General features: G+C 38.5%; 2 pseudogenes; one reads left to right on the forward strand and one right to left on the reverse strand.

Annotated features, from left to right (window-relative positions):
- Nucleotides 1-60,934: 60,934 nt before the first annotated feature.
- On the forward strand, nucleotides 60,935-228,175 carry LOC132359645 (small ribosomal subunit protein uS2-like; annotated as a pseudogene).
- A 30,031-nt stretch (nucleotides 228,176-258,206) lies between these two features.
- On the reverse strand, nucleotides 258,207-258,861 carry LOC132350139 (large ribosomal subunit protein uL1-like; annotated as a pseudogene).
- Between the last annotated feature and the right edge of the window lie 29,497 nt (nucleotides 258,862-288,358).

The following is a 288,358-nucleotide window of genomic DNA, read 5'->3' on the forward strand; positions in this document are numbered from 1 at the left end:
ACCCACTGAACCAACCTTAGCCACTGGGGACAGACACCAAAAACAACAGAAACTACGAACATGCAGCCTGCGAAAAGGAGACCCCAAACACAGTAAGTTAAGCAAAATGAGAAGACAGAGAAACACACAGCAGATGAAGGAGGAAGGCAAAACCCCACCAGACCTAACAAATGAAGAGGAAGTAGGCAGTCTACCTGAAAAAGAATTCAGAATAATGATAGTAAAGATGATCCAAAATCTTGGAAATAGAATGGAGAAAATACAAGAAATGTTTAACAGGGAACTAGAAGAACTAAAGAGCAAACAAACAGTGATGAACAACACAATAAATGAAATTAAAACTTCTCTAGAAGGGATCAATAGCAGAATAACTGAGGCAGAAGAACGGATAAGTGACCTGCAAGATAAAATAGTGGAAATAACTACTGCAGAGCAGAATAAAGAAAAAAGAATGAAAAGAATTGAGGACAGTCTCAGAGACTTCTGGGACAACATTAAACGCACCAACATTCAAATTATAGGGGTCCCAGAGGAAGAAGGGAAAAAGAAAGGGACTGAGAAAATATTTGAAGAGATTATAGTTGAAAACTTCCCTAATATGGGAGAGGAAATAGTTAACCAAGTCCAGGAAGCACAGAGAGTCCCATACAGAATAAATGCAAGGAGAAACACGCCAAGACACATATTAATCAAACAACAAAAATTAAATACAAAGAACAAATATTAAAAGCAGCAAGGGAAAAACAACAAATAACACATAAGGGAATCCCCATAATGTTAACAGCTGATCTTTCAGCAGAAACTCTGCAAGTCAGAAGGGAGTGGCAGGACATATTTAAAGTGATGAAGGAGAAAAACCTACAACCAAGATTACTCTACCCAGCTAGGATCTCATTCAGATTTGATGGAGAAATTAAAAGCTTTACAGACAAGCAAAAGCTAAGAGAATTCAGCACCACCAAACCAGCTTTACAACAAATGCTAAAGGAACTTCTCTAGGCAGGAAACACAAGAGAAGGAAAAGACCTACAATAACAAACCCCAAACAATTAAGAAAATGGTAATAGGAACATAAATATTGATAATTACCTTAAACATAAATGGATTAAATGCTCCAACCAAAAGACAAAGACTGGCTGAATGGATACAAAAACAAGACCCGTATATACGCTGTCTACAAGAGACCCACTTCAGACCTAGGGACACATACAGTCTGAAAGTGAGGGGATGGAAAAAGATATTCCATGAAAATGGAAATCAAAAGAAAGCTGGAGTAGCAATTCTCATATCAGACAAAATAGACTTTAAAACAAACACTATTATAAGAGACAAAGAAGGATGCTACAAGTGGCCCCCACTTGCCGCAACTAGAGAAAGCCCTCGCATAGAAATGAAGACCCAACACAGCCAAAAATAAATAAATTAATTAATTAAAAAAAAAAAAAAGAAGGATGCTACATAATGATCAAGGGATCAATCCAAGAAGAAGATATAACAATTGTAAATATTTATGCACCCAACATAGGAGCACCTCAATACATAAGGCAAATACGAACAGCCATAAAAGGTGAAATCGACAATAACACAACCATAGTAGGGGACTTTAACACCCCACTTTCACCAATGGACAGATCATCCAAAATGAAAATAAATAAGGAAACACAAACTTTAAATAATACATTAAACAAGATGGATTTAATTGATATTTATAGGACATTCCATCCAAAAACAACAGAATACACATTTTTCTCAAGTGCTCATGGAACATTCCTAGGAGAGATCATATCTTGGGTCACAAATCAAGCCTTGGTAAATTTATGAAAATTGAAATCGTATCAAGTATCTTTTCTGACAACAATGCTATGAGACTAGATATCAATTACAGGAAAAAATCTGTAAGATATACAAACACATGGAGGCTAAATAACACACTACTTAATAACCAAGAGACCACTGAAGAAATCAAAGAGGAAATCAAAAAATACCTAGAAAAAAATGACAATGAAAACACAATGACCCAAAACCTATGGAATGCAGCAAAAGCAGTTCTAAGAGGGAAGTTTATAGCAATACAATCCTACCTTAAGAAACAAGAAAAATCTGAAATAAACAACCTAACCTTACACCGAAGGCAATTAGAGAAAGAAGAATAAAAATACCCCCAAAATTAGCAGAAGGAAAGAAATCATAAAGATCAGGTCAGAAATAAATGAAAAAGAAATGAAGGAAACAATAGCAAAGATCAATAAAACTAAAAGCTGGTTCTTTGAGAAGATAAAGAAAGTTGATAAACCATTAGCCAGACTCATCAAGAAAAAAAGGGAGAAGACTCAGATCAATAGAGTTAGAAATGAAAAAAGAGAAGTAACAACTGACACTGCAGAAATACAAAGGATCATGTGAGATTACTATAAACAACTATATACTAATAAAATGGACAACCTGGAAGAAATGGACAAATTCTTAGAAATGCACAACCTTCCGAGGCTGAACCAGGAAGAAATAGAAAATATGAACAGACCAATCACAAGCACTGAAATTGAAACTGTTATTAAAAATCTTCCAACAAACAAAAGCCCAGGACCAGATGGCTCCACAGGCGAATTCTATCAAACATTTAGAGAAGAGCTAACACCTATCCTTCTCAAACTCTTCCAGAATATAGCAGAGAGAGGAACACTCCCAAACTCATTCTACAAGGCCACCATCACTCTGATACCAAAACCAGACAAAGATGTCACAAAGAAAGAAAACTACAGGCCAATATCACTGATGAACAGAGATGCAAAAATCCTCAACAAAATACTAGCAAACAGAATCCAACAGCACATTAAAAGGATCATACACTATGATCAAGTGGGGTTTATCCCAGGAACGCAAGGATTCTTCAATATATGCAAATCAATCAACGTGATACACCATATTAACAAACTGAAGAAGAAAAACCATATGATCATCTCAATCGATGCAGAGAAAGCTTTCAACAAAATTCAACACCCATTTATGATAAAAACCCTGCAGAAAGTAGGCATAAGGGAACTTTCCTCAACATAATAAAGGCCATATATGACAAACCCACAGCCAACATCATTCTCAATGGTGAAAAACTGATACCATTTCCACTAAGATCAGGAACAAGACAAGGTTGCCCACTCTCACCACTATTATTCAACATAGTTTTGGAAGTTTTAGCCAGAATAATCAGAGAAGAAAAAGAAATAAAAGGAATCCAAATCGGAAAAGAAGAAGTAAAGCTGTCACTCTTTGCAGATGACATGATACTATACATAGAGAATCCTAAAGATTCTACCAGAAAACTACTAGAGCTAATCAACGAATTTGGTAAAGTAGCAGGATAGAAAATTAATGCACAGAAATCTCTTGCATGCCTATACACTAATGATGAAAAATCTGAAAGTGAAATTAAGGAAACACTCCCATTTACCATTGCAACAAAAAGAATAAAATACCTAGGAATAAACCTACCTAAGGAAACAAAAGACCTGTATGCAGAAAATTATAAGACACTGATGAAAGAAATTAAAGAGATACAAAGAGATGGAGAGATATACCATGTTCTTGGATTGGAAGAATCAACATTGTGAAAATCACTCTACTACCCAGAGCAATCTACAGATTCAATGCAATCCCTATCAAACTACCACTGGCATTTTTCACAGAACTAGAACAAAAAATTTCACAATTTGTATGGAAACACAAAAGACTCTGAATAGCCAAAGCAATCTTGAGAAAGAAAATCGAAGCTGGAGGAATCAGGGTCCCTGATTTCAGACTATACTACAAAGCTACAGTAATCAAGACAGTATGGTACTGGCACAGAAACAGAAATATAGATCAATAGATCAGGATAGAAAGCCCAAAGATAAACCCACACACATATGGTCACCTTATCTTTGATAAAGGAGGCCAGGAATATACAGTGGAGAAAAGACAGCCTCTTCAATAAGTGGTGCTGGGAAAACTGGACAGCTACATGGAAAAGAATGAAATTAGAACACTCCCTAACACTATACACAAAAATAAACTCAAAATGGATTAAAGACCTAAATGTAAGGCCAGACACCATCAAACTCTTAGAGGAAAACATAGGCAGAACACTCTGTGACATAAATCACAGCAAGATCCTTTTTGACCCACCTCCTAGAGTAATGGAAATAAAAACAAAAATAAACAAATGGGACCTAATGAAACTTAAAAGCTTTTGCACAGCAAAAGAAACCATAAACAAGACAAAAGGCAACCCTCAGAATGGGAGAAAATATTTGCAAGTGAAGCAACTGACGAAGGATTAATCTCCAAAACATGCAAGCAACTCATGCAGCTCAATGTCAAAAAACAAACAACCCAATCTAAAAATGGGCAGAAGACCTAAATAGACATTTCTCCAAAGAAGATATACAGATTGCCAACAAACACATGAAAGAATGCTCAACGCCATTAATCATTAGAGAAATGCAAGTCAAAACTACAATGAGATATCATCTCACACCGGTCAGAATGGCCATCATCAAAAAATCTACAAACAATAAATGCTGGAGAGGGTGTGGAGAAAAGGGAACCCTCTTTCACTGTTGGTGGGAATGTAAATTGATACAGCCACTATGGAGAACAATATGGAGGTTCCTTAAAAAACAAAAATAGAACTACCATATGACCCAGCAATCCCACTACTGGGCATATACCCTGAGAAAACCATAATTCAAAAAGAGTAATGTACCACAATGTTCATTGCAGCTCTATTTACAATAGCCAGGACATGGAAGCAACCTAAGTGTCCACTGACAGATGAATGGATAAAGAAGATGTGGCACATATATACAATGGAATATTACTCAGCCATAAAAAGGAACGAAACTGAGTTATTTTTAGTGAGATGGATGGACCTAGAGACTATCATACAGAGTGAAATAAGTCAGAAAGAGAAAAACAAATACCGTATGCTAACACATATATATGGTATCTAAAAAAAAAAGAAAAGGTTCTGAAGAACCTAGGGCAGGACTGGAATAAAGACGCAGACCTAGAGAATGGACTTGAGGATACGGGGAGCGGGTAGGGTAAGCTGAGACAAAGTGAGAGAGTGGCATGGACATATGTACACTACCAAACGTAAAACAGATAGCTAGTGGGAAGCAGCCGCATAGCACAGGGAGATCAGCTTGGTGCTTTGTGACCACCTAGAGGGGTGGGAGAGGGAGGGTGGGAGGGAGGGAGATGCAAGAGGGAAGAGATATGGGGACATATGTATATGTATAACTGATTCACTTTGTTATAAAGCAGAAACTAACACACCGTTGTAAAGCAATTATACTCCAATAAAGATGTTAAAAGAAAAAAAAAAGAGAAGAATGGATATATGTATATGTATGTATGTATGTATAACTCATTCACTTTGCTGTACACCTGAAAGTAACACAACATTGTAAATCAACTATACTCCAATAAAAATTTTTTTAAAAATAAAGGGAATTTTCACCCCACCCCCAGGAGATATTTGCCAATGTCTAGGGACATTTCTGATGGTCACAACTGGGGTTGGGATGGGGGGGTGCTACTGGCCTCTAGTGAGTAGGGGCCTGCAATGCTGCTAAACACCCTATGATGCTACAATGGAAAGTCCTCCCTCCAAACAAAGAATTATCCTGCCCCAAATGTCGGTAGTGCTGAAGTTGAGAAACCCTGCTCCAACTGATGAAAATGAGCTGTAGAGAGGTTAAAACATATGTTCAAGTTCACACAGCTAGTAAATGATGGAGTCAGGATTCATACTCAGATCTCCTGTCTCTATGCCTAGGGCACTTCCTACTCCACCACACTGCCCTCTTTTTAATATGAAATAGGTAGTCACATCCTAAGTTTTTGGAAAGAGGAAATACTTGAAACGTTGGCTGGAAAAAATATTTCTAGCAGTTGTATTGTAAGGAGAAATAAGAGAAGTCAAATGATTCCCGTATCTTCCTAAGAATGTTCTCTCCCCTCTAAACTGCCTGCTATAGTAAATGCTGGGGTGCTCTGGGTAGATCCCCTTTTGTCCCAGCTGCTGAGTCCCTCTCCAGGAATTGCCCTCAGCCCAAGAGAACCACCCCACCCAATGATACGCCTCCTGGTGGTTACTGGGTATAAAGGCCCAGTCCCTTTGCCTCAAGATGGGACAACTCAGAAGGGCCATCCCAGCTGCAAAGCTCCATAGCATTGGCTGCGGCTTTTATCTTCTCCTTCTGCCAGTCCTGCTTCCCTCACTCCCGCAAAGGTGTGCTCCACCCCCCAATAAACTTTCCTACACACAAACCTCCATCTCAGTGTCTGCATCCTAGGAAACCTGATGTGAGTCACTAGTTAAAAATGACCACTGAAGGACTATAACAGCTCATGATGTAACAGTAAGTGAAGAAAATCATAACAAAAACTACACATATGCTGTGATACCAATTCCATATGAAAGAAGACAACATAATGATTAAAAGCTTGAGTTCCAGAGAGAGACAAGCTGAGTTCAAACAAACTCAACGAGCACTAGATGTGTGACCTTGAACAAATTATATAACTCCTTCCTTCAAGCATGCTTTTTTCATCTACAAAATGGAGATAATAATAATGCCTACCTCTTGGGTTGTGATGTTAAAGGTAAATGACATGACGCATGTAGAATATTTAGCACAGTGTTAACTCTTTCAGAAAAAAGACTGGAAGGAAATCTGTTACAATATCAATGCTCAGTACCTCTGAGTGTTGGGGTTATACAAGATTTTTCTTTTCTTTTCAATTCTCTGCACTTCCTAAAATTTCTACCATTAACATATTATAAAGGACACATATGATTGCAGCAGCCTTGTCTCCATCCCAGCTATGCCTAATTTCCATTTGGGGATCCATGTGGCCCAGAGACACCAGATCTGTGTTCCCTACCCCTACCACCATGCCCAGGGCAGAGTTTCTAACTGAGACAGGTCCAGTCAGCTTGTTTGGGTCCTGGTGGCCCCAGGGGTGGTTTCAGGGTGGGCAAATGACCTAAGCCATTTCAGCCAGAGTGAGTGTCTGGACTTTTGCTTGGAATCCTGGGACAATGGAGGGCACTCTGTCACTTACTGTGAATGAGGAAGCACCTGTCTTAGGAGCATTGACAGCCATCTTTAACCACAAGCCTTAGGATGAAGTGGATACCTTGGAAGGCAGAGCTGAGAAAGAAGGCAATCTTGTCCCTAGTGACACTATTGACTCTCTGGGTCAAAACACACCCTATCTCTAGACTTTAATCACATACGAGTAAATAAATTCTGTTAATTCTTCAAGTAAGTTTAGGTTGAGTTTCCCATTATTTACAACATAAAGACTTTTAAAACACCTGTATTATTTTCATAATCAAAAGTGAACAATTAAAAGTATATTAGGGCTTCCCTGGTGGCGCAGTGGTTGAGAATCTGCCTGCCAATGCAGGGAACACGGGTTCGAGCCCTGGTCTGGGAAGATCCCACATGCCGCGGAGCAACTAGGCCCGTGAGCCACAACTACTGAGCCTGCGCGTCTGGAGCCTGTGCTCCGCAACAGGAGAGGCCGCGATAGTGAGAGGCCCGCGCACCGCGATGAAGAGTGGCCCCCGCTTGCCACAACTAGAGAAAGCCCTCGCACAGAAACGAAGACCCAACACAGCCATAAAAAAATAAACAAACAAATACTTTAAAAAAAAAAAAAGTATATTAAAAATACCTCTTGCCCAGGGTCCAGGCCAAGCCCCTCCTCCTCCAAGAGTGGCTGCAGATAGCACTGGTCCAGGACGACTCTCCCATCAGTGAACAGCTCTCGTCCTTATTCCCCGGATGTTCATCTGACACTAAATGAACTCACGCCTTAGACTGCTCTCTGCCCCAGGTGCATATATTTTGTCCTCCTAGTGAGTCAGAAAATGGCTTGAGAGTAGGGGGTCATGTCTTACATTCCTTCGTACATCTCACAATGCCATTTTGTAGCTCCCACAGGGTCATTTTTCTCAGGTCTCACATTTATGAAAAGCTTCAGTTTCGACTAGAACATTATCTCCAAAAGAGGTTAAACAAATAGTTGTACCTTGTGTATTTGACACGTTAATTTGTCAGTAAACACGCTAATTTACTAGTAAAATGATTGAAATGTACAATTTCCATTATCTTATTTTAAGACACATCTTATTTAGGACATCTAAGACATTTTCTTAGATGTCCTCTGAGACATCCTTGGTGCCAAGCACAGTGCCGAGGATGGCATTTACAACATCATTCCATTCTCAGAGCTTGAAGGAGCCTCAGTGGTCATCTCAGCCAATCCTTTCATTTTCCAGTTAAGGAAACTGAGGTCCGTACAGGCGAGGGAATTTCCAGGTGGCACAGCTGATTGGTGGCAGAGTCAGGCCTCGAACTCAGGTCTTCTAGAGATCTAATAAACACTCATTCAGTTGAATAAAACCATATCAATAGAATTACCTACAGAGGGTTGTGCAAATTCACCTTCTAAGGTGCTCCATAAATGCTTCGATAAGAGTTTTACAGCAGGTTCAAAGTTGTTAACTCATTTTTCAGCTTCTCGGAGGCCCCATCTGATATAGAGTGCCAGGCTGATGGAAAAGGGGGATTCTCTCCACCAGTCAGTCAGGTGGCTTATTTCAGCCCCCGGAGTAGCCGTTAATCAGGTTTCAATAGACTTCAGCGTTTCACTCAGAACCTGTTGGCAATTCTAAAACTCTACCAATCCTGTCATGTCTGCAAAATGAGCTCCGGCTATGGCCCCATCCGTTTTCAGTTTTATTGAGGGATCTCTTCAGAACAGTTCCTGCTGCAGCATTAATGCGAACTTCAACAGGGACCCCTTCTTTACCCTGAGCTGCTCTCTCAGGGTACAAGATGACGTGCTCCCACTCCCAGAGATTTAATAGCATCAGGGCAAGTTTGTAATGTGCTCTTTGTCCCAGTGTCAGGCCAGTTCTGCCCATGCACAGAGTGTATTTGGAGCTAGCAATACTCTTCTCTGGGGCTGTCAGACTCTATCCAATTTTTTTTTTCCTTACAACTTTGCTGAGAATTCTCCAGCCCTGCTTTTTGATTTTCATCAGACTTGTTGAATCCCTCCTATGACACTTCTGAATGCTCTATTTTTACCTCTTTCCCCAAGCAGATCTAACACAAATATTATCTAACACACTGAGCAACTACTTCATGCCCCACTTGGATCTAAGCAGATTACCTCATTCAAACTTGCGACCACCTCATGCTAGGTATTATGATCAGTCCTTTTCAGTTGAGGAAACTAAGACTTCAGAGAGCTTAAGTAACTGGTACAAAGTCACACTATCACAAAATATTGGTGTTGGGATTATTGAACCCAGGCAGTTCAATTTCAGGGTCAGGACCCTTTACGATTATACTATATTAAGTTTATGAAATTGATTCCTTTGGAATCTTCTTATATCACATCCACCCATATGCACATGACCACAACCCTACTTTGATAGCAGGTTATCTGTTAGGTATTATGGCCACAGTGCTTAGGAAATATGGCTGTCTGTGAAAGACCTAAAAAGTTACTCTCCCCCAAATATTAAAAGAACGTTGCAAAAGGGCAACACGAGGGATCCTTGTGATGTTGGAACTGTTCATGATCTTAACTGTGTCAGAAGGTACACAAGTGATAAAATTGTTTAGGACTTAATACACACACACACAAATGAGTACACGTATAATGGGAAATCTGAATAAAACAGTGGTATCAATATCAATATCAATATCCTGGTTGTGATATCATACTATAGTTTTGTAAAATGTTACCGTTGGAGGAATCTGGGCAAATTGTGCCAGCGATTCCTTTGTAGTCTTTCTTAAAACTGCATGTGAATCTACAATTTTAAAACACAAGGAGAAAAGGATCATTGCAAAATAAAAATTAGTACATGTTTAATTAAATGTTTACAAAATGTAACATTATGTCAACTAGTTCACTGTCATGTCAATGATTGTCAATTTTATATATAAGTTTAACTCACAAAGAAAATTAAATAATTCTTAGCAAACTTACTAATATAAAAGACCTTTCAAATTTTGTATGGCAAATAAAAATTGTGTGTGATTATGGATGTGAGTGTATTGTACTGTAATGTGTTTGGTATGATGTGGGTGGAGCCTTCAAAAGTAAGAATGTCTAAGGCCTATAAAGGTCTTGAAATGATCTTTTTTTGCCAGCCAGACCTCTTATCCTGCCTTCAATGAAGTATGTGCCCTTGAAATGGACTCAAAACTTACCATCTCTAAAAAGGTAACCCTCCTACACTGTTGGTAGGAATGTAAGCTGGTGCAGCCACTATGGAAAACAGTATGTAGGTTCCTCAAAAAACTAAAAATAGAGTTGCCACATGATCCAGCAATCCCACTCCTGGGCAAATATCCTGACAAAACTATAATTCAAAAATATATATGCACCCCCTATGTACATAGCACACAATAGCCAAAACATGGAAACAACCTAAATGTCCATCGACAGATGAATGGATAAAGAAGATGTGGTACATATATACAATGGAATATTACTCAGCCATAAAAAAGAATGAAATAATGCCATCTGTGGCAAAATGGATGGAAATAGAGATCATACTAAGTGAAGAAAGTCAGAAAGAGACAAATACCATATGATATCACTTATGTGTGGAATCTAAAATACAACACAAATGAACTTATCTACAAAACAGAAACAGACTAACAGACATAGAGCACAGACTTGTGGTTGCCAAAGGGGAGGGGGGAGGGGAGAGGGATGGAGTGGGAGGTTGGGGTGAGCAGATATAAGCTACTATATACCGGATGGATAAACTACAAGGTCCTACTGTACAGCACAGGGAACTATATTCAATATCTTGTGATAAACCATGATGGAAAAGAGTATGAAAAAAAGAATGTATATATGTGTATAACGGAATCCCTCCTTGGCTTCATTTGAGCTTTTGAAGATGAAGCTTCAGGACTTGGGTCCTTCTTCACCTACGGCACCAAGCAGTCATTGCAACTGACACAACGCTTCCTCTCCACAACCACCTTTGTAATATTAATAGAAACAGGAGTTTTAAAGATTTCATTTTAAAATTCAGCCAATAAAGTTAAGTGTTTCTCAGGAAAATCAGCACTGGAGTGCTGTCACCCCCTCCTCCTCCAGACGTCTGTCAATATTTTATCTTCATTAGAGGGGCTAAAGATTTTCATATTTCCCAAGCTGAACCAACCCGGTGGGCACTGTCTCCCAATTCTCTTGACTGTGAATCACTCTTGGTTCTTTTTCCTGTGAACTTAGGTCTGGGGAAGCAAGAGCTGGAGCTAGATTTCACAGCCTCCCCTGCCTGGGTTAAGGATCACCTGTGATACTAATAATTGTTGTCTTTGGTAACTTCGACTTGAACAGTAACAAAAGGTATAAATCACCCCCAAGGCTCTTAATTACTCCCATTAACAGTTGCTTTGTTATCCCGGATGTGGAGCAGTTTCACTGCTCTGTGAGTACGCACCGTGAGTACAGAGCTACAAGCCTGGATTCCGGCCAGGAGTTAAAATAAGTTATGTTAAATGGATGGCTCAATTGTTCCCCTGGACTCTCTCTAGGTTCGGGGATGTGGGCCTACGCGAATGAATGCTATCGGAGTACGGGGACCGTGCATCTTCTAGGAGTTCCTTGGGGTGTTAAGCTGCCTCTTGCCATGGTTATGTTATTTTTCTAATCTTTCTTAGTTTTGCTTCTAGCATCAGTGTTTTCCTCCTCCCTCCCTCTCCTTATCCTACCTGGTACCACTACAAATCGTTTTTCTTTTCTTCCACGGATTCTGTAACTGGCAAAAAATAGAGGTATAAAATTTAGGAAGGGGCTTCCCTGGTGGCGCAGTGGTTGAGAATCTGCCTGCCAATGCAGGGGACGCGGGTTCGAGCCCTGGTCTGGGAAGATCCCACATGCCGCGGAGCAGCTGGGCCCATGAGCCACAACTACTGAGCCTGCGCGTCTGGAGCCTGTGCCCCGCAACGGGAGGGGCCGCGATAGCGAAAGGCCCGCGCACCGCGATGAAGAGTGGCCCCCCGCTTGCAGCAACTATAGAAAGCCCTCGCACGAACCGAAGACCCAACACAGCCAAAAATAAATAAATAAATAAAGTAGCTATAAAGTCAGGCTTACTGAAATATAATTTAAAAAAAAAAAAAAAACAAAAACAAAAATTTAGGAGGAAAATTCACAAAAGAAAGAAAGTCACTCGGCCAGGCCGTTTGAGCTGGAGGTCTGGAGGTTTTCAGCTCTCCTCTTCAAAAAACTGCTGATATACTCAAATCTCAACCTCTCAGCGAGGAATTCAGGAAGTCATGTGATGTGGCCCGAGCCTCCCAGTGTGAACTCAGTTGCCAGTGTGAACTGGTATCCTTCAGAATGTAGGCTTTGGAGGATAGTAGATGGAGGTGTGACCCAGCATGGTCACTTCTTCACCTTGGGACTTTGGACAGATCGTTAACACTCGCTGTGTGAACTTCGACTGATCATTTTCACCTGCTGAGCCTCAGATGCCCCACACATACCTACCTCATAGACCAGGAGGATTAAATGAGATGATATATGACAGTACTTAACACAGTTGGCACAAAGTAACTTCTTCATAATGGAAGCTGCCACCCTGATGGTGGTGAGAATCTGAAAAGTGTACCCTTTGCTTTCAATTTCAAATTATTTTAGAAGATTTTAGGTCAAATGCCCCAACTGCCTTCACCAGCGTCCCTTGTGCCATTGCTCCCACCTTCTCTGTCTTCTCCATCCACATGCTCAGAACTTGAGTTGAGCCCTTAAGTTGGATTTTCCTTCATTCTGCCTTGTCTCCCCCGCTGGGTTTTAGACTTTTTGAGGACAAAGATTATATCCTTCATGTTTGTGGGGTGAATAAATAATAAGGAAATCAATGATTATAAAGAAATACGTTAAGTAAGTGAGCACAGACCATTTAGAAATAATGAACCTGTTCCAGACATCATGATGTACCAAGAGTCTTGAAAATGCCACTTACTAAGAAGTACCTCAGAGGCCTTAAAAATTCATTTGGTAACAAAAAGTATGTTTCTTTTAAAATTTCCCCTTTGGGAGGAGTCAAAACTTCCATGTATTTCCCTTTTCATTGCAACTGGATCACAGGACTTCTTCTCCATCAGGAGTCAGCTTCACCTTTCTCTGAGATCAAGGAATCTCCATCCAATATGTGAAAAAAAAATCCAGGTTCTATTAGTGGGTCAAAGAACAGAAAGGAAACAAATCTCGATCAATATCTCTGTTTCTGTCTCTGTCTCTCTCCACACGTATATACACGCATATAGAAATCAAGTCAACAAAATCTCAACAGCGTTTATCTCTGGGCAGTAAGAATTTGAATGATGTTAATTTTCTCTTTTTTTCTGTCTGTAATTTCCAAGGACTGAGAATTATTACCACTGTAATTAGAAAAAAGTTAACAAAGAAGAGTCCTCTGGGAGGAAAGTAAGCTTCCTCAGATAAAAACATGTGCTAAAGTCATAAGCCCAGATTGTCTAGGACAGTTCTAATTTTGAATTCTGGATTCACTGACCCCAGAATACACTCTTTTCGTTTGTGTTGTGACAGTCTAGGTGAGATGCTCCTTGGTAAATTTGATTCACTTAGAAAAACAAGCCCTAGATGGGGATCATGGGGTCATGCCACAGACCCAGCTTGCATAAGTCATTCACATGTCAACAGCTGAATGCCCGTTGCAGCTCCGAGTGCACTGGAGAACACTGAATAATGCTCCTCCAAGGTCAGGTATCAATGTACACAGCTGAAACAAACATGACTCATGAGCCTACCTTCATTATCATCACTATTATCACCACCAACATTTATGGAACTCCTGCTGCTTGCCAGGAATAACATGAAATGCCTACATTATCTCACTCAACCTCACAACAACCCTGAGGTAGAAGTTATTACTGCTTTCTACTTAGAAGGAAGCAGAAACTTAGAAAGGTTATCACCAGAGAGAACATTCATTTCATCATATTCTATTTTAAAGCAGCTCATGTAAGAAAGATATAGACAGTTGGGTTAAGAATCTAACCTGTAGAAACAAACTGAAAATATACAGCAATAAAATAACAGTTAGGATAAAAAGGGGGGCTGGGGAGGCGGCCAAGCTACAGTAAGTCAAAAGATCTATGTGCTTCTGCAGCCCAGAGTGAGAACCCACTAAGATTGACAGAGGATAGAGACCACAGGAAAAAATATTTGCACTTAAATGTCAATATTTCCAAAATGCATCACCTGATTGGAACCCGGGACTGCCTCTGTACACACTGAGCAGAGACTGGCCCCAGGCTGGGTGGCAAAGACCTTGAGTTAGCATCTTATCCTAATTATTCAATAATTATTTTCTTAATAATGCAATTGCTGTTTTTTAAAGGGACAGCATATCTGAGAGCTCTTGTGTCCCTTTAATAGGCTTTATTCTTGTTGTTGAATACTTTTATTTCATTGCTAAAGTGAAACTGTAATTCAGTTTAAATACTGTATTACAGGCAAGCTGCTTACAATGTATGGTCTCAGGAATTTTTGGAAACTTGTCTTTAGGTGTTATTGGCACAAAATAATAGCCTGGAGTTTTGTCCTCTGGGTGTAAAATACAAATAAAACTTCCTGTGACTTGACAACTTATAAAAGTTAACTCTGTCACGAAACACGTGGGGGAAAAAAGGCTCTGAAATCTTTTCCTAGCTCTGGAATAGGAAAACCAGAGAAGACTGTAAGAATCCAGAAAGTATAAGACTATTATCAGGATAAGGTCATGATTTCTAATTTAAAAGAAAAGTGACAAACCGCAGACTGGGAGAAAATCCTTACAAAACACACTCTGTTAATAACAGATTTAAAAACTGTTATCCAAAATATACGAAAAACTCTTAAAACTCAATAGTAAGGAAACAATCTGATTAAAAAATTAGCCAAAGACCTTAACAGACCTCTCCCCAAGGAAGATATATAGATAGTAAATAAGTATATGAAAAGATGCTCCATATCATATGTCTTCAGGGAAATGCAACTTAAAACAAAAATGAGTTAGCACTACACACCCTTTGGAATGGCCCAAACCCAGAATGCTGGCAACACCAAATGGTGGCGAAAATGTGGAGCAACAGAACTCTCATTCTTTGCTGGTGGGAAAGTGAAACAGTACAGCAACTTCGGCAGACAGTTTGGCAATTTCTTACAAAACTAAACATACTCTTACCGTACAATCTAGCAATTATACTCCTTGGTATTTACCCAGAGAAGTTGAAAATATATGTCCACACAAAAACCTATACTGTTTATAGTGACTTTATTCATAATTGTCAGAACATGGAAGCAACCAAGATGTCCTTCAGTCGGTAAATAATAAATAAGCTGCGGTACATCCAGACAATGGAATATTATTCAGCACTAAAAAGAAGTGAGTTATCAAGCCATGAAAAGAGATAGACAAACCTAAAATGCATATTAGTAAGTGAAAGAAGCCAATCTGTAAAAGCTACATAGTGTATAATTCCAACTACATGACATTCTGGAAAAAGGAAAACTATGGAGACAATAAAAAGATTAGTGGTTGCTGGGGTCAGGGGGAAGGGAGAGTTGAGTAGGTGGAGCATAGAGGATTTCTAGGCAGTGAAACTATTCTGTATGATACTATAATGGTAGATACATGTCATTATACATTTGTTAAAATCCATAGAATGTACAACACCAAGAGTGAAACCTAGTGTAAACTATGGACTTTGGGTGATAAAGAAGTGTCAATGTAGCTTCATCAGTTGTGGTGGAGGAGACTGTGCATTTGTGGGGACAGTGGGTACATGGGAACCCTCTGGACTTTCCACTCAATTTTGCTGTGAACCTACAACTGTTCTAAAAAAATTTAAAAAAAGAAAGTGGATATGTATATGTATGTGCGTGCACACGTGTGTACGTGTCTAATCATTATTATCATCTTTTTCTTTTATGAGACTATTACTCTAACGTAGAGACAAAACTGTGAAATTGGATCAAGTTTATCCTTGGGGTTTCCCAGGCTCTACTCGGAGCCAGCTTTCCCCATGCTGGAATGCTGGGGCTTCTCCACCACATGCTAAGCACTGTGTTGAAATCATGGGGCAGTGGTGAACCAGTCCTTGCCCTCTTGAAGTTTACTGTTCAAAGAAGAGGGGCGGAGGCAGTAAACAAGTAACTGCAGTAACTACACAGATGATTGATTGAATTGTGGTGAGTGCCCTGAAAGCAAAAAACATGGGGATCAAACCTAGTCAGCGGAGTCAGGGAAGGCTTCCCTGAAGAAGAAATTTAATCTGCAACCATAAGGTTGCTTAGGAGTTAGGCGGGGCAAGGTGTATTCTCTGGTTGTTGGGAGAGAGGGGGGTGATGGAGGGAAGCTGGACTAGGAAACACCAAGTGGGAAGGCGCTGAGGGAAGAGGGCCTTGGGGCACGTGGGGAAACTGGAAGGTCCAAATGACTGCAGCACTAAAGCATGAGAAGGAGTGAGGAGAGATGCAGCTGGAGAGAGGGGCAGGGGACAGAGTGCGTTTAAACTACCCTAACAGCAAGGACCAGCCACTGAAGGATTTTGGTGAATGATGGTGTCACAGAAGAATGATGGTGTCTTATCTTTCATTTTATCTCCAGAACCTGGTTCAGTGCTTAAAACATCATGGGTGGTTCAATAAACATTTGAAAAAGAAAAGATGGGGAGAAAAGTGAGGAAGAGATGAGCACACTTATTCACTCAATTATGTATTAGGTAATAAGTGGAATTCCAGTGGTCTGAAATTGGTGGTGCACCCACTCAAATAATTTATTTTCTGAGCAAAATCATCACTGCTATTGACATCACCATCATCTGTTATTATTCAAAGAGTCATTTTCTCCTGAAAGAATAACACAGTATATGTTATTAGAAATTTTTATTGTAATTTCAAATCAGAACATTCTTTTCTCAATTTTCTGTGTCTGAGATTTGGGGGTCACTTTATTTCCTTGTTTGCCGTATCTGAAAATTTATGTGTATCTCCTGGTGAGAGATATAAAACTCAACAGCAACTTTACTACTAGTGATGAGAGGTATTCATTTTTATTTGTAGCCATTGCTCTTTAATGACCTACATAACTTTAGCACTTTCTCTAGTCTAGACAAAGGAATATTGATTTTCCTCTTTTTTTTTCCTGCTAGTAAAATCTTCTTGCTAAAGGAGTGACTCAGCTAACCTGGCTATTTTGGCATTTTTTCCCCGTGGTTCAGCTGGGATTCTATATGAATATATAGAAATTCTAAGAATGAAGTGTTCTCCTTGTTGGCAATGTTATCCCAAAGGTAATTTACTTCTGTTGAGAGTGTAAGAGAAGTCCCTTCTGCTGTTTTGTGTAACGTCCTCTTTGGACAGATAGAAAATATAATCAAGTCTCATTTAACTGAGGAGAAAATACCTCAAGTTGAGAGACCTGGGGGTGGAGGTGGGGTAAGAGGAGGTGGCTGTATTTACAAATTGAATAAAGGCAACACAATTAGAATGTAGATGTTTTTTAGGAACCTGGGCAAATATGAAAAGGGAAAAAAGGAAGCAGGACAGCAAGCGGGCTGGGCCTTGGACGGCTCTCACCGTCAAGTGCACAGGCTCCTGGTGGCGTGGAGCTGGGCACCCCACCAAACCATGGGCAACACTTCCTCATGTATTCCCAGAACCCAGGCGTGTCTGCCCTATGGTAGACGATCAGTAAATGTATGTTGAATGAAATGGATGGAAGAAAGGATGAGTGGATAAATGGCTAAATAAACCAAACCAAACCAATACCTTTTGGCCATTACATATTAGAAAGGGGACAAATAATCACCATCTCAAAATTACTCGATCATTGTGCCAGGGTGTATTCAGGAGGACAGGTCAGAATGTACCAGAACCTGTGTGTACGGGGGCCAAGAAGGGACTATGAAAGGAGGTGGGAGTGTCGCGATGATACTTTAGGTCAGGAGTCACAAACTACTGCCAGTGAGGCAGGTGCCTGTTTTCGTAAATGAAGTTGTGTTCGAACACAGGGACACCCAACCCACTCTGTGTTGTTGATGGCTGTTTTTGGCTCTGATGGCAGAGTTGAGTAGTTGCAACAGAGACCGTATGACCACAAGCCTAAAGTATTTACTATCTAGACCTTTACCCAAAAAGTCTGCCTACAGCTGCTCTAGGTCAAAGGCAGAAAGGGATCAAATCCAAGGAGATCTCAGCAGGCAGGGTCTGGAGTCTGGGAGTCTCAAGAGAGGCAGAAGCATGCCGCTGAGTCTCAGACACAGAAAACGTTAAAATTGGAAAGAACTCGGAGTTCACTGGACCAAGCTTCTCAGCTTTAGAAGAAAAGACTTTGGCTCAGAGAGGGAAACAACTTGCTCAGGGTCCCACAGTCAGTGGAAGAGCCAGGACAAGCAGCGATCAGGTGGGCCACCAGGTGTGGACAGTAGCCAGATGCTGCTCAGAGACCTAGGGTCACTCTATGTCCTGACAGACTCACTGTGGCAGAGACAATCCCTGGGGTCACCTCACCTCTTGGGGCTCAGAGACACATGACTATTTTTCTTCTTTAAGAAAAAGGCAACATCTGGGTAAGAAGGGAAGGGGTGACTTCTTTCTCAAATTCCCTTTTTGCCCTCTGGATTTATGGTCGATATTCTCATCAGCTATGTGAGGGTCAATGCCACTCAACTCAAAATCAACTTTGCAAGAAACCTGGGGAAGCTTAGAAGTACCTGGCAGTTGGATATCATTTTTTTTTAACCTATCCAAGAAGCCTACCGGAGGAGCAGTTTGACAGGCTCCCATGAAGCATTCTGTCAATTGGTAATGCCTACTCCCCCAAGGCAATTCCAAAACGGAACATCCTGGGCAAATAATTAAATAAAGACAAATGCCTACCAGGCTTGGAGCCACCCCAATGCAACACATATTGAAGAAAAACAACAACAAGTTTCTCAAACTCCAGAGAAGCTCGAAGCCCTGAAAGGTGAAAGAAATCTCAGAAGCGTAGAGGAAGGCTTCACTCATCATGGTCCGGTCCAGAAAAACATTCCTCTGGGGTGTGAGCCCACCAAACATCGCTGGCTAAACAAACAGCCTCCTTGCCAACAACTTTCAGGACAGAGAAGAGTTCATTGAAGAACTGGATTGTTTCCTGCGGCCATGAAGGGTCAGCCCCCATCCTCAGGATATGGTGGCCATGGAAGGGGCGGAGGAGCCATACAGCCAGCCCCTCTTTGTGAGGGTGAAGGAACTAAGGCCTAGAGAGGCGCATGCATTGCTGGGGGTCATAAAGCAGGGGCAGTTTCAGAACTGTGCCCTCTCCCCAACACACTACACGTAAGAAGGCCTGCCATGGTGCCTAGCACATAGGAAGCACCCACTACACGTCTGCGGAATGAATGAGTAAATGACCGAATAAATTCAACAAATGTACTCTCTGAATGCCTTAATATCTCTGCACACAGTTTTAGACTCTCGGGATATGGTGTTGACCAAGACTGACAAGGACCCTGCCCTCATAGAGCTCACATGTATGTGTGTGTGTGTGTGTGTGTGTGTGCATGTAACTATGTGATAGTAATAGGGCAGTGGGGGTGTTGTATGTTGGGATGTAGAGGAATAATCATAATAACATCACAACATTCTGCACCCTTCCAATGACATATTTTTTATGGCTCCCAGTGACAGTCCTCAGCTCAGGGTGGCAATGCTGGTTCCCTTCCAAAAGTCTCTCTGGGGTTCTGGGGTCCTGAAGCCCCTGGCATTTCTTTTCTTTACTTTTCTTTTTTTTTTGTAGTCCAAAAGTTTATATTCCTAACCTACACAGCCTCAGTCCTGGAATTATGCCCATTTTTTTTCTTTGAACTTTTCCTTTTTTTTTTTAACAACTTTATTGGAGGATAATTGCTTTACAATGGTGTGTTAGTTTCTGCTGTATAAAAAAGTGAATCAGCTATACATATCCCCAGATCTCCTCCCTCTTGTGTCTCCCTCCCACCCTCCCTATCCCATCCCTCTAGGTGGTCACAAAGCACTGAGCTGATCTCCCTGTGCTATGCGGCTGCTTCCCACTACCTATCTATTTTACATTTGGTAGTGTATATATGTCCATGTCACTCTCTCACTTCGTCCCAGCTTACCCTTCCCCCTCTCCATGTCCTCAAGTCCATTCTCTACATCTGCGTCTTTATTCCTGTCCTGCCCCTAGGTTCTTTATAACCATTTTTGTTGTTGTTTTTTTTTTAGATTCCATATATATGTGTTAGCATACAGTATTTGTTTTTCTCTTTCTGACTCACTTCACTCTGTATGACAGACTCTATGTCCATCCACCTCACTACAAATAACTCAATTTCATTTCTTTTTATGGCTGAGTAATATTCCATTGTATATATGTGCCACATCTTCTTTATCCATTCATCTGTCAATGGACACTTAGGTTGCTTCCATGTCCTGCCTATTGTAAAAATAGAGCTGCAATGAACATTGTGGTACATGACTCTTTTTGAATTATGGTTTTCTCAGGGTATATGCCCAGTAGTGGGATTGCTGGGTCATATGGTAGTTCTATTTTTAGTTTTTTAAGGAACCTCCATACTGTTCTCCATAGTGGCTGTATCAATTTACATTCCCACCCACAGTGCAAGAGGGTTCCCTTTTCTCCACACCCTCTCCAGCATTTATTGTTTCTAGATTTTTTGATGATGGCCATTCTGACCGGTGTGAGATGATACCTCATTGTAGTTTCGATTTGCATTTCTCTAATGATTAGTGATGTTGAGCATTCTTTCATGTGTTTGTTGGCAATCTGTATACCTTCTTTGGAGAAATGTCTGTTTAGGTCTTCTGCCCATTTTTGGATTGGATTGTTTGTTTTTTTTGATATTGAGCTGCATGAGCTGCTTGTAAATTTTGGAGATTAATCTTTTGTCAGTTGTTAATTTGCAAATATTTTCTCCCATTCTGAGGGTTGTCTTTTTGTCTTGTTTATGGTTTCCTTTGCTGTGCAAAAGCTTTTAAGTTTCATTAGGTCCCATTTGTTTATTTTTGTTTTTATTTCCATTTCTCTAGGAGGTGGGTCAAAAAGGATCTTGCTGTGATTTACGTCATAGAGTGTTCTGCCTATATTTTCCTCTAAGAGTTTTACAGTGTCTAGCCTTACATTTAGCTTTTAATCCATTTTGAGTTTATTTTTGTGTATAGTGTTAGGGAGTGTTCTAATTTCATTCTTTTATGTGTACCTGTGCAGTTTTCCCAGCACCACTTGTTGAAGAGGCTGTCTTTTCTCCATTGTATATTCTTGCCTCCTTTATCAAAAATAAGGTGACCATATGAGCGTGGGTTTATCTCTGGGCTTTCTGTCCTGTTCCACTGATCTATATTTCTGCTTTTGTGCCAGTACCATACTGTCTTGATTACTGTAGCCTGGTAGTATAGTCTGAAGTCAGGGAGCCTGATTCCTCCAGCTCCATTGCTCTTTCTCAAGATTGCCTCGGCTATTCGGGGTCTTTTGTGTTTCCATACAAATTGTGCAATTTTTTGTTCTAGTTCTGTGATAAATGCCATTGGTAGTTTGATAGGGATTGCATTGAATCTGTAGATTGCTTTGGGTTGTATAGCCATTTTCGCAATGTTGATTCTTCCAGTCAAAGAACATGTATATCTCTCCATCTGTTTGTATCATCTTTAATTTCTTTCATCAGTGTCTTATAGCTTTCTGCATACAGGTCTTTTGTCTCCTTAGGTAGGTTTATCCTTAAGTATTTTATTCTTTTGGTTGCAATGGTTAATGGGAGTTTCCTTAATTTCTCTTTCAGATTTTTTGTCGTTAGTGTATAGGAATGCAAGAGATTTCTGTGCATTAATTTTGTATTCTGATACTTTACCAAATTCAGTGATTAGCTCTAGTAGTGTTCTGGTAACATCTTTAGGATTCTCTATGTATAGTATCATGTCATCTGCAAACAGTGGCAGTTTGACTTCCTCTTTTCCGATTTGGATTCCTTTATTTCTTTTTCCTCTCTGATTGATGTGACTAAAACTTCCAAAACTATGTTGAACAGTAGTGGTGAGAGTGGGCAACCTTGTCTTGTTCCTGATCATAGAGGAAATGGTTTCAGTTTTTCACCATTGAGAATGATGTTGGCTGTGGATTTGTCATATATGGCCTTTCTTATGTTGAGGTAGGTTCCCTCTATGCCCACTTTCTAGAGAGTTTTTATCATAAATTGGTGTTGAATTTTGTCAAAAGCTTTTTCTGCATCTGTTGAGATGATCATATGGTTTTTATTCTTCAATTTGTTAATATGGTGTATCACATTGATTGATTTGTGTATACTGAAGAATGCTTGCATTCCTGGGATGAACCCCAGTTGATCATGGTGTATGATCCTTTTAATGTGCTGTTGGATTCTGTTTGCTAGTACTTTGTCGAGGATTTTTGCATCTAGGTTCATCAGTGATATTGGCCTGTAGTTTTCTTTTTTTGTGACATCTTTGTCTGGTTTTGGTATCAGGGTGATGGTGGCCTCGTAGAATGAGTTTGGGAGTGTCCCTCCCTCTGCTATATTTTGGAACAGTTTGAGAAGGATAGGTGTTAGCTCTTCTCTAAATGTTTGATAGAATTCGCCTGTGAAGCCATCTGGTCCTGGGCTTTTGTTTGTTGGAAGATTTATTTTTAATGATATTTTTTAAAAATAATTAATTAATTAATTTTTATTTTTGGCTGCGTTGGGTCTTTGTTGCTGCACACGGGCTTTCTCTAGTTGCAGTGAGCGGGGGCTCTCTTGGTTGTGGTGCGTGGTCTTCTCATTGCGGTGGTTTCTATTGTTACGGAGCATGGGCTCTAGGATGCACAGGCTTCAGTAGTTGTGGCACACGGACTTCAGTAGTTGTGGCTCATGAGCTCTAGAGCGCAGGCTCAGTAGTTGTGGCGCATGGGCTTAGTTGCTCCATGGCATGTGGGATACTCCCGGACCAGGGCTTGAACCTGTGTCCCTTGCATTGCCAGGCAGATTTTTAACCACTGCGCCACCAGGGAAGCCCTGTGGAAGATTTTTAATCACAGTTTCAAGTTCAGTGCTTGTGATTGGTCTGTTTATATTTTCTGTTTCTTCCTGGTTCCATTTCAGAAGGTTGTGCTTTTCTAAGAATTTGCCCATTTCTTCCAGGTTGTCCATTTTATTGGCGAATAGTTGTTTGTAGTAATCTCTCATGATCCTTTGTATTTCTGCAGTGTCAATTGTTACTTCTCCTTTTTCATTTCTAATTCTGTTGATTTGAGTCTTCTCCCTTCTTTTTCTTGATGAATCTGGCTAATGGTAATCAGTTTTGTTTATCTTCTCAAAGAATCAGCTTTTAGTTTTATTGACCTTTGCTATTGTTTCCTTCATTTCTTTTTCATTTATTTCTGATCTGATCTTTATGATTTCTTTCCTTCTTCTAACTTTGGGGGTTTTTGTTCCTCTTTCTCTAATTGCTTTAGGTGTAAGGTTATGTTGTTTATTTGAGATGTTTCTTGTTTCTTAAGGTAGGATTGTATTGTTATAAACTTCCTTCTTAGAACTGCTTTTGCTGCATCCCATAGGTTTTGGGTCATCGTGTTTTCATTGTCATTTGTTTATAGGTATTTTTTGATTTCCTTTCATTTCTTCAGTGATCTCTTGGTTATTTAGTAGCGTATTGCGTAGCCTCCATGTGTTTCTATTTTTTACAGTTTTTTCCTGTAATTGATATCTTGCCTTGTAGCGTTGTGGTCGGAAAAGATACTTGATACGATTTCAATTTTCTTAAATTTACCAAGGCTTGATTTGTGACCCAAGATAGGATCTATCCTGGAGAATGTTCCATGAGCACTTTAGAAGAAAGCGTATTCTGTTGTTTTTGGATGGAATGTCCTATAAATATTAATTAAGTCCATCTTGTCTAATGTGTCTAAAGCTTGTGTTTCCTTATTTATTTTCATTTTGGATCATCTGTCCATTGGTGAAATTGGGGCGTTACAGTCCCCTAGTATGATTGTGTTACTGTCGATTCCCCCTTCTATGGCTGTTAGCATTTGCCTTATGTATTGAGGTGCTCCTATGTTGGGTGCATAAATATTTACAATTGTTATATCTTCCTCTTGGATTGATCCCTTGATCATTGTGTAGTGTCCTTCTTTGTCTCTTGTAATAGTCCTTATTTTAAAGTCTGTTTTGTCTGATATGAGAATTGCTACTGCAGCTTTCTTTTGATTTCCATTTGCATGGAATATCTTTTTCCATCCCCTCACTTTCAGTCTGTATGTGTCCCTAGGTCTGAAGTGGGTCTCTTGTAGACAGCATATATACGGGTCTTGTTTTTGTATCCATTCAGTCAGTCTATGTCTTTTGGTTGGAGCGTTTAATCCATTTACATTTAAGGTAACTATCAATATTTATGTTCCTATTATCATTTTCTTAATTATTTTGGGTTTGTTATTGTAGGTCTTTTCCTTCTCTTGTGTTTCCTGCCTAGAGAAGTTCCTTTAGCATTTCTTGTAAAGCTGGTTTGGTGGTGCTGAATTCTTTTAACTTTTGCTTGTCTATAAAGCTTTTAATTTCTCCATGGAATCTGAATGAGATTCTTGCTTGGTAGAGTAATCTTGGTTGTAGGTTTTTCCCTTTCATCACTTTAAATATGTCTTGCCACTCCCTTCTGGCTGGCAGAGTTTCTGCTGAAAGTTCAGCTGTTAACCTTATGGGGATTCCCTTGTATATTATTTGTTGTTTTTCCCTTACTGCTTTTAATATTTTTCTTTGTATTTAATTTTTGATAGCTTGATTAACAGGTGTCTTGCCATGTGTCTACTTGGATTTATCCTGTATGGTACTCTCTGCACTTCCTGGAGTTGATTGACTATTTCCTTTCCATTGTTAGGGAAGTTTTCATCCATAACCTTTCAAATATTTTCTCAGACCCTTTCTTTTTCTCTTCTTCCTCTGGGACCCCCTATAATTCAAATGTTGGTGCATTTGATGTTGTCCCAGAGGTCTCTGAGACCGTCCTCAATTCTCTTCATTTTTTTTCTTTATTCTGCTCTCCAGTAGTTATTTCCACTATTTTCTCTTCCAGGTCCCTTATCCATTCTTCTGACTCAGTTATTCTGCTATTGATTCCTTCTAGAGAATTTTTAATTTCATTTATTGTGTTGTTCATCATTGTTTGTTTGCTCTTTAGTTGTTCTAGGTCCTTGTTAAACGTTTCTTGTATTTTCTCCATTCTATTTCCAAGATTTTGGATCACCTTTACTATCATTACTCTGAATTCTTTTTCAGGTAGACTGCCTACTTCCTCTTCATTTTTTTGGTCTGGTGGGTTTTTACCTTGCTCCTTCATCTGCTGTGTGTTTCTCTGTCTTGTCATTTTGCTTAACTTATTGCGCTTGGGGTCTCCTTTTTGCAGGCTGCATGTTCGTAGTTCCCGTTGTTTTCGTGCCTGCCCCCAGTGGCTGAAGTTGGTTCAGTGGGTTGTGTAGGCTTCCTCATGGAGGGGACTGGGGCCTGTGTTCTGGTGGATGAGGCTGGATCTTGTCTTTCTGGTGGCAGGACCACGTCTGGTGGTGTGTTTTGGGGTGTCTGTGACCTTATGATTTTAGGCAGCCTCTCTGCTAATGGGTGGCGTTGTGTTCCTATCTTGCTAGTTGTTTGGCATAGGGTGTCCAGATTGGAGCTTGCTTGCCATTGGGTGGAGCTGGGTCTTACTGTTGATATGGAGGTCTGTGGAAGAGGTCTCACTGATTGATATTACGTGGGGCCAGGAGGTCTCTGGTGGTCCAGTGTCCTGAACTTGGCTCTCCCACCTCAGAGGCTCAGGCCTGACACCAGGCTGCAGCAGTAAGACCCCGTCAGCCACATGGCTAAGAAGAAAAGGGAGAAGAAAAAAAGAACAAAAAGAAAAATTAAAAAAATAATAAATAAAAAATTATTAACATAAAAAAATAATAATTTTTAAAAAAGAAGAAGAGAGCAACCAAACCAATAAACAAATCCACCAATGATAACAAGCTGTAAAAACTAAACTAAGATAGACATAAATATCAGAAACAAATCTGTCGCAGACTGCAAACCCCAAGTCTACAGTTGCTCCTAAAGTTCACCGCCTCAATTTTGGGATGATTCGTTGTCTATTCAGGTATTCCAGAGATGCAGGGTACATCAAGTTGATTGTCTCGATTTAATCCGTTGCTCCTGAGGCTGCTCGGAGAGATTTCCCTTTCTCTTCTTTATTCGCACAGCTCCTGGGGTTCAGCTTTGGATTTGGCCCCGCCTCTGTGTGTAGGTCACCCTCAGGCATCTGTTCCCCACCCAGACAGGAGGGGGTTAAAGCAGTGGCTGATTAGGGGGCTCTGGCTCACTCAGGCTGGGGGGAGGGAGGGGTACAGAATGTGGGGCGAGCCTGCGGTGGCAGAGGCCAGTGTGACGTTGCACCAGCCTGAGACGCGTCGTGTGTTCTCCCAGGGAAATTGTCCCTGGATCATGGGACCCTGGCGGTAGTGGGCTAAACAGGCTCCCGGAAGGGGCGGTGTGGATAGTGACCTGTGCTTGCTCACAGGCTTCTTGGTGGCGGCAGCAGCATCCTTAGCATTTCATGCCCGTCTCTAGGGTCCGCGCTGGTAGCCGCAGCTCGCGCCCTTCTCTGGATCTCGTTTAGGCGGTGCTCTGAATCCCCTCTCCTCGCGCTCCCCAAAACAATGGTCTCTTGCCTCTTAGGCGGGTCCAGACTTTTTCCCGGACTCCTTCCCGGCTAGCCGTCGCCCACTAGCCCCCTTCAGGCTGTGTTCACACAGCCAACCCCAGTTCTCTCCCTGGGATCTGACCTCCGAAGCCAGAGCCTCAGCTCCCAGCCCCCGCCCGCCCCGGCGGGTGAGCAGACAAGCCTCTCGGGCTGGTGAGAGCTGGTGGGCACTGATCCTCTGTGCGGGAATCTCTCCACTTTGCCCTCTGCACCCCTGTGGCTGTGCTCTCCTCCGTGGCTCCAAAGCTTCCCCCACTGCCCACCCCCCCCACCCCCCGTCTCCGCCAGTGAAGGTGCTTCTAGTGTGTGGAATCTTTTCCTCCTTCACAGCTCCCTCCCAGATGTGCAGGTGTTCTTTTGTCTCTTTTTTTTCTTTTTCCTTTTGCCCTACCCAGGTGCATGGGGATTTTCTTGCCTTTTGGGAAGTCTAAAACTAAAAAGAGAACTACCATATGACCCAGGAATTCCACTCCTGGGTATATATCTGAAAACAAAAACAAAAACAAAAACACTAATTCAAAAAGATACATGCACCCCAATGTTCTTAGTAGCATTATTTACAATTACCAAGATATGGAAGCAACCTAAGCGTCCATCAATAGATGAATGGATAAAGAAGATGTGGTTTATATACACAATGGAATACTACTCAAGTAGTAGTATTAAAAAAGAACAAAATTTTGCCATTTGCAGCAACATGGATGGACTTGGAGGGCATTATGCTAAGTGAAAGTCAGACAGAGAAAGACAAATACTGTAAGATATTACTTATATGTGGAATCTAAAAAATAAAAGAAACTAGGGAATATAACAAAAAAGAAGCAGACTCATAGATATAGAGAACAAATTATTGGTTACCAGTGGGGAGAGGAAATATGGGGTATGGATTAAGAGATACAAACTACTAGGTGTAAAATAAGCTACAAAGACAAAGATACATTGTACAACATGGAGAATATAGCCAATATTGTATAATAATATAAGTGGAGTATAACCTTTAAATTGTGAATCACTGGCCAAGATTGAGAGTTTGGCCCATGCCAGATGGGGGCTTGTAATAGGAATATACTTTAACAATAAAAGCACAAAACATATTTCTTGAATACTTGAGTTTGGGAGCAAGGTTCATAACTCCTAGAGGTTGTTAAAAGATAAACTGAGGCATATTAAACATTTTAGGAGTTTATCTGAGCAAATATCAGTTTGAATCAGGTGGCACCGAAGTGGAAGTGTCTTGGAACATTCCTCCAACAAGAACTGGGGAAAGAAAACATGGAAGCCAATTATTGACTGGTTATAGCTTAAAGCCTAGTTGGCTGTTTGTGATTGGTTGTCCTTAGGTTTCAATTACATAACCTTGAGGAAAGCACAGCCTTAGATTTTGGTTTGCTTGTGCAGGCTGCTATGGCATTAGTCTAACGGCTTCCTTGTTTAATTAATCTAACAAGGTCAAATATTGAAATCATTGCCACAAACTGGAGAAGCATCTTAGACCACATGTTCACGAGAAGAATAAGAGGATAGACCCCAATGAATGGCTTGTGGAACAGCAAATGTGGGTTAATAATGAGGATAATATTCCTTCATTTTGAAGCACATTAAATTTCAAGGCACTTTTGATTTGTTACCTAATTTGGTTGTCGACCTTGTGAGATGATAGAGGCAGATATTATTGTCATCTGTCATTTACAAATGAGGACACTGAGAACAAAAACCAAAAAGCTGTGACTTGGCCAAAACTATCCAATATACTAGTGCAGGTTTTTCTCAACCTCGGCACCACTGACATTTTGGGCTGGATAATTCTTTGTTGAGGGGACCTGTCGTGTGCACTGGGGGATATTTGGCAGTCTCCCTGGTCTCTACCCACTAGATGCCAGTAACACCGCCAGTAGTGACAACCAAAAATGTCTCCAGATATTGCCAAATATTCAATGGGGAGCAAAATCCCCCTCACACCCCACCTTCACTTACCTCCCCTGGTTGAGAACCACTTATCTAAAATGAGGGTCAAGACTTAACGCAGTGTCCTGACTCCTAGTTCTGAGTACATAGGAGAAGTCCAGTGTTCCTCTCACATTCCTCAAGTCCAGCCCGCCATAACACCAACACGCCTGAAACGGCTTTACAATGTTCTCACGGCATTTTATTGCTGAAAGTGACCTTAGCATTCATCTCTCTCCTTTCAATTTACATGTGAGAACACTGAGTTTCTTAAAATTTTAGTTATTTTTCCAAGAACACGAAGCTGGTGTGTGGACGAGCTGGCACTTGAACCTGGGTATCCTCTGTCAAAGTCAGGATTTGACCTGCTACCTCATCAATGCCTAGAGCTGACATTGGTTCAGAAATACTCCAGAGCAGCCTTGGGAAGAAAAGCAGCATAATTCCCAGCCAGCTGTCCTGCTATAAAAGGATATCTTTAGCAAAATGGGGGAAAAGCAGCATTCAGCTCAATTGAAAATACGTCTGGCATTAATTCATTGTTAATTGACCAGGATGAGTAAAAAGATGGCTACTTCCAAGGCTTCTCTAATGGAACTATTAGTGAATTTTCAGGTCAACTAACTCCTGTCACTGCCTGACAAGGGAAATGGCAATCATTTGCCAGTGTTAGCAAGGCTCTCGCTGCTCTTGAAAACTGGAATCAGTCATCCTGGGCTGTCAAGTTCCGTGTCTTGACTCCGTGTGTAATTCTCCACCCCACACTCCTCCACCCAGAGACCCTTAACTTCACTTGAATGGTGTCAGATTTGCCCAAAATGTGCATAATTTTTGCCCCTTCAAAGAGCTTCTTTAGAAATCTGGTTTGATCCCTCACACAGTGCTTTAGTTTAGCAAGGATTACTACCTACCACTCCCATTGATCAATGCAGAAGTTGAAGCTCAGGTAGTTACTTGACTTGCCAAAGTTTTCATAGATAGTAAATAGCTAGGCACGATTTCACACCAGGGGTCCGGCAACAAGTCCCATGCCATTACTTCTTTTTTTTTTTTAAACATCTTTATTGGAGTATAATTGCTTTACAGTGGTGTGTTAGTTTCTGCTTTATAACAAAGTGAATCAGCTATACATATACATATATCCCCATATCCACTCCCTCTTACCTCTCCCTCCCACCCTCCCTATCCCACCGGTCTATGTGGTCACAAAGCACCGAGCTGATCTCCCTGTGCTATGCAGCTGCTTCCCACTAGCTAGCTATTTTACATTTGGTAGTGTATATATGTCCATGCCACTCTCTCACTTCGTCCCAGCTTACCCTTCCCCCTCCCTGTGTCCTCAAGTCCATTCTCTACGTCTGCATCTTTATTCCTGTCCTGCCCCTAGGTTCGTCAGAACCACTTTTTTTTTTTTTTTAGATTCCATATATATGTGTCAGCGTACGGCATTTGTTTTTCTCTTTCTGACTTACTTCACTCTGTATGACAGACTCTACGTCCATCCACCTCACTACAAATAACTCAATTTTGTTTCTTTTTATGGCTGAGTAATATTCCATACTATATATGTAATATTCCATATTATATATATGTATATATGTGCCACATCTTCTTTATCCATTCATCTGTCGATGGACACTTAGGTTGCTTCCATGTCCTGCCTATTGTAAATAGAGCCACAATGAACATTGTGGTACATGACTCTTTTTGAATTATGGTTTTCTCAGAGTATATACCCAGTAGTGGGATTGCTGGGTCGTAAGGTAGTTCTATTTTTCGTTTTTTAAGGAACCTCCATACTGTTCTCCATAGTGGCTGTATCAATTTACATTCCCACCAACAGTGTAAGAGGGTTCCCTTTTCTCCACACCCTCTGCAGCATTTATTGTTTGTAGATTTTTTGTTGGTGGCCATTCTGACTGGTGTGTGGTGATACCTCATTGTAGTTTCGATTTGCATTTCTCTAATGATTAGTGATATTGAGCATCCTTTCATGTGTTTGTTGCATGCCATTACTTATTGGTGGCTTTATTCTGCTCCGTCATCTGCACCATCTTCTTTCAAGTTGCTTGCTTTTCTCTCTTTCTTTCCCAATGACACTCTTTTTTTGGTAAACATTTTTCCTTCTTTCAAAGTCTAAAGGAATGGAGAGTTGGGATATTTGAATAAAGGGGAAACCGTTTCAGTTACTATAACTAACCGTAGTTTTCTCATTTAACAAATATTTATTGGCATTTACTTTTAGGAACTCTGCTAGGTGCTGGGGATGCTGATTCATAAGCTAGAGCCCCAAGTCCTCAGCATGACTTTCAAGACGCACCATAATTTGATCCTGACCTACCAGCCCCATCCTGAGCCACTTCTTCACACACCTGTCCTAACAAGTCAAGAGCTCTCACACTCTCTCGTTTCTCTCTACTTTTGCATTTGCTGTTTTCTCTGTCTGGAGTGCCCTCTTCCTCCACTATCTGGTGAACTCCTATTCTTACATTAAGGCCCTTTCAGGTGTTACATCCTCTATAAAATCTTCACTGTTTTTCATGGCAAAGCTGGTCAATCACACCTTTTTTTGCTATGATGATTATTTCATACTTCCATTGTAAAGTGTTCATACTTTATCATAATTATTTACATTCATGTCTGACTCACATGCATGATCCTTGAAGGCAGGGATCATGGTTTACTCAAGGGAGTATTCCCTACTCCCGTACATGATGGGTGACTGATATACATTAATTGACTAGACTCAATCCTGAATCAGAAAGAAAGGCAAAAGACACAGAAAATCTGTAGCTCAGTGTTATTTAAAACAAAATATTATATGATATCACTTATATGTGAAATCTAAAAAAAGTGATGCAAATGAACTTATTTACAAAACAGAAACAGACTCACAGACATAGAAAACAAACTTACGGTTACCAAAGGGGAAAGGTGGGGGAGGAGGGATAAATTAGGGATTTGGGATTAACATATACACACTACTGTATATAAAATAGATAAGCAACAAGGACCTACTGAATAGCACAGGGAACTAAACTCAATATTCTGTAATAACCTATATGGGAAAAGAATATGTATATGTATAACAGAATCACTTTGCTGTACACCTGAAACTAGCACAACATTGTAAATCAACTATACTTCAATAAAAATAAATCAATAAAATAAAACAATGAACTTATAACTCATTAGTTACCATTAGACACAGGGCTCAAATTTGTTACTGGTCCTTTATCTTTGATTAGTGGACACATCTCCTTTTAACTTAACAAGCCCTTTAGAGCAACTGCTTCTATGATTGTCTTGAGTGGATTCCAGGGAAGAAGAAAGCAATCGATGATAATACCAATCACATTCGTCCCATCACTTCTGACCTTCAGCAGAGTCTTCACCACCAAAGCAAAGCAGGGAATTAAAGCAATTCTCCAAGCACCCCAATAAACTTGGATTTGATAGCCAGTAGCAAATGTTTATGGAATATTTACATAATAATGAAAATATTATATAACAATTTTTAGACCACTGTTACAAATGCTATTCCTCTCAATAATCATGAAAGGTCAGTTACCCTCACTTTACAGATGGGAAAACTGAGGCCCAGAAATGTGTTCAAAGTTGCTAAGCTGGTAAGCAGTAGAATCAAGATTTAAGATACAGGTCTTCTGACTCCGAATCCCATGTTCTTCCCACTATGCCCTGCTGTTCTTTGAGGATAAAACATGTATTTTGTTTATTCTTGTGTCTTCCATAGCATCCAGGATAGTGCAATATGCTTGTTGAATGGATGTATTTTGATATACAAGTTTAAAAATTCTTCTGTCTCATCTATGTTTAATTTGTTCATTTATTCATCTACTTTTATCCACTCCATTCATATCAAATTTGTGCATTCCTACCATTGCCTGCCATTGTGCTCAGTGCTAAAACTTCAAAGATAAATAACACAGTTATCTTTGTGTCTCCAGCACCTAGCACAATACCTGGCACATAGGAGGTGGTTAACAAATCCTTTTGCATAAATAAATGATCTGTAGCAAGCTCTGGACCCAATATACATGACTGAAATAACAATGAACTGTGTTCTCCTTTCTTTCACCTAATCTTCACATCAATCTTTTATCTTTTTTTACATAAGGGAACATTGACTATCAGTGGAATTTAATACCTCTGCCACAGTAGTATTTGGATTTAAACCCAGGTTTTATACTTAAAATACTAAGTGGATGCACCTTCTAGAAGCAGCTGGGTTGTAATAAGAAGAGTCTAGATGTGGAGTCACAAGACCTGCATGAGTCCCACCCCTGCCACGTACTAGCTGTATGGCCTTGGGGGAGTCACTTAGCCTCTAGGACTCAGTGTTCTCCATATATAATGAGAAAAACAATACCTACCCTGCTGACCACACAGGGATATGGTGAGGACAGTGAATAAGTACAAGGATAAGTGTGAGAAGGACTCATCCAAGGCACTGACTTAGGCCTCCTTCTGAAAGGGCTTTGGCTTACCTGGCTTGTCCCTCCTGAGTCCCAGGACAGTGCTTGCTGACATCACCTGGATGGGTAATTGTCAACGGGTAACTATTGACTCTTCACATGAGAACATGTTAATTATATTTATTCAACTTTAGGAAATGTGTGTGTGTGTGTGCATGCTTGTACATTTGAATGGGTGCAGTAGAAAGAGAGTGAGTTTGGAGGTCAGACAGCAGCCTTTAAATCAGTCCTACATTCATTAGCTGTATAACTTTGGACAAGTTATTGTCACACTAAACCTCAATTTCCTAAACTTTAAGATACAGATGATAGGTTGTTACGAGAGTGAAATAAGACTAAATGCTTCTAGGATGACCCTAACTTGTTGCTCAACAAATAGTAGTTTTTGCTATCATCAATATTCTAATCTACAAATAATATTCATTCTGGTTTTGGTAATGACTCTAATCCCTCCTCAGTAGAAAACTACCCCATTCAGATCCCCATTTTGTCATTGTTGTTGCACATTCCCTTCTAATTCTCTTTTCTGTCCCATATAGGTGAGATTTGAAAATGTGGTCTCCTGGGTGCTAGATCTTTAAAATTATTTCAGAGAATATCAGATTATAATTTTTCCAAGTTAAGAGTTTAAATCTTTATCAGTTTTGTTCTGTAATTCTAATTCTTGCAGTTGCCAGTTTACTATTCTCTAATTTTTGTCAGTAAGGAAAATCTTCTAGAGTAAAAAACTACTCCAAAAGAATATGACGCACCACCCCAAAGTTATCACCTCTAAGTTACTTTTTGTGGCCTTATTAGACAACTCCCCATGGCAAGAGCATCCTGGGATTTTATCTTTTTATGACTATAATGGGCTACTCAATATTACATTAACTGGAGCAGAAGCAAGAAAAACTACAATCCTGCAGCCTGTGGAACAAAAACCACATTCACAGAAAGATAGACAAGATGAAAAGGCAGAGGGCTATGTACCAGATGAAGGAACAAGAAAAAACCCCAGAAAAACAACTAAATGAAGTGGAGATAGGCAACCTTCCAGAAAAAGAATTCAGAATAATGATAGTGAAGATGATCCAGGACCTCGGAATAAGAATGGAGGCAAAGATCAAGAAGATGCAAGAAATGATTAACAAAGACCTAGAAGAATTAAAGAGCAAACAAACAGAGATGACCGATACAATAACTGAAATGAAAACTACACTAGAAGGAATCAATAGCAGAATAACTGAGGCAGAAGAACGGATAAGTGACCTGGAAGACAGAAAGGTGGAATTCACTGCTGTGGAACAGACTAAAGAAAAAAGAATGAAAAGAAATGAAGACAGCCTAAGAGACCTCTGGGACAACATTAAACGCAACAACATTCTCATTATAGGGGTCCCAGAAGGAGAAGAGAGAGAGAAAGGACCAGAGAAAATATTTGAAGAGATTATAGTCGAAAACTTCCCTAACATGGGAAAGGAAATAGCCACCCAGGTCCAGGAAGCGCAGAGAGTCCCATACAGGATAAACCCAAGGAGAAACATGCCGAGACACATAGTAATCAAAGTGGCAAAAATTAAAGACAAAGAAAAATTATTGAAAGCAGCAAGGGAAAAACGACAAATAACATACAAGGGAACTCCCATAAGGTTAACAGCTGATTTCTCAGCAGAAACTCTACAAGCCAGAAGGGAGTGGCATGATATACTTAAAGTCATGAAAGGGAAGAACCTACAACCAAGATTACTCTACCCGGCAAGGATCTCATTTAGATTTGATGGAGAAATCAAAAGCTTTACAGACAAGCAAAAGCTAAGAGAATTCAGCACCACCAAACCAGCTCTACAACAAATGCTAAAGGAACTTCTCTAAGTGGGAAACACAAGAGAAGAAAAGGACCTACAAAAACAAACCCAAAACAATTAAGAAAATGGTCATAGGAACATACATATCGATAATTACCTTAAACGTGAATGGATTAAATGCTCCAACCAAAAGAAACAGGCTTGCTGAATGGATACAAAAACAAGACCCATATATATGCTGTCTACAAGAGACCCACTTTAGACCTAGGGACACATACAGACTGAAAGTGAGGGGATGGAAAAAGATATTCCATGCAAATTGAAATCAAAAGAAAGCTGGAGTAGCTATACTCATATCAGATAAAATAGACTTTAAAATAAAGAATGTTACAAGAGACAAGGAAGGACACTACATAATGATCAAGGGATCAATCCAAGAAGAAGACATAACAATTATAAATATATATGCACCCAACATAGGAGCACCTCCATACATAAGGCAACTGCTAACAGCTATAAAAGATGAAATCGACAGTAACACAATAATAGTGGGGGACTTTAACACCTCACTTACACCAATGGACAGATCATCCAAAATGAAAATAAATGAGGAAACAGAAGCTTTAAATGACACAATAGACCAGATAGATTTAATTGATATTTATAGGACATTCCATCCAAAAACAGCAGATTACACTTTCTTCTCAAGTGCACACGGAACATTCTCCAGGATAGATCACATCTTGGGTCACAAATCAAGCCTCAGGAAATTTAAGAAAATTGAAATCATATCAAGCATCTTTTCTGACAACAATGCTATGAGACTAGAAATCAATTACAGGGAAAACAATGTAAAAAACACAAACACATGGAGGCTAAACAATACATTACTAAATAACCAAGAGATCAATGAAGAAATCAAAGAGGAAATCAAAAAATACCTAGAGACAAATGACAATGAAAACACGATGATCCTAAACCTATGGGATGCAGCAAAAGCAGTTCTAACAGGGAAGTTTATAGCTATACAAGCCTACCTAAAGAAACAAGAAAAATCTCAAGTAAACAATCTAACCTTACACCTAAAGCAACTAGAGAAAGAAGAACAAACAAAACCCAAAGTTAGCAGAAGGAAAGAAATCATAAAGATCAGAGCAGAAATAAATGAAATAGAAACAAAGAAAACAATAGCAAAGATCAATAAAACTAAAAGCTGGTTCTTCGAGAAGATAAACAAAATTGATAAGCCATTAGCCAGACTCATCAAGAAAAAGAGGGAGAGGACTCAAATCAATAAAATCAGAAATGAAAAAGGATAAGTTACAACAGACACTGCAGAAATACAAAGCATCCTAAGAGACTATTACAAGCAACTCTATGCCAATAAAATGGACAACCTGGAAGAAATGGACAAATTCTTAGAAAGGTATAACCTTCCAAGACTGAACCAGGAAGAAATAGAAAATAAGAACAGACCAATCACAAGTAATGAAATTGAAACTGTGATTAAAAATCTTCCAACAAACAAAAGTCCAGGACCAGATGGCTTCACAGGTGAATTCTATCAAACATTTAGAGAAGAGCTAACACCTATCCTTCTCAAACTGTTCCAAAATATAGCAGAGGGAGGGACACTCCCAAACTCTTTCTACGAGGCCACCATCACCCTGATACCAAAACCAGACAAAGATGTCACAGAAAAAGAAAATTACAGACCAATATCACTGATGAATATAGATGCAAAAATCCTCAACAAAATACTAGCAAACAGAATCCAACAGCACATTAAAAGGATCATACACCATGATCAAGTGGGGTTTATCCCAGGAATGCAAGCATTCTTCAGTATACGCAGATCAATCAATGTGCTACATCACATTAACAAACTGAAGAATAAAAACCATATGATCATCTCAACAGATGCAGAAAAAGCTTTTGACGAAATTCAACACCAGTTTATGATAAAAACTCTCTAGAAAGTGGGCATAGAGGGAACCTACCTCAACATAATAAAGGCCATATATGACAAATCCACAGCCAACATCGTTCTCAATGGTGAAAAACTGAAACCATTTCCTCTATGATCAGGAACAAGACAAGGTTGCCCACTCTCACCACTACTGTTCAACATAGTTTTGGAAGTTTTAGCCACATCAATCACAGAAGAAAAAGAAATAAAAGGAATGCAAATCGGAAAAGAGGAAGTCAAACTGCCACTGTTTGCAGATGACATGATACTATACATAGAGAATCCTAAGGATGTTACCAGAACACTACTAGAGATAATCAGTGAATTTGGCAAAGTATCAGGATACAAAATTAATGCACAGAAATCTCTTGCATTCCTATACAGTAACAACAAAAAATCTGAAAGAGAAATTAAGGAAACTCCCATTAACCATTGCCACAAAAAGAATAAAATACTTAGGGATAAACCTACCTAAGGAGACAAAAGACCTGTATGCAGAAAGCTATAAGACACTGATGAAAGAAATTAAAGATGATACAAACAGATGGAGAGATATACATGTTCTTTGACTGGAAGAATCAACATTGTGAAAATGACTATACTACCCAAAGCAATCTACAGATTCAATGCAATCCCTATCAAAATACCAATGGCATTTATCACAGAACTAGAACCAAAAATTGCACAATTTGTATGGAAACACAAAAGATCCCAAATAGCCAAAGCAATCTTGGGAAAAAAAAACAGAGGTGGAGGAATCAGGCTCCCTGACTTCAGACTCTACTACAAAGCTACAGTAATCAAGACAGTATAGTACTGGCACAAAAACAGAAATATAGATCAATGGATCAGGATAGAAAGCCCAGAGATAAACCCACACACCTATGGTCACCTTATTTTTGATAAAGGAGGCAAGAAAATACAATGGAGAAAAGACAGCCTCTTCAATAAGTGGTGCTGGGAAAACTGCACAGGTACACGTAAAAGAATGAAATTAGAATACTCCCTAACACCATACACAAAAATAAACTCAAAATGGATTAAAGACCTAAATGTAAGGCCAGACACTATCAAACTCTTAGAGGAAAACATAGGCAGAACACTCTATGACATAAATCACACCAAGATGCTTTTTGACCCACCTCCTAGAGAATGGAAATAAAAACAAAAATAAACAAATGGGACCTAATGAAACTTAAAAGCTTTTGCACAGCAAAGGAAACCATAAACAAGACGAAAGGACAACTCTCAGAATGGGAAAAAATATTTGCAAACGGACCAACTGACAAAGGATTAATCTCTAAATTATATAAGCAGCTCATACAGCGCAATATCAAAAAAACAAACAAACCAATCCAAAATGGGCAGAAGACCTAAAGAGACATTTCTCCAGAGATGATATACAGATTGCCAACAAACACATGAAAGGATGCTCAACATCACTAATCATTAGAGAAATGCAACTTGAAATTACAATGAGGTAATACCTCACACCAGTCAGAATGGCCATCATCAAAAAAGCTACAAACAATAAATGCTGGAGAGGGTGTGGAGAAAAGGGAAACCTCTTGCACTGTTGGTGGGAATGTAAATTGATACAGCCACTATGGAGAACAGTATGGAGGTTCCTTAAAAAACGAAAAATAGAACTACCTTACGACCCAGCAATCCCACTACTGGGTATATACTCTGAGAAAACCATAATTCACAAATACTCATGTACTACAATGTTCATTGCAGCCTTATTTAAAATGGCCAGGATATGGAAGCAACCTAAGTGCCCATCGACAGATGAATGGATAAAGAAGATGTGGCACATATATACAATGGTATATTACTCAGCCATAAAAAGAAACGAAATTGAGTCATTTGTAGTGAGGTGGATGGACCTAGAGACTATCATATAGAGTGAAGTTAGTTAGAAAGAGAAAAACAAATACCATACACTCACACATATATATGGAATCTTAAGAAAAAAAAAAAATTGGTTTTGAAGAACCTAGGGCCAGGACAGGAATAAAGATGCAGACGTAGAGAATGGACTTGAGGATACGGGGAGGGGGAAGGGTAAGCTGGGACAAAGTGAGAGAGTGGCATGGACATATATACACTACCAAATGTAAAATAGATAGCTAGTGGTAAGCAGCTGCATAGCACAGGGAGATCAGCTCGGTGCTTTGTGACCACCTAGAGGGGTGGGATAGGGAGGGTGGGAGGGAGACGCAAGAGGAAGGGGATATGGGGATAAATGTATACATATACCTGATTCACTTTGTTATACAGCAGAAACTGACACAACATTGTAAACAACTATACTCCAGTAAAGATGTTAAAAATAATAAAATAAAAATGAAATGTAATTCAAAAAAATATGGTCAGAAAGGTACATTTTATGGTATGTTTATTTAAGCATAATTTTAAAAATTGTTTTTTCTTCTGCAGCCCACCTTAATTCACAATCTAGCTGAATGTGGGAATGGTACCTCAGGAAATAAAGAAACTGCTGAAAACAAATATATGAAAAAAGAAAATTTCAGCTAATATATAAAAATATTATGCCATCCCAGACCTATCAAATAATTTTCCCCCTTTTATTTTCCTCAGAAAAGCAGAATTATCTCCAGAATGTAGATTCTGATTTTTAAAAAAGGAAGAAGAGCTATCCTGCATGGAGTCAATCTTATTCAATTCATTGTAAGCCTACTGTATCTTTTTTCCAACTCTCCATTCTAAATTTGGACTCCTGGCCAAATATTGCCCTCTTTCTCTCTCTGTCTCTTATTCCCTGCTCCACCTCCCTCTTTCTCTCTTTCAAAATTTACCTAATTAGGAACAACTCTTAGTGGTCACCATTTTTCCAGTTTTTGCATACATCATTAGTAGAGTAATATACATGGGTTCCAGATAATTTAACAAATGGTGTTGTGACAATTGGTTTTGAAAAGTGAGTTTGATCCATTGTATATCTTGCACTAAAATAAATTCCAGATGGATCGAAGATTGTTTTTAATGATTCATAAATGTTGTGGAGGAAACCTGAGAGAATTTGTTTTTATGCAATTTTGCAATGGGGAGGATTCTCTAAGTATGTCATAAAATTCAGAAGCCATAAAAGAAAACTTTGATACATTTAAACTCATAAAAACTTTAAACAAAATTCTTTGTAGAAAAAACTACCTTAAAGTCAAAAATCAAATCAACTGGGAAAACACTCTTGCCTTATGTATTGTAATCAAACTGCTAATTTCCTTAATACAGAAAATGCTTCAACAATAGTAAAAATGGGCAAATGATACAAACAGTTTAAAGAAAGGGGAAAATGGCTCTTAAACATATGAAAACATACTCAATCTCATCATAATAAAAGAAATACAAGTGAAAACTAACAAGATTGACAAAAGACAAAAATTTGGATAAAATATTGGCTTTTTAAGGATATGGGGAAACAATCACTTTCAAAGTTTGTTGAAGGGAATGTGAATTAATACAGTCTTTATTGATCAAAATTTTAAATTTATTCTTTGACCTGGGAATTCTCCTTCTGGAAATTTACCCCTTGGATACAGCCACAAAAACATACATGCAAATGACATACATGCAAACAACTTTCCTCTGATAGGAAACTGCTTATATAAATTTTGATACACCCATAAAGTAGAATATTATATAACCGTAAAAGGAATAAGGCAGCTCTATAGGTACTGATATGGAACTATCTCCAGGATACATTGCATAGTGAAGAAACACACCGAATAATCTGTATAATATGCCATCATTTGTGTAAACAACAACAACAAAAGAATTTATAAATGTATATGGTTGCATTGACATAGACTATGTCTCAGAGTGTATAAAATCCTGGTTTGCCTCTGGGACTCAAGGGTAGAAAAAAGCCTTAGTGTTTACTGAATACTTTTTTGTACCTTTTTGATCTTGTGTCTATATTATCTGTTACACAATAACAGCAACTCCAACTCCAGCCTGTATCCCATGACAGCCATCTCTTTGTAACTGGCATTGGGACACCCCTTTCTTTCTTGCAAGCCCAGCTTTATGTTTATATTTTTTGCTGGTATATAACATCCAGAATACTGTGCAGCTTTAAGAAAAGGAGGCCTGCACTAGGCAGGACCAGCTCCAGCAGAGATGTTCCGAACTCTGCTGTAATCACACATAGGAGGGTAAAGTTAGGATCAGAGATTAGAGAGAGAATCTAGTGGGGTTACATTCTGTCAATCAATTCCCTTCTTTGGTCCTCAGTCTTTTTATTTGTAAAATTAGTTTAGATTAGATTATGTCCAATGTGCTATAATAGTTCTAGGACTCTATGAGTGACTAACCACGTTCCTAGTAAAGGCAGTATAGAATATTAGTTAAAGGCACTGTGGAGCCATATTATGTGGGTTCAAATGCTAGCCTTGCTACTTATTGTCCTTAGGCAAATTTTTAAACTTTGTGTCTCAGTTTCTTCATTGATAAAATAGAAATGATAATAATAGAACCTGCCTTATAAGAATATTGGGAGGATTGGAACTTCCCTGGTAGCACAGTGGTTAAGAATTCGCCTGCCAACGCAGAGGACACAGGTTCGATCCCTGGTCCAGGAACATCCCACATGCCGCGGAGTAACTAAGCCCGTGCGCCACAACTACTGAGCCTGCGCTCTAGAGCCCGCAAGCCACAACTACTGAAGCCCGCACGCCTAAAGCCCATGCTCTGCAACAAGAGAAGCCACCGCAACTAGTGAAGGCCTGCGCACAGCAATGAAGACCCAACGCAGCCAAAAATAAAAAAAATTAAAAAAATAAAATTGGGAGGATTAAATGAGTTACAATGCTTAAAACACTGAGGAGTGCCTGGTACATGTTAAGTGCTACAAAAATGTTGCTGTTGTTGGTGCTGCTTCTCCTTCTTCTTCTTCTTCTTAATTATTATTATTAATTTGTGCAAGGTTCACAGGATCATGGGAAGTCTGGCCTCAGTAAACTAATCCTGAAAAGAGACTCACTCCCTGATAACCCTGGGAAGTATGATAGCTCTAGATATTAAAAAGAAGCATGAACAGAAAAGGATCTGCCAGTCTCATCCTACCTTTGATAGCATCAATCAATTAATGCATCACTTTCGAATACTTTAAGGCTTCAGGGCCTGCAGAGGAAATACACAGCCTGATCTTCACTCTTCAGTTGTTAACACTGAGGTTGGGAGGACACATTTCTGATAGATGAGGCAACTAAAAGAAGATGGGGAGAATTTTTCATTTATTGAGACATACTAAGTGTTTATGTGTTAAATCCTTTGCAAAAATATTCTCATATAACTGGGGGCAACATCAACTAATACTATATTGATTGCTAAATTGTGTAAAGCAGCTTGCAAGTGCAGAAGAAATTCTGAGGCAAGACACCCAAGAGAGACTGATGAAGATGTTTGCAAACTCTGTTAATGAATCAGCTTGGACTACGTGTTAAATACACATATTCTCAAGCTGCATCCTAAACCCACTGAATCTGAATCCCCAGGGGTGAGAGTCTTGGGAAGGGCTCTCAGACAATACTTCTCACTGGAAAATTTTGGAAACCCTCGATTAGAAGGCATCTTGAAGGAGTGAAGTAAGTCAGAAAGAGAAAAACAAATATCGTATATTAATGCACATATGTGGAATCTAGAAAAATGGTATAGATGAACTTATTTGTAAAGCAGAAATATAGACACAGACGTAGAGAACAAACGTCCGGATACCAAGGGGAGAGGGTGGGTGGGATGGATTGGGAGATTGGGATTGACATATATACACTACTCTGTATAAAATAGATAACTAATGAGAACAGACTGAAAAAAAATAAAATAAAATGGATAACCAACAACAGCAAAAATGAATAAAATAAAATACTACTTTTATGAAAAAAAAACGAAGACATCTTGAAGGGTCAGGAGGAGATCGTTCTATTCTCTGAGAGTTTTCATCATGTCACAAAACAAAGAAAGGAGCGAACTGGATAGGAGCCAGCAGCAGGCTCTGTGCTAGTTTCTCTTGTTGCCCACCTGAGGGCCCAGAAGACCTCGACCTAGAAGATTACACCCCCAATAGATTTTTCTCCTTAAAAACCACTCAAGGAGGACTGGAGTTCGTGTCTTGATCCACTGGCTCCATACCTGAGTACAAGGATTGCCTGGTTTTTAAAAAAAAAAAAAGAAAAAAACCTTTTTGAGCTGTAGTCTCACGCACTGTGACGTCAGCAGAACCCCAAGACTGAATTATAGCTTTGCATTCAATCAAGAATCATGTATTATTCTCTATGTTATCCATCACTGCTTCCCCACTGCTCAGAAGACAGAGTGACAGCAATACACACAATGGGCAAGCACCTGAGGTGCTTTAAACCTATCAATAATAAGCATTGTTCTCAAAAAGATTTTGCTCTGTGGAAAAAGCAGAATGGAACAGCCTTTCCAATGACCAGCAGAGGCTTTGAAATTGTTTCCCATTAAATGTGCAAATTCTGAAGCCACAGAATTCAGTCACCACCTTGTTCATGTCCTAGGGATTTGGTTTGGACTGAATCAAAAAAATATCTCTGTTCATATTAAATGCAAAATGATTATTGGATGTCCTGCTTCTCACATTTAACGGCATACAAACACTAACATTCAATCTATGTGAAATTAATGAGTTGGTGGTGAGTCTGGTATATGTGTTTAATCAGAAAATTACATTGAGAATACTTGAAGGCATATTAATTGAAGTTTATCAAGAAGGCAGGAGGTATTCAGACACAGACACAAATGAAAAATATATCAGTAGCTGTGCCTGTAATTATCTATCACAGTTGCCTTGCACATTCTAGTGCCTTTAAATAAAAATGAAACATAGTACATGCTTGGACCATTTTAGACATTAGAAATGTTTGATATAGACATTTTATTTTTCCTATTAAACTGGATTGAATTACACAGTTATACACAGAGAATATGCCCTTGCTGTTGTATTGATGAATGCAGGCACTAGTAATTGGCAAATAGTACTTCCCCTGATATTATTAGCTTCAAATTTCTGAGATTAGAATGAATATAAAGCATTCCTTTACCTAGCTTGATTCTTTGTGTAAATAATTAAAGAAAACAAGCTCTTGACACAATGGCCCCCATAAATGTTATCATAATAAGACATACTCACAAATCAAATGTAATGATGACCAGCTTGGTACCTTTAAACTTGTTTTCCCAGATTTAGCCCCAAGAAATGCAACAGACTTTATTGATACTTGTGGCATCTTATTGTACTGCTAGATCCAATGGACCTATTAACTCACTGGATGGACAAATCCAGCTGGCCTGGCTTTCTCAAATATAGGGATTGGGATTCCTTTTTTAATTTCCTTTGCTGTGTGTTTACCATTTCCTTCTCTCTAGTGATCTAGATATCTTACCTTCTTTCACCTTTGAGAATCCCTGCCTGTACCCACCTGTCATGAGGCCTGAAATAAGGAACTGAAAAATTAAGCAATTTCCAAATATTCAATATCTTTGTAGAGGCTCAATATCCAGAAGCTTCACTGCAGTTTTATGCATTCATTGGATGCTGGGCAGAGTGTGGGCAAGGCCACGGTTCATTCAGTACCTCTGAGGTCAGCACCTTCCTGTGATGCTGGACAAGAAATGAGCAGAGCGCGACTCTCAGCTCTCCGACAGACTGGCAGCATAGCCTGCTGCCACGTGTTTACCCTTCCAGAGGAATTCTGCGGAGCTCTTGGCATCCATCATCTCGTTTAACCTGCACAACTACTCTGTGAGTTCGACACTATATCTTTGTTTAACAAATGAGGAAACTGAGGCATGGAGTGGTTATATAACTCGCTCAAGATTCAGATTATAGAAGACAACTAAAATGAAAAAGAGAAAAGAAACCACTTGAGCTAGAAATGACAGAGTTGGGATCTGAACCCAGGACTGCTGGCTTCCAAATACACTATTATTTTGAACTACCTTCTGTATGAATACTTATGTAATATATCTTCCTATAGCTTATACATTTTTTTAAAGATTTTTTTGATGTAGACCAATTTTTTAAAGTCTTTATTGAATTTGTTACAACGTTGCTTCTGTTTTACGTTTTGGTTTTTTGGTCACGAGGCATGTGGGAATCCCAGCTCCCCAACCAGGGATCGAACCCACACCCCCTGCATTGGAAGGCGAAGTCTTAACCACTGGACCACCAGGAAGTCCCTATAGCTTATACATTTTTAAAAAATAATAAACTTGGTCATCAGTCCCTTGGTAGCCTAATTTTTTAATCCTTTTCTCAGAGGAGAATCTGAAGGTCTGGGGGAAAATCAGAAGGTATTTTATTTATTTATGTCAGGGACCTAGACAGTGGAATCTCATGCCTTTTCCTTCACACCCAAGTTTTCACCCTTTTTGTGTATATGTTATCCCATACATTTTGTTTATTAAATTTTATTTGTTTGCACAAGCTTTCCTTACAAGAAATGTAAGTCTTGCCTAGAAGTCTTGCATAGTGGTTATGAGCACGAAATCTCAAGCCAGGCTACTTAATTCAAAACAAACTCCTCCATTTATTATTCAACCTTGGGCAAGTTGCTTACGTTCTGTAGGTCTCCGTATCTTCATCTGTAAAATGGGGATGATGATGGTGGTAGCTATCTGTGGATAAAACGAGATAATGCATAGACAGTGCCTGGCACTAGTAAGAACCGGAAAGCCTTAGCTACTGTTACCAGTATAAGAAGCATCAGTCTTTAATCCAAGACTACAATAAGAAGGCTCACTGACTATGGGGACCCCATTCTGTTTTCTCTTTCCTGTTAACTGGGAGGATAACCAGGATTCTTTAATCCAGAGTCAGAACAAGGTCATCTCCCAAAATTAGGCCAAATAATGGAGTCCCAGTGAATTGGAAGCAGACAGGTCATCTCACTTCTACCTTCAGCCCTGCTCTTAGCTGTATGACTTTGGGCAAGTCACATTAAGCCTTCGGTTTCCCCTTGTCTCAGACATGGGGAAATCAACCTGCCCCTGAGGTTCCTGCCAGGGTTAACCTTCTGGGAAGTACCCAGGCAATCATGAGTGAGCACTCACTTCCAAGAGGTTGTAATTTCCTTGCTTCACCTGACCATCACAATCTAGCCCAGGAAGACAGGAGCCCAGGCCATTCCTGAACTTTGCACTTGAATGCATAGGGCAGCTGCTAACATCCCTGGCTGCACCCCACACCTCCTTAATCTGAAATCCCCATTAGCTCCAACTGCAGGCCATCTATTACCTCATGCCCATAATGGGAGTTAATTTCTGTTGGGATCAGATGGTCTTCCCCCTGGAAATTTTTATTCATATTTCTTTCCTGTTTTCTGATTCTCAATCGGAGTTTTCTAATAACAGATCATTTCTTTTTGTCTAACTTTAATCTGGTCCTGCTTGACAAGCCCCATCCTTTTCATTGAAGTGTAAGACCACTTAAAGGAAGGCCAATAAGCCCTTGCGCTGCTCGGCCGGCTGGGGTGATTTGTCACCTGGTGCAGTGGTGGTCACACCAATGGATTTATCTCAAGGTAAATGGAGATGCTGAGACCGGGGACCTGGAGCTTTGATTAAGGTGCCCTTTTTGTAGTGTTGATAGATGTTGCTTGTGTTTATCTATTTGAAATGCCACTAAATCTGTGAATACAATGGAAAAAGAGAGTACTTTGCTGCTGAAAACATATTAGTGATTTATGTTTCAGTAAGAAGCACAATGAAGAGACAGAGGTTATTAAGAGCAGCTATTTTCATGAGAAATAGTTCTGCTTTAAAACATTATTAACGCCACCTTGATAAAGACTTACATGCATGCATAATCATGTTTACTTACCCCTTTAGTTTGGTGTGACATGCATTTGAAGCACACATTCTCCAAATATTAGTAAGTTAGCAGACTATTTACAGCAAAAGACACCTCTCCCAGGACTGTTCTGCATGTAAATTTCCTTCTCTCACGATAGGGACACATAATAAACTTATCTAGAAAGATTTGGAGTTTATATGGACTTCATATTGTTCAAAGCACTCTCAAATCCTACTCACCATCATTTGCTGTATCTCCAACCACCCCCCGCCCCCTTTGCATTGTAGTAGAAATAACCAGTAGGGTGACACATAAAGATTATAATGCATGGATATAACTTATAACATGAATCAATGTCATCAAGACGCACCCATTTAAATGAATAGGGTCAGATGAGAGTGCTGTATCACCCTGACTTGTGTGACAGTTACAAATGCATCACCTCGTATGCATAATAGGAGTGTACAAACCAGAAGAGATTTGTAAACTTGGTTCATTTCAAGCAGAACTGACCCACAGGAATGGAAACAAGAGAAAAGGCAACCGGGCTGGATCTGTCGGGAAATAAGTGATTCTGTGTTTTGTGGTTTCCTAAAACCCTAGCAAGGATTTCGTGTGCTCCAGCTCCACTGGGGGAACCGAGAGCCCACTAGATCAGGCTGTTTATTTACCACGTTCACTTTTAAAGGTTGCAGTGTTTGCACGGGGTAGACAGCGAGGATAACAACGGGGTGGGAGGAAGGGGACAACCTGCGTGGAGGGGGTTTGAGGTGTGCAATTCTTAGCAAGTCTGCGGAGGGGGTAAAAACCCCAGGCGAGTTGAGCCTGGCAGAGTTAACAGCGTTCAGCGTGCAATTAAGGGTTTGGAAGGTTCTGTGTTGAATGCTCTGATTTATTGATACGTTCCGGGGATTTCTCCGCAGCGGGGTGAACGGGGCGGGGGGCCTTTCGCGTCCCGAGAGCAGCCAGCGGCTGGCGGGTCCGGGGCTGGCATCGCGCGCCGGCTGTCAGCGCAGCGCGGAGCGGAGGCCACACCTGCACCTCATTTGCTGGCGAGCAGCGCCATGACCCGCCTGCTGATGGGGCGCCTTCGCTTTCATCCTCGGGATTATGACAAGTTATTAATTGCCACCATTAGCCGCAGCAGCCTGCCCGAGATCTCTGCTGCTCTCTGGAGGTGAGAAACTGCGCTTCTGGATGCGGAGGGAAGAGGCGCCGAGCAGCGCGGGGCAAACATAGCAACAATCTGCCCAAAAGGGATTATGAGACGGTGAATAATTTATTAGGAAACATTTTTCTTTGTCCTTCCCACAGACCCACAAATCCTCCCCAAGCGCTCTTTACCAGCCTTGCAGATAATGTGCTTACACATCTCAGAGTCTGCTAAATAGACTGAAGAGGCCATCGGGCTCACCCTCCGCTCCGCGCCTGCCAGGACGGCGCAGACCCAGCGCGCGGCCTCGGGTAACTAGACTCGATGGCAGAGGCCGATAGGAAAAACCATAGGATGGCTGCCTTGCCTCCTTCCCGGCTCCTGCTTCCCACAAAGAACAGGCATGCCTGCTCACATGCTTTATATTTGCACATAACCCACAGTTTCATTCCTTGCCACGTGTATTTACTGAGGTTCTACTTTGATAGGGAGTTACTCTGTCCCTGGAACCTTCTGGACAAAGCTAAGGCCACACGGTCTCCACAGCCAACCATGCCTTCGACAGACAGAACTGTAAGCCATTCTGCTAGAGATACAAAGAGGAAAGATTCGGGCCTTGCCCTCAAAGAGACCGTAGCCTGTGTTCACGTCAGTGATGGTACTGCAGGCTGAAATACTGGGGGCTCTCTATTCCCGAGATCTTCGTGAGTAGGAGAAATAGTCATGTCTCCTCAAAGGTTTGGGAATAGCACAGTTTGAGATCCAGCCAAGCATATCTGACATGAGTGTCTTCTAAGTCAAGGCTTCAATGATGCCAAAATCTTTTCCTCTTTAAAGTCTGAAATCTCTTAAAATGATGCTCTTTGACCTGCCTTTCTAGGGCCTTGGTGGCATAATTCAGTCATTCAACAAACCTTTAGTAAATGCTCTCTATGTGCCATGCTTCATGCTGGGCTCTGGGGATACAGTGGTAAAAAGGTGTGTTCCCTGCCATCCTGGACGACTGCTCAGATTCTGAAGAGACGGCCTCAAGCCTGCAGGTGCCAGATGGGCATCTTAGCTGAGACTGAATCAAGCAAAGATGAGACCACAAGACCGGCTGCCTCCATTGTATGTGTTTGAATGTGTTTTAATGACAAGCATGACGGGTGTTCCAATCCTCCTGCAGTTACTGACTGCCCTAGTCTCGTGGGTAAACTGCATATCAAACATAGGGGTACACACACACACACACTCACAGTAGAAGGCTAACATAAAAAAGGCAGATAGTTCAGAAGACACATTCATCCATGTATTTATTTGACCAACACATTCTGAGCACTTACATGAATCAGGCCCTATAGCCAGTGCCAGGCACTTCCCACTTCCTAGTCCCTGCTCTGTAGGAGCTCACAGACCAGTGTGTGAGGTAGTCTACTGTGTAAAAAGTTATAATTATATGTGATCAGTACACTAACCAAGGGAGGTATCAAGTGGTCCAGAAGAAGAGAAGAGGAAATAACTAGTTAGGCTTGGGAAGGTACAGGAGGGTATGTAGATCAGAAAGGGTTTCCTCAGGGCAGCAATATTCTAGTTGGGTATTGAAAGATGAATTGGGCCTCACAACGGAAGAAAGAGTGCAAGAGAGTGGAAAATGGGGAGAGGAAGATGGGAAAAAGTGGCATGCGCTCCGGGGATGGGCACTAAAGGAAGACTATTGGTTAGCTGGAATCATTCATTCATTCATTCATCCATCCACTCATTCAAGAAACATTGAAGCCTACCATGCTGTTATAAATTGAAAGTTTGTGTCCCCCTAAAATTCATATATTGAAGGCCTAACCCCTGTGCAGCTGTATTTGGAGTAAGGAAGTAATTAAGATTAAATGAGGTCATAAGGATGGGGCCTTGATCCGATAGGATTAGTATCCTTTTAAGAAGAGACACCAGAGAGTTCTCTCTGTCCCTCTCTCTCCTCCATGTGCATGGATCAAGGAAAGGACATTGGAGGACAGAATGAGAAGACAGCTATCTGCAAACCAGGAAGAGAGCTCTCACCAGAAACCAACCATGCCAGCACCTTAATCTTACTTCTAGCCTCCAGAACTGTGAGAAAATTAATTTCTGTTGTTTAAGTCACCCAGTCTATGGTATTTTGTTATTGCAGCCCAAGGTGACTAATGCACGTGCTATTAACACTGTACTGGACACTAAGTAATCAAAGATAAATAAGACCCCTCACTGCCCTCAAAAGCTCAGGGCTATGTGGGAGAGACTGACCAATAGACAAACAGTGGCCAAAGGAAATATTATGGTGGATTACATGATTACCTGCTTGAAATAATCAAGATCTATTTTCTTAAGTTAACAATTTTATCTGTTCTTGGTTAAGCATATTTGAGTATGATTGAAGGATTTTGTTTTAGAGTCATTAATGCTATTTACCAATATTTCAATTTCTTCTCATTCTAAGCATATTCCCCACTCACTTGAAGTTAACTGGGTCTACGTGATTTGCCTTAAAAAATGAATTGTGAGTAAAAGTGACAGGTGTCACTTGCAGGCAGGAACCTGTAAGAGCTAGTGAGCGATTTGCCAAGTTTTCTTCTCCTACATAGATAGCAACCATCAACATTCCAGGTGTGGGAGGCTTCATCAGCCCAGATCTTTGTGTGAGACAATCAGAAGCAGAAGGACTGCTAAGAACAGGCAGCAGGGGTAAGAAATGAACCTTTATTGTTTTAAGCCACTGAATTTGAAGTTTATTCATTATTGTTGCACAATCTAGCCTAATATGACTAAAATAAGAAAGGAGAAGAGGTACTCACATTCTGACCCTGGTAGACATTCTGGGGTATTGGTTTTGCCACTTGCAGCCCTAAGAGTAACCTATTGTAAGGAGGTGAATAGATTGGACTTCTAGTTTCTGCTCTGCATGGTTGTCACATTTATCTACCATCAGGTTATAAAATAAATACATTAATGGATTTCCTCACAAACAATAAGAAGTTGAGATTTTACTTGCTCATCTTCCCTTTCAGTGTTACATCCTTCATCTGCCATATAAGATCTGTTGTGAAGCAACAAAGAAGCCCCTGTGTGAAGCTACATATTTTAGAGACTCAAATTGCAAAAGGGTATGGCTTTCTAGTCTTCCAGAGGATTTTGCTCTTTCATGTCCTGATTGTGGGCCCAAGAGCTGAAGGTTCTGGAAACAAGTGTCTGGTTTTAAGTCCTAGCCCTACCACTTACTAGCTACGTGGTCTTGGACAAATTACTTAATGTTTTTAAGCAGCAGTTTCCTCACCTGTAAAATGTGAATAATAATAGTACTTACCTCCTGTGGATGTTTTGTGAATTAAATGAGGTAATACACATACAGCTCAATAAATAGTCATCATTATTATTGTTGGTGTTATCATTGTTTCTTACCATCGGGACAGGCTTAAAACCAAATGTCAAAAGTCCTTATCATAAAGCCAGGACTATTCTTAGAGAGTTTACTTAAGGATCAGCTGGGAGGCCAGGATTTGGAATAAACGATCTTCCAGCTTGTGACCAAGGTTTGTGATCCTCCAGCAACACAGAGCTTCTTACGGGAGATTAAAGCATCTCCTCAGAAAGCTTCTACTCTGATGGAAGTCCTGCCAAGAGAGGACCCAAGTTACAGCTGGTATGGATGCAAGCATGCTGCTTTCACAGGTCCTGGGAACTAGCTTTCTTGTATGGCTTCTCTTCTGGATATTTAGCAACTCACTTTGAAGAAAGATTATCTCCTTTTTGAAAGTAACCTGACCACCTGTCAAAACTGGACTTGTGAGAGGAACCGAGAAGCTAACCCTTGGCAGTCTAGTCAGGCTCTCATTTGCGTAATTACACTGGCAGTGGCTGCTTTATTCAACATGAACTTGGCTTTCAGTCCTAGCCATCTTCTGAGCCTCTGAGATGCAACTGAAAGAACTTCTGGGAGCTGCCCAAGACAACCGAGAAGTAGGAAGGGTGATTGACGTAGAAGCATTGTGATTGATGACCACTTGCAATTATGGAAATGATTTTCTATTTGAGGGAAAGTGGCAACCAAGAAAAGAGAAATATAAAGGGTACTAAACATTCTTTTCTAATTCCCTTCTGTCACTATTAGAGGCTATTCTTTAACGCTGAGCTTTTAAAAAATAATTTGTTTAATGAACTTCTAATGGTGTTTACCAGATGCTGGGCCCAATGCTGTGATACGATTCATAAGGCCTTGACTTTCTCTGTAAGGAGCTCCTAGTCATGTAATCCAACAATCCATTCATTCAACACATTGACTGACACCCATTATGTGGCAGGCACTGTGTTGTACTGGGTATACATTGGTGAACAAAACAGAAAGCTCCCTGCCTTCATGGAGCTTAGAGTTCAGAGGCAACCTTTGAAAAGGTAGGCACAAAAAAGTATACGATGACGAATTGCTTTCATGTCAGCACAGGAAAATAATGGGGACCATCACCAAGGACACGTGGTGGGCATCAGGGAGCAAAAGAGAAACAAATAAATCCTGACAGCGCTCTGGGAAAGGTACACGTACCAAAGGCTTTCAGAGCAGGAATGCCAGGGTGCTTGCCCACCCTGACTGCAGGCCACACTGCCCATGGGGGGATGTGCATACAGGAACCCACATGCACAGGAATGATACAAACCAACACACATACGTTATAGAAGTATTTTCTCAGAATACAAACCATTAGGGATCTAAGACCCTGGCTTAGAGAAAATTCCGTTTTGTGGTGTTTCTGTAACTGTTTCTGATACACAAACGTCATTTTAAAGATCACTTATTCTACAAATATGAAACTGGGTACAGCATGATACTTATCACTGAAGCAAGCAATTAACACAGCTTGCCCTCCTCCTGCAAGCTCTCTCTGATTGCGCCACACCAAGCCCTCCACACTCCTGTGAGTCTTCTGTGATTCTTCTCTACATCCCATAACCCCCTAGGTGTGCATTTTGTGTACTTTTGTATCACTGATTTATTGGGTTTTTCTCATCTTCTAGCCTGTGAACCTCTTGAAGGCAGACACTGTCTTGATTACTTCTATATGCCCAGGGCCTAGCTTCTTAGTTTGGATTTCCCCAGCAGGAGACTCTCAGACAAGAATTCAAGTACAAGTAGTTTATTTGGGAAATAGTCCCAGAGAACACTCGGAGGGTATTGGGGAGGGGAAACAGCAGAGGGAAAGAAGCTAATAAGAAGGGCGTTATCAAGCAAGATACCAATCCCTCTGGAGAACTTCAGGGACAGTGTAGAATATGTCCCAGTGTTGTCCCACTAAGGGGTGGGGAAGCTGGGGCATTTATCCACCAACTTCCCATCTGTTGTTGGTTGAGGGCTGCTCCTGGGGGCATGAGCTCTCCAGCATTTCTGGCTTGGTCTCCTCCCAGATCAAACATGCTACTGGGACCTTAACAAGCCCTCAGACAGAGTCCTAGGTGCTTGCTATAAGCAACCTTCAGAACATGGAGGTGAGTGCCAAGGGATATGAGTGGGGTGCCAACAGCATCTACTGGACTTGCTCAGTGCCTGGCACCCAGGGGCTGCTCGGTAGGCTTTGGTGGCTCAACATAACAAAAGAGCCAAGCAGCACACATGGTTAAGGAATACAATTCAGTATGGGCCCCACGGGCAAAGCTCCTGTTATTGACATGGCATCAAGCAAGCAGTGAAGTGTTAGATCTAGAGGCAGCCTCAGTACCTTTTCGGGGGATGTTTTTTTCTTCAGCAATCATCAACATGATAGCTGGGAAGAGCCGTGTTATTTTAACCCCTCCTTTCTACTTTGCCCAGTTCCCATGTAAAAATCTCCTGTTAGTTCAGTGATTCCATCTGTGTTTTCTCACCTGCAGGTGTTAGGGGCTCAATTACCAGAGCTTGCTAATATGTTGTTACTTTCTGAAAGGATGTGAATTAAAGCAGATGTTACTTATAAGTGATATTTAGTAGCAATGCTTCCAACTAGTTAACCTACACACTCACAGTCAGATGCGGCCTCTTCATTGATCTTTCAGAAAGAGGATCTCAGCCTCCTTGAAACTCCCTTATATTTCTGGAAGTCCCTCTGGTTGCCCTTCCTGTTTAAAAGTGACACAGGGAGAGACCTTCAAGACGACGGAGGAATAAGACGTGGAGATCACCTTCCTCCCCACAAATACATCAGAAATACATCTACATGTGGAACAACTCCTACAGAACACCTACTGAACGCTGGCAGAAGACCTCAGACTTCCCAAAAGGCAAGAAACTCCCCCCGTACCTGGGTAGGGCAAAAGAGAAAAGAAAAAAGAGAGACAAAAGAATAGGGACGGGACCTGCACCAGTGGGAGGGATCTGTGAAGGAGGAAAGGTTTCCACACACTAGGAAGCCCTTCGTGGGCGGAGACTGCGGGGGGCAGAGGGGGGAAGCTTCGGAGCCACGGAGGAGAGCGCAGCCACAGGGGTGCGGAGGGCAAAGCGGAGAGACTCCCGCACAGAGGCTCGGTGCCGAGCAGCACTCACCAGCCCGAGAGGCTTGTCTGCTCACCCACTGGGGCGGGCAGGGCTGGGAGCTGAGGCTCGGGCTTAGGTCGGATCGCAGGGAGAGGACTGGGGTTGGCTGTGTGAACACAGCCTGAAGGGGGCTAGTGCGCGACGGCTAGCCGGGAGGGAGTCCGGGAAAAAGTCTGGACCTGCCTGAGGCAAGAGACCATTGTTTTGGGGTGCGCGAGGAGAGGGGATTCAGAGCACAGCCTAAACGAGCTCCAGAGATGGGCGCGAGCCTCAGCTATCAGCGCGGACCCCAGAGACGGGCATGAGATGCTAAGGATGCTGCTGCCGCCACCAAGAAGCCTGTGTGCGAGCACAGGTCACTCGTCACACCGCCCCTCCCGGTAGCCTGTGCGGCCCGCCACGGCCAGGCTCCCGTGATCCAGGGACAACTTCCCCGGGAGAACGCACTGCGCGCCTCAGGCTGGTGCAACGTCACGCTGGCCTCTCGCCGCAGGCTTGCCCCGCATCCGTACCCCTCCCACCCCCGGCTTCAGTGAGCCAAAGCCCCTGAAACAGCTGCTACATTAACCCCATCCTGTCTGGGTGAAGAACAGACACCCTCAGGTGGCCTACACGCAGAGGCAGGGCCAAATCCAAAGCTGAACCCCAGGAGCTGTGCGAACAGAGAAGAGAAGGGGAAATCTCTCCCAGCAGCCTCAGAAGCAGCGGATTAAAGCTCCACAAACAACTTGATGTACCGGCATCTGTGGAATACCTGAATAGACAATGAATCATCCCAGAATGGAGGTGGTGGACGTTGGGAGCAACAATATACATATATTTTTCCTTTTTCTCTTTTTGTGATTGTGTATGTGTATGCTTCTTTGTGTGATTTTGTCTGTATAGCTTTACTTTTGCCATTTGTCCTAGGGTTCTGGCTGTCCATTTTTGTTTGTTTGTTTGTTTTTGTATAGTTTTAAGCACTTGTTATCATTGGTGGATTTGTTTTTTGGTTTGGTTGCTCTCTTCTTTCTTTTTTTTTGTGTGTTCCTTTTTCATTACTTTTTAATTTTAAAAAAATTTTAATAATTATTTTTTATTTTATTTTTAAATCTTTTTAAAATTACATTTTTATTTTTTAATTTTAATAATATATTTTTAATTTTTTATTTTAATAACTATTTATTTTATGATTTATTTTCTTTCTTTTTTTATTTTTTCTTTTCTCCCTTTTCTTCTGAGCTGTGTAGCTGACAGGGTCTTAGTGCTCCAACCAGGTGTCAGGCCTGTGCCTCTGAGGTGGGAGAGCCTAGTTCGGGACATTGGTCCACCAGAGACCTCCCGGCTCCACATAATATCAAACAGCAAAAGCTCTCCCAGGGATCTCCATCTCAGTGCTAAGACCCAGCTCCACTCAACGACCAGCAAGCTGCACTGCTGGACACCTTATGCCAAACAATTAGCAAGACAGGAACACAGCCCCACCCATTAGCATGGAGGCTGCCTAAAATCATAAGGTCACAGACACCCCAAAACACACCACCAGACACGGTCCTGCCCACCAGAAAGACAAGATCCAGCCTCATCCACCAGAACACAGGCACTACTCCCCTCCACCAGGAAGCCTACACAACCCACTGAACCAACCTTAGCCACTGGGAGCAGACACCAAAAACAACAGGAACTACGAACCTGCAGCCTGCTAAAAGGAGACCCCAAACACAGTAAGTTAAGCAAAATGAGAAGACAGAGAAACACACAGCAGATGAAGGAGCAAGATAAAAACCCACCAGACCGAACAAATGAAGAGGAAATAGGCAGTCTACCTGAAAAAGAATTCAGAATAATGATAGTAAAGATGATCCAAAATCTTGGAAATAGAATGGAGAAAATACAAGAAACATTTAACAAGGACCAAGAAGAACTAAAGAGCAAACAAACAATGATGAACAACACAATAAATGAAGTTAAAAATTCTCTAGAAGGAACCAACAGCAGAATAACTGAGGGAGAAGAACGGATAAGTGACCTGCAAGATAAAATAGTGGAAATACCTACTGCAGAGCAGGATAAAGAAAAAAAGAATGAAAAGAATTGAGGACTGTCTCAGAGACCTCTGGGACAACATTAAACGCACCAACATTCCAATTACAGGGGTCCCAGAGGAAGAAGAGAAAAAGAAAGAGACTGAGAAAATATTTGAAGAGATTATAGTTGAAAACTTCCCTAATATGGGAAAAGAAATAGTTAAGCTTTAAATGATCCATTAAACAAGATGGACTTAATTGATATTTATAGGACATTCCATCCAAAAACAACAGAATACACTTTCTTCTCAAGTGCTCATGGAACATTCTCCAGGATAGATCATATCTGGGTCACAAATCAAGCCTTGGTAAATTTAAGAAAATTGAAACCATATCAAGTATCTTTTCTGACCACAACGCTATGAGACTAGATATCAATTAGAGGAAAAAATCTGTAAAAAATACAAACAAATGGAGGCTAAACAATACACTACTTAATAACCAAGAGCTCACGGAAGAAATCAAAGAGGAAATCAAAAAATACCTAGAAACAAATGACAATGAAAACACGATGACCCGAAACCTATGGGATGCAGCAAAAGCAGTTCTAAGAGGGAAGTTATAGCAATACAATCCTACCTCAAAAAGCAAGAAACATCTCAAATAAACAACCTAACCTTACACCTAAAGCGATTAGAGAAAGAAGAGCAAAAAAACCCCAAAAGTTAGCAGAAGGAAAGAAATCATAAAGATCAGATCAGAAATAAATGAAAAAGAAATGAAGGAAACAATAGCAAAGGTCAATAGAACTAAAAGCTGATTCTTTGAGACAATAACCAAAATTGATAAACCATTAGCCATACTCATCAAGAAAAAAAGGGAGAAGACTCAGATCAATAGAATTAGAAATGAAAAAAGAGAAGTAACAACTGACACTGCAGAAATACAAAGGATCATGTGAGATTACTATAAACAACTACATACCAATAAAATGGACAACCTGGAAGAAATGGACAAATTCTCAGAAAAGCACAACATTTCAAGACTGAACCAGGAAGAAGTAGAAAATATAAATAGACCAATCACAAGCACTGAAATTGAAACTGTGATTAAAAATCTTGCAACAAACAAAAGCCCAGGACCAGATGGCTTCACAGGCGACTGCTATCAAACATTTAGAGAAGAGCTAACACCTATCCTTCTCAAACTCTTCCAAAATATAGCAGAGGGAGGAATACTCCCAAACTCATTCTACAAGGCCACCATCACCCTGATACCAAAACCAGAGAAAGATGTCACAAAGAAAGAAAACTACAGACCAATATCACTGATAAACATAGACGCAAAAATCCTCAACAAAATACTAGCAAACAGAATCCAACAGCACATTAAAAGGATCATACACCATGATCAAATGGGGTTTATCCCAGGAATGCAAGAATTCTTCAATATACGCAAATCAATCAATGTGATACACCATATTAACAAATTGAAGGATAAAAAAATATGATCATCTCAATAGATGCAGAAAAATCTTTTGACAAAATTCAACCCCCATTTATGATTTAAAAAAACCCTCCAGAAAGTATGCAAAGAGGGAACTTACTCCAACATAATAAAGGCCATATATGACAAACCCACAGCCAACATCGTTCTCAATGGTGAAAAACTGAAACCATTTCCACTAAGATCAGGAACAAGACAAGGTTGCCCACTCTCACCACTATTATTCGACATAGTTTTGGGAGTTTTAGCCAGAACAATCAGAGAAGGAAAAGAAATAAAAGGAATCCAAATAGGAAAAGAAGAAATATAGCTGTCACTGTTTGCAGATGACATGATATTATACATAGAGAATCCTAAACACTCTGCCAGAAAACTACTAGAGCTAATCAATGAATTTGGTAAAGTAGCAGGATACAAAATTAATGCACAGAAATTTCTTGCATCCTTATACACTAATGATGAAAAATCTGAAAGAGAAATGAAGGAAACACTCCCATTTATCATTGCAACAAAAGAACAAAATACCTAGGGATAAACCTACCTAAGGAGACAAAAGACCTGTATGCAGAAAACTATAAGACACTTATGAAAGAAATTAAAGATGATACAAAGAGATGGAGATATACCATGTTTTTGGACTGGAGGAATCAACATTGAGAAAAATGACTATACTACCCAAAGCGATCTACAGATTCAATGCAATCCCTATCAAACTACCAAGGGCATTCTTCACAGAACTAGAACAAAAAATTTCACAATTTGTATAGAAACACAAAAGAAAGAAAAATGGGCTGGAGGAATCAGGCTCCCTGACTTCAGACTATACTACAAAGCTACAGTAATCAAGACAGTATAGTACTGGCACAAAAACAGAAATATAGATCAATGGAACAGGATAGAAAGCCCAGAGATAAACCCACACACCTATGGTCACCTTATTTTTGATAAAGGAGGCAAGAATATCCAATGGAGAAAAGACATCCTCTTCAATAAGTGGTGCTGGGAAAACTGGACAGCTACATGTAAAAGAATGAAATTAGAACACTCCCTAACACCATATACAAAAATAAACTCAAAATGGATTAAAGACCTAAATGTAGGGCCAGACACTATAAAACTCTTAGAGGAAAACATAGGCAGAACACTCCATGACATAAATCACAGCAAGATTCTTTTTGACCCACCTCCTAGAGTAATGGAAATAAAAACAAAAATAAACAAATGGGACCTAATGAAACTTAAAAGCTTTTGCACAGCAAGGAAACCATAAACAAGACAAAAAGACAGCCCTCAGAATGGGAGAAAATATTTGCAAATTAAGCAACTGACAAAGGATCAATCTCCAAAATATACAAGCAGCTCATGCAGCTCAATATCAAAAAAACAAACAACCCAATCCAATATGGGCAGAAGACCTAAACAGACATTTCTCCAGAGAAGATGTAGAGATTGCCAACAAACACATGAAAGAATGCTCAACATCACTAATCATTAGAGAAATGCAAATCAAAATTACAATGAGGTATCACCCCACACCAGTCAGAATGGCCATCATCAAAAAATCTACAAACAATAAATGCTGGAGAGGGTGTGGAGAAAAGGGAACCCTCTTGCACTGTGGGTGGGAATGTAAATTGATACAGCCACTATGGAGAACAGTATGGAGGTTCCTTAAAAAACTAAAAATAGAGCTACCATACAACCCAGCAATCCCACTACTGGGCATATACCCTGAGAAAACCATAATTCAAAAGAGTCATGTACCACAATGTTCATTGCAGCTCTATTTACAATAACCAGGGCATGGAAGCAACCTTAGTGTCCACTGACAGATGAATGGATAAAGAAGATGTGGCACATATATACAATGGAATATTACTCAGCCATAAAAAGAAACAAAATTGAGTTATTTGTAGTGAGGTAGATGGAGGTAGAGTCTGTCATACAGAGTGAAGTGAGTCAGAAAGAGAAAAACAAATACTGTATGCTAACACTTATATATGGAATCTAAAAAAAAAAGAAAGAAAATATAAATGGCTCTGAAGAACCTAGGTACAGGACAGGAATAAAGACGCAGACGTAGAGAATGGACTTGAGGACACAGGGAGGCGGAAGGGTAAGCTGGGACGAAGTGAAAGAGTGGCATGGACATATATACACTACCAAATGTAAAATAGCTAGCTAGTGGGAGGCAGCTGCATAGCACAGGGAGATCAGCTCGGTGCTTTGTGACCACCTAGAGGGGTGGGATAGGGAGGGTGGGAGGGAGACGCAAGAGGGAGGAGATATGGGGATATATGTATATGTATAGCTGATTCACTTTGTTATAAAGCAGAAACTAACACACTATTGTAAAGCAATTATACTCCAATAAAAATGTTAAAAAAAAAATTAAAAAAAGAATAAAAGTGACACTGATGATACTGGTCCATGACTTTATCAGCATCAGAGCTTCTTGTAGCAGAGTTTACATGAAAAACCCCATTCAAGGCCTAAACCAATAAAAAATTCATATATCCTGTAATTTCAAGAGATATGACTCCAGGAAAATAACACAGTAATTCCCACATGTTCCAATATATTCATTCCTGGGACTAACCTTGGGGCAGTATAGTGTAGGGGATAAGAGTAAGGTTTCTGGTTCCAGACTGCCTAGGTTCTGCACCTTCATTTCTCATCTGTAAAATGGGGATAATACCACCCATCTCACTGGGTGGTAGTAAGGATTAAAGGAGTTAATACATGTAAACATCTTAGAATAATGCCTAGCTCTTTGAATAGTTCCCAGCATTATACTAGACACTGAGTGACCATGGAATGATTCATTCATTCATTCAACAAATATTTATTGAGTGCCAACTCTGTGCTAGTTGTTGTGCCATGTGTGAGAATACCACAGTGAACAAAATAAAGCTGGTCCCAACCCTTACAGAGTTTACAGTTATAGCTGAGAGCAAAGACTGTCATGGTGGACAAGGACCCCAGCTGACAAGGTAAGAATCAGGGGAGGCTTCCTGGGAATGAGGACTGTGCTAGGACCTGGGGACTGGTAGTAGGCAGGCAAAGAGTGTTCCAGACGGGGGCTGGCTTGTGCCAAGATGGCAAACAGAGACAGAGGGGTTCACTGCAGCTGTGATACAGAGGGGAGGGATGGTGAGAGGGAGCTTGGGGAGGAAGGCAAGGAGGTAGGTCAGGAAGGGCCTGTTTGCACTGTTAAGTGCTGCTCGCTATCTTTGGAACAAATGGGTGAGAGAGAGGGAGGAAACACACCAAGTTTGCCAGTCTTGACACTTCGCTCACATGGCCTTACGTTGTAAGTTTTTGCTGTGTAAAGTGCACACATATTTTCACCCCATCACATTGTGAGTTCCTTGAGGATAGGAACCGTGGGTCTTAGAGTTCTCTGAATCCTCCGTAGCCACTGCCAACCTTCTTGGTAATTTGGCCTCCAACTAGCCATCTCTTAGCACCTCTTACATAATCTCAATTCCAATGTTATTATCTTTGGTCTGAGGAGCAGGTCTCCATCACCCGCTGAGGACCCCAACACCCTGCCTTGCTCTTATCGGGCCTTCCCACCACCTTGGACTGGACTCTTCCCTCCACCCCTTGCCCTGAGATTACAACCAAATGTTCCCAATGCTCTTTGTTTACCTGGGACACCTTCTAATTTCCTATCATCATTCCCTGCAGCAGTTTTATCACTTACCAGACCCTCCCTTCCACCCCAATGTGAATAGCTTGTTTAGACCAACTGTTGTAATTTTTTACCCTCTAGATACAGTGCAGTGAACAGCAATGGCTTTGGAGTCACACACATGTGAGCCTGTATCCCACTTCCTAGCTGTGAGGTCTTAAGCAACTTACTTAATCTTGCTGGGCTCCATTTCTCTCATCTGTAAAATGGGACTAATAATACTTACCTGCAGGGTTGTTGTGAGGATTAAATAATGGTTGTATAACTAAGATGCTCATTAAATGTTGGTACCTCTGTCCCTGACAACAGCAACAGCGTGTATAATTTCCAAGGCTTAAGCACTGCATGTCTACATTTTCTTTTGTGGTAACTGATTCAGTTCCCAGAAATCTTGTATTGGGTTGTAAATAAAATAGTCAATTTGGGTAAATGCAAGATAATTTCTTGGCGCGAAGAGCTCCCTTTTCAAGATTTATCCTGTAAATTTAAGTCATTCTCATTCTCAGCTGCTAGGACATTTTTCAAAGTTACCTATACGTGGTAACTCCAGACCTAAAAGACATATCAGCAGTGATCAGTGAAAGAGAGCAAGCGATTCTGACGTTGTTTTTCTCTAGAGCAAACATGTGTATGGCATCCAGAACAAAGGGATTCTGATTGCCGGGCCAAACTTCCAACAAGACGCTAATGAGTTTTAAAGCCCTGGAGCTCTGCTTGAGTCACTGATGGAAACAGCAGCAGCATGCAAGCCCTTGGATGGAGTCACAGCCTTATAATTAGTCTGAGTGTATGGTTCACTATCATGGGCCCGGGCGTGTGCAGATGACAGAAAAGGAGTGAGGGACAAGGAAACAAATTGAAACGCGTACACTGAGAAAGGAAGAGAGAGGAAAACCACTTACAACTCACGAATGTAATTATAAGATTTTTTTTTAAATTATTTATTTATTTATGGCTGTGTTGGGTCCTCGTTTCTGTGCGAGGGCTTTCTCTAGTTGCGGCGAGCGGGGACCACTCTTCATTGCGGTGCGCGGGCCTCTCACTATCGAGGCCTCTCTTGTTGCGGAGCACAGGCTCCAGACGCGCAGGCTCAGTAGTTGTGGCTCACGGGCCCAGTTGCTCCGCGGCATGTGGGATCTTCCCAGACCAGGGCTCGAACCCGTGTCCCCTGCATTGGCAGGCAGATTCTCAACCACTGCGCTACCAGGGAAGCCCTAATTATAAGATCTTAACTGCCGAAGTTTGGGAAAGCCAAACTGATTTCAAGGGGACTTAATGAATATAAGTACTGGCCGCGGGGCCACCTTGGGAACTGTGAAGGGCATCGTGTCAGTCTTTTCTTTCTGCCCCTTTTGCAACTCTCTCTCTCTCTCTCTCTCTCTTGTTTCTGCATTCTCACTACCAGGGCACCTAAGAGTGAGGACGGGAAGGAAAGCATGGAGGAAGAGAGGGGGTGACCTGCTCAGGGAGCACCGACCACTACAATGAGTGCCCAGCGCTCTGCCAGCCGCTTCCTGTTCCTTAGCTCAGTGTCAGGAGCACGGGCATTGGCAGCAGACTGACCTGCTTCAGATTCCACCCTGGTCTGACCCAGGCAAGTGGCCTCGGTTCTTTACATGTAAAATACCATCGAAGTGATTGGGAGCGTGAAATAAGATAACGTGTATGAAGCCCTTAGCATACAAATGAAATGCTCACTAGTCTCTTAATATTATTTCACTTTCCTCCATAACAGAGGGAAATGGGGCTTTTATCCCCACTTTGTGGATGAAGACACTGGCAAGTGGGAACACCGAGGGGACAGTGAGGTCCACGAAGGTGAAGGCCATGCCAGCCTTGGTCACTGCTGCACCAAGCACATAGGCAGTGAGGCCCGTGGAAAGCATCACTAAATATCTGTGGTTGAGGAGGAATTCAAATTCAATGGCTGATCCAAGGCCAGTGTCCTCTCCAGTGCCAATTTCCTGTCCCCAAACAATCCTTTGTCTTTGGGGACAGCTGTCGAAAAGCACAGGCTTGAGAGCCAAACAGCCCAGGGTTCAAGTCCCAAGTTACAGACCTGCTTTGTGAGCCAACTATTGATACATTTCTTTTACTCTTCATGTCCCACTCTCACAATAGAGTCCCTTGGTCTTTTTTTTTTTTTTTTTTTTTTGGACATCCCAGCATATCTCAAAGGGAACCAAGGAAAAAGGGTTATTTGGGGGCCAGAGCCTCAAAGAAAAATCCCATCCCTGGAGGCAGTATACTGGTGACAGAAAAGAAAAACATCAGGGACAGAGTTAGGATGGTGTGTCTGGGGTTTGTTTTATTAGATGGGAACAAAAATAACAAAATGAAAGAGTTTTGAGAGGGAGGGAGCTAATGATTACTGAGCGATGATTGTATACTCAAATGTGCTTGGTGTTTTTACATGTGGTCTCTCATTTTATCCTCTTCAAATTACGGAAGAAAGATTCCCATTTTACAGATAAGGAAACCGAGGGTCAGAAACGTTAAGCACCTTGGTCAGTTTAACCTGTCTTGTTAAATGGCAAAACAAGGCTTGTTTCTAGGTTGGTTTGGTTCCAAAGCCCATGTTTTTTCCACAAGTACAGTTTGTCTCTCTTTAAGGTAGAAGAAAAATAGATTGGTCAGGCTTTTAAGTTTACCAAAAAGTTTCATCTTCTCCCCGGTGTCCACTGGGAAGTGACTTCTCTATGTTTGGAAGAACACTCATGTCTATGTTCTGCTCTCAAGATCTTCCCCTGCCCTTTTAAAATTTTAATACTATATCAATTGATCAATGCGATGCGGAGTCTGCAGTTCCCTGGAATTTTATTCTATAGTCAGGCCACAAATTTGTGACTACTTTTAAAAATAGTGATTTGTACTCAACATGAGAGTTTTGAAGGAGATAAGCATATTTTTATATTTTAAAATATAATATTGATTCTTGTAACACAAGAGAAAAGTAGGTGACAAGTCAGAGTGCTGGTTTAAAGACTGAACCCCATAAAGTTTACAGGCAATCTACAGTGAAGCTAAATCTAACAGCCATGAGACAAAAAATAGCACAATCACTTTACAGGGGTTTTCCAGGCAACTCCGGAATTCAAGTGTCCAAGTTCAGTCCATGTAATAAAAGAGAGTTTACGACGGTTTTCCAATAGAAGTAGAAGATGGAGAAAAGAACACTTGTATCTGTGAACATCCTAAAACAAAAAGCCCCATGAGGAAAGTTTACCACGTGTGAAACATTTGTTTTAAAGAGAAAAGATGTTAGACCATAAAGGGAACAAAATCGCTCGTTAACCCAGGCAGCCGTAGAAACATCATTCATTCATTCATTCTTGCAACAAACCTTCATTGAGCACCTACTATAATGGCAAATACCCAGCACAGGGGATGCAAAGCTAATTAAGGCATACTTCCTGCCCTCAAGAAAATCTTATCATCTGAGGGGTGAGACAAAGTGATTATCAAATAACTTTTTTTTATATATATTGGAGTATAGTTGATTAACAATGTTGTGTTAGTTTCAGGTGTACGACAAAGTGATTCAGTTATACATACACATGTATTTATTTTTTTTCAAATTATTTTCCCAATCACGTTGTTACATAATATTGAGCAGCGTTCCCTGTGTTATACAGTCGGTCCTTTTTGGTTATCCATTTTAAATATAGCAGTGTGTACATGTCTTTCTCTTATGCAGAATTTTCTGTCCCTCTCTCGTCATAATTTTCTAACTTTCTCTTCAAGTGGAAGGAGAAGCAGCATTGGAGGGGGGACACACGATGGATATATAAATATTTCACTTTTCCTACATCATCTTGCTGTGTGGCTTTGAGAAGTACATTCTTAAGTACTGGCAAGTATTTGCCGATGCAGGAAGGTGCTCGTGAGCTTGGTGCATCTGGGGAACGGAGAGCAGTTCTGTGGGTGAGTGTAGGACTCACGATGCATGGTAGTCTGGGATGAGACAGATTGTGAGGGGTTTTATGATCATGAAAGGGAGTTTGTGCAGTAAGGAACAAAATGAGGATTTTAAGCAAAGGACTCCAGATAACTGTGCTGCTAACTTTGGCAGAGAGTATACTACAGGGGAGAAGATTTGAAGTATGGAAATTAGGAGACTAAACTAGTAATCCAGATGTGAGATGGTGGCCTGAATGAGGCCAGTGATTGGGAGGACGACAAGAGGGGGACTTGGAAGATTTGTGAATAATGCATTTATATTCCTGCAATTATATTTCTGTTTATGGCAGTTATAGTAGGAATTATCAAGATACCACTCCTTGGACTGGGAGACCCTAAAAAATTGTGAAACAAATTTTTTATATGAATCTGGACTCATCCATTCATTTTTACCTAACAAACACTGGTATGTATTTTTAAAGGGTCTTGTACAGTACCTGGTGCATAGTAGAGGCTCAAAATTACACACACAAACACACACCCAGACACACACACAATATCAAAATGGCGTAGTAATTTGGGGGCAACCCTGAACCTCAAAACTAAAAGCCATTTATTTAATTGAGCACAATCTTCACTAATCTATAAGATAACATCTTAAATTGTAGTGTAGGAGTTGGTTGTGTTCAAATTTAAGGAAAATGGGAGTCTTTTGCTGGCATTAAAAAAACATTACACCTCACCATCTCATTGTACTTAATAAATTACCTCTGCCACCTTCTTTTATTGATGAGGAAATTGGGCAACAGAGAACTCAAGCTACCTGCTCAAAGCCACACAGCAAGATGATGTAGGAAAAGTGAAATATTTATTATATATCCATCTTGTGTTCCCCTCCATTGCTGCTTCTCCTTCCACTTAAAGAGAAAGTTAGAAAATTATGGCGAGAGAGGGACAGAAAATTCTGCATAAAAGAAAACATCGAAAAAAATACAAATGTGGCCTAATTTAATTTCCAATACATGTCTCCACCTTAGGCTTTGAAAAAAAGGTTAAAATGCTATTCTCCAAAACGAAGTTATTTGATAGAGAAATATTAACCTCCTCGCCCCTTGTACTTTTACTCGTTTTATCTCCTTTTCATTTTTGTTTGTGGGTCTATTCATTTTGGTGAGGCCAGGCACGTTGCTAGGTAACAGGCCCATCTCGGGCTAGCATGTTAGTTTGTCTGGCTGGCCCGGGTGGCAGACTTCCCTAGTGCTAGCTGCCGGCAATGCAGTCTCTTACAAAAAGCATTTATCACGGAGCAGGCACCGTAATGGCCACTCAGTGGAGGGGAAATTGAGCTGACCCGAAGGCCAAAGCTGTTAGGGAGACTGGTGGGAAGGGTAAGAGGGTCACAACACCCTTTTCCCACCCACTTAGTGGGCAGTAAGCGCTAGCACAGCCCAGCCACTGTTTTCACTAACAAATCCTGAGGCTTTGCACCTGAAATAAATGTTTGCTTGACATTAACGATTTTTTTAAAAAGGCGAAAAAATAAAATCGGTTTGCTCCAAGAACAATGAGCTATGTGATTTAAAGTTAGCCAAAGTTCCCTCAAGATTTGATTTTTGGTAGTTATGCTGGAGGGGAGATTTGCAGAGAAAGTGGGTTGGTTCTAAATAATTAGGGTGTTCTGACAGTGGTAATAGAAACATTTCTTTACCTAGCTTCTTAAACTTGAAAGTAGAAAAATCTAAATATCTGTGCTTTTTAGATTTCTCCCGTCACCCTATAAATGGCACCAGTTTTACATATCAAATGCTGGTCATCACCAAATTTATATTATTTTCAAATATTTGTTGCATTACATTATGACCATTTCCTTCAATATTTATTTATGCTTAGCATGAAATAAAGTTTAAAATGAAAATCAAGAATTTTTAAGAATGTGTTTAAATATGCTTTTGCAATGTTGAGTAACAACACATATTTGGATGTGATGCTTTCCTATACAATGTTATAGATTGTTCTGGAGACATCCAGATTTCTTTGCTCTTTTTGGAATTATTTTATGTGAATAAATACAGAACAAAGAAAAATGGCATTACAAAAATAAGAAATACATGAATGGTGCATAAAAGAATAAAAATCATTATAAACAGTATGAAGGCTATACACAGATATATTTTATATTAACCATGTAGAAATCTCGGCAAGGTTCAATTGTGGAAGAAAACAGAAATTCCTTCCCTATACCCTTTGTTTTTCTCAATCAACTATAGGCTGTGTCCTTTGTACTTGAACTTTAAAATTATGTGTCAAATTATATAAGGGGTTTTAAATGTTCTTGCATGGAAAATAAGCACTAAATATTATCCAGAATTTCATTTTTAATTATCTTTATTATTAAACAGTATGTAGTCTCAATATTCTTCTTTACTTGGGTGAAAACTTTTCTCTTGTTTTTCAAATGAGGAACATGTAACCCTCTATCAGAGATCCTCGCTCTAAATTGTGTTAGCTGTGTGATTTTGGTCAAATGGCTTTCTTTCTCTGAGTCCTAGTGTCCCTATCAGAGAAGAGGGGAAGGTGAGAGCCACCCAGCTACCTCTCTGAGTAACCGAGAGGATCAGACAAGATGTTAGCTGTAAAACACTACACAGACGTGGGACAACAATTTAATTACGGTGAAAAATAAAAATGTTTGGAGCAACTGAAAGGACTAGGGGTAGGTTTTCAATAGTACTCAAAATTCTCTCATTTTGGATAGAATTAGGCTTCTTGCCTTGATGAGATGCCAAATTTATAAGCCCGTTAGAGCCTCTGTGTTCTTTTTGTCCTATTAGCCTCATTTTATACATAGACAAGAGGAATTGCTGCAGCTTTTCTTTGGAAAATGGAACAGAGTTGAGAGCACAAGAAGGGCCCTTTTCTTCATTCTGGCTCCACCGCTTTCAAACAACAATATTTAACCAACAAAAGAAGAGACCAAGTCAATCTCAGTTTTAGTGATTCCCTTGAAAGTCATCAAATAAAAATGTGAACTTTAAAATTGATCAGGATTAATTTCACTGACACTGTATCATGACATATATCTCTTCAGAGACCCATTTGTTGGGCTGCAGATGCAAAGAAAGTAAGGAAAGAAATAAATCAGAATACAATAAGGTAATTAGACTTTTGCCATTGATAGAATACTAAAGATGTCTGATTTATCAAAGCATTAACAAACAGAAGTAAACACAAGACTTATATTTTCTTACAAAATACCTAGAGAGGAAGATTAAAATAATAACCAAGACCATGTGTATCAATAAATTTAATTTATAAATATCACTCCATTGCCAAAAGATGCTCTTTCATTTGCTAATTTGAAGAGTGCAACAGCAAGGGATGGTTTATCAACCCAAGTGCCATTCTGATGTGTAACGGCTGTTCTCATCTCCATGGACATTTTCTTACCCGGATGAGAGAGTTCTAGCAAATATGAAGTACAGCTTAATAAATAAAGTTATTTAATCTTTTCCTGCAGTCATTACCTTCAATATGAAATTAAACAAATATATTTATAGTGTTTTTCTTCATCATGATTTCAATTCCAGTGTGCTTACCATAAGAAAAATAGCTACCTGTTCCAGGTATTGTCTTAAGTGCGTATGTCCATTATCTCATTTAATCCTGACAACAGCTCTATAAAGTAGATATTATTACCCCCACTTACAGATGAGAAAAGTGAGTCTGATAGAGGTATGGCAACTTGTTTTTGATAAATGCGGAGTCAAGATTTGAACCCAGGCTTGTCCAACTCCAAAATATGTGTTCATAATCACTACAATGTACTTGAAAATCTTGAAAATCAAAATTCTTTCAAGACAAACTGATGCTAATTACAGAAACTATAATTTAATATAGGCTATTAGATAAAAAGTTAAATTTTGATGAAAGAATTTTAGTGGTGAAAGAACCTCAGGAGCCATCAAAATTCAACCTTCATTTCCCAGATGAAGAAACTGGAGTGAGACAGTACGTGATTTACCGAGAAGCCCACGTAAGGTTATTATATGGATGTATGACTGAGTGGTTGTCCCACCAAATAAGTCAGTGTACATTTGCCTCAAATAGCTAGTATATTTAAAATATTGTTCAACACACAACATATCTACCTACCAAAAATGTCAGGGAGGCATATCTGCTGCAAGATGAGGTAGAACATCTTAGAAGTCAAGGGAAATCGACCTATTTCACTCCACACTGGGTTCTCCCATGCAGCCCCTATGCCAGGCACTGGGACACAGAGAAGAAGTGTTCTCAGCCTAGGTTTTGCACGGTAATAAAGACCACAGGAATTCTTATTAATTTTTAGTAATTTACTTGAAATTTAATTTGAAGACCTAGAGAAAGCATGAGGTTAATCTAGATAATTTATATGAACACTAAAACAGATACTACTCCCTGTGGCAAAACTCATCCTCACAGGCAAAAGGTGACTGAGTCTGAAGCCATCTTCCTTTTGGAGGTGGGGATGGAAGCAAAACTACTTAGACCAGATGTCCCTTCCAACATACATCCTACCCAAGGGAATGTTGAACCACCTTGTGATTCTGTCCCCAAACAGTCAATTAAGCAGAATTCTCTATGGATCTTTCCTGATCAGACCAGGCAGAGCTCAGAAAATTATGAAATCATGTTATTTCAGGCTGAGTTTGACAACAAAGCTACAAATTTCTAACTTCAAAGTTATTTTGAACATGTCCACAAAAATATTTTTATAGTATCCACATAAATGAGACATACTGCTATAATAGCCATTTACATAAACCCATCAGCATTAAAATGTAAGATATAAACTGTTCAGTACACTGTCTCTAATATCTAACATTTTCCTCCACACAGTGTGGAATGCCCCAAAATTGTCATTAGCATGATAAGCTGCTCATCATAAGTGCCCTCAAACTTTCAAATTACTCTGCCATATCTGACCTGTCATGGAAAGTCAAAAGAAGAAAGAACAAGGATTGGAAATATCCTGATATTTTCAAAGTGACAGTTTCTTTGGGGTTTGACTTTCTGAATTATAAATTCCTCAGGATGGAGATTTTCTTCTTCATTTGGCACATTTATCAGCTGCAAAGTCTTACATGACTATGTAAAAATCAGCAATAAAGAAATCCCAAGAATATGGAATAGAAACTGACACATAATAAGAAATTCAATAAAATATTTGATAAATGAATGAATATTTCTTATTTTCTTCAATCACTTTCCAAATGATATCAAACAAACTGCCTTTACAAAAAATTACAGCATGGTTTTAAACAAATAAACGGTGAGCTTTCCTGAGGAGAGTAAGCTCTCTCTAATTTGTGCTTTATAGAGTCTACTTCAAAATATAATAATCTTATGTTACAATGACATAATTATATAAAGGTGTTGTATCACACCTTTTTCTTTCAATAAGGCACCATTTTCTTTATATTACTTGGTTGAGAAAATATTTCCCTTAATGCAGCACAAACTAGAACTTAAAATAGTGTTAGAAATAGCTCTGCATTTTATTGATACAAGAGCCTAATCTCATAGGATGAAATAGGATTATTCTTCATCTTAAAATATCAGCTATAGTTCACTTTGATATAAAGCAGAAACTAACACACCATTGTAAAGCAATTATACTCCAATAAAGATGTTAAAAAATATATCAGCTATAGGACTCCAATTACCTTTAATATCTTCATTATAGATGTGAAGTAGGGATTCAAGGAATTAATTCTTATAATTTGGACAGGGAAATAGTCATCAAACTTCCAGGTCAACAGTTTAGTTTAACAAACATTTCTTGAATAACTACTAAGTGCCATGGTAAACTTAAAAATGTATGAAACATAGTACCTGCCTTCAGAAACAAATTCTGTAGTGTTCCAGGGAAAATAAAATGGATATGACAACATACAGTAGTTTCCCCCTTATCCTCGGGGGATATGTTCCAAGACCCCAAAGGATGCCTGAAACCATGGTCATCTGCTTCATACAACCATGATGATGTCCATGGTTGGATGTCAGAAGCAGACGATGTCGATGGCTGGGGATCCTGGGCAGGATGGAGTGGAAAGACATGAGATTTCATCACGCTACTCAGAACAGTGCCCAATTTAAAACTTAAGGATTGTTTATTTCTGGAATTTTCCATTCAATATTTTCAGACCATGGTTGACTGTAGGTAACTGAAACCACAGAAAGTGAAACCACAGATAAGAGGGGACTACAGTATTTTATTAGCATAAGTAAGATTATATTAATAATGGTATACCAAGGGGAGGGGATAGACAGTGAGAGTGGTCTACACCAGGTACAAGCATTATCTGTAGAGAATTTAAAAACCTGAACACATCTTAGTCTACTTATTATCACCAGGTACCAGCAATTCAACTGGGGTTGAAGAGTATTCCCCCTGGGAAGTTCAGGTCCTTCTCAGAACCTCAGAATGTGACCCTATTTGGAAATAGGGTTGTTGCAGATATAACTAGTGAAGATGAGGACATACTAGAGTAGGGTGGGCCCTTAATCCAATGACTGGTGTCCTCATTTTCTTAATGGTGTCTTATTTCTCCGAATGAAGAAGAGGGAAAGAGACACAGGGGTAGACACAAAAGAGAGAGCACCATGGGATGTCAGGGGCAGGTGCATCTAGAAGCCAAGGAACATCAAGGGTTGCCAGCAACTGCCTGAAGCTAGGAGAGAGGCATGGGACAGGTTCTCCCTCAGTGCCTCCAGAAGGAACTAACCCTGCCAACACCTTGATTTCAGATGTCTAGCCTCCAGGACCATGAGACAATAAATTTCTCTTGTTTAAAGCCACCCAGTTGGTGGTACTTTGTAATGGCAGCACCAGGAAGCAAATACCATGACTATTCCCAAACCCTGCCCTCTTGGTATACCACTGAGTATTAATAATCTAATGTCGTCACTACTAAAGTGTGTATTGTAGCTGATGATGAGTAGAATAATAGTTTGGAAGTAGAGAGAGGTGTGTAAATATGTATTTCAATACAATGTGGTAAGAGCTGTCATGGAGATGTGCACGGGCACCTATGGATCACATAGACGGTGGGCTTCAAAGCTTTCCAGACTAGTACACAGGGCATGTTCAGGAAAGAGCAGATGAATCCAGTTTGGCTGGAACAGGTTATTGTGTGAAGGAGAAGAAAAGGGTGGAAAGAACGGTGAGGCTCTGCTCACAGAAGGCCTTTAAAAATGGAGATTTATATGGTGCTTTGAACCCTCACTAGGCAAAATATGTTCTGTGGGCCAGTAGAATTGGCATTACTGGAAGCTTGTTAGAAATGAAGAAACCCCTCCGAGAAATACTGCTATAGTCCCTTACTACTCAAAGTGTGGTCCTGGGTCCAGCAGCATGACCATCACCGGGGGGCTAATTAGAGACATGGACTCTCCAGCCCGACCCCAGACCTACCAAATCAGAATCTACTTTCTAACAAGATGCCCAGCTAATCCACTTGTACACTGAGGTTGAGAAGCACTATTCCAAGGGATATTATGCCTCTACTGGGAGGAAATAAGTGGGTGAGAAGCCGGCTGAGGTGGGAGGTTGGGGAAGGGGGTGATACGCCGGGACGTTCAGGAACAGCATGAGCAAAGACATAGGGGAAGAACAGCAACCAAACAGCAGCCAACACTTAAACTGGGCTGGGCAGTGTGCTGCACATTTTGTATGAACTTATCTTTCCATCTCCACAGCCCCTCTGTCTTTTTATCATGCCTGCTTTTCAGACAACAGACACACGAGGTAGAGAGGTAGATAATTGGATCAATGTCACACAGCTGGTGAACGCTGGAGGGGGGATTTGAACCTAGGAGTCCTCAGCATCCATTTAATACCCCAAGCCTTCATGTCTTTGCACAGCAAATACCCTCTACCTGGAATACTCTTCTTAACATGTTAAAATCTCATTCATTCTTCCAGACCCAGCTCAAAAGTCACCTCCTCTGTGCTCTCCCTGCCAGTTTTCCCAATCACAGTAATTGCACACTCCTTGGGTCTCCTTCACATCTCTTTTATACCACAAGGATAGACTTTGTCACGGTCTGGCTTCGTTGGTGTTTGTCTCTTCCCTCCTCACCCCCAAGCAGAATGTGATGTTTTGGGGAGTGAAGGCATGTCTCATTAATCTCAGTCTTCCCAGTACCTAGTTGGGTGCTTAATTCCTAATAGACACAAATCCATATTTATCAAAGATGGACCTGGGTGTCAAGTCTGGCTACATCCTTGACTAGATGTGTGAACTTGAGAAAATTTCTGAACCCTTCTGTCTTCAGTGTTCTCATCTATAAAATGGTGATGACGAAACCTACTTGTGAGGTTGTAGTGAAGATGGAGACAAATGAGATATGTGAAAATGCCCACACAGTGCAAGGCACAGAGTAAGCACATGATAAATACCTTTTTAAAAAAGATTATACTCCACTTACAGTTATTATAAATTATTGGCTATATTCCCTGTGCTGTACAATATATCCTTGTAGCTTATTTATTTTATACATAGTAGCTTGTGCCTCTTAATCTCCTACCCCTATCTTGCCCCTCCTCCTCTCCCTTCTCCCCACTGGTAACCACTAGTTTGTTCTCTATATCTGTGAATCTGTCTCTTTTTTGTTCTATTCACTAGTTTGTTTTATTTTTTAGATTCCATGTACAAGTGATAGTATTTGTCTTTCTCTATCTGACTTATTTCACTCAGCATAATGCCCCCCAAGTCCATCCATGTTGTTGCAAATGGCAAATTTCTTTTTATGGCTGAGTAGTACTCCACTGTAAATATACACCACACCTTCTTTATCCATTTGCATGAAAAATATCTTTTAAAGGAATAAAATAAATGAATAAGGTGTCCTAGTGTAAAAGCAAACAGTAATAATAAAAACAGCCATTTATTAAGTAAGTGCCAGGCACTATTTTAGATAGAACATGTACATTACTGCATCATTCTTCAAATACCACCTGTTATTATCATAATCATCATTTTCTTTTATTAAGTAATTAAACTGAGGCCTACACATGTTAAGAAGTTTACCTAAGGTCAAGGGGAGATTCAGATTGTGACTCTGATCCAAATGAGTCCAAAACCTTAGCTTCCGGAAAAAACCAAACAGCTGACCGGTACTTGATGTACCCCCCCCCCATTGGTGTACCAGCTCACCCAAATGTCATACCACTATATTTAACTTCCAGAGATAGTCATTTTATCAAATTTGCACCAAAACCTCAAAAAATCTGAGCATTTTAAAAATTATACTCCTTAATACTAGAAAACTACAGCTGTCAGTGGTCACGTGAGATTTGGCTGTTCTTCATGAAATACAAGCTGTGTTAATGAGAGTTATGTTAAAACAGTTTGTTGTTGTACAGCGCTGTGTGTATAACTAAAACAGGACAGCTTCCCACATTCAGTGAGATGTTTACAGACTGGCAACTTAATAGGAATAAAAGCCGTAACCAAAGTATGAGTGATATTCTTTTGATGTCAGCTACATGGAGTCCTTCCTGTTACCGCAGCTGGATTTTTTTTAAAAAGGAGATTGGATTATAACATTGGAAAGTGCGTTTCTTTACTGTATGCTGCTCCTGATTCTGTTATGAGGGAAATGAATTTAGATGTTTAAAAAAATCAAATTATTTATCTTAGTGTTCCCTGAAGTTTGCAAACTGCTGAGCAATATGACGCTTTGCCCTGCATTCTCCTCATTGAGTCTATCTGGGTAAATTAATTACAAGACAATCCTTAGGAATTAAGGGTATTTTAAGTTCAGAGGCATCTGCTTAGAGACTTCTAATGCCAGTAAATAGTCCCTTTGGAAATACACTCATTAATATGAGTGGTATAATTTTCATTTCCGCTGGCACTGTGGCATATGACTTCTTCAGTTTCAGCTACCCTCTGATTGACCTGTCAAGGGCATAAACCACTCTGAGGATGTTCCAGTGCTGTTTGTGCTTCTCTGGTAGGTATAAGGGACCAGATTGATCTGCTGCGTGTAAAGGAATAATTTAGTAGATGATTTTCTCTGGTTTTAATGTGACACATTATCTATACAATCACACACACAGAGCCTGAACTTATAATAAGCTCACTGGGCAATAGTACAAAACAAATAAACATTTTCTTAGATAACAGATATTCCATATGTCCTGAGGACATGAATTAGAAAAAAATCTATGTTGTGATTAATCCATTACGTAAAACGGAAATGCATTTTTAAGTTGAATGCCAATAAGGTGTTGGCAGGGGATTGGTGGGAGAGATGGTGCTTAGAACACAGAGAACTGAAAATTACATTTTAGATTTTTTTCCCTCTCCTCTAAAATGAGAATATGGTCAGTTCTATATCAGCTGATTTGTATGAAGCTGCTGTGTTCTGGTTTGGAAGAATTCTGAATCAGGGTGATTTTAAGAGAGCTGCTCTTTCCCAGGCTTGAAACAAAAGCAAAGCACGGCCAACTGGCCATTATTCCATCAGTTATTAAAAACATGGCACTGAGTGGGCATCCTCCAGAATGATACAGAAGAGCCACTTGTCACCCATCCATCCCATCAACAAATCTAATTTGGAAAGGTCAGGCAGGGAGAAAAGAAAACTTCAGTCCTCTGACTAAAACAAAGGCAAAAACTTAATTTAAATAATAGAATTTTCAAGTGTGCATAGAGATGGTATTTGGCTACCCCCAGAAGCATAGCTGACCCTGGGTAATACCATCAGATCAATCACTTCTAATGATACTAATGATAATAAAGGACCACTTACACAGTGCTTTATTAGTGTTATAAAGCATGTTCATATATTATATCATTTGGTCCTCACAACAATCCCATGAAGGAGGCTACTTATGATAACTGTTAAGAACACAAGCTTTAAAAAATAAAAAAAATAAAAAATAAAAAAAAATTAAAAAAAAAAAAACACAAGCTTTGGAGTCCAGCCAATTAGTTTAAAATCCTGGCCCCTCAACATAACAGCTGGATCACCTTGGAAACTTACTCTCTCTGAAACTATAATAGGAGTAAATGAGGTAATATAGAAAAAGCATTTTCCCAGTCCTTGGCTCATGGTAGGCTCACCATAACTAGTAATTGTTGTTGTTATTATTGTTCCATGATTTCAGTAACTTACTCTTTTCCAATCCAGAAATATGCTTCCCAAAATATGTCTTGAAAACCAGTTTCTGAAACTTTTTAAGCAAATATAAGTATTTACTGAGTGAATGAATGGAAAGAACTCTAGCTCATGATCAATCAGGAAAAAAATAATGCATTAGAAAGTATAATATTTGTTCATCAAACATGTCTGAACTCTTACTGTGGACCAGGAGCTATTCTTCGGAGATCTCATTTAATCCTCCTAGCAATCCTGTGAGGTAAGTATTATCCTCTTTCACAGTTACAAAACTAATAGTCCAACAGATCAACTTGCGTATTTGCATATTAACTTGCGTAACTCCAGCAAAGCTTGGAGTTAAAACCAGGTCTTTGATTCTAGGTCTAATGTTCATTCTTGGTAACTTTGCCTCTTGACCCATTACTGGACAATCCAAGACAAACCACAGTATTGTCAGCAAATCCTGTCCATGTCCCATGAGCAGACCCCACAGGATGAAACACAAATTTCTTTCTGAATCTAATTCACTTGGCTATTCAGCATGACTCCTAGATGTGTACAGGGGTGTCATATCTGATACCATAGTGTAAATGTTAATACAATTAATGAGCTTTTATCTATAATATGGCCCAAATCATGGCTTGCAATGGGAAAAAAAATAAAGAACTGAAGTGAACCTTCTCCACGATCCCCTCCTTTCACATTCTCGTTCTTTAGTACCGGCCACTCCCCTTGCTGATTTAGGGGGAAAGGAGGAAAGAAATTTGAAAAGAAAAAAGGGTTAGAGAAGAAGACACCTCACTCTCACTTAGAACTGAAAACATGTGATTAAAGACTTTAAGAAAATAATATAGCCACTGTTCACCAACTCCAGCTTTGATTCAAACCTCTGGATAGGACACACTCTCCCATAGCACATCTCATGGAACCTTCTGCATCCTCATGGACAAAGTGGGTTGCTGCATATTTGGGTAGAGCAAGTGCCTGGAAGGGAATGGATAGAAAACTACACTATGGCTTCCCTGGTGGTGCAGTGGTTAAGAATCCACCTGCCAATGTAGGGGACACGGGTTCGAGCTCTGGTCTGGGAAGATCCCACATGCTGTGGAGCAACTAAGCCCGTGCACCACAACTACTGAACCTGCACTGTAGAGCACACGAGCCACAACTACTGAGCCCACGTGCCACAACTACTGAAGCCCACACACCTAGCACCTGTGCTCTGCAACAAGAGAAGCCACCTCAGTGAGAAGCCCGTGCTTGCTGCAACTAGAGAAAGCCTGCGTGCAGCAACGAAGACCCAATGCAACCAAAAATAAATAAAATAAATAAATTTATATTTTAAAAAACTACACTAAGTCATTCTTTCATTCCATATATATATATGCATTTATATTTAGAGCCTCTTCTACATGTCCTGCATATAGCAAATGCTAAAAATGTAAGTGTTTACCAAACAAATTTAATTCTCTCATTGCTGTGAAACAGATAAACCAATATCTACCCTCAAGAAACTTACAGTTTAGTTTGGAGAAAAGATATGAAACAAATAATTACATGAATGATTATTTACCTTCAACTGTAACAAGTACAGCAAAATAGAAGTACATTGTGTTGTGACAGCAAATAATGGAGGACTGTATCCTAGACCAGGGCATGAGAGAAGGCTTCCATGGGCAGGAGGCACTTGGGCTAAGGAGGGGGAGCCTGATTTAAGCAGAGAGTAAGCTCCAGGTAATTCCAGGCAGAAGAGCAGCAAATTTTTTGTCATGGCCTGTGAAACCCTAAGATCTGTCCCTGCTTCCTTCATGACCTTGTCTCTTACCAGTGTCCCCTGCCTTGTCACACGCCCCCCTCAGTCACCCTTCTCCAGTCCCCTAATCTTCTCTCTCTCTTTTAAACATGTCAAGTTTGTCTCTGGCTTGTGACACTTTTGCATTTGCTGTTCCCTCTGCCTGGAATGCTCTTATCCAAGCTCTTCACATAACTGGTTCCAGCATCTGGATCCCAGTTCAAAATTGTTTGTTCCAAGAAACCCCATCCACCATATGGAGTGCAGCTCCACACCGACTCCACCAGTCACCATCTACCATATCACAATTCACCTGTTCCTTTATAGCAATTATCAATGCTTGATGATGTTTTTACTTGTTTGTGTCTATTTCTCCCAGCTAGAAAGTAAATTCCATGAGAACCAGTCTTGTACGCCTGACACAAAGAAATCACTCAATAAAAATTAAATAAATGAGTAAGAATTAGCATTTATGAAGACCCTATGGTGAAAAGAGATGTGGCATCTCCCACGAACAGAAAGGCCTGTGTGGTTAGAAGGCAGTTTAATGACTTATTTGATGTTAGTTGTTCAAATGTTTATGTCTATAGGTACAACATATACAGGGAAAATGGCTCATCAGCCATATTTTAATCAGCTTGATTAAAATAATCACAAATGTCTTCTTAGACAGAGTACACATGCCTTGCATATAGTAGGCACTCAACCAACTTCTGGCTGATTGAAAAATAATTCTAGTCTATTAAGGCCCTCCTACCTTACCTCTGCATATCAAATTTCAGCTTCAAAAGTGACTTCCCATAATTATATCAATAGATTCCTCACTAGAATGGCCCTGCCAATGAGTAGATATTTGATTTTACCAGCCCTAAAGGAATGCATTCACTCCTTTACAGTCTGGTTCTGGGATTTGGACAAGGCATGGAAAGTATCCCTTGGTAAGTCTAATTGTATACAGTATGCACTAAAGACTCATAATATCCATAGGACTAGAGTAAGCTCATCAAATAGTAATGTTTGTTTTGTTTGCTCTCTACATTCTTGGGTAGAAGGCATTGTTTCCCAGCACCAACAGATCATCTTTTCCAACCTTCCTGCTCTAGCCATTCACCCCAGAAAGTGAGTGTTGCTGGGAAGAGACTGACAGTTTAATAATTAGGAGTAGCAAAGTGTGGAGGAGGCATTTCATCTGCATGAAACCTTCCGCCAGAGCAATTCCAGAGCCCCTCACACACTGACTTTGAAGCCTGTGAGGCTTGAAAACAGAGCCTCCTAGGGGAATTTTACTGTAAAATATCTCCCTGGGTCTCTATGCACGCTCCATCCTACAGGGCCTCCAAAGCAAGCCAACGCATCAAGGAAGAATTGTCGGGGGTTCTCAGCCTTCAACATTCTATGCAGGCAAAAACACTTCATATCTCTAAGATGGCTGCCCAGGATCATTTATTGGGTTAACTTGGGGGGAGGGAGACTGACAATCCACATAATTTCAGGACCCACAATTTCAGGGCCAATAAAACAGATATTTTTTGCCTTAATTATGGAGAAAACTCATCTGTTAGACCTAGGCTACTATGACTAAAAATTCCTTAAGGTCAGGGAACAAGTCTAAGTTTTCTTTGTATTAATCAATTTGCACAGGTTCTGGAAAGTCATACTTGGATAAATATTAATGAATGATCATCAAAAATCTATCTATTTCTACAAGATTATGGTTTAAAAACAATCCAATTGCACTAATTTAATATCCTTCTAAACAGGTCTATTATATTGAGGAAAAAATTACAGCTGTAATAGATCTTGTCTTTATCAAGCTTCTGCAATTAGTGCCTTTTGACATTGTTGTCAAGAATTTTAAAAATTTAATCACCATATAGCTGGATAAGTTTGTTGGGTTCTTTGGTTGCAAGCAAAGGAAACTCATTCTGGTTAACTTTAGTAGAAAAAGAATACATTGGAAAGATACAGCTGTATAGAGAACCTACTGCATGGCTGAAGAAGCACGTTTGGAAAAGAAAAGGCAGCTCTAAGAAACTCCATAGTAACCTACCTCTCAAATGAATGAACATTAACCTTTTTTTTTTTTTCTATCCTTTTATCACTACACTCAAGATTCAGAGTCGTAGGAGAAAAAGACTGATTGCCCCAACTTGGGTCCTGGGCCCACCCCATGGCTAAAGGAGAGAAGGGAACTTTGATTTACATCCCCATCAATACTACGCACAATGGGGAAGAGAGGATGCCCAAAATAGATATGGGGGTGCCTTTATCAAAAAAAGGAATGCATGAGGCTGAAAACCCACAAATGTCCACTACAATGGATGAAGAAGGGGAGAAAGGAATGAACATTTCTTGAGCACCTGTACATACCAAGCAAATACTGTGTGAATTACTTTATACAAGTGTCTATCTCATCCTGAGCCATTCTGAGAGATGGGCATTTTATCTCCACTTTGCAGATGAGGAAATTGAGGCTTAGAGAGGTTAAGGGAATTGCTGAGCACCGCCTATCTAATAAGTCATTAGAGTGAAGATTTGGACCCAGGTTTACCTGATATCTGCATTATACTGTATGTCCCAAGCTTTAATAACAGTTATTCATGGGTTATTGTCAGCCCTGAGGGGATATACTGAATAAGGTTCTAGAAAGGCTGATCCTTCCAGGAGAAAATTTAATGCTTTATTGACTGACGGTTGGTGAAATAAAGTACACCTGCAAAGGTGTAGTCAGGGAAAGAGCACAGGGTTGAGAATGGAAGAGAGGAGTTCATGTCCTGGCTTTGCCACTTTATAATTCTGTAACCCTGGGTAAGTATCTGAGATGTGAGTTCCTTAGCTGAAAAAGGAAGCTAATAATACCTGATAATTACCTCACAGGAGGCAACAAATCACAGGATTTGGCATTTCTACCAAGACCCTTAACCTCTTTAAGCCCAATTTTTTCATGCAAAATAAGGATAATATCTATAACATAGGATTATTGTAAGAATTAAACGAGATAGTATAAATTCTTGAGCACAAGGTAAACATTCAATAAATACTATTTCCTTTTCAACTCACATAGTTCTCATGAGGATCAAGAAAGATAATGTATGTGAAAATGCTTTAAGAGCTGTGACATGCTACCAAAACTGCAAATGACATCAAGTTAGGCAGAAAAAATTTTAAATCGAACTATAATTTTTAATGGTCTGAAAATGAAAGGAAGGATATTCATTTGAATAGAAATTAATATTTGGTAGGGAAAAATATGGAGTGTGGCAGAGAGTGGCTTGCTGTTTACTAAACCCATTTCCTTTTCCTCTTGGGTACTTAGCTAAATGCATAATTTCCAGCCTTTCCTGAAGTTAGGTGTGGCCATGTGACTGAGTCCAGGTCAAATGTACATGGGCATAAATTTAGTCCATAAAAATCTCCCAAGTGCAATCCCTCATACACTCTCCTCCAGCATATTTGGATACCATGTATTAATGATGCAGAGCCACAAGGTGGAGGGAGCCTGGGTCTCTAAATCCCTGTTTGAAGGAAATCTGACCACTGATCAGAGACATACATTTTGACTTTACATAAGCAAAACATAAGTGTCTACTGTGGTAAACTACTGAGTTGTAGTCTTTATATATTTTTAACAGTCAACATTACATTAACTCATGGATTCTCAACCTCAGAACTATTAAAATTTTGGGCTGGATTCTTCTTTGTTGTCAGGGTTGGTTGGCGTTGTCCTGTGCATTTGTAGGATGTTCAACTGAATCCCTGGCCTCTATGCACCAGATGTCAGCAGCAACCCCCCTCCCCCTGAAAATCAAAAAATTGTCTCTGGACACTGCCAAATGTCCCCTAGGGGGCAAAAGCCTCTTGGCTGAGAACCACTGCCTTAACTCTACTTGTAAATTAATTTACTTTTTAAATAAAATTGATCTCTACAAGATGAGGTAGAAGGAATGACTCTCCCCAAAGGTAGTAGAAAAATAGCTAAGGAGCCTAGACTACAGATGAAAACTGTGTCCATAAGCAAATTTGTTGGATACTGATGATTAAAATTCATAAATAAAATGACTTTCCAAACCTGCTGGTCCTCTACAACTGAATCAGAAGCACCATAATCAAAGACAACACCTTGCACTTCAGGCTATTCTGAGATCTTCAACTGTTGCAGTACTATTTCTCAAGGTAGGTTTATTCCTGTTCTTGGCAATGGCCCTGGAAGAGAAGTGTCTTGGCCTTTCATCAGAGTTATATTCTCCTGCTTGCCCTCAGTGTATAGGAATATAAAGATCTCATAGTGTAGATGGTTTAACATAAAAATCCTCCCTCTGCACAGCTTTCAGAAATCATTTTGGTGGAGTAAAAGCCAAGTAGCAATATATGAGCACTTTCTCTTCACATTTTATTCATCATTCTAAAAAAAACTCATAATGAAAAACTTTTCAACTTATAAAGTGTCCACAAATGAAATTTTTTTCATTTTCTTTCTCTTTTTTTCCCTCTTTCAAAAGGTTTCTTTTCTTTACTACCATGCTAAGAATATATTAGAGAATCCATAAAAGTTGCTGATCAGATTTAATGGGGCATTATTCTATTACAAATGTTTGAGTAGGCATTTCCTTCTCAACTTTGATGAGTACAACACATTAACATGAAAAATATAAAAATATAAAATAAATTTTCAGAAGGAATATTGCTTTTCCTTTTTTTTCCTTAGCTTTCACGGCAAGATCTAGCAACCCAAAACTGACAATAATATACATACACTGAAAACTACAAGAGCAGAAAAAGAAAATCACACTTAACAATGAACAAAATCATAAATTTGATGGAGACTTGGAATTGTCTCTGATATTCAAATTTCCATATGTTTTCAAAAATCCTCAAATTCATAAATGCTATCCATTTTAATTGTTTTTTCATTTTTATATATTTTAAGCACCTTTTTTGAAAGTGTATCATAAATTCAGGATAAGAATATGAAGCAGTTATGTGTGAAATTGGGAATTTATCAAGATGTGAATACCAGTACCTCAATTTTTCTTTTTAAAGGTACCACATATGGCATAATTAGAAATCCAGGCATCTAAAACCCAAATGTGTGTATATGTGTTATATTTCGTACTGCCAATAACTATTAATTTGCTGCTTGGAGCCATTGCTCCTTCCTAAAAGCATAGCAGGTATGAGCTGGTTCTGCTTAATTTCCACTGCTCAAAGGAGAACACACCAAACTGGGAAGAGAGAGAACTTGGTGTATTTGTCTAAAGAGAATTACTGGTATTAACCAGTTAAAGCTCCTGGGAAATCCAAGTACCATCACTAACTACCATCTATGAGCAGAAGCCCCTAAACTTCCCATACAAATATTGCCTGCCACCGTAAGCAACCTTACAGCAGATAAATGGAGCTGCTCAAGTCCCCTTAGTTATCATTAGATTATATTATGATTTTAGTTAGGTGATTCTGTGCATACACTGGAAATATGTATGTACAGTAAATCTCTTTCTATAGCTGCATTAATATTCAGCATGTAGATGATAGGCTAGCAATAGCACAGCATCATTTATTTTCAAATCCGTGCTCATTCTCATTATGCATTTGTACCAACGCACAGAAAGCCCCTTAGTAATCCTTCAAGGAAAAGTTAGCAGAACCTGGGTTTACTGTGTGAACGGGAGGAGGGAACATCTCTAAGAACTCAAATTACCTCTTTGTTGTGTTCATTGGAATCCAGAGAAAAATGTACCACAGCTTGCCAGGCTGCACATTTTGCTGTAGCTCTGATGGAAGCAATAAGTCCCAAGTCTGCTGCCCAGGAAGAGCTTTTCCAGCTGGAATTTGGGGATCGACTAAAAAAGTTCTTCCCCTGAAAGATGGATTAAATTGATCATTTCTTCCTAGACATAGTGCACTTCAGGCTCATTTTGCTTTGTAATTAAGAAGAAAGCCAGAAACATCATTTACACATTAAGAATTTAATAGATATATTTTTCTAGCTTTATGCATTAGCACAGGACAGCCCATTAATGAAATAAGTCTTCCTTCAGGGTCAATTTAGATGGCTGTAATCTTCTGCAAATATACTGCAAATGAGGATAATTTAATGATCTTAAAACTAACTGCCAGGAGAGGATTGTTATAACTCTCCAGACAACAAAAAGAGACTTGGTATGGTGTTCAGTAGCCTTTTTTTTAATTTAACAAATGTTTAATTTCTGGCCACTAGCTTTTTTTAAATTGCAAGTATTATCTGCAGTTTAAGGTTAGTCTCTGGCTTGCTGACCTGGGAGGTTGATTCTGATTATGGAAAGCTCAGGGCTGCATTAAATGATGGGTAAAAGGATAACAGTGTTGTACTGAGAAAATATATCCATTGGTTTGCTGATATGACCATAATTGTCAACCTCTGCCCAGCTTCTTTTGGTCTGCTCCGGTTCACCCCTTTCTGCAGAACCTCCTGGCTTGACTCCACTAATCCATGTATGTTGGTGTCCACTGTTACAACAATACTTAGCATGTGTGCAGCATTCAAGCATTTTAAAAATTCTTATTTGCTCCTGAAAACAATATTAAATGGCAGGTGTGGAGCATGTCATTTTCCCTATTATAACAACTAAGGAATCTGGGGCTCCAGATTCTCATTCCACTCCTGCCACCCCCAGTTAGAGAGCTAAATTTCAAGTCTTCTGACACTTCCCAGTATCATGCCAACCTTGTTACCCCTTGCCTTTAGAAAAGCACTGGTTGAGGGCTTCCCAGGTGGCGCAGTGGTTGAGAATCTGCCTGCCAATGCAGGGGACACGGGTTTGAGCCCTGGTCTGGGAAGATCCCACATACTGCGGAGCAATTAGGCCCGTGAGCCACAATTGCTGAGCCTGTGCGTCTGGAGCCTGTGCCCCGCAACAAGAGAGGCCGCGACAGTGAGAGGCCCGCGCACCGCGATGAAGAGTGGCCCCTGCTTGCCGCAACTAGAGAAAGCCCTTGCACAGAGGCGAAGACCCAACACAGCCAAAAATAAATAAATTAATTAATTAATTAATTAATTATTTTAAAAAAAGAAAAGCACTGGTTGAAAGCTGTGGAGATCTAGAGGGAAGATTTGTTACAAAACCTCCATACCCTCAGAGAATGTACTATAAAAAACAAAACATTGGCCCTTAAAAATATAGCAGGGGGTGTATGTGTGTGGTAATTAACAAATGAATGGAATTGATAGTAAGTGTTAAGAAGTTCATGGAAGGGAGAAATATTATGGGATACAGAAGTCAGAGAAGATTTCACGGAAAAGGTAGACTTGAAAGAAGGGCAGTAATTATATGGGAAAAAAGAAAGCTGTCAGGCAAAAGGCAGCACATACAAATGTGGGACTTTGAAATCAGATAGGCTTGGGCTCAAGTCCTGGCTCTGCCCTTTATTAGCTGTATGGCTCTAATCAAGTTACTTAATTTCTCTAAGCCTTACTTGTAAAATGGGAATAATTATTAGGACCTGGCCCATAGAATTGTTGTTAATAATATATGAGATAATATATGTAAAGTGCTTATAGTATAGTGGTTGGTACAGAATCAGTGTTGAGCTTAAGAACAGCTTAAGCAAAGGAATAGAGATGAGATATAAAAAGGACTGCCAAAATATAATGATTAAATTAGTCCAGTTTGAGCAAAACTTTGTGGAAAAAAGTAATGAGAATATACTAGAAAAAAACTCAGACCAGATTGTAGGGACACCTGAATGCCAAAATAAAAATTTTTCCCCAGTGGCTCTCTCTTTTCATTTGCAATTCAGAAACCTTTCTTGGAAAAAATCGTATTTTCAATATATAAAAAAGATACAAGTACAACTGCTTTGGTTAGAGCAGATGTAGAGAATCCAGAGCCTCACCTGCTCAGAATCCCCAACATCCTTTGGAAGGAAACCCAAGTTGGAAACTATGTCTTTTGACAACAGGAAGTCTTGAAGTCTTCCTTCAGGGAAGTAGTATGATGAACATTTACCTGGCAGCCAGAGGCAGGGTGCAATAGAGGACAAAGACATGAATGACCACTTAGCATCCTGTTGTAGTGGTCAGGTGATAAGGGTTTGGAATGGAATAGTGTGGTAGCAGTGAAAACAGAGAGGGACATGTGCCAGAGATATTACAAAGGACAACTAGAGAGGTCTTTGCAAGAAGGGGAAGGTGGGGAAGGATGAGCTAGAAGGGATCAAAGATGATTCACAGGCTATAGACCTGGGCAATCATTAGTGGAATCCTTAGTGCCACTCTTCAATTTCCAAAAAGATCATGTTAAATTCTGTTATGCAGAAATGATGGCTAAGGTCATTATTTATGATTTCAAGAAATTCTGGGTAGTTTAGAATACCAATAACTAAATTTATTTGGGGGGATGATAATGGAGGTTAATTGGTAGGGTTAGAGTGGGGAATGGAGTCCCTGGTCAGATAAAGCACTGAGTTGAATCAAGTTAAACAGTCTTCTTTATCCAAACTTCTGATTCTTTAATATGTTGCTGTGCATCTTGAATTCTTAAAACGGAGATGGAATAAGCAGTTTTCCACAAACTTATTTGACCAAGAACCCTTTTTTTAGAAAAATTTGTATGGGATTAATGTTTTTTGGAATCCACTTTGGGACATGCTGCTCTGTGGAAGCCAACAAAGGATCCTTGAGGAAGTCTCATTCCAATCATCATTCACTCATTGAAAATATGCTATGAGTCAGACACATGACTTCTGCCCTCCAGGAACTGAAAATCTATTGAGGGAGGCTCACATATAACCCACACTATATAGCCACAATATTTACAGAATGCATGTGGTGCTTCGGAAAGAGCAAATGAATCATGTGGCTACAAATAAGAATGCTGGTTTGGTAATTCAAGTGGCATGTGATGAGGCTAGAAAGGTGGTCAGTAGTCATCATTATCATTGTCATTAGCTACCACCTACTGAATGCATGCTGTATGCTAAGCATCATGCTAAGTATATTAAAGGCACTACATCAATGAATCTTCCCTACAATCCCATAAGGTAGGTACTATTATCATCCACATTTTACATATACAAAAACGGGGGTTAGAGAGATTATATCATTTACGCAAGGTCTCATGCCACCTAAATGGCAAAACCCGCACATAATCCCAACCTATCAGAACCCAGGGCCTGTGTGCTTAACTATTGGGATACATGGGCTTCTTAAACCTTGTGAGCTGTTCTGAGGAGTGTGGACTCCACCGTGGAGGCTGTAGAGAGCCACGGAAGGTTTTACATCTCTTTCTGTCCTTTGACAAATCTCTGAAAACACATTGAGTCAGACCCAAAACATAAGAAAAAGAGACTTGCTAAACTACCAAACCACATCTGCCTTGCAGAGATGCCCATGAGTCACAGCCTCCAAACTGCCTGGGGATTTTCAAATGAAAGGCTCTTATGTGTCTGTCTGCAAGTTACTATCCTGCTGGGTTATCTTCTTCAATAACTGTTTCTTAGCATTGCACTGCTGCACCATGAAAATCTTGCTTTATTATACCTTCTTCAGAGAATCCGCAGCTCTACATTCTGCCTGTCGTGTGGGTTTACTGAGAGCTAACTTTCAAAGTCATGCATTCTATGGTAAGTGTATTTTAAACCATGCAGCATCACATTAAAAAGAAATGGCAGTCATTCTGCCCTGGAAACTGTTCCCTAGCATGACATTACTTTAATTCACTGGCTCCTTGTAATCAAGATCTAATAAACAGCATCTTTAAATAAGTCCTACACACAGCCTGCATTGTTACAATCAATTGAACTACTTAAAAAAGAAAACCTCTGAGGCTATCTGGAGGCATTCTGTGCTTCCCTCTGTTTTATGGCACAACCTTAGACACGATGTGTAAAAAGGTCAAGACAGCATGTAGGCTTTTGCATTAAACAGCAGCACACTAATTAGTTTTAGTGACAATGGGGTTCTGTTAGCATGTTCTAATATTTTGATGCTTAGTTTTGTTTGAAACCTCTAGTCATATTACACAAAAGCTCTTCTATCTTCCAATTTTCCTTTTCTTGATTTTTCAACCCCATTATCTGTTTGAACAAAGCACATAGATTTTCTATTGCTATATTTGCATTGGAAGTCTGTTCTAAAATCTAATTTCAAAACAGTTATTTTCAAAGAAGTCAAAAGAGAATTTAACGTGGAACCCAATATTTCTCCGTTTAGTTTCATCCACTTTTTCAAATCTCAGATGTAAATTGTGTTAAAATATATCATTAATGAGTTTTAATTTATGCAATTAGCTATCCAGAGCAAGTGTACCATGTTATAAAATGTTAAACATTAACTTCTGAGTGATAAATTTTTTAATGGATTTCCACATTTCTGAATTCTATTTTAAATTAACAGGAGAAATAATACAGTTCTTCAAAACCAAAGAGATTATTTTTCCATCACTGTGTTTGAATCCATATTCTCACTCTTCTTCTAGAATATAGGTAAATTCCTAAAACATTCTCCAGGATAAAGAACTGCAACTGAAGAAAATAACATTATTTGAGACTTTATTAACAAACTGATATTTCCTCAAAATACCAATTACTATAAGTAGTTATAATGTAGTATAGCATGACTTTCTATAAAATAAATAACACACTGAATGAATTTTACTCAGCTAACTTAGGAATTGCCAGTTCCTAGTACAAGACATATTTATGTCACTTTTTGTTATCATTTATTTTTTTTAAAAAATCGGTTTGAGATTATAAGCTTACATTGGTCACCATCTTTTCAAGACGCTATTGGGCTAATGCTTTAATAATACCTTCTGACGCTGTTCTCCCTTGGAGAAAAGCAATCAAATCTGTAGGTGGGAAAAAAAAAAAAAAACACATTCATCTTTGTTCCCTCTAGCCGACTTGGCTATGGTCTACAGAAGCTGAACTTTCATTAAAAGAAAATAAAGTTTCTAGCCCTTCATCTTGTAAAGGTAGTGTCTTTATACCGTAAATCAATACACTGCTGTTTGGTTTGCTCTCCGGCTAGACAGACCAAAACAATATAGCACCAAGGGAACTGGGAGCATCCCCTCCAAGCCATTTGTCTTAATGGAGTGCCCACTTCCAAACTGACTTCTTACTGCTTCCATGATGCCAATTTAACTGTTATCAAGCCAGACCCAAAGAAACAAATCCAATTATAAAGCCAATTCTTCGTGACCAAAATGGGATATATGTGGGTGTGCTATAGACTGCTTGCAATGTGCTAGGCACTGTACTAAACACGTAAATGCATTACTTTATTGCATTCTATGAGAGAAGTGATTTTTTTGAATCTCCATTTTATAAGGAGAAACTTGAGACTCAGAGAGGTTAAGTAACTTGCTGAAGATCACATAGTTTGTTAAGTGGAGCAGCTGGGGCTCTAAACTGAAACTGTCCAATACCATATTTTAGTCTCTTAACCACAATATTATGTTGTCTAGCGAAAGTAATATATATATTTCATTTATATTCTGTACTGTCTCTGAACATTTCCAAGAATTTGCCTCACAATGACTCATTGGAATAGAATAAAATGGTATTTTCTGGCTCATATTTCTGCACCCAATAGAAATGACACTCAGCTCTTGAAGCATCTTATCTCTAGGAATGGGGGGAAGCACACAAGCTATGGTGTCAAAGTAGCTGGGTACTTTGGGCAAGTTACTTACCCTCTCTGAGCCTTGCATTCTCATCTGTAAAATTGACGTGATACAGCTACCGTCCAGGGTCGTTGTTAGTACTAGAGCTAATCATTTATCAGACACTAGCTCCATGCCAGGCACTGTGCAAGAACTTTACTTATGTTGTCTTATTGCATCCTTACAATGGTCGCCTGTGAATATACTTGACACATATTCATCCATTCATTTAAAAAAAATTAGCACCTGCTGGGTGCTAAGGATATATTAGTCATGAGAAGCGTGGTGCTGCCATCTTGACTGGCAATCATTAATAACAATGACGCTAGAACTTTGAGGTTTCTGCTTTTATTAGGTTTTTGACATGGGTGAGGATCTTTACAAAATAAAGTTGAGAATTCTCTACTTGGCCTGATGGCCTTTAAGATGTGTGATACAGACTAAGGTTGTGTTGTGAAAGTACTGCACTTAAGTTATGATTATTGCTTGAGGTCTTTTACATACAACAAGCAATACTTCCTGAAAAAAGTCTTCTCTGTTAGCTAGACTAGACTAGATCCCTTACTGTCCGTCAAACACACATTTCCCCTCCCCAGAGTTTGTTAATTGTGTACTTTCTGCCTGAAGTTCCTTCTCCTTCTCCTCAGTTTTCCAAATCTATCAGTTGTTATTCATTCATTCATTCACTCAACAAATATTTATTGAGTGCCTACTGTGTGCTAGGAACTGTTCTAGGTGCTTAGGATTCAGCAGCGAAAAATCAGATAAAAAATCCTAACCCCATGGAGCTTGTATTTTAGTGTAATAATTAATCATTCATTACACCTATAGCACGGGGTGGAGCTCTCTGAGTGTGGACTGAGGGTGGAAATGATCAGTGGCTACAAGGTTCCCAAAGAGCACTAATAATATAGGTGTCCCATGTGAAACCCCATTTCTCTAGGGAGGCCTTACACAGACCTCTGGGTTCTGAATAACAACAACCTTGTAAAGTAGGTAAACAGAACTAAATCACCCCACTTTTGGCTGAGTCACAATAGAACTAAAGACCCTTCCATGTTTCTGCCTCTCCCTCTTGCAAGGAGCCACTCTGTCTTGCCAGCCTAATGATTCAACCTGTTTACCTTTTGGTCCTATTTCATCATCACCTACTACCTCATCTGTGCTCTCTCCAACTGCACAGGCGGCCAGGAATGGGGCATGCTGAAGTATACCTGGTTCTGAAAATCTAGACTGGTTTTTGGAAAAGTCCAAATTACCAACTTAAAAGAAACCAAAAAAAACAAATAAACTTTATTTTAATAGTAAGGCAGTAAATTATTTTTCAAGAATGTAGCTAATAGAGCATCACAATACCCAACATGTCTTGGATCCTAACTCAATATTTTTAATTACTTGCCTTTATTGGTCAGACAAAATATAGAGTCAAGTTTCAAGTAATACCTTTTATTGGACTAATGGTGGAATATTGACAGATAAGCTTTGGGGATATAGAAAACTCCCCTCCAGGTCAATAAGTGATTGACTATGAGGAAAGGATTTCTGTAGGCAGAGAAGCCTCTCTGTCAATATTGTGCAGTTTATCCGATAAAAGGTATTACTCAAAACATGCCGGTTGTTTTTCTTTGATATAAAATAATGAGTCTTGTGAGCTAAAGATGTTGTTACATAGGATGAATCTTATGTAAGTCAATCATTTGACCCTTAAAGCCTCCATTTCCTCATCTGAGAAATAAAGATAATAAAATCTGTCTGTCTACTTCATAGAATTATTGTATATCATTAGCTAATGTTTGTAGAAACATTTTTATAACTGGAAAGTATGATAAAATATGTGCTATTTTTATTGACCATTAATATGCTTAATAAGCATATTAATGGCAATAAGCCTAAATTAATAGATATCAAAGAGGTGTTAAAACAGCAGATTACAACAGTGGAAGTCTTTCTGAATTACCGTCTCAACATTCAAGTAAACAAAATACTCTTGAGTCCCTACTACGGGCCAGACACTACAGTTTTGCCCATCAGAATTTTCATCCAGAGATAGAAACTCTTTATAAATAAAACAAATAAGAGAAGATGTCATGCATAGGGAAAGTTAGCACTTGTCCTACAGCACCAAAGTAAAATGGGTCGTTGTAGCACCTGTGGAACTTCTTTCTTACTGTATAGGCCTTCCTTTTCCAAGTTGTCAGAATAAACAATTCCATTAATGAATCCCTAATAATCTGAAAACAGTAAACCTATGATCGCTCAGTGTCATTCACAAAATCCCAACAAAAGCTCTGCAGTCCGTCTCAGAAAGAACTGTTGGATTCTAAAGAGATCCTTCTTTCATTTTGGAACACTTAGTGTAACAATTCCCTTGACTTCCTTCGTGAGCATATACAGGTAAATAAACCAGTACTTTCAATGAGCTATAGAAATCTAGACTTGTCTATACAGACTGATGTAAGTACCTCATACTGAGAGGACCATCCTCAGTTACACAGAAGATTAACACTTTTCATAGTAGTTGTTTAGATCAGTTTAGTGTATTTGCTCAAATCTTCATTTTCTACAAAGTAATAGAGGTTATATCAGCTATCATTTTTGCTAAAACCTGCTATTTTTAAAACAATTCATCAGGGAAGTGCATTCAGGAACAGGTATCTACTTCCTGAGCATGCTTACCCCGTAAGTGGCAGTAAGTAGCAAGGGTGATATTTCTAAGGAACCTCATGGCATAGAATGGAGATTTTAGACAGTTCAATCTTAGATCTAATGTTTATAGGGGACCATTTGTATTGGTCTCCTGAGGCAATTCAATGAAAGTGGATTCTTTTTGCCAAAGGTATCAACAGTTAAATATATTGGTGTCATGTTAAACTAACTTAAATTCAGCTCATTTATTCAATAATTCATTCTACAGCCATTTGCTGGATACCTACTATGTGCTGGGCACCGTGTTAGATGTCAGGTTGCTCATAGTCTGTGAGAGTGGCAGGCATGGTAACAAACGCAATATGATGGGAATGGCGATAGAGCTGTGAAAGGGGATCAGCAAAGGCTTCTAAGAAAGATGAAGCTTGAGAAGAGTTGTGAGAACCAGTAGGAGTCAGTCCGATAAAGATGAAGCTTGTGGAGAGGGGAATCCAAAGGAACAACGCAGGCAGCAAAGCAGCACTTTTCCCAGGGAAAAAGGAAAGCAAACCTCAGGGTCATCCACTGTACCAGGTCCCTTAAGGTCAAATGCAAGCTTGTTTCAGAGCTGCCCAGGCCCACTCGGAGGCCCAGTGAAGTTCACTGGCTGTAGCTCTGTCAGAGGTCTCTGCTTCCCGTCCTTAGACAGAGCCTCAGGTGCTTTTGGTGCCTGAGCAAAGTCCTTCTCTGTATGGGGCAGCAAAGGCCCAGCATCTTCCACTTGAGGGAAGCAAAAGCATTTTCTGAAAAGATCTGGCTTCTAGGAAACAGTCCTGGAAGGACAGAGGGAATTACTTGTAAAGTTGAATGAATATGCTTTGGCCTTATTATCATAGTGGATCTGAAATACATCCTCACATGAGAAGTCATGTCCTTTCTCCTCACACAGAAGAGAACTTGGCTCTCCTTTTCATTTCTGATGTCACTTGAGGCTCTTGTCCAAGGAATTTCCATTCCCAAACAGCAAGTGCATTCAAATGACAAAAGGAAATGAAGGTAGGTGAAGGCAAAACTGGGAGCAGACGCTTGAACCTGGTTTTAACAGAGGGAAGAGTTTCCAAGAGATATCAAGAAACCAACAATTCCACACACAAAACTCAATAGCACTATTTTATATTCAGGCTTTTCATACCCTGTGGCCACTGTTTTGTTTAAGATGCTAAAAAAAAGTAGTAATAACTAGAAGCAAGTGTTTTCCTTTTCCATTCTCAGTTCAGCCAGTGGTTGGACTGAGGTTTGTTTGTTTCCACAGGCAAAGACCAAGTATGCCAAAAGCGATTTTTGTAATGGAGTCATACACCTCTAGAAATAGGATTTTGTTATAAAAAATCCAAATGCAACCTTAATTATAGAGACACAAACACAGCATTAAAGATAATGATATCTTGGGTCAGCTAGATGAATTGAAACACTCAAATGTGGTATTAACACTTTCGGTTCTTCATTTAAGATTTCACTATCAACTCAGATTACACATCACTGGTCAGATTTAAGTCAGTCAATATTTGATACATGAATTCAAAAGTATCCACTGTTTTCTAGTAATCTGGTACATCAGTATTTCTAAGATTGTTTCAGAGAGATGCAAACTTTCATAAACCATTGTTCTTACTTTATAAAACCAGTATGTTTACTTGGTTTTTAAACACTTCTGCTTTTCATAAGAAAAATTACAAGAACATGACCTATAGCCACAGACCCTGAAGAATAATCATTAACAATTAAAGAAAAAAGAAAAGAAATAGTTCACTGCTGAATATACTCTTTCTCCTTTATAAGAAATGTCACAGGGCTATTTTTTGTACTTGAGAGAAATGGCATAGTGATGACTTGTCCCTTCATATAATTGTATGCTCTGTTCCATGCTTGCACCCTGCACAATGCACCCCCCCAAACACATGAAACAAAACAAGACCCCCTTGGGATCTCTTCTGGTTAGCTACCAAGAGAACCTTTCTACTCCTCTTGTCACTAATTATTTTTCATTCCATAAATACTTGCTAATACCTACTGTGTGCCAGGCAAAGTGCTAGACTCTGGGGTCACAAAGGTGGAAATGATGGGCTCGCTCCTACCCTGACACAGTTCATCGTCCAGTGATTGCAGTTGCAGATAAGGAAAAGGACAATTACTTAGATCTATGGGGATGTGTGGGACGTACTGGGGTGCACTGGGTGCTCTAAGCAGGGCCATCCAATCTGAAGAGTCAGAGATGCTTTCCTGGAGGATGGACTTTCTTAGCTGAGTGCTGAGGCAAGGGAAAGAGTGGAGATGTGGCTGCAAAGACAAAAAACCAGTATCATGGCTAAGAAGTGGGTTTGAATGGATTTCAAAAACAATTTAAAAAAGGGAAAACAAGATAGAAAATAACCGATCTGACCTTTGAAGCTACACCTTTAGAACTAGTCTGTAAGAGCCTTTCTAGATATACATGGTGTGGAACAGTAGGAAACAAACAGAATTTGGATTGAGAAAGCTGGGTTCAAGTCCAAGGTTCTAATTCTTTTAAGCTATGTGACCCAAGATAAATTACTTTAACTCTATGGGGTGTGGTTGTTTTTTCTCATCTGTGAAACTGGAATAATAATGTACCACCTCTGCCATTCATATGGAGTTGTTAGGCTCAAATGAAAGAGTGGATGTGAAAATACTTTTACACTGTAAAGTATTACATAAATGTTAGTTATTATTATTAAAACAAAAGTGGAAGTGGGCTAGTAGAATTAATAGGATTTAGATACAAGAAAAAAAAACAGAGATTATGCATGTAAAGTGAAAGATAGTTCCCTTTCTTTCTAGGGAATGGCCAAAATTAATTTCCCACAGCCTGGGAAATTTGCCAGAAATATATGAAGGAGGTGCAAATCCCTATTTTTTAAAAAAAGGAAGAAATTTAATATCTGATAAAAAGCAGTGCTCAAAGGGAGGGAAGCTCTGTTCCCTATTTAAGATGCCAAAGAGGGTAGTAACAGGGTAAAATATACTATCGAGAAAGTTCCTAAAATCTCTAATGACCATATTTCCAACAGCTAAAGCATTCAACTGAGTGCATAGATTTTAAAGAGGAAAATGTCAGCCTAGTGGAATAAACACAAGGAGGAAAAAATCAAGCAGAGGTGAAATGTCTGTACAAAAGTCAGCTGATAGAAATAGGTGTAGGTAGAGCAAGGTGATGGAAGCGGAAAGAAAAGTTCAGCAAGAACACAAACACCCATTGCAAGCATCTTCTCCCTCCAGGCACTGTGCTTTGTGCTGGGGAAGGATGAGGCATGGTTCCTGATCTCTAAGGCCTCCCTGTGCACCACAGACCCCTTAGAGCATTTTAGAAGCAAACAGAACAGAAAGTAATAACGGGCTTACAGCCTAACAACAGATGGTCTAAGGTGGTGCTAAAAGAGAGATCAAAGACATTGGATTTGTTTACAGAGCTGTTTGAAGCAAAAAAGGAAATATCCACAGCTCACAGCATGACCTGCATGATCACAGATGTAGCGGGGCCATGCTCTCCTGGGTCTGAGGATTACGCTGCTGAGCCCTTCTTGGCCCCAAGCATTGCCTGCGGAAACTTCCTGTGCAGCTTCTATTGGAATAAGGGGGAAGAGGAAGAAGTAGAAAAGTGTTAATTAGGACATAATTCAAAGGACAGAGGAAGAATATCAGGAATGTGGTTTCCCAACATTACTTGAGACAGCAGCAGCATTTTCACCACCAGTCTCCTCATCACAACAACAAAATAATAATAATTTCAACATAATTTTGAAGTATGTACGGTATACCATTTCTAACTCCTCCTGTTACTACAATAATAATAACATTATTATTTCCATGTTATATACGGGGAAACCTGTGGTTTAAAGAGCTGAAGCAACTCATGCAAGGTCACATCATCCAACCTGCCAGTAGAGAAATATGGGGTGTATATTTCTGTGGATTAAACAAAAGTGTTTAGCGAAATAAGCCATAAGTTTTCTCGAAGACCACACATGGATGCAATTTGCCCAAAGGCTGATAAAATATCTGTGGAGATGTTATAAACAGGAGTTCAGGATTCCCCTGTGTCCACGTTAGAGGTTAGAGCAAACCAGTTTAGAGCAGCTGCCCACAGGTAACAGGTGCCAAGGACTGGCATAACACAGGGTTTGTCCAAGGCATCAGAGACAGCAGAGCTGATGCCTGAACATGGTTCAAGGAACTGTAATGCTAACAATAATTATTATTTATTGAGACTGAGGGCCAGGTGTGGATCTAAGTGCTTCACATGGAATAAGAAGCTGATCTGAACATGTAGCTATGAACCATGTTTATGAACAGTGAGAGTACACCAAGTCCCCCTCTCATGCCAAGTTTCATACCTGGGTCACAGGTTTAAATGCCAGGAACCATTGCCCACTGAGTGGATAGACTGGAATAAGGTTATGAGGTAAGAAGTTGGTTAGCTATCCTTATGGTATCATGTGATTCGTCATCCCTGCAATAATAAGATTTATTCCTAAGTGGAATAAAAATATTAAAAAGGAATGGTGATGTGAAAGCTACAAGTAGGCAACATCATTTCAACAATAGCAGAAGACTACTATATAAGTCTACTTATCTTTTGAAACTCAATTCCATTGTCACATCCTGTCTGCCACCTGCCACAAGAAGGACACAGGTTCTAATCTTGGCTCTGCCCTGTACTGTGTATTCTTGGGCAAGTTACTTAACCAGCTTGAGATTCAGTTTCTTCACTCATCCCTTCATTCAACAAATATAGTCAATGCCTAATATGTGTCAGGCACGGTTCTGAGCATTGGGAATAAATCAGTGGGGGAAAAAAAAGTAGACAAAGGCTACTTCTCAAATAATTCTGTAAATTCTCAAGGAGCTTACATTCTTACAGGCAATGAGAGACAATGTTAGTGGTGATAAATGCTATGAGGAAGAATAAAGCAGGGTAAGGGGACAGAGTGACAAGGGCCGTTAGTTCTTTTGTGACTATCAGGGAAGGATTTACTGATGAGTTGAAGTTTGAGTAGAGACCCGAATTAAGTGAGGGAGCAAACCATTCAGATATTTGGGGGGAAGAACATTCCAGGCTGCGGGAACAATAAGTATGAAGTCCCTGCAGTGGGAGCATATATGTTGTATGTGAGGAATAAGGAGGCCAGCACAACTGGGATGGTTTATTTAAGAGGAGAGTAGGGCTTCCCTGGTGGCGCAGTGGTTAAGAATCCGCCTGCCAATGCAGGGGACACGGGTTTGAGCCCTGGTCCGGGAAGATCCCACATGCCGCGGAGCAACTAAGCCCGTGCGCCACAACTACTGAGCCTGCGCTCTAGAGCCCGCAAGCCATAACTACTGAGCCCGCGTGCCACAACTACTGAAGCCCGCGCACCTGGAGCCCGTGCTCCACAACAAGAGAAGCCCTGGCAATGAGAAGCCTGCGCACCTCAACGAAGAGTGGCCCCTGCTCACCGCAACTAGAGAAAGCCTGCACGCAGCAACGAAGACCCAACGAAGCCAAAAATAAATAAATTAAATAAATTAATTAAAAAAAAAAAAAAAGAGGAGAGTAGTGGGAGGTGAGAGCAGAGGGGTCACTGGGGCCAAAAATTATGTTGGGCCTTTTTAGCCATGGTAAGCATTTGACTTACTGTGGAGTTGCTGTGATGATTAAATGAGATACTAAAAAAGGAGTGCCTGACACATATTAGGTGCTCAATAATTGGTAGCTATTATTATTATTCCTTTCCCAACAATTACAAGGGTAAGATAAGAAAAGGCATTCGGATTTTAAAATCTTCCTTAGAAATGATTTCCAAAGTGATAAATGGAATAAAATCCTAGTTCCTAATGATATTTCCTATCCCGTTTTCCACCTCCTTGTCACCCTGGATCACTCTTCCCAGTTGTATGTGTGTTAGGATAGTTTGCTCTCATACCAAGCATAAGAGACATAAAGAAAGGTACATAACAGTACATCCTGGGAGCCCAAATGGAAGCACCAGTGATTTTAATTGTACCTTTTCAATTGTGGCCACAGTAACCAATTATTTGGAATTCATTTTTTAGATCTAAAACTATACTGATATTTTTGCTTTTCCTTCTATATATGGATATGTTCTTTCACAAGACCACTCCACTTCTCAGACACTTAAGAACAGTAACTGTTTGAGAACTGAAAATGATGAGGTAATTGCTAACTTTTCAGCGAATTCTGTTTCACATGTTCATTATTCAAAAATAATAAATGAAACCCACAGAATACAGTGGGCCGAATAAGAGAAAGGATTTTCTATATATAATTTCTAGAAGATTTGCAATTCCACTTTGTGATTCAGAGCTTAGTAGGCACAGAATTTAGAATAACTCTGTTTATCTGTGCAAACTTTCCTTAGCCTGTTGCAACTCCCAAGTCCAACTCTTACATATGGGTGTTGGGTAGAATATACTGAACAAAAAGTATACAAAGGCTTAATTTTTCTCCTGCCTACAAAGATCTCCAAATCTTTATATTCTGCACAGCTGCCTAGAATAGACAACAGTAGAGCTATTGTCCGTGATTCAAACTGAGGAGGAGTGAAAATACCATTAACCCTTAAAAACAGAATTATCTTATTCTTTTGATTTCGCTACACAGTATAATGTGTTTGTGGCCATATTTGGATCATATCCGGTTAGAACACAGGAATAATAGATATCATTCAGATAATAATTAGCCATGTACTTGCAATAGCGGGATGGGAAGTTAAAGGAAAACACTAAAAATGTTGTTTTTTTGGACCATGACAAAGAGCTTTTTAAATGAGTTTGAGCATTTTTTGTGGCTGACTCATGTCTGGAGGCCTTGCTGTGGTCACCAATGCTTCAACTTTTGTACTTTTAATTTCTATCTTTGACAATTTTAAATGCTAAGTAACACAAGGCTTTCTTATGGCCTGCAAGTCCATATAGTTTCTCTTTGTCTCCTCTTTTTTCTGTTTGTAAGCAAATGCTGCAATTTTAGATCACATGTTTTAGCCATTGTTGCTGATTAAAGGGAATTATAACATGTCTTAGGACAATAGACTTCACAATTTCACCATTGATGCTTTAAAATTACAAAATCAATCCTATAAATTCTAGCCTATATTTTAATATTTTTTACCTGACCTAAATTATGTATTATTTCTTTCGCACTTGGTAAATTAAAGCTCCAATGACAAGAAAATAAATAACTAAATTATGAGAGCATGATTATGTATTTACAAAAAAAAGACTGTAAAGAAATATACCAAGATGCTATCAGTGGTTATTTTGGGGAGGTAGACGTATAGGTGATTAATTTCTTCTTTATGTTTTCATATATTTTCCAAACTTTCCTCAATGGTCATATATTACTTTTATAACCTTAGAAAGTTTTAAAAAAATTTTAATTGTGAAAAATTAAAACGAGTCCAAAGCACTTACTAGATTATTAATACATTAAAATCACTTAAATGTGCTCCTACAAAAATAGACCCTATCAAGGGAAAGTAATTAGTTTCAAGACCTTCTTTTCCCAAAGAAATACTCAAACTTTGATTTAATAGCACAACACAAAGTTCCATTGAAACAGATACTTCTTGGCAGTTCAGTACAGGAATTTTATTTCATGTGTACAGAGAAAGGAGGACTGGGAAATTCATACTTAGCGTCGGCATCCCTACCTTAGTTAAGATGTCTTAAAATATCCACCCATTCTTCACTGTTCATGCACCATCTGGATGCCTACGTCAGCGAAAGGGGGAAAAAAAGGAACATTGGACCATTTTGTGGCAAAATCTATCTGCATGATTGATATTGGCTGCACAGAATCAATCTGCTGGGCTTCGTTTTGGCATTTTGAGCATGGATCCTTTTCCTCCTATCTGACTCTTCTGAGATAAATTTCTAGGTCTAGAGCTTTACTGATTTTTAAAAGGAACTACTCCAGCTTCCTATCCTCTCTCTCTCTCCCTCTCTCCCTCTCTCTCTCTCTCTCTCTCACTACTCCTTCTGCCCTCCTCAAGGGCAGTGATGCTATCCCTTGACTCTGGGAGAGCCAAGCAACCACTTGAAGACACTCCTAAAGACACTGTTGACCCTCTGGTATCTGGCAGTCCATGCTCAGCTCTGTCCATTTCCCTGAAGTTCTCTTCTGTGGATCAGGCACATCTAACTTCAAAGACAAATACTGGGCACAGAAATGACACAGAGAGGGCAGAGGGGCATGAGAATTGGGCCTTGAGCATCTAAGTGCTGAAACAGATTTTCTTTGTTCTTAACTGATGCCTAGCTAATTGTTGGTGCTTAGTGAATGTGAAATAATAAAAATGTTACTATTAACAAAAATAATAGGATTTTCAGCAGAAAGATGTTTGGGAACCATTGTTCATGAAAAGCTAACGTAACGGATGGATTCTGGCATCTTTTCTTTGATCTTTTGAATGTCCTAGCTTGAAGAGGTTTGTTAAAATGTACCTCCTTTGGGAGGTGGAGGGGTGTAGCAGATCAAACAGGGAAACAAGTCCAATGAGAACTTTACTAAAAAGCAAGCCATTTAACATCAAATGTGACTGTGATGAGCTAAAGTTACAAAACTAATTATTATTCCCACCCCAAGTATCTCTTTCTTCTGCCTCAGTTGGCTTTGGAGGGGAGGATTATCATTGGATACGGAATATTAGTCGGTAGCAACATAAATGTCCTCATCCTGGTATTTTGTTTAAAGCTGAAACTAAGATAGAAAGAATTCATGAGTATTTCTAGTTACTTTTAAATTCCCCTTCTCACTTAAGAGCTAAAAGAGAACTATCAAAAGAAAAGAAGTTAAAAAGAATAGCAAAATGTGGGTAACTGTAAAACTGAATGATAGGTGGTTCATTATGGTATTCTCTTTACTTTTGTGTATGGTTGAAATTTTTCATAATAAAAGATTTTTAAAAGCTTACAACAAATGATAGCAATATGTGTCTTCACTTGGCCACAGAGCAGGTTGTGTGACCTCTGGAAAATTGCATCCCTGTCCCTTAGTTTCCACAATGATACAGAGAAAGTTTGGTTAGTCTGGTTAGTCTATAAGTTGTTCCTTCCTGCTCTTGATTTCTATGACATTTTCTTCCTTTAGTCACATTTTTCATGCTACCTGCTAGATCTTAAAAATTTCACACTCAGGATATATGTGTATGTATAACTGATTCACTTTGCTGCACAGCAGAAACTAGCACAGCATTTTAAATCAACTATACTCCAATAAAAATTTTTAAAAAAAGAAATCACAGGAGAAACACCATGTGATGTCAATAAATTCAGGTAAAAAAACTCAAAATTAGATCATCATTTCTAATAGAGACAGTAAGTAAAATGGAAACTACTTAAATATAATAAAAGTTATTATTTATCAAAAATTAAAAAAAATTCATGTTCAGAGATCTAGGGGATACCCAAGAAATCAGGTCCATAAGATGGCCTTAAATTCCAGATCTCATACACACTTGCTTTGGACAAGTCACACAGCCCAAGGCTCAGTTTTCTCCTCTGTAAAATGAGAATAACAGTAATACTTTCTTCATTGGTTATTGTAAAGATGCGGTATGAAAAGTGCTTAAACATAGGACTTGGCATCTTATAGGCTCTCAGTAAATGTAAGCTATTGTTGCATCTTGGTTTATTTCTTTCCAGTCTTTTTTTTTGTAAATGGTGGTCATTATTATCATGGACATTCTCTTGCATCCTGGAACATCTACTCTCCTTCTGGCTGAAAAGGCAGAAGATAAAACAAACTCACACATAAAAAAATAAATGAAAAAGTTAGGGGTGTCTGTAGGTAGATCACCAGTTTTTCTTGAAAGCATGTACTTGCTTTATATAAAGTGCCAAGAAGTCAAAGTAGGGTACTATGCCCTGACGCATGCTTCAGACACCAGAACTCCATAGGTTTTCTTTCTTGAGCTGTGGAATTTTCTTCATGTAATAGATGTTTTTATTATAAGCATTGTACTGCAAACAAAAATCTGAGAGCAGCATTCCTGAGTTAATTTGTGCTTTCTCTTTGGAAGTATGAGCAGTGGCCCTGGGGATATTAAAAGTCTAGATATTTAATCTAGTCTAATTAACAGCCCTTCTGATTTCAAAGCCAAAAATCAACTAACATCTAGTCCAGACAAAAATGACTTCAGAAAAAAAATTTTTTTTAATCCTAACAATTCCTTTATAAAAGCAACAGAAATTCAGTCATGCAATGAACCATGACTTGAGCACCTGCAATAAGAATTCACACATCTTATCTCTATTTTTAAAAAGACCTAAGTGATAGCTATTATTATTCCCATTTTACAGATGAGAAAATAGAGATGTGTCAAGATTTAAGCTTGTCCAAGACCACAAAGCTAGTACGTGGAAGAAAGTGAATTCTCGGCACAGAACCCATACTTGGGAACATAATAAATTAACATCATCTTCCTGAAAAAGTTGTTTCTTTTTTCTGAAAAGAAACTCATGGAGATACTCTTCCACAGACTCTGTTCTGTCCAAAGCAGCAAATGTTCATCACATCTCAGCCTAAGAATGCAATTAGGATACCTGCAAACATTCTATTTTATGAATTATACCTTGGTTTTTAAAAATCTACTCAATTTCGCTGAACTTTGTCAAATAAAGGCCCTAATTGTCCACCTGATAACAGAGGCATAGTCCTTAATGTCAAGACTCTTCTGGTGAGGTTAAATTGCATCTGACCATTATCTGGTAGCTCAAGATGAAGCTGGCGGGAATGATTAGGCCAATGCAAGCTGGCTGACAATGTAGAAAAGACTACCCATTCTTTGAGGTAGCGTGAAAGACAGTCTGCATTACAGGGGTTTTAACCTTTGTTTTTTGCTCTTTACACAATGACTCCCATGCTAATGGGAGTGTAAATTTATACAACCTTTCGGAAAACAAGCGTAGCACTAGGCAGAAAAAGCCTTAAAAAGTGGTTTTGCCCTTGGACTCTAATTCTTCGTCTTGAATCTGTGACAAAGAAATTATCAGAATTATGGAAGAACCCATATGTCCAAATATGTTCATCACAATAGTATTTACAATAGAGAAAAATCCAAAACAATCCAAATATTTGATAATAAGTCAATAGCTAAGTAAATTAAGGCATAACCACACAATGAAATAGTATGTCACCATTAAAACATATATTTACAAAGCCATTACAAACTATGTCAACATGAAAAATGCTTGTGCTATAGTGTTAAATTGAAAAAAATACAAATCTATAAATACTACCCTTATGATTACCTATATTAACTTCTCTGTGGCTCAGTTTTTAACTATACAATGTGACTACTCTCTTCACAGGGTCATTACAAAGATTAAATATTATCGTTAAAGGTACTTAGATTAAGTATGTATTAATTTTTAGCCTTACAATACAAGTATTATCATCCTCATTTTATAGGTGAGCCAATTAAGGCACAGAGAGGGTAACACAAGGTGCAAGATGGCCCAGGAGCAACTGGCAGAGCTGGATTTGAACCTGCATGTGTCTGACACCAAGTCCATGTCTTCAACCACTGCAGAATACCACCTGACAGAAAGAGGAAAGTCAGGAAGGAAAGTCAGATTAGAAAAAAAGTTAATGCAGTTTTACAGATACTGTTTGAGATGACAAGTTATTCAAAAATTATATCAAACAGATCATTATTTTGAACTTCATATTATTTGATACTTCTACTTAGTATTTTTGAAAGAAAGCAATGCTTGAAATTAGATATGAAGAATAAGCATATTACAACATTGTTCTCCAGAATTAAATGACAACTAACACTTTCTTGAGTGGAAGAGAGGCAAGGAATCTCAGGAGAGGAACTCAAAACATTTGTGAAAAATAAAACTTACATCTAGAGAAGAAGGATGAAGAAGACAAGAGAAGAGAGGAGTTGGAAAATCATTACTTAAAGAAAATAAGTGGGGAAAGTTGGTACAATCTTGCTCCATAAATTCCTAAGGGAAACTTACACACAAAGAGTGGAATGGGGGAAGGAGGGGAGCTATTGGGGGCTGGGTGAGGGAATGAAGGGAAGATAAACACCCTCAGGACAGGAAGATATCAGCAAAATAACTGAATTAGTGGAATCTTCATGGTAATAGTTAAGGTTTCAAGGGTAACTGTGCTTGTGAAAAGAATAAAACTGATCAATGTGAAATGGTCAATCATGTATCTACCAGGCTTAAAACAAGTATGTGACTTAGGATCTCAGAACTGCCATCTGTATACCTTTTAGATTTTATATGTATAAATACAAATATGAAATATATATATACATACACATACGTTAGAAATAGGCATAAAGTAAGTGGGCTAAGAAATAGTTCTTTGGAGGATTTAGTTAAGGAGACAGATCACACTTCCCTTTATTATTTTTAAAATATTAATATCTGACCAGTTATTCATTTTAAGGATGACACTTTATCTAATTTTGCATAATGTGCAATAGGTCATCCCAGGCTCTAAAAGAGGTCTTTTAGCACAGTGGCTTAGAGCATAGTCTCTGACCAAGGTTTGAATCCCAACTCCAATACTTACTAGCTATGGGATTTTGAACCATTTAACTTCTTTAAGCTTGAATATCCTTACCTGTAAAATGAGAATAAAATAGTACCCAACATACTAAACTGAAGATTTTAAAAGATAAATGCACAATAAAGTGCTTAATGCAGTGCCTGACACAAAGAAAGAACTCTGTAAATGTTAGCTGTTATAAATTATAACAACACATCAAAAAGGCTCCAAGCTCCTTGAGGGCAGGGACTGTGTCTTTTTTATCTTTGCATACCAGTGCCTTTCACAATTATTGCAGCATAAGAAGCAAGCCTTACCTAAATAGTTATGAGATGATGGAAAAGAAGGAGAGGCGGAGGCAGGGAAACAGAGTCAGGGAGAAGTTTATCATATGGGAGAACATGAACTGTCAAATGAATCCTAATTCTAACAAGAGATTTAAGTGGGAAGACTTTATTTAACCTTCATTCACTTCTTCAGTTTATTTATTCATTCCAAAAATATGGAGAGATGGTGCTGAAGAGACGGAAACAGACAAATGGGACAGTTTCTCTAACCTCACCTTAGCTACAATACAACAGGCAACAAAGACATTAAACTAGTAATTATGGGAGGCAGTAGGGCAGATTTGGCTAAATATGGGTTCTTCTCTTTTATTTTTTAATGTAGGTTCTTTAGAGTCAAGGAGCTGTGGGTGATAATTCAAATCTGAGTCCAGAAGGAGAGGTTAATTGGTCCAAGATCCCACAATTAGTTAATTGCAAAGCCAGTGGGGGCAACAATACAGAAAACTTGAATCTCTTCCCCTGCCCACCCCCCCGCCCACTAACCCAGCCCCCAGAAATAGTTTGGGTGTATAACAGTTTGGATTTGCACTTTCCCTAGCCTGGCATTTTTGTTTCTTCGTTTGTTTTTATTGTAAGCATCATATTAACACTTATGTGTGGCTGCTTTTCCTCAGAGTTCAAGCTATGTGTGACTGAGGACTGTAGCGGTCTGGCTCGTCACTGTATCTCCAGCAAGAGTCTCTGGAATGATGCTGTCCAATGTGGTAGCCACACCCACATGTGGTTACTGAGCACTTGAAATGGGGCTGATCCAAACTAAGATGTGCTGTAAGTATAAAAAAACACCGATTTTGAAGACAGGAAAAAAAGTCTCAATAATTTTTATATTGATTATATATATATAATATTTTGAATCTTTTGGTTAAATAGAATATATAATTGAAATTAGTTTTACAGGTTTATTCTTCCTTCTTTAATGTGGCTACTAGAAAAAAATTAAATTACATATGTGGTTCACATTTGTGGCTTACATTATGTCTCTATTGGACAAAGAAGATGCACCATAAATTTCTGTTGGATGAATGAATGAATGAATGAAAGGTCAAGAAGCCCTTTAGGGTTTTAGAAAGACTAAAACTAGCCTGTTCCTTGTAGAATGATGCCTAACATCTGGATGACATACATAGGTCTCTTTACTAATGGGGAAGCCCAGAAGGGTAATTTGGGTATTATACCCTATGTTCTTTGGCAGCTAAACCACCAGTAATAGAGTTTATAAGGCATAAGGGCTTGAAATACCCTATATTTTTCCCAGTAAAAAAAAAAAAAGTAGCAGTCATGTGTGGAAAAGCAAAGAAGATTACAATCTTATTACAAGATTAAAACTTTGTAACGGAGTACATCCAAGCAGGCCAAACCGAAAAGGCAATGGAGAACATGCATTACATTAAACCATGAGTTATTTTATGTGAGCCTGAAACTGTGGGAAGGAAATGAGAAGGAAAATTACAGAGGCAATAGAAGAAAACGGAATTTTATAGCATTTGGAGATAATCTTGGAAGAAAAATGCTCAAGGTAATGCTTTTGATGATGAAAAGAAAAAAAAAAATGCTCAAGAAGCCAGTAATTTTCTAAGCTATCCAAAACCACCCAAAAATATATGAGAAAAAAAAAAAAAAAGGAAACAAGGAAGGAGAATAGGAAAAAAAAACACCTGGAAACTCATATTCCAGAATGACAACAGTGATGTTCTCTAGATGGTGGGATTGTAGAAGATGTTTTGGTTTTTCACTGTGTTTTTCTTCATTTTCCAAAATTTCTATAACCAAGTGTGACTCTGTAATCAGAAAAAAAAAATACAATAAACCGTTTCTTAATTAAAAGAATAAAGAAAAAGTTGAAGCTTAGCATAGTGACGGAGTGACAAGTCAGCAAGAGAATAGAGAATCTGCGGCAAGCCTGGAACCAAAAACCATCAGGTGGCTGGGCAGAGTCTGACACACAGAAAACCAAGAAGATCAAATAGCTGCAAGAATGATGGAGTGGGTACCAGCAGGGAGTGGGCCAATGAAAGACCACATGCAAGAAATTGGGACTCAACCTTCGAAGCTTGAGGTGACAGAGCTAAGGGAACAAGACAAATGAACCAACTTTCAAAGCTAAAATGATGATGGATAGACCTGAGAGCAGCCGAAGCCTAAAAAGGGAGGAAAGGTCCCGGGAAAAGTCCTGAACTTTATCAGGTTCTTTTCCTGAGGTTGAAAGAGAAGGTGTCGAGGGATCAGTTAATTGTGTAGGATTTGTTATTATATAATGTAGTTAGGAATTCATTTGGAAAATGTTAAGCTGTTCATACACCAAAACCTGCTAAATGCAAGGAAATGTATCAAAACTTTGGTCTCTTTCTGATGAGACTGCCTGTACATTAGCTTGGGAAATCATTCATTCCACACATATTTATTGTGAACTTACTCTCTCCTAGGGGCTAGGAGGGATAGGTCTAAAACAGGAGACCAAAATTTGGCAACTGCCCCTGGTTGCTCAGATTTCCTGCATCTATGAGTTGAATGGATGAAACGTTATGTCATCTGATAGGAATCAGATTCTCAAAGCATAGTGTGCTGTCTTGATATGACCGTCTAAAGACTTTTTAAAATTCCTAGCATTTTGACTATATTAGATATTTGATAAAAGTTTGATCCAAAAAGGTTTGGGATCACTGGGAAGCTGTGAATAATGGTATGTTCTCTATAACGTCTGCTTTATCATCTGATGCTCTTTCTTTTCAACTACAAAGAAGAAAAATCAGAGCTTCAAAAGATCAGTAGAGTACCCAGTTTTCAGTCCTGTTCATGTAAACTAAACTAGCCAGACAAAAGGTAAAAAGTATATTAATGCAGGTATATTCAGACCTAAAAACCATCCACTTTCTAAATAGTACTGTCAAATTGAATCATGTACCTTGGCATATATATCTTTAATCCATAGTTTTATAATGTAGCTTTTTAATAAGTATCCTTCAAACACACACTCAATCTCCTTCCTGTAAATTGTTCTGTGACATCCTTGGCAAATCTTCATTCAGTTTACACGATAGAAACCATATTAGATAAAAGTTTAACAGTATCACAAAGATCTCTATCTTATAATCATCCACAGATTTAATCACAAAGCTTCCTAAGGATGGAAATTCAGAAAAACCTAGGACACTTGGGTGGATACATTTCAAAAAAGAATGGGAGTGCACTACTGGACAGCATGACTATCAAACCTTCTGGGGATGACCTCAAGACATAACTTTAAATACCAGAATAGCCACATCTTCCTCTTTTATTTTTTAATTTTTATTTATTTTTGGTTAAAAAAGTGTTTTGTCCATTAAGTGGTTAAAAGTTAAGGTTACCCATCCAAGGAGCAGGAGATGAAGGTTCTCAGTTTGATGGACAACAGCTCAGAGAACCCTGATGTCCCAAAATATTAGGTTTCTCTTCTAATAATGTTGGAAATATTGCCTACTGTCATGATTAATCTGAGCCACAGCACAAGCTGATTGTAAGTGACACAGTCACAGAGCAGCGCTCGTGTTGGTTTCCACACACCGTCGAATCTGCTACAAATGCAGGGGTGAATGGGAAAGAACTGTGATACCAGGTTTCCCAGTGGCTAATAGATTGTGACAAGAAAGAAGGAAACCTTTATTTTAATTCAAAAAACAAAAGCCAAATAGCAAAACTTATGTACGTGCTGAACTTTTTTTTCTTCCTCAAGTGGAAAACATTGACTTGCTAACAACTCTTGGCTGGCATCAAGGGAAAGTGGAGGTATTTGCAGATGTGGAGGAAGACATACAAAACATTTTTCAAATCAAAGGCTTGAATTATTGCACTGGGTTCATGAAGTTTCACAGGCATCTAGACATACCATTGTCTTCGCCCTGAAACAAGCTGCCCTTTCTATTCAAGAAAGAAAACAACCCAATGTTTCTTACAATCAGATCTGTATGTATCAGGGAGCTATCTATATTTTGAAATTCTTTGCATTGTCCGTGGAAGAGTGTGCTGTTTGGACCCAACAATGGCAACATTGATTTTAGGATTTTTGAATTTTGGTTGTACAGAGCAAACAGTGAAAGAAAACTGCCGGCTTTCAGAACTACAAGAGTGCTCTTACATAAACTCACTTCTCTCCTGGCTGTTTTACATAGCCAAAGATCAATACTGCTCATTCAGCCAATGTTATTAACCCCATTTATCAGCTTCTCTCTTAAGAAAAAAAAAAATTGAAAGGATCTTGCCGACAAAGTTATGTCATCTTCCGCTCGTTCAATCGTAGAGTGGGTAATCCACTTTGTTGTGCACCCCCAACAATTGAGCCTTGTTTATGAAGTTACATTTATTAAGTGAAAGTATTTGGAAACTGATGGTACATTCAAGCTTGGTTGCCATGGGCAGTAATCATGGCAGAAAGTCATGACCTCCCCGTTATGCAGCGAGTAACTAATTGAAATGATACAAATTACTCCGATTCTCTGTCTGCCAATTTAGAGCCTGGTTCTGGTCAAGGGTCAAATGAGCTCCTATTCATGAAACTATGTTTGAAGTAGCTGCTACCATAGCAAGCGGGTTCCGTGTGGGCATCACTACTCCTTTGGACTTTACCACATACTGTGGCGAGACAGTAAAGCAGGGAGTTCCAAACCCTACCTTCGCCAGCACATCAAAAGCATACTGTTGTCATTTGGTTTGTGCTACTTGTCAACAGCACTGGACATGGTTTGCTAAACTTCACTGGCTAGAAATAAATGTTGTATTCAGAAGCCACTTAGGGAATCCGTCCTCCTTAGCCTGCATATTTCATCGGCTCTCTGATATGCCCAGGGCAGAGGAAACCAAATGCCATAAACTCAATATGGAATGATTCTCAACTTATCAATTCCCATCAATTCCCATCAAGTGTCATCCTTTTCAGCTTCTCTCTGCCCCGGCACATATACACATTCCTGCCAAATAAATAAGACAAGTTAAAAGCCTAAAATGTATATAACATGCAAGTTCTTTCTTCAAAGCATTATCGGGATGATTATCTCTATTTGAGAAATGACACTAAATGTTAATCTAATTGAATCTGGGAAATGTGGCAATAAAAAGTTAATAATTTACAGAGAAATTGTTCTTCAGAAAATTCTAAGTGAATGCCCACTAAATGAATTTCAGGAGTTGTGCTCAAAGGCACATAAGGTATGTGACAAATGCAATGGCTTACTTTGAATATGTTTCTCACACGACCCAAACTACTTGTCTTAAAGAGGCATGCTGATACATATATGTGTGTGGAGGCACATAGTTTGTCTGAAAAATACCTAGAAAAAATGAGAAAATATCTCCTCGAGTCAGCTGAAAATAATAAGCTACTTGAGTGTTTAAATTTTAGTCTGAAGATTGGATTCGGGGGTGTACCCAACGCTATTTCTAAAGTCAGATTTACCTACAATTAATGCATATAGAAAAGTCTCATAAATTTTCATTGAATTTTTCTTCTATTTTTAAAGTGATACGAAATTTACAAAGCAAGAAGGTGCAAGGCTAGGTTGGACATCCTCTGTAGCCAATTCTCCTTAGTACCCTAGCAGATACTACCTAACTATTTCCCATCTCAAATTTCAGCAATCTCAGAAAAAGGCAAAACCTTGGTGAATCCATTTTGAATGACATTAATAGGCTGTCTCCAAATTTGCATCAGAACAGCAAGGTAATAAAATTAGACTGCAAAAGAGCTACAACATTCTGCAAGCCCCCATCACTGTACTTCATATGTCTGGCCAGCAGACACCAGTCTGGGTTGAAGGTGGGACCTGGGTGCTCAAATTCACACTTTTGGTCAAATCAAGAGCATCACCCACAAGCTTCTGTAGGAATAATGGGCTCAAGTTGAAGAGCTCTGTTTAAAGAATTAATGGTGTTAACAGCCAGAGCTGAATTCAAATCCTAACTCTGCCACTTACTATGAACCCTTGGCAAATATTCAGCTTCTTCTGACATCAAATTTCTCATGTTGTATAAAAAACATTTTAATACAATGTCTGGCATAGAGTAAGTGCCTTTATCAATGACAGCTCTTATTATTACAAAAAGTAAAAATCCCTGCTGAAAAAAGACAGTGCTAGAATAAAACCCAGAACCTAAAAAAAACCTTTCAGTTAAACATTGCAGTCAATTAGGTAGCTTACTACTATCATAAGAGCTGTAGAAATTCACAAATATTTATTCCATTGCAAAGATTCTAAATCTCAGAAATAAATTTCATTTTTCATTAATTTGTTCATTAAATAAACAGGCCCTGGAAATAATACAACAGTGAGTAAGACCAACATGTTTCCTGCCCTCATCCAACTTACAACCCAGTAAACCAAGTGAATCAACAGGCATAGTAAATCTTGAAATGGAGGTGTACAGAGTGTTATGGGAGTTCAGAGCATGGGACCTAATCTGTCTAGTTATACCCTGAATAGGGTCTTACCATTTACTGTTGACTAGAAAAAGCAAGAAAGAATTTGTGTCTTATGTTTTTCTCCAAAAAGCCTTTTTCAATTCTAGGGCAACTCTCACCAAGTGCTAAGGGAGGCAAATATACTGAACTTTCTTACCACAGTGCCCCTCCCTACCCTCCAGTCTTATTTCAAGTTGGGTTACAGACCACTCCCTGAGCCCTTCCACCTCTGTGCTTTTCCTCATGCCTCCCATTCCCTTTACCAACCTGTGGTGCCTTTCCCTACTCTTCCATCCTCAAAATCCCAATCCTTTTCAGCCTCCAGACTCATCTCCTAGGTCAACTTCTCTATGAAGCCTTTCCCAATTCCCCAAGCAAGTTGTTATCTTTCCTTCCTCTGGATTTCCCAGACTCATGATTTGGAAGCAACCGCCCACATCACTTGCTCATTTGACTCCTGCATATGGCCCTTGAATAAATTACTATGTCTTATATCTCCAAAGAGCATAAGCTTCCTGAGGGCGGGAATGAAGTCTCATGTCCAAACACCTAGCACAGTGCCTGGAACTTGGGGGAATTCAATAAATAGTTGATAATGATAATGATTCTCTTTTTTCAAACTTTAGACTTTTCAACTGGTCAGCCCCAAGGAGCTAGGTACTAAATCACTAGAAATAGTTACTACTAAGTGATTCCCCTGATTCTGAAAGAAATTAACAGAGCCACTCCACTCCTTCTAATAAAAGCATACATCAATCAAGTCAGCCTGTCCACAAATACTTATCGATCCTCTATTATTTACCAGGAATTGTGGCAGGGCCTGGGGATGCAGAAACTCATAGAGGTTACAGTCTTGTATGTAAGACAGACATTTAAAAAATGATTAAAACTACCAGAGCCCAAATTCTTAAATGGACAAAAGATTCGAACAGATATGTTACAAGAGAAAGTGTATAAATGGCCAGTAGGCCCCAAATCATTAGTCATCAGAAAAATGTAAAGTAAAATCACAATGAGATATCACCAAATATCCATTACAATGGCTAAAATTAAAATAACTGACAATACTTTGTGTTGATGAGGTTGCAGAAAACTGGAATTCTAGTGTACTACTGGTGGGAATGTAAAATGGGGCAACCACTTTGGGAAACTTTGGCAGTTTTTTATAAAGTTAAACATACTTCATGACACAGCAATTCCACTCCTTTGTATTTACCCAAAAGAAATGAAAATGTATGTCTACCAAAGGCTGTACTCGAATGGTTATAGCAGTTTTATTCATAATAGCTAAAAACTGGAAACAATCCAAATTTCTACCAGCAGGTAAATTGATAAATAGTGATATATCCATACAATAGAATACCACTTAGCAACAAAATGGAATGGACCACTAAAATACAACAACATAGATAAATCTGAAAAACATTATGCTGAATAAAAGAAGCCAGGCACAAAAGAATACATATTGTATGATTCTATTTATATCAAATTCTAGAAAAAGCAAACTAACCAATAGTCACAGAAAACATGTCAGTGTTGCCTGTGGCCAGGAATGAAAGGAGGATAGACAGCAAAGGGGCATGAGGAAACTTTTGAGGATTATGGAAATGTTCTGTATCCTGGTGGTGGTGGTTACACAGTGTATATATTTGTCAAAATTCATCGAACGGTATATTTTAAATGGTTGCAGTATGTTATATGTAAATTATATCATAATAAGATTGATTTTTTAAAAAACTGCCATGAGTATTGCCAAGAAAAATACAGGATTCATTAATTGATAAACTAGATCTTAAGAGGAGTAAAAATGTCTGAATTAACTGTATAATTAATTTGGTTTTAACACACTACTGTATATAAAGTAGATAACTAATAAGGACCTACTGTATAGCACAGGGAACTCTACTCAATACTCTGTAGTGACCTATATGGGAAAAGAATCTAAAAATGAGTGGATATATGTATATGTATAATTTATCCACTTTGCTGTACAGCAGAAACAAACACAACATTGTAAATCACCTATAGTCCAATAAAAGTTAAAGTAAAATAAAATAAAATAATTAAAAATATTTTTTTAATTTGGTTTTAACCTGATATTGTCTGTTTAAAAAAGTATTCCTAGTATGTGCTTCTCCATAACTAAATTATCACCTTTTTGAGGGCATAGGAGGAAAGGAAATTCATGTCTATTAAATACCTTCTATAAACCTGGCATTGTGCTAAGAGATTTACGTAGGATATCTCACTTAATACTAACATTAATCCTGAAAGATAGGTATTATTTTCACCTCTTTATAGTTCATGCAATTAGGTCTCAGAAATTAAGTTACTTGTTCAATGTCACACAGTTTGCAAAGGTGGTGTCAGAGTTTGAACGCAAATCTGTCTACCTTCAAAGCCCAAACTCTCTTTTCCCTGGAGCTCCCTGAGTGATCATGGTTGACATTTCTCTGTGACTGTTTATTCTTCTTTTCCTTTCTGAAACATCCCTCTGCCTCTTCTCTTCTACCTGATTTCCTCCCCATCCTTCATGATACAGATTAGGGCCCCTTTTCTGACATAGAAACCTTACTTTCTTCCGAACTGCCAGACCAACAACTATCTTTGTCACTCCTCTTGGCATTTAATCTTAAAATGGCTTATATCAGCATCTAATTATTTTATGCATAGGTCTTGTCTCCCCAGCCAGCTTGCAATTTCCTTGCAGGAAGGGATATATATTAGCTATAGTAACACATAGACACTGAAATCATAATGACTTTAATTAATGTCTCACTCATGCAAAGTCCAACAAGTCACAGTGGAGGAAGGAGTTCTCTGAAAAGTTGTCCAACATAGTTCTATAATTGTGATGCTCTTAATTATACATACCATGTACCAGCACTGGGCTACGTGCTTCACAGATGTTAGCTCACTTTTTTCCTTTTTCTTTTAAAATTATGTTTTAAACAGCTTTATTGAGGTATAATTTACATACCAAAAAAATTCACCCATTTTAAGTATATAACTCAATAATTTTTTGTAAACATACAGTTGTGCATCCATCACCATGATCCTGTTTTAGAATATTTCCATTACCCAAAGAGATATTTCATGTTCATTTGCAGTTAATCCCTGTTCTCACCCCCTGCCCTAGGCAACCATGAATCTACTTTCTGTCTCTATAGATTTGTCTTTTCTGGACATTTAGTGTAAGTGGAATGATACAATATGTGGTCTTGCATGCCTAGCTTCTTTCACTTATAATGTTTTGGGGATTTATCCATGTTGTAGCATGGATCAGTAGTTCATTGTTTTTTATTGCTGAATAGTATTCCATTGCATAGATATATCATCATTTGTTTATCCAATCACCAGTTGATGAACATTTGTGTCCATCAAATTGGACCATTTCCAATTTTTTACTTTTATGAATATTGTTATCTCACAATATCTGAGATAGATACTTTGATCTTCATTTTACAAATGAGAAAAATCAAGGCTCAGAAAAGTAATTATCTTACTCAAGGTCAAATAGCTGGTAAGTCATGGAGTATAGTCTTTCTAGCTCCAAAGCCCTTGCTCTGACAGTGGTTTTCAGATTTGGGAACTTTGTTAACCTGAAAATTTTAAAAACAAAGATTTTTAATGTGAGAATAAACCTAAGTTTGTCATCTTTTGTATTTTGTAAAGGGCATTTAAAAAAACCAACTACCGGAACTTCCCCGGTGGTCCAGTGGTAAAGAATCTGCCTTCCAGTGCAGGGGATGCAGGCTTTATCCCTGGTCAGGGAACTAAGATCCCACATGCCGCGGGGTAACTAAGCCCGCGTGCCACAAATACTGAGCCTGCATGCCTCAATGAGAGAGCCTGTGTGCCACAAACTACAGAGCCCACACGCTCTGGAGCCTGTGCGCCACAACTAGAGAGAAGCCCGTGCCACAATGAAAGATCCCGCATGCTGCAACTAAGAGCCAGTGCAGCCAAAAATAAATAAATAAATAAGTAAACAAATATTTATAAAAAATAAAAAAGCAACTACCTTCTACCACCAGCATCACTTCAGAAAAGAAAGGATATCTTTAGCACCTAAAGTAGAAGAATAAATTAGGCTTTATAGAAAAGCTACCTTGTCCTTATTTTTCTCATATCTCTGCAAAAAGTTAGTGAAGACAAGCCCTCATTTAAGAATCACTGTGTCTAGTGCTTCCCTGGTGGGGCAGTGGTTAAGAATCCACCTGCCAATGCAGGGGACACAGGTTTGAGCCCTGGTCCGGGAAGATTCCACATGCCACGGAGCAACTAAGCCCGTGCGCCACAACTACTGAGCCTGTGCACTAGAACCCGCGAGCCACAACTACTGAGCCCACGTGCCACAACTACTGAAGCCCACGCACCTACAGCCCATGCTCTGCGACAAGAGAAGCCACCTCAATGAGAAGCCCACGCACCGCAATGAAGAGTGGCTCCCGCTCACCGCAACTAGAGAAAGCCTGGGCGCATCAACGAAGACCCAATGCAGCCAAAAATTAATTAATTAATTAATTATTTTTTAAAAAGGAATCACTGTGTCTAGTCACTTAGCTACTTAATTAGTAGGGCTTCAGACTGTGCTAAACTGAATTAGATGAAATACTTTGAGATGCTTTTTTAAATGATGTTAGATAAAAAGTCAAGGTCTATTAACTTTCAATTGTCTACAATAGATCTCTCCCAAAGGGCGTGTTCTCTGTATAACAGTGTAGCACATGCAGTGAGGTGGCCTCTCTTTTCCAGGAATAGAGGGTTTAATCCCATCATACACCTAGAAAGAGTTCCAGTGTCCTGGAGGAACTGTATTCCAAAACTCCAAAAACCAATCCTTCTGTAACCACACAACAGCCTGGTTAGTTTATATTCTCTTTCCCTAAGAACTGAAAAGTATATAAAATCCTTGGATGGTAATTCCATGGCAACAAATTTAAAAGATTTCATTGAAACCCAGCCTTCATGGAGGCTGAAAGAAACGTTGAAGTCTTGCTGACATTTGTTTCGTGGTTTCCATCCAGGTCCCAGTGGAACAAATGCCATAATTAGCCCTCAGAAGAGAGGCCAGAGACTGACGACGAGGTCCCTCCCGTCATGCCTCGAGGCCTTGCTAGACTGGGACGCTCACACTGTTGCTTTCTGCTTTGTAGCTGTTTGTGCAAGAACAAAAGGACTTCAGTCTGCCTTGCTATTAATCCAACTTCACAAGCATGAAATTTACAGACACACACAAGAATTCATCATTGAAACCTTTTCCCCTTGTCATGTTCAGCTGCTGAAAAGTGGGCACACTCTTGGATATGAATGTTAATAAAAAGAAAAGGGGGGGAAAAAAAAGAATGGACAAGCTTTCTGAATCAGCTCTAGGCTCCCTCCACCTCCACCCCCAGCTACAGGTTGACATCTTGGGAGTTTGACCTTTTGGGGAGAATGTAAGTCTCTCCACAGCATCTAGTTTGGGAAGATTTTGCTAAATTTTATTATCACTCTGAAGGTCAACTACTTTCTCTTAATAAATAAAACACACCTATAATGTAAGGCCAATAATTCAATCTGTAAAGTGAATGAAAAAAAGAATAGCACTCAAGTCATAAAGTGAACATTATTTGAGTAGAACCAAACCAGTGGTATCAACTGGTTTTGCTCATTTAACCTGTCTCCTCATCATCATATACCCATCATTTAGCTGCAGGGTGGATGTGTTCACACTGAACTATTAATCTGTTTCAAAATGCCATAACATTTCCATGAAGAACTTCCTAATTTTTTTTTCAGAAATTGAATGTCTGTTTAAAGTTCATTCCCTCCTGCTGTAACTAATTGAAATGAGATTTGGTTTATCTTTATGACATGGAAATAGGATTGAGTTTCATAATAATAACAATAATGATAACTTGATAGATTTTAGGAGTAGTAGTTAATAGTTACAGTAATATGGGGGAGATCAGACTTGTCTATTGCCACCTAAACAGACCCCCATTACTTATAGAGAAGTGTGAATGAATGTCACATGATCTAACTACCAGTTCCTGATTTTGTATTTGTTTTCAGCTTGGACTGAATTTTAGAGCAGTACCATAAATGCATTGGAGCCTCAAAACAGTATTCCTTCAACAACCAAAGAAAGTATTAGCACAGTGGCTGGGAAATACATTGAAATGCATTGCAGTTGTGATGGAAAGAATCTGGTCTTGGGAAAATACAAAGAGGAGGCTTTTTCTTAGGGTCTTTTCCCCATTAATATACGGAAGAGTAAGTCAAACAAAACTGTAGCACTATAGAAATTACAATAAAATTTCCCAAATATCATTTCATTTGATCCTCAATCAGCCCTTTGAGAGTGACTAGTATTACAATCTCCATTTTACAGGTAAGGTCACTGAGATCCAGAGAGGTAAAAGACTTGTGCAAGCTCACAGACCTAGTTAACAGAAGACTTAACCCTGAAAGCCAGATCTTTCTATCTCCAATTTCAAACTCTTTTATCACCTACCAAGAAAATCAGGGAACATGCACATTGGGCTCAGAAGTCAATGGAGAACTTAGTTTTTACTTAAACACCAACCCAAGTCAGCCTCCTGCCACCAACATGAGGCTTACCTTACCTAGAAGGTACACCAAAGATTCCAACTTTCAGCTGGCTTAGGGTTTTGCACTGCTGTATTTCATTATTACTATTGTCATCATTTATTGAGCACCTACTCAATGCCAGATGCTGTGTATCATTCTTCATCTCCATTTTTCAGATAATTTACTTGGCTATAGGTCCTGACCTCTACTTACCTCTCCAGACAACTTCCACCTCATCCTCTTTGCTCCAGCCATACTGAACTTCTGTCAAGTTATCAAAGACCCCAAACTCTCATCACACAGGCTGTTTCCTCTACCCAGAACACCCTTTCCCATTCTAGCCCACCCTACTTTCCCAGTTATTCTTCAAGCCTCAGCTTAAGTGACATTTCTCAGAGGTCTTCCCTGACTCCTGCACTTGGTTATACATCCCTTATGATCTCCTCTCATGGCACTCTAAGCTTTCATTTTCAAAGCATCCATTTTACTTTCTGAAAATTTCTTGTTTAAGGTCTGCCTTCCTGCTAGATTAGATGAGAGCAGCGATTGTGTCGATTTTTTATTGATATTTTCCAAAATATCAGTGGGAACCATCACCATTAATACAATTACGTGTTGTGTGAATGAGTGAATGAGTAGGAAACTGGGGCTCAGAGAGACTAAGCAATTTAAGTGGCTTAAGAGTAAGGATTCCTTCATTCAAATGTAACTGGGTAGAGCTGAGGATAAAAACATGTTTTAATAAGCATACCATAATCACCCTATTTAAGATTGCACACCATGCCCTCAGGTCTGCCAACCCCCATTACTCAGCTTTTTTTTTCCCTATAAAATATATCACATTCTAACATATTATTGATTTTAAATACTACTTCTAGCACACATGTGATTTTAGTTATAATTTCTTTATTATCATTATTGTTTATTATTTCCCCTTACTAGAATGTGCACTTCATGAGGACAGGGATTTTTGTTGTTATTGCTCCCTCATTGTGAACCGTGCTTGCCAAAAAGTAGGTGTTAAATTAATAATTGTTGAAATGAATTGAAGGAATTCTTAGTGTCGAGATTTTCCTTAACACTTATTAAACAAAATATATCTGTTTTAGGTACTAAAGATGACAAGTTCATTAGTTACATGAGATAGATGTGTGATCTGAATATCCCCCAGGCTTCCCCACTGACCAGCTGTTAAGACCTCATCCCACCATCAGCTTGGTTTCCTAATCTGTAATATAAGGGTCAGCAGGAAGGAGTCAAGAATCTGTCCTAATCCTAAAGGTGATCAGCCCTTTGATAATTTTCGAGCGAGGAGAAAAAATAGAAGAGGTTTATTCACCTCAGAAACTCTGCAAAAAGGCCTGTAAACCTGGGAATTCAACTAGCTCTATTTGCCAAAATGTGCAGAGGTGATATTTATTACGTACTTGACACTCCAGAGGGAACACTCCTGTACAAATATGTCATGCCGCTTTGAACACAAGCAAAGCGGGAATCAGATTCTATCTCCTTGCTGCATCCCAAGCCAAGGTGACTGTTGTGGTTTCAATTCAATGTATTTATATCTCATCACCAACACTCATCGCCAAGGGAGCCGGTTCAGAGCCGAGCTGTAAAGATCGTGTAGGGAGTAGTGCTCAGATGTACACCATGCCTGACTTATGCCAATGAGTTTCAACACTCATTCATTCCAGATGAGCATCAAACTCTGTGATAAATAGTAAGAACAGGAATTCAGATTGCAATGAATGCAAAAATAAATAAGTAAGTAAAGCAATGCTGAAATTATTGAGTGAGAATCTGATGTGGGAAACTGTCCTCTCTTCTCCATCCTCAATGCAAAGGCCACAATTCATTCTCATCATCTCTTGTCTGAACTACTATAGCAGCCTTTTACTGCTCTCCATACCTCCAATCTACCCTCTATACTGCAGACATAAGAATCTTTCTAAAATGCCTCCCTGAACTTGTGGCACTCTTCAATGTCTCCCCAGCTCTTCCAGGAAAACTCCATAGCATAACCCACAAGTCCCTCTATGACCCCGCCCCTGCCCATCTCTCCACACCCATCACCTCCCACTGCTCCGTACACACTCTATGCTCTAGCTACACTGAACTACCTATAGTTGTCCTAAGTACCCAGTTTTTTCATGTTTCTATACCTTTGCATATGCTGTTCCATTTGCCTAAAACACTTTTTCCTATAGTTTCATCTATTCAACTCATTCATCATTTAAGATATGTCTTTGCCAGATAGTTTTTCTTGATTTAATTCTATCCTAGTCTGAATTATATTTATTAGACAAATATTTCTGTGATTCAACAAATATTTATTGCAGACCTACTAGAGATAAAATAGTGTGGTAGTTTAAAAAAAAAAAATTGCTACAGATTTTTTTGCCATTCCCCCCATCAAGAGGGAGGGTCAATGTCCATGGAATCTGTAAAGTTTTGTGACACAGAAGTGATGCTACGTGACTTCCATGACTAGGTCATTACAAAAAATATAGCTTCCACCTGATCTCTTGAAATACTCACTTTCTGACAATCCCTTTTGGGATACTTCGTTTCAGAACCAGCCCTCAAGCTGTGAGAAGGACAAATCACATGGAGAGGCCACATGTGTCTCTGGTCTTCAATCTCAGCTGAGCCCATCTTTTGAGTTCCTTCTGACCAGGGGCCAAAGAGTTAGGTAAATGTGCCCACAACTTGTTCCAGTCCCCAGCAATTCAGGTCTTCCCAGTGGAGACTCCCCCCAACCCCCAACATCTAGAAGCTTCTGCTACAAGACACTTCTGCTACAGTAGACAGAATTCTCAGATGGCCCCCAAGATTCCCCCCGACACCCCTTGTGTTTACATCCTACATAATCCCCTTCCTTCAGTGTGTGTTGAGGGGAAAGAGGAAGGACTGTGGATAGAATATCATTCTATATGTGATATCTATAACACAATATCATTCCCTCAATTGTGTTATATGGCAAAGTGAAGGGATTTTGCAAATGTAATTAAGGTCCCAAATCAGATGATTTTGTTTAAAAAAGAGGGAGATTGTCCAGGGTGGGCCTGACTTAATAAAGTAAAAGCTATTAAAAGAGAGATTGTGCCATTTCTGCCAGCCTTGAAGAAGAAAGCTGCCATGTTGTGAGAGGGCCATGTGGAAAGGGACTGCCTTCAGGGGCTGAGAGCAGCTCCCAGCTGACAGCCAACAAGAAAGTGTGAACACCAGTCCTACAACCATAAGGGACTGAATTTTGCCAGCAACATGTGAGCTTGAGAAAGGCCCTCATCTCCAGAAAGAGACACAAACCAGCCAACATCTTGATTGCTTGATTACAATCTTGCAAGTCTCTGAGCAGAGGACCCAGCCAAGCTGTACCTTAAGCCTCCTGACCCACTGAGAGAATAGATGTATGTTATTTTAAGCTGCTGTATTTCTGGTAATTTGTCACACGGCAGTAGAAAACTAATACACCTACTGTGTACCTTGTCTGAATTCCTGACCCACAAAATCTGTACACATAATGAATGACTGTTATTTTATGCCACTAAGTTTGGGGTTGTTTGTTCATGCAGCAATAGATAACTGAAACAAGCAGCCACTAAAAAAGACAAAAATCCTGTCTTCATTGTATTCTTGCCCCTTGCTGGGAGGGAAGACAGACAATAAAATAAATAAGTAAAATATGGAGTGTGTTGGTCGGGCCAAGTGCTATAAGATGAATAAAACAGAAAATGGAGATGATGACTTCTGGGGGTAGTTTCAGTTTTAGACTGAAAAGTTCAATCTAGTTGTTCAAAATATTTAACAACTACAGATGTTTGAGGAACACTCACCAGCCAGAGCAGGGGCTGACCACAGTGCTAGAACAGGATCCTGGAGGTTCCTTGCTAGGTTAGGCATTAATTGTTTAGTTTTGGGATCTTGTATATATTTGTAGGTTCTTCACTCTGATAGGAATAGGTATGCAGTACCTCCACCTCCACCTCATTCATTAATTCATTTAACCCTCTGCTCAGCAAATATTCACTGAGTACTTATTACATTAAGCCAAATGAGAGATGAGGAGCTCCATGAGCACTGCCCACTGAGCTCCTGGGCCTTGTTGTCCAGCTGAGGAAGTGAGATACATACATGAGGAGTACTAAGCTACAGCAGTGCTAAGTTCAAGAGTACTGTTATATTTCCCTGTCTCACCTACTAGACCTTGGCTATAGGGTTAGAAAAGAGAGAGAAGCTGGGATGATCAGGAAATCTTCTGGAAGTGGTGGGAATGGAGCTGAAACTTGAAGGTTGGATATTTCCATAGGACACCTTATTCATCTTTGATTGGCCCCTAGTGCCTCGAACAGAGAGTGTAAATGTATGAAATGTGTGCAAACCACCTGACCAAAAGCAGTTGGCTAACTGATGATGGCTCTATCCCACACTCAGCCGGAGAATCCTTCTCAACACATTTAAAGCCAATGATCAATGATCAGAGATGACACATAAAATAAAATCTATAAGCCAGCTCTGGTAGCTTCACATCTTGGACATGGTAGGTTCTAATATTAGTTAACTAATCAATAGCCCACATAGGGAGAAAGAGAAAACCATTTTTAGAAACAAAAACTACTCTAGAGAGAAAAGAGATGGTTTAGGAAGGAAGTTGTGTACTGTGTGAAAGCTCAGGTTTATCCCATCACGCATAAGCTCTTTCATTCGAAGAAAGACAGTCTTGGTTTCGGTTTTGAAGTCAGACTGAGCTAGGTTCAAATCCTTGACCTCTACCCACCAAATGCCAATAGTAGTCCCCACCCTCGTTGTGACAACAAGACATTGCTAAATGTTCCCTCGAGGAAAAACTGCCCTGGTTTTGAACCCCTGAATGAAATAAACAACAGAAAACCCCTACCTTCATGTAGCTTGCATTCTAGTGGGAGGATAGACAATAAACAAATAAATATATTTATAAGGTAAATTCAGGTATGGAGAGGTGGGGGAGGGGTGGCTGATAGTTCCTTTCCCATTTGCTTCTCTGGATAAAAAAGAGCCAAGAACCATTCTGAAGATAGCAGCATAAGCATCAGACCCTGATGAAAAGATATTTCACTGATAGGCAAAAATCACAGAAATGGACATTGAATGATCTGGAATAATATCAGAAAGAAATAAGATTATCATTTAAATAACCATATTGAAGGTCCAACATTCATCTCTTTTGGACATATTCCTGTGCATGGAAAAATAACCTCATCAACACAAGCACAGGACATCTACACACTAACGGGAAAAATTTCTCCTGCCTTCTCTCCAGCTCTGGGCTATTTTTTTTTGAACACTTTGGAAAGAATTTACAGAGTGTCCCCATTCAATGAAGCCTCAAGTTATGAAATAAGGCAAGATCACATAATAATAAAGAGTTATTTGGAACATCACTGAAATCATTTTTATCATAATGTCATTTAAATGAGGTAAAACTTGGTTTTAAACAACTAGATTTAAAAATCTTATATGTACATAGCTTTTGTACAATTTATTAAACCAAAGCAAAGCCACAAAACTAATAAAATTCAAGTTACATAGTGGCTGTGGTTTTGCAAAAACTAGCTTGCCATTCTAAACATGCCCCAGTTTGGCATGGCACACCAACGCCCCTGTGTGCTGTGTGATGATTCGGTTCTCCCACTTCTTCTCTCACTTAGAATTACTGTGAAACCTTTGTCCTTAGAGTACGCAGTAATATAATTTGACCTTCCTATGGTGTCAACACATCATTTTCTTATTAGATCTGCTGCTTCTTCTGTTCTTTCCTCATTAGCCCACTAAAATTACCCCATCTAAACACAAATGCAAACTTAGAGAAAGGCACCACAGGGCAATACCAGGTTATAAAGGGGTCATTTGAGTGTCTGGAATATGCTTATATGATCTTTTTTTCTCTTCTTTCCTAAGATTATCATAAAATCCTAAATTTATAGGCTTTTGTAGAGAACTCTAGGACCCCTGATGATACATCCATGGAACCCTAGACCCCAATTTGAGAGGCATTGGTATAATGGCTAGTGACATCAGAATCAGAATGCCCAGGATTCAAAATTCTGGCTCTGACGCTTACTAGAAATATTTTGACTATCAAAGGACCACGTGCCACCCAAGACCAGGTCCCACAGAAGTTTACATCTGGACAAAACAGGCCTGGATTAAAACTGTGAAGTCATATGTTTGTGCTTCCCTGGCCTTGCCTTTCCAATGCCTCTCTTCCCCTCTAGGTCCTCGGCACCACCTCCACTTGAGACACCAGGCTAGGTCCCGGTCAGTCATCAGCTCATCATTCTGCCTCATTGCCACACTCCTAAATCCATCCCAAAATACCAGGGTAGAATGGTTATCTGTGGACTTTTAAAAATCATTTGTTAAGCTGTTTAATAGTTGAAAGAGTAAATACTCTAAGAAACTGTGACTTCCCCACCTTTGACTCCTAATAAAGGGTAGAGCAGGAGAAAAATCATTTGTTGAGCAACTACTACATGCTATACACTTTGAATACTTAATTTCATTTAATACTCTCAATGAAACCAGCAAACTAGGTATTAGCCAACCCTCAGATGCAAAAACCACTGCATCTCTAATGCCAAGCAAAGTCTCTGAGAAACACTAAGAGTTCAATAAATGTTTATTGAATTAATGAAAGTCACCTTGACTGAGGTTACAGAGCTAGTAACTGGAAGAGGTAGGATTCAACCCTAAGACTGACTCCATGGCTTTTAATGCTCTTTCCTCTACACCAGGGGTCAGCAAACTTTTTCTGTAAAGGGCCAGAGAGTAAATTTTTAGGCTTTAAGGGTCACACAGTCTCTACTGCAACAGCTCAACTCTGCCATTGCAGCACAAAAACAACCATAGACAATACAGAAACTAATGAACGTGACTGTTCCAATAAAACTTTATGGATGGATACTGAAATTTGAATTTTATATAATGTTCACATGTCATGAGATATCATTCTTCTTTTGATTTTTCTTTCCAACCATTTAAAAGTGTAAAGTCGTTGTTACCTTATGGGCTGTACAAAAATGGATAGTGGACTGGATCTGGCCTGCAGGCCATAGTTTGCCAACCCCTGCTCTACACTAGGCTACCTCCCAAGCTCCCAACTCTCTTAGGTCCTCCCCCCCCCAAACAAATGGAATGCATGGAATTCAGATGGTAGAATTTCAGACCTTGATAAATTAAATGAGATCAGATCTTTCAACTGCCTGTGAAACTGTGCAGGCAGTGGCCTATCTTCCCCAAAGCACATGGAAATCCATGACTTCTCAGGCCCGGTATACACAATGCCTCTCCTCTAACCATAGCTCTGCACGCTGACTTTCAAAAAAGTTCTAGATTATTTCAGGATTAAGTCAGGCGCTAAATAATAAAGTTGGTCCATTCCAAGAGAGCAATTATCTAATCTGTTAATGAAAGAGCAGTCACATATCATAGCAAAATCTCATCTGGTGTATTCATTACAGGCAAAATTAAGATAAGTGAAACTTGCTTTATCTCCTTATTAAGTCAGGAAAATGACTACATATATTTTCCAGATAAGAGGCTGTTTAGAAGATGAACCTCTATGATATTTTACAGATGTAGCTTTCATTTTCTTTTTTTTTTCCACTTTTTTCCAGCTTTATTGAAATATAATTGACATAACATTATGTAGGTTTAAAGTGTACAATGTGATCATTTGATACACACATATATTGTGAAATATTTACCTCAATAAGATTAGGACATTCCTCAGCTCATCTCACATAATTATCTTTGTTGTTGTTGTTGTTAGCGTGAGAATGTTAAAACTCTACTCTCATAGCAACTTCCTAGTGTATTTATTGAAAGGAAATGAAATCACTATCGCAAAGATATATCTGCACCTTCATTTTCTTTTTACCAAGGAAATTCAGAATAACTTGCCTTACTGTAAATCACAGTAACTCTAGTTGTTTTTTTCTCTCTGCAAATGAGACATTGCCTGACATCTAACATGTGGTAAGATCTGAGAAAACTTTCCACAGATTGGTAAAATTCTTTCTACATGAATATGTAATGTAATCTTCTTGTTAAACAAGAATAGATAATTTCTCCCAAAATGAATGCAATAAAGGGGCATAGAAAGAATAAATAATTCTAATACTGTTCTTTAATTCTGCTTGTAATTTTCCAAATTCCAGACTGATGGCAGCATAGTGGGCCTATTCTACTACCACTATTTCAAAATGTTCAGCCTGGGGGAAATCCACAGGGACAGTAGTTACTAAAAAGCCCAAAAAAATGCAGTAAACTTCCATCATTTTATAGCAGAAGAAAGTCATTATTTGTCTATATTTGTCTATCTTACTTATGCCTGCATTCAACAAACATTTACTGAGCACCAAGTATGAGGCCAGGCATTATTCTAAGTGCAATAGGGGAATCTTATAAAAATATAATCTTCATCCCCAAGGAACTCAGAGTTTAATTAGGGAGAAGATGCTGCTGAGATGATAATGTTAATTATGTCAAGCACATAATCACTGTTGAGATGTGTGGCACTGTGCTAAATGATCTACTTACAAAATATCATTTAATGTGACCCCCACCCAAATAACTTATGAGATGGGTGTTATTATTATTCCCACTTTACGGATTAAAAAATCGAGGTTTAGATAGGCTAATTAGGCCATGGGTTTTTTTTTTAATTTAATTTTTATTTTATATTGGAGTATAGTTGATTTACAACGTTATGTTAGTTTCAGGTGCACAGCAAAGTGATTCAGTTATATATATACATATATCCATTCTTTTTCAGATTCTTTTCCCATATAGCTTATTACAGAATATTGAGTAGAGTTTCCTGTGCTACACAGTAGGTCCTTAATGATTATCCATTTTATATACAGTAGTGTGTATATGTTAATACCAAACTCCTAATTTATCACTCCCCCCCACTCTGCACCTTTCTCCTTTGGTAACTATAAGGTTGTTTTCAAAGTCTGTGAGTCTGTTTCTGTTTTGTAAATAAGCTCATTTGTATCATTTTTTTAGATTCCACGTATAAGTGATATCAAATGATATTTGTCTTTCTCTGTCTGACTTACTTCACTTAGTATGTGGACCTAGAGATTACCATACTAAGTGAAGTAAATCAGACACAGGCCATGGTTATGTAGCTAGTAAGTAGGTAGGTCTGGGATATGAATCCAGGAAGACCGACTCTAGAGCCTGCTAAACTGACAGTTGTATATCAATAACCATAACACAGTGTTGCAAGTGGCAAATGTTCTAAAACAGCGGCAGATAAAATGTAACAAAATTTGAAGGGAGAGGTAATTTGACTAAGGCAAATCAAGGGAGACTTCATGGCTCTGGGATGGAGGAAATTTTGAAATGGGGAGAAGGGAGGAAGGAAATTCTAGGAAGAGAGGACGGCATGAGCAATGGCACAAAGATGGGAAACAGAGGACCATGTTTAGGAAAAAGCAGATAAGTCCAGTTTGGTACCAACTATACATTAATGGGTGAAAGTTAAAAAGACAAGCGAGGTTTTACTCACAAAGACCATTAAAACTAGACAAGTAGACATTTATATGCTACTTTAGAGTGTACCAGACTCTATGAGGCAGCTAATATCTTCATTTTATAAAAGAGAAAATTGAGGTTCAGAGTGACAGAGTTACCAGCCCAGGGTCATGCAGTCAGTAAGTTTTAGATCTCATTAATTTATTCAAAAGATATTCATTAGCCCAGGTACTGTGCCAGGTACTAAAGACAATTATGAACCGGACATAGTCATCGTCTTCACAGCACCGCCAGTCTAGGTAGGAAAGACAACCATTATAAAGCAGATCAGTGCAATCAACTGTGGTGTGCGCTACAGTGGATTAAGTGTGAGGTGCTCTGTGAGCCTCATAGCCCAGGACCCACCTGGAGACAGGGGAGGCCTCAAGTGTCATTTAAGCCTAGACTTGAAAGATGCACAGGAATTAGCTTGATACTTGGGGTGGGGTTGCGATGGGCATATGGTTGAGAGGAATATTCCAAGTAGAGCATTTCAGGTATGCATGAAGGCCCAGAGGAGAGAGAAAATGTGACATCTTCCAGACAGTGAGAAGTTTAAAGGAAAGAGTCCAGAAAGCAGAAGCTGGAGAAGATAGTAGACACCAGATTCTGAGGACAGAGGGGCACCCATTGAAAGTTTTTAAGCAAGAGATGGGAGGATAGGAGAGGTGCTATGGTTAGATTTAGGTATCAAAAGGACAGAAAGCTGTGAAAGAGAGCTAGGAATAGATAGGATAGGACAGAGGCCAGTCTGAAGGCATTTGTAACTCAAACCAAACATTATTTGATTCAAAGATCACTTTCTACTCTTTCTCTGGAGACTGTAGAGCATCTGTGAAGCTTTAGAGGAGGTGAGTGACATCAACAGATCTATGTACTGAAAAGATCAGACTGAAGCAGCATGGATGACTCACTCGTTCTTTTCTTCCTTTTTCTTGTTTTTAAGTCAATAAATATTTGTCAAGCTCCTATTACATGCTACGCACTATGCAGTAGTTTTAGGCCTGGAAATAGGAAGAAGGTGTGTCATTAGCAGGGATACAAACACTTTTTTAAAGTCTGTTGTCTAATATTCCTTGAAGACCCAATTTGAAAGCCCTCATTGCAAAAAGCTTTCCCTGTCTCTGCCCTTCCAATTCAATTTAAGACTTTCTTAGCATCGCCACTTAGTCTGTTCTATGAAATCACACAACCCTGCTGCCATTATTTCAGAATCATTCACTAATTGCTGCACACATGTCTTATCTCAAGTGTTCCTCAGGACTTTCATCTGCATTGTTTTTAAGTTCTGGACACAAACAAATGTTTAGCTAAGAGGCCTGAGAGATTGAATGAATGAATGGACAGAATTGCAAGAGGACAATCTTTGAATGTTTGCTACTCTATTATGTCTTATCACCGGTTCCATTCTCCTCATTATTCCTGAAGACAGTAGTTACATACACTACTGTATAACTTACAGTGGTGTAATTTTAAAAATTAAAAAAACAATCAACCCTGTACATACCATAATATCTCCCCCAATCATTACAAATTCTTGCTTCTTATAAGGTACATGGAGGAATTGCCTTGGGTTATAAACACCATGGTGGCTGGTATTGTAAAAGAACAAGGAAATTCAAGAGAGCAATAGATTCATATCCACAATATTTACAAAACACCTGCTGTGTGTAAGACATGCTTTGTATCTGCTATGAACCTATTTTCTACAGGGAAAAGAGAACATTCATTAACTCTTTGGAAAAAAAAAAAGAAGCTCTTCGTAGGTGCCAGGAAACATGCTAGGAGTGGTATTTGCATTATTTCATTTTTAAGGCTTCATAGTAAAGCAGTAGGATACATGCAGGTATTTCTTCTACTGCTCAAATTTTTACCTGACTATTGGATATACCTTGATTGATTGAACGGGGGAATAGATTTTGCATCATGTGAACTTTAATTGGTCATTACACAGTTATAATAGGGAATTATCACCTCACCTTAAAAAGCTGGTATCCCAAGAGTAGGGTAACATTCAGCAGCTTTGTTTGAGCAGCTGGCATAACTTACTTGGCTTTACGTTCTCTTGTTAACTGTTTGTAGTTATGAGCTATGCTGCTGTTTATTTCACAGGCCTAGAAATCTATTGCTTTTGACTGATTTTGTTTTGATCATAATTTGGTGACTTTTAGGTTTGTTTCTGTTCTGTTTTGATCCCTCAATTTACGATTTTTAGCTTGCAATAACAAAATATACTAGTTTCCAAGGGTTGCCGTAAAAAATTACCACAAATTTGGTGGCTTAAAACAATAGAAATTCATTTTCTCACAGGTCTGGAGACGGAAATGTCCAAAATCAAGGTGTTGGCAGGACTGGTCCGCCCTGGAGGCTGTGAGGGAAAATCCATTTCTTACCTCTCCCCTAGCTTCTGGTTGCTCTCAGGAATCCTGGGCGCTCCTTGGCTTGTAGATGCATCACCTCAACCTGTCTCTGTCTTCACATGGCCTGCTCCTCTGTGTCTGGATGTCTTTTCCTCTTCTGTCTCTTATAGAAATATGTGTCATCAGATTTAGGGCTCACCCAATTCATCCAGGATGATATCATCTTCAGATCCTTAACTCAATTACATCTGCAAAAATCCTTTTTCCAAATAAGGTCACATTCACAGGTGGGCATATCCTTTGGGGTGGCTGGGGGAGTGGCATTATCTACTCATAACAATACTTATAGCTATTTTTTTTTAACACAAACTTTAAAGTTGCAAACCCCACAAGAAAAAATAAAATAATTGTTATTACAAGTTAAATATTCTAGCTCCCAGCCTGTTTTTCCTCCACTGAAACAATTGTTTTATAATGAAACTGTTGTTATAGGTGAATAAATAATTCATATAAATGAATAAATAACCCAAGCTTTCAAAGGCTTGAAACTAGTTGTTAATGTCTGAAAAGCCCTCAAAATAATACCTTACGTATAGCATATGTTATCTGAGTTAGATAAATAATAAACAATGTGTTACAGAGAAGCAGAGTGTATTACTGTCCCATTTTTCAGATGAAGTAATAAGGAGCTCAGTGAGGTTCATTACTAGCTCAAATGGTGACAGGCTATGATTCAAACTCACATTGTCTGACGCCAAAGCCCACGTGTCCTTGCATGGGCTGCACCAAGGTGTCCTTGGGGAAGCTGGGAGGAAGCAGGCTGAAGGTCACCATGACTCTGCTCACACTAACCCTCAGGGTTGATCCACCAGAGAAGGGATGTTCACCAGAGAAAGTTCTGGGGCCAAGTCAGGTCAGTTACCATGAAACTGATCTGAAATTCATTGATGTGTAAGAGACCTGAAAATCTGTGGGGAAAAAGAGACACAAACTGGGGGCTGGTGGAACAAAAAAGGGATTCGATGCAAAATAGAAAACCTGGTGAGGCACTGGCTGTCATTGAGGAAGTGGAATTAGGTGAAAATAGAGAATGTGATGAGTCTTTGGGGTGACGAGTGCCCCCAGCCATCCAGTAGCTGAGGCCTTCACGGGCCAGGCCTGCCTGCAGAACAAACTTGATAACACCTTCTTCATAAAGGCTGAGTGAAGATACACCCCAACCATGTCCAAGGTATAGGAGAGGTGCCTCACTTCCCCCACAGTACAGCACACAAGGAAGAAAGAACAGGAGAGAAGGAAATCAGATAGGTTATGTTTCATAAAGAAATGCAAAAGGTAGGCTCTGGAAACACACACAATCAGTGCTTGTTTAGAAACATGTGCTCTCTTCTACTTTTCTAAATTTTCCAAAATTTCTAGGCATAATATATTCTCATTTTATAGTAGAAAAGCAATAACTATTTTAAAGGCGCTCTATTTTAAAGTGAACATTCTTTGTAGGCCACATAACTTTGATGGGAACTCAAATGGTATCAGCTGAGAACTAACAGAGGTCAAGAGGGAATAGGTAAAACATGTAAAACCTTCAAGATAAATAATCATAGTAATAAAGAGTCCATGGCATTTTGGTAAGGTGACTATATCTGTTATGTTAAGAGCTTTCATTAGGAGAAGGAGGATATTAAATGAAATGATGAAGGAGAGGAACAGCTAAATGAATATTTTGAATCAGTATTTATTGGAGAAGACAATGGGGAAATTCCTGTTCCAAGGACACATTTTATGGCAAAGCAGAAAATGGCCTTGACAGAGATTCTTCAGTCTCTGAGGAGAAAGGTACGGAGCACCTTGAGGGATTCTGTGCAGTAAATCACCAGGACCAGATGGTATTCATCCATGGGTTCTGAATGAGATAAAATGGGAAATCATGAGTTCATCAGTGACAAGGATATATAATAGATGCTTAAAAACAGCCCATATCCCTGAAGATTATGAAGTCATTAATATGGTATCACATATGTGTGATGTGTGGGGTGTGTGAGTGTATATGTGTGTGTTCCTTGCATGTTTCGGGGCCTTTGGGAAGAGAGGATGAGGGGGATTTTCTTTCAGAACCAGGAAAGATTCCCTGATGAAACAAAGGACAGAGGAGATTTAGGTAGTGGAAAGAGCATCAAAAGCTAAGAGACCAAATATTAGAGATGTTTAATAACGTTTAAGCAGTTAAGCAGTTATTTTCCAGGTACTGTGAGAGATGCTGGGGATATAAAGATGAATAAACATGCCCTCTGTCTAATAGGAAGGCTTACAGCCTACTGACTTGGTTATTTTCATGGTCCTGCTATAGGCTTGGGATGGCAATTGATGCTATAATGTAGCATCTTCCAACACTATTAGAGGATACAAGAAACATCTGGTAATTTTTTTCTCCCTTACAAAATCATAAAGTTTCAGATTGTTTGGCAAAATCTGGGGGCCTGATAAGCAAGGATAGACATTCACCTCTCATAGGAGCCAATTTCTAGATCCTAAGAATTATCTAGTATAATAATAATGAATGGCTAAAATGTATTGAGTGCTTACTCTGTGCCAGGATCTTGCTCAGCTCTTTACCTATATCATCTCATTTAATTCTCATAACAGTTGATAAGTAGTAGCCCTAGAATTTTAATCTTTGTAGTCCAATTCCAAAGTTCACATTTATAGCCATTACTCTATACTGTCTCTCTCTATGTATGTTTTACTTATAAAAGGGAATCAAAAGTTTCACAAAGCAACTCTTGCCCTTTTTACATTTGATTCTCTTCTCTTTCATTAAAAGGATGATGGTCCCAAATCCCCAAATTGATTTCATGGCCTCCAATGGGTCATAGCCTATAGTTTGTTCAGAGAATAGGAGTAAATAAGTAAATAGCCACATTCTCTTTGACTTTGAGGAATTATAAAGCTAAATGAAAGCTCATACAGTGATAAAGGTGACTCAGACCACTTTTAAATTGCCTTGAACCATTTCAAGATGTTTTTAACATGGGGAGGAGGCATGTTTCTTCCACTCTCTCATGTTCTCCCCTAAGTACATGTTGAATTAAAATCCTCTAGCTTCTTTTATTGGGTAGAGTCCCCAAAGTTAAAAAGTTATTACTAGGACTTCCCTGGTGGTCCAGTGGTTAAGACTTCGCCTTCCAATGCAGGGGGTGCGGGTTTGATCCCTGGTCAGGGAGCTAAGATCCCACATGCTCCAGGGCCAAAAAACCAAAACATGAAACAGAAGCAATATTGTGACAAATTCAATAAAGACTTTAAAAATGGTCCACATTAAAAAATAAAAAATAAAAAGTTATTACTTACACTGATCTGAAATCTGACCACCTAAAACATCTCCCCACTGATTCTAGTTCCACCCCTTGGAGACACACAAGAATATTCAAGTAATTCTCCTACTCAACATCCTTCAAATATTTGGAATGCATTTATGTTCCCTCCTGGATGTTTTCCTCTTCAGAAGAAAGATTTTTAGATCTTTCAACTATATGTGAAGACAGAAAATCCAATCTAAATTGGCCTAAGCAAAAAGGGGCTTCATCTGCTCATATAGTAGAAAAGGCCAAGAACTGTTCTAGCTCCTGGCATGGCTTGATCTGGGGCCAAAGTCACGTGTTCAGGATAGACTTTCTATCTCTCCCAGCATTGCCCTCCTCCATGTTCGTTCCGGGCCACCTTGTAATATGGGGGAAGCAGCCCCAGACCTTGTATCTTCTCATGAATAAAGTCCAGCAGGAAAAAGTGAGTTTCTTTCAAGCAAAACTTCTCTTTTCAGCAAAACTTCTCTTCCATGTCATTGGCTCTGATTGGGCCACATGCTGAAACTTCCAGCAATTATTGTGGCCAGTGGCATTAAGTGCTTTGATCAGCCAAGCTTAAGTCACATGCTTACCTCTGGAGACCTATGGACGAGAGAGTAGAGGTGTGGTCTTCAACAGGGAGATTTCAGGGGTTGAGTATTTGTAAATAGAAGCTGGGTCATAAAAAGGCAATAGCTGCCCATTAGACACTGGTGCTCACATTTCATAGTTCCAAACCACTTCATCACAGCGGCCTACCAAACAGCAAAATTCAACCTTTCACTTAGCCTTGGAACTTGTCACATGTTGTGGGAAGAGGGACTGGGGCTAAGCCAGAATGCCCCAGTTATGTCTACTCATACTCCAAGGGGATGCTCCAACCAAGTAGTAACTCCTTCTTTTTCCTCAGCTGTCACCTGCCCTTTCCTTGTATCTTTCAGGCAGAAATAGTCACTCCCTTCACAGAGCTCCTAAAGGCACTTCTACTATACTGTAGTTATTCGTGTTACAGGCTTATGTTCCCCTTGACTGTGAGTTCCTTGAAGATAGGAATTTTAAAAATATGTTTCTGTATTTCTCACACCCAGAAAAATACTTGATAAAGGAGACATATAATGTTTTTTTGAATGAATTATCCCGAGAGCATGGAAGAAGACATCCCACACAACTCTGTGAGCATGAAATCAACCGGCATCTTTCTCAGTCTGAGTGGGTCCCAGTAGCCACACCCATAAAGTCACTGAAAAAATGCTTCAGATTCCCTGACACACTGAGGCATGGATGGTAACAAAACAAAGCTGAGCATTAGGCATAGACAATCCAGGAAGGCAGGAAATTATCAGGCAGACTAGGAATTGCAGTGATGACATATTTAGAAAGCTAAGTCCAAAAAATATCACAAATGTTAGAGGTTGCAGTCAGTGAGAACTCAATCACTTATAGCATTGGTAGGAACTGAGCTAAGGACTGATTCTGTTCACTCTGCTTCTTTTTAAACTGCCAGGGTGGCCAGGAAAGGGAAGAAGCGTAGGGATGAGTCTGGAGAAAACTGACCATGACTACGGCCAATGTAGGATGTGATTTCCTACCCTCAGCTGAGGTGGGAAGAAGAGACTCAACAATAGGTATTTACTAAGCAACCTGTGCTAGTTACTAAGGCTACGATGATGAATAACACAAATACAATCCCCCATCGCTAGATTTGCATGCCCTTGGCCAGAGCTGCAAAAATTACTTTACCCTCTCTCGCATACGTTAAGGCTGAGGCAATACTTACAAAATGCATTAAGCTCCTCAGAGAAAGAAGTTATCTAAATGAAGATACACTTAACTGAGAAAATCATTGTGTTTATTAATCTTTCAAAGCACCAATGTTATGCTAGCAGGATGCTGATGATGTCAATGTTATGATTTATTTGCCTCAAATAGAAAGTCAAGCCAGAAAAGCAAACATGAAAATAGAAGCTACCCTTAAACCAAGACCCATGCCCATAGCAATGTTACTACATGTCCACGGGTCACCGGTCACCCACCTGTAGGAATGAAATCAGAGCCCTGCCCCTGGCCGCACTTCCTCTGCCACCCATCCCAGGCAATGAGTGTTGTTGCAGGGAGATGAGATGCCAAAGATGATCCTGATGCTTTCCTTTCTGCCTCTTAAAGATAATCATTATCCCTGGAATGACAATTTGTAAGCTCAACCTAATTACGGCCAAATTGATTAAGAGATGCGTAATCTAAGGATTAGCATTCAGGCAAATGCTGTGTAACTCAGCCACCAAGGACTCAGGAGGAAACAGCTGTTTTGTTCAGGAAGTTGTTTGGAATAAAGGAATGATTTTTGCCTTAGGAAATTATTTAGTATCATCCCTTTCTTATCTGAACTCCTAAGCTAGGAACTTTCCGGGATCAAATATTCCAAAGACAAGATTCCTGAGTCTGTGAGGAAGGAAACAGCATTATACATGTTGGAGACAATCTTGGGCTCCACCCCTTCCTAACAAGGAAGCCGCCTGGATGCTCTTCGCTTCAGAATCATACATAAAGTTCCCAGCACAGTACTTGGGAACTAATATTTCAATCAATATTTGTTCCTTTCCTTCCTTCCCTTGTCTCCCAGGACTCTTTATAGCTGCATGGTTTTTAGCCTCTAACTATTTAAGGTTAGTAAAAGAATAAAGTGTTTATTCTTTTTAGAAAAGGAAAGTTTCTTCTTTCGCTATGTTTCATGACATATAAGCATCTTTACCAAAAAGCCTAAGAATGATGATGAGAAAAACTAAAAGCAAGGTGAATATTTGTGTGGGTTCTCCTTGAAAGTTAAAAGGTCATTCTTTTATAGTAAGTTGATGAGGGGACAAGGAGGAAGATGAGGGAGACAAAAATGTATCTACTATGTGATAGACACTTAGCATATTTCACACATTACCTCCTTTAATTAGCAACTTGGTACTTCAGTGACATCAAATCTCAGCTCTGCTCCCTCCTAGCTGTGTGAGGTTGGGCAAGTTACTTGACTTTTCTGTGCCTTAGTTTCAACATCTGTAAAATGAGGAAAATAATAGCACTTACATCATAGGGTTGTTAGAATTAAATGCGTCAATAATGTAAAACCCTTTGAATAGTGCCTGACGCATAGTAAGTATTCAATAAATGTTAGTTGTTGTCAAAAATCATAGGGAGAATGAGTATCAATAATAATATATAAAAGCCCTTAACATCAATGGTGGCACATATCGGCTTCCCTGGTGGCACAGTGGTTGAGAATCTGCCTGCTAATGCAGGGGACACAAGTTCGAGCCCTGGTCTGGGAAGATCCCACATGCCACGGAGCAACTAGGCCCATGAGCCACAACTACTGAGCCTGCGCGTCTGGAGCCTGTGCTCCGCAACAAGAGAGGCCGCGATAGTGAGAGGCCCGTGCACCGCGATGAAGAGTGGCCCCCACTTGCCACAACTAGAGAAAGCCCTCGCACAGAAACGAACACCCAACACAGCCAAAATAAATAAATAAATAAATAAATAAATAAATAAATAAATAAATAAATAAACCTTATAAATAAATCTGTCCAATCTTAGCCAGCTTTGACCACACAAAATAAGATTCCTTTAAAAAAAAAAAAAAGGGTGGCACATAGTAGATGCTTAATAAATGCTACCTGTTATTACTTAGTAATAAAGTAAAATATGATTTTTAAAAGTACTCTCTTTCATCAAGTTTATTGCATATAGGAGCTGCCTCTGTGTCAAGCAGAAATATATGAATATCCATTCTGACTTTATTTTTTAGATTATCGAGTCAGAAGATAACAAGTTTCTTGCCCCCTTTATACTAAATCTCTTTCAGAGCCCATAGTGAGTTGGGTAAATGCTCTAATATCGGCCATTAGGCAGAATTTCCAAGGATAGCAATTCCTCAGTTCCCTCTCTGACCTTACCCCCATTTACTGTCATAAAACACCAAATCAATGCCTAACTGTTTCAGGGTGGGGATGGCAGATGGGGGTGTCTTCTCTCTATTTCTCACAACCCTCATCTTCTCTGTCCCTTTCCTATCTTCCCAGTTCTTTATCTACCACTCCTTTCAGTGCACACTAAGACTCAGCAAAACAAACAACTTGTAACACTCCACCCTCACCTTGGCTTCTCTCTGCATTTGAACTGGTTTATCCTAGCCCATAGGAGACATTCAGTGCATGTTTACTGGTTGAACAAAGGATTTTAAACTGCAGAAGAATCTACATACCAAGGAAACAGTATGCTATTCAGACTTGGCATCACTGCAAATATTTATCTTTAATCGCTTTTGCTTGTAGCTTCAAGTCGAGAAGAATACACATCTCTTAAACAATTTTCAGTATGTGACAGCAGAAATAGTTCCAGGTTACCATGTAAGCGGATACAAAAGCAGCAAATCTCATGGCATGGATAATATGAAAGGAATAGAATTGCTTAGAATACTTACAATAACATTGAACATGGAGGTTTGATTCAAAATGGACTTTTATACTATTCATATAGTAACTCATCCTCCAAAGTGCTCACACCCCCAGGTGCTGTGAGGAACACAAAGTATAAGTTAGATCTATTCTTTGCCCTCAAAGAGTTTATAATGCAGTTGTGGGGGAAGAAAAAGATACATGAGTGGGTTACAGAATATTTCAAGGCTAAACTGGTGGTACTGAGAAAGTACCTCTGTAATTCTGAGAAATGAATGATTAGTTTGAGCTAGAATTAAAAAGTACACAATAAGAAATGGAGTTCTCAAAGTACAAAAATACTGTAAAATTCAGTTTAACCAGGTTAATAACTTTCCCCCCAAATTTATACTTTTATACATATTTCATGTAGGCTGTAGAATAATTGAGCTATGCTATACTCTACCTATATTCTTATGAAGACTATTAAAAAATACATATTCACATGAGCTACAAAGCTGTAATTCAACATTTCAACACTTATGGCTCTAAAAAAATTATAGAATTTTAGAGCTGATTCTAATTTCTGAACTCAAATGGAGCCAAACTCTTCTATTTCCCTTTCTAGAAAGTTAAGGAACACATAAAGCATTAAAATTATAATTAATTCATTAGTTCTTTAGATTATTAACCCAGTCCGAGGATTATTCAGCTTTCTTTATTCCTAATGAAGAGCTGCCTGATAAAACAAATGAATATACCAAAACAAAACAAAAAACAACAACAAAAAAAGAGCTGCCTGATTTCTAATCTGTACATATAAAGCACTTGGAAGCATTCTTGGTATGTAGTAAGCATTCAATAGTTACTACTGCTATTGCTGCTGCTGCTATTATTGTTACTGCTATTACTACTACTATTACGGCTACTGCTACTATTTGTCCGTCGTTCACTAGCGCTTGCCTACCCCCAGGACAGGGAACATAAATAAAAGGCCATGAAACTTACCCTAGACCAGGGGTTCTTTACTTGAAGTTCGAAGACCCTTGAATATGTGAACTTGGACAGAAAAAGTTTATATATTTTCTCTGATCTCTAACTGGAAAATAGTATTTCCTTCCATCATAAATGTAGATAACAAACCTTTGTCATCAGTAGAAATCACAGATATTTTCATGTTTTATAGTTATTACAGAAATATCATGTATGTTCATCAATACTTTTCACCGCTAGAACTTGTTACTTAATGCATTAATAAAGAAGCATAAGGACTTCCCTGGTGGTGCAGTGGTTAAGAATCCGCCTGCCAATGCAGGGGACACAGGTTCGAGCCCTGGTCCGGGAAGGTCCCACATGCCGCAGAGCAACTAAGCCCGTGTGCCACAACTACTGAGCCTGCGCTCTAGAGCCCGTGAGACACGACTACTGGGCCCGCATGTCACAACTACTGCAGCCCGTGTGCCTAGAGCCTGTGCTCTGCAACAAAGAGAAACCATGGCAATGAGAAATCTGCGCACCACAACGAAGAGTAGCCCTCGCTGGCCGCAACTAGAGAAAGCCCGCGCACAGCAACGAAGACCCAACGCAGCCAAAAAATAAATAAATAAATTTATTTATTAAAAAAAAAAATAAAGAAGCAAATTTAACACTACATCACAAATTGTTTTTTAAAATATTTTGATAGTTGCATATATAATATATAATTGACTTTCTTTTTAATTGCATATATTTTTATTAATTTAAAAACATGCCCAGAAAGATTTAGTAGGCTTCACCAGACTGCCAAAGGGGTCCATGGCACTAAAATGTCCAGGAACCCCTGCCCTAGCCATTCGCAGATAAAATCTTCATTGACACTATCCCCTCTGCCTGGAACTCCCTTCCCTCCTTTTACTATTGAGTCATACCTCAGCTCAAATTTGCCCTCTTTGTGAAACTTCCCCTCTCTGCCCCTATTCAAAACAAATTGTTCATTGCACTTACTTCCTGAGTTTGTACCTCTCTTTTACTCGCTATTTGATCTTGAACAAGTTATTAAACTTTCTCAAACTCATATTTCTCAAATGTAAAATGGAAATAGTAGTAGGTATAGATAATGCTAAAAATGACTGTGAAGATTAAGCAAGATTATGCATATGAAATTCTTCATGTAATGTCCAGAGTAGCAATTTTCAAACATTTTGGTTTCAGGACCCTTTCATTCTCTTAAAAATTTCTGAGAACTCCAAAGAGCTTTTGTTTATGTGAGTTGTGTATACAGATATTCAAAGTTAACACTGAGAATTTTTTAATGTTTCTTTATTAACTCATTTATAAAAATAAATGATAAACCTTGTAACCTGTTACATACATAACATATTAATAATAATACATTTTTGTGGAAAAAACCTATATTTTCTCCAAATAGTAAGAAGAGTGACATTGTTTTCCATTTATATAAATCTTTTTAACATCTGGCTTTTATGTCTGTTGCTGTATGTTGTTTTAATCTAAATATACAAAGAAAATCTAGCCTCACACAGAAATGGATTTGGAAAAGAGAGGAGTATTTTGCTAGTCTTTTCAGGTAACTATGGATATTTTTCTCTGATACTTTACCAATTTGACAAGTAGTAGTTAGGCTTGTGGAGATATGGAATCTGAAATGATACCAATAAACTTTTCATTCTCTGCTGCATTAAAATTCACTGGTCTATCTTGCACTTTGAGTGGATCTCTTATTCACATATGATTTTTTTTAACAATGTATCTTTTTATTATGAATTTTTTTTAACATTTTCATTTTCAACCAGTGGCTTTTGTACTATTTTAGACAATGCCTTAGAGTCTTTTTGTTCTACTTTTTTTGGCTGTGTTGGGTCTTAGTTGCAGCCTATGGATTTTTTTTTTTTTAACATCTTTGTTGGAGTATAATTGCTTTACAATGGTGTGTTAGTTTCTGCTTTATAACAAAGTGAATCAGCTATACATATACATATATCCCCATATCTCCTCCCTCTTGCGTCTCCCTTCCACCTTCCCTATCCCGCCCCTCTAGGTGGTCACAAAGCACCGAGCTGATCTCCCCGTGCTACGCGGCTGCTTCCCACTATCTATTTTACATTTGGTAGTATTTATAAGTCCATGCCACTCTCCCACTTTGTCCCATTTTACCCTTCCCCCTCCCCATGTCCTCAAGTCCATTCTCTACGTCTGCGTCTTTATTCCTGTCCTGCCCCTAGGTTCTTCAGAACCTTTTTTTTTTTTTTTTTAGATTCCGTATATATGTGTTAGCATACGGTATTTGTTTTTCTCTTTCTGATTTTATAACATCATGCACTGGTCACTTGCAAAGTATTGGTTCACTGAGTTATGCAGATCTCCAAAACTTTGACACATTTCATTACAAAAAATAAAAAAAATCACATCATTAATAGCCCCACGATCTCACTGGAAATGCCTTTAGGATTTGGGAAGCTGATAAGTTCATGTGCCAGACACAAATCTTCCAAAATTCTAATTTTCACATGAAAGTTCAAATTTTATCATTGGCAACAAATACTGTCAGTTGCTTTTCCTTGAAGTGACATGCTCGCTTCGTGCATTTTGGAGAAAATGTCTGCCAAATGTTTGAATAAATGTAGTTTGCCTCTCAGTTGTTCTTTCAAGTAAAAATAGTGTTTCATGAAAAAAAGTGGCTACTCACACAAGTGTTTTCCCTCGAGACAACCATCAGGACTTCGTGTGCACCAGAAGTGCTTAATATGTACCTCCCATTTTGTCACATAGAATGTTGAATAGGTGTGTATTCAAGGGTCTAGATTTAATAAAATTAATCTTTTTTTTTTTTTTTTTGGTTGTGCCAGGTCTTAGTTGCGGCATGCGAACTCTTAGTTGCGGCATGCACGTGGGATCTAGTTCCCTGACCAGGGATCGAACCTGGGCCCCCCGCACTGGGAGCACAGAGTCCTATCCACTGCACCACCAGGGAAGTCCCTAAAATTAATCATTTTTATCCCTTCATCAAGGCATTGTTTTTCCATGGCAATGATAAATACAATGACACATTAGTGGCAGATTTTGGTGCCACTACTTTGATTCATGTTAAGACACCAATAGCTTTACCCACCATTGGGTAATGCTTTTGCATCGTTGTTGCACATGCCAACAGAGTAAAAAAAGCAAATAGTGTCTTAGTATTATTATGAAAATTGTTTTGACCTTCTAGACCTGAAAAAGTCTCAGGGATCCCAAGGAACCATCAATGACCTTTTGAGAACCCCTTATTAACAGCACAGTATGTGCTTTATGAATGTTAACTATTGTTACAATTAGCTATAGGGATTATACATTTCTAATTAAAACTCTGGATTATAATATGTCACGTGATCGGCCTGTGAATAGGTGCAGAAATAGAGACTGTCCCCTCCATATCTTTCTTGTTCTTTTTTCATTTTGCCTCATCCTATAGTTAGATATATAACCAGCATCAAGACATTAAGGTCCCAAGGACAGCGATAAGACTTTACCTAAGGCAATATTCCACTACCAGCATAGTGCTTTATACAGAGCAGGTGCTTAATAAATACTCGTTAAACAAGTGATGAATGAACAAATGAACAAACGCAAATCAGTCCACTCTAGGCTTGTCAGCAACTCTTGTGGAAGAACAGAGGTTGAAGTGGTAGACACTTTATTTTTATTTGTTTGCTTTTAAGGTAGTCATTTCAACTATCGTAGTCTTGTTTAGGAAATTTGTGCAATAATCAACCAAGGTTATCTTTTATGGGGAAATAACGTTAATTGTTTTCCTTCCTAAAAAAACAGCACTTGTTAATTGTAGAAAATACAGATCAAAAAAAGAAAGGGGGCTTCCCTGGTGGCGCAGTGGTTGAGAATCTGCCTGCCAATGCAGGGGACACGGGTTCGAGCCCTGGTCTGGGAAGATCCCACATGCCGCGGAGCAGCTGGGCCCGTGAGCCACAATTACTGAGCCTGCGCGTCTGGGGCCTGTGCTCCGCAACAAGAGAGGCCGCGATGGTGAGAGGCCCGCGCACCGCGATGAAGAGTGGCCCCCACTTGCCACAACTAGAGAAAGCCCTCGCACAGAAACGAAGACCCAACACAGCCATAAATAAAATTAATTAATTTAAAAAAAAAAAAAAAAGAAAGAAAAAAATTACTGGAAATTCATCATCCGGAAATAAATTTTATTGAAATTTGTATCTGTCTTTTTTCTATACAGATAACTTTTTTACCTTCTGTTTTGTTACTTCCTTTTTTCATCTAACACTATATAATGAATGTCCTTCTATATCATTATATATCCTTCTCTAACGTAATTTTTACTATGTACATATCATATCTCATTTGGATGTGCTTCAGAAATAATTGGTTAAGTGAGGTTTTCTTTGGATTTTATTTTTCCCCTATTATTCCTGTCCCATCTCATTATCAACCAGAAAAACTACAAATCCACAGTAACAGAATGATACAGTAAGTAAACTCAAAGGATCCACTGAGAATTTTTACCTTTCTATCATTGTTACAAGCACCATGGAGATGAATAACACACCCACAGCAGAAACAGTCCTGAAAACAAGAAATAAAAATTGAGAACACCCCAAATAAGATATTTTAAGATATATCTAGAGAAAAATAAGCATGGATCATGTAGCTAAGAAGAAAGAATTCCCCTCTTGGGAAGCTGCACAGGAAAAGTGCTCAGTGACGGGATGTGTGGTAAACCGTTCAGATGGTCCATTGAAAAGTCAACTCTGAAGCTACATGAAATGAATGGGCAAAAACATAAAGACCAAAATAAGTAGGAGTTGAAGTATAAAGAACTCTATTACTGCATTGCTAACAGGGACATTTAGGTGGAGGTTAAGGGCACTCCATTCTAAACTCTGTTTTCCTTTAAAAGAACTTGAACTTTCTCCTTAACTTCTCAACTTGAACTTTCTCTTTAACTTCAAAGATAGTCAGTATAGTCAGCTGAATAGAAAAGAAACATCAAACTAAGAAGAACGCTACCAAAGAGAGAAAGTCAATAGACAATAGAGTCAGGTGGTAAATAAGAGGGAGAAGAAGAAGTGGAACTAGATGTCCCCAAAGAAAACTATATTCATGTATAGCTCTCTCTCTCTCTCTCCATATCTATATATATATAGATAGATATATATAGATATGGATATAGATATAGATATAGATATATTCTGATTTATTTAATAAAAAAGTGGAAGTCTGGGAACTGTAAGTACTTTCTGATTTTTAGTAAGTTGAAGAGGTCATTTCTTCACTCAACATGGTTCAGTGGCTTAACTAAGATTCAGGGAGTTTCAAGTTCTTTTTTCTCAGCTCTTTCAATGAAGTATTAAAAAAAATTGTAACTCCCTCCGACCAGCATTCTACATCCTTAATCTACACTTAAATTATACTCTCCCACTCCATTATTCCTCCAAGATCATTCATCTAACTAAATCTGTCCACTTTATCCAAGCCAATCTCTCTAGAAATCCTTGAACACATCTTGCTAAATTCTGCCTCCAAGTACGTGCCCATATAATTCCTCAGGATGCTTGTCCTTTTTTCTACCATTAGTTCCTTCAACTCAGATCAAAATGAACCCGCCTCCTCCCCCCAAATGTTGCCTAAATAATTCCACTCATTTTAATCATTCATCTATCAGTCATTTTAAAGAATATACCTCATTCACATTACCATTGACATATTGCTTTCAAGTTGTTTTATGGAGGCCTTATTTATTCTTTGAATTGTAAGTTTCTAGAGGGCAATTGTCATGGCTTCTAATTTTTCTGTTTCAAGAAAATGGAAGATAGAAAGAAGAAACAAAGGAAGGGGGAAGAAAGAAAAAGGGGATATGGAGAAGTAACAAGAAAAGAAAGAAGAGGGGCTTCCCTGGTGGCACAGTGGTTGAGAATCTGCCTGCCAATGCAGGGGACACGGGTTCGAGCCCTGGTCTGGGAAGATCCCACATGCCACGGAGCAACTAGGCCCGTGAGCCACAACTACTGAGCCTGCGCATCTGGAGCCTGTGCTCCACAACAAGAGAGGCCGCGATAGTGAGAGGCCCGCGCACCGCGATGAAGAGTGGCCCCCGCTTGCCACAACTAGAGAAAGCCCTCGCACAGAAACGAAGACCCAACACAGCCAAAAATAAATAAATCAATAAAAAAAAAAAACTCCCTCTTAATTTAAAAAAAAAAAAAAGAAAGAAGACAAACAGAAGATAAATCTGTGAGATTTTATTTTCTAATACACACAATGAAAACAATGCTTTGTGAAAGTCATATTGACATGAATAAGTCTAATTCTAATAAGCACTCAATTTAAGATTGCAATCTGACCTTCCCCATCCCTGTTCCATGCTCTATTTTTTCTAATAATTCTACCTTTTCTAATTGCTATTTCTAATAAGCAATTTTTAATCTAATAACCACTCTATTAAAATTGCAACCCACCCCATCTCTCTCACCCTGTTTCACTTTTTCTTTTTTATACACTTATCACCTTTAAACATACTAAATCATTTATTTATTATATACATTTTACTATTGATTCCCCATCCCTACTCAACTCCAAGTAAGCTCCCTGATGGCAGGGATCTTCATCTGTTTTGTTCCCTGATGTAACTTCAGCCCCAGAAGCAGTATCTGACTCAAAGTAGGTGCTCAGTAAACTCACTGAATGAACAAAGCTCTCTGCAAATGTCACATACAGGCTCTGAAATTTTCGCAAATACCCACGACAGTCACAGTGATCAATGAAAAACTTGCTCCCTCATTAATGCTGCATACCAGTGTTAATCAACCACCTAAAAGATGGCTGATTTAGACCCCAACTAGATTAAGCACCATGAAAACGGGTGTTATAGAGAGTCAAGCAGAACTTTACAGAGCATGTGGCCAGTGTGGCCTTGACCACAGGCCCCCTGAGGGGCTAGGTGTTAACCAAATAAAATGGTGATGGGGGTGACAGGAGGCCAATCTGGCTCGGAGATCTTAACCACTACCTCCCCACCCACAGTAAAAGCCACAGAGGGCTTGTGACAGGGGACTTGCTGTCTCAGGAGCTCTCTCCAGTGTCATATTTCTACTCCAGCTGGCTGACTTAGTGTAGGCTTCCTGCTTCCAGCCAGTTGTCATACCCGCCCTGTCTCTTCTGATGAAGCATCTGATTCAACAGGCCTCTTTGATTCACAAATTAATTGTTTTTGGGTCCCCTTTGGCTCCAACCCAGTCCTTCCCTTGTCTAGGAGAGAAGTTTATATAGCTTTTATTTTATTTATTTTATTTATCTGTTTATTTATTTATTTTTGGCTGCTTTGTGTCTTCACTGCTGCATGTGGACTTTCTCTAGTTGCAGCGAGCGGGGGCTACTCTTCGTTGCGGTGCACGGGCTTCTCACTGCGGTGGCTTCTTTTGTTGTGGAGCACAGGCTCTAGGCATGCGGGCTTCAGTAGTTGTGGCTCGCAGGCTTTAGAGCACAGGCTCAGTAGTTGTGGCACACGGGCTTAGTTGCTCCATGGCATTTGGGATCTTCCCGGACCAGGGCTCGAACCTGTGTCCCCTGCATTGGCAGGCGGATTCTTAACCACTGCGCCACCAGGGAAGCCCTATATAGCTTTTTAAATGCATGGCTTGAAGACAGCCACCTTCAGAGAAAGTCTGTAAAACATACTCTTGCCACAATTTCAGTAATTCCTCTCAAGGTACCCAGGGCAGTGGAGTCAGCAAATATGAGTTCAACTACTGGTTCTACCACCTCCTAATTGATTACCCTTCAAAATAGGCAAAGCTCATTCTCTGTGCACACAGGCCCCTTCCCCCATCTCTAGAGCTAGACAAATTTACCTTTCGCTTAAAAATGTTGGCTCTGAGTCCTATATGCTAGCTCAGTCTCAAAAGGCCAATAATATTCATACGAAGTCTTGACAAGTCCCAAAGAAAATTTCTCCATTACACCTGGAAAAAGTTGGGCTTTGCAGTCAGATAGGCCCGAATCCGTTGGTGCAGCCACTTTCCAAGCTTTTTGCATGACCTTGGTTAAGTTACTTTTCTTCATCTACAAAACAAGTACATAATAAATATTCACAAACTTATTGTAAAGAATAAAATAGATAATGTATATGAAGTGCTTGGCATAGCCTGATATACCCTTGGTGCTTAAGGGCTATTAGCTATTTTTATTAATATTAATACCAGCTATAGTCTAATATAGTCTCTACTGAGACTAGTACTGGGATGAAAGAAACCAGCACTATTTTCCTTGAAGGCTAATTGGGCCTTTGTTTCCTCCATAATGCAGTATACAATAGCTGCTCAACTTTTGTCGTGTGAGTACATGAATGAACAAATGAATGCATGAACAACATAATAAGGGAAAGCACACTACAAAGGGAGTTGGAAGTCCTAAGTGTTTGACTTACTTCAACCACTAATTAAATAACTGAAGATCTATGGATATTACACCATTTCTAAGTCCTTTTAGACTTCTAAGTTCAAAAAGTCCTTATGGGGACTTCCCTGGTGGTTCAGTGGTTAAGACTCCGCGCTCCCAATGCATGGGGCCCGGGTTCCATCCCTGGTCAGGGAACTAGATCCCACATGCCGCAACTAAAAGATCCTGCATGCTGCAACAAAGATCCCTCACAGGGCAAAGAAGATCCCGCGTGACGCAACTAAGACCCAATGCAGCCAAATTAATTAATTAATTTCTTTAAAAAGTTCCTTATGGCTCTGACACTGTTAGATTCTAACAGTATTTGAAAAGGTAAAAAACAAAGATACAAAAACAAAAGTTACAAAACAAACAGTATTTGAAAAGAAAAGGAAACTCTTAATCAACCTCTGAGACCTGTTGCTATGGACTGAATTGTGTCCCCCCAAAATTCATATGTTGACATTCTAAACCCCAGTGTGGCTTTATTTAGAGCTAGGACTTTTACAAAAGTAATTAAGGATAAATAAGGTCATAAGGGTAGGTCCCTAATCTCATACGATTAGTGTTTTTTTAAGAAGAGACACCAGAGAGCTTGCTTTCTCCTTCATGTGAGGGCACAGGGAGAAGGCAGCCATCTGCAAACCGGGAAGAGAGCCCTCACCAGAAACCAAAGTGGACAACACCTTGATCTTGGACTTCCCAGCCTCCGGAACTGTGAGAAAATAAATTTCTGTTGTTAAGCCACCCATTCTGTGGTATTTTGTTATGGCCACCTGAGCTAAGCCACCTGTTATATGCCATACCCATCAGAAATATTCAACCCTAGATTCAGAGTTCTCTAAGAATATCATTTTTAATCTCCATTCCAAACCCCTATAACTTTTATATCCAGATGCTGCTTAAATGAAATTACTGTATCGCAACAGCAAATTGACAATTCTAATAAACCACTCATTGGGTTGAATTTATAAACACTTTAGTACTATGCTTCAGAACGTTAATTATCAGTTTGAAAAGCTGATATGCTTTACTCCCTTGTTTACTTGACAGTTATTGAGCAAATTTCATGTTTGTTAATTAATTACTCAATGCAAAATCCCTAAGATTCTAAAGTAAATTTACTCACCAATTTATCATAACAAATCGAGTCTGTCATAGCTGAAAGAATGGGAAATTCCCCTTCATTTGATGAAGAAAAACAATGGTTTTTGACACTCTAAGAACAGCTAAGGTCAGGCATGGTTTCCTGGTGGAGAAGAAATTCCTGAATTAACAAGTCTTACCCAGGAGAAATTTGTACATTCTACTCATACATTGCTCAATAACAGTAGCTGGTAGCCACATGTGACTACAGGGCACTGGAAATGTGGCTAGTCCAAACTGAAATGTGCTGTAAGTATAAGATCTCACTAATAATTTTTATATTCATTATATGTAAAAATAATATTTTGGATATTTTAGGATAAATAATGTTATTAAAATTAATTTCACCCTTTTTTACTTCTTAAATATGGCTACTAGAAAATTTAAATTGATATATGTTGATGGCATTTTATTTATAGTCAACAGTGCTGTTCTAATTAATTCCTTATCATATCGTAAAGTCTAGCTAGTTAAAGCAAAGTATAAGGCAGGGATTAAATACAATCAACAGATATGTTTTATATGGTGCACACAATTAAAACAAATTTTAATTAATTGCCAATATTTAAACACTGACAGATTTCAAATCAAAATGCAGGCTGCTGGCTTCTTTTGAAAAGTCAGAATATCTAAAAACACTAAACCTACATTTTCCATGGCCAAAACTGGCTGAAATTGATTGGCAGCTTCCCTCTGAACAAGACATGAGCTCTCCAGTTCATCCTAGTCCCTAACTGGCTTATTCTACCTTCTCTGCCTACATGTAGGTATTTCAATTTTGATGTTGGCTATAGAGAAAAGTTCAAACATAGAATGGAGTGGAAGAGAAAGTACATACTTTGGGCTTATACAGATCTTAATTTGAATTCCAGTTTATTCATTTAAATGGCCATATGACTTTGGATGAGTTATTCAGTGTCTCTGAAACTTGATTTCCTTATCAATAGAATATTAATAACTATATTGTGGAAATTAGTAGCAATTAAATAAAGTAAAGTATATTCAGGAGTTGCATCAGAATAGTTGCTTAATGAATTATATTATTACTTCTTTCCTTTGGCTGACTCAATATTTATTTGGGAACTAGGGGTATTGATAATAGAGGAGTAGTCAGATTCTATGTGATTTTCCCAGTGCCAAGAATCCACAAAAGTATGGATGCTCTCTCCTTGAGTGCAAAGATCTTGGGAAAGAGGAGATCTTTCAACATCTTTCTTAGGCCCACATGATGGTTAAAGCACTTTTATTAATTGAAGTTGAATTTTTATTTTGTCAATTAGAAATTAAAACTTCAGATGTCTGACAACTATGCAAACTTTTCAAGTCACGCTGAACCCCAATAATGGCAGATGTTTATTTCGATTGGTGTCATGTTGCAGCTTTGTTATACATCCCCAGCAGCTCATGTAAATTGCAGAAGCCTAACTTTTCACACCTATAAATACTTTGATTTAGTAAAACCAAGAGTTAAGGGTAAAGGATGGAATAAAAAGCATGCAAAAAATGAGAGAGCAAAGATCAATGAAAAAAATTTCCTATATTACAGAAGCTGGGACACAAACCAGAATGATTTGTTCTGTAGACTTTCCCCTCTTGGTATAAAATTCGTGCCTCATTTGAGGACAAGCTTGTTCAATATTAGCTGCTGACTGGACTCAAATGCCTGCCCTTCACAGTTCTTACGTCATGATTCATATACTCTCCCAGCTCTTTTTGACTGCCTGCAATTACCTGTAACAGACAATTCTTCTGTGTATTGACTGTGTTACCTTTTCAAATGTTTCCATGGTTCACAGATAAGTCATCTGATGTATACTATACTGTCTCGTCAACAGTAAATCCAGGCATTGAGGGGCTCTCCCAAAATTCTATTGTCCTCTGCAAGTTGGCTGCCCTAAATAAGAATCCTCCTAGAACACACAAATAAATTCCACTTGGATACCACAATTAGCTGTAATAATAAACAAACAAATAGATAAATAAAAACTAGAAGAAAATGTAAGTGAATATCTCAGATTGGGAAGGATTCTCCAAAGTAACAAAAAGAAATCCCAAAGAAGCAGGTCAAAAGATTTGATGACAGAAAAACTTGAATTAAAAAAAAAAAACGTAAATAATAGTCTGGAAAAAAATAAATCTATAAACTGGAAAAAATATTTGTTACAAACATGAGAAAGAACAATTATCTTTAATATGTAATGAGCTCATGGATGTTGTTTTTAAAAACACTAAAGATCTAATAGAAAAATGGATAAAGGAGATGAACAATTCATAGAAGTACAGCTAAGAAATGGCTACTAAAGTATTTTAAATTAAAACCTCACCAGTAACCCCATAATTTTGAATTGAAATAACAATAAAAAATCCTTTTTTCTATTCATCAAGTGAATCAAGATTTGTTTCAATGTTAGTATTTACTTTGGGACAGGACGTGGTAAGATAAACAAACACATACCCTGCTACATTAGTGCCTTTCTGAAAAGCAAAAGCCCTTAAAAAGTTCCAATGCCTTTCAATTTTTCTGTAAGACTGAAATTTTTCAAAATGAAAAATTGAAGGATAAAAAGAAAAACAATCCTAATAATAAAACTAATACGTATTTCCTTAAGTAAATACTCTGTATATGTGTATATATATATATATTTAATTAAGATATAATTGACATATAACATTATATTAGTTTCAGGTATACAACATAATAATTGGATATTTGTATATATTGCAAAATGATCACCACAGTAAGTCTAGTTAACATCCATCACCACACATAGTTACAATTTTTTTCTTGTCAAGGGAACTTTTAGGAACAACTCCCTTAGCAACTTTCAAAGACACAATATATTACTAACTATAGTCACCCTGCTGTACACTACTGAATATGTACATTTTTTAGAAGTTGTGAATCTAGGCATTCTTTTAAAGGGATCTAATCTTCCCTCTAAAACAGTGGTTCTCAAGGTACGGTGTCTGGACCATCAGCATCAGCAGCATCTTGAAACACGTTAGAAATGCTAATTCTCATGCCCACCCAGGTTTACTGATCCAGAAATTCTGGGGGTGGGGCCAGCAATGTGTGTTTTCACAAGCCCTCCAGGTGATTCTGATGCACACTAAAGTCGGAGAACCACTGCTCTAAAGTTACAGAAAACATAATGGATAGAATAATGTATTAAATAATTTTTTGAGAATGCAATCAGATAACACCGAGTATGGGAAATTCTGTGTGGCCAATTCTCCATTTCTTCAACAAATAAAGGGCATAAGGGATGCTGTACAGCAGAAATTAACATAACATTATAAATCAACTATACTCAAGTTTTAAAAACGGCATGAGGGAAACAAAAAGAAGGAAAATTATGAAAAATTAAAACAGACTTAAGAGGGCTTCCCTGGTGGCGCAGTGGTTAAGAACCCACCTGCCAATGCAGGGGACACGGGTTCGAGCCCTGGTCCCGGAAGATCCCACATGCCGCGGAGCAACTAAGCCTGTGTGCCACAACTACTGAGCCTGCGCTCTAGAGCCCGCGAGCCACAACTACTGAGCCCCACGTGCCACAACTACTGAAGCCCGCGTGCCTAGAGCCCATGCTCTACAACAAGAGAAGCCACTGCAATGAGAAGCCCGCGCACCACAATGAAGAGTAGCGCCCGCTCGCCACAACTAGAGAAAGCCTGCACGCAGCAACAAACACCCAATGCAGCCAAAAATAAAATTAATTAATTAATTTAAAAAACCAAACCCCCCCCCCCAAAAAAAGAGACTTAAGAGACATAATAACCAAATCTATGTGTGGACCTTATTTGAATACTATTTCAATCACATCAATTGGAAAAAGATGTTTTGAGACAATTAGGAAAGGTCAAACATGATTTTAAGGAATTATTATTTGTTTTATTGTGTGTGAACATTATAATATGGTTATCATTTTTTATTAAAGTATAGTTGATGTCACAATATGAGATAAGTTACAGGTGTACAATTAGTGATTCACAATTTTAAGGGTTATACTCCACTTACAGTTATTATAAAATGTTGGCTGTATTCCCAGTGTTGTACAATATATCCTTGTAGCTTCTTTTATACATAATAGTTTGTACCTCTTACTCCCTTACCCCTATAATGCTTCTCCCTCTTCCCTCTCCCCACTGGTAACCACTAGTTTGTTCTCTATATCTGTGACTCCCCTTCTTTTCTGTTATATTCACTAGTTTGTTGTATTTTTTAGATTCCACATATAAGTTTTATATATATATATATATATATATATATATATATATATTTGATGTGGACCATTTTTAAAGTCTTTATCAAATTTGTTACAATACTGCTTCTGTTTTGGGTTTTTGTGGAGTTTTTTTGGCCAGGAGGTATGTGGGATCTTGGCTCCCTGACCAGGGATTGAACCCTCAGCCCCTGCATTGGAAGGCGAAGTCTTAACCACTGGACCACCAGGGAAGTCCCTAGATTCCACATATAAGTTGTATTATACATTATTTGTCTTTCTAGTTCACTTGGCATAATACCCTCCAACTCCATCCATGTCGCTGCAAATGGTTATGATTTTTAAATAGCCTTTTAAAAATCCTTATCTGTTAGAGATTTTTAATAACTGTTTTAAAAAATAGATGAAGCAAATATGGCAAAATGTTAACAACTATAAAACCTGATTCAACGTGATAAAACATGAGTAAAAATAGGAGTCTGTTATACTCTTCTTTCTACTTTTCTGTTCTATTGAAATTTTCAAAGAAAAAAGTAAAAGTAAACAAAAACTGCAGACCTTTTAGCCAGTAATTCCCATTTTAGAAATTTTGTCTTAAGGAAATATTCAGTCTCAGAAGATTTATTTAGAAATATCTTCATTACTGCATCATATGTACTATAAACTGTTAGAAACAACCTAACTGTCCAAAAAAATAAAAAGTTATAATAAATTATGAGACTTTTATGTAATAGAATATGATGCAGCTATTAGAAATATTATATTTTAAAAATGCAAGATACAAAACACATATAGTATCATTCTTTTTTGTAAAAAATAAATATATGGGTGCTTCCCTGGTGACGCAGTGGTTGAGAATCTGCCTGCCAATGCAAGGGACACGGGTTCGAGCCCTGGTCTGAGAAGATCCCACATGCCGCGGAGCAACTGGGCCCGTGAGCCGCAGTTACTGAGCCTGCGCGTCTGGAGCCTGTGCTCCGCAACAAGAAAGGCCGCGATGGTGAGAGGCCCGCGCACCGCGATGAGGAGTGGCCCCCGCTTGCCGCAACTAGAGAAAGCCCTCGCACAGAAACGAAGACCCAACACAGCCATAAATTAATTAATTAATTAAAATAATAATAATAATTTTTAAAAATAAATAAATATATGCCTAGAAAAAAGACTAGACGGAACTACAGGTATTCCCCACTTTTCCAGAATTCCCTTTACTCCACTTTGCTTTTACAAAAGACCTACATTAATACCTGTTTTTGCTAACCAAAAGAGATCCAAAGAGGATTTTCACTTTTATGAAAAAAGGCGAAAAGCAAAAATAGCAGTCAGCATTTGTTTTGCAGGGGGTGTTATAGAGGCAGCGCACACTGGGCAGGGAGAGTGGCACTACCAAGCTCCTTCCCTGGGAACCACACTAAGCATCTCAGCAGCAAGCCACCATAGCTTTGAGTTATGCCCGCAAGCATCTATGCTTTATCTTGATTTATTTCGTGCATCAGTTAGAAAGATGTGTCCTAAGATAATTGCTTATTCACTTTATGCCATTTGGCATACAAAAGGTTTCGTAGGAACGCTCCATTTTCAAATAGTGGGGGGCAACCTGTATATCAAAATGTTAAGAGTAGTTGTCTTTGAATATTGAAGCTATGGACCTTATGGACTTCCTCCTTTGTATAGTAACTTACTATGTTTTCTAAATTATGCATATGAACCCATTCATAATAAAAAAATATTTTAATACAAATCAAAGTATTGTGTCATAATGGTTATAAAAATGAAGTACTATACAATAAAATTAAGACTTTTTTTTAGAGCCTAAGAATCATCTCAGGAATGAGCTATTACTTAATGAGAGAGAAAGAGGAGTTACACCTACCTAGTGAAGCACATCTTCTTTGTACTTTTCATTTGATAGCAATTATATACATCTTTAGACTGTTGTGTTTGTATGTCCATGGACATATTCATTCTATAATATTCAATAAATATTTATTGAGTGACTACTATTTGCCAACAGTTACCAAAACAGGCAAAAATCCCTGTCCTTATCAAGCTTACATTCTAATGGAGGGAGACAGCTAATGAAGAAAAAAATTTTTTTAATATTCATGGCATGTCAAATAATAAGCGCTATGGAGAAAAATCAGGCAAGGAAGGAAAATAGGGAGTGTTGGATTGTTGGAAGAGGGGGTAGTTATTTGATTTTAAATAAGGTAGACTAACTGAGAAGGTGACATTTAAGAAAGACCTGAAGAGGAGAGGGAGTGAGCTATACTGTACCTGGAGTAAAATCTCAGTCAGAGGAAACAGCAGGTGCAAAGGTCCTAAGGCAGAAGCATGCCTGGGGTGCATAGCTTGTCTCTCTAACTTGACTGCAATTTCTTTGAAAGCATCAAATCATTCATTCACCTGCTTTTTTGCCACAACCATGATCACAATGCCTAGAATAGTACTCAGGAAACATTTATCAGAGACAATGATTCAAGGACCATAATCTTTTCCTTAAAAACCACCCATTATCATTCTCTCACTTCTTTACAAAGAAGAACTTTTTAACATAAGATCTGTTCAAATTTGGGTATGTTTCAGGAGGTGGAAATGTTTCCTTTTCCAGAGACATTCAAAAAGACCGAAACGTCAGTGGGCAGGGATGCTCTAAAGGAAATACAAGTATCGGATGGGTTACTGGACTAGATGGCCCATTGTACTCCCTTCCATCACTCAACATTCAACAAATATTATTGAGCAATGAATAAAACCAAAATCCTTGCTTTCTTGAATTAATAATCTTGTCAGCAACCTAATAGCTGCTATAAACCTAGTGGATTGGCAAATAGTCAATGCTGGCTAAAAAACAAGGAAATCCCCTTTTTAAAAAGTGAACCATTTATAAAGTCATAATGGTTATTTACCAGAGAACATGTTCCTCAACTTCTTAAGAGAATATCTTATTCATATTTGAATCTCCAGGGCTGCATATAGGTCCTCACTAAGTGTTGACTTAAATACATCATCTTGAATAAACTACATATTTTCTAGTGTTTCTTCAGTCCCTAGCCTGGCATTTTCTACTTACTCAATTATATTATATTGTTGATAGAAAGTTGAGTAAGGTATAATCATAAATGATAATCACAAATTGAAAATGTATTTACAATTAATTTGGTTCTTTTTTTTTCACATTAAACATCAGCCTAAGGCAATGGCATTGATTTCAAGTTGAATATTGCTTGTAGTGAAATTGCCAAAAGGAAGACCAGCCCTTATTTGCTCATAAAATTCCACTTACTTTTTTAAAAACTTTCTATTCCCAGTAAAAAAAAAAAAAAAAACACGAGATTTTCTGCAAACAAAAGCATAGGGTTAATCAAAGATTAAAGATTAATGTTCACCACAGATGTATTTGTTAGATAAAACTAAGTCACAGTAACAAACAGATAGCCCAAATTCAGGGGATTTTAAAGAAAGTTTATCCTCTCTCATACAACAGCCCAGGGAAGGAATCCAGGTCAGAGGTAGCTTGCTCCACACAGGCTTTCAGGGATCCAGGCTGATAACAGCTCTGCATCTTCAACACACAGCTTCCAGAGTTGCCTTGGGCATCATCACTCCAGTCAGCCAGAAGGAGGAAACATCATGAGGGGCATGAGTGGAAGGTTTGATGGGCCAGACTTATCACTTCCTCTCAAATTCCACATCTCATAACCTCATCTAACTGCAAAAGAAACCAGAAAATACAGTCAAGTTTTGGATCCCTGAAGAAGAGGATATGGTAGATTGTTGGTGATCTCTGCCATAATAGGATTGTAAATGAAACTCTAATTCTCTAAATGCTCTTCCCCCTCACCCGCATGCCCAGAATATTAGCCAATGTTTATAGCCTCTGATTAAATCTGCATACTGAAAAGGACTCTTACAGGACATGCCCTATCATAGTTCATAATTTATGAATAGATTATATTCCAAAAGTTCACTTGTGAGTTTACTAAAATATATCTTCTGGTAGAACCCACAACTTATTACTTATCCTATGTACACAGTACCCCTCCCCTTGTTACTCTCCTTTCCATAGGTGCCTGTCAGTTTCATGCTATGCCAAAAATCCCACCCAAGTCTATCCCAGTGCCCATTCCCCAGTCAGTACTGTCATCAATGCTGCGGTTCTTATCTGGGTGTTAAAACAGTGGATTTATATTTTTAAAAGTATTTTCACAGATAGACATACTAATGGTTACATTTCTTGAATATTTCCTATATAACAGAACTACATTCTCTGAACTTCATTTTACTCATTTATAAAATGGAGATAATAATAATAATAATAATAATGCTGATCTCATGAAGTTATAGTTAGGATGAAATGAGATAATGGTTACAGAGTGCCTGGGACCTTGCCTGACATTAGTAAATTTACTCAATAAATGTTAGCTATTATTTTCCTAATTAGTTTATTATTACTCAGTGATTGGATGAAAGTGTGAAGAGCTCATTATCACTCAGCTCTGTTCCCCTCTCCCTCAGCAAACTCCCGACCCTCCAACCAATAAAGGAAACAACAGTCACACTTTTTTGAATGTTGACAGTGGTTCTCAATGATAATGACCCTGAAGTGCTTGTTAAAAATGTAAAAAAATCCCTATTCAGTGAGTCTGAGGTAAGCACTGCTGCCACATTGAACAACACCAGGGGGCACCATTCACATTGTGTTGCATATAAATGGTGCTTCCTGGAGTTTTGCAAATTTTGGGTTCTAAAGTTGAAGCCCAGGAAATTGTATTTTTAACAAACACCCAGGTGATTACAGACAATCCTCCAGAGTCTTTGAGACTGTTCTAGAGTGACTGTTAAGTGTGGGGACCTGAGAAAGAGCTTATCCCATGGGTGAGTTCAGTGTCTAAAAGTGGCTGTAATCTAGTATCAATAAAATAACATTTTTAAAACCATCTACTACAACCTGATCACAACTTTGTTATTCAGAACTCTTCTCAGCGGCCGAATTCAGTGGAATGAGACCTTTACCTGTAATTTCCCTCCAAAGGCTTCACAGTGCTCTTCAGACATGATCTCATTAATCCTCAGGACAGATCTGTGAGACAGGTGGCAGACATCGGACTTTTCATTACAGCTAGCTTGAGGCATGAGCGGGGTTCTTGGCCCCAGAAGACCAGTGTCAGTACCTGGATGGGTCTTCTGCAATCTCCCCAGTCTTAATCTATAAGACACCAAGTTTCTACTTTTGCTGGGGAAATCTTCCCCAGTTCCCATATGACAAAGGTCGTTAGGAAGGCAAATTTCGTTCATTTGCCCATTCCATTCATTCACAAATATTTATTAGCTACTACCTCATAGGCCTAATACTTTTTGGAAATAGGTGGGTGTTGACGTATACATGCACAAGTAAGCAATTACATACTGTGCAAATCACTGTGGGACCATTAGGAGAGAGAAAACACATATTAATTGAGCACTAATTACTAAATGCAAGCTATTGTGCTGACATCTTTCCTTAGATTATCTCTTTTATTACTCGCAATAATTTAGAGAGGTAATGACAGATAGCATGATTTTTACACTTTTTACAAGAACTGGTCACATACCTCTAGTTAGTACATATTTCAGCCAGACTTTGATCTGAGATTTGTCTGATTCCAAATCCCTGCTTTTTCCATGCTCCCTACCCTTAAGGAGAATACAACCCAATAATAAGGACAAGTACATAGATGACTTTTATATAATAATAACCGTGATAAAACTTCACATTTACTGAGTACTTGGCTAATTTAGCATGTTCCAGGCATTGAGCCAACCACTTTATATAGATTCTTTTGTGTAATCTTCACATCAACTCTATGAGGTAGATATTGTTAATGAGCCCCAATTATAGGCGAAAAAAATCTGAGGCTTAGCGAGGTTGAATAACTTGACTACAGGGGAGAAAACCTGAAGAACACAATTGCTATCGCAAGAGGGAACTGGCTTGTTCTACAGGATCTCAAGAACTAAATATAAGACCAAAGGTCAGAAGCTTCAGAGAGGTAGATTTGGGTTCAAAACGAAGATCTTACTGACAAAGCAATCCAAGTGTTGTCTCTGGAGGGAGCGAATTCTCTTTCTCAAGAGTTTAAACAGCTAACTGCCACTTCAAAGAGACATTATAAAATGAATATTATTACGTCAAGAATGTTCTCCTGTTCTCTGCTCCACCACACCCCACTCCCACCTCAACTTCCACACATCCTTCAGGTTTCAACCTAAATATCACTTCCTCAGAGATGTCTTTCTAGATCCTACACGCTCAGATGCTCCATTATACATCATCTTAGCTCCCTGTATTTCTCCTTCATAGCACTTATAACTGTAATTAAATGACTAATTATGGGGTTAATAATGGAAAGTAGTTCTCATTGGGCAGAGACCACATGAATCTTGTTCTTGGATGTTTACTTACCTGGTGTCTACCAGTGTTTCGAACACATTAGATGCTCAATAAATATTTCTTGAATGAAGAATAAGTCACTGTTGATGGATGACTGGCCCAGAAGTGGATTCTCAGAACTGTCTCAGTTGAAGGGGACACTAAGTCCCCCAGATAAGCTAACTTGAACATTTCAGAGCTACTCTTGTTCTTGGCGCCTTTCATGCACCTGTTAAAAATCCAGGGCTTCCCTGGTGGCACAGTGGTTGAGAATCTGCCTGCCAATGCAGGGGACACGGGTTTGAGCCCTGGTCTGGGAAGATCCCACATGCCGTGGAGCAACTGGGCCCGTGAGCCACAACTACTGAGCCTGCGCGTCTGGAGCCTGTGCTCCGCAGCAAGAGAGGCCACGATAGTGAGAGGCCCACGCACCACGATGAAGAGTGGCCCCCATTGGCCGCAACTAGAGGAAGCCCACGCACAGAAACGAAGACCCAACACAGCCAAAAATAAATTAATTAATTAAAAAAAAAAATCCAGCTCATTGAACTCTCATTCACACTTTACCTTTTCCTTTGTTTGCAGCTCAGTGTCAAAACCTCATCCACACTGGTCCATCCTCATGTTGGAAACTATGCAGCAAGGACTAGCATTCATTTCCAATACCCTTGGCTTCTCTGCACCAATTCATTTCATGTTCATCCATGGGCTTTGGCCTGCCTGTCTCCCTTGTCCATCTGTTTGGACAGCAATGTGCCTGCTTGTGGGTTTTTAGATCCTTGGCATGGGATAGAATCTCCAAACAATGCAAGAGGTTTACATGGGCAAACTGCATTTCATAGTCAAAGACATCTGTTTTGGTGGTGGGGGTCTTCTCTCTGAAAGTCAGGGTGACATGTGCCCCCTTTATACTTGATTATACCTGTAGAAATGTGGATGCCCAAATCAATAGAAGATCAAAATCTCAAAAGGAAAATGAAAAATAGTCACAAAGCATTCATTTGACAAACAGAAGTGATAGTTTATTCTGGGGTAGGCGGTGGTGGGTAAGTGCTAGGGATTCATGACTTGCAAAACCAAGGAAGAGTAATGTGTAAAGTGTGGCATACAGAAGAAGCTATGGGGGCGCAGAGAAGGGGTGAGAATGCTTGACAGACCTGAAAAGTCCCCGGGAAAATTCAATACATGTACCCAGGAAACAGGGCCAAGGGTTTTCTGCACATTGTGTTATACTAGGCAACAGAGGAGAAAAATGAACCACAACAGAGAGAGAACAGCTAAATCCAGAACCCAAGGTGTAGCCATGCCAATCAGTGGCAAGCAGCCAAGTGGGCAGGAATTAGTGAGGGCTGTATGTCATGGAGATGCAGGCTCTTTCATTTAAGATCAACATTTTCATTCCAGTTATTTAGGATGAAAGAAATGTGGCAAGGCGGGGCCTGAGGAAAGGTGAAGTGTGCTCTAAGCAGGTAGGTCTCCTTCCAAGAATAGTGTCAATACCTACATCCATTCCCAGGTAAGTGCACACACACACACACACACACACTGTCATGGCAAAGCAACATTGTCTGGTACGGGGCCATGTTTCATAGAATTCTAAGAAAAGAATGAGCCAATTATTACAGCATGTAGGATTTTTGGAAAAAGTATTTGTTATTTCAGTGGTTTTTTTGGAATGAGCCAGGGAACTTTGGAATGTGAATCCTCAGCATGAAAACTCACTGTTCTTTTAAAATGACTAGGACAGCAAGGCCCTGTGAATTCCAAAACTGATTTAACCTTCCTAAATGGGAGAAGTGGCCATACTAAGGAGGTAAATGAAAACGGAAATGAGGAAAACGATAAGCAAAAATCATAAAGGAGAAGGAAAAGAAAGAATTTTGTAATGAAGACTAGGAAAACAGAAGCTGGAATAAAGAGAAAATAAGGTCCTTACCCTCCTTATGCTTTTCTCTTTCAAAGGAAAACAGACAAGAGTCATAATAAACAAGTAAATTACCAAATGAGTCCTATCACTTTCAGAGCGTAATGAAATAAGGGTATGGGGAGGTAATCTTAGGCAGATGGCCAGGGAATCCCCATCTGTAGAGGCTGCATGAGCTGAGACCTGAATGATGAGAGACAGCCATGCAAGTATCTAGGGAAAGACCAGAACAGGCAGAAAGAAGAGAAAGGGTACTCAAAGGGTACTGCCTTCCCTAAGGCAGGAAGAAGTTTCCTGTGTTCAGAGAACAGCAAAGCCAATGAGGCTGGAACATAGTGAACAAGGGGAGTGTGGTAAAAGACAAGGTTGGAGAGAGGTAGGCAGGGGCCAGATCACACGGGGCTTGGCACGCCGTAGTGAGAAGCTTGGATTTTATTACAAGTAAAGGGGAAGCTAGCAGAGGAATTGCAGTAAGGAAGTAATGTGATATGATATGCATTTTTGAAAGATCATGCTGTCCATTACGTGAAAAATAAACTGTAGGGGGGCAAGAGTAGAAAATAAAGAGATCTGTTAGAAATTTATTGCAACAATACAGGTAAAAGATGGTGGAATGAGGTAAGAAATGATCAGATTTAGAAGGTATTTTGAAGAAATATATTTGTGTCCTTAACCACCATGCCAAATTTTTCACTTATTACACATTATCTTATATTCTTAAATATATTATTTTCTGTCTTACCTCCTCAGACTGTGGTAATTGTAACTTATTTATAGAATTTTATATAGAATTATTATTTAGTAAACATTTATGAGCACTTATATCCCAGGTACTATAGTAGTTTTTTTAAATATTTGTTTTATTAGTTGTTTTTCTTCTTGCCACATTTATTTTTATGTACACATGATTTGCTTTGCTTATTTTCTATATCTAGAATTTTCCTTTTGAGTAGCTTTCTCCCTCTCCCTCTCTCCCATTTTGTTTATGTTCTCTGGCTCTTTTTTTTTTTTTAATTACTTTAAAATAATAATTTTTTAAAAAATATTTATTTATTTATTTGGTTGCGCTGGGTCTTAGTTGTGGCAGGCGGGCTCCTTAGTTGCGGCTCGTGGGCTCCTTAGTTGCGGCATGCATGGGGGATCTAGTTCCCTGAGCAGGGATTGAACCCGGGCCCCCTGCATTGGGAGCATGGAGTCTTAACCACTGCGCCACCATGGAAGTCCCTCTCTTGGCTCTTTTCATTCCTTTTTCAAACGTTCCTTATTTTGTGCAGTAGTTTTTTGGTAGATAAGAATTACAAAGCACTTTTTCACAAAATACGTAATTTAATACAACAATCTTATAAATTAGCTCATGCAGATATTATTAATGCCCTTTTACAGATGAGCAAAGTGAGGTTCCGAGAGGTTAAATGATTCACCCAAAGGTCAAGGAGCTGGGGAGAGAGAAACTGAGAGAAGAGTCAAGGTTCCCTGATTCCTAAATCAATGCCTTTCTACCACACTACCATGTATCTTCTGCCTTCCGCTCTGAGCCCACCTGCACTGTCCCCCAGATAGCAGGTGCTTATGCAAGTAGATAATCAATAAGACTGTGATGGTGAGGACAACAGCACTCTCCCTCTGCATTCAGTGTATCTATTTGTATAATTCATGTATTTCTCACTATGCCAAGATGTACCTTAGACTTACCCTATGTAGATTTTACCAAAAAACAAAAGTTATTTATAAGAGACTAGGTCTCAGTTTTTTGCATGTGGACAGATTAGTCATGACTCAAGTCAAGAAATGTTTTACTGGGTACCTACCATGTACCATAATTATTTCCTGGAAGAATGAATAACTGTATTGTATAAATGTAAGTCATTATCACAATCTCCTTGGAGAAGTAAGAGAGAAAATAGAAAAGTAGAAGACAATAAAATAACATGTAAGACGTGAAGCAACCTGACCTAGTGATTAAGAATATAATATGTATGGGCCTTTTCAAGGTTCTGGGGATGGAGGGGTGAACAAGACAGGATGGTTCCTGCTCTCATGAAGCTTTTACTCCAGACTCTTCTCATAACTGTTATTCTTGCCTTAAGAGCTTTGGAAACTTCCTAAGGTTCTTGATAATTAATAAGTGCTAACACTTACTAGATGCTTACAGAAATTAATTTATTTGATCCTCTCAACAACCCTATGAAGTAGGTAGCATTATTATCAACTGCATTTTCCAGATTAAAAAAACCCAGAAAAACCACACAGCTAGTAAGTGGCAGAGCTAGCTTTGAATTCAGGCAGTCTGACTTCAGAATTCACATGCTTAGACCCTATGCACGGAGAGATCTGGGTTTTGTGGGGCATGAAGTTTATACAATTCTAGGACTCTCTTTGAGAAAGAAAAAAAAAAAAAAAAAACACTACAAATACAAAATAGGTACAGGGCCTTGGAAGGGGTCCATGCAAGAGAGTGCTTTATTAGCGTCACAATAAATCTGCTTTTAGCTTCAAGGTAAACCCATGTCTTCCACAACGCAATACCTAAAGCTTGAGCCCTGTTATAAAAACGATGACTGTCCCAATCCAAATACCTAGAATGTGGTTAAGTGAAGGGAGCAAGAAAATAAGTCATCCACTACTTCCAATTGTGAAACTATAGATGAGATTTTTCTGGTGCTCCATGTCAAGTTGGTGAGCATTCCTAAAGTACCTACCATGTGCCAAGCATTGTGCTACCCTGCAGGGTATACAAAAATGAGTTTAAAAGTGCAAATAGATGATAGAGAAATAGAAGGATAGATAGATCTGATCTCAAAGACTCCGTTTATGTGTCCAGCATTGTATAAATGCAAAAGGAGACCAATATGACAGTGGTACCTGCCCTTGAAAAATTTAAATGATAATAAAGGCTAAATGTTTACTATTTAAGCAACTGGCATTGCTGTAAGTGGATAACAACTGATGAGATAGGCACTAGCATTACCATCATTTCTACTTTACAGATGGAGAAACTGACCAGGGAGTGGCAAAGCTTAGTTCTGTATTTAGAAGTGCTAATTCTTTTTTTTTTTAACATCTTTATTGGAGTATAGTTGTTTACAATGTTGTGTTAGTTTCTGCTGTATAACAAAGTGAATCAGCTATATGAATACATATATCCCCATATACCCTCCCTCTTGCGTCTCCCTCCCACCCTCCCTATCCCACCCCTCTAGGTGGTCATAAAGCACTGAGGTGATCTCCCTTGCTATGAGGCTGCTTCCCACTAGCTATCTGTTTTACATTTGGTAGTGTATATATGTCAGTGCTACTCTCTCATTTCGTCCCAGCTTACCCTCCCCCTCCCCGTGTCCTCAAGTCCATTCTCTACATCTGCGTCTTTATTCCTGTCCTGCCCCTAGGTTCATCAGAACCATTTTTTCTTTTTTTTAGATTCCATATATATGTGTTAGTATATGGTATTTGTTTTTCTCTTTCTGAAGAAGTGCTAATTCTTGAACCACACTCTTAGCCCCTCTGCTACTCTTCTTCTCCAATCACTTTGGAAATGTTAAGATTGGAAACATGAACAATTTGGGATCTAAAGCTCCTAAACTCCTCCCAGTCACCATCTTTTCCATGAAGCCTTCCCTGCCCACCCCAGGTAGGTCAGGTCCCCTGCCATGTACACAGCCTTCCACAATCACCTGTCTCATAGGTGGATTAATGACTCACTTGTTGCCTCTTTTCTTAGACCTTGAGCTTCTTGAAGGCATGTGTCTCCAGCACCTAAGAGGTATTGGACAAATACTGAGGAATCAACCAATAAATGAGCAATACATGTCAGAGCATGATCAAGTGGTCTGTTGATTCCGTGGTAAACAATTTATCTGCTGTAGGTTTTCTTTTTTTTTTAACATATAAATTTATTTATTTATTTATTTTTGGTTGCGTTGGGTCTTTGTTGTTGCGTGCGGGCTTTCCCTAGTTGCGGCAAGTGGGGGCTACTCTTCATTGCGGTGCGCGGGCTTCTCATTGCAGTGGCTTCTCTTGTTGCAGAGCACGGGCTCTAGGGCGTGCGGGCTTCAGTAGTTGTGGCTCGCGGGCTCTAGAGCACAGGCTCAGTAGTTGTGGCACATGGGCTTTGTTGCTCTGCAGCATGTGGGATCTTCCCAGACCAGGAATCAAACCTGTGTCCCCTGTATTGGCAGGTGGACTCTTAACCACTGAGCCACCAGGGAAGTCCCTGCCATAGATTTTCTATGGGACTTGAGCAGAAAGTAAGATTTAGAAAAGCAGAGGGAGAAAGAAAAGGACATGTTAGGTAAGGGTAACAGCCTGGGCAAAAAAGCAGAAGTGGGAATGATCATGGCATGAAAGCTAGTTTCCTATTTCTTCAGTAATAAATTAACACAAGCCTACTGGTTTAAAACAAAATAAATTTTTGCTCTGACTTCTGGAGGTCAGAAGTCCATAAAATCAAAGTGTCAGCAGAGTTGTGTTCCTTCTGCAGGCTTCAGGGAGAATCTGTTTTCTTGCCTTTTTCAACTTCTGAGGCCACCTGAACTCCTTGGCTCCTAGCCCCTTCCTCATGTCACTCCATTTTCTTGCTTCTTATCACATCTCCTGCTGCTGACTCTGACCTTCCTTCCTGCCTCCTTGTTGTAAGGACCATTGTGATTATACCACTGGGCCCACTTGGATAATACAGGATTATCTCCCCATCTCAAGATCCTTAACTTAATCGTACCTACAAAGTCCTTTCTCCTACGTAAGGTAACATATTCATAGGGTCTCCAGGTTCTAGGGATTAGAACTTGGACACAGACATCTTTGCAAGGCTGTTATTCAGCCTATCACAAAAGTTAACAATAAAAAGTCAGTCCAGGCTCTGTGACAGTTCTGTCACTATGAGGCCATAGGCTGAATAGTTAGAGTGGCCAGACTTCCTTCTAGGCTAAGGAGTCTGGACTTGTTCTAATAGAGAGTCATTACAGAGTGTTGTAAGGGTCAAGTCATTAAGAAAATGATGTTGTTAAAAGATTTATTTGAAAAAAAGGAAAGATTTATTTGGCAACTGAGTTGTTATTAGCTTCAGTTGAATCCATCTCTTTTTCAACATAATAATAATAACTGATTGTATCAATATATAAGGTTTCATTGTTATATACTTTCACATATAAGCCTGTATCATCGGTATTATTATCTCTATTTAAATATGAGGAAACTGAGTTTAGAGAGGTTAAGTGACTTTTCCAAGGAGATTATATACAGCTAACACATGGCAGAGCCAAGCCAGATAATTTGAGGAGGATTCAGTGGATAAATACAAATGCCTTTGGAAGTTAACTTGAGTCCAAATATTAATTCTGCCCTTTACTAGCTACGTGACTTTGACCGAGTTATCTCACTTCTCTATATTTCATTTCCCTTTTCTCTAAAATGAGGTTAATAATAGTTCCTACCTCATAGGTTTCTGTGAGGACTAAGTAAGATAACGATGGTAAAGAAAGTACTTAGCACAGAACAATCAATAAACAGTAGCTACTATTATTACAAATCCCACCCGCTTTCCATAACATCAAACTCAGATGAGACCATCTGAGACCATACTTTTAAATCAGCTTATATTTCAACACAGGAAGATTCAAAATCTAAGTTAAAAAAAAACTATTAAAGATAGGTTTCACAATATCTTCTAGCACATAAACTTTCCAGTTCTCCCCAATTTAAAAAAAAAAAGTCCTCATAATGTGTATTAGACAGTGCCCAAAAGATATGTTAACAATTTTAATTCCAACTCTCAATTATTCTCAGTGTAATTTCCTATATGCCCTAATTTTCTTCAGTCAAGGTCTGATTTTGTTCAGATGGGTTATTTGTGAAAGACCAAATAAAATGTAGTTTTGCAGTCAATAAACATGGACTGGCTTGTATAACTTCAGTGGACAAGCAAGCATTTGCCAAGTGTCTGAATTAACCTTTACTTTGTGCCCATTTCTAGGAGGAATGAATGAGCGCCAGTCATCTGCTGGCCTAACAGCCTCTGCCTGGTGTCTGGCTTCCAGAGACTTTTCCTGGCTGACCTTTTGGAGAATGTCCAACCCTGAGAAAATGGAATCCAAAAGAAGACTCAGAATCGGGCTCCATGATTTGGAGATTGCACCACATTGGTCATTGGAGTTAAATATGTTCATATCCATTCAGCTCTGTGCTCTGTCACGCAAAATATTAAAATGAAATTCAAGGAGAACAGTTTGAAGCAATCCTTCCTGTTCTTGAAAATCACCTTTAGCTGCTGGGAACGCTGATAATACCTTTGTAGCTTACCCAGGGCACATTTATCAGTGAGGCAGCTAAGCCAATTGTGGCTGCATTCACAGGTGACCGTGCTGTCTGCCTACCTTCCCAGAGATACAAGAAACAAAACCAAACCGATAGAGAGGACCTGGCATTGCAGATTCACACAAGAGAGTGGGCCAGGCCAGGCTTCTGTTTTTATGGACAGGAACATTTGGTCCTTGGCGGCCCAGCCTCTGAATTCACAAGCTCCTCTTAGATGCAAACCACAATTCTGAAAAATAAAAGAGGATCTCAAGCAGAAAAAGAGATTACAAATAAGGATCATTTGACGACAATAACCAAAAAATAAACCCTGGCAGCCACCTTGCTAAGCGGGCCTGGTGGATGCCAGCCTTGCCTTCTCAGTTCCTGCTCCCATCAGTAGCACAACAAATTATCTAGTTTCCTAAATCCAATGGGCTCCGACCGCAGACACAGGAGAGCAAGCTGCATTTAAATTTGAAAAGCTGTTACTGTCAGAACCCTGCCGGCAGGCACAAAAAGTACTTTTTACATATAAAAAGCATGTTTGGCAAATTCAGCTGTTTTTTGCTGCTAAGTTAGACAACGTTGTAACAAACAACAACAACAAAAAAAACCCAAAAACTTAACTTCCATCTCCCCCTTAAAAAACATCTCCACTCGTCCCTTCATAATTTTTAGATTCTCTTTAGAAACCAGAGAAATTGAAATGGAAAAAAAAAAAATCTCATTATTGCTCTGTTGCTCTTAAAAGCACCTATTCTTTTTTTTTAAGCAACACATAAAAGTATTTTTTAAAAGTCAAAATCAAACTAAATTGTTAGGCTCAGATCCTATGTAGAGTAATGTGAGTGATTTCCCATCTCTTTAGACGTTTACCTTTTTTCCCCCCATTTAGTCTGTTTTTTACAGTTCAGTAAATATTTTTCCAAGCTCCACTTGCCAAACAAAAGAGTTTAGCCTCAGTTTTACTCCTCTGACAAATATCCTTATGGTCTTGCACATGTGAGAGCCATTGATAAACAAATTAAAATTCTGTCCCAGCTCAGAGCTCAGCTGGCCCATTTTATCTTGCAGTATGGGTTTGTAAAGGTCTGGGTGTCTGTCATCCTCCCCTAACCTTGTCTTTGTCAAAGGGATACAAAAGCCTGCCCGCTCGGGGCCCTTACGATACTGATTAGTGTGAGTGACAAAGTGGTGCTGCAAGTCCACTCAGCCTTTCATAATAAATCTATCAAAGAGTAATAGAATTCCATCAATCCTGCATCATCCCTGAGGGTCGCTGGGCTGGGATGGAAAGTGTGTTCCGTTGGGATTGTACAACTGTTATTATTCAATTACACTCTTTTCTTCCTAGTTAAAGACCATGATATCATTATCACTTAATGAATACATATAATTGGATCTGGACTCTATGTTTGGCTGATGAATACCACTCACTATTCATTCAGTCTCAGCTCATCTTCTGACCATTTATTATAGACTTTTGGCTGAAAACCATGATGACAAAGGGAATTTGAAATTAGCTGTGATTTTATTCAATGCTCAGTTAGACACAAAGACAAAATAAAATTTTGATGCCTAAATGAGTTGAGAATGGATTAAGAAGTTTTGCCTAACTCAGCAGTCTCTGATTTACCCACACCGAATACACACACAACCACAGACACACAATCGCGCGCGCGCTCTCTCTCTCTCTCTCACACACACACACAGAGTTAGCAACAAAACTGTTTTAATAGTTTCAATAACTTCTAAAAATAGAGTTTTATTTTAAACAACCCTGAAATTTTTTAATGAACTAGAGAGACAATTTACTATTTTAGTCTATTTTAAAAAAAAAATGTTTAAAAAAAAAAATGTTTTAGCTAGCTGTGAAAGTGTCACCATGCAAGCACTCACACACATACATACATTAAAATCTTCGAGTCAACCCTACCCACCAAACACAATTTTATGATTAAATAACATTTAAATTTGACAAAGCAAAAGTGTTTCCAATACAGTATATTTATTACACCTAATATCAAGTCCGTCATTAAGTTTCATCATACAATGTGCCCCCAAAGGAAACTAGCCCTCCTATTCATATTGTTGGGAGTAAATGTAGCATACCTCCTTTGGATCACTGGTGAACAGGCTACCTCATTAATCCTAGTTAGTAGATGCTGCCGGGCATGTGGAGCCGCCAAATCCAGATGCTACCCACAGAGGCTCTCCAGGCAGTTAGGGAATCACGGAGTACCACCTCAAGCCTTCCATACATCACTTCAAATTAAATTTACATTAAGTGCTACTCCATCAGAGCTGAGAGAAGCTGACATCTTTGGAAAATGCAGATGATAATCCATTAAATCCTATTATATACATGTCTTCTAATTTTACTTAAGCCCATGCATACCAAAGTATGAGTTTGTGTTAAAAATTAAAGACCCTTTTACTAGAACAAAAGACTTTATGAACTGTTGACTTTGGGAGGTTTTATTACAGGGGCAGGCTAGTCTATCAAGACAAGTAGACTTTTTCCGTACAAATTCTAGTTAAATATTTCTTCTGAGGATTTGTGTTGGTTTTTGTTTTAAACCATATCTTCTTTCCCCCTTCCCTCCCATCCCCCAGGCTTTCCAAATAATATGGTCCTTTTCAACCTCCATGCAGTATCCTAATAATGTCTGCATTAAATGTTATGAATGAGACAGTGGAACACATACTGTCTCCTTTTGCAATTAAGAAAATATTTGCTGGCAGCTTCCAAACTGGCAACAAGGAGAAGATGCTATAAAATCATCACAGTGAAAAGCTAAGGTTTAATTAGCCTATTATCACGTATGTTAATCCCTATATATTTTCATAGTCCTTAGTCACAGCTACTTTTACTTTGATGAGTCTCTTCCAGTTTCATAGCAGTGATCTTATTGTTTTTGATCCTGAGCACTTAAATTTTTATATTTAGCTGCAGTCTTTTATGTTGACATTTCTGTGTTTGTTTTTCTACAGCTAAAACCTGAAATAATCTGAAATTGGAAAATATTCAGAAGACCAGGAAAATCGATGACTATTTGGACAAAAGATTCTACATTAACCAGAAAACTTCTATCCAGAAATAACACACACACACACACACACAATTAATTTAAAAGCTATTTATCAAACCTTTTAAATTTTAATCACAGTTTGGTTTTCCTACACTGGATTTTTACACATTGAAGCCATTTATTTAAGAACGTGCCACTGTACATGTCTGTATTTCAATAAAAGTGCTCTTTCTAGATAAGAATTAGAGCTGTTCACTTAAGCCTGAATTTTTTTACATCTATCACTTTTCTCAGACCACATGTAATTCATTTCTTTGTTAGCTTCTATTTATGGCATTAAAATATTCCACAGGTACTGGCTTACTCAAAATTTACTTGTAGCAAAAATCTTTGACATATATATTATTTAAAAAATTGTTTTTGAAATAAGAAACTAAATCCCCAAAAGGTTAAGTAACAGAGAACAATAAAAGTGACTACTTCATAAAAGTTTTGCAAGGATTAATATGGCTTAATGTATGTGAAGTGTCTAACATATACTAGGCTTTCAATAAATGATTACATTTGTTTTTATGTTTTGCAAAGAGCACTCTCCTACAAAATTTAGGATTAATTCAGTGAAAATTTTACTTTAACATCTCTGGACACTTGTACACAATTTTGACTATAATATTTATTAAATATTGGACTCCAGCCCCTTGCTCTTAGGAAAGATACAAGCTAAATACAGTGTTAAGCACAGCAAAATGAATATTAGGCTAATCCCTCTTCCTTCACACTTCCAAGGTTAAAACTCCAGATCCTGTCTAAATGACCAAAAAAAAAAATGCAATGAAATTCATATTAACAATCACTAATTATTAAGCCCTGAATTATTGTCTTGTACTCAACTTCCAAGGGGCCACTAGAAAAAGAGGATGGCAGACCTTACAGAGAATTACCCCAACTCTGTCACAAATGACTCTGCCCTACCAGAAGCCATTTCTTTTTGCAAGTTCCAAATCCCCACCAGAGAAGTTAAAGGGGAGATAATAAACAAGACTCCACATGGATGCACAATCTGATTCCATCTTCCAGAAGTCCTAGAACAAGCCCTAGATTCACAGTTCCCTGTATCAAGTTGCCTACTTGACATTCCCAGTCACACACCTCAATCTTAACTGTCCCAAATCAAACTCTTCGTTGTCACCCTTCCTGAACTTGCTCCTCCTCCCATTATCCTCGCCTCAGTAAGTGGCACCACTATCTACTCAGTTGTTCAGAACAAAAAAATTGGAGTCACTCTTGATTTTCCTCATTCTTTCACAACTCCTATCCAGTTCAACATGAAATCCTGTAGGTTCTACCCCCAACTATATTCCAAATATATTTTTCATTCTCTAATCCAAGCCACCACCATCTCTCACCTGTATTGCTACAAGAATCTCAATTTCTATGTTTCCATTCTTTCTCCAAATAGCTTTTTTAAAAAGTGAAATAATTTACACATATAAAAGAGCAAAAAGTAATGACTACCCATGTATCAACCACCCAACTTTTAAAAATTTAACATCTTGTCATATTTGCTTCAGCTCTTTTTCTTTAAAAAATAAAACATAATTGAAGAACCAATGTACACCTCCCACTTCCATTCTCATTACTCCCACTCCAGAGATAATAACTGTTCTGAATTTAGTCAGTTAGTTATTTTCATCTCCATGGATGGGATTTTATTTTTATTAAATATTTAGATTTACACATATCAGTTAGGGTTAAGTTCAGCTGCATGTAAAAGAAAACCCAAATAACAGTGGTTTAAAGAGAAATGGGTGCTTATTTTTCTCACAAACCTGAGAGATTTGGGGTAGGCAGTTGAGGCAGTGAAGTTGGTTTGGTTCAGAGCTAAATTCTTGGGATTCTCCTGGTTTTCCCCTAATGGTGGCAATATGGTTGCTCCAGCTCCAATCATTGTGACCCATTTCCAAGGCAAGAGAAAGAAGAAAAGGCCAATGACAAACGAGCACATGTCAGCTGAAACTTTCCTCATTTTAAGGATTTTCCCAGGAGACTTACTCAACCACTTCCCCTTATATCCTGTTTTTCAGAACCATGTCACAACCTACATAGCTGCAAGAGAAGCTTAAAAAATGTAGTTTTTCACTTGGACACATTCTCACTACAGTAAAAGTAGAGTTCTGCTACTTTGAAAGAAGGGGAAACCAGATATTGGGTAGGCAACTACCAGTCTTTTCTACAATATGTTTTCTTAATAATATACTCATTTGAATGCTTTAAAACTTTATATAAATAAAATCACACATAAATGAAATTATACTGTTACCATCTATAATCTGCTTTTTTCTTTTGCTCAACATCATATTTTTGAGATTTGCTGCCATTGATATAATAACTTATTCATTTTCATTACTCTAAAATATTCCCCTTATAAATATACCACAATTTATTAATCCATTCTCTGTTGATGTACATTAGATTGTTTTAAATTTTTCAATGAACATCCTCTCATGTGTTTCCTTCAAGGTAAACATAAATCAAATTTCATTTCTCCCTTCTTAAATTTCTGCCATGGTTTCCCATTACATTAAAACAAAATCTAATTCTTTCCATGTAACATCCCATATGAGCTGGTCCCCATTTACCTCCTCAGTCTCATCTAGTTCTATTCTCTCTCTTTTTCACTCTGCTCCACACATACTGGCCTCTTTTCAATTCCTAATATGCCAACCACTTTCCTTCCTCAGGGTCAGGGGCTGATCAAGGTTTTGTAGGGCCTGAAGCTTATTCAATTTTGGTACAATTACATAAAATTAAGTGCAGGGCACTGGAAGGGACTGAGGCAAGTGAGGTGCCCTGATACTTAAGTGTCATTTATCTTCATGGAAAATCCACCTCCTCTCAGGGTCTTTGACATTCTATTCTTTCTGCTTGGAATGTTATTGCCCAAGATGTTCTTCCCCAGGCTCCATTTAATTATTCAGGTCTGTGGCAGAGACTGTTAGTACTCCAATATCCATTCTCCTCTTCTCCCATAGTAATAGAATTTCTAGCTAAATACATGATGACCCAAGTGAAAACTACATTTAATGGTGGGTAAATAGTTGTGGCCCTGTGACTATGTTCTAGCCAATGGGGTGTGAAGAAAATGATGTATTCAATTCTGGGGTGATTTCCTTAAAGGGGATACATTTTGATAAATGGGTGTCCTCCTTCTTCCCTGTTTTCCCTTCCCATTGGCGAGAGTATGGACCTAGCGGTTAGTCATCTTGGACCATGTGGATGACACTCAAGGGATGGTAGAACAACAGGATAGACGACATGTAGGCCCAGACAACTTGGTGAAGCTGAACTAGCCAAAAACTTGGTGAGAAAAAAATTAACCATCATGTTTTAAGCATCTGTTATTTTTGATAGTTGGTCAAATCTATATCTAATACACAGTCTTGGTTCAAACATCATTTCCTCACCAACCTTCTCTGACTATCCCATAAAGTAACTCCACCCTCAAATAAACCAAGTCAGTATCACATCAGCCTATCTTATTTCCTTCATTGAATTCATCATCACCTGAAAACATTGTGTTTATTTGTTTGTCTACTTGTTTACTATCTATCTCTCCCCAGTAAAAAATAAACTTTGTGGAGGCAGGGACCTTGTCTGCTTTGGTAACTGCCTTTATGCCCTGTGCCTAGAACAGTGCCTGGCATATAATAAGTACTCAATAATTGTTTGTTGAACAGATGAAAGAATAAATCAATAAAAAATAACATTATTAGCTTCCACTAGACAGTAAGCTGTACGAAGATACGACAATGTCTATTTGTTTATTGTCACATCACCAGGAATAACAAACTGCTCAATATATTTTTGTAAAATGAATCCACTTACAAATAAATGAACGCATGCCCAAGGGCTCTTCTGAAATAAGAGTCAATAATAAAAATTCAATCATGAACATAATTTCATTTTTAAAGATGTTTCAAAGTCTAGCTTCGTGGGGAAATCATTTGTTCATTAGGCAGTAAGAAAAGTACCAGTACTTCTATAGATGCTAAACATAAAATGTCAACAGAAAGAAACTTAACTTTCCCAAAAAGTCTGATGTGATTAGTGTAAAATATAAGTACCAATAACATTAGCTGACATTTATTATTATTACATTTTATTAAGGGGCTTATTGTATGCCAAACACTGTGCTAAATGGTTCCCATCTATTATCTCATTTAATCCTCATAACAAGCTTATGAGTAGGTAATAGAGGTCCACAATTCCTTATTTGACACTTGGGGGCTAAATACATTTTGGCATTCAGAACTTTTCAGAAAATTAATAGAGTACATAAACGATATGTAGCACCCTCAGCAGGATCTGGGGCAGCACCTCATAGCCAAATACATCATTATTTTTGCAGAGAAACATGAATATTCACCAATTAATGGGCAGACAGAAACCTATAAGTAACCTCATATCTGTTTAAGTTAGATTCTTCTCGAGTTTGGATCAGGGCAAATGAGTAGCAAAACCTTTTGGTTTTCAGAGATTTTGTATTTTAGAATTACAAATAAAAAATTGTGAGTTTGTATGATCTTCCCAGTTTTTTAGGTGAAGAAACTAAAACTAAAGAAGTTGTCCAAAGCCACAGAGATAATAAGGGGCAGTGGACTTGAACCTAGACAATTTGGTTAAAAATTTGCCATGCTTAATCATTTTACTACAGTACCTGAAAATTCCATGTTGCTGAAGGCATTCATTCTGAATCAAGGGAGATGTTTCATCTGAAGGGGGCAACTCTGCCCTGCAGAGGAGATTTGAACATCAGGGTGCTGGATAAACTGGGTGACTCTTCAAGAGCCTTCTCATCCTGAGAGTCTATGATCCTCTGAAAATATATCTTATGCTAATCCTAGTTCATAGACCACATTTGTACATGGCCTTGTGGTGGTGCGTGAAACTGATATTTGCTTCATGCGTTCTCTTAACAGATATGGTTTGATCATTCACCACGTGCTAAGCAATATAGGAAGATGTGAATACTTATTGTACATGGTCCATGATCTCAATGAGTCTGCAATCCAGTTGAATAGACATGACATAAAAACAGAAAGAGTTAAATAGCCATACAAACAGGACTGGTTACAAAGCCTAAATGAGAAAAACCAAAGGGGTGAGGCAGACAGTAAACACTCTTGGAGATCAGAGAAAGAGAAACCACTAGGGACTAATGGAATCAGGGAAGGCTTCGTGGAGAAGATGAAGCTGTGCCTCAAGGGATGGGAAGGATTTACATGGATATAGAAAAGAGGGTGGCATTTCAAGTATAGGCTGTGACCCACAACTGTGTTTCATCTAGTAAAAAGTTTTATTTACTCATGCAAATTATTTTTGGAGACATTCATCTTAAATGCATACATGTATAAGAACAAAGAGTAGACACTCTCAAATGTGTCTTTCAGTATACATATATTATAAAAGACCTCACATAAGCAGTTTTACACTCCCTGAGAAAAGTTGCTTTGACCATTTTCAACCAGGTAGTATTCCAAGTGCTTCTGCAGTAAAAGAATCAACCCTAAAATCAGTCAAGTACCTAAGAAACAAAAGCTGCCTCTGGGACAGAATATTCAAGTGAACTCTCTAGGAGAGACTACCTCCTCTGCTATTCAGCAACATACCTTGAAGCACTGGACTGATTTACGCTTCGAGTGTCCTCCAAGATTCCCTAACTTTAGGGCATCTACATAAATATGTCTTATGACAAATACATACTACTGCATAACTATAATATAACCAGTAACATCATATGCATGTATAAATATGCTGATAGAGCTAATATTTATGTATGAAGAGATGTGATACCGAAATTTCACCCTAAATTTAAAAATGAATTGTCACTTGTCAGTGCCCTCTCTAAAACAAGCTCCCAAATCTCTGACATTCTTCTTTTTTTTTTTTTAAAGGAACATTTATTTATTTGTTTATTTATTTATTGGCTGCATTGGGTCTTCATTGCTGCGCGTGGGCCTTCTCTGGTTGGGGCAAGCGGGGGCTACTCTTCGTGGCGGTGTGAGGTCTTCTCATTGCGGTGGCTTCTCTTGTTGTGGACGGGCTCTAGGCGTGGGCTTCAGTAGTTGTGGCGCACAGGCTTACTTGCTCCGCGGTATGTGGGATCTTCCCGGACCAGGGATCGAACCCGTGTCACCTGCGTTGGCAGGCAGATTCTTAACCACTGCACCACCAGGGAAGTCCCGACATTATTCTTTTTTAATAAAATATTACTATATTGACCTTAAGCCCAGAATTTATTTCTTCTTGCCTGCAAAAAAATTATATAAATAGGACGCTACATATTTTGCAATTAATATGATATTGAGTCATACCACTTTAGGTACATATTAAAATGATCAACAGAACCAAATGGCAAGTTTGGTAGTTTTCCTCAGAACAGCAGAAGGGTGATACGACTTTGCTTTCTCTGCTTTGAAGGACCAGAATAAAATGTGGTCCCAAAGGAACGCAGTCCCTTTCTTGATGAATTCATGACTTTTCAAATCATTCCTTTCATATTTGCCACTCCACAGACCAATAGTGATTAAATAACAGTAATGTGCATGTAGGCAAAGCATCTTCGTTTCCACTTTAAATTCCAATCCAAATTCTTTACAGAGCCTAACTTTTCCTGTTCTGTCATTCATCCCCTAGGACACTCTAAAATGCTTCTTTTGGTCTTTTAAAGGTAGATATTCAATATTCTGATTAATACACCAACAGTAGAGAATAATTGTGGGATAATATGTGTCTGAATAATATATGTGTAGAATAATATTTTAAATATTACTCAGTGATCTTTTGTTCTCAGGAATTCCTTTATTCTTCTACAATTAAAATGAAACCTTGATGCTAAAATTTATGTACTCAAGGGAAGGTAAAATCCATCAAACAGAGTCAACTTCCCTTTGTTTGAAAAAAGCTCTTAAACCCCTGACAGACATAGAAATCTTGAAGGCCTACAAATGTTTTGTTTTGTTGGTATGGTCGTTTATTTGTTTTTTGAAAGATAGAAAAAATTTTCTTTTAACAAGTAGGATCGTGAAGTTCTCAGAGTATAAAGTCCATATCAAAACAACAGAATTGCAAAGAAGGCAAAATGATAGAAGATCTATGTTTGAAAGCTGGGCTGAAGAAAGATTTGAGGCTGGAAAGGAGAGCAATGAAGTTAGCGACTGATGGAATGACAATAGACATCTCATATAGGTTTGGGAGATTCTAAGAACAAAGATCTATACTTTGCTTCCTGGACAAAGTACAGAAAGACCATAAGGGAAGACCATAAGTTTCAAAAGGAAAACCTCTGTACCAGAAATATGTGGCAACAGTTCAGCAGAAACTCAACTAAGCGTGGGAAGAAAGAGCCTGTGACAGTTCTCCAAGCCTTCCTTGACCCCAGAACTGGCTGCAAGAAGGCCAGTTGGCCTGAGAACAAGGAGGTACAATAGGCATGGGCTATAGAAGCTGAGAGTCATGGTAAGACCACAGATAATTGAAGCAGATGTGGGAGTGACTAATGACTAGCAGAGACGAAAGATTATTATATATCAGATTCTTCTTTATCCTTAGATCGTGGAAAATTTAAACCCTGAAGGACTTAGATGTCACCCTAGGGAAAAGGAGGGGCAAGGTTGGAACCCCAAATTTGACTGAGTTTACATTTGAAAAAAATCCCTATATAATCAGTGGCAAATACAAACAATTAGGAAAGAAATTCTAAAAGCTCCCACCATCATGTACACCATCCTACCTACATCCGTATCCATATAATCTACTTCCCTCCAAGTAGCATGAAGAATGTTTATGCATCTCTCCAAAGTCTAGTTCTCCAATTGTGCACTGGATCCTATCCTCTCTCATCTATTCAGGAACAATGCTCCAGCAATCATCTCTTCTTTCTCTTGTATCATCAATTTTTCATTATTTTCTGTCATTCCCATCAGCAAATAAACATGTTATACTTACTTTCATTTTTTAAAGCCCTCCCTTAATGAATGAGATACTTGCATAGCACAAGAACATTACCCCACAGACTTTTTACTGGTTACAAAATGAAAAAGGTACTTTATAATGAAGAAATCTGGCAATTGCCCTCTTAACTAAGAGATCAAATTTAACATCATTACAGTGGACAAACTAACATTACGTGCCTCCTGATGAAATATCATATGAAGCACACAATATAACTTAAGGCATTTTTGCCAAAAACATTTAAGCTGAATCTAATTAAGCCTTTAGACTTAGTTTCCAGTTAACAGGATATATATGTAAAAAAGAAACAAGGTAAACTATACCATGAACAATTAGAAAAATCCAGAATGTGGGATACTCCATAGGACAACTGGCCTGGATTTTCAAAAAATAAAAAACATTTTTAGAAGAAAGCAGGAAGACTTTTCTATTGATAGATGCTAAAGAGACACAGCAATATGCAACATGTGAACCTTGATTGGCTTCTGGATTAAAATATATATATAAAAGGTCTTTGAGACAATTGGAAGAATGTGAATATGACTGGATATCAGACAATGTGACATTACTATTAATTTTCTTGGAATATGCAAGCTGAAGTATTTATGGATTAAGTGTCATGATGTCTGCAATTCACTTTCATATGGTTTAGCAAACCATGGAAAGAAAGAGAGAAAGCAAATGTGGAAAGATACTGAAAACTGGTGAATCTAGGTATAGGATATATGGTTGTTCGCTGTACGATTCTTTCAACTTTTCTGTAGGTTTGAAATTTTCTAGAGTACAAAGTTCTTTTAAAAGCCCCTGTTAGGAGATTGGTTCAAGATGGCGGAGTAGAAGGACATGCTCTCACTCCCTCTTTCAAGAACACTGGAATCACAACTAACTGCTGAACAATCAATGACAGGAAGACACTGGAACTCACCAAAAAAGATACCCCACATGCAAAGACAAAGGAGAAGCTGCAATGAGACGGTAGGAGGGGCGCTGTCACAATAAAATCAAATTCCATAACTGCTGGGTGGGTGACTCACAAACTGGAGAACACTTATACCACAGAAGTCCACCCACTGGAGTGAAGGTTCTGAGCCCCACGTCAGGCTTCCCAACCTGGGGGTCTGGCAATGGGAGGAGGAATTCCTAGAGAATCAGACTTTGAAAGCTAGTGGGATTTGATTGCAGGACTTCAGCAGGACTGGGGGAAACAGAGACTCCACTCTTGGAGGACACACACAAAGTAGAATGAGCATCAGGACCCAGGGGAAGGAGCAGTGGCCCCATAGGAGACTGAACCAGACATACCTGCTAGTGTTGGAGGGTCTCCTGCAGAGGCGGGGTGGCAGCTGTGGCTCTCCAAGGGACAAGGACACTGGCAGCAGAAGTTCTGGGAAGTACTCCTTGGCGTGAGCCCTCCCAGAGTCGGCCATTAGCCCCACCAAAGAGCCTGCGTAGGCTCCAGTGTTGGGTTTCCTCAGGCCAAACAACCAGCAGGGAGGGAACCCAGCCCCACCCATCAGCAGACAAGCAGATTAAAGTTTTACTGAGCTCTGCCCACCAGAGCAACAGCCAGCTCTAACCACCACCAGTCCCTCCCAACAGGAAACTTCCACAAGCCTCTTAGATAGCCTCATCCACCAGAGGGCAGACAGCAGAAGCAAGAAGAACTACAATCCTGCAGCCTGTGGAACAAAAACCACATTCACAGAAAGATAGACAAGATGAAAAGGCAGAGGGCTATGTACCAGATGAAGGAACAAGATAAAACCCCAGAAAAACAGCTAAATGAAATGGAGATAGGCAATCTTCCAGAAAAAGGATTAAGAATAATGATAATGAAGATGATCCAGGACCTCGGAAAAAGAATGGAGGCAAAGATCGAGAAGATGCAAGAAATGTTTAACAAAGATCTAGAAGAATTAAATAACAAACAAACAGAGATAAACAATACAATAACTGAAATGAAAAATACATTAGAAAGAATCAATAGCAGAATAACTGAGGCAGAAGAACAGGTAAGTGACCTGGAAGACAGAATGGTGGAATTCACTGCTGCAGAACAGAATAAAGAAAAAAGAACGAAAAGAAATGAAGACAGCCTAAGAGACCTCTGGGACAACATTAAATGCAACAGCATTCTCATTATAGGGGTCCCAGAAGGAGAAGAGAGAGAGAAAGGACCTGAGAAAATATTTGAAAAGATTATAGTCGAAAACTTCCCTAATATGGGAAAGGAAATAGCCACCCAAGTCCAGGAAGTGCAGAGAGTCCCATACAGGATAAACCCAAGGACAAACACACCGAGACACATAGTAATCAAATTGGCAAAGATTAAAGACAAAGAAAAATTATTGAAAGCAGCAAGGGAAAAATGAAAAATAACATACAAGGGAACTCCCATAAGGTTAACAGCTGATTTCTCAGCAGAAACTCTACAAGCCAGAAGGGAGTGGCATGATATACTTAAAGTCATGAAAGGGAAGAACCTACAACCAAGATTACTCTACCCGGCAAGGATCTCATTCAGATTCGATGGAGAAATCAAAAGCTTTACAGACAAGCGAAAGCTAAGAGAATTCAGCACCACCAGAACAGCTCTACAACAAATGCTAAAGGAGCTTCTCTAAGTGGGAAACACAAGAGAAGAAAAGGACCTACAAAAACAAACCCAAAACAATTAAGAAAATGGTAATAGGAACATACATATCGATAATTACCTTAAATGTGAATGGATTAAATGCTCCAACCAGGACTTCCCTGGTGGCGCAGTGGTTAAGAATCCACCTGCCGGGCTTCCCTGGTGGCACACTGGATGAGAATCTTCCTGCTAATGCAGGGGACATGGGTTCGAGCCCTGGTCTGGGAAGATCCCATATGCCGCGGAGCAACTAGGCCCGTGAGCCACAACTACTGAGCCTGCGCATCTGGAGCCTGTGCTCCGCAACAAGAGAGGCCACGATAGTGAGATGCCCGCACACCATGATGAAGAGTAGCCCCCGCTTGCCACAACTAGAGAAAGCCCTCGCACAGAAACGAAGACACAACACAGCCAAAAAAAAAAAAAATCACTTGGAACAAATATAAAAAAAAAAAAAGAATCCGCCTGCCAATGCAGGGGACACGGGTTCGAGCCCTGGTCCGGGAAGATTCCACATGCCGCAGGGCAACTAAGCCCATGAGCCACAACTACTGAGCCCACCTGCTGCAACTATTGAAGCCTGCACGCCTAGATCCCGTGCTCCACAACAAGAGAAGCCACCGCAATGAGAAGCCAACACACCTCAACGAACAGTAGCCCCCACTCACTGCAACTAGAGAAAGCCCGCGCGCAGCAAAGAAAATCAAACGCAGCCAAAATATAAATAATTAAATAAACAAATTTAAAAAAATTTTTTTTAAATAAAAAAATAAATGCTCCAACCAAAAGACACAGGCTTGCTGAATAGATACAAAAACAAGACCCATATATATGCTGTCTACAAGAGACCCACTTCAGACCTAGGGACACATAAAGACTGAAAGTGAGGGGATGGAAAAAGATATTCCATGCAAATGGAAATCAAAAGAAAGCTGGAGTAGCAATACTCATATCAGATAAAATAGACTTTAAAATAAAGAACGTTACAAGAGACAAGGAAGGACACTACGTAATGATCAAGGGATCAATCCAAGAAGAAGATATAACAATTATAAATATATATGCACCCAACATAGGAGCACCTCAATCCATAAGGCAACTGCTAACAGCTCTAAAAGAGGAAATCAACAGTAACACAATAATAGTGGGAGACTTTAACACCTCACTTACACCAACGGACAGATCATCCAAATAGAAAATTAATAAGGAAACACAAGCCTTAAATGACACAATAGACCAGATAGATTTAATTGATATTTATAGGACATTCCACCTAAAAACAGCAGATTACACTTTCTTCTCAAGTGCGCACAGAACATTCTCCAGGATAGATTACATCTTGGGTCACAAATCAAGCCTCAGTAAATTTAAAACTGAAATCATATCAAGCACCTTTTCTGACCACAATGCTATGAGATTAGAAATCAATTACAGGGAATAAAAACGTAAAAAACGTAAACACACGGAGGCAAAACAATACGTTACTAAATAGCCAAGAGTTCACTAAAGAAATCAAAGAGGAAATCAAAAAATACCTAGAGACAAATGACATTGAAAACACAACAATCCAAAACCCATGGGATGCATCAAAAGCAGTTCTAAGAGGGAATTTTATAGCTATACAAGCCTACCTCAAGAAACAAGAAAAATCTCAAATAAACAATCTAACGTTACACCTAAAGGAACTAGAGAAAGAAGAACAAACAAAACCCAAAGGTAACAGAAGGAAAGAAATCATAAACAGCAGAGCAGAAATAAATGAAATAGAAATAAAGAAAACAATAGCAGAGATCAATAAAACTAAAAGCTGGTTTTTTGAGAAGATAAACAAAATTGATAAACCATTAGCCAGACTCATCAAGAAAAAGTGGAAGAGGACTCAAATCAATAAAATTAGAAATGCAAAAGGAGAAGTTACAACAGACACTGCAGAAATACAAAGCATCCTAAGAGACTACTATAAGCAACTCTATGCCAATAAAATGGACAACCTGGAAGAAATGGACAAATTCTTAGAAAGGTATAACCTTCCAACACTGAACCAGGAAGAAATAGAAAATATGAACAGACCAATCACAAGTAATGAAATTGAAACTGTGATTAAATATCTTCCAACAAACAAAAGTCCAGGACCAGATGGCTTCACAGGTGAATTCCATCAAATACTTGGAGAAGAGATAACACCCATCCTTCTCAAACTCTTCCAAAAAATTGCAGAAGAAGGAACACTCCCCAACTCATTCTATGAGGCCACCATCACCCTGATACCAAAACCAGACACAGATACTACAAAAAAAGAAAATTACAGACCAATATCACTGATGAACATAGATGCAAAAATCCTCAACAAAACACTAGCAAACAGAATCCAACAACACATTAAAGGATCATACACCATGATCAAGTGGGATTTATCCCAGAGATGCAAGGATTGTTCAATATATGCAAATCAGTCAACGTGATACATATTAACAAATTGAAGAATAAAAAATAAATGATCATCTTAATAGATGCAGAAAAAACTTTTGACAAAATTCAACACCGATTTATGATAAAAACTCTCCAGAAAGTGGGCATAGAGGGAACCTACTTCAACATAATAAAGGCCATATACGACAAACCCACAGCAAACATCATTCTCAGTGGTGAAAAACTGAAAGCATTTCCTCTAAGATCAGGAACAAGGCAAGGATGTCCACTCTTGCCACTATTATTCAACATAGTTTTGGAAGTCCTAGCCACGGCAATCAGAAAAGAAAAAGAAATAAAAGGAATACACATTGGAAAAGAAGTAAAACTGTCACTGTTTGCAGATGACATGATACTATACATAGAGAACCCTAAAGGTGCCACCAGAAAACTACTAGAGCTAATCAATGAACTTGGTAAAGTTGCAGGATACAAAATTAATGCACAGAAATCTCTTGCATTCCTATACACTAATGATGAAAAATCTGAAAGAGAAATTAAGGAAACACTCCCATTTACCATTGCAACAAAAGGAATAAAATACCTAGGAATAAACCTACCTAGGGAGACAAAAGACCTGTATGCAGAAAACTATAAGACACTAATGAAAGAAATTAAAGATGATACCAACAGATGGAAAGATATACCATGTTCTTGGATTGGAAGAATCAATATTGTGAAAATGACTATACTACCCAAAGCAATCTACAGATTCAATGCAATCCCTATCAAATTACCAATAGCATTTTTTACAGAACTAGAACAAAAAATCTTAAAATTTGTATGGAGGCACAAAAGACACCGAAAAGCCAAAGCAGTCTTGAGGGATAAAAACGAAGCTGGAGGAATCAGACTCGCTGACTTCAGACTATACTGCAAAACTACAGTAATCAAGACAATATGGTACTGGCAAAAAACAGACACATAGATCAATGGAACAGGATAGAAAGCCCAGAGATAAACCCATGCACCTATGGTCAACTAATCTATGACAAAGGAGGCAAGGATATACAATGGAGAAAAGACAGTCTCTTCAATAAGTGGTGCAGGGAAAACTGGACAGCTACATGTAAAAGAATGAAATTAGAACACTCCCTAACACCATACACAAAAGTAAACTCAAAATGGATTAAAGACCTAAATGGAAGACCGGGCACTATAAAACTCTTAGAGGAAAACACAGGAAGAACACTCTTTGACATAAATCACAGCAAGATTTTTTTTGATCCACCTCCTAGAGTAATGGAAATAACACAAATAAACAAATGGGACCTAATGAAACTTAAAAGCTTTTGCACAGCAAAGGAAACCATAAACAAGACAAAAAGACAACCCTCAGAATGGGAGAAAATATTTGCAAATGAATCATTGGACAAAGGATTAATCTCCAAAATATATAAACAGCTCATGCAGCTCAATATTAAAAAAACAAACAACCCAATCCAAAAATGGGCAGAAGACCTAAATAGACATTTCTCCATAGAAGACATACAGATGGCCAAGAAGCAGATGAAAAGCTGCTCAACATCACTAATTATTAGAGAAATGCAAATCAAAACTACAATGAGGTATCACCTCACACTAGTTAGAATGGGCATCATCAGAAAATCTACAAACAACAAATGCTGGAGAGGGTGTGGAGAAAAGGGAACCCTCTTGCTTGCACTGTTGGTGGGAATGTAAATTGATACAGCTGCTATGGAGAACAGTATGGAGGTTCCTTAAGGAACTAAAAATAGTATTACCATATGACCCAGCAATCCCACTACTGGGCATATACCCAGAGGAAACCATAATTTAAAAAGACACATACACCCCAATGATCATTGCAGCACTATTTACAATAGCCAGGTCATGGAAGCAACCTAAATGCCCATCGACAGATGAATGGATGAAGAAGATGTGGTACATATATACAATGGAATATTACTCAGCCATAAAAAGGAACGAAATTGGGTCATTTGTAGAGACGTAGATGCATCTAGAGACTGTCATACAGAGTGAAGTAAGTCAGAAAGAGAAAAACAAATATCGTATATTAACGCGTATATGTGGAACCTAGAAAATGGTACAGATGAACTGGTTTGCAGAGCAGAAATTGAGACACAGATGTAGAGAACAAATGGATAGACACCAAGGGGGGAAGCGGCAGGGGGTGGGGGTGGGGGTGTGATGAATTGTGTGATTGGGATTGACATGTATACACTGATGTGTATAAAATGGATGACTAATAAGAAAATAAATAAATAAACATTTAAAAAATTTTTAAAAATAAAAATAAAAGCCCCTGTTGACAGCATATCCCTTTCAAGGTAAGTAATGCTTCATTTCTCTACTCCCCTTGGAAATTTCCTTGGAAAAAGCTGTCTACACACAAAGTTTCCATTTCCCCTCTTTCCGTTCTTTCTCACGTTTACTACAAATGAGCTAACTCCTTACCTCTTCACCAAAATGGATGTTGGCAAGGTCACCAGTGACCTTCATACAGACAAATACAATGATCAATTCTCATCTTATTCAAACTATCAGCAGAATTTGATACACTTGATCAGTCCCTCTTCTTGAAACACTTTTTTTATTTGACTCTAAGATATCATGATCTCATGTATTTCCTCCTACTGCACTGACTGCTAGTCAGTCTCCTTCTTGTCTCCTTTGGTGAATCCATCTCATCTCCCTAATCCCTAACACTGGAGCCCCCAAGGTTTCAGCCCTGAGATCTCTTCTCCATCTAGACCCCTTCTCTAGGTGATATCATATACTCTCTTGTCTTTAAGCACAATCTATGTACACTATTTGGACTTCTACCTTGAATTCCTATGTTCTTTTACCAAATGCCTATTTGACATTTCAGCTTGAATGTTTAATAGGCATTTCATACCTAACACTTAACATTCACACTTAATTGAACTTGTGATAAATTCCTGCCCCAACTACCGTGAACATGCTCCTCTTATAGTCTTCCTCATCTCAGTGGTAACTCCATTCTTCCAGTTGCTCAAGCCAAAACCTTAGAGTCACTCTTTGACACCTCTCTTCTTCTCCTATTTCCAGTTCTTCAAGAAATCTTGTCAGCTCTATCCTCAAAACAGACACTGGATCTTATACTTCTTACTATTTCCAATACCATTACCATAGTCCAAGCCACCAATTCTCCTATCTAGCCTAATGTTGTAGCCTTCTAAATGGTCTCTCTCCTTTACTTTCATCTCCTATAGTTTATCCTACAAAAAGCAGCCAAAGTCAGTCTTTTAAAACATTGTCAGATCATATCATTCCTCTACTCATAACCCTCCAACGACTTCCAATCTCATTCAGAAATGATTCATAGTTCTTGTTGAGAGAAACTAAAGAAGACTTAAATAAATGGAAAGACATCCCATGTTCATAGATCAAAGGACTTAATATCATTAAGATGTCAATACTCCCCAAATTGATCTATAGATTCAACTCAATACCTATCAAAATTCCAGATGGCCTTTTTATAGTAATTAACAAGCCAATCCTAAAATTCATAAGGAAATGAAGTTTCAAGGAACTCAGAATAGTCAAAACAATCTTGAGAAAAAAAAGACTAAGTTGGAGGAATCACACTTTCTGATTTCAAAACTTACTATAAAGCTACAGTAATCAGGGGGGAAGTGTTGGGGGAGGGTTAGATTGGGAGTTTGGGATTGACATGTACACACTGCTATATTTAAAATAGGTAACCAACAAAGACCTACTGTATAGCACAGCAACTCTGCTCAATATTCTGTAATAACCTAAATGGGAGAAGAATTTGAAAAAGAATAGATACATGTATATGTGTAACAGAATCACTTTGCTGTACATCTGAAACCAACACAACATTGTTAATCAACTATACTCCAATATGAAATAAAAAATTAAAAAATAAATAATAACCTAAAATAAATTAAGAAAAAACAAAACTACAGTAATCAAGCTAGTGTGATACTGGCATGAGGATAAACATCTAGACCCATGGAATAGAAATGAGAGTCCCAAAATACGTCTAGGTCTACTGACTCTTGGTGAGGATGACAAGATAATTCAATGGAGAAAGAATAGTCTTTTCCACAAATGGTGCTGGGACAAGAGGATATCCACATGAACAAGAAGGAATTTGGACAGTTACCTCACACCATATATAAAAATAAACTCAAGAAAATTGTGGACCTAATTTACAATTAAAACTCATAGAAGAAAACATAGGTATGAAATTTCATGACCTTGGATTAGGCAGTGGTTTCTTAGATACAATGCCAAAAGTGCCAAGTGACAAAAGAAAAAATGGATAATTTTAAACTTCATCAAAATTAGAAATTTTTGTTCTTCCAAGGATACTCTCAAGAAAGTGAAAAGACAAACCACAGAATGAGCAACAATATTTGCAAATCACATACCTGATAAAAGATTTGTACTCAAAATATGTAAAAGACACTTATGATTCAACCATTAAAAAAAAAATAAAACAATTTAAAAATCGGCAAAGGATTTGAATAGACATTTCTCCAAAGAAGATATACAAGTGGCCAATAATAAGCATATGAAAAGATGCAAAATATCGTTAGTCATTAGGGAAATGTAAACCATTTCCACTTCACAATGAGACACCACTTCACAACTACTAGGATGTCTATAATTTAGAAAACATAATAACAGGGGAATTCCCTGGTGGTCCAGTGGTTAGGACTCTGTGCTTTCACTGCCAAGGGCCTGGGTTCAATCCCTGGTCAGGGAACTAAGAGCCCACAAGCCAGGTTGTGAGGCCAATAAATAAATAAATAAATAAAAATTACAAAAAAAAAAGTGTTGCCAAGGATACGGAGAATTTAGAACACTCACACACTGTTGGTGGGAATTTAAAATGATGTAGCCACTTTGGAATATAGGCTGGCATTTCTTCAAAAGTTTAAACAGAGTTACCATATAACCCAGAAATTCCAATCCTAGGGAAATAACCAAGAGAAATGAAAACTCATGTGCACACAAAAACTTGTACATGAATGTTTACAGCAGCATTAGTCATTATAGCCAAAAAGTGGAAACAACCTAAATGTCTATCAACTGATGAATGGATATACACATGTGGTATATATCTACATCATAGAATGTTATTTGAACATAAAGTCATAAAGTTCTGATACATGCTACAACATAGATGAGCTGTGAAAACATTATGCTAAGTGAAAGAAGGCAGACACAAGAGCACATATTATATTATTCTATTTATACGAAATATGCAGAATAGGGAAATCCATAGAGAGAGAAGGTAGATGAATGGTTGCCAGAAGCTGGGAGGAGGAAGGACTGGGGAGTGACTGTCAATGGGTATAAGGTTTCTTTATGAGGTGATGAAAACGTTCTGGAATTATAGATAGTGGTGAAGGTGGCACAGCTCTGTGAATATTCTAAAAACCACCAAATTTTACACTTGAAAAGGATGAATTTTATAGTACACAATTATATTTCAATAAAGCTGTCTTGACAAATGCAAAATTCTTACCTTGGTCTAAAATGTTCTTCATAATCTGGCTTCATGTCCTACCACTTTCCCTACCTCCATTTTGCTCCACCTTTCCTGCTGCTTCACAAACACTCAAGGACACGACTGTCACAGGGCCTTTGCACTGGTTACTCCCTCTGCCTGGAATATTACTCCCCCACTAGACCTCTCATCTCTTTAGAGTTCTGTTTAAACACTGCCTTTTTAGAGACCATGCTATATAAGCTCTGTGGAAACCACTTACCCACCCCCACTTCCAGCACTCCCTACCTCTCTTACTTATTTCATTTTTCTCAGCACTTTTTCACTACCTGACTTATTACATATTTATTTATTACCTGTCTGCCCCATTTCAATATAAGCTCCATGAGGACAGGAACTTTGTCTATTTTATTCACCGCTATTACTATATCTCTAGCATTTAGAACTGTGTCTAGCATGTAGTACGTGCTCAAGGTTACACAAATGGTAAGTGTATAGCAGAGTGCCTCAAACACTAGAAGTCCACTTTCAAGGTAGAAAGTCCCTGCTCCTGAGAAAATCTGTTAATAACTCCATTGGCTCTGAGCTCCACAGAGGAAACTCAAACTACTAGTACAGTAAGGAGGAGTAATCCAAAATATTAGAGTTAGATGTGATGACAACCCTAAAGTATCTATATTTGAAAGAGAATTACACCAACTATTAGAATTAAGAATAGGAATATTTGAGCTGTGGAAAATGAGATAAGAGATGTTTCACCAAAGAAGATATACAGATGGCAAATAAGCTCATTATATTAGTTTATTAGGGCTGTCATAATAAAGTACCACAGAGTGAGGGACTTAAACAACAGAAATTCACTTCTCACAGTTCTGGAGGCTTTAAGTCCAAGATCAACAAACCTGTACGCAGGTTTGGTTTCTTCTGAGGCCTCTCTCCTTGGCTTGCAGCTGGCCACCCTCTTGCTGCCTCTTTACATGGTCATCCATCTGTGCATACATGTCTCTGGTGTCTCTTCCTCTTCTTATTAGGACACCCATCACACGGGATAAGGGCCCCACCCTTATCCAATAATGGCCTCATTTTAACTTAGTTGCCTCTTTAAACATCTTATCTCCAAATACAGTTACATTCTGAGGTATTTGGGATTTGGGACTTGAACATATGAATTTTGGGGGAATACAATTCAGCTCATAGCACACATGAAAAGATGTTCAACATCACTGGTAATTAGGGAAATACAAATTACTATCGCAATGAAATACCACTACACACCTATTAGAAGAGCTAAAATGAAAAGATCGATCATAACAAGTCTTGATGAGATGTGGAGCAACCTGAACTCTCTTAACTGCTGGTGGGACTGTAAATTTGTATAAATCCTTTAGAAAACAGTTTTCTAGTTTCCTAGAAAGTTAAATATACACCTACCATATGGCCCAGACTTTGCTCTTCTAGGTATTCACCCAAATGACAGCATGTGTCCCTACAAAGACTTGTACACTAATGTCCATAGCAGCTTTATCTGCAATAGCCAAAGACTGGACACAACTAAAATGCTCACCAGCATGTGAATGGATGTCCATACAATAGAATACTTGTCAGCAATAAAAAGAAATAAACTATTGATAGACACAACAGAATAGATGAATCTCAAAATGATAATGCTGAGTGAAAAAAGCCAGACCCCCCCCCAAAGTGCCCACTGTATGACTCCACTTATAAAAAAATTCTAGAAAATGCTAATTCATAGCGACAAAAAATACATGAGTAGTTGCCTGGGGACAGGGATGGAGGGAGATGAGATGACCAGAAAGGATGAAATACAAAGCAGCACAGGGAAACTGTTGGAGGTGACAAGATATATTCATAATATTGATCATAGTGATGGTTTCACAGGTGTATACATATGCCAAATTTTATCAAGTTATACACCTTAAATATATGCAGTTTATTTTACATCAATTTTGCCTTAAAAAGCTGTATATTATACACATACACATATATGTATTATGTGTATATATATATGTATATATCATCCATATATATCCCAAAGAACAAACCATTCTGACACTGAATTAATGGCCTCCCAATGACTTCAGCCAAATCACCTCTTCCCATGCCAATCCATTCTTTGCTCTGTCCTCAGAATAGACTTTTAAAAATATATGATAGTCCCATAACTCTTTTTAAAAACATCCATTGCTCTGCACTGAATATAGTTCTTAAGGACACTTTTCTTAATCTAATCTAATCTTAATCCACCTGGCTTCTAGACTCATCTCTTTCTGGTCCTCTTTGGATTTTCCTATACCTGGTATAATACATTTCTCACTTAGTCTTTGAATATTCAGTTTCTTCTGCCTGGAATGTCCTTACCCTCTATGACCTGCCCCAACCTCTCAGCCTGGAGAATTTCTATTCAATTTTCAAGACTGGGTTCAAATGGTACATACTATGTGAAGCCTTTCCCATTTCCTCCAGACAGTTTATCTCTCCTCATTGTTCTCAGAACTCTTTGCTTACTCTCTTTAATAGCTTTGTATTGTAAAGCTTATTGTTATTTGTTTTTATTTTTTTATTGAGATATAATTGACATATAACGTTACATTATTTCCAGATGTGCAATATCAGATTTGATATTTGCATATATTGTGAAATGATCACCACAATAAGTCTAGTTAACCTCTGTCACCATACATAGTTACAAAAAATTGGGGGAATTCCCTGGCTGTCCAGTGGTTAGGACTCTGCACAGCGCTTTCACTGTCAGGGCCCAGGTTCAATGCCTGGTTGGGGAACTAAGATCACACAAGCCGCACAGCGCAGCCAAAAAAAAATTTTTTTTTCTTGTGATGAGAACATTTAAGATCTACTTTTAGCAACTTTCAAATATACAATACAGTATTATTAACGATAGTCACTGTTTTCATATGTCTTCCCCATCAAAGAAGACATTGTATCTCTTAGTTTTCCCAGAGTTTAGCATACTACCTGACACATAGTAGCAATTCAGTAAATGCTAGTTAAATGAATGAAAGCACATTCCATGGTGATTATTAATGGCTTTAATATATTTTCTAATGTTTTAACATTTTAAATAATAAAACAATTAGCTTTAATAAGGTATTTGGAGAATCTCTTAAAATAAGCACAAAAATATTCTATGCATATACTGAAAATCATTTTTATAAAACTGGTAAAATAAAATGATTTTGTGCTAGATTTAGGATTTACCCCACAATCTAATTATCAGATGGTCAAAATTCTCCCCTAAAATTCTGAAGATCACCTAGTAAGAAGAGCTGGAAAGAGAGCTGTAGTTAGTTCATCCTTGAGACTAAAGGGTATATTTTCATTGTGACGTTCAGCGATTTATATATGAAACTCCCATTAATGCTAATGGGAACTGTGTACATAAATTCTGGGAAACTGAGATGAGAACACATCCCTAAATGTGCAAACCAGTGATACACACATATACTATAATTCCAAAGCCTAAGAAACTAAGCTCATAATTTAAATGTGTGGATCTCTCGGTGGCAGCAGATTGAGCTGCTAACACACTTACCAGCCCAATTCATCACAATATGTCTACATCCTTCCAACCTCTACGAGTCCTGGAAGGCAGCAGAAGCTGGTGAACAGCCGACTGCCTTGTCCAGGGGAAAGGTCAGTCTGCAGTAGAAACCTCATCGGGAGAAGGGAGAAAGGGAATGGCAAGGTAAAGCATTGTCTGGGGAAATTGAAAACTTGCCAAAGATCCCTTTGTTTCCTGCTGCTATCACCTTGGTCCTTTCACCTAACAGTTATACCTGCATAGAAGAGGATTTCTGAATCTAAAACCTTTGAATGAGAGGCAAATAATCTGCTCTGCAAGCAGCTGTTTGTAAAGCTGGTTTACTCACAACATACCATACAAATGCTCTGCTTGGGAGAATCAACTGGTATTTCTGAAAATCCAAATCAACTTCAAGGCAAATACAAATACATGATTTCACATATGTGATCACGATCACCAGGTCTTTACAGACTCATTAGAATTTCAACAAGTTATTCTTAATACTCCTTCAATAAGTTTACTTCCAAGTTTAACCCCACCAAAAGCATTAAGTCTAGACTGGGTACAGCCTAGTGAAAAGTACATTGAACTTGGAATTCAAAGATATAGATTCAAGTTCCACTCAATAGTGCTGGGACATGAAATCCCTCTGAATCACAACTTCTTCTATTGGAAAAGAAACTCAAATTAGAAATTCAAATGAAAGCATTTGAAAACACCAGTTTCTGTGCTCAATAATATAATTTGTTTTTAGAATTAACTGGGTGTATTATCCCCTGGAAATTACAGAAATGGCATCTTTTCCTAAAAACCAATCTAATGCCCCAAATAAAATATCTTTCATAATTCCATGTCCTCTCTCCTCCCCCTGCCATCTCCAACTCTGACCTTACCTCTCGCCATCCATAACCCCAGTAATGGGCACCTTGTTTCACCTAAGTGTACTAAAGCCACAAAAGTATGAAACTCCAACAGGAGGGGAAGAACAATAAATCACATTGGGAGTCATGTTGAGTTCATTCTAATTCCAGTTCTGCTAGCAGTACCTACTATGTGCTAAACACTGTGCTAGGAGCTAGAGGTACTTCACTGAACAAGATTCAGCTTCAGTTTCAAGGAAGTCATCCTTAACACATTCTCTCTATCACTGCCCACATTTGAACCAATACGAGAGCCGGTCATTTTTACTTTGAATACATCCACTTGTCTCCATCTCCACTGCCACCACCCTGGTCCAAGATGCCATCATTTCATCATCTCTGCATAGACTGCCACTATAACCTGCTAACTAGACTACCCACATTCCATTCTTGGCCTTTACAGTAACTGTGATTTTTTCAAAACCCAAATCTGGTCCTATCATTCCTCGTGCTTAAAATACGTCAATGACTTCTAGCTGTTCTATAGATAAAGACCAAACTCTTAAATATGGCCTATAAGAAGAGCCTGCATGGTCTGGTCCTGCCTACTTCTCAAGCCTCATCAATCCCTTTTCCCTCTGTGCTTCAGCCATATCACCTCCTTTTGGTGTCTTTCTACGTGCCAAGGTCCCTCCAACTACCACAGAGCCTTATAACATGCTGTTCTCTCTGCCTTTCCACCTAGTTAACTACTAGTCATCTTAGCGCAGTCATCACTTCCTAGGGAAAACCTTCCCTGTCCTCCCTTACTTGGTCAAATCCGCCTTTATATGTTCTCATAACACCATGAGCATCTCCTTAGCACTTAGCACTCATGATTTGATTATTGGCTATGTCCTCCAATGAACCATAAGTTCTGTAGGAGCCAGATTTGTGCCAGTTTTTGCTCCCCACTATTTTTTTCAGCACCTATCACAGTGCCTGGCACACTGTAGCTGTTCAATTAATATTTATTGACTAAATTAGTATGTTCATTAATCAACTTATTCTAGTAATGAATAAAGCAAGTCAGCAGGCATTTATATCTCAATAAACAAAGACGTAAACTCTGGGAGGGCAGGGGTTTTTGTCTCTTTTATTCACTGATGTATTCTCAGAGCCCAGAGTAGTGCTTGGCATACAGTAGACACTCCATCAGTATTTCTTGGATGAATAAATTAAGAGATAAAACATGGATAAGCTCAAAGAATGATGATAACAAATAGCAAGGCTTACTGGCTTACTACATGTTCTTTAACTTATTTCATTTATTTGGTGTCTGCTTTACTAGGAGAATTCAGTGAAATCCTAAACCCAAACACTTCCTTCCTGAATGACCTTGGGAAGTCACATAACCTCTTTGAGATTCTGTTTCCTCATCCTCAAAATAAAGGTAATGCCATCTGTTCTGGCTTCCTCACAGGGTTCGTGTGAGAATCCAAGGAGACCATGTAAACTATAAAGGGGCATTTGGATGAGTAGACCCAAGCTAGTATTTTTTGAACACTTGCTATATGATAAGAAATGACAGAGAGACATTCCCTGGTGGTGCAGTGGTTAAGAATCTGCCTGCCAATGCAGGGAGCATGGGCTCGATCCCTGGTCCTGGAAGATCCCACATGCCGCAGAGCAACTAAGCCCGTGCACCACAACTACTGAGCCTGCCCTCTAGAGCCTGTGAGACACAACTACTGAGCCCGCGTGCCACAACTACTGAAGTCCGCGCCCCTAGAGCCTGTGCTCCACAACAAGAGAAGCCACCGCAATGAGAAGCCCGCGCACCACAACGAAGAGTAGCCCCCGCTCGCCGCACCGTGTGCAGCAACAAAGACCCAACGCAGCCAAAAATAAATAAATAAATAAATATTTTTTAAAAACAAAAGAAATGACAGAATAGTGAGTCCCTCTGTGCTGGTCACAACATAAAAACCCCTGAAAGCTCATGCTTTTTCCTCTTCATTCCTTTCCCACATCTCTATTTATGATTATCAATTATGGCCATTCACACGCTCTCTAGCACTTTGAAATACAGATGCTGGGAAATACAAGGCACAGAAAGAAGTGGCGAAGGCAGGATAAAGTAGAATTTATCGGAACAAGAGATTCAGCAAAAAGTCTAAATGTAGAGCAGGGACATGCAATGAGGCATCTGAGATTACTCTCAGGCTAAAGGATGAGGGCAAAACTGATTCAGTAGGGATGCCACTGAATGTCTGGCGTCAAAAATAGGTATTACAAGTTTGATGAACATTCTTTCCTGAATAAAATTACCTAGGAGACATTAATTGATTGACAGAAAAGAGCATGGGGAAGGTCAATGCCTATAGCTGCCTTTTCTTTATTCTACAAAATACTTCCAGGTTGTGATAGTGGTATGCCGGCATGCTGAGAGCAATCAGTACATCTCATGTTTGCCTACTCTAGAAAAAGAGAGGTCCTCTTCTCACCCTCCCCATCACAATCCACATGCAATTATCCACCATCCCTTCTCCTTCTCTATTCATAATTACACTCCTCATTGAAGGGCAAAGCAAAGTCCTCCAGATAGACTTGTTGATACTAGGCAGTTAATTCAATGTTTCCTTGTGGAAGTAGGTTTGTTTGCTGGGATGCACTTGTGTGATGTAATAAGACAAGCCAAGGGGACTGGGCATGACTAAGGATCTTCTCATTTTCATTATTCTGGGTTTCACACTTTTATTCACTACCTGAAGAGAAGTACACACATTTAATTACACACTCATATTGAGAGGTTCTCATTCACCTAGGTTTATTGATTAACCCCTTAAAGAAAGCATAAAAATTTCTTCCTTTTTAAAATGTTTTAGCTGGTATATTCCCTTGACACTTATAAGAAGAGCTCAAGGTTTAACACTTTAAAGAGACTCCAAAGCCATGGCAAACTTTCTTCTCCCAAAAAAACTAGAACTAGAATAAGGTTTTCACCTGATTTCTGAATGTAGTGAGTTTCAGAAAGATTTCTGAAAAGAATCTTCCATGGTCTTCACAGGAATGAGGCTTTTCTCCTCCAGTATTTGATGTGTATTTTTCCCAAAGTACAGCTTCTCTTCTGTAATTATACAATATAGGCATTCATATGAATGTTGTTTAAGAAGTGATTGTAAAAAAAATGGCATCAATGGGGAAAAAAGAGGAGGGTTTGCAGAGTTTCAGGTTCCTAGCAACAAGGTGGAATAAAGAAGTTTATAATGCATGAGTATATTTTAGTTCTGAAAGTGAAAATTATATTAGTTGATTAAATCATCATTCAGCAAATCCTAAACAGCATATATGACTATATCAAAATAAATGAGATTTCAGACCTGTTATTATCACATGAGAAAAAAGGCAGAAAATTCTAATAAGTTGATATTTTTTAAAACACTTCAAAATAAACAGTAGCACCGTTCATAGCTGCCAAGAAAGAACCACAAGAATAAGTTGTCAAATGAACACCCAGCCACTAAAAACAAACATGCATGTGCTCCCAATACTGCATGAATAACAACCTTTCTCCTGCAACAGATGTAGAGCCAACAGCTGCATGTGATACAAATCATGTCTCTAATTACTCTACCTCCATATATCCTACTCATATTGTGAAAACTCTCACTGTAAGAGAAATGCCTATTCATTATACCTGCCAGGCTCTATACAAAATTCAACTGGGAAACTTCATCACACCAAAACTATAGTATCTCTTTGCTCTTCAAGAAACCTTAAATGTAAGGAATAGGTGTAGTGGTGGTGCATTCAAATTCTGGCTCTACGGCTTCCCTGGTGGCACAGTGGTTAAGAATCCGCCTGCCAATGCAGGGGACACGGGTTTGAGCCTTGGTCCGGGAAGATCCCACATGCTGCGGAGCAACTAAGCCCGTGCGCCACAACTACTGAGCCTGAGCTCTAGAGCCCACAAGCCACAACTACTGAAGCCGTGAGCCTAGAGCCTGTGCTCTGCATCAAGAGAATCCACCGCAATGAGAAGTCTGCGCACCGCAATGAAGAGTAGCCCCCACTCAGGGCAACTAGAGAAAGCCTGCGTGCAGCAGCGAAGACCCAACACAGCCAAAAATAAATAAATAAAATAAATAAATTTTAAAATAAATAAAATTAAATTAAAAAAAAAAACCAAATTCTGGCTCTATCACTTACTAGCTATGTGGCCTTAAGAAATTTATTGAGTCTCCTTGAATCTTGGTTTCCTCACCTATTCAATGGGGATAGTGGTACCCCCTTTAGGTGCTTGTGAGAATTAATTGAGATGCTATTAATCTATAAGCACAAATGTTAAGAATTCAATGAATAGTAGCTATTAGACAAGTGATTTCATGCATTAATAGCTGGATCATCTAGGTAAACAGTATGTGTTTTCCTTCAAGAAATTAAAAATAGAACTACCATATGATCCAGCAATTGCATTTCTGGGTATAAGGAAACAAAATCATTACCTTGAAGAGATATCTATACTCCCGTGTTCATGGCAGGATTATTTAAAATAGCCAAGGTATGGAAACAACCTAAATGTCTGTTGATGGATGAATGAATGTATAAAGAAAATGTGATTATATATAGGAATATTATTATATTCCAGTTATATTATATTAATTATATTATATAATGGAATATTACTCAGCCTTTAAAAGCAAGGAAATCCTACCATTTGCAACAACATGGATGGAACTGGAGGGTACTATGCTAAGTGAAATAGGCCAAACAGAGAAAAATAAATAGTGCATAGTATGACTTATAAGTGAAATTTTTTTAAAAAGTTGAACTCATAGAAACAGAGTAGAATCGTGGTTACCAAGAGTGGAGGGCAGGGGGGAACAGAGAGAGGTTGGTAAAAGAGTACAAACTTTCAGTTGTAAGATAAATAAGGTCTGAGGATCTAATGTATAACATGGTGACTATAGTTGATAATACCATATTGTATAATTGAAATTTGCTAAGAGAGTAGAACTCAAGTTTTCTCACCAAAAAAAAAAAAAAAGAGAGAGAGAGAGAGATAAGTATGTGCAGTGATGGATGTTAACTCAATTGTGGGAATCCTTTCACAATGTATACATATATCAAATCATCATGTTGTACAATTTAAATATCTTATAATTTTATTTTTCAATTATACCTCAATAAAGCTGGCAGGGGGAAGGTGGAGTGCTACATCACTCAAGGGAAAAAAGAGAAAAGACACAAATAAAAAAACCTAAAATCAGAAATGAAAGTGGAGACATTCCCTGCTGACCTTACAGAAATAAAAAGGATTATGAGAGAATACTATAATACAATAAATTAGACCACCTAAATGAAATGGACAAATTCTTAGAAACACATAAATTACCTAATCTGAATCCAGAAGAAATAGAAAATCTCATCAGACCTATAACAAATAAAGACACTGAATCAGTAATCAAAAATCTTCCAATAAGAAAATAGTCTAGGATCAGCTGGCTTCGCTGGTGAATTCTACCAAACACTTAAAGAAGAATTAACACCAATCATCGTGAAATTTTCCCAAAAAATAGAATAGGAAGAAACACTTCCTAATTCATTCTATGAGACCAATATTACTATGATAACAAAGACAGATAAAAACACAAAAAGAAAAAAAATTATAGACCAATATCCCTTATTAACATAGATGCAAAACTTCTCAACAATATACTAGCAAGCTGAATCCAAAAGCATATTAAAGGATTATACATCTACACACTGTGACCAAGTAGGATTTATCCCAGGATTGCAAGGGTAGTTCGTAGGAAAATCAAGCAATGTAATACATCACGTTCACAGAACGAAGGAAAAAAAACAAGTGATGACATCAATTGATAGAAAGGCATTTGACAAAATCCAACACTCTTTCATGAAAAAAAAAAAAAAAACCTAGGAAAAATAGAAGAGAACTTCCTCAACATGATAAAGGGCATTTATGAAAAACCCACAGCTAACATCATACTCAATTGTGAAAGACTGAAAGTTAAAATTAGGAACAAAACAAGGATGCCTGCTTTCACCAAAGCTATTCGACACTGAACTGGAAGTTCTAGCCAGAGCAACAGAGAAGAAAGAAAATAAAAGACGTCCAAATTGTAAAGGAAGAAGTAAAACTATCTCTATTCACAGATGACATGATCCTATATAGAGAAAATTCCAAAGAATCCACAAGAAAACTACTAGAGCTAATAAACAAATTCAGCAAATTTGCAGGATACAAGATCAACATGCAAAAGTCATTTGTGTTTCTATATACCAGCAATAAACAACCCAAAAAAGAAATTATGAAAGCAATTTTCATAGCTTCTGAAAGAACAAAATACCTAGAAATAAATTTAACCAAGGAGTTGAAGACTTGTATACTGAAAACTACAAAATACTGGTGAAAAGAATTAAAGAAGATCTACATATACAGAAAGACTTCCCAAGTTCATGGATAGGAAGAACTTAATACTGTTAAGATATCATTACTTCCCAAAGGGATCTATAGATTCAAAACAATCCTTATCAAAATTCTAACAGCGTTTTTACAGAAATGGACAAGCTAACCTTCAAATTCACATGAAATTACAAGGGATCTTGAAGAGCCAAACCAACCTTGAAAAAGAAGAAAAAAGTCAAAGGACTCACACTTCTTGATTTCAAAACTTATTACAAAGCTATAGTAATCAAAAGGGTTTGATGCTGGCATAAGAATAGACATATACATCAATGGAATAGAATTAAGGATCCAGAAATAAACCAGTACATCTATGTCCAGTTGATTTTTTGGTACAAGAATGCCAAGTCATTCATTGGGGAAAGAATAGTTTCTTCAACAAATGGTGCTGAGACAACTAGATTTCTACATGCAAAAGAATATAAAGTTAGACTTCTACCTCACACCATATACAAAAGTTAACTCAAAGTGTATCTAAGAGCTAAAACCACAAAACTCTTAGAAGAAAACATAGTGATAAATCTTCCTGACTTTGGATTGGCAATAGATGCTTAAATATGACACCAAAAGCACAAGCAACAAATGAAAAAATAGATAAATTAAACTTCACAAAAATGTAAACTTTTGTTCATCAAAGGACATTATCAAGGAAATAAAAACACAACCCACAGAATAAGAGAAAATATTTGCAAATCATGTATCAGAAAAGGGTTTAATATCCAGAATATATAAAGAACTACAACTCCAGCAACAAAAAGACAAACAACCCAATTAAAAAGTGGGCAAAGACTTAAATAGACACTTCTTCAAAGAAGATAAACAAGTGGCCAATAAGTGCATGAAAAGATGCTCAACATTAAGGACAAATACTACATGATTCTACTTATTTGAGGTACCTAAGCAGTCAATCTCAAAAGTTTTTATCATAAGAAAAAAGTTTTTATAACTATATGGCGATGGATGTTAACTAGACTTATTGTGATGATCATTTTGCAATATACACAAATATTGAACTGTTGCATTGCACACCTGAGACTACTATAATGTTATATGTCAATTATATCTAAATTTTAAAAATAAAATAAAGTAGTCAAACTCATAGGAACAGAAAGTAGAATGGTGGTTTCTAGGGGCTGCAGAGAGGAGGAAATAAGCTGCTGTTCAATGGATACAGAGTATTAGTCACACAGGATGAAAAAGTTCTAGAGCTCTGCTGTACAACATTGTGCTTATAGTTATTAATGCTGTACACTTAAAAATTTGTTAAGAGGGGATATCTCATGTTATGTGTTTTTACCATAAGTTTTAAAAAGATGCTCAAAATCATTAATCATCAGAAAAAAATGTAAATCAAAACCACAATGAGATATCATTTCACAACCAGTAGAACAGCTATAACAAAAAAAAGGAGAATACAGTATTAGTGAGAATGTAGAGAAATTGGTATCCTGGTACATTGCTTGTGGGAATATAAAATGGTGGAAAACAGTTCTCAAAACCTAAACTTAGAATTACCACCTGACTCAACAATTGTATTTGTAGGTATATATGTCAAAGAATTTAAAACAGGACTCAGGTATTTGTATGTCAATGCTTACCACAACATTGTTCACAGTAGCCAAAAGATAAAAACAACCCAAGTGGGACTTCCCTAGTGGCGCAGTGGTTAAGAATCCGCCTGCCAATGCAGTGGACATGGGTTCGAGACCTGGTCTGGGAAGATCCCACATGCCGTGGAGCAACTAAGCCCGTGTGCCACAACTACTGAGCGTGCATTTTAGAGCCCGTGAGCCACAACTACTGAGCCCGCGTGCCACAACTACTGAAGCCCGCGCACCCTAGAGCCCGTGCCCTGCAACAAGAGAAGCCACTGCAATGAGAAGCCCGAGCTCCACAACGAAGAGTAGCCCCCGCTTTCCGCAACTAGAGAAAGCCCGCGTGCAGCAATGAAGACCCAACGCAGCCAAAAATAAATAAATAAATTTAAAAAAAAAACAAAACAAAACAAAAAAAACAACCCAAGTGTCCATCAGCAGATGAATGGATACACGAAATGCAGGATATATATACAATGGAATATTATTCAGCTATAAAAAGGAATGAAGTTCTTATACATATTGCTACATGGATAAAACTTAAAAACATTGTGCAAAGTGAAATAAGCCAGACATAACAGGGCAAATATTGCATGATTCCACTTATATGAAATATCTAGAATAGGCAAATTAATTGACACAGAAAGTAGAATAGAGATTACCAAAGACAGGAAGAGGGAGGAATGGGGAGTTATTGCTTAATGGTTACAGAGTTTTTGCTTGGGGTGATGAAAAAATTTTGGAAATAGTTATGATTTGTAGTATAACATTATGAATGCAATTAATGCCACTGATTTGCACACTTAAAATGGATAAAATGGAAAATTTTATGTTACATACTTCACTACAATAAAAAGTTTTTTTAATTAAATTCATTATCTTTCCCCTTCCTCCCCCCTAAAAAAGCTGGGCCATCTACAATCAAGGCTGTCACACAATTATTTGTTTTCTCTTTAACATTGATCTGAGCTCATACAGGCTAAAGTGGGAGAGAAATTACCTTTATAGTGTGGACCCAGAAAATGTATCTATAGTAGCTTCAGAATATCTATAGTGGGAGGGGCTTAGAGTTGGCAATCTGGTTGAAAGAGGAGGTAGTTCTAGGAAATTTCTTTTGAAGCTGCATTTGCAGAGCAAGCATACAGTTTTTAATTAGAATGTATTTATTTGAGAGAGGTTCTGGGGGTCTGTCTAAAAGAAATTATGAAAGAAGGGATTTTAATGCCACTGTAGGCAACCCTTTTGGTGTTGCCACTGAAATTGCTCAAAATGCTATTGTCAAACGGCTTCTCTCACAAACCTTTCATTCTCACAGAAATTATGGCATTTTCACTGCCACTTCCCTGTAAAATGATGTGCTTTACATTGAAAATTTCAGTTTAATTCAGTATTTGTTATTAATTCAGTATTTCAGTATCTTAATTCAGTACCTGCTATGTGCAAAGAATTGAGTGAGAATCTTAGGATAGAGAAATTTGAAAGTCCAATAATTCATTAAGCAGTAACTGTTACATAGATTCTGGATTCTGTAATAAAGGGCTATAATAGCAACTGATTTTCTAGGTCCAAATAACAATGTTTTCATTCCCCAAAGACAAAGTTAGACAGGAATGTCATTAAAACTTAATATTCCATAATAATTTTTTTAAAACTTTCTTTCTTTCAAGAAAGCTTGGCATTGTCTTGGTCAGCACCAGCCTTATGATTTGGGTTTATGATATAAGTAGTATATTATTTATCTATTGCTGCATAAAAAATTACCCCAAAGCTAGGTGACTTAAAACAACAATAATCATATATCAATTCTCACAGTTTCTATGGGTCAGAAATGTAGACAGGGCACAGTGAAGACGGCATCTGCTCCATGATTTCTGTGCTTCAGCTAGAAGACTTGAAATTTGGATCATCTGAAGTTTACTCTTAGCTGATGTTGCCTGTTGGCTGGGGGTCCAGCTGAAGGTGTTGACCAGAACACCCATACATGGTGTCTCTTTGTGGCCTGGGCTTCCTCACAACATGGTTTTAGGGCTCCAAGAGCAAGCATCCCGAGAGAGAACGCAGTAAAAACTGTCTTTTGTGACCAGTCTCAGAAGTAATGCAACATCACTTGTGCTGCATTTTATTGGTCAAGGCAGTTATACAAATTTTTCTGCAATTTCAGTGCACAGATCTCACCTCTCAATGAAAAAATGTTATCATCACATGGTAAGAACATGTGGAATGGGATATGTACTACTGTGACCATCTTTGGAAAACATAATATGCTGTAAGCAAGGAAAGAGTTTCAGAGTGTTTCCTGCTGCTGAAAGCTTTAGCTTACTCTATCCCCTCTTCTAAACTTGCTGTTAAATGGGGCTGACATTTACTTTCAGTCTTCTGTAAAGTAACTTCAAAAAATTTTATTCAACTATTTTTAAACAAAAAGGGAAAGACTGATTTAGTAAGAATGTAACTGAGCAGGACCCTATGGAGGCTTCCCAGGACAGATCCCCCCCATATCCTCCACCTGCCTCTTGTTTGTAAAAAAAAAACTTTAGTCTCCTAGGCCTTCCCAAAGTTCCAAAGAATAAATTTAATCAGAGAAGTGAGAAAATGCAGAAACAAAGGAAAAGAGTCAAGCAAGGCAAAATAATAACAGTTTAGCCATGAAACAAAGTTAAGGACCTTTAGTTCCTCCTGGAGGGCTACAGATGAGATTCTGAGCCTTATCCTTTGACTTATTTTACAGATACTGACACTCCCACCAGGAAGAAGAAGTTAACTGTATGCTGACCACAAGCATGTAGAACTCAGACCGGTTGGAACAAGAAGGTTGATGATGTTGACTCCTGATTACCTCACCACCAACCAATCAGAAGAATGTCCATGAGCTGATCATGCACCCTGCAACCCCTTTCCTCATCCTGTCTTTAAAAACCTTTCCCTGAAATCCATCAGAAGGTTCAGAGTTCAGGCCTTTTGAGCATTAGCATTTTGAGCATTACCCATACTCCTTGCTTGGCTTTGCAATAAACACTGCACTTTCCTTCATCACAAACTGGTATCAGTAGATTGGCTTTACTGCACATGGGTAAGTGGACTCAAGTTTGGTTTAGTAACAAGAAGGCAGATGACATGGCAAGCTTTAGCCAGAGTCATCCTGCTGAAAGTTACACTGAGAAAGTTGGATAGGTGGATTGGTTGTTAATGTGTCAAGTCAACCTCACTTTCCTTCCACCATGGACTTGTAGTGGCTTACTCCTACTGCTTTAATTTTCTTTGCCTTTAGCTACTACTCCCATTATGATTTCTCCTTGGTTCAACTGGATTTTAATTCCTGCTCCTTTATGGCTTTATTCATGCTATTCCCACCACCTAAGATAATACAACCATATTTTCCAAGCTGTTTTGTTGCAAGGAATAGATATTTACTAAATCTAGTTCAATTAACAAATACTTTATTATAGGGTTTATATGGGGCAAATTTTCTGACCCAGATATTCATAGAGCCAGACTTCACTGAAACAAGAGCTAGAAAGAAAGCTTGGAAAAATAAATCAAAACTTTCTTCTTAGAGCTCATATGGTCTTTCTCATCTCTGCTATTTCTATTTCCCCCTGTCTCTTCCCTTCTCTTCCCTTGCCTTCTCCTCTCTTCTCCTCTTCCCTCCACCTCCATGCTTCTCCCAACCTCCCAAAGATGGGGCTGCCCCCCACCCCATCTTCTCCCAGCAAGCTTCCTCCGGATGTACCAAACCCTCTGTGCTACCAGCCTCAAATCTATGTCTTAAAGGTCCACCCTTACCACCAGTAGGCAAAAATCTCTGTCTCTTGGGACAAACTCTTGAGAAGGAGAGAGAGTATAAGTGATCACCCTACCCCTGCTAATCAACTGTGTCCAGAAAAGGTCGAGTCACATTTTAAAAATATGGCTGCTACATCTTGTACCTAAGCAGGGAATATGAACAGAGCAGGCACCCCCAAACACTATTCTACATCAATTCCTTCTTTCACAAAGGTTGCTGAACACAATTGGAGAAAAATCTCTCAACTATGAGTACCAGTGCTCTTATTTCCCCTTCCAGCTAGTATTCTTTCACGCTTGTTCACTTACTCTCTCATACTGTCTCCTTTCCTTCACAATCAAGTTTCGAAGGAATCATCTGTGTTCAATGTTCCTAATTCTTCCCAACTTACTCATTTCAAAAACTAGTGAATGAAGTTACTGGCCTTACCGTTCTGCTGAGACTGCTCTTGCCATTCCATGCTTGTTGCTCATTCAAGGGGACATCTGACAGTCCTTAGCTTACTAGACATCCCTAAAGTGATTAACTCAGTGAACCATTCCCTTCGTCATTCCCGTTATCTTTTTTCTCTTAATAAATCTGTTGTTGGCCCTTTCAGATTACCATCTTTTAGTTTGTGGATTTATTTCCATTTTTATTATTTAATTACATTCCTTTCTTATCATCATTTTTCCTTCTGCTTTTGGGGGGTTTATTCCAACTTCTTGAACTGACTCTTTATTAATTTTTTAAGAAAATGTTTTATTGTGGTAAAATATACATAACACAAAATCTACCATTTTAACCACTTTTAAGTGTACAGTTCAGTGGCATTAAGCACATTCACATTGTTGTATAACCATCTCCACCATGCATCTCCAGGACTTTTTGCATCTTCCCAAACAAAAACTTTATACCTGTTAAACAATAACTCTTCATTTTCCCCTGCCCTTGGCCCCTGGTAAGCACTATTCTACTGTCTCTAATTCATTAATTTTTAATATCTCTTTATTTGCTAATATATGAATTTAAGCTATAAATTTTCATCTGAGTATACTTCTTCTGCTATATGTTTTGATATGGTGTAGTTCTTTCACTGTTATCTAAATATTCCATAGTTTCTATCATAATTTCTTCTTAGATCTATGAATTTAGAAGAATGTTTTTTAGATTCCACAATATAAGAATTTTTAAACTTTTATTTATTTATTTATTTTATTTTTGGCTGTGTTGGGTCTTCGCTTCTGTGCGAGGGCTTTCTCTAGTTGCGGCAAGCGGGGGTCTCTCACTATCGCGGCCTCTCTTGTTGCGGAGCACAGGCTCCAGACGCGCAGGCTCAGTAGTTGTGGCTCACGGGCCCAGTTGCTCCGCGGCATGTGGGATCTTCCCAGACCAGGGCTCAAACCCGTGTCTCCTGCATTGGCAGGCAGATTCTCAACCACTGCGCCACTAGGGAAGCCCAGAATTTTTAAACTTTTGATGTTCATTTTTATTATATATTATACTTACATTATTATACTGATATTATGCTATAACTAGAAAGCATGTTCCATATGGTTTTGGTTCTTTAGAATATATTGAACTTCCTTTTGGCTTAATATGGGTCAATTTTTAGAAATATTACATGTATGCTTGAAAACAGTGTGAAATGTATCAGAATACCCCATTAACAGTGACTTAGGCAATAAGACCTTTAATTATCTTGCATAACTAGAAATCTGGAATTTGGATGCTCCAGGATTGAAAGAGCAGTAGCTCAATGGTGATACCAAGGACACAGACTCTATTTTTCTGCTCCTCACTCTCCTTGGTCCTCATGCTTGGTCATAAGATAGAGTTGTCCCCATTCCAAACAAAACATCATCACACCACTGTTTCAAGCAGAAAAGAAGAAGATAAAAGGCTTTCTCCTCATAAAGCTCTTTTACCTAGGAAGAAAAACTTTCCCCAGAGCCCTACATCAGGCATTCCCCTATGTCTCATTGCTCAAAATGTGTCCCATGGCCATCCCAAGCTGCAAGGAGACTAGAAGGCAAGAATATGGAAAGGAGGAACAAGATAGGCAGGATGCATCCCCTCAGGTGATGGACGCCTCACTACCTCAAATAAACGCCTTCCTTGGTCAATAAGCAGGAAACAAGCACTGACATTTCTTATATGTGCAGTTAGATACTTGGAACCTAAAAGTGAACTCATCTCAGAGCCAATTGGCCAGAACTAGTTACATGGTGCAGCCCAATTACAAGGGGGCTGAGAAGAATAGCTTTCCATGTGCCCAGGAAACAACAATGGTGAATATGATAGTGGCTACTACACCATTCATGCAGTTTCTTGTTTCTGTAATTTCTGTAATATTCTTTCTTGGAATACCTTTGCTACAATCAATGAACCTACAATGACACATCATTATCACCCAGAGTCCAAAGTTTACATTAGGGTTCAACACTTGGTGTTGTACATTCTATGTATTTGTACTATTGTATAATAACATATATCCACCATCATAGTATTATACAGAATAGTTTCACTGCAACCTTCTTTTACTGTCTTCATAGTTTTTCCTTTATCAGAATGTCATATAGTTGGAATCATACAGTAAATATGATTATTCAGATTGGTTTCTTTCACTTGGTAATATGCACTTAAGTTTCTTTCATGCTATTATAAATGGAATTGTTTTCTTAATTTCCTTTTCAACTGTTCATTGTCAGTGTACAGAAAGGCAACTGATTTTGATGTTCTGATTTTGTATCCTACAACTCTGCTGAATTCACTTATTAGTTTTACTTTCATCAGAGGTTTGTAGTTTTCCTCATATTGACTCTTGTACATATTTTGTTACCTGCTCATTTTTAATACAATGCTCTTACTTCAGAATGGCTTCTAGTCTTCCTTTTATTTCTTAAATCATTATAAACATTTATTTTATAATCTCTTTCAAAATATTCCATTATTTCTAGTTCTTAGAGTGCTAATTCTGTTGGTTGCACCTGCTGACTCTCCCTTATGGAAGCTTTTTTCTTTATATGGTTTGTAATTTTTTTCTATTCCATTTCAGAGGAATTTATTTATTCTATAGCCGTCATTGGTGCCCTGGTTGTAAAAGTATGGAAGATACACAGTATTTCTAGGCTCGTTTCTGCAAATATGTTTCTCTCAATAGTATCAATGGCCCTGGACTATTTCTTGGATAATGTATCTTATATCATGAATATAGAATAAATTTGGGCATCACACATACATATAGCACAAGCTTGGGATTTTAATTTCCCAGACAGATGCCAAGATTCTTTCCACATATCTGGGACAGAGAGTTTTTCTAGCATTTGAGTATAAGAACTAAGTTGTAGGGCTTCCCTGGTGGCGCAGTGGTTGAGAGTCTGCCTGCCAATGCAGGGGACACGGGTTCGAGCCCTGGTCTGGGAAGATCCCACATGCCACGGAGCAACTAGGCCCGTGAGCCACAACTACTGAGCCTGCGCGTCTGGAGCCTGTGCTCCGCAACAAGAGAGGCCGCGATAGTGAGAGGCCCACGCACCGTGATGAAGAGTGGCCCCCGCTTGCCGCTACTAGAGAAAGCCCTCGCACAGAAACAAAGACCCAACACAGCCAAAAATAAATAAATAAATAAATAAATAAATAAAGGTGTTCCTTTAAAAAAAAAAAAAAGAACTAAGTTGTAGGCTCTATTCAGGAGCATCAGTTCTAGGTTCACTACCTTTCATAGATTTCTTGGCCAAATTTCTTATCTCTGTGTGGGCATTAGGAACCTGGCCCCTTACTCATAAATCCCGTAAGTCTCCCTAAGTCAATTTCCTCCATACAAGCAATGGGGTCCATCAGTGCAGCTGGTGCACAGACACTGAAGCCTCCTTCACTGGCCTTTCATCGACACAGAGTCACCCGTGTGGACTGATTTGAAGGCTTCAGAGCAGCAACTCAACCCAAAGCAACTTCTCCAATCAGGGGCCTAAAATTCTACCACTAAAGATTAATTTTTATGGAATAAGCATTGCCCTTACACTATTCTCTTTCCATAGACAATATTCTAAACAGACCTGTTTTGGAGACAGTACCTCTGGGACCATTTTTCAGAATGAGCTTGGCATACATCCAGTCAAATATATTGTCCCCATCGGTACTCATTTGTTCGGTGAGGTAAATAAATTCACATATCATGTAAATGACAAGGAGGGAAATGAGCAGGAAGAAGAAAGAGGAGGCATTTTACAGATTGTCAAGACACAGGCACTGAAAAAACATTTTAACAAAATTAAAATGAGCACTGTTCCTAAGAGGGAGGTAGAATACACCTCTTGGTTCTTGCCTATGCAGCAAGAACCCCTCTTTTCCAGGGTAACCCACTCATGCAGTCTAGGTAGAGATGATACTGGAGGGGCAAATGACCCAGGCCTAGCCAACTAGTATGAACCATTCCACTAGCCCCAACTGGTCCACAGATGGGGCTTTTCTGCTGGAGCTGACAGGGAAGATGGTCTCTTCCACCGAGGTTGATACACTAGGAGGATTTGAGTCTGTGGTTGCCTGCAACCATTTTTGCTCCACGTGGCGAGAACTTGGTGAAGAATGACACAGGAGAGATACACAGAGCCAAGAGATAGAAAGAGAGTACAAAGGAGGCTGCTATGTGCTCACTCTTCCCTCTGGTCACACAGTGAGACTGTATTTCTGTCTCCCTTGCAGACAATTGTAGCTATATGACTAAACTCTGGTCAGTGACAGTGATCCTCCAGGCTGTCCCCCACTCCCACCTCAACATCTATCTGTTGGCTAGACGTCAAGTGTCCAGCAGAGGACTCTGAGGCCCTTGGAGTAGCAGGCTAGAAGATGAAATGGGCTTGAGGCCCTTAATCATCATAAGGAAGGCCATTCACTAAACATGCTCATTAAACTGTTAGGTATACAGAAATAAACTTCTATTGTGTTGAGCTACTGAGATTTGGGGGTTGTTTATAACAGCATTTAGCCCATCCTGATTAACAGATAATACAGAGACCTACTGACCTTGCTTGAGTCCATAGAACCATCTAGGCTTGAAGCTAACTACTCCCCTGGGAAATCCTTTTGTTTAAGTTGGTTTGAAATAGGTTTCAGTTTCTTGCAACAAGAAGAGTTCTGACTGACACAGAGTACAAGAGGAAATGTGTAAAAAAAATTCAATAATACCTTAGTGTATTATAATATACTTATAATCTAGAAGTGTATAATGTACATTTATTATATGTGTGTATATACAAGTGTATAATATATTCTTTTATATATATAAATATATAACTGTGTAAACTGAGTTACAAAATCATTTTGGGAATTCCCTGGTTGTCCAGTGGTTAGGACTCTGCGCTTCCACTGCAGGGGGCCCCGGTTCGATCCCTGGTTGGGGAACTAAGATCCCACCAGCCACGTGATAGGGACAAAAAAAATTTTAAATAAATAAAGTGTCAGTTTTTTAAAAAAAATCATTTTGCTTTCTAAGAGAGAAACTAGAACAGTATTAAAGTTGTGAGCACCTCAGAGCTATTGTCAATTCAAATATTTCTTGAATTCTATAGGCCAGGAAATTTTTCCTCCAACTCAGACAACGACTTTAAATAATAGTTATATTGTTAATTGTTGAAATAATATGCCATAGTCTTTTTCTCCTCAATCATTAATGTATAATATTCCAATAGTAATTTATCACCAAGTCAGGTAGGTCAATATGTGAGAATACAAAGATAAACCCCAGCCTTGTAAATTTATACCTTTAGATAAGAAAATCAGAGACAAAAAGGAGTTTAGAGATCATCTAGTCCAACTCTTTCATTCTACAGATGAGAAAATTATGGCCTAGATAGGTGAAAGTACTTGTCCAAGTTCACACAGTAAACAGGTGGCAAAACCAAAGTTACAACTCAGATATTCTAAGAGAGGAAGAGAACCAAAGTACAGGAGAGAGGGGGCATCACTGATAAAGTAAAGAACCTTAGCTAGGAGGAGGAAATGAGATCCAGAGCACAAATAGAGAAATTAGCCTTAGATTTAAGGATGGATATCTCTTACATTTAAGCTAGAAGAAAAGGGTGGGTATGAATACAGATAAAAGTTTGTTAAGGGTCTAAAGAAGTTGCATTTACCATAAACACCATAGTTTGCTGTTTTGTCACACTGTCTCTCTGATCTCCCTTAAGGCAGGAACTATAGAAATATAGTCTCTTGAAAGGGAGAACACCTCAGGAGCCAGGCAGAAAGGGCACAGAAAAAAATCCCAGAGTTGTGGACAATGAACTTTGCCAACGTCACAGCTTAGCTGAGGCCCACTCTCAATAACAAAAAGTTCAGGAATTAAAATCAAGCCAAGGAAACTTTAGACCTACTCTGGTGGACAGACTGACCAAGCACATGAGAATGGGGTTTACGGAGTAAATGTATCCCTTGGGATGAAATAGGGAGGGTACTATAAACAGAGACAAGTCCTACCAACAGCCAGACAGCTGGTAACAAAGGCCAGGCTGCACAAAGTCTTTCTGGCTGCCCTTTTACATACGAGTAAGAAAAGCATACATCTCTGTTGGGTGTGAGAGTGATCTGGCTGCAACATCTGTCATGCCATTGATTGCCAGGCTGGCTTCATTCGTTCTGGCTGGCTAGGCTAGGGTCTCCTTTCTTCCTTACCTTTCCAAGTACATCTCTTCTCAAGCTGCGTGATCTGTCAAAGAAGGCATGCTTCTCTAATAGGGTGGACCATTCTTCAGAGAATACACTTATTATCAGGAAATAACCCAACTTGACTTAAAGGCCCCTAAATAATCTCTTAGTTCTGACATATTTTTTTCACCCTTAAAGGATTATCTTTAGTGCCAACAGCACCCAGCCTGGCTAAGGCCTCACAGGAAAAGAGGTTCCAGCTCTGGAATTAAAGATTCAACAAGCAGAGTCCAAAGACTTTCATACTTTCAACTAGGATGGAAAGCCTACAAAATTAAGAAAGACATGGAACAAATAACTGCTATGAGGACATTGTAAGATGTCTTGACCTTTGTGCTTCCTCTGCATATATGCTGGGGAGGCAACACAGCTTCATGGGCTTTAAAATCATTAGAGTATGTCCCAGGTCCTTTTGTCTTCATACTTTATTGACTTCAGTTACCATCTACGTACAAAAGATTTCCTGTCTAGAACTCATTCTAGAACTCCTGACACTCATGCCCAATTACCTACAAAACTCTTCTACTTTATTAACCCTTAGGCTCAAAAAATATTTATTTGGCATCTACTATGTGCGAAGGAATGTCCCAATCTGAGCTTACTATCTTCAATCTCCTCAAAGGAAAACTGGATGAAGTCTTGGGCCCTACACCAGAGTTTCAGATTGGACTAAAATCAGAAGCATCCACAGAGTGTCAAGTGCTATCCCAAGCACTTCCACCTATGCATCTCGTTTATTCCTCACACTAATCCTATAAAATAAGAATCATTACTTCCATTCAACAGGCGAGAAAACAGATATATATAAAGTAGATGTTTCCAAGATTTTTTTAAAATATGTCTGTTTTATTTTATTTACTTATTTTTTGTCCACGCTGCATGGCATGTGGGATCTTAGTTCCCCGACCAGGGATCGAGTGCCCCCTGCATTGGAAGCGCGGAGTCTTAACCACCCGACCACCGGGGAAGTCCCCCAAGATTTTTCGATTTCAAGGACATTTCAAAAAATATTCAGGAAAGTCACACAGGATGACTAACTGTTTATTTTGGCAAATAGGGACACTGAACAAATCATTTACTATAAATTCACAGAAGATAGGCTATATTACATGGAAGAAACTGAAATGGATATTACCAAGTAAAAGAAGCCAATGTGAAAAGGCTACCTACCATATGATTCCAATATATGCACATTCTGGAAAAGGTAAAACTACGGGGACAGTAAAAAGATTAGTGGTTGCGAGTTGGGCAGAAGAGGGATGAGTAAGTGGGGCACAGAGGATTTTTAGGGCAGTTGAAACTACTCTGCATGATACTATAATGGTGGATACATGTCAGTATACATTTGTCCAAACCCATAGAATGCACAAGACCAAGAGTGAACTCTGATGTGAACTATGGACTTTGGGTGAAAATGATGTATAAATGTAGGTTTATCAGTTGTAACAAATGTATCAGTCTGGTGGGGGATGTTGATAATGGGGGAGGCTCTGCATGTTGGGGGTGCAGGGATCACATCAGAAATCTCTGTACCTCCTTCTGAATTTTGCTGTGAACCTAAAACTACACTAAAAAGCTTTTTCTTTACAAAGAAAAGATAGGCTATATATATTGATATATATATAAATTTTACATATATATGTGAATATAAATAGTTCTTTCAATTCAATAAATTTAGCTTTATGGAAAATTTATATTGTCTTTCTTTTTTTTTTTTTTTTTTTTTTTTGCTGCCTACCAGTGAAAACCTTGTCATAGGCCCTGAATTTGGGGACTACTCATTTGAGTTACTTGCTCAGGGCTCCTGGATTAATGGATAAGTAGTTATAACGGCTTCCTGATATTTGCATAAATAGCAAGGTTACATCTCTCTTCTCCAGCCATCTTTCCAGATACCCTGTGTTGAGCAAATTAAATTATGTTTCCTTTCCTTAAATGATGTGAAACACACAGCAGTGCGGGCTTTACTTTAGGGGAGCTTTAGCTCATACAGTGGGGTTACTTTCTATTTAAAAAAGAAAAGAAGGATCATCTGTGGCCTTGCTTCAGAGATAGAATAATAATTTCTGGTGAATATCATTTTGTCATAACTATATTTTGTGACAATTATAAGGTTATTTACAGTATTATCAAAATAAATAAGAAATCAGTTGACCAGGGCTTAAAATTTTAGTTTTCAGAGTAAACACAGTAATAATTTTCAAATCATAGACAAATAAAATCTTCCAGTTTGTTAGAAACAATAAAAATTAGTTTTATATGTACTTTCTAATACTGAAATGAACTGATTTTTTTTAAACTATACAAAATTTAGAATTTAAATACTACCCACTATCCCCTACCTAAAAATCCTTAAAGAAGTCAAATAATACTGCTTGCTAGACCTAGCCTATTGGACTCTAGGCTCATTAACATTAAAAAATATATAATTTACTATTTGGAGTGACAGGTATATTACGCAATTAATTTTTTGGTAATAAAATACCATTCAGTGAAGAAAGCAAGGCCAAAATTAGCAATCAAGGTGAAATAGATAGAAAGGTAGAAAGAAAACTATAAGCAGTGATGTGACTAACATATTTAGAGTTGTGATTATTGTGATAATTATATTACATTTTTGGTCAAGTTAAAACACCTTAGAAAAAAATGTATTTTTGTATGTCAAAAAAAATGGTCAAATATCACAATTTCATACAGCTCCAACTAATATCTCACAGTCCTCAGTATATTTTAATCAGGTTTTTGGAAAATGTAGCATTCATTTTTATTCAGGAAAATTAAGGGGTCCTGTGACTTGGCTTTATGCCAAATTATCACAGGGAATCAACAACAGAACTAGAAATATAACCTAATGGAATAAAAGAATTATTAATTACACTAATTCAGTAGCACTTACTGAGTGCCTACCATATGCCAGGCAAAGTTGTGGAAGTGTGTGTGACCTTGGGGGGAGTGGACAGGATGGGAAATGGGCATTGTGGGGGAGCAACGTGACGTGTTTTACAGAGATTTAGACATTTGAAGTTTTCCAAACAGAGAGTTTAACCTTGGAAAAACCAAAAGACAGATGTAAGACTACGTCTTTTTTATTTTTACTTCTATTTGTCAGTGAAGTATTTGTTTCTGTTATCAACAGAAACTGATTAATGAAAAGGTGCTAACTTAATCGAGTTATGTATATGAATTCCCCAGCAAAGCCAGGCTTAGCAGGTAGTTTCATATGCTAAGATCAACAACCAAAGCACTTTCTGTCAGGGACTTCAGCTGAGTGAACAGTTTCATGAACTGACATTGTGGCAAAATATTAGCTTTAATAATGAATCTGCTAATTCTTCTTCCCTGCCTGTCTTGTTCAACATTACATTCCCATTACGGCAAATAATAAGCCCTCAATAAATATTTGTTAAATGAACAAATTAGCTGGTGTTTGGTCTTTGATTAGAGCATAATAATTCCTACCAGATAAAATAAGTTCGCCATACTTAACTGATTACATATAAACTTTTTAACAAATAGTGTGAATTACCATTCATTCAATTCTAACTTCTTGCCCCACCAAATAACACCATTCATTATCTCTCAATCAGATTTTTTCAAGAAGATCAAATCTATGTAAAGTATTAAATTCACAAATGTTAGCAAATTATTTTAAATATTCTTTTATTGAAACATCCTAGTTTGTGTATTATACTTTGTATGTGTATTTTTTATACTATAAATATAATCAGAGCTACATGTATACAAAAATTCTGTTTCCTTTTATTGCTTACAATACAGTACTATATGGCTACTACATAAAATTGTTATAAGAATTAATGAATTATACAAGAAAGGAATTTTAAATATAAAAGAGCATATTCTAAGTGAAAACATTATTATAATAATTCTACCTCCTTGCCCAGTTATAAAACACAAGAATCATTTTATAAGGCTACTTGTATATTAATTTCCAAATAGTCTGATTAAAGAATGTTTTAATCTATATTTTAGGCAAAACAGAAAATCTAATTTTAACATGTTATCAAGTGATTGAAAATAAAAGCACTGTCAATTTAAGTATTTCAACTGCCAGAGTTCTATAGGCCAGATAATAATTTTAAATAATAGTTACATTGTTAATTGTTGAAATAATATGTAATAGTCTTTTTTTCTCCTCAATCATTAAAATCATATAATATTCCAATAATAATTTATCACTAAGACAGGTATTTTTCTAAGTAATGTATCACCAAACCACATTTTGTTTCTGATGTCATCTGCTGAAATCAATCCATGTTATAAAATGACACATTGGCTAAAAACTTGATAAACTTTGGAATGAAGTTCACCGACATGCTACTAAAAATGGACCCTTTTAAATTTTTTCAACAAATTTAATACGAGCATGGTTATAGAAATACATTAGGATAATAGAAATTCACCCTACATTAGTTTTTAATGAATCTTAGATATCACAATTCTTTCATATACCAAATTTTAATTAGTCTTCAAAAATAATAACTACCATCTCTTGAGAAGTTACAACATGAATGATACCGTGCTAAGCACTTTACATGCTTTACTTCATAAAATATTCACAACTTTAACATACTAATTAGTGTTCCCATTGTATAGAAATGAAACTGAGACTCAGAAGGTTAAGAAATTCGTTCTCAGTAGAAGAATTAGGATTTAAATACCTCAGGTCTATCTGACTCCAAAGCCCATAGTCTTAAACAACCATCCAATGTTAAGAAAAAAGTCCTAAATAAAGAGAAGTGGAAAGTCAGCAAAGTTGAAACACAAAGTTAAATTGGATGTGAAAAAAAAGATATTGCTAATTGTTAAAGAGAGAAGGAAATGTAAACTACACTAAGAGTCTCAAAGATACATTTACAAAATAAGTGAGACAAATAAATTTTCATTTTTAATAAATCAACTTCTTTTGGCAATATTTTTAAGATGATTGCAGAGAATAATCCTTTCCAAAGTCTCCTGATGAACACATTTTTCATTCTCGACTAAAAACTCAAGTTCTTTTAATAGTCAAAATTTTCACACCTGTGTGGTGGTTTCACTAATTAATGTACATTTTTAAACATTTGATAACAAGTTATCAAATATTTGTGAGGAAATAAAGTATGCCTATTTAAGCTTTAAACCGTCATTTGTCCTCCACGGGAAATTAAGTTATTTTCACATCTCAAAAAAATTCATGACACACAATTAAAAAACAACAAACAAAAGTCACATTTTATAAGGCAGCAATTATGTTCATATGGTACCAGTATAATTGAAAGACAGAAGACATTTCATTCGTTAGTTACGCAGAATTTCTTCTAGTGGGTTTCCTCAAGCTCATTAGATATTCCCTGGCTGATTCTCCTAAGTAATTAGATTTTAACAGGATTTTCAACAGATCAGAGCAATCTCTGTGGGTGCCAATAGAGAAGAGTCCCCCTCTGGCCTTACTAGCAGGGCAGAGCAGATAACATCCAGGCTGGGAGTTAATAGGACAATTACTGGCCTCTTTTAAATGAGTTACATTAATGCACTTAAGCTAAATGACTCTACATATGATTAAATATTAACATCTGCAAAGTATGAAATCATGATATGCAATCAAGTTTTGTTGTTTTAATTTCCCCAAAGAAAGATTTCAATTGTTTGTATAAATGCCTTTAAATACTGTGTATTGGACATTTTTAGGGTATACGAATAAAAAGTTGGAAAGCATTCTTTTTTATATATATATATATTTATTTTATTTTTATTTATTTATTTTTGGCTGCATTGGGTCTTTGCTGCTGCGTGTGGGCTTTCTTTAGTTGCAGCGAGCAGGGGCTACTCTTCGTTGTGGTACACGGGCTTCTCATTGCGGTGGCTTCTGTTGCGGAGCACAGGCTCTAGGCGCACAGGCTTCAGTAGTTGTGGCTCGTGAGCTCTAGAGCGCAGGCTCAGTAGTTGTGGCCCACGGGCTTAGTTGCTCTGCAGCATGTGGGATCTTCCCAGACCAGGGCTCGAACCCGTGTCCCCTGCTTTGGCAGGTGGATTCTTAACCACTGTGCCACCCGGGAAGCTCCAAAAAGCATTCTTCTCACTTAAGAGTCCTAAAATATACTGACTTTTAGGATGCCACCTCTGGCTATGATGGAGTAACTAAAAAAACAGACAAATATACGAAATAATAGTTTTCAGACATGGGACAACAACAGGCAATGAAGAGAAGGCAAAATAAATGAGGTGGTCTCCCTAAGCTGAGAGACAGAGTTGAAAATGTGGGGAAGCCAGGTGGCTAGAATCACAGGAAGAGTACCATGGAGGAGACGGCACCAGAGCACCAAAAAAGAGAGCTCTGAAGATCCACAGAGTCTCATGCTGTGTTGATAGGCACACACATACATGGAAACTACGCAAGGTTGGAAAATGAACCACGGGAAAGGAGCAGGCGGAACAATTTTCCGAGCTCACACAGGGCTGGGTATAGTTCACATTCCCAACAGCCAGGGCTAAAAACAAAACAAACAAAAACACCCTCATAATATATAAAGCAACAGGTAAAAAACTCAGAAGGATAATGTCTCAGTAGTAGGAAAATTAGCCCTAGACTAAAAGTTGCTCTAGTCCTCCCTAACAAAGTTTAAAAGCAAAACTCAAAAGGATCAACCTATTTCCAAGTTTTTTGAATGCCCTGGAACAAAGCTTAAAAATATTTATAGGAACATAAAAGAATCCAGCACTAAACAACATAAAATTCACAATGTCTAGCACCCAAATTCACAAAGTCACACAAGAAGCAGGAAAATATGACCCATAATGAGGAGAAAAATCAATCAATAGAAACAGACCCAGAAATCAAACAGATTACAAATTAGGAAAAAAGAACATTAAAACAGCTATTATAAATATACTCTATATGTTCCAGAAGAAAAAGGAAAGCATAAGCATGGTTAAGGAGAGACATCAAAGATATAAAAATGACCTAAATCAAACTTCTAAAAGTGAAAAGTACAATGTCAAAGATGAAAAATACACTGGATAGGATTAATGGTAGTTTGACACTGCAGATTGGAAAAAAAAAATGAACAGAGCACCAGTGAGCTGTGGGACACCTTCAAGCAGCTTAATATGTGACTAATTGGAATCCCAGAAGGAAAAGAGAGAAAGGAAGGGAAGAGAAAAACTATTTGGAGAAATAATGGCCAAAAAATTTCCAATGTTGATGAAAATCATATACTGAAGAAACATGAAGCTACACAAAGGCGTATCATAAATCAAGTAGCCTAAAGCAAACTGACTTTAAAATGAATTTTAAATACATTTTAAATGTTTTCAGCAAAAAAAAAAAAAAGCAAAATTTATTGGTTCAGACCTGATCCAAAGTCAGACTTGTGCTTGGCTCCTAAGACATTGGCCCATAACATTTTCTACGAATAATTTTTAACCTAATGTAAACAGTCAGTTTTGCCACTAAGTATGAGAGATATTTCAGAAGTTTTATACTGAATTCTATTCTTTACTTTTTGACTTTATAAAGCGATGTTTCCTATCCTTATTGTCATTATAAGGTTACCTAGTCTTATACCCCAAAACAATACATAAAATATCAAATTGGGCCCCCACAAGTGCAGAGGCAAGAGCCTGAACCAGACAAATAAGTGCTGGGGAGCACTACTATCCCTCAGTTGGCTTTTACTCACTTGGATAAAAGAGGGCATAAGATCAGTAAGAGAATCTTCCCACTTATCAGGTCCTAACAAAATCACCATGAACTTAGTGGCAAGTTCAGGTCTTCATAATCCAGAGAGAAACGGAGCCCGTGTACATGCAGGGTCCTTACAAAGAGGTGATAACTACTTGTAACTTTTTCTTTCATGAGAATCAAGCTAGAGGCTTAAGTTAGACTGTAAGGAGAAAAAATTCCTGACGTTGGAATAGATTAAAAACAGAAAACGAATTATCTTAAAGTTTTTAATTCAGGTTCTGTCCTGGATAATCCTTGTAAATTCTGGCATACACCTGACCTGTCTTTTCTATGAGTCTGTGAACACTTGATTGTTTAAAATAATACTTAACCTTCTTAGGCTGAGCCACAAGCCCCACTAACTCTCAAACAGCTTGGAGCATGTCTGTAACCCACCAAATGCAGGATTATTCAGACAGCCTTTTGTGTTGAATTTCACTTCTCTATTCTCTTTGTTCATCTAGAAATCTGTTTCCATAATTCTATTCTCCCTTATGCAGTTTTCAAATGTCTATATCTTGCTTTATGTACTTGAAATATTCCAGAGATCTTAGGTCTAAACACGACTTTTTTCCAATCTAATTAAACTTAAAGGGCATTTGGGGAACTAGTTATTTAAAAGAATTCTTTGAGTGAATTAATCATCTTCTGAATTTTTTTACCTAAATCTGATTGTTATATATCAAATTTGCTTAACACAGGTACACAAAACTAAACTGTTAGTATTATTTGCAGATCTGGATGGAAGGGAATACCTTACATAATTTACTGAGTACTATCCATGGACATTGGAAAATGTCAGTACCACAAAGATATATAGAAATAACAAATCAATGAGTTTTAGAAAATGGGTTGAATCAAGCTGGCCAAATAGATTATGTTAGTCATAATGAGACCCACATGAGAACCAGCATTTGCAAATACCTCAAGGAAATCAAACAATTTGCCTAAAGGAATTATAATAGACTCTAGTTTCCCTTTCCTTAACACTTTCGGAAATTTTTCAGGCCTGTTTTATACAATGAACTTGAAATTCTTATCAAAGAGGCATATTTATAGATTTGACTGATCCAGTGGACATTTCAGTATGTCCTAAAACATAGAATGTTGAAAGTAAGGAAAGACAAGGGTAATACACATGAAAGAAGGTATAGGATAATATAGTCCCGTGGCTAACTATGATTTTTGAACCACCAGAAAGCAGAACTAAAACCTATGACTTGAAGCTGCAGGAAGACACATTAGGCCTAATATAAGACTAAACTTTCTAACAATCTGAGCTAAACAAAGATCAAATTTCCCATCACTCTAAATGTGCAAACATTGAATGACCATTTGCCAGGGATTTTGTAGATTGGATTTAAGTGTTGTATAGGAGATTTAATTAGACAATATTTAAAGATCTAATCTTTAAGTATTCCTAAACATTCAGATGATCTAATTCTATGATCTTAAATGCTTTGGTGGTCACACAAGGAACTTCCTTTGCCTTAATTTCTCTATAGGATGATTGTAATACCTGTCCCTTTCTTGCATATAGGAAATACTGTACTGGAAGAATACCTAGGGTATCTGGCTCAATCACTAACTTGTTGGGTGACTTTGAACAAATCACTTAATAGTCCTTGGTTTTTGTTTTGTTATCTGCATGTGTGGTCTGGGGGCTCTAAAGACATGCTCCAAGAGTTCACTTTACTTTATATATAGATTTTGCTTCTCCAAGTCTCTGACTCTAGCTGTATATCAATCCGGCACCTTGCTAGAATAACCAGCCAAAATTCTATGCTTCTGGCATTCAGAAAAGGGTAAAATCTCTAACATTATAATTCCATGTTGCTGATATGGGAAATCCTACAGTCATTAACCGACTGTTTGCCCCACCTATAGCCATTCATGGTAGCCAATCACGAAGAAAGGTCCCACTCCTGGTGTTCCAGTGGTTAGGACTCAGTGCTTTCACTGCTGGGGCCCAGGTTCAATCCCTGGTCGGGGAACTAAAATCCCACAAGCTGCAAGGCGTGGCAAAATAATTAATTAATTAATTAATTTTAAAAAGATTGTATTACCAGTTTTACATTTTTTTAAAATAATTTATTTATTTTATTTATTTTTGGCTGCGTTGGGTCTTCGTTGGTGCGTGCGGGCCCTCTCTAGTTGTGTAGAGTGTGGGTTACTCTTCGTTGCGGTGCGCATGCTTATTGTGGTGGCTCCTCTTGTTGCGGAGCACGGGCTCTAGGCTCACGGGCTTCAGTAGTTGTGGCATGCGGGCTTAGTTGCTCCGCGGCATGTGGGATTCTTCCCAGACCAGGGCTCGGGCCCGTGTCTCCTGCATTGGCAGGCAGATTCTTAACCTCGGCGCCACCAGGGAAGCCCCAGTTTTACATTTCTGATTAGAATTGTATTGTCCCTGCTCCGAAAGCAGCAATTTGTACTATAATCCTAAGAAAGAGCAAATAGATGAACTCCAAGTTCATATCCATTACAATATTTTAGAATATTAGTTGTATCATTTACTGCTACTTCTAAAATAAATACACAGAGAATATTACCAAGAGACACATTAAATGAATCACTCTGAGAAAAATGCCAAATACAGCACAGAAAAATGACTAAAACTAATTCTTTTCTTACAGCAATTCATCAAAATTGACTATCTAGTCATTTGCATACACCTAACTCTGAGTTGAAAAATTCAATCTCATTAACTGAAAAAACTCTCCCACCAGCTTAATATTCTCTGTCTAGTGCCTAGACGAGCCTATCCAAAGAAAGCACAAATTCTTTGCTTTTCCATGTTAAAAATCTTACCTATGCCGTCCTTCCATGTAGGAAAGCCCAGGACCTAGTGGGTAAGTATACCTAATGTCAGGATTTTGCTAGAAAGCCTATTTGGCTCCCACACTAAGCCAACATAGGCTGTATCAGTAATAAAGATGCTATTTTGGCCTCAGCATTTACTCTTTTTACAAAATCTCTCAAATTACTCGGAAAGAAGAGCAGGGTGTTATCTAATGCAAGTCCTTTCAGAGAGCACCAGCATAACTGCAGGACAAACTTTTGACTTCAGTTGTCTCTACCATTTGAGAGGCCAGGAGAAAACATGAACCTTAATGGAGGTGGAATTATCCTTGCTATGACTGCAGTAAATGTTTGTTGAAGGGGAAAAAAATGGAAAGGGAAGATATACCATATACACGCAGTTTTAATGGAAAGCCTATTTCTGCCATATACATTAGAGAAATTGTTCAAGAACAGTTCATCCATGTGAAAATATTAGCACTGTAATTCTGCCAAGGTCAGTAAGACCTAGTGATTTGCTGAGATATCACCTTCATTTCACCAGGTAAATAAAGGCTCCTTTTTCAGTATGTCCTATCTAAGAAGGCACTCCATAGCAATAGTTAAATTATGAATACAGCACATATGTTCCATACCATATCATTTACAGCACAATTTAGCATAGACATAATGCTTTGTAACAAACTACAATACCATTCACAAAATGCATTTAAATAGCATAATTTAGTTCATTAAATTCAGTCATTTACAGTAAATCAAAATCATCATAGGAATTGAAGAGAGTACACAGTTGTTTGTTTGAATAGTTAAGCTAGGTATGTCAATTTCTTTTTGAAGGTCAAGGACAGAGTTATTTCCATTTTCTGTTATAAAAAAGATACAGCTGGTGTCAAAAGATAATTTAATGTCACCTCAAAATGATCAACCCTCTTTTCTTTCCTCCCCCCTCTCTCTCTCTCTCCTGGTTGCATATCATATCCCTGCCACTCCTAAAATATATCCGATTCTCAGAAAACATTTTACATACTAGTTAACTAGAATGTGTCTGCAGATTTCACAAAATCTCAAATGGACAATTTCTTTAAATTTTTAACCAAAGTATGTACATTTGGCCCTGAGAAAGGTTCAAACACTAGATCACAGTACATGTCATCATCTGCTTATCTGTCTGCTTTTCATACCATATTGTATGTAATCCCCTTGTGGGTAGGAGCCTAGTCAATCATATTTAGATTCCTACAACCTAGCACAGTGTTTGTTGATTGTAAATTCCTTGAAAGCTAGGATTCGTTCTTTTATTTATCTATTTTTATTCCTTCTGGCCCCTACCATAATGCTTTACACAGACACAGTAAACATTCATTGATTTAAAAATCTCACTGGAGGGGCTTACCTAAGGATATATTTTATAAGCACACAAATTCAGTATATTTTTTATCATCTTAGTAAACCAGTGCCTAGAAAGACAAAGGCAAAGTAAGAAAAGAGAGGACCTCCTCCAGGATTTAACACAAACTATTTGACCTCTCTGATTGTTACACAGTCCAATGTACTCTGAGCAGAATCACATTCCAGGTGGCCACAACTGTCTCCACCTTTCAAGTCTTTCTCTTAGCCTTTGCATGAAATGCTTTCAGCACAAACTCAGCAGTAATCAACAGTATGAGGATTTCAGCTTGAGTGCACCTGCTTTAAGGTTAATGCAATCTACACAGCATTCATGGGCTCAGCATTTACCAAGACGTTCCATAACCCTATATATGCCTTGCCCTAGGTACTGTGTTAATTGCAGAGGATACGGACTCAAGTAAGACCTGAACTCTCGCCTCAAGCTGCTTCGAATCTAGCAGGGCACACCATCAACAATGCAGTGTCTGAGGTAAGCACAAGTGCTCAGAGAGAGAGCACACTATCTTGATAACAAAAAGATAGCAACTCCCTCTATTCAGCACTCCCCGCCCCATGTGAAGAACTGATTTCCTCTCTCAGCCCTTTATGAGAGGGCCAGTGATACACTGGAGGAAGTTTAAAAGGAGAGCTGTCAGATGGAAGGGCTGCCTTCTCACATTTCCTCCCCTCAGGCTACCTTTCCCCTTACCTAAAAAGGAGGGAGAGTGGGAAAGAATGTTGGAAATTTTTTTAATTGAAAGTAACTGTTCTTGAAATTATCTGAGTATTGCTAAGGTGAGTATTGCTGGTTTGAGGAACCAAGTCAGAGTCCATTATCATGAACAGCCTTTAATTGTATTAACTCCCTACACTGAGAATATCAATAGCTCCACAGAGCCCAAGCAATAAAAAAAAAAAAACAAACTCCTTAGATTGCATTAAAGACCTCTGTACTCTGGCTTCAGTCTTGTCTCTCTTAGTAGCAGAGACTGCTAGTTTCCTCCAATATCCATTTCCCCCTTCCTCTATCAGTAATAAAAATTTTAGCTAGAAACACAGCCGCCCCGAAAAAAAATTGTTCCCCAGCTTCCCTTGCAGTTAGATGTGGCCATGTGACTAAATTCAGGCCAACAGGACACTAGTGAAAATGTCAGGAGGAAAATTCTGGGAACCTAAAGACACAGTGGATGCGTACCTCATCCTGCCCACTGGGACATGCCACGCCGATCCTGGATTGCCTACCTCCAGATTTTTAATTAAAAGGGAAATTATTTTCTATCGTATTTCAGACACCGAGTTCAGCCGCTACTTGAACATTCTGTTATTTGCAACCTCCGTTTCCCCCAGGTCCTCCTCTGGTGGCCTGCTATGAGCCAGGCGCTGTGCTAAGTCTCTAAATACCTCATCTCATTTCAATCCTCACAAATACCCTGTTAGGTAGCGACTATTATTAGCTTCGTTTTACAGATGAAGAAACTGAGACTTAGAAAGATGAATTTACTTGCTAACAAGAGGCAAAGCCAGGTTTTTGAACCCAGGCAGTTTGTCCCCAGAGGCTACGCTTGTAATCTCTGTAACAACACTGTCCTTTCCACAGGGATGGAAGCGTTCTATGTCTGTGCTGTCTAATACGGTAGGCACTACCCCCACACGTGGCTGTGGAGCACTTGAAATATGGCTAGTACAACTGAGGAGCTGAAATTTCTATTTCATTTAATTTTAATTAATTTAAATTTCAATAGCCACATAGGGGTAATGGCTACTGTGTTGAATGCTGCAGCTCTAAAGACCCTATGCTGAAGCTCTAGAAAATAGCACCAGCATGCTCTGTGTTGACCACGTGCTCAGTAGGTATTTGCTTTAGTGCTCTGAGTTGGACTGAGGTGAACATCAACCACACTAGACATAATCGATGTAGATGAAAAAAAAAAAAAACCTGAAAAAGGGACAAACTTAACAAATTCAGGGACAACATGAAAAAGAGACAAAGTTGAAGCAACAACAACAACAAAAACCACTCAAGCTCAGCATTTGCAGCAGAAGAGAACACTCAACTCATTTTGTCCTTGCTCAAGCAGAGTCTGGAAGAGGTACGTCAAGATGACCAATTAAATGACGTATAAACCCAGTTTAATAAAAGCTGGGCTGGCATCCATTTACAAAAACCTTCAGAGGACACTGAGGTTTCTCATGCTGTCTTTAAAGAAACTGTCTGTGAAAGGTTGGAATGGGTCTCACTAGGCTGGAAAGAATACGTTCAGATCACTGTATCTAACAACCATTCATCATCAATTCCATTTTTCATTTGGTAGGGAAATGACAGAAACTCACTCTCTCCTGGTTACAGCAATTCAGAGCAAAAAACCTTCTAGTTATACTATCAGGCCAAACTCTAAATTTTAGGCCTCTTTGGCATTTTTCACTCTTGCTTTTACCCCACCGCGGTGGAGCACCAAAGAATGCAGTCAGGGACCCACACCGTTAGGTGAGCTCCTCCCAGCCTGGCCATTCCCGGTGTGACCTTTCACCAGGTCCCTGGCATAAGGCAGTGTGTCGTCTCCTGGAGCAAAGCCAGAACGTAAGATGAAAAGCCACATGTGGAGGATGACGCAAGGGAAATAATCATGACCCTCATACTGAGAGCCAGAAAGAAATCTGAGGTCTTAAGCACGCTGGTTCCTAAGCCTGGGGGTTTTACTCAGCATAAAACTCCCTTAACATTTTATTTTGTAGGGCTTCCAGACACAGAACAGTGAGCATACTAGCAGTCAAACTTTGGGTGTACCACTCTGCACTACCCAGAGAGGGGTCTAGATGGTGTTGTCCTGGGTTTCCATAATAACTTAAAGGGAAATTTTCACAATCACCAGAGCCCTTGAGGTCCCACAAATGAAGGAAGACGATGTCCTTAAATTCCAAGCAGCAGGAGCCCATTTAGGTGGCACCAACCTTGACTTCCAAATGGAACAATACATCTCCTAAAGGAAAAGTGATGGCATCTACATTATAGATCTGAAGGGGACCTGGGAGAAGCTTCTGCAGATGGCTTGTGCCATTGCTACCATTTAAAAACTGACTGATCAGTGTCATATCTTCCAGGAACACTGGCCAGAGGGCTGTGCTGAAGTTTGCTGCTGTCACTGGAGCCACTCCTATTGCTGCCCGCTTCACCCCTGGAAACTTCACTAACCAGATCCAGGCAGCCTTCCAGGGGCCGCGTCTTCTGGGGGTTACTGACCCCAGGGCTGGCGACCAGCCTCTCACAGAGGTGTTGTACGTTAACCCACCAACCACAGCTCCCTGTAACACAGACTCTCCTCTGCGCCCTGTGGACGCTGCCATCCTTGCAGCAACAAGGGAGTGCACTCAGTGGGTCTGAGGTGGTGGATCCTGGCCCAGGAAGTTCTGCACATGCGTGGTACCATCCCGTGTGCACACCCGTGGGAGGTCCCGCCTGATCTCTGCTTCTACAGAGGTGCTGGAGAGACTGAAAAGGAAGAGCAGGCCATGCTGAGAAGGCCATGGCCAAGGAGGAGCATCGGGGTGAATGGACTGCTGCAGCTCCCAAGTTCACTGTGTTCTACCCGCGGTCGCAGACGGGTCTGAAGGCGCCGGTGCCTCTGTGCCTGCCCAGAAGTTCCTGCACAAGACGGGAGCCCTCAGCCCGCCACTGAGGACTGGTCTGCAGCTCCCACTGCTCAGGCCACTGAAAGGGTAGGAACAACCACGGAGTGGTCTTAAGCTGTTCTTCCCCAAGCTTTTAAGCAGAAAACAGAAATAAGGTAGATAGAAAATAAACATCAGTTTCTTTAAAAAAACAAAACAAAAACAATTCTGGGTATAAAGTGTTTGTACTATTCAACTCAAGGGCCCATTCAGTCCAACAAACATTTTTTCAGTTCCTACTATGTGATGGCCATGCTGAGTGCTAAGAGCACAAATAGGAATACAGTGACACTTATAACAAACATTGGGACATTCTGTAACAATGTCTTATGGAGAACAAATATTTTTAAAATCACTGCCATGCCTTACATATACTATTTCAGTTAAGCCTCAAAAGCCTCTATAAGATTGTTATTATTACTCCTGTTTTTTCAAGTGAAGAGGTTGAAGCTCAATGATTAAACAACTTGCCTGTTGTACAACTGGTAATTGCCACAGGCCAGATCCAAATCCAGGCCACATCCAAATCCAGGCCAAATATGTGTCTTCTACTATATATAGAATAGATAACTAACAAGAACCTACTGAATAGCACAGGGAACTCTATTCAGTACTCTGTAATGACCTATATGGGAATAGAATCTAAAAAAGAGGGGATATATGTGTATGTATAACTGACTCACTTTGCTGTACAGCAGAAACTAATACAACATTGTAAATCAACTATAATCCAATAAAAAAAATTAATTAAAAAAAGTGTGTCCTTCTCACCAGGCTAGTCTCTTCCCCCATCCCTCCCAAATATAACTGAAAGACAGTATACTCAAAGATTAGCCCCCATAATAATATCAAATATCTTTAGGGCCCGTAACAGCTTGGTCTCTCACAAGTTGAAGTAACTATTTCAAACAATAACAATGACTTTTTGAATGTCTACTATACCCAAGTACTTATCATATTTGATCTCCAGTGTCACAATTATCCTGTAAGGCAAGTATTATTAATATTTTCATCCCCATTTGACAAATAAAGAAACTAAGTCTCAGGAAAATTAATTGCGTTGGGCAAAACCGTACAAGTACTAAAGGAAAGAATCAATACTGGAACCCATTTAGCTCCTAAGTCAATACTCTTTCAACTAACCATTCTGCCTTGAAATACAAAGACTCTGAAGTCTGAGTAAACTCTGGATTTAATATTGGGCCCAGTCCTTTCTGGGGAGCGGGGAGGACCTTCTTACTTGATTACCTAGCAGAAGCGGATGGGTTTGGAAGAAGAAACCCATTAAGCCATGCATAAGAAATAACAAACCAAACAGATTCCAAGTTAGAGGATGGAAGGCTCCACAAGCATCAGGAGAGTATCAAAGGCCCCCAATAAATAAAATATGGATTAACGCTACTGAGAATAGTGAGAAGCACAGAAATCTGGAGCCAAAAAAATCTGACTTTGAATCCTGGCTTTCTTGCTTACTATCTGTGTAATTTTAAGGAAGTTATTTCAACCTCTTTGGACCTCATTATTGTTTTTGTATCTGCCAATGTAGATTATTCAATTTGCTAATGTGAGGTGCTTTGCAAAAAGAGTCAACAGTTTTAAGAACCTGCAATGTGCCAGGACCTGAACTAGAGTTGGAAGTTGTGATGAAATTGTGAAAAGATTACATGCAAAACCCCCTTAACACTAACAAGAACCATGAGATCATTTTCAATAGTACCCCTTTTTCAAGAGAAGGAAACTGAGATCTGGAGAAATGAAGTACTTTGGCCAAGGTCACAGAGCCAGTAAGTGTGAGAGCTATGATTTGAAGCCAGGAGCCGGACTCTAGAGACTACACTTTTATTCCCTGGTACGGGGATGCTCTGGGAAGCCAGGGAACAGCAGCAGGAGCCAGGACTGGAACATGTAACTTCTGAAAGTTGGTACTCAAGTTAAAGCTAAGAAGCCTGGAGAAAAATGAGTAGCCTGCAGCAATGAGGGTCAAATAAAGCCCTGAGCTAGAAACAAATAAGGAGGCAGCAACCTGGAAGTTACAAATATCACTGAGTAAGGCAAGATGAGCAGTCACAGGACTGGGTTGATAAGAAACAGAAGAACCCAAGGGGAAAACAGAGAAAAGACAGAGGAAGAAAAATACTAATAGACAATAAATATATGGAAATCTCTATACCAAGTCGTTAATAGGGAAGAAATTATGTCTGGGAATAGGGAATGTGCTACATGAAAGAAAACGTCTGCTTTTATTATGTTTCAGGATTATTTAACTCTGACCAAAGAGCAGTGTTGCTTCTGCAATTTTAAAATTAATAAAACTAAGAATACTAAAATATATGACAAAACAAAAAACTTCCAGTGGGTTTAGATGGAAGAACAAGGTACAGAGGTCAAAATCCAAATAATAAGCTTGGCACAGCAGAGGATCCAAATCCAGGGTACCTATTGGACTGGAATCCAGGGAGACACAGACTAGAATGGCAGAGCTGGAAGGGGCCTTAAACTATGTCTAGCTTCCACCCCCATTTCATTTTTTTTTTTAACATCTTTATTGGAGTATAATTGCTTTACAATGGTGTGTTAGTTTCTGCTTTATAACAAAGTGAATCAGCTATACATATACATATATTCCCATATCTCCTCCCTCTTGTGTCTCCCTCCCACCCTCCCTATCCCACCCTACTAGGTGGTCACAAAGCTCCAAGCTGATCTCCCCGTGCCATGTGGCTGCTTCCCACTAGCTATCTATTTTACATTTGGTAGTGTATATATGTCCATGCCACTCTCTCACTTCGTCCCAGCTTACCCTTCCCCCTCCCCGTGTCCTCAAGTCTATTCTCTAGTAGGTCTGCATCTACAGAGTGAAGTAAGTCAGAAAGAGAAAAACAAATACCATATGCTAACACATATATATGGAATCTAAAAAATTTTAAAAAAAATTTTTTTAATGGTCATGAAGAACCTAGGGGCAGGACGGGAATAAAGACACACTTCATTTTTTAAGTGAGGGAAACCGAGACCCAGAGAGGGAAGTGTAATGAGTCCAATGTCACATCATTCATTGCTACACAACATAGACACAAACTTGGCCCCAGGTTATAGGCAGTTTCAGACTCTACAGAGTAAAACAAGAGACAGAGACAGGCTGGGATGGAGGAACAGGTGCCAAAGAGAACACATTTCCTGACAGCAGTCACTAAAAAAAGCAATCCTACACCCTTGTGAATGTGCAGAGAATCCCTGTGGTTTTCTCAGGGATTTTTCTGCTCTGTAGAACAAGGCAGTCTTTGGGGAAAAGCGGAAAGATGCCTGAGCAGAGAAATCAAGATCTTGCGGACAAGCAATCAGAGCCCACAGTGCAAAAGGACTGCCTTTTCGCTAATAAAATAAACATCCATGAGACTTCAGGTGAGTCATTTAATCTCTCTCAACCTCGGTTTCTCCATCGTTTGGAATATCTCTCCAAATAAGGTTGTTGTTGCAGAATCAGGACTTCTCAAATTGTATTTGGCAAAATTCTAGGGGAGGGGGCTTGGGGAGTTCCATTGGTAACCTGTGTTCGGGAAACCTTGCATTCTCTATCTGCCATCTTGGAGATTCAAGGTGCACATGAAATGGGCATTTGCTCTTTTTGACTGCCCACCATCATTCATCCTATTTCCAGCAATTAACTCTGCTATCCATTTGGAAATCAACCCTTCTCCTCTTGGTCCATGTAGATCCTATGGGGTTGACTTCCATGCCCTGGCACAAAGCATGACACATGACCAATGACCCAAGTGAGGCCAAAGTATGACACACACCCCTCCTCCAGATGATGCTGACAATTAAGTTTTCTTGAATTCTTTTCCTCCCTTATAAAGTAAAATGATAATAATGCGTTTCTAGAATAGTTGTAAGGATTGAGATAATGCATGTAAGGCATCTAGTTCAGTACCCAACACATTACTAGTACTCAATAAAAAGGAATTATTAATATTACTTAAAATTTTCACTGTATTAGGGCTAGGAGAAACAGGTATAAACATCCAGTAGGACTCTTTAGGTTGTAAATGACGAAAAACTCACACCAGCTTGAGCAAAAAGTGAAATTGGCTCACACAACCGAAAAATCCAGAGGGAGATTTTCCTGGCTTTCATCTAAACCTGATCCAGAGGTACCCACCATCTGCCTCCAGCTCTCAGCCTTACTCCCCTCCATACTGTGACGCCACAAGGAGGCAATGTGCCAGTCAGCAACTTCATGCCTACATTCTCCCAGGTTTCAGTCTAGCGAAACAGTCAGCTCTTCCTGGTGGCTCCCATCTGAGCTTGGGGCTTTGGAACAACTTAGGTCATGGGCCCAGCCCTGAAACAACAATGTTATTAGGAATGGCAACTATGTGAGGTGATGGATGTGTGAATTAACTTCATTGCGGTAGTCATTTCATAATGTATATGTCTATCAAATCATTATGTTGTACCGTTTAAGTATATACAATTTCTCATAAAACTGAGGGAAAATAAAGGCATTAAAATAAACAATGTTATTAGGAGGACTTAATACTCTGGCCAGGACTGAGTCACATGATCTATTCCAGGTGGAGCCCCACCAACTACATGGGAAAGAAATGGTTCTCTAAAGGACATTTGGGTAGAGCTCCGGAATAAGGAGGAGCAGAAAAAACAAATACCTATTAGAAGATAAAATAAAATCTTTGTAACAAACTAATAAGAACAGAACACCAAAACAGACATTTTCATATATTATTTTGAGTAGGCAATTTGGCAAATGCACATTCGTTTTGCCCAATTCTACTTCAAGAAATGTATCCTATACATAAATCACACCAGTGTGCAAGGATGATATTTAGAGGATGATCACTGAAGCACCAGGTGTAATAGCAAAACACTGTCCATTAATATGAAAGTTGTTAAATTATTATATTCATAGGGAAAACACTGCACAATTATGTTTTAATAAGGTAGATCTATATGTTCTGATATGGAAATAAGTCTATGATGCGCTGTAAAGGGAACAAAGCAAATTGCAAGAAGATAGGCAAATTTGGTCCTGCTTATGGAGATACATAAAAAAAAATCTGGAATAATATCCAAAAAATGAGTAATACTGTTTATGGCTGAGAAATAAGTACTAGGGAGTTAGGAGTGACAGGAAGAAGACATTTACTTTCACTTTATATCCCGTGGGCTTTTAATTTGTTTACCTAAATACACATGATCTTTATTACTTTATAAAGTCTAAAAATCACCAGTTCATTTGACTGTCTATTAACATGACTCACAGTTTGCATCACTGGCTCTAAAGGAGCAAAAATATTTGCTTTATATGTGCTGAAGAAATTTATTAAATTACTAAAAACATGTGTAAATGGGATTTCACCACGAGACTCTACATACTTCCAAAAAGTATACAAATCTTCTTAAGAAGCAGTATAATATTTTCATGCTAATCTAGCAAATTATCTGGGCTACTGAATCAACTTGGTTCATTTATTTACTTTGTTTATTGGTCAGACCAGCCCATCACAGGATTTTTGCCACTATAAATTGGCCCCTGGACTGACTCGTTCAGGCAGGAAGAAACTCCATCAAACCCAATAATTAATCGGGCACTCCTCCTCCATATGTCGCGATGACTATTCATTAAAGCAATGCATATGGCTCTTACCTACATGTGATAGCTTTTTGCTTTTATTCATGGTTCAACAAATGTATGCACCTTAGGTCCAGTGGAACAAAGAAAAATTAGTACAGAAGATATTATAATTAGGCTGACAGTTTAAAATTAGAAAAGAAAAACTGAAATTGAAAGAGATGTTGCCATTAACAGTAGAATTCATGACATAGCAAACATCTTTGGATGGCCTTCTATGTGCAAGGTACAAGGCTAAACTCTAAAAACATGAAGAGATACATATGTCATTGTCTGTGCCCATAGTCTTACTTTTTGTTTGAAGAGATAGCACATGTATTGAAAAAAAAATAAGTAATGGTATAAGGTTATCGCTGGCGAGTGCCATATATTTCTATTTATCAAGATTCCCACTTAAGATGTATAAAGCATCTTAGGAGTCATGAGTAAGTGAAATATATCATACTGTATGTATTATATATACTGTAAGAACTATCACTAAACGTAGAGTATTGTTATGGACTGAATGTTTGTGTTCCCCCAAAATTCATATGTTGAAATCCTACTGCCCAGTGTGATGGTGGTGTTGTGAGGTGGGGCCTTTGGGAGGTAACAGGTCATGAGGGTGAAGCCCTCATGAATAGGATTAGTGCCCTTATAAGAAAAGACATGAGAGCTTGCTCCTGCTCTCTGCTCTTTCCTCCACGTGAAGGATACAGTGAGAAGTAGCAGTCTGCAACCCAGAAGAGGACCCTTACCAGATTCTGACCATGCTGGCACCCTGATCTCAGACTTCTAGCCTCCAGAACTGAGAAATTTCTGTTGTTTATAAGCCACTCAGTCTATAATGCTTTGTTATTGCAGCCCAAACTTATATAATACAAGTATATAGCAGTTAACTATATCATTTTATAAAATAAGAAATGAATATTACCAAAATGAATTGACAATGCTTTGGTAACTTAGGTATTAATAACATAATTTCCAAATGATTTGTTTTAAAATATACACAAGAAGTACAAAACCAAAACAATGATTTTGAATCATCACTGTGACATAAGATATGACAATAATCATAATCATAATCATAGCTAAGACTTGCCTGGTATTTATTATGTGCTAGGTACTATTCTAAGTTATATATAAATATGTATGTCATCCTCATGACAATTCCATGATGCAAGTAATTTATTATCCCTACTTTACAGATGAGAAAACTGAGGTGCTGAGAAATTAATTAATTTGCCCAAGGCAAGTGTCAGGGCCAGACTTCAAAACTAGGCAGTCTGACTTCAGAGTCCACACCCGAAAATACTATGGTGAATGTACAATATGTATTCTCTAAATTATCACTTTGTTCATATTTTTAAGGAGAAAATAGAAGGCAAAGAATAGTAAAGATACGGCTTCTTCCTCTCTTCTGGAATTCTGCACTTCCTTTGTAGCCTAAAGCCATGACTTGCACATAATAGACAATCGATAGATACCTGTCCTATGAATGGTTGAGCTCTAGGACTGGGACAATAGTATTTGTGATCCATATTCCCCATCTGTCTTCAAAACTCCTGACCACATGACTTTTCCCTAGTATTCCAGTAGAGAGTGTGGCTCTCTTCCCAGAGTTCCAAGCAAGAAGCAGAAAGAGTGTCTGCGAAAGTCTGTAATGAGCGAAGCACAGTCTGGGACTCAGCCCTGACACTTTTTAGTTATATAACCTTGGGTAAGTCGATCCACTCCTCTTGGAAATGAATGTTCACATTTTTCAAATGGAAGAGTTGGATTAGATGATTTTCAAACTGTGCTCAGAAGGAAGGAAAAAGGGGAAGCATATGAACAGGTGGAACCTCTTTGGCTTCAAGGAGAGTAGCTCCCCTTAAACCTGCTTTACATATTAAGTATATGAGATTTTGTTTGAACAAAGGAACTCAAGGCTTTACAAAATTTGAAAACCACTGGATTTGATCAAATTCTTAAGTACTGTCTCATTTCAAATTTTCTATCCCTCTTGACTGCACAGGCACGCTCCAATATGTCAGACTATTTTTCTCTTCCGAACTGTTCAAGAGATTTTAACTGAATCTTAGAATTCTTTCCATCATTACAATTCTGGATCTATCCTTTCACAAAAGAAATTGATTTTTTCCCTCCACCCACATTTATCAGTCCATTTTTGGGGAGCTCTTCTTGCCACATCCTTAAATAAGTAAATAGGATAACTGTGGTAATTGCCTGACCTGCAAAGTGTGTAGAACTTCAAGGTTAATGCTCTTGGCACAAGATTTTCGCTACAAACAGCAGAATTCTTCCAACCCTTTGCTGAGGCATCGGTTCAATAATAAGAGAAAATCATGCTATGTATTGAATTACTCAAAAGAGAGTTATCAGAGAGTCCCCTGATGGTCTAACCATGGCTAAACTGTACTCCAAAAAGAACTGGTCTTAAAGAACTTCAGAAAAGGTCTTCACTAGCGATATAGTAGAAAAGCCAAATATTTAACAGCAACAATAAAACAAATTATATATCCAAGAATTGGTACACTCCTACCCCAAATGTTGTGTTAATTCCTTTTGTTTAATTTTATAATTTTGAACTTCCTTCCACATGAATGAAAAGAATTGTTACTATTAAGCCTATTCATTCTCTGAAATTCCTTTAGTCAGTTTTCATTAAGGACTGTCAAATACATACATCATTTAGGGACTTTTAAATCTAAATTTTATTGAAGATATATTGCATATGGTTTAATATTTCAGTTCAGCAATGGCCCTCAGCAATAAGCATTACTCCAAGAGTGGGATTAATTAAATATTCTAGCAAACACAGTGATCCAAATAGGAAAGAAAAATTCTGGGCACTGAGCCCAGATTCCCCACCCTGTCTTATGGTGTGCTTCATCTCTCTCTCAGATAAACGAGACAACCAACAAATCTTTCGTCATTATTAGTGAATGTGTAGATGTGCAATAAATGATCAAATTGCTCTTCCGGGTCGCCTAGTAAATTTTTTAAGCAGAAAAAAATTGCACAAAATCAAATTGCTCCATAAAAGGATATTTTCAAAATCAGGAGAAATATAGTTATCAGAAATAAAACATAACTCTCCATGATAATCACCAGTTTTCTTTTAACTTGACTTTACCACTCCTCCAGTGACAGGTGGGAAATGCTACTATTCTATATAAATCTGTCTTTGTTATGCTATGAAGTTTTAAAGTATTTCAACTTTGTATGTTATAGTGACTATGAATCGCAGCTCCACAGAAACCAGAGATTCAGAGCACACTCATGGTCTGGCCCCACAGAGATTACTCGTTTTGCACTCATCAGTTAAGGCTGATGATAGTCCAACCTTGAATCTTAGCTTTACGTCTGAACTACTTGGTGTTCCTTATCTTAAACTATTTTCACGTCAAGGTGGTGGGAGGAGCTCCAGGTGGAATATTTATAAAGGGCCTTATTCTTCAAACATTCCTGGCTCCTCTTCTTCATTCCCTCTCTCAGCTCTCAGCAGCAGTTGCTTGGTAACAAAATAGGTGCATCTAGCCCAATCAGATAGGACCTAGCAACAACATTTCCTGTCATCACCAAATCTGCATTTCAGGGATGCAATGTACCTTAAGTCTTCTATCAAAGCACCCTTTTGGTTCCCTGAGGAAGCTGTTAATAAGGCAAAAATCTTTGAAGCTAGAGCAGCTGATGAAACAAAAAGTAAAAGAGCAGCAGGAGTGTGACATCTATGTAGCCTAAATGATTTTCAAAGCACAATCAAGTACATGACATAATTTTAATTTTATCTTTCCAATGAATTTGTAAGGTGGTTGGTTATAGTCTTAAGTAAGTCACTTCTGTGAACTTCAGAACCCTCACCTTTAACATGGAGATAATATTTCACAGGGTTTTTGTGAGGCTAGAACAAAGTAACATGTAAAGTACTTTGTACAGTGTACTCAATAAATGGTAGCCAGTTTTTATTATTATTATTATTGTTATTACAAATAGAGGAAACAGTTGCTTAGGGAAAGTAACCAGCCCAAGGGCATTCAGTGAATAGACTTTATTGAGTACCTGCATAGGGCTGTGAATATAAAAATGCATAAGATCCCATCTCTGCCTTCTATCTAGGAACTCACACTCACTCTTAGTAAGAAAGCAAACAAAATCTAGAACCAAGTGCTCTTTTCACTCCATTCTGATGCAAATCTAGAAAGGAAGAGGTAAACTGAGGCCCATGTCCACTATCTCTTAGATGAAAAACATTCTTCATATGCACTAAATTTCTTTCACTGTGCTTAAGGGTACTCTAAAACTCAGTATGCCCTCCCCAACCTGCCTCCCCTCCATAATCAGGAAATCTTTATATATAAACTACTATACTATATATAAGATAGACAACTAATAAGGATACTGTATAGCACAGGGAACTCTGCTCAATACTCTGTAATGACCTATGGGGAAAAGACTCTAAAAAAAAAAAAAAGTGGATATATGTATATGTATAACTGATTCACTTTTCTGTACACCTGAAACTAGCACAACATTGTAAATCAACTATATCCCAACTTAAAACAAAAAAAAAAGACAAAAAACAAAAAAAAGAAATAAGACAATTTCAACTTCCCTCATTTTAGAGATAAGAAAGAAAAAAAAAGTTCACTTTCCCTAATTTTTTCCTAAGTACTCTTTAAAAAACTATTTGCAAATGGTTCTGAAGAACCTAGGGCCAGGACAGGAATAAAGACACAGACGTAGAGAATGGACTTGAGGACACGGGGAGGTGGAAGTGTAAGCTGGGACAAAGTGAGAGAGTGGCATGGACATATATACACTACCAAATGTAAAACAGAGCTAGTGGGAAGCAGCCGCAGAGCACAGGGAGATCAGCTGGGTGCTTTGTGACCACCTAGTGGGGTGGGATAGGGAGGGTGGGAGGGAGATGCAAGAGGGAGGAGATATGGGGATATATGTATATGTATACTGATTCACTTTGTTATACAGCAGAAACTAACACACCATTGTAAAGCAATTATACTCCAATAAAGAGGTTAAAAAAAAAAAACCTATTTGCACAGTCTTTTAACTATAGCACAATGGTATTTTGTTTTAAAGCAATTCTTTAAAGATATTCTTAATGTTTTGTATAGCTATGTTTTTGCTAATTATATGTGGAAAACTAAAAATTACTGATAAGCCATGAAATTAACATAATTTTAGATGTAACTTTAAAGAGACAAATGATCACTCCTTTTTGAAGTATCAAAAAGAGGATGGAAAAACCCAGAAGAAGAAATTACAATGTATCTTAATTGTTACATTTTACTTCTGATTTCATACCTGTCATTAAATATGTAGCAAGACAAAATAAAGTCATAAAACAATAAAAAAAAATAATCAGGGAATCCTTTTTTTTTTTTAACATCTTTATTGGAGTATAATTGCTTTACAATGGTGTGTTAGTTTCTGCTCTATAACAAAGTGAATCAGTTATACATATACATATGTTCCCATATCTCTTCCCTCTTGCATCTCCCTCCGTCCCACCCTCCCTATCCCACCCCACTAGATGGTCACAAAGCACCCAGCTGATCTCCCTGTGCTATGCGGCTGCTTCCCACTAGCTATCTATTTTACGTTTGGTAGTGTATATATGTCCATGCCACTCTCTCACTTTGTCACAGCTTACCCTTCCCCCTCCCCATATCCTCAAGTCCATTCTCTAGTAGGTCTGTGTCTTAATTCTCAGGGAATCCTTAACAATGGTATTTTCCTCCTTTGAATGGAGAATTCATACCATTGCTTTGATGTATTGCTGTACAGTTAGCTAAAAACACCTTCACGTATGCTAACTAAACTAATCTAACTAGCTAACTTAATCTTCCCCAAATCCTGTGAGGTATGAATTACTAAAATCATTTTAGAGAGGAGGAAATTGAGACACAGCTATAAGTGTCATAATCTAGATGAGAACAAGATCAAAAAGCCTCATCCTAGTTTAATTACTCTTTTAAAGCTTGCTCACTAAGCTACACTGAACCTATATTAAAATATTTTCGCACTGTCACCTAGATTGCCTTCTATTTTCTCTGAGTCTATGATACTCCAATTCTCCTAGGGGTCTAATACTGAACCTTGTATTTGAATGATTCCCTCAGGCAATATGTTTATTCAATAACCCATGCAACATAATATAATATCACCTTTTCAAGTATGGCTATGACTTTTACATAGACTAGATCCATAAAGGGAGATGGAGAATGATACTTTGCATTTGTTTAGCAGTCTTTCAAAGTACTTTCATATATATTATTCATAGAGGGAGAATGGAATTTGAATTTAAGAGTAGAAAGGATGTTAGAGATTCTCAAATCTAGTGTTTCCTAACCTTCTTCAGGTCACTTGCCCATTTGAGAATCTGACAAAAACTACAGACCTCATACCCAGAAAGATATACACACAAATTTGCATAGTTCCAAGGGGATTCTTGGAATACCTCCAGGTTAAGAACTGTCTAATTTGCAACTCACATTTTACAAACAAGGAAGCTACTATTTATCATGACAGCATCCCTATGAGGCGGCAAGGTAAGGATTATTATCCACATTTTCCAGATCTGGAAACTAAGGTCCAGAGAAGTTTCAAGACTTGCCCAAAGTCTTAAAGCTAGGTTGCAGCAGTAGCAGAACCCAGGACTCTGGACAGTCTAGTTTTGTTTTTGTTTTTTTAATAAATTTATTTATTTTATTTTTGACTGCAGTGGGTCTTTGTTGCTATGCACGGTCCTTCTCTAGTTGCGGCGAGCGGGGGCTACTCTTCATTGCAGTGCATGGGCTCTAGGCACGTGGGCTTCAGTAGTTGTGGCTCACGGGCTCTAGAGCACAGGCTCAGTAGTTGTGGCGCACGGGCTTAGTTGCTCCGCGGCAGGTGGGATCTTCCCGGACCAGGGCTCGAACCCGTGTCCCCTGCACTGGCAGGTGGATTCTTAACCACTGCGCCACCAGGGAAGCCCTTGTTTTTGTTTTTAACTGAAGTATATTTATCGTACAATATTATATCAGTTCCATGTACTCTAGCTCTTATTCTTCTAGATCACATTGACTGCATACTGCACTACAATGAAATTTCTTCACCGTGAGAGAGCCTTCTACGGCCAACAGTTTATTTTACACTCCACAACACACACAACTCTCTCGATCTCTGCTGAAAAAGATCCAAGTACAAAAACTGTCCTATTCACAATAGTAACTAATTTCTTAGAGATTTCCAAAAGGTTTTAGCCGTCACTGACACATTATATATTGGAATCTGGAAATTATTGTAAACAACTCTGTAACTTCTACATCGGTCAACTAAATACCAATCTGGTCAACTTCTCCTTTTAGCATCAAATGAACATACTGGAATCCAAGCAAAGAAGGCAAAAATGTTAGCACTTGTCTTGGAAGGGAGTGGGAAAATAGTATTTGTAAATTAGAATTATTGATAAGTTAATTATAAATTATTAATAAATATTTACTGAATGAATAAATGAATTACTAATAAATATCATAGAGTTTTTCAAGTATTTTGTTTTCACTTTCAAAAATTATATTTAAACTAAGAATACACTCAAATACTGCACCTTTCACTTAAGGTCTAAGTTAAATCAGCATATTCAATACTAAACTATACATGAAAACATGCTTTTTAAACTGTTTATTCAGATTTTATCAAAACAGCGTATGTTGTTAAGACAGTGGTTCTGAAGAATTTTATTATTATTTATACATTCTCCCATAGCAACAAATATATGTAAAATATTTATTAAGAAGATATCTTAGATATGTATAAAATATTTTGATATGCCTAGGATACTATACCATTTATGATAAATGTGAAATTTTTGCAAGAAAATGGCTATTATTAACATTTAATTTAACTTCACTTAATAGCATGCTATCTTGCTACACTTGAGATTTCTATTCTTTATTTGTAAGCCAAAAGCTTCCAGAATATATGCTAGGGTGCTGAGCATTCTGGTTTTTAGGAAGAATCAAAGGTGCTATGTTTTAGTTTTGCTTATTTATGCTGGCTTTAGTATACTTCAAGTCTGAATTTTAATGTTTCATTATCATAGTTCTTCTGTGATAACTAGATAGAATAAGAATTTTCTATAAAACAAATGCTTAATAAAGCAATAAACCTGTTGAAGGAATAAATTAGCAGGCAGGTTATGCTTTTAGGATATCTACACTACACAAAAGGTATTGTAGCCACTCTACCTAGTGATTAGGTTTATATTGCAATGTGACTCATAAGACTCACTGTACTGAATAAAAATTTAGGCAATTAGTGATCTTATTTCGTAGGAAGAACTGCTTGCTATCGTATATTAACACAGATCTCGCTCAATTAAAATTGCTCACAGTCAGCAAAAATAATTTCTGCACTGTAATGAAATAATGAAATAATTATATGCAAGGGAGGACTTGTGATCTTTTTAATTATTCTATTCTTCATTTTTAAAAGGGCTATTTGAAAACGTACTCTTATAATTGATTGCTATAAATCAGTCAAATGCATTCTAAGGATCATAAATATTCTAACTTTTAAAAGACAAAGAAATGCTAAATATTCAATGGAATACTTCAATATTCAGAAAATTTAATCTGGGGGGAAAGGATAGACTGCTCTTTGGAAAATAAAAAAGTAAATTTGTTGTCCCGTGAAAAATGAAATATCTTGAATGTCAGTAACAGAAAGGGAATTAACAAGAGATCTTTTTATTGTTTTTTAAGGTCATTAGGCTGTGAATTCTATAATTATGGAAATTGTCAGTCCAGTTCTGTAAGAATGTTTGCTCCCATCCATAAGGTAGTGGAATGTTCAATCAGTCTCTCTCGTGGGAAAGTTAGGTCATAACTGTAAGTGTACCAGCAAAATTGAATTAAGCAAAGAGATTTCATTAGTATTTATAGCCAGAAGGCATCTGTAAAAGTACAGGGCAAAGAAGTTATGTGGGAGTCAAAGGAGGAAAAAAAAAATGGGTTTCTAGTGACAAAGGCGAATCTGAAAGAGGTATAAGTGGATAATGAATAAAAGCTATTGAACACTACTGCAAAGAGGGAGTTGCAAAGATGTCAAATATTGATTTTCTTGTGTATGCCTTTGGACTACATATGTAATTGTTTGGATTTGCTGTCTTCATGGTACAACAATATTTGTTGTTGTAGGTTAAAAAGCATGATGTGAAATAAACTAAAAACTAGAAACATGTTGGAGAATTGTAATAATCCTCCACTCAGTATCTCATTAAGAGATTTCTGAATTTTCTTGCAAAAGAACACTTTTAATGAACAAAAATGTTCTATATTTTTCAAACAGAACACAAGATCCTTATTATTAATTATGTTATTGAAAATTATTTGACTTGCAGCATCACTAAATTAAACTAGGTTCTCTACTTCCTTATTTTATTGAATGGATATTCTTAAACCATATATCTAATTTTGAAAGTACAGTTAAATTATACTTTATTTTTTCAGTATGATTACAATTAATCCAATTAAAGCTAAACTGATAATAAAAATCTGATGTTACCCTTTTAAAAGAAATAATTCCTATAATATTTCCTTTTCACTGCTAAAACTCCAGAAAGAAAACTCTTATATTTTAAAGTCTATATAAGCATATAAATTTAATAACAAATTGCAAACTCAAGTAATCAAATTAACAATCAAGCTAGTATGGTCATTAGATAAACAGAATACTTTTTTCTGCTGTTTTCAGAGGTTATTTTCCCTTTGAACATTCAAGTCTTAACAAAGAATGTTAACTATCATAATGTTCTTTTTAAATAACAGATTCACTTGTTTCTTTTATCTGACTTTATTTGATTATTTATTAGGCTCTTGAATCATATTTATTAATATTACCTTGTTCTCCTTCCTACTTCAGGGAGTTTAGAAACAATAGCAAAACTCTCCAGGTGGATTTTATTGTGCTTAAAACCACAATGACCACAAACTGAAAAAAAGAAAGAAAAAAAAGTATGAGATGTTTAAGCATTAGAGGTGGACAGGGGTACAAATAAAGAACAGTATAATATATGGCAGAAGCCTATCATTTTACCAGTGCAGAAAATACTAGGTAGGACAACTGCAGAGAAAAGAATTTCTGCAGCACAAACAAATTTCTGATTTTATTTTCAATGTCTCCCTTTTAATGTTAGTAAATATTTAATAGCAAAGTAAAACAGAGTGACAACGTTGAGTCTATGTGAAATCTAAGACATTCTTTTTCCAGTGTTTTGGAAGCATGTAGGACACAAAGAAGATAATCCAGCAGTAACGGCAGCTCCTCTCTGAGGTAAGTACTTGCTGGGAACAAAACATAATTTAGTTGCACTCTTCTTTTCTGAAAAGGTTGCTTGTGGAATATCCATCATAAAGTCATTTCTGTTTCTTAAGAGCTATTAGTGCCTGGCCCCTTGGCTTCATTAAGACACTCTTTTTCAATACATTCTTTTATTTTAGACTTCATCCCACTTCTCAGCTACAACAGGGCACGTTGCAATTTCTCAGCTCCCAAGGGAGATGTTAGCTACGCCCCCCGATGACTGGCATGCAAGGACAAGGTAGCAAAGGAGAGGAAGGTGGATCTGTTGGCATGAAGTCAAAAGCATTTCTTAAACCCCAGAGGTTAAAAGGGAGTTTGGCCAAGCCTCTGAGACAGAGTACTATATCATTCAGCTGACACTAACATTACCATGATCCCCATTAGGAGGGCATGGGTCTCCCCACGGTTAAACTCACCCAGTGTTCTGGGGGAGCTAAAGAAGCCAGAAGTTTTGAGAATCCCTGCCACCAGACCCCAATGTTGCCTAAGCAAGCATTAAGAGATTATGGTAATAACAGGTTTGCTTACACCAAATAAAAGGTTTCACTAATCAAGCCATATTGAGATAAGCCTGTCACTGGACAGAGGAGACCAGAAATCAAATGCTGTGAAAGTCCTGACAGATTGTTAAATAGAAACCCTTTAAAATAGAATTTAATTTACTGTGATATTATAGATATTTATGCATCAATAGGCAAGTGCAGATTGAGTTCAGAGGTCAGCTCTGGTACTTGAAAAATAAAAGCACAGGATGAAACAAAAGGTGACAGTTACCTTTGTCTGAATTAGGGTTCATTAGACTAAATGGAAAGTTTCTAACTGATTCATGTAGGGAACTGAAGCACGGCATGGGATGTGGTGTGCAATATTGGATAACAGGCAAATCCAATTAAGGGATCTTCCTTCTGTTAAAGACTTGTCTACAAAAACAAAAAACAAAAAAAAAACCCCAAGGGCCAGCCAGAGAACAGCCCGGGCGGTTGTCTGTAGTGGCCCTCTTTCACAGTGCAGTAGGAGAATATATTTCCTTCATGGCATCATGGTTAGAAGTGCTAGATTTGGGAGTCAGTCCTGAGTTCAAATCACAGCTCTGCTACTTACCAACTGTATGACTTTTGGCAAATGACCTCACTTGCGCCTCAGTACCCTAATCAGTAAAACAGAGGTATTACCAGTACTAACTTCATAGAGCTGTTGTAAGGATTGGAAGAAAGTTTGCAAAGCACTTAGCACAGTGGCTAGCGGTGCTCAACAAACCATAGTTATTAATTCTTCCTTTTCCTTCTCTTTTCTCTCTCGCCTTCTTCACTTCTTCCAGTCCCTTTCTTTTTGTCCCACTTCCTTTTCTCTTTTACCCCCGCCTGTTCCACAGCACCAGTTACCAGCACCACCAGGACCTCCAGGCATTGTGCAGCCTCCTGGGATCCAAAGGACTGCTGACCTCTGGTCTGCAGGCAGAGTTCAAAATGAAGTCATGAAAGGTCTGTTCATTCATACTGCCTCATTCATGAAAGACTGTTGGAAGTTCCCTTGGCTCTAGAATGTCTGAAACTTGCTTGTTCAAACTAAAAGAATTAAGTTCCAGATTCTACCAAATTGATCCACAGGTACAATCTTTCCTTCCAGTCCAATCAGCACTTTGCCACAAATTCCTTACTGACCAGTAGCTAAAATAATTGTGACAAATCACTAAGGAGATTTGTTTAATGAATTTTTTTAGAGTCCCACACCCTAAATATTTTATTCTTACAGTTTTACATTATGTAATTCAGTCTCCTAATTCATGTTTCCAACACTTCTGTACTTCCTGGGTTTTGTTTTGCATTTTACTGTTTCTTTTTCTTAGTGTCTCTGTTTCATTCCATTTATCCTGGTTGAAAGAAGGAAGTTCTTTTTATTTATTTTTTTGGAAGTTCTTTTTAAAAAGAGGTTTGAATAATATCTCAGTGAATAAAGGTGGTGGAAAGGGTCTCTGTAGAAAAACAGAGACCTTACCAATACATGAAAGTTAATAGGCAGGCAGCATACAGTCTTGTTATTACCCCTTGTGTCTAGAAAACAGCCAAGATGGATTCAAAATGCTACAAAGCAGCTGTGCAACTTTGAGAAAGTCATTTGTCATCCCACGCTGAGTTAGGTACTCCTCCTCTATAATCTGCATGTTTCCTGTGAATACCTGTATCAGAACTCTTCCCCCACTACTGAAATTACTCGCCCCGCCACTAACCTATAAACCATTCATGGGCAGAGATATCTTGTTTATCTATGTATTCTCTGGCCAGCAGTGGTGTTCTTGGCAAACATTTGCTGAATTGATCAAAAATATTCATATCTAGGCCTGAGTTAAATGATCCATTGAAACCCTCTCCAAGTTGATTAATTGAAGATGGCATAATTGACCTGTGTATAAAGATAAAATGACTCAGACCACTTGAAATGATTTAATATTAAAACAACCTAAATGTCCATTGACAGGTGAATGGATAAAGAAGATGTAGAATATATATATATACACATACACACAATGGAATACTACTCAGCCATAAAAACAATGAAATAATGCCATTGCAGCAACATGGATGAACATAGAGATTATCATACTAAGTGAAGTAAGTCAGACAGAGAAAGACAAATATCATATGATATTATGTGTATGTGGAATCTTAAAAATGATACAAATGAGGAACTTCCCTCGTGGTCCAGTGGGTAAGACTACATGCTCCCAATGCAGGGGTCCCAGGTTCGATCCCTGGTTGGGGAATGAGATCCCGCATGCATGCCAAAACTAAGAAGCCTGCATGCTGCAACTAAGAGTCCACATGCCGCAACTGAGAAGTCCACATGCCCTAACTAAAGATCTCACATGCCACAACTAAGACCCAGAGCACCAAAAGAAATAAATAATAAATAAATATATATTTTTTTAATGATACAAATGAACTTATTTGCAAAACAGAAATAGACTCAGACATAAAAAACAAACTTATGGTTACCAAAGGGGAAGGTGGGGGAGGGATAACTTAGGAATTCAGGATTGACAGAAACACACTACTATATATAAAATAGATAAACAAAAAGGACCTACTGTATACCACAGGGAACTATATTTAATATCTTGTAATAACCTATAATGGAAAAGAATCTGAAGAATATATACATGTGTATAACTGAATCACTTTGCTGTACACCTGAAACATTGTAAATCAACTATACTTCAATTCAAAACAAAACAAAAACAAGGAAACACAGAAGTGCTCAGTAAACTTCTCCTTAAATGGAAGTTTCCTCAAACATACCTCTCTCTTTTGAATTTGTTGGTGTCATTTTGGACTTAGTCTTTACTTAGTATTTTAATAGAGCCCTATTTTAAAGAGAAGTGGAAAAAGAAAAGTATGTTTCAATTCTTAGCTACCACCACTTCCTCCAATAACTACATCATTTAATTTTTCTGTTCTTCAGTTTCCTGTTTAAAATGAAAATACTGAAGAGAGGCCAAGTATTCATATAGTTTCTGTTTCTAAGTCAAATAAAAACATCTCATCTCATAATAAAAATATCTACATCTATTGTTATTATAATTGCCTTTAAATTGAGAATGTTCAACTTCTGTCTTGTAAATTATATTAGTTATCTATTGCTGTGTAACAAATTATCCCCCAAATTTAGCAGCTTAAAACAGCAAGCATTTATTATCCCACATGGTTTCTGGGATCAGGAATCTGAGTGTGGCTCAGGTGGGTGCTTCTGGTTCAGGGTCTCTTGTAAGGTTGCAGTCAAGCAATCAGCTGGTGCTACAGTCATCTGAAGGGTTGACCAGAGCTGAAACATCCTTCCAAGATGGCTCACTCACATGGGGATTGGCAGAAGACCTCAACCAGTTCCTCACTGGTTTTTGATAGAAAGCCTCAGTTCCATGCCACATGGACTTCTTATAGGGCTGTCCTAGCATCCTCATAACTAGCAGCTGGCTTCCCCAGAGTGAGGGATACAAGAAGTACAGGGCAGAAGCCACAATGTCTTCTATGAGGTAGCCTCAGAAGTGATATAACATTATGTCTGCCGTATTCTGATGGTCACACAGACAAACTCTGATGCAACATGGGAGGGGACTATACAAGGCCATGACTGCCAGGAGGTAAGGGATCATTGGGGACCATCTTGGAGCCTGGCTACCACAGCAATAAAAATGAATATCCACACCAATGGAGCAGGGAAGAAATGATACTTAGTTGTTCAGAGGGTGGAAAGCCAGAGTCCAAATGACTTCCTCAGAACTGAGATTAAACTCTACTAAACCACCTCAAATAATAAAGTAAGTAAGTGGATGAACTTGGGGTTCTGACTCCTTATTCAAGTTCAAGCTCCTCCATCAAAACAACTCACCAAAAACATATTCACTTCCCCAACTTCACCTACAACTGCAGCACTTGAGGTTGGGGGAAAATCACATTTCTCCTACACAATAAGCAACATCAATAACCAAGACACAAAAATGAACCCCACCCATGGATATAGAAGCTAACAGACACAGACTGGATATTCAGTGGACAGCACTTAATTTTTATACCAGTTCTTTTCCACATCTTAGCTAGTTACACAAGGATCATATGAAACTAGATTCTTTGATTCTCAGCTGAAGAGTACAAAAGTCTGAAACCTGTGGATGTGACAAATCCTCCTCCAACAAACAATAAATCTCCCATTCCCCCAAAAGATAATTTTCCCTATACCTTACTTCCTATATCCTGCCAGGTAAAAGGAAAACTGGGAATTGAGACCTGGGTTCTAGCTCCAGCTCTGTTACTAACTTGCTGTGTGATTTCTAGCAAGTCACTTGACATCTCTGCTCTTCAACTTTAAAGAGGCAGAAGTGGATCAAAAAAACTCTTCCAGGGCTAAAATAAATCCTATAATTCTGATTCATTTGTGCTTTCAGATGAACCCAGGTTGCTTATCCTTATCTACTGTCATTTGTGACTCTAACTGCATTGATTTCTTACTACATTGTGTCAGGAAGCAACAGGACAAAGGCCATATCGGAATTTATATTAGGGCTTTATCCACCCCACCCTTTCACAAAAATACTGCTGGAAAACGCTCTCTGATATTCACTGTGGGAAGCTCAGCAGAAATGAAAATACTCAGCCAGTAAGGTAAAACTATTCTGTGACCAATGGAACCAAACTGGAGATAAATTTAGATACGTGGCTATAAAAACCAATTTTTTAAAAATGTTTTTAACAAAAATTAATGATTGCTTGTAGACAGAGACAGGAAGATGTCTTTCCCCAAAGGATTCACTCTTCACAAAGTTTGGCAGTTTGATGAAAGGCAGAGTAGCATGATTCCATGGCAGTAGAGGAAATGATACCCTCATCAGCTGGCAACCAATTTTCCTCAGAGGAGGTACTGACACAGTTAAGTCAGGCCAAAAGTTATGAATTCCCATGGGAAAAGAGTGCAGTGCAAAGAAAGAAGTCTCATCTATTGATCCTAGACAAGTCTGAAATAGAAAGGGAAGCCCTTTAACAATTTCCAAAGAAAGAATGGGAGGGAAGTAAGAAAATGAGGGAAAGAAAAAAAGTAAGAAAAAGAAAGGGTCGAGAAAGAAAAGGACAGGAAAATGCATGAATGAAAGAAAAGAGAGCATAAAAGGGGAAAACCTGTCCAGGACTAGACACTCATCAAGGGAGCCCTGATTGTCTTGTTCAATAAGGACCCTCTACCACCTACCAAAGTGCCTGGTATAGAACAGGTGCTCAGTAGATGATGAATGAGTGAAGAACGAGGATAAAGCAACAAACAAAGAACAGTTTGGAAAAAGGCAGGATATTCATTGGCTTCCAGCTGTGTACTTACTCCAGCCAAAAATCTCACAGCTGAACAATAGATGTGAGCAAATGAGAGAAGGTAAATTGATCAGTACAAATCTATTACCCCTCTGGAAAAAAAAGAATGAAAACACACATCCTACTGCTACATACTTTGTCACTTTTTCAATTTTTCTTCTGTATTTTAATAATCTGTATCAGGTAAGCACCTCCTAAATATTTTAGGATCTCATGTTTAATAAAAGAAAAAAATAACATTTTTTATTTGTATACCAGTTCAAAAAAGTTCAATGGTTCCAAAAGAAAAGCGTTTTACTTGGACATAGACACCATAAAAACCTCTATGTCTTTCTTAGGGCTCTATCAATATTTCACTATTAAAATAAAATTGTCAAGAAAAAGCAACTGAGTGAAACAAAGAGCATTTAAATGTTTTCTAGGATTTTTATCCTTCTGCAGAGTAAGGTATCTGTTTACAAATTTGGTTCTTTTGGTTAAATACAGACACAATATCAAATTACACTGCAGTTTGAATCGTCAGTTCATTCCCTTCCACAGATTATTTTAGATCTTGTTCTAACACAACTATCCCTTCAGGACCAGTCAGACTGCCATGGTAATTGCTCAGTGACCACAGTTGTTGCAACTTTGACACAGGAGTGACCACAGTTCTAGGTCAGCTTTCATTTCACTGAGAAATGAAAACACATTAACAAAAGTGGGACCACACACACACACACACACACACACACACACACAGAATCAGAAACACAACATCTGTTACAGAGAGGAAATAGAAAGAATAGCATCCATTTCAAGATCTCATAAAGACGCAGATTAAAAATATTATTATTGGACATTAACCAAGATGGCGGAGTAGAAGGACGTGCTCTCACTCCCTCTTGTGAGAACACCAGAATCACAACTAGCTGCTGGACAATCATTGACAGGAAGACACTGGAACTCACCAAAAAAGACACCCCACCAAAAAAAAAAAAAAAAAAAAAAATACCCCACATACAAAGACAAAGGAGAAGCCACAATGAGACGGTAGGAGGGGCGCAATCAGAGTAAACTCAAATCCCATAACTGCTGGGTGGGTGACTCACAGACTGGCGAACACTTATACCACAGAAGTCTACCCACTGGAGTGAAGGTTCCGAGCCCCATGTCAGGCTTCCCAACCTGGGGGTCTGGCAACGGGAGGAGGAATTCATAGAGAATCAGACTTTGAAGCCTAGTGGGAACTGATTGCAGGACTCTGAAAGGACTGGGGGAAACAGAGACCACACTCTTGGAGGGTGCACACAAAATAGTGTGCGCATTGGGACACAGGGGAAGGAACAGTGACCCCAGGGGAGACTGAACCAGACCTACCTGCTAGTGTTGGAAGGTCTCCTGCAGAGGTGGGGGGTGGCTCTGTTTCACCGTGGGAACAAGGACACTGGCAGCAGAAGTTCTGGGAAGTACTCCTTGGCATGAGCCCTCCCAGAGTCTGTCATTAGCCCCAACAAAGAGCCCAGGTAGGCTCCAGTGTTGGGTTGCCTCAGGCAAAACAACCAACAGGGAGGGAACCCAGCCCCACCCATCAACAGTCAAGTGGATTAAAGTTTTACTGAGCTCTGACCACCACAGCAACAGTCAGCTCTACCCACCACCAGAGCCTCCCATCAAGTCTCTTAGATAGCCTCAAACACCAGAGGGTAGCCAGCAGAAGCAAGAAAAACTACAATCCTGCAGCCTGTGGAACAAAAACCACATTCACAGAAACATAGGAAAGATGAAAAGGCAGAGGGCTATATACCAGATGAAGGAACAAGATAAAACCCCAGAAAAACAACTAAATGAAGTGGAGATAGGCAACCTTCCAGAAAAAGAATTCAGAATAATGATAGTGAAGATGATCCAAGACCTTGGAAAAAGAATGGAGGCAAAGATCGAGAAGATGCAAGAAATGTTTAACAAAGACCTAGAAGAATTAAAGAACAAACAAACAGAGATGAACAATAACTGAAATGAAAACTACACTAGAAGGAATCAATAGCAGAATAACTGAGGCAGAAGAACGGATAAGTGACCTGGAAGACAGAATGGTGGAATTCACTGTTGCGGAACAGACTAAAGAAAAAAGAATGAAAAGAAATGAAGACAGCCTAAGAGACCTCTGGGACAACACTAAACGCAACAACATTCGCATCATAGAGGTCCCAGAAGGAGAAGACAGAGAGAAAGGGCCAGAGAAAATATTTGAAGAGATTATAGTCGAAAACTTCCCTAACATGGGAAAGGAAATAGCCACCCAAGTCCAGGAAGCGCAGAGAGTCCCATACAGGATAAACCCAAGGAGAAACACGCCAAGACACATAGTAATCAAATTGGCAAAAAAATTAAAGACAAAGAAAAATTATTGAAAGCAGCAAGGGAAAAATGAAAAATAACATACAAGGGAACTGCCATAAGGTTAAGAGCTGATTTCTCAGCAGAAACTCTACAAGCCAGAAGGGAGTGGCATGATATACTTAAAGTGATGGAAGGGAAGAATCTACAACCAAGATTACTCTACCCCGCAAGGATCTCATTTAGATTTGATGGAGAAATCAAAAGCTTTACAGACGAGCAAAAGCTAAGAGAATTCAGCACCACCAAACCAGCTCTACCACAAATGCTAAAGGAACTTCTCTAAGTGGGAACCACAAGAGAAGAAAAGGACCTACAAAAACAAACCCAAAACAATCAAGAAAATGGTCATAGGAACATACATATCGATAATTACCTTAAACGTGAATGGATTAAATGCTCCAACCAGAAGACACAGGCTTGCTGAATGGATACAAAAACAAGACCCATATATATGCTGTCTACAAGAGACCCACTTCAGACCTAGGGACACATACAGACTGAAAGTGAGGGGATGGAAAAAGATATTCCATGCAAATGGAAATCAAAAGAAAGCTGGAGTAGCTATACTCATATCAGATAAAATAGACTTTAAAATAAAGAATGTTACAAGAGACAAGGAAGGACACTACATAATGATCAAGGGATCAATCCAAGAAGAAGATATAACAATTATAAATATATATGCACCCAACATAGGAGCACCTCAATACATAAGGCAACTGCTAACAGCTCTAAAACAGGAAATCGACAGTAACACAATAATAGTGGGGGACTTTAACACCTCACTTACACCAATGGACAGATCATCCAAAATGAAAATAAATAAGGAAACAGAAGCTTTAAATGACACAATAGACCAGATAGATTTGATTGATATTTATAGGACATTCCATCCAAAAACAGCAGATTACACTTTCTTCTCAAGTGTGCATGGAACATTCTCCAGGATAGATCACATCTTGGGTCACAAATCAAGCCTCAGTAAATTTAAGAAAATTGAAATCATATCAAGCATCTTTTCTGACCACAACGCTATGAGATTAGAAATGAATTACAGGGAAAATAACGTGAAAAGCACAAACACATGGAGGCTAAACAATATGTTACTAAAAAACCAAGAGATCACTGAAGAAATCAAAGAGGAAATCAAAAAATACCTAGAGACAAATGACAATGAAAACACGACGATCCAAAACTTATGGGATGCAGCAAAAGCAGTTCTAAGAGGAAAGTTTATAGCTATACAAGCCTACCTAAACAAGAAAAATCTCAAGTAAACAATCTAACCTTACATCTAAAGGAACTAGATAAAGAAGAACAAACAAAACCCAAAGTTAGCAGAAGGAAAGAAATCATAAAGATCAGATCAGAAATAAATGAAATAGAAACAAAGAAAACAATAGCAAAGATCAATAAAACTAAAAGCTGATTCTTTGAGAAGATAAATAAAATTGATAAGCCATTAGCCAGACTCATCAAGAAAAAGTGGGAGAGGACTCAAATTAATAAAATTAGAAATGAAAAAGGAGAAGTTACAACAGACACTGCAGAAATACAAAGCACCCTAAGAGACTACTACAAGCAACTCTATGCCAATAAAATGGACAACCTGGAAGAAATGGACAAATTCTTAGAAAGGTATAACCTTCCAAGACTGAACCAGGAAGAAACAGAAAATATGAACAGACCAATCACAAGTAATGAAATTGAAACTGTGATTAAAAATCTTCCAACAAACAAAAGTCCAGGACCAGATGGCTTCACAGGTGAATTCTATCAAACATTTAGAGAAGAGCTAACACCCATCCTTCTCAAACTCTTCCAAAAAATTGGAGAGGAAGGAACACTCCCAAACTCATTCTATGAGGCCACCATCACCCTGATACCAAAACCAGACAAAGATACTACAAAAAGAGAAAATTACAGACCAATATTACTGATGAATATAGATGCAAAAATCCTCAACAAAATACTAGCAAACAGAATCCAACAACACATTAAACGGATCATACACCATGATCAAGTGGGATTTATCCCAGGGATGCAAGGATTCTTCAATATACGCAAATCAATCAATGTGATACACCATATTAACAAATTGAAGAACAAAAATCATATGATCATCTCAATAGATGCAGAAAAAGCTTTTGACAAAATTCAACACCCATTTATGATAAAAACTCTCCAGAAAGTGGGCATAGAGGGAACCTATCTCAACATAATAAAGGCCATATACGACAAACCCACAGCAAACATCATTGTCAACAGTGAAAAACTGAAAGCATTTCCTCTAAGATCAGGAACAAGACAAGGATGTCCACTCTCACCACTATTATTCAACATAGTTTTGGAAGTCTTAGCCACAGCAATCAGAGAAGAAAAAGAAATAAAAGGAATACAAATTGGAAAAGAAGAAGTAAAACTCACTGTTTGCAGATGACATGATACTACACATAGAGAATCCTAAAGATGCTGCCAGAAAACTACTAGAGCTAATCAATGAATTTGGTAAAGTAGCAGGATACAAAATTAATGCACAGAAATCTCTTGCATTCCTATACACTAACGATGAAAAATCTGAAAGAGAAATTATGGAAACACTCCCATTTACCACTGCAACAAAAAGAATAAAATATCTAGGAATAAACCTACCTAGGGAGACAAAAGACCTATATGCAGAAAACTATAAGACACTGATGAAAGAAATTAAAGATGATACCTACAGATGGAGAGATATACCATGTTCTTGGATTGGAAGAATCAATATTGTGAAAATGACTATACTACCCAAAGCAATCTACAGATTCAATGCAATCCCTATCAAATTACCAATGGCATTTTTTATGGAACTAAAACAAATCATCTTAAAATTTGTATGGAGACACAAAAGATCCCGAATAGCCAAAGCAGTCTTGAGGGAAAAAAACGGAGCTGGAGGAATCAGACTCCCTGACTTCAGACTATACTACAAAGCTACAGTAATCAAGACAATATGGTACTGGCACAAAAACAGAAACATAGATCAATGGAACAAGATAGAAAGCCCAGAGATAAACCCACGCACCTATGGTCAACTATGACAAAGGAGGCAAAGATATACAATGGAGAAAAGACAGTCTCTTCAATAAGTGGTGCTAGGAAAACTGGACAGCTACATGTAAAAGAATGAAATTAGAACACTCCCTAACACCATACACAAAAATAAACTCAAAATGTATTAAAGACCTAAATGGAAGACCGGACACTATCAAACTCTTAGAGGAAAACATAGGAAGAACACTCTTTGACATAAATCACAGCAAGATATTTTTGGATCCACCTCCTAGAGTAATGGAAATAAAAACAAAAATAAACAAATGGGACTTAATGAAACTTCAAAGCTTTTGCACAGCAAAGGAAACCATAAACAAGACGAAAAGACAACCCTCAGAATGGGAGAGAATATTTGCAAACGAATCAACGGACAAAGGATTAATCTCCAAAATATATAAACAGCTCATGCAGCTCAATATTAAAGAAACAAACAACCCAATCCAAAAATGGGCAGAAGACCGAAATAGACATTTCTCCAAAGGAGTCATACAGATGGCCAAGAAGCACATGAAAAGCTGCTCAACATCACTAATTATTAGAGAAATGCAAATCAAAACTACAATGAGTTATCACCTCACACCAGTTAGAATGGGCATCATCAGAAAATCTACAAACAACAAATGCTGGAGAGGGTGTGGAGAAAAGGGAACCCTCTTGCACTGTTGGTGGGAATGTAAATTGATACAGCCACTATGGAGAACAATATGGAGGTTCCTTAAAAAACTAAAAATAGAATTACCATATGACCCAGCAATCCCACTACTGGGCATATACCCAGAGAAAACCGTAACTCAAAAAGACACATGTACCCCAATGTTCATTGCAGCACTGTTTACAATAGCCAGGTCATGGAAGCAACCTAAATGCCCATCGGCAGATGAATGGATAAAGAAGAGGTGGTACATATATACAATGGAATATTACTCAGCCATAAAAAGGAACGAAATTGGGTCATTTGTTGAGACGTGGATGGATCTAGAGACTGTCATACAGAGTGAAGTCAGTCGGAAAGAGAAAAACAAACATCGTATATTAACGCATGTATGTGGAACCTAGAAAAATGGTACAGATGAACCGGTTTGCAGGGCAGAAGTTGAGACACAGATGTAGAGAACAAACTTATGGACACCAAGGGGGGAAAATCGTGGTGGGGTGGGGATGGTGGTGTGCTGAATTGGGAGATTGGGATTGACATGTATACAATGATATGTATAAAATTGATGACTGATTAAAAAAAAAAAAAGAAATACCATCTCCCAAGCTTGGAAGTACAAGCTTGGAATGCACACAATTCACCAAAGTCCACCTTGCCTCAACTGAAGATGGGTCTTTGACATCAATTCTCAATAAAGAAATCTTAGGGCAGTTCAGGGAAACAAGGAGAAGACAACAAGTCTTGAGGTCAGACTTTCTCCATAGGAGGGAGCCCAAGGATGGCATTCTAGTTGGAAGGAGAAAGTAGGAAACTTGTCTTGGTTGTGATGACATAGCAAGCGATCATACTGCCGCTTAGATCAGTGGTTTATTTGAGGGAGCTGATGGAAATTATGTGGGGACACCAATGCCTGTCCAATTTTTGTTGCTGCTGTGAAAGTGAGATTCTGCATTCAGGGAGATGATGTGTCTGAAACTCATCGTTTGCTCTCAGGTAGAAGAGTTGAGTGAAAAGAACAAGAAGTGGAATTTGTTTTTATTAAGTAAGCATCACTGCTGTGCTAGACAGCTTGCCAGTTGTTTTTTATACATTGTTTCATGTAAATCTTATAAAAGCACTATTATATTGATATGTGTTATCTATGTTCCTTTAAAAGATGAGGAAATTAAGACTAATTAACTCACCCAAGGTTAATCCACAAGCAAAGTGGCAGAGGCAAGATTGAATCCACACATTTCCGATTTCAAAGTTTTTGATCTTTCCACATCAGTTTCAAGCAATACTTCAGTGGATAAATTACAGAGTGGAAATGAATTTGAGATGGTCTGAAAGTTTCAAGCATGATGTTATCTGGGGTAGGACCAGGGAGAGGCCTGGTAATCACCTGCACAGAGGAAGGTAGAGTTTAATTATGTTAATTCCTCAAATCTAGAAAAGTAAACTTAAATTCAGAAAATACAAACTTCTGGGATTATTAAAAACAAAATCCAACCATCTTTCTAATTTTATATATGAACAGTTTTACTGTGAACTCTGAGTTTTCCTCTTTTAAAGGCAATGTTGGTAATTAAAAAATATATATATATTATTTTTTTCTTCCATCATTCCTCTCTTTTAAGAACATGAAAAAGGTCACTTCCACACAGCATTTTAATCAGATATGCCTTTCTTTTCAATGAATTATATTCCTAAGTGGAAATAATCAAACCAGATAGACTGTTAATAACCTATGCAATGTTTTTCAAAGTGCATATTTTGTGGAAAATAAATATTTTAGAACAAGACTGAGAGATTAATTTTTTCTCAATAAAATGAATTTCAAGTTATCTAATTTTATGTCAGCTTAATGTAAGTATTTTAATAGAGAAACTATAAACATGTTTATAATATAAGCCACCTTATGATGAATTGAAATGCATCTGTAAAATGAAAAAAATACACATACCAATTGAACCAGGCATCAAATATCAATAAAGACTGTTCCCTGACCACCCACATACTAAGTAGAGTAGGATACAAATGAGGTGAGACACTCAAGGATATATAATACAAAATCGTATATATTCAAGCAATAAGTTTTGTATGTTCACATACAAATGGTAGGAGTATGGTTTATTAAGCTGTGCCTTAGTACAGGCGCTGGGGCTTGCCCATGGCGCTCTTAATGTACAAAGCCCCGCCATTCTGCCAAGTTTTCTTGAGCAACGACACCAGGAAGTTGACAGCTAAGTGGATGTTCTACACAAGCTCATCATCTGTCATCTTCAGGTGGCCAACAGCCACTGCCAGACACAGCACCTTCTTCATCTGGAACTTGATCGTGGACTTCACTTCATCAACTTTGGCCACCATGTTCTCATTGTGGGTCAGCAAGGAAGGGAACTTGCCAGCCTTATTCAGATCTGGGCCCAGGATTTGTGGGATCTGCTTGATCAGAGACTATGAAGCCAAAAAGGCATCATACTTCTTGGCCAGCTTCTTGACCAGTTTCTTATTCTTGTTGAGTTTCTTCAGAGCCTCTATGTCCATGTGGTGGATATCCACAGGCTTGACCTCATCACAATGCTGCTGGTCCCCCAGAACCCATATGGAGAACTTGGGGAGGGGAGTGGACTTAAGCCTGGCAGTGCCCGAGAAGTGTTTGTCCTTCTGAGGGTCATAGTTCTTCAGGATGATCTGAAGCTCCACCATCTCCAAAAACTTCTGGCGCTTGTGCTGGTTACCATGCAGGACTTCCCACACCGCCTCCGTAGAGGGTGTCTTGGGAGACTTTGCAGTTCATAGTGCCTCGCGCCGCGATAACCGGAAAAGAGGGAGGGAGTAAATTTTTAAATGAAGCAACATTACATCCTAAGAGGAAGCCAAAATATTAATTTTTAAATTCATTTTAGTAATTTTCCTTATGTGGATTTGCATTCTTATCTAGGGCTTCTCAATCAGTATTAATTAAAAATTGTAATAACAAATATTTATTGAGCACTTACATATCAGGCACTAAACTTAGCACTTTATATACATTATTATCTCATTTAATTCTAAAAATGCTCTTAAGTAAATAAATTACTTTCCCCACATTAATGGTGAGGAAACTGAGACTTCTGAAAATACAATGATCTAAGATATCCAAAATTAACCATCCAGTACAAAGACATAGAAATGCTAGAAAAAATAAAATAAACATGATTTTTAAAGTATGACTGAGAAGGAAGGAGGGGAGGGAGGAAAAATTCCATCCATCCTAGATGCCCAAAATGAAGAGGTAAGGTAGGGTGGAGCTTTAATTGCCTTGGAGAAAAATTGGTCCCAGTAACCTAAAGGGTTACTGGGACCAATATTCATGCAGTTTTTAATTTTAATATTAAAAATATTTAATATTCATGCAGGAAAAAAGAAATGAGGATTTGGGTGTGCATGAGGAACTAAGAATCCTTAGATAAAGCCAAGACCCTCAAATGGCAGCTCTTTCTGGTAAGAGATGAACTAGAAAATAAATATGTTTACCAGGACAAGGTGAGAAAGGAGCTTGTCTATCTCTTTTCAGCTTTAAGTTGGAGGAAAAACCCTTCCCCCTAAATTCAAAATTTCAGGCCTGTGCCTCTCATAAACTTGGGGATAAAATGAATATAATATGCATGATTTAGGAAGCCTCAAATTGAGAAGTTAACACAATGACTGAGCTATGATTGGTGATCTCTCTGAAGCAACTGTAGAAGCAAAAGCAAAAAAAGCCTCAATAAAGATAATCTCACAACAAAATATGTGAGAAAACAATCCACATTGAGCAAGAGTCCACATCCAAGAACTTGAAATAAAACAACATTATGAAAGAGAATATGGAAAAAGGAATAAAGCCATCAAAAAGAAGGTACTATGAAAAAGAATAAATTGATAAAGGAGGAAAATAAAACTATACAACTTTTTCTTTTAAATGTTAGTACTTTCAGAAATAAAAAATTAAACTCTTTAAAGTGAAAACTCAAGAAATGGGTTGAATGAAAGATTAAACCAGTTGAATAAAAGAATTAATGAACTGGAAGACAGATCTGAGGAATGAAGCACAAAGAGCTAAAAACTGGGAAAATGCAGAGACATGGAATATAAAATAAAAAACTCCAACATATCTCTGATGAGAGTTCCATAAGAAGGGAGAGGGTAGTATAGGAGAAAGGCAATATTCAAGAGATTATGGCTACTGAAATAGTGCAACCACTTTGGAAAACAGTTTGGCAATTCTTCAGAAAGTTAAACATAGTTACCATATGTCTGCACAAAAACTTGTACATGGATATCCATAGCAGTATTATTCATTATAGCCAAAAAGTGGAAACAACTCAAATGCCATCAACTGATGAATGAACAAAATGTGTTATATCCATACATGGGAATATTATTTTTCCACAAAAAGGAATGAAGTTCTGATACATGTTATAACATGGGTGAACATTTAAAACATTACGCAAAGTGAAAGAAGCCAGACACAAAATGCCACATATTATATGATTACAATTATAAGGAATGTCTAGAATAGGCACATAGGCAAGTCCACAGGGACAAAAAGTAAATTACCAGATGCCAGGGCTGGAGAGAGAAAGGAATGGAGAGTGATTGCTAATGGATATGGGGTTTCATTTCCAGGCAATAAAAATGTTCTGGAATTAGAAAGTGGTGATGGTTGCACAACTTTGTGAACATACTAAAAATCACCGAATTGTATATACATTTTAAAAGGGTGAATTTCATGGTATGAGAATTATATCTCAATTTTTTAATAACTTTAAAAATACAGTAGACAAGAATTTTTCAGAATTGATGCACTCAAGACACAATGAGTCTCAAACAGGAAAAATGAAATTAAAGACACAATTAGCACAGTGTAAGAAACCACAGAACACCAAAGATAAACAGAAATATCTTCAGAATAGCCAGAAAGAAACATAAATTATTCACAAAGGAAAAATAACTAAGCTGAAAACAGACTTCTCGACAGCATAAAGAGAAGCCAGAAGAAATTGAATAATATATTCAAAAGATCAAGGAAAAGTATCTGTGAATGCAGAATTCTATAATCAGCTAAATTATGATTTTTAAATGAGAACATAGTAGAGATATTATCATTAGACAAAGACTTTGACAATATATTTCAAATAAATCCTCATTTAAAGAATTATTTAATACATATTACAAAAAAGAAGAAAAATCAAACCCAAAACTTTAAGAGAAATTCAAAAAAACAATGAGGGACAAAGAAACTGGTAAATATGTGGGTAACAGTGAAGAGGAACTGATGATACAAAACAAAAATAATACTAATTTACAATTAAAATGGAACAAAAAATACATGACAATCACATGTGCAATGGAAGAGAATGACTAAAAGTGGTCTATGGTCCCTTTATTATTTGAAAGGGAGTTAGAGATACTGATTAATTTTGACATTATTAAGTCAAATATGCATGTTTAAAGTTTACATGTGTGTCAGAATGAGGAAAAATCAATCAACCAAAACCAACCCAGAACTAACATAGATGTTAGAATTATTAGATAAGAACTTTAAAAGAGTTATTATAACTGCATTTCATATATTCAAAAGGCTAGAGAAAATGTTAAACGTGTTAAGTAGAGACATTAAAGGTACTAAAAAAAAAAACCAAATCAAACTTCTAGAGATTAAAAACTGCAATATTTGAAATGAAAATTGTATTGGATGAGATTAATATCAGATTAGGCATTACTGAAGAAATCATCAGTGAACTTGAAGACACAGCAATAGAAATTATCCAACAGTAAACAGAAAAAATACTTGAAAGAAAGAGAGAGAGTGAGAGAGTGGTCAGGAAGGAAAGAAGGAAGGAAATAATATCAATAAGTTGTGTAACAACTTCAAGTGACCTAGTATATTTGTAACTGGAATTTCTAAAAAAGGGAGAGATAGAAAAAATATTTGAAGAAATACTGGCTAAAAAATTTCCAGATTTGATGAAAACTATAAACCCACAAATCCAAGAACTTCAACAAACCCTAAGCATATAAATATAAACTACACCGAGGCAGATTATAATAAATTACTCAAAATCAGTGATAAAGAGACAATCTTAAAAGCAGCTAGAGAAAAAAGTCACATTACTTAGAGGATGAAGATAAAAATAACTGCAGATTTTCTCATCAGAGCAAATGTAATCAAGAAGCCGGCAGAAAAACATCTATAAAGTACTGAAAGAAAAAACTATCAAACTACTATTCTATAAACAGGGAAAATATCTTTCAGAACTGAAGGTGAACATTCATAATAGCCAAAAGGTGGAAACAATCCAAATGTCCACCAATGGATGAATAAACAAGATATAGTGTATCCATACAATGGACTATTACTCTGCCATGAAAAGAAATAATGTACTAATACATGCTGCATTATAGATGAACCTTGAAAATACTATGCTAAGTGAAAAAAGCCAGTTACAAAAGACTACATACTACATGATCCCATTCATATTAAAGTCTAGAATAAGGAAATCTATAGAGACAGAAAAGTGTTGTGGTTACTTAAGGCTTGGGGAGGGGGAAACAGAGGGCTGGGGAGTGACAGCTAAAGAATACCAGGTTTGGTGAGTCCCTGGTGGTCTAGTGGTTAGGCTTCTGGGCTTTCACTGCCATGGCCCAGGTTCAGTCCCTGGTCAGGGAACTGAGATTCCACAAGCTGTGCAGTGCAGCCAAAAAAGGAAAAAAAAAAAAGAATATCAGGGTTCTTCTTCAGGTGATGAAAATACTATAAAATTGACTGTGGTAATAGTTGCACATAATTGTGAAGATACTAAAAACTGTTGAACTGTACACTTTTTTTTTTTTCAAGATTTAATTTTATTTATTTTCGGCTGCATTGGGTCTTCATTGCTGCGTGCAGGTTTTTCTCTAGTTGCAGGGAGCAGGGGCTATTCTTCATTGTGGTGCACAGGCTTCTCATTGCAGTCGCTTCTCTTGCTGTGGCGCACAGGCTCTAGGTGTATGGGCTTCAGTAGTTGCAGCACATGGGCTCAGTAGTTGTGGCTCGCGGGCCCTAGAGCACAGGCTCAGTAGTTGTGGCGCACAGGCTCAGTAGTTGTGGCACACAGGCTTAGTTGCTCCACAGCAGGTGGGATCTTCCCGGACCAGGGATCGAACACATGTCCCCTGCATTGGCAGGCAGATTCTTAATCACTGTGCTACCAGGGAAGTCCTGAATTTACACTTTAAATGCGTGAATTATGTATGTGAATTATACCTCAAAAAAGCTGTTTTTTAAAAATGAAGGTGAAATAAGGACTATTTCAAACATAGAAAATCTGAAAGAATTCATCACGAGCAGACTTGCACCACAAGAAATGTTAAAGAAATGTCCTTTAGGGAAAAGGAAAATCATACTAGATAGGAATATGGACCTACTCAACAGATAAATAAAGAGCATCAGAAATGATAGCTATGTGAGTAAATATACTTTTTTTCTTATTTAAAGCCCATTAAAATATAAATAAAAATAGTAACAATGTGGTATGGGATGTATAACATGTAAAAGTGAAATGTATGACATCAGCACAAAGGCTGGGAGGGGAGCAATGGAAATATACTAATATAAGGTGCTTATACTAAATATGAGTGTAACTTAAATATAAACTGTTATAAATTAAAGATGAACACTATACATTCTAAATCAAACACTAAAATAAAGAGGAAATTATAACTAATAAGGTAATAAAAAAGATTTAATCATAAAAAACACCAATCCAAAAGAAGGCAGCAAAGGGGGAAAAGGAGAACAAAGAAAGATCAAACAAGTAGCAAGCAGGTAGATTTAAACTTAATCATTATAAATAATCACATTAAATGTAAATGGTATAAAAACTCCCAGTTAAAAGGTGTAGGTTACCAAATTGGGTAAAAAAGCAAACCTAACTATATGCTGCCTACAAAAAACCCACTTTGAATATAAAGATATAAATAGGTTAAAAGTACAAGAATAGGAAAAGTTATTCTATCCTAATACTAGTGAAAAGCTGGAGGGGCTGGGACTTCCCTGGCTGTCCAGTGGTTAAGACTCCACGCTTCCACTGCAGGAGGCACGGGTTCAACCTCTGGTTGGGGAACTAAGATCCTGCATGCCACACGGCATGGCCATTAAAAAAAAAAAAAGCTGGAGGGCCTATATTAATATCAAAGTAGATTTCAGAACAAAACTATTACCAGGGGTAAAGAAAATTATCTTATAAAGATAAAGGGGTCAATTCATTAAGAAGTTAGAAATCCTAACTAGTAACTAAGCATCAGAATATATGAAGAAAAACCTGATTGAACTGCAAGAAGTAAATAAATCTACAATTTTTATCAGAGATTTCAATATCCTTCTATCAAAATTGATAGAATAACTAGAAAGAAAATCAGCAAATATACAGAAGACTTGAAAAACACTATCAACCTATCTGATCTAATTAACATTTATAGAATGCTCCACCCAACAACAGCAGAATACACATTGTTTTCAAGTGTACATAGAACATTTACTATGATAGAGACCATATTCTCAGCAATAAATGTCTTCATATATTTAAAAATATTCAAGTCATACAAAGTAACCACAATGGAATTAAATTAGAAATCAGTAACAAAAGGACATGTAGAAAATCTGCAACCACTGGGAGACTAAACTTCTGAAAGAGCAAGTTGCAAAAGAATACATACAGTATGATTCTGCTTAAGTTCATAAACATGTAAAATGCGTGTGTGTTCGTGGGTGTTGTGTGTGTAATACACACAATAAAAGTATTTTTAAAAGAGCAATGTAAATACGGTTTTAAAAACTCAGGATTGTAATTATCTCTGGCAAAGATCGTAGGAGATGGTTCATTGAATGCTTCAATTGAGTTGTTGACATTTTTTTTTAACCTGTGTGTTGGTTATACAGTTGTTCACTTTATTGTTTTTTATGATGTATATGTACATTACATATATTCTTTTGTATATATAAAATATTTCACAATAAAAATTTCAATAAAATGTATAGGTAACCAGTAAAGGAGAACTTAATATATAACTTCCAAAGCAACAGCAAGGGAAGAAAAAGAATACAGAAAACTTAAGCAAAGCAATAGAGAGCAGAAAAAGATTGAGGCAAGGAGAAGGAACAAAGAAAAGCTTAGGTAACTATAAAGCAGGAAATGAGATGATGACAATAAATATCAAAAACTGCAATTAATATAAATCAACTAAATTTGTCAGTAAAAAAACAGAAATTCATATTGAATTAATAAAACAAAACTTTGCATGTATATTTATAAGAGAAACACCTAAAACATAATAAAATATCATAGAAAGGTTTAAAGTAAAGGAGTGAAAAGTTATTCCACTCCAATTGTTACCAAAAGAAAGTTGATGTAGACTATTAATATCAGTTAAGATAGACTTTAAAGCAAATATGCATAGGCACAAAAGAGAATCTCTACATAACAACAAAAAGATAAATTCACCAGGTAGCTCTAACAATTCTGAATTTATACGCACCTAAAAACATGGCCTTAAAATACAGAAAGTAAAAATGCAGAGAAGTACTGCCAACCCTACCATTATGATATTAAATTTTAACTCACTTCTCCCAGCAATGATACAGATGTGTGTAGCTATAGACATTCTGAACAACACAATTTATATGCTTGAGCTAATGATAGAACTCTGAATTCAGTTGTTACAGAAAACACTTTCTTTTCAAGCACATACGGAACATTTAAAAATAAATAAATACCAGATACTAGATTGCAAAGCAAATTCTAATAAATACCCAAGAATCTGATGCTACTGAGATGAAGAAACTGAAATTTCACAGAGTTTAAGTAATTTTCTCCAGAACATACACTTAGTTAGGTAGTGCATGGTTGACTCCATGGTCTCTAACAATAACCACTATATTATACCATCTCTATTAAATGTTTAACTAAAAATTAAAAAATTTTATGCCCTATAATATAGTACATTTATTTTTTCTACATTATCTCTGACACACTTGTCTCTGTGTAGGCATTCCTAATAATAGAAGTATTCTATTTTACTAGGAAGCTGTAATTTGAAATATGGGTAATTTTAATGGGTTGTGTAAGCATGCTAGACAGAAAAAACCACACCAACAAACAAGTCAGAGAAGTAGAATTATGGGAAGGTATATTGGGGCCATATTGATAACAGTTTATTCACTAGACAGAGATAGAGTATAAAAGGTTATTAGGGAAGTGTCATGTTTTAGAAAAAAAATATGATTCATATAAGAAATAAAGATCCTTTCAAAATACTACTTGTAAATTACATCATTGTATTTAAATTGACTTTCATTTGTTTTTGAGATATTTATCTCAAGAACTAGCATGGCAGTGTAGAGATAAATACATATATATATGTAAACATTGGTCAAAGTATTTCTTTTTGTTGGCTCTTAGATTTGGCCTCAGAATCTTTCTCAACATAATTCTCCTACCAGCTGTGATCAACTGATGAAACTTTTTCCAGGGCCTGGTACTGTAACAGAGAACAAGATTAGGAATTAATGTCCAGCACCAGCTCTATCACCTACTTAGCTGTGTGATCATAAACAAGGTACTTGGTACCCCTAAGCCTCGGTTATAAAATGGGACTGATGATATTTGCCTTACAGGATTATATAAAATAATGTAATCAGTACCTAGCCCAAATAGTCATTTAATAAATGTTAGTCTTTCTTTTTTCCATATTGCTATTGAAGCTAGTACACAGTATGGGCCCAGCGTATTCATAATATTATCTTCAATAACTATAAATAAACCCTAATTTAAAGAACTCATGGCGGGACTTCCCTGGTGGCACAGTGGTTAAGACTCCGCACTCCCAATGCAGGGGCCCGGGTTCGATCCCTGGTCCGGGAACTAGATCCCACATGCATGCCACAACTAAGAGTTTGCGTGCCAAAACTAAGGAGCCGGTGGGCCACAACTAAGGAGCCAGCGGGCCACAACTAAAGAGCCCACCTGCCACAACTAAGATGTAACGCAACCAAATAAATTAAATAAATAAATAAAATAAAGAATTCATGGCATGCAGATGTCTTAGGAGCATAATATAACAAGTATACATCTTCTTCAAGTCTCCGTTCAAATGTCACTTTAAGGTCTACCATGACAACCCTGTTTAAAGTTGCACCAGTGCCCTACCCCTAGCACTCCTAATTCCTTTACCCTTTTCCTCTTCTCCTTAACACTTATTTCTTTCTAAGGTAATATATCAATGGTGTTATCTTTTATTATCTTGATAGAAAGTTAAGCTCCACTAGAACAAGCATTTGTATCTGCTTCACTGACGTACCTTCAGCCCGTAGAACAGTGCCTGCCCTATGACAAGTGCTCTTTAAAGATTTTTTGAATTATTACTCTCAAAGCATAATACACATTTAAGATGAAGTTTATCATTAACAATAGTGAATATAAATCCATATTTCAAAAACTCTTTCTTGATAAAAAGTTCTTTGGCCAATTTCTTGTCAGCTCCAATTAGACTACCAATGTATTGCTTTTATTTTGTAATGTGTTGGAGAAGAGCTCTAATTAGATCATAATTATTTTTATCTTGTAATGTGGCTGAGAAGGACCACTACTAGGAGGGAAGAAAAGTTGGTACTACAATTTTATCATTAGTAATATCTTCAAAGTTTCTTTGCAGGAATCTTTTCATGCTTAAATTATATGTACAATTTGTCAGGTTATTTTAATTTAACTACATAATATAATCTATAAATTAACTTAACCCAAAAAATGCTAACTGCAATAACCTCACAGTAAACTGGAAGCAAACAAAAAAACAAAGTCCCCAGAAACCCTCTGTATTGTACAATTCCTACTCTCATCTCTCAGAATCTCCCTTGGTTACACCTTCCTCCACTTAGGAGACTACTATTTTAAATAACCAAAGCAAAAGAAAGAATAAATTATGTATTGTCCTTAATGTTGAGAAAAATAGCAAATCTGGGTACCTACCACACCCTACATCACAGAATATTATAGATTTTTATGCCAAAGTAAAGGTTAATTGCATGAATATCCTGTTTAGTCCTGGTGGCAGGCTGGGCGGGGGCGGGGGGGGGGGGAGGTGCATTCTTGAGATAGGTGTGCAAACTAAATCGGCCTATATGTAGTTGTTTTAGCATAGCCCCTGTGGAGATGCTTTGTAAGTCAACAATTGTTCTCTTCAAATCCCCTGAAGTCACTACATCCCTTAGGTAACAGGTATCCTCTGCTACCTCTCCTACAACTATCTATCAATCCTGGGAGACCTCAGTGATGTTTATAATGCCCTTCATAACGTCAAAGAGCTCCACCAATCCTTAAAGTCCTCTGGCTGTTCCTTACTCTCTTACCTCCACCCTTCACTTGAAGACAACCTCAAGCTGCCTTAAAAATGCATTTTAATACCCAGTATGATACCCTTCCTTTGCGACTTTGTAACAAAATACTATTCATGTATATCTTTTGTCAGCCAAGACAGATTTGCCAGAACACAGGATAAGCAGCAGAGGGAGACCTCAGCGGAGTACACCCGTTTCAAAACACACTCGACTCAGGACAGCAGGATAAAGAGCTCTGAGAATAGATGACCAGAGTTCAGATATCCCTAGAGTTCAAACGCCAAGAGTGTTTAACAGCTCACAGAACTTCGGGGTGAGGAGTTCTACTTAAATTCCAGTAAGATGCATTATATTCATATGGAAAATATTTCAGACACAGAGAAAAGCAGCGTTACTTAAAGCTGCTCTCTTTCCAGATGAGTGTCGTCTCTCTGAGAGTTCACATTGGGAGGTTATATGTTTATTTTCAAATGCTCAAAACGTTTTTAGAATCCTGTGTGAAAAGGCAGACTAAAGCACATTCTTTTGATCGTCCTTAAGGGTAAGAAGCTGTCATTATTTGAAGCTGGCTCTTATGTTAGACAATAGCCTCCAAGAGTAAGTTGTAGAAAAGTGGATAATCAAGCCAATACTAATTAGGGGTCAAAAGTTATATGTGAGTGTAAAATGATGGGACTGATTTTCTTCTGACGGTTAACTATAACTTATTAATTTTGTAACAATACTTCATAATTATTTTGGAGTACTTTACAGAAGAGAACTTGGAAATGGTACATGGTACCACAAAGAAAACATAGAGGGGGAAGAAAAAAAAAAAGCATTTAAATTACAATATTCATTATTTACAATGATCAAAAACCATTACCAATAGCTCTTAATTATCAGCTATTGTACCTGTTTTAAGGATTTATTTGGTCCAAAATAATAAGCAAGATTTAAAATATGTATATACGCAGACTCATACATACACATATATATAGGATAATGAAAGTTTTGTTATAACGTAGAGAAATATGTTTAAAGGTGTGAAAACATTTATATAATTGGTATCGTTAATGTTGTATCTTAAAGCTGGCCTTAAGTACTTAAGTAAAATTATGTACCATACAAAGCTAACCCACTTCTTGATATGCCATTTCCAAGAAAGCCTATTTTCTCATTCCCATAACCAGTCCACTTTCAACCTGGTTTAATATTAAAACTTTGGTATAAAAGACAAAAGAGAGGTATTTTCAATATACATTTTTTTAAACCTTTCTAAATATTTTACATACTAGAACATAACCTCTAGAAACCCTGGTTTGGGATTAGGGTTTACTTATAAATTAACATGTAAAAATTAAGGTTTCATTAAAAATATTTTCTTTGAAAAAGATATTATAAATCATTAAATAATATATAAGACAAATATATAGTTGATGGTATTGCTCTGATTTTGAAAGGTTAAAATGTATTGAGAGTTTTTTTAATTCTCTAGGAAATAGCCTTATTAATTAACTAAAAGTCTTAGTTTCCTTTTGTCTTCTTAGTATTTAAAATCAGAATTGCTTCAAATTAAGATCAGAAAGAATAATCTCCTTCAAGTAGTAATCATAATTATTTAAATATATTAAGCTGGAGAGAATTGGGAGGTTGATAGATATAATAAATGTTTCACCACAATGTATTTTACCATTCTTCAATCTTAGATTTTTTTTCAACATATATTATACAGTGACGGCATTCAGAATAAAATATAATAAGGTTGCACCTTAGTTTTCAAGAAACCCCTCTTTTTTAAGAAATCCTTCTGTACAACATCTTCAGCCTTATTCCAAATATTTTTTATGCTTTGACTGTAACTGATACAAGTGCATCCTGAAGTTACTGTGAATGCTGCTTTTTAAACTGGTGCTGGGTTTAGTGTTTCACTTCCACATTTTATCAAAGGACACCACCGCACCCTCCCCACCCAGTTAGTCAGGACAGACAGCCGTATAAAATGCCTTCTGAATTGACCACACTTAGCCACAAATTTGAATATCTCTAGTCTTCTTTTAACTTCCTAACTAAGATATCTTTTTCAAAATAAAGAAGAGAGAATTTCAAATTACCCCATGGTTCTACACAAAGCCTTCTGCCTAAAAGAGTTTAAACAATGTCATTTTGCATCATAGTGCTTTCTTAATTGTTGTTTTTATTGATGCAATTTATGCAGTATCTTTCTTCTGAGCTTTTTCATCACCGTTCATAGTCATCTCTGCCTTCATAGGAAGGGGGTTGAAGGGACAGAATCATCATTTTCCATTTTACAGACAAAGAAACAGATCCCACATCAAGATAGCAATAGAGCAAGATTGGATTCTTCGTCTCCCCATCCAATGCTCTTTTAAAACTGCCTGTCTAATTCTTTAGGCCTCCATATAATTTGTTAATAAATTTAAGCCGCTGAGAAAGTCAAGACAAACGAGCCCTGGCTGGATCTACAGATAATTTCCTGCAGAGGGCTATGAACTTCAATCCTACTGCATAACACTTTCTAACTATTTTAGTCCTGGCTGTCTCCCAAGGGTCTGGTGACAATCATATCAAATTGAGGATCCGAAATGTAGCAAGAATCACGCTAAACACACAGGCACTCATTTATACTTGGAACTTTTAACAGGATTTTTTGCCCTTAACTTCCTAATGTTTAAATCTCACTTATCCTTTCAAAACAGGGAGCAAATGCTACCTCCTTCAGGAAGTCTCTCTCTTAATCCCCCCCCTCCTCCCCCTGAATCCCCCAGAGCTAAAAGAAATCTCTTTTCTGAACTCCCAGGAGTACTTTATTGGTATCTTTTCACCCACTTAACACATTCTCCTTTATAATATTTTATGTATCTTAACTCTGCTGCTACTCTGCTAGTTCATTAGGTTAGGATCCATATCTGAGTCACTTAGTACGATTTCAACACATGCTTTCTAAAAGCCAATCAGTGTATTATGGGATAGATAGTAGAGAAATTAAAATAAAACGCTGGGCATTTCCAAATGGAAAATTACCAAAGAAGACACATGCACTCTTGAAAAGGGTGTTAGAAGGCTGGATAATAGTAAAGGGATACACAGTAGTTAAGGTAATACATGCTAATTAATTAGATCTTGAAATTGCATTTGATGCAATCCAAGTATTCCAATTAAGAACCTCTCATTATGTTACTGTTAACAGGACTGATCTGAGAATGGCTATCCCTTTTTATATGTGTAACAAAATCCAAACTCCTTTCCATGGCCTATAAGACCCTATATGATCTGGCCCTGGCCAACATCTCCAGCTGCGTTTCCTGTCCCTCTTCCACAAAAAGCTCCTGTCTAAATAGCCAAACTTTTTTTTGCCTCAGGGCTTTGGCCATTTGTGTCATTCTGCCACCTGGAACACAGTGCTCACCCCCCTTCCCTCCTCACCACCCACCAGCTACCCCAAAACTCTTACATAGACTGGTTCCTCATCCTTCAGATCTTAGCTTCAAAGACCAACCAGGCAACTCTATCTTAAAATGTCACCATAGGGTTTCCCAGCTATTATTTTCTATCATAACACTCTGTTTCCTCCTTCATCACAATTTATACTTTTTTATTTGTTTCTGAACTTGTCTGTATTATCTGTCTGCTCTCTCAGATCCTATGGTCATGAGAGCAGGAACCAACTGTATCTAGTATGGTTACCACTGTATACGTAATACCTGTTATAAAGTAGGTTCTCAATTCGTTTGCTTGAATGAATGAAGGAATGAATGAACGAACGAATAAAATACCAAATACATGAATTTCAAACGGAATTGTATAAGGTGACTTCAGTGTCTGAATAACCTTCAAGCTCAAATACTATAATGATTAAAACACTAGACCTGGGTTCAAATTCCATTTTTAACTGCTTACTAGCTGTGTCACCTTGAGTAATTTCCTTAGGCCCTCTAAACCTCAATTTCTTCAAAAAAGGGACTAAAAATAGTATTTACTTCTCTGAGTTGTGAGAATTGAATGACAAAATTCCTCCCTCCCTACTTAGCTATTAAATACTCAATAAATGGTTGATATTATTTATATTAGAATTTCTTTTTTCTCCCATTGGTTGTTTGTTTCTCATTTGTTTCACTTAAAACAACAATTTTACATTAATGAGGTTATTTTTAAAATGTGATCTTGGCTCAAGGGTCTTCTAGAAACAATTTTACAGCAAAGAGGTTATTTTTTGAGTTTTTGAGTTTTTTGTTTTGTTTTGTAAACAGCTTTATTAATGTACAATTGGCATGCCATAAACTGCACTGAAGTTATTTTTTAAATGTGATCTTGGCGCAAAGTGTCTTCTAGAAAACACATGATAAGGAATGCTAACCAACAATGTTGTGTATAACTTTCCACGCTATATGAAGATAGGTATGTCCCGGCTGGAGAAATCTTTAGGAAACACCATGTTGAGATTCATTAAACAAATATTTACTGGGCACCAACTTGTGCCAGGCAGCGTGCTAGGAGTCAGGGATATATCCATGAATAAAATGGACAAAAATCCCTGCCTTCCTGGAGTCGACATTCCAATATTATTTGCTGTAATGCAAAAGGATATTAGAAAATTTGTAAATTTTTTCAAAGGAATTCTTTTAAATAGCCATACACTATGCTTAAAAAAGCAAATCTGTAGATCCATCTGTCACATGAAGTGAGTACATCTATAATAAAAGACCAACTCTACAATAGGCTTAAAGTGTACCCAGCAAGGATCCAATAGTCATAACCCAAGTTACAGCTGTTTCATTCTGTTAACAGGTTATTCTATGAGATACTTCCTAGCTACAACTTCCTCCACTCCTGAAGCTAGCAGTGATAAAAACGGTCTTTCCATCTTCCAACCTGTAAAATCCCAGGTCTGAATACAATGTAAGGAAGAAATAAATGCTATAATATGAAGGAAAACATGAGAGGGAGAGGACTCAAATAAAATTAGAAATGAAAAAGAAGTTATACTGGGCACTGCAGAAATACAAAGCGTCATGAGAGACTGCTACAAGCAACTCTATGCCAATAAAATGGACAACCTGGAAGAAATGGACAAATTCTTAGAAAGGTATAACCTTCAAAGACTGAACCAGGAAGAAACAGAAAATATGAACAGACCAATCACAAGTAATGAAATTGAAACTGTGATTAAAAATCTTCCACCAAACAAAAGTCCAGGACCAGATGGCTTCACAGGTGAATTCTACCAAACATTTAAAGAAGAGTTAACACCCATCCTTCTGAAACTCTTCCAAAAAATTGCATAAGAAGGAACACTCCCCAACTCATTCTATGAGGCCACCATCACCCTGATACCAAAACCAGACACAGATACTACAAAAAAAGAAAACTACAGACCAATATCACTGATGAATAGAGATGCAAAAATCCTCAACAAAATACTAGCAAACAGAATCCAACAACACATTAAAAGGATCATACACCATGATCAAGTGGGATTTATCCCAAGGATGCAAGGATTCTTCAATATATGCAAATCAATCAATGTGATACACCATATTAACAAATTGAAGGAGACAAACCATATGATCATCTCAATAGATACAGAAAAAGCTTTTGACAAAATTCAACACCCATTTATGATAAAAACTCTCCAGAAAGTGGGCATAGAGGGAACCTACCTCAACATAATAAAGGCCATATACGACAAACCCACAGCAAACATCATTGTCAACAGTGAAAAACTGAAAGCATTTCCTCTAAGATCAGGAACAAGACAAGGATGTCCACTCTCACCACTATTATTCCACATAGTTTTGGAAGTCCTAGCCACGGCAATCAGAGAAGAAAAAGAAATAAAAGGAATACACATTGGAAAAGAAGAAGTAAAACTGTCACTGTTTGCAGATGACAGGATACTATACATAGATTATCCTAAAGATGCCACCAGAAAATTATTAGAGCTAATCAATGAATTTGGTAAAGTTGCAGGATACAAAGTTAATGCACAGAAATCTCTTGCATTCCTATACACTAACGATGAAAAATCTGAAAGAAAAATTAAGGAACCAATACCATTCAGCATTGCAACAAAAAGAATAAAATACCTAGGAATAAACCTACCTAAGGAGGTAAAAGACCTGTACTCAGAAATCTATATGACACTGATGAAAGAAATCAAAGATCACACAAACAGATAGAGAGATATACCATGCTCTTGGATTGGAAGAATCAATACTGTGAAAATGACTATACTACCCAAAGCAATCTACAGATTTGATGCAATCCCTATCAAATTACCAATGGCATTTTTTACAGAACTAGAACAAAAAATCTTATAATTTGTATGGAAACACAAAAGACCCCGAACAGCCAAAGAAATCTTGAGGGAAAAAAATGGAGCTGGAGGAATCAGGCTCCCAGACTTCAGACTATACTGCAAAGCTACAGTAATCAAGACAATATCATACTGGCACAAAAACAGAAATACAGATCAATGGAACAGGATAGAAAGTCCAGAGGTAAACCCATGTTTTACCTATGGTCAACTAATGGTCACCTATGGTCAACTAATCTATGACAAAGGAGGCAAGGATATACAATGGAGAAAAGACAGCCTCTTCAATAAGGGGTGCTGGGAAAACTGGACAGCTACATGTAAAAGAATGAAATTAGAACACTCCTAACACCATACACAAAAATAAACTCAAAATGGATTAGAGACCTAAATGTAAGACCGGACACTATAAAACTCTTAGAGGAAAACACAGGAAGAACACTCTTTGACATACATCACAGCAAGATATTTTTTTGATCCACCTCCTAGAGTAATGGAAATAAAAACAAAAATAAACAAATGGGACCTAATGAATCTTCAAAGCTTTTGCACAGCAAAGGAAACCATAAACAAGATGAAAAGACAACCCTCAGAATGGGGAAAAATATTTGCAAATGAATCATCGGACAAAGGATTAATCTCCAAAATATATAAACAGCTCATGCAGCTCAATATTAAAAAAAAAAAACCCAATCCAAAATGGGGAGAAGACCTAAATAGACATTTCTCCAAAGAGGCACATGAAAAGCTGCTCAACATCACTAATTATTAGAGAAATGCAAATCAAAACTACACCAATTAGAATGGGCATCATCAGAAAATCTACAAACAACAAATGCTGGAGAGAGTGTGGAGAAAAGGGAACCCTCTTGCACTGTTGGTGGGAATGTAAGTTGATACAGCCACTATGGAGAACAGTATGGAGGTTCCTTTAAAAACTAAAAATAGAATTACCATATGACCCAGCAATTGCACTACTGGGCATATACCCAGAGAAAACCATAATTCAAAAAGACAAATGCACCCCAATGTTCATTGAAGCCCTATATACAGTAGCCAGGTCATGGAAGCAACCTGAATGCCCACTGACAGACAAATGGATAAAGAAGATATGGTACGTATGTATACAATGGAATATTACTCAGCCATAAAAAGGAACGAAATTGGGTCATTTGTAGAGACGTGGATGGACCTAGAGACTGTCATACAGAGTGAAGTAAGTCAGAAAGAGAAAAACAAATATCGTCTATTAACTCATATATGTGGAATCTAGAAAAATGGTACAGATGAACCTGTTTGCAAGGCAGGAAGAGAGACACAGATGTAGAGAACAAATGTATGGACACCAAGAAAAGTAAAAAAAAAAAAAAAAAAAGAATGTGCTTCTTCAATTCAATTACTTCTCTAGAGTCTAGATAGTGTTTTATCAAACTCCTGGTTGCAACTTATTAGTGGGCCATGAAATCGATTTTGTGGGTTATATCAAGCATCTTTTTTCCCAGAATAGGAAAAAAAAAAATCATAGTACAATACATATAGTGTGAATTTTATTCTATGAAACGTGTGTTTCATGTATGTATATGAATCTAGTTACATGTATTTATATACGAGGACATGTATTTCTTACCATGAGTCAAAGATAAAAATACCAAGGAATCTTCATATGTTGGGGAGGAGTAAGGGGAGGTGTCACTTGTAGGTGCAAAAGTGAGAGAATAAGCTGAAATTTATAAATCAAAGAAAGTTCAATACTAAAACTTCTCCAAAATGGTAATCAGCTTATAGATTTTTGTTTTAATCATTTAAGGGGAGAGTGAGAAGCACTATGATGAGAATGCACTCACTTTTAATTCAGAAAATTGGTGCTCATTTAAAACAAACCTTAACTTCTCTCTCTTAGACCTAAAATGTTCTGTTCAGAAATAAAACTAAAGGCATGCTGAGTTTATCTTCAGGTTCAATTCCTAGCTTTAAAGTACTGTAATAACCATGAAGATTTAGCAATCCAAGATCCTTTGTCCCCTCCCAGGGAGAGTTGATCCTTCCTTCCTTTATAAAATAACAAGTGAATACCTAGGGCAAGGATTAACCTCACTGTAAAACAAAACAAACAAATGTTCCTACCTTAACAGTTGGTAAATTCAGGTTTCCCAACCTCAGGCTTCTTAATTCTGGACTGAAAAATTATTTGTAATGCCTTATAAATATTATTTGAAATAGGAGCCCCTATATCAGGAAAGTCATTTCTTAGGATATTAATTCACATCCTTTGAATGTTATTTATTTACATGGCTTTAATAGCAATTAAGACATTTAGGGAACACATTAAACCACAGATTAACGTACATTTTTCTCTTGGACAATCTATCATTCAAAGGCTTACCCCTACCCTTTTCCACCCAGGGAGATAAATGTTTCAGAACCACAGAGGCATATTTCCTTTCTGTCTGGTTTCTTAAAATTCATTTAAACATGCTTATTGAAATTTCCTGCCATGCAATATTTTAGCAAGATTCCCCCAATATATACAGCAATGCAGACTGTAAATACTGCATGACAAAATTGCTACCAAGTTTTCTTCCTTAGGCAAACAATACCACAGTCAAAATCCCCTACATAAACAATTCCAGTCAGTATGTAAATTAGATTAACATAATAAAAGAGTAAGTATGGCTGTTTTTCTCTAAGTCTTTTAAATACATAGGAGTGAATATTCAAAAACTGTAAATGCCCTGGGGGCATCAGGGCTCTTTGTGAGTTATCACCACAGATCTATAGGAGGACAAGAGGACCGCCCATCTCCAAACTAAAGATCACTTTCTCTATACAACACCCAAATCACAGCTCAAAGAAAACTGTTTTCTCTTTAAGGTACTGTGTTCAAAAATTTTTGAATTCCTAAGAAGTCCCAAGGAGTTACAGACTGATAAGACTACCAGAGACAAATTTTAGGGCTTTTCTGAGACCAATTTCCTATTCCTGAAAAAGAAAGAGACATGTCAAAACTAAATATGACTCCCTTTAAACAACTGTAAAATCAAGACACTAAAAGTAAAGCTATCTAGGGACTTCCCTGGTGGTGCAGTGGTTAAGAATCCGCCTGCCAAAGCAGAGGACATGGGTTCGATCCCTGGTTGGGGAAGATCCCACATGCCGCGGAACAACTAAGCCTGTGTGCCACAACTACTGAAGACCACGCACCTGTAGCCCGTGCTTCGCAACAAGAGAAACCCCCGCTAGACGGAATTAGAGAAAGCCTGCGTGCAGCAACAAATACCAAACGCTGCCATTAATTAATTAATTAATTAATTTTTAAAAAGCAATTGCCCTCAATTTAAAAAAAAAAAAAAAAGAATGTGAATTCTTAAAAATAAAAACGTAAAGTTATCTAAGCGAATACACAAAGATTCATTTCCTTAGGCCTCATAGAATGATCTCTTGGCCATGGTATGGTATAAAATACTCTGGAAAAAAAGATAAATATCAGAAGTAGTTGCCACCCTTTTAGCAGCTCATTATAGGTAAGGGTGGGTGAGAGGCTCTGGACTGACATTTTCCTCCTGTCTAGCTACCTAAAAGTGGCAAAGTAATCAGGCATCTGGGGAACCAGCTCATTTCGTAGGCTGGAACTAGTTAGAGAAATTAGAATCTTGATCTTGTTTTAAACTTTGAGGCTTAACCTCCTTTGTTTTAAAGGAAAATAAACACTGAAATTTTGATTAAACTTACAATATTGGCTCCCACAAGAATTAGAGGTCTTGACCACCGTTTTCTGTTTATCTATATCCCCTGGGTAGATATATGAACTCAACTAGTTTAACACTGAGAGCTAGTGAATGGTCTTTCTTTAGAAGAGTTCCTTTTACTCCTGCATACTGGTTAAAACACAGACTTTGGAATCATATAGGCTTGAGCTGGACGCCAGCTATATGGCCATGAACAAGTTGCTTAATCTAATCCCTCGATTAGAAAATGGGAATATTAATCAGTACCTGCTAGACAGGGTTGTTACGAGGATTGAGTAAGACAATTCAGACATGTAAATGGTAGCTCAAAGAAGACTGAGAATCAGGAAGCTACCTATGCAGGAGGAAGAGGAGGAGAAAGGAGGAGGGAAAATAGGAAGAGGAAAAGGAAAAAGATAGGAGAGAGTATGGGGGCTAGTAAAAGGGTAAAGGGAGTAAAAGGGAAAGAGAGAAAGCCATAATTATACAGTTACTCCTTTGAAGAGTACACACACTGTACTTAGCAAACACATAATCACCAAAACCTTTTCTCCAGCCTTCACCTGAGCAATTGGTCCAAAAAACAAAACCAACAAAGCCCGTGTGTAGCAATGAAGACCCAACGCAACCAAAAATAAAAAAATAAATAAATACATTTATTTTTTTAAAAAGTGGATGTATTTTTAAAAAACCAAAAAGGTCCTACTGTATAGCACAGGGAACTATATTCAATATCCTGTGATAAACCGTAATGGAAAAGAATATGAAAAAGAATGTATATAAATGTATAACTGAGTCACTTTCCTGTACAGCAGTAATTAACACAACACTGTAATTCTACTATACGTCAATAAAAAATAAAAAAAATTAAAAAATAAAAAAAATAAAAAAAATAAACAACCACACAGCCATGCTGATTGGGTTTCACTTTAAATTCATGACCACAAGTAGCAACTGGTTTAAAAATAAAGAAAATTTGTTTTTCTGTCCTTGATTAATTCAGTTGCTCAATTATATAATGAAGAATCTAAGTGCTCCCCATTGTTTTCTTCTGCCAAACTCAAGAGTAAAAGACGACAACTGCAAGTATCATGCAGACATACACCTAGTAGAAGAGGAACATTTCCTTCCTTAGAGATCGTTTTGTCAGCAAAGAAAACCTTTCCTGGAAGCCCCTAAACAATCTTCCCCTTCTTTTTCATTGGACAGAATGGTATCACTTTACCATGTCTTCATCAGTCTTTGGCAAGGTGGATGAAACCATCATAGCTGGATTAAGTCAATCAAGTTTCACCCCCTGGAATGGGGTTCATTTTTATCAATATACATGGCCGGGAGGATGATAGAGATACCTGGAGGATTATATTAGCAGAAGAGTCTATGGCCATACCACCCTGATCGTGCCCAATCTCATCAGAAGAGAAATATATTGTCAGAAACATCACTAGATTGGACGAAGCAAACAGTACAAAACGAAAAGAGGTCTTTGGATCCCCCCAAATTCTACAAGCAGCAAGCAGGTTAAGAAAACTACTTCAGCTGCAAACGTGTGCTATCCTTCATGAGAAAGGAAAGATAACTTGGAGGGTGGAAATAAGAACCCAGAAGGTGGAGCCAAGAGCCACAAAGGATTATTTTCAGACATTGAGCCCTAATCTAGGAAACGTCAACCTGTGCATAACTGTATATCAGAATTGCTCTAGACCAGTGACTCTTGTGTGACTCCCTATTCCCCCTTTTTGAAGAAGAATGTGTGCATAGCAGTTATCCTATGCCTATCCTACATTGAGTGTATGTGGAGGAAGATAATTTGTCTCCTTGGTTCACAAGTGTTCTGAGAAAGAGGAACTGTACTCAAGGAGCTTATGGAACTACATCTGAGAAGTCATCTACACCTGACTTATATGATGAGATTCTGAATTCTGTGGTGATGCTGTAACGGAATGAGACTTTTAGGAACTTTGGGAGGAAGAAAGTACATTTTACATATGGGAGCAACATGAATCAGGGAGCAGAGAGTGAATTGTGGTAGCAGACCTCCGAGATGGTCCCCAACGATCCCCACATTCTGGTATTCACTCCTTATATAGTGCACTCCTACGCTGAATCAGCGTTGCTCTGTGTGACCAATAGACTCAGCAGAAGTGATAGCATGTGATGAGGCTAGATCATAAAAGACCTTGTGGCTTCTGCCTTTCTTTTTCTCTTACATCACTTGCTCTGGTGACCCACCTGCCATGACATAAGCAGTCCTATGAAGAGGTTTCCATGGCAAGGAACTGAGGCCTCCTGCAAACAGCCATGTGAGTAAGCCCCAGTCAAGTCTTCATATGAATGCAGCCCAGTCAACAGCTTATCTGCAGCCTCACGGCAGATACAGAACACAAATCACCTAGCTATGCCCCTTCTGAATTCCTGACCCACAGAAACTATGAGAAAATAAGTATTTACTATTTTAAACTTCTAAATTTGGGGATAATGTAATGATAGATAATAATTCATGGTGTTGTTATTAAAAGTGCTATAATATTTTTTTCTTAAAGACTGCCTGTTCTGAGACATTCTCAAAACCAGTTACCAAGAAAGTATTAGGGTCCCTTTTAAAAGAAAATAGCACAAAATGGTTGATACATATCTACATCCCAGAAAAGAGCAAAATATCAAACTCTGCAGTAACGACTAGACAATAAAGATCTCTGTTCTTTGTGCATCGTCTTCCATAATTCAAATGATTAATAATAATATTATAGAGGCATTTAATCGATATGCCCCCATTGAAAGGTTTAATTCAGTTGTGTGTGACAGTAAGAAAGCCATTGGGGATGAGGAAAGGAAAGAAGGGGCAAATGAAAAGAAAGATGCTATTAGAGGGCAGTGCAGTGTAGTGGTTAAGAGCCAAACTGCCTTCAAATCCTGTCTGAGTGGCCTTCCTCATTTGTAAAATGGGAATAATTACTGTTCGTCCTCACAAGATTGTTATAAGGATTAAATAAATACATGTAAAGTAAATAAGAGAGCACCTAGCACACAGCAAGTACTTAATAAAATCACTTACATCATCCTGGAGGTGTGGATGGGATGGGAATGTATAGATTTATTTTGGGTCACAAAGAAAATTCAGTCACAGTCTTACTTGGCAGGTTATGCTGCTTTAGTTTCCTTTCAGAAAACCTCAGGAGAGTGCAAAGAGAAGCCCTGATCTAACTGGGAGGCAATTAAAACTATAGTTAGTGGCACCTATATTTGTTTTAAGCACCTCTCTATCCATCAGTAGAAAACCTCCTGGACAGCTTGAGTATACTCTTAAGTGTTGAAAGTTATGTCTACCATGTATGGGGTGACCAAATACTTTATTATCCAAACTGGGACACTTCTGAGAATAAAATAGGCCCTAGATATAATTATATGTGAAAAGTAGGCTTAAACTGGAACCGTTCCAGGCAAGGAGCAATGAACATTTTGGTCATTGTGACTGTGGCACAAGTTCATAGAAAGAGGCAATATGCATGTTTTAATGAAATCAAACAATAACATTTTGCAACTATGCACAGAATGAAGAAATGGTATCTACTTTCAATAACTGCCTTGCCGGAATTTGAATAATTCCTTTCAGAGAAGGCCAAACACTTATAATAATATCCATATAACAATTACACATAATAAAAATACATCTCAGAAACACTTGACCTTGTTGACAACTTTTATCTTCTCAAAAGTCCCTCTTCCTTGCTTCCCATGATCATACTTGCTCCCAATTTAAGCTCTATTTATTTTCTCACTTTCTTTTATGGGCTCTTCTTCCTTCTCCCCTCTCTGATATTCCCTTGGCCTTTTTCTCATTGCACACACTCCCATTTGCTGAGCTTACACACTCTCATTGCCTGAACTATCACACGTGAACGCTGATGACTCCTAAGCCTTTATTTGTAATCCCAACTTCTCTCTTAAACTCTAGACCTGAGCTATCCAGTATGATAGCCATTAACTACTTGTGGCCATGGAGCACTTGAAATGTGGCTAGTTCAAATTGAGATGGCTGTAAGGATAAAATACACATCATACTTGAAAGACTTAGAAAAAAATGAATAGAAAATATCTCATAACTTTTATATACATTGTATGCTTAAATGACAATATTTTCAGGTATACTGGGTTAAACAAAATGTATCATTAAAATCAACTTACCTGTTTCTGTTTACTTTTTTAAATGTAGCTGTTAGACATACCTAACTAACATATATGAGTACATACATAACTCACATTTGTAGCTCACATTATATTTCCATTAGACAGCACTGCTCTAGATTCCTATCTCCTATTAATTATCTCAACTCTGAAATTCCACCAGTACCTAAAATTCAGTATGTGCAAAACTGAACTCGTCAACTTCTGTGTTCAGTCCATTCTCCACATCAATGATAGAGTGATATTGCTAAAACACATATCCAGTCACATCACTTCCTTGCTCAAAGTTCTACAATAGTCACTTTCAAGATCAAAAAATAATAATAATCTAAGCCTCTCAATCTCTACCTTCAAGGGCTTACAATGTCTCCTCCCTTTCTCTTCACAACTAAACTGAAAGCTCCAAGAAGGCTGGGACTATGTCTCTCAATCAGAAAACAGGAAAAGGCAGACTTCCCTGGTGGCGCAGCGGTTAAGAATCCACCTGCCAATGCAGGGAACACGGGTTCAGTCCCTAGCGGGAAGATCCCACATCCTGTGGAGCAACTAAGCCTGTGCACCACAACTACTGAGCCTACGCTCTAGAGCCCGCGAGCCACAGCTACTGAACCCGTGTGCCACAACTACTGAAACCCGCATGCCTAGAGCCCATGCTCCACAACAAGAAGCCTGCGCACCACAAAGAAGACCCAACGAAGCCAAAAATAAATTAATTTAAAAAAAAAAAGAAAAAGAAAACAGGAAAATGCATCACAAAGACAAAATTCATTTAAAAAAAATTTTTTGGAGTGATTCTTAAAACTATGGGTCAAACCCAGTTCTAAGTGTTTTGGGTATACTTAATCCTTACAACAATCCCATAAAGAAGGTATATAATCTCCATTTTACAGATGAAGAAATAAGGCACAAAGAAGTTTAAGGGATATGCTTAAGGTCACACAACTGGTATATAATGGAGTTCATAGTGTGTCCTGGGAATGGAATACAGTCCCATGGGGCTACAGCATGGAGTGCAAATGAAACTAGAAGCTAAGTTGGAGCCAGATCATGGCACGTCTGAAATGCTTTCCTAAAGACTTTGAATTTTCTTCTATAAACAATGAGGTTTTTGACCTGGGAAGTGATTGGCATGCTCTGACTGATATTTAAGGAGGTAACGTGGGTAATCATGTGGATGGCTGAGGAGCAAGAGACTAGAGTGTTCCTCCATCTGTATTCTCCCTCTCCGTACCAACATTTCCTCCAGACGCCCAAATTTCCTATGTGAGAGTTACTGTGAACTCCTTCTCCCTTATTAATCAGACACTTAGTACTATCAAGTTTACTTTCTAAATTTTTCTCCAATTCATCCCCTCTTCTCTCGTCCCACTGCCTTTAAGTCACATCTTCATCACCTCTTACTGAGATAACTGAAATAGCCTCTTTACTACCTCCAGTCTTACTCCCTCTAGTTTATCCTTCACATGGCCCCAAAAGATTGTTGCAAAATTTTACTCTGATCGTGCCAATCATAACGTTAAAACCCTTCAGTGGCTCCTTATCAACTTCAGGCTCTTTAGCACGATATTCAGGAATCTTCATGATTTCACTCTTGTCTGCCTCTACAGCGTCAACTCCAGCTACCCGCCCCCTCCAATTATTAAACGATTAGCTCCTCCTCTTGTATTGCATACCCCTGTGTCTTGGCTCGCTGGGTTCTCTGCCAAGAACTCGGTTCCTCCCTTCATCCACGGAACAGCAGTTAACTCATCATTCAAGACAGCTCAGGCTTTATTTCCTTTGGGAAACCTTCCTACACACCCCTCTTTTCCAGGCAGAGTTAGGTGTGTCTACTCTGAACTCCTGTAACATTCTATGATAAATATTTATACAATTAATTATACCACATTTTAGCTATAAACTTTCTTTAATAAGTCACTCATCAGAGTGAGGCTGTGTCTTACTGATTTCAGTTACTGAACCAATATTTATTGAGTGCTGCCAGCACGCCCCCCCTCGCCCCCCGCCAACCCCCCACCCCCCCCCCCCCCCCCCCCCCCCCCCCCCCCCCCCCCCACCCCCCACGCCAGACAGAGAGTGCTTGGCTAGAGCATCCTCCGGCTAAATTCAGCTGTATGACTTCCATCCTTTCTCCGGTGCATTGTAGGGAGATCTACAAAAGAGGCAGCCAGAAATATCTGCTTTGGACCCAAGGTTAAGAAAGTCCTTTCTTTAAAAGTGTTAGAAGGAGAAGAATTTAAATTTTAAAAGTGCATTTAATATCCCAGGTCTTGTCACATCTGTATGTGTACCTTTAGTATGTGACTTTTACTTTTTTTTTTTTTTCTTGTAAATTCAGTTTGCCCTTCTGAGAGAAAAAGTATGTATTATGATGGTGTTTCTATATGTTATCCAAATGGGTCCCTTCCCTGGGATGTGACTGGGCCAGTGGCATAGTCTTCTTGAGATTTTGCCGAGGGAAGACTGGGCTGAAACTGAGGAGCCAGTTTAAATTTAAGTATCCTGTTGCCCTTGTTCAGGAGTAGAGAGGAGAGAGGATTTCTGCATGAATACAAAAATCATAACCTTTCTGAAGGGCAGAGTTGTAAGGCGTCTTCCAGGTCACCTGGGTGCTCTGGCTCATGCATAAGTAGGAAATGGACCCCAATACTCCCCGCAGAGAATCCTTCCCTTGGGACCGAATCCTCCTCCACACTCCCCTCCCCCACCCAAGACTGACCCTCTTCGCAGTGTGTGTGCAGGCGCGGTGGCGACTGCTTCTAGAACCAGCCCTCTCAACCTCCCTCTCCTAGCCAAGCTCCAGAGATGTCAAAGATTCTTAAGCAGGGGTTTTCCAACCTGCCACTGAGGCTAGGCAGGCGGGCCCAAGCTGCGATGTAGAGAATTCGATGTCCTGGCGACCTCCTCGGAGGAGTGGATCGAGTTAAATATAACCGCGCGAATGGAATGGCTCTAAAAATAAGGCAACAGCTGGCCAGTCCACAGCCCAGTCCCGGGAAGGGCGGGGGCCTGAGTGGTCTTGCGCAGGAAGGCCGCTGCGGGGCCGAGGCGAGGAGGCAGCAGCGTCCGCGGGCCCGGGCCGGAAGGCCAGCGGGGTGGGCGCGAGCTGCCCGGGGCCTGAGAACCTCCACCCGGCGCGGGCCCCGGGGACTGGACTCAGGGTCGCTCGGTGGCCTGAGGGGGAACTTTTGAAGGACTCAGAACCCCGGCGAACTTGCCTGGACGTGACGAGGTGTAAAGGCTGGGCGCTGAACTCCCGCTCGCCCCGCCGCCAGGGGGAGCTGAGCGCGAGCGGAGGAAGCCGAACCCTCGAGGAGGCCGGGGCGTCGCCGGAGATCCAAGTGTGGGGGACGTGCGGCGGCGGCCGCGCGCGCACACACGAGGCTCCCGCGGCGAGTGGCGCTCGGCCTTCGCGCCCCCCACGTTCCCAGAAGGACCTTCCCGCGCGCGCCCCTCGGCCCTGCGCGCCCTCCCGCGTCAGCGCCCCAACCATCAAGGCAACAATTGAAACGTTTCCAAAATGGGCTATTTATTTGCTCTCAATAAATCGATCCGCAGTGATTGAGAAATCGATGTGGCCTGGGTGGGCGAGTCGCTCTCGGGGAGGGAAAGGCGCTTCCGCCCGGCGCCCGCGGGGAGGCCGAGGGCGGGTGCCGGCCCGGGAGAGGTCCCGCCCGGGCCACACCCGAGGACCCGCCACCTGGGTGCGCGGGCCCTGCCAAGCCGCGTTCCCTCGGGCGGCGAAGGGCGCGCGCCCGCTGACCGCTCTCCTCGGCCCCTCTCGCCTTTCTCCCCCGCGCGCCCGGGAGGCTGTGTTCGCCAGCAGCCGCCTCGCCGCTCCAAGGCTTTTGTTGCTCCTCGTTGGGCTGAATGGGGGTTTTGTAAAGCGGGACAGATAAAAATGAGCGGCATCATATTGTTTGACAGAATGATCCCATATGATGAAGTGTCGGCTCCGAAGGGGGTGAAAATGGTGAATTCCTAAAAACCCAGCCCTCGGCTCCTCCGCGAGCTGCCGGTAGCCTGGAGGGACCCAGCGGACAGCCGGGCCCGGCCGCATCGCACCAAACCGCGTCGAGAAGACTCGAGCTTTCAATGCCAAGTCATTTTTAAACCCCAATCCTGCCCAGGACCTTTCTCCTCGCGGATGAAAAGAACAATTTTCGAGAGAAAGGCTCGTTTTGATTAAATCTGACATGCTGCTGATAACTCCATGCTAATGTGAAATAATTAACATAATAGCCGTAATTAAAAGCACGCTAACAATGCCATAAATTTATCACACAATTTTACTAGCTTTCTGCCCCTAACTGCTCTCTCATCGTTAATTAAACGTGTTGCCTTTTACAGAATGGATGTTTATACATTTCCAATATAAATAAATTCGAAGCCGTCCTCTCTCTCTCCCTCTCTCTGTTCCTTTCCCTTTGGTCTCTCTCGCCATTACAAGGCACTTCTTGGCATGGGCCTTGAGTGGCGGACACCTTGTAAATAAATGAAGTTTTGAGATGCAAATCCAAACATGTACATTAAATTAATCTTTTCCCCCCATCCCAAAGAGATCTGGAAAGGTATACAAGGGTGGAAATAGAAATAACTTGGATGCGTTGGGGACCCGGATATCATCTCAGCCCTTCCCACCTCCCTTGGTGGCGGCCATCCAGGCAGAGGCTGATAATAGTTTAACACATCTGTGAAGATTGTCCAGAAAGAGCCGACTTTGGTTTTTGCGGGGTGGAGAGAGGGGTATATTCCAGATGGGCTCCACCCACGTTTTGTTTCCGCTGCAGCAGAGGGAGGGTGACTGCTCTCTGTGGGAGTCGCGCCCCTCACTGCGCTGAACGTGCTCCTTTCTCCCCGTATTGCAAGAAAAGCGCACACGCGCCCGGGCGTAAAGATTTATCTTACCTCGGGCCAACGATTTATTCAAACCATTGGCATAGTCTCTGACTTAAAGGAGGAGGAAGAGGGCACCTGGGTTCGCTTGGGCCTGGCGAGGGGTAGGTGGGCCATTCCAGCCTTCCGCACGCACACTCTGACCGTGCCCCTCGTCCTGTGTTGACCACTTAAGAACCCAAATTGAGTTGTAATTAATTTCCCTTTCTCCGTCATAAACTGTTTCATCCACTCTGTCTCCCCCACCCCCATCTCACCCCCCAGGACACACACTCTAAATCTCCCCTCCCCCGAGACGTCTCAATTTCCTTCCAATCGATCCGAACTCCACTTTTCCTGTTTCCTGTTGCTAGAACCTCGGTCCGCTCCACCACCACTACCAACCACCGCCCCCAACGGCCCCGGTCCCGGCGGCTTCCGCAGCTGGGTACCACGGACTCTGCCCGCCCCAGGAGAAACGGAGGGAGCCTCATTACATTCTCTTTGGCTGAAACGTTTCAAACATTTGAACAGGTGAGACAGCTGGCTGCCATCTTCTTTAAATCCCTCCGGGGAAGTTTGCTTGTTGTGACCCAAGTAGTCACTCTCACTCATAGTAATTGTTTGTGCGTGTGTGTGTTTTCATTCTCCCTCTTTCTACCTCCCCAGTAACCCTCTGAGACTCAGAAAATGTTTATCCACATTTCTCTTTCCTTCCCCCCCCCACTAATATTTCCGTTCCCTCTATCACATCTTTCTTCCCCCCACAAATGTGTCCCTGTCTTTCTGTATCCGT

Source organism: Balaenoptera ricei, chromosome 1 (assembly GCF_028023285.1).
Source record: "Balaenoptera ricei isolate mBalRic1 chromosome 1, mBalRic1.hap2, whole genome shotgun sequence".
Lineage (NCBI taxonomy): Eukaryota > Metazoa > Chordata > Mammalia > Artiodactyla > Balaenopteridae > Balaenoptera > Balaenoptera ricei.